This window comes from Hyperoodon ampullatus (genome assembly GCF_949752795.1).
Source record: "Hyperoodon ampullatus genome assembly, chromosome: 1".
Classification (NCBI taxonomy): domain Eukaryota; kingdom Metazoa; phylum Chordata; class Mammalia; order Artiodactyla; family Ziphiidae; genus Hyperoodon; species Hyperoodon ampullatus.
In genome coordinates this window covers 204,217,703-204,436,057 of record NC_136914.1, presented here as the reverse complement: position 1 = coordinate 204,436,057, position 218,355 = coordinate 204,217,703, and the positions used below count along the sequence as shown (strand labels likewise).

At 42.5% G+C, this 218,355-nt stretch overlaps 6 protein-coding genes across 8 annotated transcripts in view; 2 read left to right on the top strand and 4 right to left on the bottom strand.

The window, feature by feature from the left end:
* Positions 1 to 4,210, bottom strand: part of CFAP58 (cilia and flagella associated protein 58) — a gene marked incomplete at both ends in the record, with an annotated part of 121,292 nt that extends 117,082 nt beyond the window's left edge. Inside the window, one exon of the mRNA XM_079712002.1 lies at positions 4,175 to 4,210. Coding sequence (XP_079568128.1) covers positions 4,175 to 4,210 — 36 coding nt within the window. The remainder of the gene's footprint in view (positions 1 to 4,174) is intronic.
* A 10,918-nt stretch (positions 4,211 to 15,128) lies between these two features.
* On the top strand, positions 15,129 to 36,622 carry ITPRIP (inositol 1,4,5-trisphosphate receptor interacting protein; the record flags this gene model as incomplete). Its single annotated transcript, XM_079697705.1, has 2 exons — positions 15,129 to 15,294; positions 34,939 to 36,622. Exon 2 carries the CDS (start codon positions 34,952 to 34,954, stop codon positions 36,620 to 36,622), a length of 1,671 nt encoding a protein of 556 aa, XP_079553831.1. The 5' UTR covers positions 15,129 to 15,294; positions 34,939 to 34,951.
* A 14,970-nt stretch (positions 36,623 to 51,592) lies between these two features.
* On the bottom strand, positions 51,593 to 67,823 carry LOC307060497 (glutathione S-transferase omega-2-like). Of its 2 annotated transcripts, XM_079714991.1 has the most exons (5): positions 67,750 to 67,823; positions 65,869 to 66,091; positions 64,824 to 64,925; positions 53,311 to 53,417; positions 51,593 to 51,857 (listed from the first exon to the last, which is right to left on the bottom strand). In XM_079714991.1, the coding sequence occupies exons 1-5, from the start codon at positions 67,806 to 67,808 to the stop codon at positions 51,698 to 51,700; spliced, it is 651 nt and encodes a 216-aa protein (XP_079571117.1). In that variant the 5' UTR covers positions 67,809 to 67,823; the 3' UTR covers positions 51,593 to 51,697. The 2 variants fall into 2 exon arrangements, with proteins under 2 accessions (XP_079571117.1, XP_079571118.1); XM_079714992.1 differs by lacking the exon at positions 64,824 to 64,925.
* Positions 67,824 to 74,901: 7,078 nt separating this feature from the next.
* GSTO1 (glutathione S-transferase omega 1) lies at positions 74,902 to 87,256 on the bottom strand (the record flags this gene model as incomplete). Of its 2 annotated transcripts, none has more annotated exons than XM_079714975.1 (6): positions 74,902 to 75,137; positions 75,925 to 76,031; positions 80,636 to 80,734; positions 83,406 to 83,628; positions 86,891 to 86,999; positions 87,196 to 87,256. In XM_079714975.1, the coding sequence occupies 6 exons, from the start codon at positions 87,227 to 87,229 to the stop codon at positions 74,984 to 74,986; spliced, it is 726 nt and encodes a 241-aa protein (XP_079571101.1). In that variant the 3' UTR covers positions 74,902 to 74,983. The 2 variants fall into 2 exon arrangements, with proteins under 2 accessions (XP_079571101.1, XP_079571100.1); XM_079714974.1 differs by having other exon boundaries at positions 87,100 to 87,229.
* An 8,933-nt stretch (positions 87,257 to 96,189) lies between these two features.
* CFAP43 (cilia and flagella associated protein 43) lies at positions 96,190 to 200,267 on the top strand (the record flags this gene model as incomplete). Its single annotated transcript, XM_079703140.1, has 38 exons — positions 96,190 to 96,254; positions 97,644 to 97,897; positions 103,638 to 103,734; positions 108,961 to 109,128; positions 112,496 to 112,646; positions 118,309 to 118,468; positions 122,263 to 122,330; positions 123,906 to 124,037; positions 128,364 to 128,480; positions 135,391 to 135,471; positions 139,782 to 139,930; positions 141,519 to 141,622; positions 143,628 to 143,768; positions 144,593 to 144,765; positions 145,903 to 146,052; positions 148,109 to 148,239; positions 150,193 to 150,340; positions 152,846 to 152,938; positions 153,698 to 153,775; positions 163,462 to 163,587; positions 168,717 to 168,821; positions 170,999 to 171,115; positions 171,982 to 172,209; positions 173,788 to 173,994; positions 174,923 to 175,012; positions 175,311 to 175,391; positions 176,016 to 176,141; positions 181,395 to 181,514; positions 184,344 to 184,451; positions 186,234 to 186,320; positions 187,008 to 187,096; positions 188,712 to 188,925; positions 190,044 to 190,156; positions 191,633 to 191,792; positions 196,524 to 196,688; positions 198,482 to 198,562; positions 199,760 to 199,913; positions 200,101 to 200,267. 38 exons carry the CDS (start codon positions 96,190 to 96,192, stop codon positions 200,265 to 200,267), a joined length of 4,998 nt encoding a protein of 1,665 aa, XP_079559266.1.
* Positions 200,268 to 204,191: 3,924 nt separating this feature from the next.
* Positions 204,192 to 207,552, bottom strand: SFR1 (SWI5 dependent homologous recombination repair protein 1). The gene is made up of 3 exons (XM_079721408.1): positions 206,939 to 207,552; positions 205,915 to 206,325; positions 204,192 to 204,864 (listed from the first exon to the last, which is right to left on the bottom strand). Exons 1-3 carry the CDS (start codon positions 207,032 to 207,034, stop codon positions 204,673 to 204,675), a joined length of 699 nt encoding a protein of 232 aa, XP_079577534.1. The 5' UTR covers positions 207,035 to 207,552; the 3' UTR covers positions 204,192 to 204,672.
* Positions 207,553 to 218,355: the final 10,803 nt, after the last annotated feature.

Below are 218,355 nucleotides of genomic sequence, written 5' to 3'. Positions count from 1 at the left end.
GGGAGATGAGGGGCGGTGCCTCTGGGCCTCCGGGAGGAGTCCCAGGGTATGCGCAGAAATTAGAAACACCCGAGAAAGGAGATGCAAGGCACGACCCGGAAGCAGATAACGGGGAACCAAGGACTGAAGCTTAGAAGGAGATGTGGCTCAGAGGGTTCTGGATGAAGGAAAGACTGGCAGCCTCCCTCTGCCCTCTGTCACAAAGTGACTCGGTCACGGGAACAACAAATAATCCCAGTTCGAGTGAATTCCAACCCTTACGACGCAGCTACTGTGTGCAGGACACGGGGAAAACTAAGGTAGAGAAAACACAGACCCTGCCCCCAAAGGGTTCAGTCACTAGTGGTGAGGAAAATAGGGCGCAGAGGTCGAGGTACCCTGGAAAAACGTATGTGGAGCCACATCGTGAAAATCTGCCTGTATCTGGGGGTCATGTCTAAAGACCCTTTCTCCTCCCTTTCCTTCTCCCTCTCCCTCCTCCTCCACCCCGTTTAGACTTCAGGTGCAGAGTTGGAGTAATTAAACTCTTAAAAGACGCCTCTCGTATTCTTTTTTCTCATTTTCCTCACCCCTACTCCCATGCCTCATCCTCAGCCCCCATAGGAATTCATGCCACTGTGCTTGGGTATATATTTTTGAAAAATGTATATAGCATTTTCCATAAGTTCATTTTTTAAAATTGTAATTATGGTATTGGACTTTAGGGATCATCTGTTTTCTACTGTTTTCACTCAACATTGTTTTTAAGGCTCTACCCCTGTTTCAGTTGTAATCCCAGTAATCCCAGCTAATTATTGCTGCATAGCTTTCCATGTTGGACATCCACACCTTTTACTTCCAGCCTCCAAGTGCTGGATACCAAGGCTGACTCCACCTCTCCAATACCACAAACAATGCAGCCATGGTCATCCTTGGCAGTGGTCCTTCATGGACCTGTGTACAAACTCCTCTGAAATATATGCCTATGAGTGAAATTGTTAAAACCATAGGGGATGCGCAGGGCATCAAATTCAACTTGTCCTGCACAATGACATCCAGCCAGAGGGCCAGTGGGGGCAGTAAAACAGACCCTACCCCCTTGCCCATGTCATGTGCCCTGCTGGAGGAAGACATGTCCTTTCGTTCCCACAAAAGCTTTGTTCCTTAGTCAAACCATGAACCTACAGGCTGTGACTATCCAGAGGGTATGCATTCTTCAAATTCATACTGTGGTGGACAGTATTTTCCCATGGCATAAAGTTACCTCGTAGCCTGGTGGAAGCCCTGGGTACTTGACTTCACCAAGTACTGCTAGATGGCACACCAGAACTGCTGCACTACACCACACTCCAGCATGTAGTATAAGGGTTTCTGTCCCCCATTCCCATCCTTGCCAGCATGTGGTAGTTTATGTATTCATAAACAGTCATGTAGTGTTTACTAAGTGCCAGATACTATTCTCAGTGCCTTACAAATACTGACTCATCTGATTAGCCAATTTTTAAATTTCTGTCAATATCATGGAAGTCGTGTCAACACATTTTTGTTTTAATTTGCATTTCTCTGACTATGAGTGAAATTGAGCATTTCTTCATACATTCATAAGACACTTGGGGTCCCCTTCTGTGAATTGTCTATTTATAGCCTTTGTCTATTTCTCTATTGCTCTTTTTCTTTTTGGTTTGCAAAAGGTCTTTGTAAAGTCTAGATATTAATCTGCTTTCAAAGACTGGACATGTTGCTTGTGATGTCCTTTGTAGAACAATAATCTTTAATTTTATAGCCCTTCATCTTTTTATGCTTTTTTAGTATAATTTAATAAGTTCCTCTCAACCCCAAGGTCAAAAATGTATTCTCTATCATTTTCTTCTGTTAGCTTAATAATTGTACATTTTCACAATTGGTTCTGTAATCCTTCTGGAGTTCACCTTTGTATGTGGTGTGAGGTAAGGATCCAATTTTATTTTTCTCAACGGAGTGAGCCCATTTTTCAACATCTCTGTTCCCAAATATAGATGGATCTGTTCTGAGCTCTCTGGTTTAGTCCTGTGCCCGTTCCACAGGGTTTTATTACTATGGTTTTGTAGCCAGTCATCATGGTTAAAGGGCAGAACTCTCATCCCTGTGCTGTCAAAATTGCATTGGCTCTTCATAAATCTTTATTATCCCATATAATTTTCAGAATGCTTTTCAAGTTCCTCATGAGAAATATTAATTGGAACTTCACTGAATTTATGAATTAATTTGGGGAAAATTAACATTTGTACAATATCTCATTCATGAACAGAGACTGTATATCTGGTGGACAAACAGAACAAAAATATGACTGAGGCATAATGTGCAGGAAAATGGTGAAAGAGATGGCAGATGAAGCTGGAGAGGCAGGTTGAACCATACTTTAAGCCAAGCTAATAGAAACGAGGTGAAGATGGAGCAGGAAACACGACTCAGGCTGCTTTGTGTGTTTACAGAAAATTTGATTATACACTGGGACCAGCTTGTGGGACCACCATGATCCAGAGAGACTCCATAACACTCCTGAAGGTACATGGCCATAAAGAAAGACCTAGAGGGCCCTGGCCACGCATATCTTCTACTGGTGTCAATTGTGGGGCTATGTGTCTCCCCATTTCCTAAGGGACGTTTCACAAGTAGATGACTGCCAGGGTGACAGCAATTCAGTCCAGAAAACACTTTAGCAGGCACAAGGTTGGCCACAGGAACCACAAAGGTGACTAAAGCAGAGTCACTCCCCTTTGCATTCACAATCTGGCTTTGGGGAAAAGAGAGAAAGGAAAATCTACAATTAATTCTAACATGATGTGATAGTATCATTTACAACAGGCCCTCTTGACAGCAAACACTACGGGTGGCTCAGGGAATCTAGACTGATTCCTGAGCATATTACTTATGATGTGGGGACAGAAAGACGGAACATGGGAAATCAGGGAACCATTGGAGGTAGAAGGGAACGTGACATGTTCGACTCACAGGAAAGAGATGCATGTGGACATCAACAAGGCTGGATGAGTGAATGAGAGGATGGGCGCCTGGACAAATTAGTTTATGCTGATGTAAGAAATGCTTCATTTCCTGTTTTCCAGATTATGGAAGAAGACTACTCATCACCCTGCTCCCCTTCATTGTTGTAATAAAAAGGAGCACTAGGTGGCATCATACTACCAAAAGTCCTCACCTTCTAGAGCCTTTGGGAGAAACACTCTCCAGATTGGGTCAGCCCCTATTTCGACAAATAAGAGTGCTTCTATCAATCTCATTTCTCATTACACCCACTTAATTTATTTACTGAGCACCTACTATATGCCCAGCCCTCTCCTGCACGCAGTGGAGACTATAAAGGATTTGAAACCGATCAGGGCCCTGTGGGGCTCCCGGGCACAGAGGTCTTTTTGTCTCCCATTTCTAGTAGGCAAGACTCTAGCCTTCATGACCTTCCCTGAGTTCCAAAGGGCAGATTTGAACAGTTGCTAATCAAGGGAGGAGCAGCCAAGAAACCACCTGAGGCAAGATTAAAGGCACCAGAGAAGCTCATCAAGATTAGGAGACCCGACCACCTGAGACCCTGCACACACCCTAATCTTGTCAGCAACCCCACCCTTGGGAAGTATTGTCATAAAATTCCTCATCAAATCCTCCTGAGTTGGGACATATAGTTTTTCCAGGCAGGAACCCGCTGTGTCTCCCCTTGCCTGGCAAAGTAATATAGCTATCTTTTTCTACTTCACCCAAAACTCTGTCTCCAAGATTTGATTCTGCCCTGGTGGTACAGAGAAGGTGACCTTTTGGCATCAGAGTCTAAAGGCTCTCCCCTATGAGTCAAAAGGATCATAAAGGGAAGCAAAAGATACTTGCCACCCGTCCTCCACACACACAAAAAATTTTAAACAGTCCAAGGCAGGATGCCTGAGCACTGACATGAGGATGTCAAGACATAATATCTTGTGTAATCTGGCCCCGTTAGCCTTCTGGTGCCTTCTTCCACCACTCACTCCTTGCCACAATGGCTTCTTTCAATTCCTTGTATATGTCATGTTCTTCCCTGCTGCTTGGCATTCACAAAGGCTGATCTGGAATACTCGACCCTCCCTCTTCACCTGACTAACTCCCATCCATCCACCCTTCAGATCTCACTTCCTCAGGGGACCTTCCTGACCTGCCCCCAACACCAGACTACCTTTTCAAGTACAACGAATTCTGCTTCTTGGATCATCCCACATGGTAATTAATTATGTATTCATGGAAATGGTGGTTTCATATCTGTCCTTGTTGTCGAACCCAAGTTTGTGTGCCCAATGCACAGTGAAGCCAAACAAACTGAAACGTCGGAGTTTGGAGTAGAGAAAGGTTTATTGCAAGGGTCCAGCAAGGAGAACCGCCAGCTCATGCTCAAAAGGGTGGGGGGGGAAGGGAGGAAAAGTATAGGCAAAATCTGGGGCGTGGGCTACAGGGTGTGACCGTCTTCTGATTGGTTGGTGGTGAGGTAACAAAGGTGGTGTTCCTGGAATCTCAGTCATCAGCCTTCAGGTTCCAGCCAGTCTGGGTTCCTCCTGCTTATGTTCAGCCAGAAGTTACCAGCCTCCACCTGGGTGGAGGCCCTAGTTCATATAGAAGAACTCAGAGATACATTGTTATGTACATCTTTTGTTGGTATATACATTATTGTTTCTTCTTCGTTTCTGCATTCCCTCCATCCCCTACTTAGTAACTGTTTGAATCTGCCCTTTGGAACTCAAGGAAGGCTGAAGGCTTTTTCCTACAAATAAGAAACAGGAGACAGGAAAGACTTTTTTACCCAGGAGGGCCCCATAGGGTCCTGCTCAGTTTCATCTTTTCTACCAGGCTGCCAAACAACAAGAGAACAAGGATCACTTTTTCTCTAGTTCAGCCCTGTCTCCACTGGTGTTACAGGCTGAACTGGGTCCTCCTAAAATTCTTATGTTGAAGCCCTAACCCTCAGTACCTCAGAATGTGACTGTGTTTGGAAATAAGGCCTTTAAAGAGGTGAATAAGTACAAATGAGGCCATTAGGGTGGGCCCTAATCCAAATCTAACTCCTGTTCTTACAAGAAAAGGAAATTTGGACACACAAAGAGATACCAGAGATGTGGGCACACAGATGAAAGACACAGTGAGAAGAAGGCCATCTGCAAGCCAAGCGGAGAGGAGAAACCAAACTCTCCGACACCTTGCTCTGGGATGTCCAGCCTCCAGAGCTGTAAGCAAATAAAGGTCTGTTGTTTAAGCCACTCAGTCTATGGTTCTTTATTATGGCAGCCCCAGCAAACTAATACAAATGGTCGTCACTCCTCTACAGTACATAACTATTAAGTGAGTGACTACTGAACGAGTTCTGAAATAAGGAAGACCTGTGAAGGATGGTATTAGAAGGGAAAGGTACATGGTAGACGAGGGTCTTGAACTTGACCTTAAATGATATATGAGTTAGATACATGGAAGAAAAGAGAAGGAATCTCAAGTGTGGGAAACAGCACTGGGCGGAAACCAAGGCAAGAATGCAAAGATCCTGCTACAGGGAGGGTGGGGTCCCTATCAGGGACCAGTGGACACTGGTGTTGATATGAGGGTCTGGGTGAATGGTGGAGCCTTTGGAAGAATGACAGAGAAGTAGCTACAAACTCAAGGACCAGGGAGAGCCAAGGACACACCCATTCATTCTGCCAGATAACTTTAATATATGATCATGATCTGTAATACATATGCAAAGCTCCTGGTTTAAACCTGGATATAAGTGCCTCTTTTTTAGCTTCCTTAGGACTTATAAGCTATGTGCTGTGACTCAGTCATAAAAACAGCATTTTCTGTACACAGTGCTCACCTCTTCAATAGCATCCAGTGAGGCTGTGAAGTGAAACTCCAGAAAAGCAGAAATGCTGACATGTGGCTCTACATGGAAATTCCAGCCTGCAGTGCAAAACAACTGTGCCCTAAAAGAAACCTACTCCTCTAATGGATCAGAGAGGTTCTAGAAGCAATTTGGGGGGAGTCGAATAAATGAATAAGAAGGGGAATCCACAGGCTCACGAGAGGAAGGGAGGGTTGGGGGAGGGGCTCCCTTTGTTGTTGATGCCTCTTCACATTCTGGTTGCAGTCCCTGAGCCGGTCCAGTAACACCTGCCCTCTTGGGTTCTGCCAGATATTTTGCATCCTCCTAACAAATTCACAGTATTTGTTTAAGCAGAGAGTTTGCACTCTTTATCCCCACCACGCCCACCCCGCAAAAAAAAAAAAAAAACCAAAGACAAAATAGAACAAACACAGATCCTGTTTGCATAGGCATTGTGATATCACTGGATTTAGTATCCATGAAATCTAAACACTGCATTTGGGACCCCAAAACAACATGGGAAAAACCGCTCCAGTCATCATAGCTAACACTTCTCCTCCAGGCTGTTGGAAGATTAAAAGACCACGTGTTGCAGAAAATTGTTATCATTTATCAGCCGACCCCATGCTCACCTTAAATGACAGAACAAAGTCCCAGCTGCCTAGTGCTCTCCAAAACTGTTTGGGCCATATTTTATTCCTTTAATCAGCTCCTTTTCCAGCCTGCTGCAGACCTAACTTAACAGAACATTTGCTGAGCATTTGACATCGATTCCCAAAGAGTCTCCATACAAATTCCCCTCTTGATACCAGAGGAGGCAACGAAGCTCGGGCAGATTTATTAGGAAGATTGAAAGGTCAGGCATGAGGTGGAAGCAGTGGGCAATCTGCCACTGCAGGCGATCAATCTTACTAGAAGGAGACAGTGTCACAACCCAGTCATCTTAACTGCCTTGAATTTTATTGGCTTAACAGCAACTGCACCTCTCCCGGTTGGTCAGATTCCTTCTAGATATGACTGGATAGGCTAGCTTATTCAGTGGGTGCTTCTTGCCCAAGAGGCCAGGCCAAGGTTGCAGTTTGACGTCCTACAAACCAACCAGCTAACCGGTTAGCTTGGTTAAAAAGACTGAATAGATCCACACAACCTGTTCCTACTACAAATAAACAAACAAACAAATAAATTGACTAAATAAATGAGTGAAGAAATAAGTGAATAAATAGAATTTTAAATAATCATGTTAAGAGAGGGAATTGTAGGCAAAAAAAAAAAAAAAAAATCAAAGCACAAATCCTTTGGATGACAGGCCAATGCTCTTGTTTCTATTGAATACTATCTGCTGAAAACACCATATTGTCAAATACCTCTAGTCTTTACATATGCTGGTGCCTTGTCTGGAATACCCTATATCTCCTTTGTCCAGTGAGCTTTTTTAAGACTCAACTCAATGTCACCTCCTCCAGGAAGCCTCCCCCTGTTTGGCACACCTTCTCTGTATTACTAAACAATCTGAGCATCCCTCTATCAATGTACTGTATTATAATCATGTGTTTATTTCTATGTCTCCCCCACTAGACTGGAAAGACCACTCTTTTCTTTAATACATCTATGGTGCTGAACCATAAGAGACACTCCAAACAGGAAGTTTGGTAAAGGAAGGGAGGAAGGAAAATGGAAAGAAAGAAGGAAGGAAGGAAAAGAGGGAGGGAGGAAGGAAGGAAAAATACAATTAGTTTATGCACTCAGGCACACAGCAATTACTCTTGGGAGTGATTAGTGATTAGCTAAAAGCTATTAGAACACAAACATTTAAGATTCTAAGGTAGTTAAATGAAATCATCTCCAAGTATACACTAGGTCCTCAAACAGAAGTATTAAGTATTACTATAAAATGCATGTATCTCATTTCTCTTTCCATCTTTGATGCAAGTGCCAAAGAACCAAGTCTTTTTATGTTTTACCCACAGGGTTGCATGCACAGTAGGTACTCAATAAAAATTACGATTTGCTTCTCATAACAGCGAAGATAAGCATCTGTAAAGTGAAACTCTTTGCTATCTTAAAGGAATAAACTCTTTTCTACCCTGCAGATAGGTCGCTTTATTTCCATATCTGCTGCCAGATCTACCGAATAACAAAAAAGTTATTTTTGTTATAATTTGTTATTTTCAATAACAAAAATTGTCTGCTGAGCATCTGCTGTGAACAGATGTTCTCTGAGGCAATGCAAAGGAGGCAAAAAGCCTCGAAGCCTCCCCCTCCAAGCCCGCCCCAAACAAGCTTGAAACCCAGTTTAAGATAAACAGGACAATTCAAACATCCAGGATGGTAGAGACCAGCCTAAAATACCATTGTATTTTAGAATCTAGCACCGTAATCTGAAAACTATTTCTATAAAGGACCAGATTAAGAAACATTTTGGGCTTCACAGGCCACACAGTCTCTGTAGCAGCTATTTTACTCTGCCATAAGCACAAAAGCAGCCACATAAATGAATGGGCTTGGTTGTGATCCAAGAAAACCTTATTTACAGAAACAGGTGGCGCTCTGGAGTTGGCCGGCCAGCCAGAGTTGCCAACTCCTGATTTAGCACAATGCCTGGCATATGGTGCTCATATATTGAATGAATGAATGAGTGAATGAACAAATGAGGGAATGAAGATTTTCCTAAGGTAATGGCATAGTGATAAATCTTAAAGCCCCTGTGTACCATCATTAGACATTAAGTACAAGGAGAGAAATGAATATCTCCTGAGCAGAAATAAGCTTGATAGGAATTATCTAACAGGCTTTCCCACTCTCCAAGTAGTGTGTGTGGATGGAAACTTAGCAAGTACAAACCACTAACAGCTTTCATAACAGAGATGTGAACTAGAAGAGTAGTTTAAAGAATATTTTTCAAATTGTGGATCATGACTCATGAGTAAGTTGCGGCCTGCGTTTTTTTTTCAAAAAAGGATAAGAGATGCAAAGAGAAAAAGAAGAGGGAATACGCCAAAGTCTATCACATGTAGTAAGCATAAGGATTATTTCTAAGGAAACTGTCTTTCACTTACAATGTACTTTGTATGTGAGAGTATATTGGGTTCTGGGGTAGAATGTATTTTTTAAAAAGTTTGAAAAATGTTCTAACTATTATAATCTCATTCTTGGGGAAATTCAATGTATTTGTATATTTGAAGGGGATTTACTTCAACATAGCATAGTAGTTGAAGGCAAGATTCTGGAGCCAAAGTTCCTGGTTCAAATCCTGACTCTGCCACTTATTAGCTGTGTGACCTTGGGCAAGTTACTTCACCTCTCTGGGCCTCAGTTTCTTTACCTGTTAAATGGGAATGCTAATGACCCTATTACATGGAGTTATTATGAGAATTAAACAAATTGTCATATGTAAAGTGCTTAGAGCAATACCTAACACGTAGTATAGGTTTTAACTATTATTATGCTGTCACTAACCAATAATGTGAACTTGAGTATGTGACCTAACTTCTGTGGGTTTCATTTTTGTTGGTAAAAAGTCTCCAAAGGCCCTGCTGTCACCAACATTCCAAGAAGGGGTGGGAGGATGTTTCCCAACACAACCCTGGAGGAAAGAAATAGCCAAATGCAAATCATCCATCCTGTAAAATGGACACCTTTGAGGTCTCAGCAAAGCAGCCTGTTCCAAAGAAAAAAACCCATAAGCCAACTTGTTATTATCTCTCTAAATTGCATGCAAAGGTGAATTCAGGATGGTGAGGGATTGACCAAATCAAGGAAAATGCTCTTTTTTTCCATCCATCAGACCCTTCATGACTAGCATTGGCTTCCTGTCTCTCCTATTGCCATGTATTTTATTCCATATACTGGGATAACCACAGCTGGGGTGAACAGGAAATCTGTCCCCATGTTTGTTTGGTTTTTTTGTTTCCAACATTCCTGACTGTGAAGTACAGTGTGAGGCTGTCCTGCAGTTGGTCTGGTGTTGGTCACAAGTCACCTTTCACTGTGGAATCTGAAGTCATGTCTAGCACCAAAGATCATGAAAAAAAATTCCATTTACTTTCTCACACACACACACACACACACACACACACACACACACACATGAAGCCAACAGAAAAATAGGTGAAGTTATTACTGATTATTCACAAATAAATAAAAATGGTCAGTAATAATGTTCTGTTCAGCCTCATTTGTACTGATAATTAAAGAAATGCACATCAAGACATTGAGATATCTTTTTTCACCTATAAAAGAAGCAAACTAATTAAAGTTAGGAAATAGCCAATGCAGAAAAGGATGTGAAATAAGCATTCTCATGCATTTATGAGAGTCTAAATTGGTGAAACTTCTCTGGAGGACAATTTTGCCATAAATAGCAAAAGAGTAAATGTGCATAACCTTTGACCAGCCCTGAAACTATGAAGGCGTTGAACTAAAGCAGCCTATATACAGACTTCTCCGCTGAGGAAAATAAAGTCCTATTTGTTTAATTTCTTGTAGGCTTAGACACACATAAAATTATAGTCAGGTATTCTATTCCTTGCAACCTAACACATTCCTAATTGATAAATCTGAAAAGAAGGGGGGTGGGGGTAAAAGAGGACATTCTTATCTTGCACTAATTTTAACATGAAGCCTTCTAATATTTTCCCATTAAGCATGATATTGGCTTTGGAACTGAATTTCACTCTTCACTTTTATCATACTACAGAAGTGTTTATCTATATTTGTATGATGAATTTTTTCTAATAGCTTTTCAGATCTATGGTGATGATATTTCAGTTTTTCTTTTTTGATCTATTTGTGATGTAATATTCTTCTGATGTGCTACTGTGATTCTGTCAATATTTTATTTAGGATTGCTAAAACAGTATTCATAAATGAGATTAATGTGTTACTTTATTTTCCCCTTTTTAATGAGTTATTTTTATTGTATTTTTGACTGATATATTACTACTGACTTAAGAAAAAGAAGAATTCCACCCACTGAGGGTTTTTTAAATGTAAATGACTAAACTTTTTATTTCTACATATTGTATTTGTACTTTTTCAAATTTGCCTGTTTTTTCATAGTGCTATGTTCTATCATTCTGTCTCGGCAATTATGTTGAAGGTAACTATTTTACAGTCTTTTTCAAATTGTTCTACTGCCTCAAGTTCTTAAGGGGCTAATCTTCTGTTTATTACTGATCCAGTCCCGCATGTGGTTCATTTCCTAGTTGGGTTTATAATTCTTATTATAAACTCATCTCCAATGGAAGTTGTTTTATCTGTTAGAGATCAGAAAAAACAACTGTGTTTTGCATTTGCTTCTGACAGGACTGAGGGGATTCCTCACTTTGGAACCAGCTTTTATATTCTTTCTTGACTTCAGGATTCCCTGGACACATGGGTAATATAGACTGGGACCTCACACCTAAGCATGACAGAGGCAGACTCGTGGTTTCAGCTTCTATAGCACACGTTTTTTAATTCATTCAGAGCCCCCAGACACACCACAAACTTCCTTGCTGTGGCACTCCTAAGATCCTTCCCAGGGTGTCAGCTTTAGGCAGGGGTCTCAAGTCCAGATCTCTGCTTTTCTAGAACACACGGCTTGAGTGGGTACCAACCCCAGTCCTCAGCCATTTCTGTTTATATTCATGTCAAATACCCCTATTTGTCTTTGCGTTCCTTCTTCCTGTCTCACACCTAGCTATCCCCCTTTCTTTCTTTCAATTGTTGATTTTTTTTTCAGCATTTCTGGGTTCAGCAGAGGTTCCCTGAATTCCCTTCATGTTCCCAGAAGTTGAATCTTTGTACTTTCCTGTCTTTTAAAAACCCTTTCTAGAATAAGCACAGGGTGCTATGGAAACTATATGGCAGGGGTGGGGGGTGGGGGGGTGTCTAAATCAGGAGTGCGGGTTCAAGGAAGACTTCCTAGAGGAGAAATCACCTATTCGGAGACCTTAAGACTGGGCACACATTAGCCAGGCAAAGAAAATGTGTGTGCATCAGGGGTGACAGGTTGGACGAAGAGGTGGGGTGAAGGTTGCAGGCAGAAGATAGAGCCCATATGAACATCCAAGGGGGGAAAACAAACCTCATATCACATTCTGAGAAGCACAAGTTCCAAGAACTACAAGAAGTTTGGTGTGGAAAATGGAACGAGATACGCGCTTGATGAGATAAGTAGGGGCCAGTTCATGAATGGCCATGGGCCTGGTTAGGACAGTGGACCTTGTGCTGAGAACAGAGTGGAGCTGAAGCTGACCATGAGGTCTCAGAGAGTGAAATCACCAGGTTTGAAAGAAAAACAAAAGTAATAGATGTTGTTTGTATAAGCAAATATACACAGCCAGTTAGAAAATGCTGAAACAACTTTGCACACAGGACAATCCCAGAGGGCATTCAAGCACAAACCTTGGCATTCCACCATGCATAACCCTGACTTCTTACCCCAAGGAGTACAAGGCATGCTAGTGGTGCTCAGTCCAGGGTCCCCACCTCCCAGGAATTTCCCCCACCTGCTTTGGGGTAGGTGGGTGAATACCCCACCTATCCAACTAGCAGACGTTTTGGAAATACATCGCCCTTTCAAGAATGTTTGCCCCGATCACCCTATTCCCCACCCCTCCCCATCAGCCCCCAGAACTCTGCCATAACTGCCCCTGATATAAGGAAAAAGCTGTGCACAGCAGCAGAAGCTTGAAAACAAGAGTAACCTGGGCCAAGGGCCAGGGGGTCTATTTTTAGAACTTGTTCTCATTGCCTGTTTATCTTTCAGACTCAGCCTAATGTCTTCCAGGCGACTGTTAAAGCTATTTGGCTGGCTTGCCAAGGAGAGGAAGAAGGTGATCTAAACCCAAACAGCAGTGGCAATGGTGATAATCATTCGGACAGTGTGTTCTCATAATTTCCCCCAATGTACCCTCAATGCCGTTTGATTCCTGCAAAGCCACTTACGTAGGATTTATTCAAGCCCTTCCCAGCCACTTTTACTGGCTGTGGAATTTGGGCAGGTCACAAAGAGAAGATAATAGGTTATGGATTTCATAACCCATCACGTATGACCAGGGTGCTGCTGTCCCTCCTGGCCTGTTCCTCGGGTCTAAAACAGGGGTCTAACATCCCAACTGTAAACAGGCTTCAGACAGTAAAGCGCCCTCTACAGATAAAAGCATTTAGTCATGACTCTCCTTTGTGCCTGGTTACTCAGGAAAAGACAACGATGCATTCATTTATCATAGCATTTGGTGAGTTATTTTACTCCACTCAAGCGGCAAAAGAGAAAAGGGCCAGCGTTGTGTCTCGATTTATATTTCCCTCCAGAGGACAAAATAGGTGGCCCCTGGAACTCCACAGCTTGTAAAACGCGCCGCGGAAAACGCTTGTAGGCGTGCTGGAACTTAACCCCTTCCTTTCCGCCGGCCCAGAACGACTTTTAAGGGCGCCTTCCCCCGACTCCCTGTTCATTCGCCCCAGATTACTCCACTAGCCAGATTCCGTCTCGCCCGATCACCCTCCAGTTCTGCTGTCCCCTCTGGAGTTTCAGGGGTGGTCGATGGGCAGACCTCCGCGGCGGACCCTGGGTCCAGCCCCTCCTAACCCTCATGGTCCACCTTAAGGAGCCTCCGCGGCCGGGAGTAGAGGCGGGTGTTTTGTTCTTATAAGGGGGAAAAGTTTCTTTGATATCCAGGAAATGAGTAAGTCTGAAGCCCTTTAGAGCCTGTTGATGGGGGCCAGAAGGCGGGAGCCGGCCAGGGTATCGCCGTCAACGTCCCTCTAATTACCAGGCAGGACGCTCAGCCGCAGCCGCCGCCAGACAGCGGATTCGGGGCTCCCGGGACCCGCGAGCGCAGCCGGGGCTCGCGCGGTCTCTCCGGAGGCGGAGAGCGGGGACCAAAGCTGAACGTAAGTATCGGGCCCGCGGCCGCGAGGCTCTGCGTCCTCCCCGGGCATCTCGAGGGCTGGAAGGAAGAAGAGGGACCAGGCGGAGCTGCGCCGGAGATGGAGGAGGATTGGAGCGGGGTGCCCGCCCGGCCCTCCCAGGTCTGGGCTGACTTGGGGAACCCGGTTACGGCGCCCGAGCAAAAGCGCGGTTGCTGTCCTCTCCCTCCTCGCGCCGCGCGGGGTCTTGCGTCCCAGCCTCTCCGCTCGGGCCTCTCCCGGGCCGCGGAGACCCCAGTGGGCGCTTCGTTGCAGCCCCGGGCGGCTGGCAGCTCCTCCTCCGCGCGCACCGAGCCGCGGTGCCGGAAGCGGGACCAAGTTGCTGTTTCTACCGCCCCGAAGATCCGTTACTTTCGACCTTGCGAGCAGAGTGCTAGAGCTGAAAGAGTGGCCGAGTCGTCCTGCTCCTTCGCTCCCTTCCCTCCTTCCTGCCCTTCCTGGAAGGAGGGAGTAGGTGTGAAGCCTGTTTTTTCTCGGTTTAACGTAGTGAAGCTATGAGGTTGCTGGGGCCGATTAAAGCCCCCGCCGCTTCCTCTTTCAGGCCTATTGGTGGAGGAGATCCCACGCCGCGCAGAACTTTCTCTTGGGGCTGCAGCTAGTCTGCCACCTGACCTCTAATAGCATCCCAGACCCCTTCCCAGAGTTCCCAACTTCCTGGCTGCCGGATGGAGGGACTCAGACGCCCCAGGGCTGGGCTTCCCATTCAAAATGCTCTTTCTCTTTAAAAACAAAAATGCTGCTTCCCAGGAAGGGAAAATATTTTACCGAACCTCTCAGGGACCACACTTTGCCTTTTGCTCCTCTGACTGGTTTGAGCACCACCCCTCCCATCCCCCCCCCCCCAAAAATAAACTAGAAGAGTACCAGCCACTGGCAGATCCTGGACCCTATCCTTTTGGATCTAAATCGGTTTCAGAGTCCTGTTCTTTTTTTCTTTGTTCCTCTTTTGGATTTGACCCAGGGCCCTTCCCTTTTACAAACCAGTTCTACCCCGGAGAGGCTGCCAGGTAAAGCAAATCTGTGCTGGGTGCAGTCACAGGTCCAAGTCAGCCTGGAAAACGGCCTGGTAGACAGGTAGAATTGCTGCCATTCACCTCTTATTAATAACATAATAGGCTGTGCTTTTGAATCCTCATTCCAGCCTACGTGCCTAAGTGGCTTTCATTGTTTGCTCATTCCCTGTGTGCTGCTGGTCTTGGCCATCCTGCCCTCATATTTTCCACTGTGGGTAACCATAAAGTGGTTAGACTGACTCTCCTCCACTGGAAAGTCTTTTGTTCAAGTGCCATCCTCTAGCTCCGTAATTTTCAAAGATGCAGCAGTTTCATGTGCCAGCTTTCGGGTGGCAAGGATCTGAACTTTTATCCTCATGCCATCAGCCCAGAAGTTGTCACCTTACCAAGAACGCCTCCTGGCTCCTGCAGTGCCCATGAGGGAAACAAAGATGAGGGTGTGTGGGTGAACTTTTTATCTGAGGGCAAGAAAGGGGAGGAACTTCTGGTAGAGACCTCTGGCAAAATTGCCCACTGGAGAAGGTATCATCTGGGAGGAACCTGGTTTTGTATTTTTTCCTTCTTGGACCCCCTGGGGTCAATAAAGAGAAAGAAGATGGGGAATTCTGTCTGAGGGAGAGGGTGCACATCTGGGTTGGGGTCTGGAGTGCACAGCCCTGTTGTCACTTGTCCGCAGGAGAGAGGATGGAATGCCATGGAGGGTCTGGAAGGTGCTCCTTGTGAGGGAGAAGGGAATGAACTGGCAATATTTCCCCCAGGTTTGAGAAGCCTAGGGGGACTTGGCTCTGGCCTTCAGGAATCTCCAACATTGTCACTTGAGAAGAGGAGACTTGCTCTTTCTGGCCTCAGAGACTCACTGGGTGGGAGAAGCAGGAGACAGATCTTATTTACTTAGAAGTAAGGGGGAACTTGCCGACAACTAGAGCTCCTCAGTAGGTAAAGCGCTGCCATCACTGTCAGCAGACAGATGGCCATCAACAATTACGAAGGAGAAGGTCCCTTCAGAGTCCAAGACACTGTGGCTCCATGTTTGGGGTGCAGAGTCCCCTCAATAGGAGGGCAGCCCCTGGGGGATCCTGGGGAAGGCTTTACCCCCCGAGCGTCCTAAGGGAGGGGCAAGTGCTCCAGGTGTGCTGGGCACCCAAGGAGCAGAACCGTACTTGTGGCTGGGGCTAATCTCGCCTTGCTGTGGAGGGGGACATAGCCGTGAGAGTGCCGAGAGCTAATAATAATAACCTCCAAGGCTGCTGCAAGCCTGTTCCATCCTTTGCATGAATTAGAATAAGGTGCTTCCTCTTGGCAAGAGGATGGCACCCTGGTGCCATTTAGAAAAAGGGGCCTCATCTGGGTGGACAGAGCCAAGGCACATAGCTGGGCAAGCAGCATGCGAGCCGGATTCATCCTCACCACCCCGCAGCCGGGTGTTCTTGAGCAGTGTACCACCCATACAACTGTACACAGCAGCCCTGGTAACCAACAATTACTGAGGGCTTAACATTTGCCAGGCTTTTTTTTTTTTTTCCAAAACCACTTTGTCTGTATTAACTCATTTAATCTCCTAGTAGCCCAGTGACATAGGTATTGGTATCCCCATTGTATAGTCAAGGAAACTAAGGCACAGAGAAATAAAGTATTCAGAATGTTCCAGTCACTGAGCATTCACGGAGCAAGAAGCAGGTTAAGCTTCAAAAGCTAGTTTGGGGCTTCCCTGGTGGCGCAGTGGTAGAGAGTCCACCTGCTGATGCAGGGTACACGGGTTCGTGCCCCGGTCCGGGAGGATCCCACATGCCGCGGAGCGGCTGGGCCCATGAGCCATGGCCGCTCAGCCTGCGCGTCCGGAGCCTGTGCTCTTCAAGGGGAGAGGCCACAACAGTGAGAGGCCCGCGTACCGCAAAAAAAAAAAAAAAAAAAAAAAAAGCTAGTTTGGCTGGGGGGCCCTCATGAAAAAGAGAGAAGGGCGGTTGCTCTTTTTCTTTGTCAAAGGAAGTAGTACCTGCTCTCAGCTCAGATGGAAAAAGACGTAAAACTCACCTGGCAGCCAAAAGAAAGGAAAGAAAGAGGCAGGCCTGGCCTCGGGGGCTGATGGAGTGGCCTGGCCCAAGCCTCAGATGGCTTTCCTTCTTAATTGCTAGGCAGTATGAGGTCGCAAATCCAGTTTGGGGCCTGGCATGAGGGTGATGAGTAAGTGCTGCCTGGGTGTGGTGCAGAGGAAAGGCACCACGCAGGTCCCCTGACCTAGGCAGAGAACGCCTGTGGGAGTGGACGATGGGAGAAGTATCTGAACACGCTGTCCTGACACTTCCAAGCCCCACAGGCCCCATCCCTGTCCAGTGCTGTTCACGTGCAAATGCCCTTCCCAAGCTCGTCCAGGAAGACTTTCCAAAACTCCATTTCACAGCTCCATAGATATGGTCATTTATTTTTCACACTATACATTTCAGCACTTAATTAGGTGCAACAGAGGGTTTTACTGCGTACTGTCTATAGACAGTATTTTAAACAAAATAGGCTTCTCAGCTAATGGGAAAGTCACGATGTCTCCTGGAAAGGGTCGGCTAGTGCCTAGCTGATTTCCCAGAAGGGTGGTGTTTACCTGCAATCATGTCACCTGTCCCAGAATCTGGCTCTTAGCAGTGCCCTCTAGAAACCCCATCTCCACAATTTTCAGAACAGTTTGGACTTGGGCTGCTGAGTCATCTCAAGAGAGCTCCCCGAAATGAGTGTACAAATAAAATTGCTAGTGTATTAACTTGCAAGGAGACTTTGTGACTGTCGTGCAGCCTGAATGATACCTGCTTCTTGCGTCCTGGGCAAGGCACATGGGAAACCAAAGATCAGAAGGCAGCTACTGTTTGGCAAAGCTGGATTCAGATCAGGGGAGGGAGAGGGCAGGGGGAGTGATGGTCCAATAGCATGGGCTCTGTTCACTTCTGTGGCTCCCTCACCAGTGGAGAGATACCTGCCAGGTAGACTAGCACTCCTGTATGCAATGTGTATCTCCTTGGCCAGTCCCTCAAAGGCAGTGTACCGGTAGGATTTCTCCCTGTCCTCTTTGATAATTTAGCAGTCTTTATTTTATTTACTTATTTCATTTAGTGCTTTCTAAGCATTAGCTCCCAACTGCATTGAGTTGCTTTTGCATAAGTTAAATAACTACTATAAAATTTCAGGGTTGTAGGTTCAGGCCACAGGGGTAGATGCTGCACGCAAATCAAGGGGGTGGTCAGGTGACCTGGATGGGTCAAGAAGAAGTGAAGCAGAGCAAAGAAACATGGTCCCTAGTCAACACAGATGCTCAAGGAAGCGGAAGGCCCGGGGCTGGCCACTTACTGCAGCCCCCGTGTGAGCATGGACGTGGTGAAGCAGTCCTAAGTGCTTGCTTTGGCTGCCTTAGCCACCTGGCCTGCCCAGCTGGCCTCTTTGGATTTAAAGGGCTCTCCTTGGTCTCTGTCCAGGCCCCCTCATGGCTCATCTTTAGAAAGCCACAGCCTCCAGGTGCCGCAGAGCCAAGGGGGTATGACTCACATGGGCTTTGGAGTAAGGAAGGCTTGGGTTCAGTCCTGGCTCCACTGCTCAGGAGTTGGGTGTTCTCAGTAGTTGGGCAAGTGCGTTGACTACTCCAAGCCTCAGCTCTGTCATGGGTAAAATGTGGATAACCCCTCATGGGACCTGCTTATAAAACACTGAGCACAGTGCCTGGTGCAGACCAGTATCTGGCTAGTATGAGCTTTTTTTTTTTTTAAAATATTTTATTTTATTTATTTTTATATTTTTGAAATTTATTTATTTTTGTCTGCGTTGGGTCTTCATTGCTGCGCACGGGCTTTCTCTAGTTGCGCCGAGCGGGGGCTACTCTTCATTGCAGTGCGCAGGCTTCTCATTGTGGTGGCCTCTCGTTGCGGAGCACGGGCTGTAGGTGCACGGGCTTCAGTAGTTGTGGCATGTAGGCTCAGTAGCTGTGGCCCATGAGCTTAGTTGCTCTGGCATGTGGGATCTTCCCGGACCAGGGATCGAACCCGTGTCCCCTGCATTGGCAGGCGGATTCCCAACCACTGTGCCACCAAGGAAGTCCCTAGTATGAGCTTTTAAAGACAGTAGAGGTCAATGGAGGATCTACATTCTCTGCCAGATTGGGACCCTCACGTCCCCCATTAGTGCCACTGCTCCCTCCTCTGAGGTCTGGGCAAAGGGCAAGGCCACAGGGACCCAGATTATCCCAGGTGGTGAGAAGGAGATCATTGGTGCCCTTGAGTGGGGTTCATTCAGAGCTGAGGATAAAGCTGCCCGTCCCAACCTTTTGACTGACACTTGGAGAGGGGAAGTCAAGTTTGAGGCATGGCCTAAACAGGCATCCAGAGGGGAGAGAAAGGTGAGAACGTTTTCTGGGACAAGAAGAGGATTATTTGGTTGTGCCCAAGAGGTGTATAGGATCCTCCTGAGCAGTTTGGGACCTGTGACGTTTTCCTGTAGAAAGTGCATCCCCCTCCATCCACATGGCCTACCCCGTGACATCAGCAGAATGGAAGTACCTCACAGGTGCCATCACTGTTGCCCAAGGCAACACCTCCACCTTAAGTCAGACGGTGGGGTGGGGGAACAGGAACCACCCAACTGTAAGGCACTTGACGTTGAGAACGGAAGGAGCTCAGAAGGCATTACATCCACAGGTGTGTTTCTTAGAGGATGGCCCAGGGGAAGAGGGCGGGGCTGCAGGCCACAGGTCCGGGCTATGAGCCAGTTGGCGGAGGGTCTTCGGGCCTTGGATTTGCCCCGAGAGAGCAGAGCATAGCTGTCAGCATGCTGTCTTGTTTAGTCCTCTGAACTGCAACTGGGGCAAAAAGCATGACCCCTGAGGGGCTTCTGGTGGCTTCCATGGCTCTGGGTCTCCCTTCTACAGCCTGAATCAATCCGTGAAGGGCGTAGGGCAAGAGCAGGCCAGAGCAGTGATGGGGAGATCAGAAAAGTGGCTTTCCCTCCTTCACCGATGCCCCCTCCCGCAAAGGAAGGTGAGAAACAAGGCTGCTCGTGTCCTTCCTGTGGGGGCTGACTTAAGAGAGAACCTTCATTCATTGATGGAGCGAGTATGTACTTATTGTGCACCTACGATGTGCCAGGGCCCGTGCTGGGGCTCCTGTAGCCTCACAGAGCTTTCGGATCAAATGCGGATCAAAGGCGCACAGAGGAGGAATGTCCGGAATCCACTGCCCCAGGAGTAGGTACCAGCTGGAAATAGAAGCAAAGTCTCAGAGTTCACCTCTCACCCAGCTCTGGCTTTCCCTGTGGAATTCTAGGTGGGCTAAATGAGACCTGTGGAATCCCTTCCTCCCCAGCAGTTTATGCAGGAATTTGAGGGTGTTTGAGATGTACCAGAGATTTGGTGAGTGGTGTTAGAGAGGACAGCATGTTCACAGTGTCCTGCCTAAGGACAGAATCCCACAAAGTCTGAGTGTCAAAGGTGAGAAGACAACAGGCAGACCACCAACCCCAGGTCCCCTCCTGCTCTGTGATATTGACAGACAGGGCTCAGTTTCCCTGTCTGTTTAATGGGGACAGTAATGGCCAGTACCAGGTCATATTCAGAGCACTTTGAGATCCTCTGAGGGAAGTCCCAAGAAAAAAATTCAAAGCCCACAACGTTTAACTGGCTCACTTCCAGGTGAATAACACAGTGGGGCGCTCTGCTGCCCAGCAGGAGGGGCTCCGCTTGAAGCTCTCCCGGACTTTCTCCCTCCAGGTTATTTTCCTGCAGCAGATGCAGGAGAGTCTCCTACCAACCTGCATCAAACCAAAGGGAGGGCGTTGTCGTCATTTTGGCCCTGCTGGTTGGTGCAAAGCCACGTGCTCATAACAAACTGTTCTCCTGGGAGCCTGTTTCAATAGCCTTCTTAGTAGCAGTCAGGGGACCTGCCTGGAGTTCATGAAAAGGTCCTTTGTTTGCTGAGACTTTGTTTCAGAGTCACTGAGGAGGCAGGCATGCCTGGGCTGGAGGGGAAGAGAGTGGGGATGCCTGGGTCCCACCCCCGTGTGCTGCCCTGGAGGCCCCCATGCATCCATGCCTCTTCCTCCTGATGCCTCACCCCCAAACCCACCACCCAGGGTTAGAAGAGACCTCACTCCTTTTTCCTAATCCACGGCAGAGGAGGCTTCCCGAGGAAAAGCCATCTCCAATATCCCAGGCCACACTCCCAGAATCTCTGGGTGGAAGGAACATCATAGGTTCATTAAGTCTGACTCCCTGCTTCGTGCCCATGTTTCACGTAAATTGTCACCTGCTTTTCCCTAACAGTGCAGGGAAGGAAAGGCCACAGGTGCATGACTGATGTTTCAAGGGGCACTGAGCAACATGGTGTCATGGGAAGATTGGAGGCTTGAAAGGTGGGCAGTCCTGGGTTCAAATCCTGGCTCTGTGATGTGGAATGGATGGCCTCCCCTCTCTGTGCCTCAGTCTCCTTATGAGGATAGTGACTCCTTCAGAGGTTTATTGTGAGGATGATATAGCCATGTAAAGCATTTTGCACAATGTTTACATCTCAGTAAATGTAGTGCATTGGTTGCTATTTACTAAAGCCTCCCCTGGGTGTCAGGGCCATGCGGCACGTCTGGCATTCTCCAGAAAGGGCGAGTTGCTCGTCACTCTACCAAGGGTTGGTCCTCTGCTTCTACTCTTACCTGATTTGCATCAAACCCTGTCATCCTCCATTTATCGTCCATTTCTAGAAGGTTCTCAAGCGAGGATGTGGGTGTCAAGGAGAGACGCAGCTGGGGGTCAGATAATTTGTGTCAGAGTTCATTTGTGGGTCATTATCGTGGTCAGCGCTGGTGGTGAATCAGTCAGCCTACAATTAGCTGAAGGCTGTCCAGACCTAAAGTGGCTGTGGTCTGTCTCCAGGGGTGTGTCTTGGTTTTTGCTTACATTTCCTGAGTTGCTTACCACTGTTAGTGCTTTGCTTTGCTTTTCTAACGGCAGGGTGCCTCCCAGAAAAAAAAACTTAGAAGTTACTTCATCCAGGATGCCTTACTCCATTCCCATCTCAAATTCCTGCTCCTGGGAGTAAAGGCAGTGAGGTTCTTTTCCCAGTCCTGACTTCATTCATTCATTCATTCAGCAAGCAAGCAAGCATCCATGGAGCGCCTGCACCTTTAATGCCAGGCATCAGAGACCAACACTGGTTTCTCCTTCTATGTGCAGTGGAGGAGCTTTCAGTGTCGCTGTCAGATGGGCAGCAGGGAGCTGTGAACTTCCCAGGTGCCAAACTTCCTGCTCTCCCCCTGTGGCGTCCCCTGGGGGCCTTTAGAAGAAAACGGGGAGGTAGAGGAGACAACTTCACCCTGTCCCCAGGCTTCTGGAGTTGCTGCAGAGATACAGGCCACCCCCCTCTGCCCAGAGGAGTCCCTAAGATGCACTCGGCAGGATTTAATAAGTCAAAACGGAGACCTGGCCTTGTCACCAATACCAATGCCAGTAACGGTGTCCTTTACAGAGCACGACCATGTGACTGCCATGCCGTGAAGTAGGTGCTATTGTCACAGCAAGTGGGAGAACCAGGATTCAAAGCCGGGCCTCTGATTCCAGAGTTTGGCCCCTTTGCTACTAAGCCTCTACAAAGTGTTAAGCTCTTCTGAGCTGAAGAGCTTTGAGCTGTTTCTTTCTGGGCGGCCTTGGGATGGGAGTATAATATGTCCAGGTGAACTCAGCAGTATCAGTGGCTGCTTGCGCCCTACACCAGCCTGACCTGTGTGTTGGTTCTGGGACAACGACTGTGTGCCATGTGCAGCCTGGAGCAGAAGCCGGGACAGAGCATGGGCATCCTCACAACCTCATCAACACTCCGTCCCTGTGGCTGCAAAACCATGTGGTTGTAGGTCGTTGTTTTGTGTAATTCACAGGGAGGGTGACTGTGTTCCTAGATGATTCTGGGGTCATTTTTCTAATAGTGCCTGGCCTTACAGCCTAGGCCCCCAGCTTCCCCTGGTGGAGGAGAACTGGTTTGCTCTGACGACCGATGCAGCTCTGGTGAGGGAGGACAGGCAGGCTGCCTGCTCTGTTTTCAGCGCAGGTCCCTGCAGCAGAGAGCACAGCCAAGAGGCCAAACACAACTCTCAAGTTTTTTACAGCTGTGTTGGCCTCCCACTTGCCTTTGTGTCTCTTGCTGTTCCCCTTTATTAAGATGAAAGGGGTCTTTAGATCTTTGCAGTCACGGAGCATGACTCGTGTGTGTGTGTGTGCGTGTGTGTGTGTGCGCGTGTGCGCGTGTGTGTGCAGGAGGCCCAGAGCACTCCCCTCCTTCCCCATCTCTCTCCCCCTCTCCCGGCCCAGCTGGGGCCCAGGCATTGTGTCAGATACACCCAAGCCTCAGGGACCAGGGTGGGAACGCAGCCTGGGACTTCACCGTGTAGGGGCCAGCATCCCTCTAAGGCAGCACGTGAGTAAGAGGCGCTGGGTGGGTGGGGAGGGAAGGAGGCGGGGGGACCTGGCTGTTCTGTGGCCACAGAAAAGCCCCCGGGGCCCATCCCCCCACACCCATGCCGGAGAGGCCAGGGTGTTTTCCTGAGCTGGGCTCTCTTTGTTCCCATCCAGGGCTCACAGGGAAGGGGGCTGCCGGGCACAGACAGGCTATTTGATCCCATCCATCCCCAGCTGAGCTCTGAGACGGGGGAGCGGGTGGCCGAGCGAGGGCCCTGTCTTCCCTTTGTTGTCCTTCGTATTTACTCTCGGCTTCCTGCTCCACCCCCTAAGTCCCCTCCCCTAAGCCCGTGTGTTTGCGTCCGGAGCCGGCTTCCCCCGCCCCCTGCTGCAGACTGCACTCCCTGCCCCGTGGCAAAAGTGGGGTTTGTCCTGAGTATTTGCTGCTGTGCTTGGAGGCCTGGGGTGTAGAAAACGCAGGGTGAAGGGCGAGACAGCGGACAAGTTTGGGAGCCCTGGCCTGGCTGCCCTGAGGTGGGTGTTCCTCTTCCCTCTGGGCAGCCGCTCTTGTGAGTGACATGGGGCCCGTGGGCAGAGGGGAACTGAAGAGAAACACTAGTTCAAGCCAAGCCAACGTCTGACAGTCATGAGGGCTTCTTCGCTGTGGGAAATGGTTAGCACTGCGCTTGTATTGTTAAAACGCACCCTGTGATTTCAGGTCTAGAAAGCTGATGAGGGAACTGGGGGTCAGGGGAGGCCCTTGGGTGCACGCTTGCTGTAGGAAGTGCATCCTTCCTAAGAATGGAGGCGTTTATAGAGGCCGTCTTTAGAAAGCGGGTGTCTCCCATGTGCAGTGTGTGAGCTGGTGGGTCCCCAAGGTCGCCCGCCCTGTCCTTAGCACACTAAGCAGGCAGCCCTGCATTTGGTGTCTGCCAGGCGCTCTGCAGAGTGTCAAGGGAAACAGGCCCACCTTGACCCAAGAGGAGCCCAAGCAAGGAAGGCGGTGGGATGAGACCAGATCTCAGGCGAGCAGCTCGCTGTGATGAAAGAGTAGCCTGGGGTCCACCGGGGAGACAGCAGGGTCTGGAGCCTTGGGCCTGGCATGGTGTCCGCCTCTCCTCTGCTCTCTTCCTACATGTGTGACCTTGAGCCATTGCTCAACCTCTCATCGCCTTGGGCTCCTGCCTGGGAAATGGGGCTGCTGCGCCGGTGAAATGAGCTAAGAATAAAGGCTTGAGGAGCAAGTGTTTGCTGGGTCCCTGCTAGGGGCGCATCTATGGAGACACCATCTACACAAGGCACCAGACACCAGCCTGCCCTCGGAGGGGCTTAATAAATAAGCCATCTCCCTCCCCTCGTTCTTCTATCCCTTTCAAGAAAGAAGGATTTGTCTCAGAAGTTGGGGGAGGGAGGGATCTGGAAGAATCTTGGAAGCGGTTTCTGAAATGGGCTGGCTGTGAGGACCATTGGGTAGGGTTAGGCGTGGACATTGCAGGGAATGGTGGGAAAGTAAGTCTAGGAGGTGTTCAGAGGACAGTAGATAATCTGAAGCCCCCCCGGGCAGGAGGGAAGCGACCTGAGAGTTCCTCTGAGGCTGGTTGAGACCAGGCCCTGAACATCAGACTGAGCTAAAGCTCAGACCTGTGTCTCATGGACACAAGAACTCCCTGAAGTGGGGCAGGAAGACCTTCAGGGCCAGGGCTACCTGAGGTGTCTGGGAATTAGGGAGAGCTTAGAGGAGCTGATTCCAAAGGACCACGCCGGGCCGGAAGGGAGAGTCCCATTGGTGTGGAAGCCCCAGGCTTTGGTGCACAGCGATGGCTGCGGCAGCTGGGGAGGTTGGAGGTGCCCAGCAGAAATGGGAATGTCAGTGTGGCCAAACTGGGAGGGGAGGGGAGTGCATTGTGCTTTGAGACTGCATTGGCTTCCTGGGGCTGCCATAACCAAAGACCACAAATGCGGTGGCTTAAAACAACAGGAATCTATTATCTCACAGCTCGGGAGGTCAAACGTCTGAAATCAGGGTCCTCGAAGGACCACACTCCCTCCAATTGCTCTAAGGAAGAATCCTCTCTTGCCTCTCCCAGCTTCCTGTGGCTCCAGACCTTCCTGGGCTGTGGAGTATCACTCCCAACCTCTGCCTCTGTCTTCCATCACCTTCTCCTCTTTGTCTGTTTTCTCCTTTTCTGTCTGTTTATAAGGACACTTGTCACTGAATTTAGGGTAATCCAGACCTGTCTCATCTCAAGAGCCTTCATTTAACTACATCCGTCAAGATTCTTCTTCCAAATGAAGTCCTATTCACAGGGTCCAGGTATGAGCACATGGACTTGTCTTTTTGAGGGCTGCCATTCGACCCACTGCAGTGACTGCCGGAGGAGCCCTGGGGAATATGGATGAGCCGGGGGGGAGGTGTGGGCCCTGACTCAGGGCTGCCAGGGGAGCCTTTCCTTATCTCTGTGACCTGCAGGCCTCCTTGTCATCCCTTAGCCTCTGAGACCCCAGGCCGCAGTCTGTCTGTCTGTCCTAAGATGCTGTGATTTTCCATGACTCCCTGTGGGTCAGGGCCTCTGCTGTGGGGAAGTCAGGCAGCATGGCTTGGAGGAAGGATGCCCTGTCCTTCCTGGGAGATTGATGGCTTCCCTGCCTTTTCCATCCCTTGCCCACCAAGGGACATGCATGGGCTATGATAGAGGAGCGGAAACAGGAAGGATGTGGGCTCTCCCACCCACGTGGCTGGAGTCCAGCCCACTGTCCTTCCTGCACCTGGGCTGGCTGGCTGCATGACCCCAGTCCAGAGGATGGGTTTGGCATCCTGGTGACTTTTTTGGGAACGCCTCCCTCTTCCGAGAGTGGGCCTCGAGGAAACTTCACACTTTGGCGGGTGTGACTGGGCATCCTCTGTGAGTCTGGCCAGCGTGGCCACGTGCGGCGACAGCAGAGCTCGTGTCAGTGGAAAGGCCGCTCTCCTCGCAGCGTGCACTCTCCCACGGGCCCATCAGTAGGTCCACCTCTCTGGCATGGGGGCGGGGCCTCTGCTCCCCCCCTCATTCGGCCCTGCTCCCCAACCTCCATCAGGGCCCAGTCTTGACCCTTGGGGTTTCCCCAGGTTAGGGAGGGCTGGCGGGGGTTCAGCTCTCGGTCCTGGGGACCACAGGCCTTGGTCTGTAATCTGACGGCTGCTTAGTGCACACGCATTAGGCCACACGGTCTCTCTCTTTCCTTCTAGTCCCCAGAGAGGCTGTGGGGAAGGCACGTATAAGCCCCTAGCACAGCCTGGTTAGGATTATTCTGAGGGTGGCTGCTAGGGCCGATGGGGAGACACTGGGATAGAGTCAGCCCTGGACTTGGGGTGAAAAGTCGAGCCAGGGGGGTATTTTGGGGATCCTGGATGCAGAGGTGCTAGCAGGTGGTGGTATGAGGGGGAACAGTGAGGTGAGCCTCGGGGTCACGGGCCGCCTTGAGGGATGCTTGGTGGGGAGTGGGGGGCAGCAGTGGGCAGGGAGAGGAGGCAGCAGACTCTGGGTGGCCCTCTGACATATTTTATTTGGCTCACATGGGTTTTAAAGAATTTTTGAAAGAGTAGAAGACATTGTAAACTTGGGATTTTGATAAAATCCAGATTTCTGGCTTCTCTTGGGGGAAACAAAAAAGATTATGCCATTTGGGGTGCATAGAACCGCAGTACGGTAGCTCCCCCTAGAGAAGGGGCTGTTTGGCCCAGTTGTCTGGCATCTGCAGCCAAGCTCATCTGTGGTGGGCAAGTGTCCCCTCTCCACGCCCCTACTCCAGGCACGTCTCCCACCGCCACTCCTGCCCCCAGGAAGGGGAAAGGAGATAAGGGAAGGAGCCCAGTGGCCCTGAGGGTGGCAGGTCCCAGGAAGGTGACACAGGCTGGAGGCCAAGACAGAGGTCCTGCCCAGTGGGAGGGGTGGAGGTGACGGAGGAGGTCACCGCAAAGGCACTGAGAAGAGGCGGCCCTGGGGGCCCAGAACCGCACCCTTTCTACCCACTTGCTCAATTAATTTTTGTCGGTCCTCTTCCTTCCTCCTTCCTCACTTCCTCTCCTTGCCCGCCCCTCCCTCTCTGCCCACGCCTGAGGCCTGCCAGCGCCCCCTCCCACCCTCAGTGCTGCTCAGCCCCCCTCCCTTCCCCCCGCAAACTGCCTCCCCCATCACTGTGTGGGATGCAGATGAAGAGAGTGGCTCCCTGGCCTTGCCCCTGCTGGGCCTTTCTCCTCTCCCGCAGGGAAGCCCCATCCTGTAAAGGTGGCAGACAGTGGCTGCAGAGCTGCCCTTCTGGAACCGTCTGTGCTGAGTCTGTCTGTCCCCTGGCCCTGAGGGGGTGGATGAGGAAGGAGTGTGTGGAGACCTATCACTCGCACAGCCGGCCATCTCCTCCCAAGTATGGGATAAGCCAACTCCCACTGACACACTGGGCGCCTGCAGGTGTCCAGCCTCATGCCTGGTGCCTGGAGGGGGCCCTTGCTGGCACCGTGGGTGGGAAGGCAGGGACCCATGGGTAAACCAACGCAGTAAAGAGCAGGAAGGCGGCCTGACCCGCAGGAGTTTGGAGAAGGGCAGGTCCCCTGGAGGAGGGGTCCCTGAGCTGGGCCTGAACGGCGGGTGCTGTTGAACAGCAGGAAAGCTGGTCAGACACCAGCACGCGGCCTGGGCTCTGCCAGAGAGAAGCGTGGAATCGGGGATGAGACAGGCGGGACCACGGGAGGGGCGCCTCACCAGGGCTCAGACGAACTGCTCCTGGGGCCCACACTCCAAACCAAGACTCAGGGTCAAACTCTGTGCTCTGCATTCAACCTCTCTTTTCTTTTTCCTTTTCTTTCTTTCTTTCTTTTTTTTTTTTTTTTTTTGGTCTGTGTGGCATGTGGGATCTTAGTTCCCCAACCCGGAATCGAAACCACACCCCCTGCGTTGGAAGCACGGAGTCTTAACCCCTGAACTGCCAGGAAGTCCCCTCAATCTCTCTTTTCTTACAGTCCTGTGTCTCCAAGGCCTGGGAGACTTGGGGGACAGTCAACCTAATGATTTTGGTGGTCACCACTGGCAGTGATGCCAGGGAGGTGGCAGGGCTCACTCAGTTTCCCATCAGCCCCTGAGGGATGGAGGTGGAACAGAAAGGGGGGCGGACTCCGTCACAAACTGCAGTCCAGGGAATCTTAGAGGCCACCCAGCGCACCTCCCTGACCATCAGTCTCTTCACAAGGTAGGGGTGTTGCAACTACCTAACCGGTGTTCTGAAAATTAAATGACAAAACACACGCAGAGTAATTAGCTTCCTATCAGCTGTTAATGAAAACATCATCACCTTTCACTTAACCTCTCCTGGCTGTGAGGGTCCACAGGGTGATGATGTCCAGCCTACCTGGACCACTTCCACCTTCGCCCATCTCTCAGTCAAGTGTGTCTCCTCGTTACGCCTCGGTAAAACGGGGCTTAGATTAGTACCACTCTAAACTCTGACTTTCTTAAATTTGTGGATTTATTTCCCCCAAACAACATGTATGTCATTAGCCAGGACTGTGAAACTCCAGCACAAAGCCAAGCACACAGGAGGGGTCTCCCTTAGCCCCTTCTTTCTCAGGAGGCCCAGAACCTAAGCAATGGGAAAGGGACTCAAGTCACCCAACGGGTCCTGGGCTACAAGTGCCCTCCGCTGCCATCAGCCCACCTCCTTATTCCATTTCATAAGGACACATCAGCTCTCCTTTCGGCCCTGAAGATGACGCCAGGGCCTGAGCTACTTTTGCTGTGGTAATCAGCAGAGCTAATTGCATCTGACAGGCTGGGCGTGGGGCAAACCCTTGGCGAGCTCCGAGCTCCGGGGTCTGGGCTGCAGTGTCACTGGAGCTCCACCCCCTCCTCCCTGGAGGTCTGCCTGGTTTGGGAAGGGGTGTTTCGCAAGCTGGAGTGGGCATTAGAACCACATGGAGGTGCTGGCCCCACCCCTGGAATTTCTGATCAGCAGGTCTGGGACAGCACCTGAAAATTTGCTCATCTAACAAGTTCCCAGGTGATATTGGTGATGCTGAACCGTGACCACATTTGGAGAACCACTGTCCCAGGGGGTCTGCCGGGCTGCTGGGAAGGGCGCCCCCGCTGCTGAGGCCACGGTCAGCCAACCCTGGGAGGGGGCTGGTGGGTGACAGGGCAGAGGGGTGTTGATGAACACGTTGTGGGGCTGGACACAGGCTCCTGCTGGTCTCAGTTTGTTGTAAGAATTGTCTGGAAGCAAGGGGCATGGTGGATGTGGAGCCAAGCAGATGGGCACAGGGAAGGTCTACAGACAAGGAGGGGCCCCCAAAAGAACGGCAGTGAAACTCTCTGCGATGTTGTAGCCTATTGCTCATTCCGTCCTGTGAGGGTACGTGGTGGCCGTCTGCCTCCCACGTGGATTGTGGTGTTTCTACTACAGAGGATCATGGCACGCTCATCTTTGTGGGCCCTGGGGCACCCAGCATGTTCCTTGCACACTGTAGGTGCTCTGTAGACATAACACAGTGGAAAGAACTTGAGCTTTGGCGGAGGCAGTCAGAGCAGGCTTCCTCAGCCCAGCTTTGCCTTTTCTAGTTGTGGGGCTAGAATATTACTTCTCCTGGGTTATGGTTAACCCACCTGTGAAACAGGAGTGACACCCACCACCTAGAAGTTTACAGGGCCCGCTGTGTGCAGTGCCCAGCACATCCTAGTGAGGGCTTGATAAATGTTAGTGTATCACTATTAGCCAACTCTTTTTTTTTTTTTTTTTTTTTTTCCCAGCTACGCTGTGTGGCGTGTGGGATTTTAGTTCCCTGACCAGGGATGGAACCTGTGCCCTCTGCATTGAGAGCACAGGGTCTTAACCACTGGACCGCCAGAGAAGTCCCACTGTTAGCCAGCTCTCAGTGGCATTTATTGGATTAAGCTGTGGTGGGTGTGCTATAGGGGTCTTGGGGCCGTGGGAATGAGGGACCCACGGAAGTGGGGGCCATCTTGGATTTCTCCCCCAGGGTCTGGGGCTTCCGGCCAAGCTCAGAGTAAGGGCCTGAGTAACCCATTGGTCTGGGCCCACCACCTGCAGCCCTTTGCCCCAGCCCCTGCTGCCCCCATGACCCTGGCCCTTTGCCAGGCTAAGTTTAGCCGTGACTTGCATGGGCCACTACGCTCTGTGGGCCGGGGCAGGGGTGGAGAGGAACTCAGCAGGTTTCCTGCCTGCTTCCGGGCAAGCAGACCAACAAAAACCCTCCAAGTGGCCCAGGTTTATTTTCAAAGCCAAACCCAACTGGATGTCTCAGACTGCATGTATGGGGCAGCCTTGTAGAGGTGAGAGCTTTGGGCCAAGGCAGAGGTAGACATACTTGAAATTGGGGGAAAGGGGCCCTTTGGTGAGTAGTGTGTGTGTGTGTGTGTGTGTGTGTGTGTGTATGTGTGTGCACGCGCATGCATGTGTATGCGTGCATACATATATCCACGGTTTTGTGAGAGGCTCTCAGCTACTGTCCTGTCCCTGTGGTCCCCAAAAGTCCAAACATCCAGATTCTCTCCCCTCATTCTTCTGATCCCCACAGCCCCTAGGGCAGTGTTCTTGTGACTTGGTTTGGGGAGGGGAAGTAGTGGAGGCTTCTAACCCAGCCCCACGTCATGGGCACTGAGCAGCCACCGCCCTGTTCACCATCACTTAGGTGCCACAGGCAGAGCCAGCCTGCACAGAGGGTACCAGGAGCAAAATGACAGCTGGGATCCCATCCCATCCATGGGAGGGTGGAGGCGGTTTAAGCTGGGAGTGAGTCAGAGAGAACTCCACCTCCAGGAGGACCCAAGGCTCCGAAGGCTTCTCCCCATTTGCTTGGGGTCAGGGCGGAAGCAGTGGCGTGCCAAGGAACAGCAGTCCCAGGGGAACGTTTTGTGCTTTCAGAGCACTTTTGAGCATGTGTTCTTCCAGGCCCATGGGAGTTGGGCAGGGCTGGTGTGCTTGACGGGTGAGAAAAGAGGCCCATGGAGGCCAAGGGGGAAGGAGCTGGTATTGGAAGGTGCTGATCCTATGCCGGGCCCTGTGCTCAGCACCTGAGATGGAGGGTCTCGCTTAACCGCCCCTTCCTATGAAGGAGGACCTGCTGTTAGCGCCATCTCACAGGTACAGCAGTGGAGCCCCAGGGAAGCCAAGTGACTCACCCAAGACCCCTCAGCAAGGAGCGGTCACGGTTCAAACCTGGGCCTGTCTGCTTCTACAGCCTGGGCTCCTTCCTGTTTCCCTTGTGCTCCTGTTGAGTCTTCTTGGTTACCCTGCTGTTGCCAGTGTTCCTGTGGCTGCCTGCTTCCTGCCCGAGTCCCATGTAGGGGCATCTCTGTGGCCCACTGCATCGCAAACCCCTGCAGGCAAGTTCATCTGCTATTCCCATCCCATCACAGCTACCCTTTTATAAGAAAACTTGCTCAGGGGCAAGCATTTTCCTGAGTGCTTTCTATGCATTATCTCCTTTACAACAGCAGGTATAGTTATTCCCATTTTACAGATGACGAGATTGAGGTTCTGAGACGTTGAATGATTTGTCCAAGGTCACATATCCAGTAGGTACACATGCTGGGTGCTAAGTCGGTCCGTCTCCTCCAGAGTCCGTCCTCTTAGCCCCTCATGCGCTGTGTCAATTGCTCCAGTTGGTTAGGAGTTTTGAACCTTGCCTGCCTCAGTACAGCCCATCATCTTCCAGCAGACATGAGGACATATACAGGTAGCCCTGTAGAAGCTGTTGGGTAGAGAGGAGGAGGACTTCCTAGTCACAGGACTTGGTGATGGCACCCCTCCCCAGCTGGTAGCATCCTACCCTGAGTTGGCGTGGAAACTGACCTCTGGAATCAGGTGCTGCCAAAGACTTTTGCTGTGACTTGTCAGGGCCCGCTGTGCCCAAATGTGGCTGCCTATAGTACAGAGGCCCGGAAGGGCCTCAAAACCCCCAAATTATCTCCTAACTGGCTGCTACCTAGTATTCTACTATTAGTACTCCACACCTTTATCCTAAAACTCTGATCCACGTTTATCAGCCGGCCTTATGGTTTTATCTTGGACCACCCTGGCCAAACTTTCCACTAATATTTCTCTAACGTAGAATCCGGGGCTGACCTGTTTCTGAAATTATCCAGCAAGCTGCTTCTTGTCTTGGGGAAGAGAAGCTGGCTGGCTGCCCCCATTCTTTTTCCTCACCCCACCTCCCTTCCACTCTGAGACTTCCTCCACTTTCTCCTGTCCTCCATTTCCTCCTCAAGTAAAATTACATAAGTGCTTCAGAGTTCACCTCTGAGGCCTGAATGTGTCTGCACACTGAACTCTGCTGCTGCTGGACCTCCCTCCTCCCTGCCAAGCCTTTTGTTTCCCACTGACAGGGTGGAATCACATCTGAGCAGCAGGCTTTGCCCAAGTGTGGCAACTCAGGCCATCTATTGGGTTGTCCAGAGAGTTTGTTCGGGTTTTTCCGTAACATTGGAAAAACCTGAACAAACTTTCTGGCCAAACCAATACATCCTGGCACTGCTGGGTAGAACCCACAGAGGTGTTCTTACCTAATGACAGATACCTGCCTCTTGGCACCATTAGGGTAAGAACCAGAACAGGTGGCTTTCAGGGTGCGAATTCAAGGTCAGGGAGTGGGGTGTATTGGCATATATTGTGGGGGGGGGGGCTCTTGGTTCTCCAACAATGACCTCCTTTGGCCATTTGCTCTCCTAGCTGAGGTCCCCGGCAGGAAGCAAGTGGGGCAAATGTGGAAAAGGCCAATTGTTAATTCCCAAGATTCCAGCCAGGGAGAAGAGGGTATAATATAAGACCATGTGAGTCTGCTTCTCAGACTTTAATGTGGATGGTATTAAAATGCAGATTCTGGTTCAATAGGTCTGGGGTGGGGCAGAGATTCTGCACTTCTTTTTTTTTTAAATTATTTTATTTATTTATCTATCTATTTTGGCTGTGTTGGGTCTTTGTTGCTGCGCACTGGCTTTCTCTAGTTGTGGCGAGCAGGGGCTACTCTTCGTTGCGGTGCGCGGGCTTCTCATTGCGGTGGCTTCTCTTGTTGCGGAGCACGGGCTCTAGGCACACGGGCTTAAGTAGTTGTGGCATGTGGGCTCAGTAGTTGTGGCATACAGACCGTAGAGCGCAGGCTCAGTAGTTGTGGCGCACGGGCTTAGTTGCTCCGTGGTATGTGGAATCTTCCCGGACCAGGGCTTGAACCCGTGTCCCCTGCACTGGCAGGCGGATTCTTAACCACCGTGCCACCAGGGAAGCCCCGGGATTCTGCACTTCTAACCAACTCCCAGAAGATGCTGCAGCTGCAGTCTGAATAGCAAGTACTGTGTTGTAAGAGGTTAGTCCTTCCCCAAAATTCCCCTGAGAGCTAAAAATCCATTTATCCTGGAGGAATGGTGTGTCTCCTTTCACAATTAAGAAGTCAGATTTAAAGTTCAGATGACTCGTGAGAGGAAAGCCAATGATTCAGCCACTCTGGTTGTCTCCTAGACTGTTCTGGGGAAAGACCCAGGAGTAGCCAGGAGATCAATGTCTGAATTTGAGGTGGAGCCTTCCAGATCAGAAGGAGAGGTTTACAGTGGGGAAAGATAAGGGCTCAAGACTGCTTCAGTTACTGTTCAATGAACGTATGCTGTGCACCATTCACTGTGCTGTGTAGGCAGTTTGCATGGATCAACACATCCATCAGTACGATGGCCCTCTGGGTGCTCTGGCTTTCCTTTTGTACAGTAAGGAAACTGGGGCTCAGAGGGGTGAGTTAACATGCCCAAGGTCACACAGCTACCCAGTGAGTGACAGGGCTGGCTTTGGAACCCAACCCTCCTGTTCTTAACCACTAGGCTATACTGTACTGAGGAAACAAGCATTCACTAGAAGGCATTCACTGGGGGGGGGAGGGGATGTCTTATACAGGACTGTTTTGATTTCAAGTGTTGGAAAACAACTCAAGCTGACTTAAATAAAAAGGGAATGTATCGGGAGTTCTCTGGTGGCCTGGTGGGCTTTCACTGCCACGGCTCAGGTTCAATCCCTGGTCGGGGAACCGAGATCCCACGAGCCACGTGGTGCCACCAAAAAAAAAAAAAAGAGAGAGAGAATGTATTGATTTATATGACTACAAAGTCCAGAGGTAATGGCTTCAGGCACAGCTGGGTCCAGGGCGTATGCTTTCCTCCATGTTGGCATCTTTCTCATCCCCTCTTTGAGGCAGCCAGAGAGCCACCAGCAGGTGTACTCCTGTTCCCTCAGCAACCCTAGGCAACAGGGTGAGTCTTTCTCCCCACTGGTCCCAGCAAATCCTACCTCTATCTCCCAGTGGCCAGCATAGGGTCATAAGCTCACCCTGAAACAGCCACTGTGGCTGGTAAGGAGGAGCATGAAGTAGCCTTGCCTTGGGCCTGGGTTACATGCTCACCCCTTGAGCAGGGGGTGGGTTCATCCCCACCCAGACCACAAGGACTGGGAGTAGAAAAGGTTTGGTTCCCAGGAAAAGTGGGGTGCTTCTGCCAGAAAGAGGGCTGTCTGGGCAGACCGAAACAGGTCCACCACTGTGGTTGTGTAGCCAGGATCGCTGCTGTGGGACTTCGGGGTTCTTGTTCCCGAGACTAGGCTGGGCGTGGGGACGGGGAAGAACCGTAAGGCGTCCACCAGCTCGGCGGGGCGGAGGTCGGTGGGAGGGAACCACGAGGGAAGAAGCGGCACCGAGGGGAGCCCGGTGTGACCGTCGTCGGCCTTTCTCTCCCTGTTCCCAGGAAAGCTGCAGCCATGGCGCTGGGGCTCTTCCGGGTGTGCCTGGTGGTGGTGACGGCCATCATCAACCACCCGCTGCTGTTCCCGCGAGAGAACGCCACGGTCCCCGAGAACGAGGAGGAGATCATCCGCCAGATGCAGGCGCACCAGGAGAAGCTGCAGCTGGAGCGGCTGCGCCTGGAGGAGGAGGTGGCGCGGCTGGCGGCCGAGAAGGAGGCCGAGAAGGAGGCGCTGGAGCGCATAGCGGAGGAGGCCGAGCAGCAGAATGAGAGCCGCGCCGCCTGGGACCTGTGGAGCACCCTCTGCATGATCCTCTTCCTGGTGATCGAGGTGTGGCGGCAGGACCACCAGGACGCGCCCTCGCTCGAGTGCCTGGGCGCCGACGAGGACGAGCTGCCCGGCCTGGAGGGCGCCCCCCTCCGGGGTCTCACCCTGCCCAACAAAGCCACACTTGACCACTTTTATGAACGCTGCATCCGGGGGGCCCCGGCCGACGCCTCCCGCACCCGGGAGTTTGTGGAAGGCTTCGTGGATGATTTGCTGGAAGCCCTGAGGAGCCTGTGCAGCCGGGACGCGGACATGGAGGTGGAGGACTTCATCGGCGTGGACAGCATGTATGAGAACTGGCAGGTGAACAAGCCGCTGCTGTGCGACCTCTTTGTGCCCTTCATGCCGCCGGAGCCCTACCGCTTCCACCCAGAGCTCTGGTGCTCCAGCCGCTCTGTGCCCTTGGACCGCCAGGGCTACAGCCAGATCAAGGTGGTCCGGGCTGACGAGGACACGCTGGGCTGTATCTGCGGCAAGACCAAACTCGGGGAAGACATGCTGTGTCTCCTCCACGGCAAAAACAATGTGGTGCGGCCAGGCAGTGAGGCGGAAGACCCGCTGTGCGTCGGAGACTCCCCGTACCTGGACACGATGCGAGTCCTGAAGTGGTTCCAGACGGCCCTCACCAGAGCCTGGCACCGCATCAACCACAAGTACGAGTTCGACCTGGCCTTTGGCCAGCTGGACACCCCGGGGTCCCTCAAGATCAGGTTCCGCTCGGGGAAGTTCATGCCCTTCAACCTGATTCCTGTGATCCAGTATGATGACTCCGACCTATACTTGGTCTCCCATCTTACCAGGGAGCCCTGTGGGGCGACCCCGCCATCCAGCACAGATTGGCTCCTGTCCTTCGCTGTCTATGAGCGCCACTTCCTTAGGATGACCTCGAAGGCGCTGCCCGAGGGCGCCTGCCACCTCAGCTGCTTGCAGATTGCCTCCTTCCTGCTCTCCAAACAGAGCCGCCTGACCGGCCCCAGCAGGCTCAGCAACTACCACCTGAAGACCGCCCTGCTGCACCTCCTGCTCGCCCAGCGGCCAGCCGCCTGGAAGGCTGAGCAGCTCGATGCTCGTCTGCACGAGCTGCTCTGCTTCCTGGAGAAGAGCCTGCTGGAGAAGAAGCTCCATCACTTTTTCATCGGCAATTGCAAGGTGCCCGAGGCCATGGGGCTCCCTGAGGCCGTACGCAGGGCTGAGCCTCTCAACCTCTTCCGGCCCTTTGTCCTGCAGCGAAGTCTCTACCGGAAGACAGTGGACTCCTTCTATGAGATGCTCAAGAATGCCCCAGCGCTCATTAGCGAGTATTCCCTCCATATTCCCTCAGACCATGGCAGCCTGCCCTCAAAAGCTGTCATCTTGTAGGGCATCCACGACCCAGAGGGCCAGGACACAAGGCATCCTACATGTCCACACTCCTGGGGGCATGTGCAGGCCCTGTCCTGGGAAAAATGACAGGATTTGTAGGGCGCCGTGGCTCAGCCTCCCCGGGGGAGCCAGACCCTATAGCACAGAGGAAACAGAATTCCAAGCCAAAGCTGGTTTGCTTTCATGCCGTTGGGGCTTGCTGGTGAAGCTGTTGTCTGGGTTTGGGGACTGATCCTTTGCAGCTTACTTTTGGATCACCACCAATGGCCAAGATGATGACAGAACTCTATGGACGCTGAGTTACAGACAATGCAAACATCGATTTGGGTGTGATTCTTTTTACATCCCAGGTCCAGTCTTTACTTGAATATCAACAAAAGATCTACAGGAATGCTAACAGGGACCCGTGTTAAGACCTTGCACCCCGATTTACAGTAACCCTTGACCCCAGGCATCTGCAACCAAGCAATGGGCACCAGTGTGGGAATTTGCAGTGTTCCATCCACAGCCTGCACAGTAGGAGTCCCCACTGTGGCTGCCATTTTTATACTATTTAGAGAAAAGACCTAGAGAGATTCAAGGCCCCAGGTGGCTAATGTCTCTGTTACACAGAAGTGGGCACTTGGTGGCAGACAGAAGTTTAAGCTGGCCGTTGTTTCAGCTACACCTCTCACTCAGGGTGCGCCCCCTTTTCTCTGCCCCTTCTCCCAGGATGCTATGTCCTGAACCCTGTGGGTGCCACATACCACGCTGGGTACAAGCATGGTATGTGGGCCCCTCCCCCTCGTTATTCTCTCCACAACTGGTCTCTCTGGCCACCAGTATGTTGGGAGGTGGGGGGCACTGAAGATAGACGATGAGAGAGAAAGAGGAGCACAGGGTCACTGGGGCAAAGGGCAGAGCCTGGTACCTGGGGTCTGGTTTGCAGTCTGGCCGCTGATGCCCAGTTCAGAGAAGGTCGTAGAGCTGAGGTGAGGGATGCTGTAGCCCTGAGTTTTCCTCAGGGTTCCAGTCCTAGAGCAGGGCGTGCCTGGAAACAAGATTGCTGTGGAAACCCAGCTCCACATGCAGGCCCCCAAATCCCCTTGGCTGTTCATTCCAGTGGGGCTCCCTCACTGCACAGAACCCTCCCTTCTGGATGGGCCTTCCTGGCCACACAGATGACCAACACCCTAAGAACCTGACAGAGGCTTGGCTGACTGGGACACGTAAGGACAGACTACAAGCACAGCCCTCAGACCTCAGAGAGGCCACCTTGGCACTGCTGGGCTGCAGTCCCTGGGCAAGCACCAGAGCCGGTGCTCAGAGCTGGCCTCAGTCTCCAGGCCTGGTTCAGAGGGACTGGGGAGCCACTCCCTCCTCCAGTTATGGCTTCACTTGCCCTTTGGGAGCTCCTGTCTTGGCATTGCCTCAGTAACCTTTGCAGGGGGCCAAGGGGAAGCAAGAATGAGTGCTCCTTCCCCAGCACTCTCCTTCCATGGTTGAAACTGGCCATGCCTCCCAGACACGTACCCAATTCCTCAGGGGTGTCGGGCTCACCATGAACTGAAGAAAGGATCCTGTCTCTACCCCAGGAGTGCTCTCACCTAGCCTCGGAGTGTTCTAGAAGATGGACAGTTTGCCTGACAGGGTTAGTTCACAGTAGGAGGCTCAGCTGTTATGGGGCATCGAAGCCCATAGGAAGCTGTAGGAAGCTTCCTTCCATGTGAGCTGGCGTTAGACTGAGCAGCACCTGGGTCTGCCCCTCCCCAGGCCCACATGGTCTCCAACAGTAACCCCAAAGCCCCATTTCCAGTTTGGGGGAATTTCCTTATTTATTGTCACCCATGCCTTTCCTTTCCCATCCTCATCCTCATCTGATGTGCTTTGAGGAGACCCCAGCAACCAAGAACCAGCCTCCAGAAGCCAAGACCAAGCCTGAATCTCCCTCGGCTTCCCCTTTGCTTCCAGGAGAAAATTACCTTCTGGCCTCTTGTTTATACAGAGACAACAACTCAGCGGGGAAATGGGGATCTTTTATGTACCAAAGCTGCTTCTGAAGCAGAGAGCAGCGGGACTTTTGGTGTTTCATGCTGCCTTATTTATGTTAAAGGAAGAATTAAATTCTTGCAAGGAGTAGAAACTGGTCACAGTGTTTGTTTTTAACTTCAGGAAATCTGTGAGCTTCCCAGGGCAGAGCTGAGGAGGGGGTGGATTTCCTACTGACACGCGGAAGCTTTCACTCCCTTTTTATTCTTATGCTTTCAGGAAATTTAAAAAATAGCAAAACAGAATATTTCTGGCCCATCTTTGAGGCAGCCTGCAGAGTTCCAGAAAGGGCCTTTGAAAGCAGGCTATAGGGTGGATTCCAACACAAAACCTTATTTCACAGAGCTGATGTGTGCAAAGAATGTAGGCCCTGGGAGTAATGTGAAGCTTTTGGCTTGAAGGAGAGAGATTGTCTTTTAAACAGAAGAGTTCTAGACCTTTAGGTCACTTAGGCCTTTCCACTAAGGACAGCTTTCTCCGAGGGATCTCTTTCCTTCCCGAGCATGCTTGACGTTACCCAGCATCTGCTCACGTGCTGTACCAAATGCCCCAGGACTTTTGCTGCACCTCTTGACAAGTGAAGTGAGCAGGGCTGACCTGAAGCCACAAGGTCGGTTAGGTTGAACGAGGGCCTCTCCTCCTCAAAAGCCCCAGCCCCTCTCTCTGCCTTGTCAAAGCACAGCCTGGCAGTCCAGTGGTTAGTACTCTGCACTTCCACTGCAGGGGGCACGGGTTCAATCCCTCGTCCAGGAACTAAGATCCTGCAGGCCATGATGCATGGCCAAAAAAAAAAAGAAAACAAAGCCCAGCCTGGGTTGAGAACGCGGTTTGTAATCAAACCAGCCAGCACTGGTTTGTTTGCAATCACGGGTCTCATCGGAATCCTATGGAGAGCTAGGTCAAATGCCCAGACCCCACCTTGAACCTACACGGCAACCAGGTAAGGCTCTATTTCTAAAGCGCCCTCAAGTGACTGATGACACCCCTAGCTGAGGATGACTCTTCACTTCCTTTCCAAATGGAAAGTGAAAGAAAACCCAAGTGGACTGCTTTCCCTACAAAACTGTTGGGAGAAAGGCCTGGTAGAAGCCGATGAGCCTGCTTGGGATCTATGGTCCAAGCGGCATCTGCCACACCACAGACGTCCGTGAGTACACCCACACTTACACTAGTGGTATGAGAAGCAGAGAGGGGATGGGGGAGGCAAAACTGGTGAGCACTCCTTTCTAGCAGGTCACGCATGGGTATCACCGGGGCACAGGTTCCTGGGCCACACTGCAGACTTCAGTGGAATCTCTAGGAGTCCAACACAGGAATCTGCTTTCTGCCGAGTTTCCCAGGTGATGCTGGAAGTCCAAGAACCCCTGATACTGGAGGATTAGGGAGGGCCTCACGGCAGGGTGCTGCCAGATACTGTTTCTAAAAGATGGGCAGGACTGACCAGGAAAAGCATTTCAGCCAGAACCATGGAGTGAGGGCAGGAAAGCACCATAGATGTAGGCAACGTTTAAGTAGCACGTACTGTGTGCCAAGCATCCTTCCAGAGCGGGGTTGGTGGCAGCTGTGGCAGCAGGGAGTGACTGTCCTGGAAGTTCTAACTTAAGTCACTCAGCAGACCGGGATTCAGAACATTCTCATGCCCCGTCTGGTCTCCGCCTCATGGGATAGAGCGGGAAAGTTGTTTGGTTTGACCACAAGCAGAGAGCCAAGAGCCACGCAGTGACGGAAGTGTGGGCCTTCGGCTCACCTCACCACGGCCCCCCATTCGCCCTCCCCGGACTTGCCCCCTCCCTCTACCCTGGAGGGACATCTTTCAACGTTAACATTTCTCCTTGCCATCCAAAGACAGCTTGTTTTTCCAACTTGTGTGCCTGTTCTGTTTAAAAACAAAACCAATACAGTCATGATAAAAAAATGCAACCACAGAAAAATTAGTAACAGATAAAAGTTCCCACTCCTGACTTCTCAGCCCATTCCCCCGTTAATCAGTAGGAAGTATCTTGTTTATCCTTCCAAAATGTTTCTATGTATGTACGTATCACGTGTGTGGATGCATCCCTTTAGTTCTTTTTTACATAAATTGCACCATACCATCTAACTTTCCTTGAACATCTTTTTGGAACATTTGGCTCTACCTTGTTGTTTAAAATAGCTGCTTGCTATCTCCCTGTGTGATAGATGTACCTTAATTTACCCACCCTCCCCTGAGGAACGAACACTTAAGGTGTCTCCACTTTGTTTGCTGTTTAAACAACACTGCAGTGAACATCTCTGTGTGTAAAACCTGCTTTGAAGTGATCCTCTCCTGGTAATTGCTATATTCTGTACTCACCAACTTGCTGTATATGGATTCACCACCAAGCATCTTAACATAAAAATAAGAATAATCCCTTTATTCTGGGATTTATTCAATCATCATGACTCTGGAGTGAGGAAAAGCCATTTTTAACCAAGTACTGAAAAACACAGCTTGTGTTCCACCCTGGGTCAGATGCTATGTGGGGAACAGAAATATAAGACAAGGGAAGGGCTCTGTCCCCAGTGAACTGGATCTATTAGGAAGACAAGACCGATGGCCACAAAATAAGCCAGAGAACAATGAAGACTGGTAAGTAATTGAAAGGGAAACGATGTGGCTCTGAGGCCTGCATGGCGACAGGGGTGTGTGAGCTGCCGGATCAGCTTTGGGTTTGAGCCGCAAGTTTCTGCGTCATGCATACACCCCTTCGTACCGTCATTCATCCAATCACATATTCATGTATTTGCCCCTTCACAAAATACTTGGTGAGTGGCTATCACTTTCTATATGTCAGGGACTGTGCCAGCTCCTAGGAAAACAAAGTTCAAGTGAGACACTTTGTCCTCATACACAGGAAAATTGAAGAGCCTCCCCAAAGAAAATCAAATCAACACGATTGTCATTCTGTCACCAAATGCCTGTGTTAAATTCATCTGAGCCCAGGGTTGGCTTATTTCCTCCTGCACAATGTACAACCCTGCTTTAGAGGTGAGAGTGGCATTTTCTATCCCTTTGGTGTTTCTCTACAGCCCCAGAAAGAAAACAGAAAATAAAACTGTCAACCACAGTCTCCCAGCAAAATGGAACCACATAAACCTCAGAGGTGTTCAAAGGTATTACTTCTTTTTTCAAGGGGAAAAGGTTAGGTCTTAAAAGTGCAAGATGAGAGGCCTCCAGACTCCTCCGGGATAAGTGGTCCACACGTCTTCCTCTAGGCTTCCCCGGGCTAGCCAGGCGATGTCACAGCAGAAGCGGCAATCTCAGGAGACTCCAAGTGCTCTCAGCTGGCGCCCTCCCCAAAGCCCAACTTCTTCTCTGCTTTCCTGCCCCACTCCTTGCCCTCCCTGCGCAGGAGGCTGTGGTTCTGGCTCCCAAAGGCCCCGGAATCAGAGTCAGGCTGGCTCTCGGAGGGCCCACCAGAGGGCTCGTCGGAAGCCCCACTGCCTCAGGGGTGGCACAACGTACCACATCAAAGAGGAGGAGTGTTAAGGCGACTGGCCCAGAGGAGGGGGCACGAGGACAGCTGCTCTTGCCACAGCCAGTTCCCTGGGAAGCTCAGGCCCCTCCCTCTCATTTGGGCTGGGAAACATCTGCCCCTCTGCTTAGAAGGCAAGAACTCTGCTGAGCTGCACTTCCGCGTCCGTCTTCCACCCACCCCTTCAGCTCAGCACCAACACAGCTGCTTTGGAGCTGTGGCTGCTGTGGACACTTGAGGTTTCTGCTCAGACTGCTGAGACCTAGGCAGGTGGAGGCTGCCCCTCCTTCTTTCCTCCTAAGAGAGCTGAGGATGTTTTAAAGAGACAGATGGTTTGAGACAATCTGAGTTCTCAGCATCCTCACATCCGTTGACCTGTGTCATCCCCTGATCCTAGCACTGAAGGCTTCGATGTAATAAACATATGTTGAAAACCTAAAAAGAAACAGTGTTAAGGTGAGATTTTCAGGACAGGGGTGGGGTAGGGAGTTGGGAAGAATTCAGTCCTTTCTATTTCTTTAAAACCCACCGATCAGTAAGGTTTCTCTTAGGGTAACTTTGTTTAAAATAGAAATAGAAAGCAAAGACCCACTTCCTGCCACTTCTCCCAAGGCACCCTTGGGCCTGTCTTCCCAACTGGCCAGAGATGACTCACACAGCCACCCCCCGCCTCATTGCTCACCTATTCCTGCAGAGAACTGAGCTGTGTTAGACCAAAGTCTCTTGGGACAGTGGCTGGGCCTCCAAAGGCGGATATTGGCCTTGGGTCTCTCCCAAAAGGCATGGCTAGTGCTGAGTCAGCCCCCCAGGAGTTGAACTTCAGGTCAGCCCCGAGATCTCCCAGCCAGAGATGAGGAGTCAGCCCATACATACTCCCCGATTGCTGATACCCCAGGAATCAGGGCCAGCGGATGCAGCAGCAGAAACCTTAAGTGGAGCCAGATTCAGGGCCAGGGAGGTTGGTGGCGTTCGGCCCTCTTGATAGCCACAACTTCCACCAGAACGATTCCTAAGAAGCTCCGTCCACACATCTGTTTCCTCCTTGCAGCATTCTGTAATCAGCCAGGCGTAGAAACTACTGAAGCCCCACCCATCCAGGACAAGACAAGACCTCAAGCAGCAAGATTGCTCAGCCTGAGTGTCCAATGACCCAGAGAGAGACAAGGAAGGGAGGTCCCCCTGCCCCATCTCCATGTGCCCGCTCAAACTGGAAGCCCAGTGTGAAATCCTGCCCACGAGGGACCCAGACTTCTCCTATGACAAAACCGTGCAAAGACCAACGAGACTGAGATTCCAGACAGTGCAGAGGGCACAGGGGCTAAGAACTTGGACTCTGTGTTCAAATCCCAGCTGTGCCACCGTCCTGCTTAGCAAGTCACATAATTTCTGTGAGTCATGGCTTTGCCTCGTTTCTTCTCCTGTAAAATGGGAATAATGCTGCCCACCTCATACAGCCGTTGAGAAGACTGAGTGTAAAGGGCACCTGTGAAGCACTTAGCTTAGGGTTTGATGAATAATAAACAACAAAAACAGCAGTTGTTGGAACTCCCTTGGTGGCGCAGTGGTTAAGAATCTGCCTGCCAATGCAGGGGACATGGGTTCGAGCCCTGGTCCGGGAAGATCCCACATGCCGCGGAGCAACTAAGCCCATGCACCACAACTACTGAGCCTGCGTCCTACAGCCCGCGCGCCACAACTACTGAGTCCGCATGCCACAGCTACTGAAGCCTGCGTGCCTAGAAGCCTGTGCTCTGCAACAAGAGAAGCCACCGCAACGAGAAGCCGGCGCACAAGGAAGAGTAGCCCCCACTTGCCTCAACTAGAGAAAGCCTGCGCACAGCAATGAAGACCCAACACAGCCAAAAATAAATAAATTAAAATTTTTTTAAAAAGGTAGCGGTTATTACCCTTGCTCTTTTTAAAAAAATTTTCTCCCATGTTTTAATATTTATTTATTTATCTATTATTCTTATTTATTTTATTTTGGCTGCACCGGGTCTTCGTTGTGGCCTGCGGACTTCTTAGTTGTGGCACGTGGGACCTAGTTCCCTAATCAGGGATCGAACCTGGCCCCCTGCGTTGGGAGTGTGGAGTCTTACCCACTGGACCACCAGGGAGGTCTCTACCCTTGCTCTTAGGAGGGCCCCTTGCAGCCAAACTCCTACTTCGTGGTTCTCCCATTGATAGTGAGGCTGTCCCTCTAGTACCTCCTCTGCCACTCAATCACACATGAGTCTGTCTGCCCTGGGGTCTCCTTCAGCACACAGTGTGGGACCTGCAGGACCTCCACACCTAGCTTAGGGCCAGGCGCATGCTCAGGAAATGTCTGTGCACCTAACCAAAGGGGGTCCGCAGCACTGGCCCCAGCTTGAGGGAAGAGGAAGGGGCATCTTTCCTTAGCTCCTCTGTCCCCTCTGCTTTCCTGGTCCCTTTGCAGAACAGCTAGCGCTTCTATCAGCAGTTACCATAGCAACAACAGAGCCAGTGAGAGGGTACCAGGCAGGGCATCCCTGCATCTCGGGAGACCAGGTGCCTCTTCTGGACAGCAAACAGGGGAAACTGCTGTGACAGGTGCCTCATAATGAGCTCCCTGGAAGGGGTCCAGGTTTCTATGTCATCCGTATACCCCTTATTTCATCCAGTCACGTATTTGCCCCTTCACAAAACACTGAGTGGCTGTCACTGCTATATGACAGGCACTGTGCCAGCTGCTAGGAAAACAAAGTTCAAGTGAGACACTATTCCTGCCTTGAGAGAGCTCCCAGTCTAGAGAGGGAAGCAGAAGGGGAAGGCCGGGGAGGGCAGGAGGCAAAGCGGTATCGGTGAGGGGGGAGCAGAGGAGGGCCTCTGGAGTCAACTGCTTGCATTCAAACCCCGGCTCTGCCTATTACTCGCCATGTGACATCTGGGCACTTTACTGCGTCTCTAAACCTTAGTTTACCCATCTGTAAAATGGGGGTAATTAGCACTTACCTCAAAGGCTGGGAGGTATCACTAGTATATGTAAAGTATTGCCTGACATATGGCAAGCACTCAGTAAACAGAAGGCTTTCTGTTGTTCTGACTCTACCCGGGGTTCCCTCCTCCACACACCCAAAGCCAGTTTTAGATTAGAGCTTCCTCCAGTGCTTCCTCAGCAGAGCCCCAGCTAACTCTTACCCCAGCTTCCAGGCTTAGCAGCCCCCACTGCCCCTGCACCTGGTAAGTCTGTGTGTACCCCACCCCCTGCTGCCAGCAGGTTATCAGGACAGTGTCCCAGATAAAGTCCCCAAAGGAAGTCTTTCTGTTTAGCACATGAATGGCCAAGTACCACTTATTTCAGGATGGAATTTTTAAAATACCTCCTGCTCTGATCATTTATAGGGTTCTTCAGTATTCATTCTGGTACTTTCCTCCTTTGGCAGAAATGCCCAGAAACACACACACACACACACACACACACACCTTTGAGAGATTTTCTAAACCTCTGAGTATAATCCAAATATTCCACAGCTTTGGAAGTAGAAACCCAGATTTAGCAAAGGCTACCTCTGCTAACAGACATCCTTGCTTCCCAGGCCCCCAGTCTTGTGCTGCCGGGAGAGGGGTGCCACGCTCAGACTCCCCTGCGTGGGCAGCACAGAGCCTGCCTCAGTTGCTTTTTCCTCCTTGGCTGACGGGCCTGTGAACGGCTCCCTCCTGCTTGCTGTCCGCCAGGGAGCTGACTGTTGCTGTTCAACCACACCCTCTGAGGAAGGCTGTCTGCTACTAAGTGGGCTGGGGACGCTGCTTGCTGTCTGCAAGGGGATTCTTGGTTGTGGTGGATCTTTGGGAGGAAATGACAGGCCAGCGTATCCTACAGGTCTTGTCAGGAGGAGGTCTTGTGTGTGTAATCATCCTTCCCATGAGCAGCACGGTTCCCGGGTGCTTTTGTGTTCCATGCAGCATCCAAGCTGCCTGGTATCTGGGCAGGCCTGCGGGCATTTCAAATCCCTAACACTTTAACCCTCGTAAGATGATAACCTCCTCTGAGAGGGCAGAGAAGCTGAATTCTGAGTACTCCTCCATAACACAGGAGAGGGTATTTATTTTACCATCATCAGCAACATGGCAAGATTCCAAGATTCACAATATTAAACTAGGCTTGGGATGCACGGAATGGGGCGGGGGGAAGGAATAATAGTCCCAGCTTCAAAGGGTTCACAGGTCATTTGAGTCTAAACCTGCACACATGAAGCAACCGGAAAACAACTCCAAACCATGCATCAAGCTGTGTGCAACGCAGGACATCTTGTTCCACAAAGTGTTGGGAGAATGAATGCAGAGTTCATGTCTAATCATCCTCAGAAGCCTTGCCATGATTATAGGGCTGTTGGCTATTCACTGAGCATTTCCCTGGAAGGTGCTAAGTCCTTATATGGATGACCCCATTACTTTTCAACGACCCTATGAAACAGGTCCTTAGTCGTTCCATGTTCCAGATAAGAAACTAAGGCTCAGAGTGATTAAGCATCTTGCCCATGGAATTTAATGAGCGGCAGAGCTAGAATCTGAACCTGGTACACCTGACCACACAGCCCTCTTCTTATCCTCTATGGTATACCACCTCTTTGCCCAAAGAAAAATTCTTATCTGAACTTTGCAAGAGGAAAAGCTGGTTGACGAAAAACACCAGGAGGCTGCTCTGAGGAAGATTAGAGAGTGGAGGAAACAGCATTTGCAGAGGCTCAGGAGCTCTGGCACAAGCCATATGTGAGCAAAATGTTTGCAAAGACCAAATGCCCAGGCTTCCAGGGACTCACAGGGGTGGATGAATGGGAAATGGGGCTCCTGGGTGGACCCAGTGCTGTGTGTGTGTAAGGCAGGGAAGGGGCTGGAGGCTAATCAGTGAGAAGCCCCTCGGGCTGGATATCTGATTGTTTGTGTAGACTTTTGATAATAAATGGAACCAGGCTGACATAAACCACAGGGGAGCCTAAGGCAGAGCAGCGATGTTTCCCCTCCATCAAGATGATCATTGACTTTGACAAAGGAAATGTGGACCAGGTGGGATGTGAGGTAAGAAGTTACGGGAGAGACACCCCACCACAGCCCTCACCACCAAAGCTCCGAGGAGCAATGTGGAGGTACCCAAGGGCAGTTCCTGCAGCAGTGAAGATGCTCCACCTTGGACCTGACCATTTGTTGGTAGGTTTAATCCACTCTAACACAGCCACTCTGCTGTCTGAGATCAGAGAAGTTTAGAGCTAGAAGGAATCTCAAGTACCATTTACTCACCATCCCCACCACCCAGCACAACCACTGCCAGCTGTCCTGGCCATCCCAACCCACCCCCACTGTGCCAGGATGTAACTGGACTCAGCCCAGATGCGCTCCAGTCCAGAACCACCAAGGAAAGGAGTCCACACGACCGCCTCTAGTCATCAGTTCTGATGTTATCATCATCTATGACGAGGACGCTCTTTCAATGCTGTGGTTTAAACCGTCTTTCTCTTTTTCTAATAGAGGACAGATTTCACCTTAAAACATGCTTTTATAAGATATTCTCCAGGGGCTTCCCTGGTGGCACAGTGGTTGAGAATCCGCCTGCCAATTCAGGGGACATGGGTTCGAGCCCTGGTCCGGGAAGATCCCACATGCCACGGAGCAACTAAGCCCATGCGCCACAACTACTGAGCCTGCGCTCTAGAGCCCCTGAGCCACAACCACTGAAGCCCATGCGCCACAATTACTGAGCCCCCATGTGCCATAACTACTGAAGTGTGCCCTAGAGCCCACGCTCTGCAACAACAGAAGCCACTGCAATGAGAAACCCATGCACCGCAACGAAGAGTAGCCCCCACTCGCCGCAACTAGAGAAAGCCCGCGCACAACAACGAAGACCCAACTCAGCCAAAAATTAATTAAGTAAGTAAGTAATTAAAAAAAAAAAAGACTTGGCCATCCAGGACCTTTAAAAAAAAAAAGATATTCTCCAATTGTTGAAAGTGGTTATCTCTGAGATATGGGATGATGGAAGACCTCCTGTTTCTCTTTCACTGTTTTTCTTTTAACCCTGATGTAATTTTTTTAAACCCCCACCCATAAAAGAAGTAGTTGTTATGAAAGCTCCTCATGGAGCCTTATTTAATTGCCTCTTTTCTCCAGGCTAAATGCTTCTAGTTTCATCCAGAGGTTGACAATTCAAATTCCTCTGTGGCTGACAGGTGACATAAAGGAAAGACAAGGAAGTAGTGTAAGGCAGTGCAGGTGACCCTTGCCAACTGCACACAGCACGCCTGGCTGAAAGGCTTTCAAATCCCAAATTGGGCTGTGGGCCACCAGCCTGCAAATTTTCCATGAACACTCTTCTCCAGCCTTTATTTCCTGGTTCTCCAAGCTTTCTGAATTAGCATGTGGAGCCCCAGAAGAGAACATCTTTGGTTCTGGCCATCCAGAAACAGGCCTTTATTTGTTGAGTCAACAGCAGTCTCAGTCTCATGCCAAACACTGGCCAGCACACAGGATTTACACCTGCAAAGATGATCAATCCCTGAGTCCCAGGAGAGGCCACAGAAGCCAAGCAAGGATCCTAGGGAAATGTGACTTGCAGACCTCATTCTGTGTTGGCTCGGGTGCCATGGCAACAGAGCGCCCCATCCTGAGTAGATGGTACAGAGACTGCCCCATCAAGTGGCGCCTGTTCTGGCAGACCCTGTACTTCCCCAAGCAGGCTTGCTCTGTCCAACTGGCACGGAGTCACACTGGTAAGTATTTACATGAGTCAAAATCCACCCAGAGGCAGCAGATGGCCAGGCCAGGCCAGGCCAGGCCAGGCTGAGACATGAGGAGAGAGGGGCTGGTTTGGGCTGAGTCAGAGGCAGGAGCAGCAGACAGCTCTTCCACGGGCACTGACATGTCCAAACATCACTCCTGCCGCTGCCTGGTCTCAGCATGGCTGGAGGCTGGGAAAAGATCCCGTGTGAACAGAGCAAATGATCACAGGCTGATCCTGAAACCCTGAGATAAAATGGCATTGTACAGAGCTGTCCCACTCCTACGCCACCTGCTGGCACACCTGGCCATCCTTTGGGGCTCCTCATCGTCTTCAGTGGTGGGCATTGTTGGACGGAGCCAGCCGAGGTGCCATATCCAGCCAAGAGAAGCATTCCCGTAAACTGGTGCAGCCACTATGGAGAACAAATGGAGGTTCCTTAAAAAACTAAAAATAGGGGCTTCCCTGGTGGCACAGTGGTTGAGAATCCGCCTGCCAATGCAGGGACATGGGTTTGAGCCCTGGTCCGGGAAGATCCCACATGCCACGGAGCAACTAAGCCCATGCGCCACAACTATTGAGCCTGCGCTCTAGAGCCCATGAGCCACAACTACTGAAGCCCATGTGCCACAAGTACTGAAGCCTGCGCGCCTAGAGCCCATGCTCCACAATGAGAAGCCACCGCAATGAGAAGCCCGTGCACCACAACGAAGAGTAGCCCCCGCTCGCCACAAATAGAGAAAGCCTGCACACAGCAACGAAGACCCAACACAGCCAAAAATAAATAAATTTAAAAAAAAAAAGAGTCACCATATGATGCAGTCAATCCCACTCCTGAGCATTTATCTTGGAAAAACAAAAACTTTAATTTGAAAAGATACATGCACCCCAATGTTCAGAGCAGCACTATTTATAATAGCCAAGACATGGAAGCAACCTAAGTGTCCATCAACAGAGGAATGGATAAAGAAGATATATATCCATACACACACACACACACACACACACACACACACACACACACGAATATTACTCAGCCATAAAAAAGAATGAAATATTGCCATTTGCAGCAACATGGATGGACCTACAGATTATCATACTAAGTGAAGTCAGACAAAGATATGATATCACTTATATGTAGAATCTAAAAATATGGTACAAATGAACTTAATTACAAAACAGAAACAGACTCACAGACATAGAAAACAAACTTATGGTTACCAAAGGGGAAAGTGGGGAGGAGGGATAAATTAGGAGTTTGGGATTAGCAGACACTACTCTATATAAAAGAGATCAACAACAAGGACCTACCATACAGCACAGGGAACTGTATTCAATATCTTATAATAACCTATAAAGGAGAAGAATCGGAAAAAGAATATATATGTATATTTATAAAACAGAATCACTTTGCTCTACACTTGAAACTACCACAATACTGTACATCAACTATACTTCAAGAAAATAAAAAGAGCTCCTGAAACTAATAAACACCTATAGCAAGGTTGCAGGATACAAGGTTAATGTACAGAGCCAATTGTTTTCCTACATATTATCAAGGAATAATTGGATTTTGATCTTAAAACCGAAACATCATTTATTTTGGCACAAATCAAGGCAGGGGGCGTGGAAAATTAAAAAAACAAAACAAAACATAAATGGACTCACAGACGTAGAAAACAAACTTATGGTTACCAAAGGGGAAAGGAGGAGTTTGGGATTAAAAGATACACGCTACTCTATATAAAACTGATAAACAACAAGAAGCTACTGTATAGAACAGAGAAGTCTATTTAATATCTTGTAATACACTATAATGGAAAAGAATCTGAAAAAGAATATATACATGTAGAACTGAATCACTTTGCTGTACACCTGAAATGAACACAACACTGCAAACCAACTATACTTCAATTAAAAATATTTTTTTTTAAAAAGAGAAGCATTCCCACTGCAAGACAAGCAGCTCTAAAAGCTCTAGGTTTAAAACCTCAACCAAGATGAGTGGAGAGATCAGGGGCTCCTGTGTCTTTGTCATCTTTGTCATCTTTATCACCCACACAGCCCAGGCTTGGTACACAAAAGGCAACCAGAGGCATGTGTTGGGATGAATTGAAAGCGTCTGTGACGCAAATCCAACAGAATGACCTTTACCTCTGACTGCGTTTGGGGTGTGTGTCCTTTTTTAAGGCAGGATGTTGGCTATAGAACATTTTGTGAGCCATCCTGAGCCCTGACAGCACCGGTGATATTCTGACGTCGGTAGTCCAGGGTGATAATGGGTGTTTCATTTCCTGCTTTGGAATTCTTTCAGTCACAGGACCCTCGGTGTCTCCCGGGCCCACAGCCAAACTTTGAGGGAGAATGAAACTCATGCACACCCACAGGCACTGCAGCTTTCATTTGCCAAATGGAGAGTATTTGGACTTGAAGCATTTTCTTCCCTCTCGACTCTCTCACCAGGAAGTTGGGGAGGGTGCCATCTGTAGTGACAAGCATCAATGATGGGGCGGCCTTGAACCTCAACATCAGCACCAACAACCTGGAGGTCAAACTGGGTCGATAACCATGGAACTGGGAGGCACACAGGCTCTCAAAATGTCCCTGGACAATCTAGCACGGAGATTTCTAGAGACTCACTGGACGCTGTGGGCTAGAGGAGCCATACAAATGATTATCAGAAATGATTCTGTCTCCATATTTATTGGGAACCTCAAAAACAGTGAACAGAGATTGACTGCCGCACCAAAACAAGTGCTGATGCAGAATCACGACATGCTTGGGAATTCTGGGTGGTGAATGGGTGGACTGCAAGGCTCAGCAACTTAGCCCATAGTCAAAGGCATCGGGGTTGTCCTGAAAATAGAGATCCAAGAAGCCGAGGAAGATGTTCTTATCTATGAGAAGAGCACGTACTGTGGGGTCCTGCTTCATGGCTGCGATCCAGAGCTGGAGTGCAGGGGTGTGGTTCACACAGCTGCAGGACAGGAGAGAATCGTTAGCACAGCTAAAGGGCAAAGGGGACATGGATCACTTTTTAGACTTACAAGCTACAAGAAATGGATTTACTGGGGCAATAAAGTTATCTCAGTTACCTTACTATCAACTGAGCACAATCACTTACTGGAGGAAAATCTAATTCTTGGAATGGCTGTGTGTGCTTTAGAATTGCAAAAGTTGTTCCTTTTAACCCTGCAGTTAAAATGCTTGTGGATTGAGTGCTCTGGGGAAATAAGGTATCTGTGCTTCACTGTTTGCCAACAAAAAGACAACCCCCTGAAAGACACATCCTTCTGTCATTCTCAGATTTTACTTTAGGAGGTTTGAAAAAAATAAAGACACGTCGTTTCCAAAACCACTTTTTTTGGAAAGCAATGAGTAAAACAATCATTAAACCTTGAAATAATGGAGCTGACTGGGTCCTTTCAAAGACCGATCAGGATGTTTAGGTCTAGGATCTGTAAAGTGACTTGCCCAGGCAATAAACTTGTTAGTGTAAAATCCAGAAGAAGAGGTGAGGGTTCCTAAGATGTGGTTCAACACTCTGTTCCCAGAAGAGACAGGTTTTTGTAAAGTTGATGGTGTGATATAGTTTAAAATATTCAAGTTTGTTATATCTGAACTTCCCTAAGTGGGACGCACAGGAGATGCCTCCTGGGTAGACTCAAGTGTGTGCAATACGAAGGAGATGCAGTTCTACCTCGGCAGGACTGGATTCCCAAACACCAGAGTGGCCGGCATCCACCATGCAACCGGCTGGCGTGAGAGCAGAGCCAGCACAAGTTCAACCTCTCCTGAGCATCGTGGAAACAAAGCACGTGTTCTGCCCAGGGCTCCTATGAAGCCTCCCTGAGTCTACCAGGCAATTTCTTCTACTTTCAACATCCCTACACTCCCATGCTGTATGGCTGGCCATTTGGTTTGTCTGTATAACATCAAGCATATATTACTTTAAAAATCATTTATTTTTTGAAGGGTATGCCTATCTGGGGAAAGATTCCTTGGGGAACTAAGGTGTGAGGAGTAAGGTGTGTGGGATCTGCTGGGTGACACAGCAGGACCAGGTGGAGGGCCACCAAGGAAGCTGCAGACAAGGCGCCAAGACCCTGTGACCGAGACCCTTCCCCTGCTTCTGAGTTCACCACCGGCCTGTGCTGGGTGGGTGTTGAGGACAGCAGGCTCTGTAGCATGGCAGGAGGCTTCTGGACACAGAAAAAGTTTTATCAGCAGAAATATGGGTAAAGTTTGGGTCCACAGTTAGTGGCATAAGAGCACAGATGCATTTTGAACAAGGAAACACATAGTTTAAAACCCGACTGTGTTTCACATTCACATGTGTCACATGTCCGGAGAAGGACAAACGGCACACAGGTCATCTCAAGCACTAGGGCGACCCTAGGAATCCACAACCACATGGTTAGATGTCTTACTCAGCTACTCCATATACATCCAGCCGCTCAAACCAAGGCCAAAAGAGGTAATCAATCATGGATATACAGTCTCCACCGAAGAAGATGGTGTTCTGATAGCCAAGAATCTGAAAGTTTAAACAGAGCAAAAGCAAGTTAACTTACCTATATGCTAACGTATTTATAGATACTAAGTACAAATATCAAATTAATTCCCAAAGAAGGAGAACCAAGACTTTGATTCTCCTGCCATTTTGTTAGGTGAATGCATCTTCCCTTTTCCTGAGTTTTCTTCCACCTCCTTTAGGGTCGTACTCCTGGCCGTGCTCAGTCCTGCCCTCCTTTCAACCCTGGGGCATTCGTGCAGCTCATCTGACTGGAGGATTCTGAAGGACAGCCCAGCCCAGCCACACCTTCTCAGCCTAGAACAGGTTCCTCCCTGTGCTAAGCTTCCCAGGGATGAGCTCAGCCCCTGGAGAGGGGGCCCTGCCCCTGACCATCACTGCCTGCTGCTGGGAGGGAGGGGCCACATTAGGAACCCCACTTGTTGCAGTTGTGACTCCCATTCTCCAGGGTCCACTTTATCTGTAAAAAGGGGACACCACAGTCTCCACACATCTTCCTCTTTTGCCTTGTTTCTCAATCAATTCAAAACTAAGGCAGGGAAGAGCAGGGCTATCTAATGGGCTCGCTCAAATCCCAACACTCTCTTTCTATCATATTTTCTTTGTTTATTTGAGCTCTTTGAACTTCACACATATTGGCCACCCAACACTATCAACTTTTTACATTAAAATACAATTTCGCATTCCCAAATGGGACAAACCAACCTGGATAGATGAATCATCAAGAAAACAGATAAACTCCTGACAGAGAGATAGCCAAAGACAGTGTGGGGGCGGGGCGGGGGGGGAAGGTACTTGAGAATTTAAAAAGCAACAGTGCTTAGCAGAGGTTTTTGTTGGGCCAGGTCTTCCCACAGAGAAAAGTATGACGCCAGTTACCTAGTTAAATCAAGCAAAAGACTCTCTTTGACCCACGAAAAGCATAATCAACTAAATACTTCCCCGAAGGCATAGATCTAGATTCCTGTGTCCTTATGTCTCAGGCTTGATTCTTCGTACTCTAGGACAGCTTGTTGCCTCTATGAAGTAGTCTAGGGCTGAAGTTAAGAATGACTTCTGGGGACGTCCCTGGTAGCGCAGTGGTTAAGAATCTGCCTGCCAATGCAGGGGACACGGGTTCAAGCCCTGGTCCAGGAAGATCCCACATGCCGCAGAGCAACTAAGCCCGTGCTCCACAACTACTGAGCCTGCGCTCTAAAGCCCGCGAGCTACAACTACTGAGCCCACATGCCACAACTACTGAATCCCGCGTGCCTAGAGCCGTGCTCCGCAACAAGAGAAGCCGCCACAATGAGAAGCCCGTGCACCGCAACGAAGAGTAGCCCCGGCTCGCTGCAACGAGAGAAAGCCCATGCGCAGCAACGAAGACCCAATGCAGCCAAAAATAAATAAATAAATAAATTTACAAAAAAAAAAAGGATGAGCTCTGGTACCAGCAGACCTGGTCCTACCTTGGGCTCTACCTCTCATTCAACATGGAACCCAGGGCAACTTACCCACCTCCTCCTCCAAGCCTCATTTTTCTCATCTGTATAATGGTGGTAATGTTAGTGCCCTCCTCAGAGGTTATGGTGAGGAGTGACGGAATCATGCATGAGTATACATGAGCTCTCATGATCAGAAAGCACAGAGACCCCCCAGAGGTTACATCTACAGAAAGCAAATCCTTCCCCAACAGAAAAGATCAATGGGATCCTCCACCTGCCACCCTTCTCAGAGGAGAAAGCAAATCTTGGTGCTCTAAAGTCTATGTCTTCATTACCTCCCAGTATGGCACAGAGGAGACCCCCCTGACTAGTGTCCTGAAAGTCTGAAAAAATGTTAGGTGGCATCACTTTGTTCGAAGAAACTCACAAGATGGTACTAAAGTGGAAGAATCTGGCCAATGAAAACTCAAAACAGATGCTATTTTCAGTCATGTGTAAATAAGTCCTGATTTACAGGGGAAAGGAACAAATTGTTCAGTTTTTATGGATTCCAGAAAGCCCCAAACCTTCTTTATGTTCAGGAACAGATAGTAATCACCCTAACTTTTATCACTGGCTTTGAAACGTATACCTCCAGCTTCTTATTGGCCTTTCATGGCACAAACGAGAACTGAATCTAAACTGATCGACTCTGGAACTTCTATATAACTCTTCTGCTTTACAGAGCAGAGGTACTCTTGAGAAAGTCCTTGTCAAAACAGACCACATATGGACATGTACCAGAACCCATGATGATATATTTTTCAAGCTTTTCATTTACTCGGAGTAGGAGTATGCCTTTGAATATATACGATCTTATAGATACAATCAATTTTTATATAAACACTCATAAAGCAGTTTAAGCCTTATCAAGGTGCTTGGTACAATAAAAAGTCAAGATAAGCATATGGATGAAATGAATGAGGCATCAATTATCTTCTGCCAGCCTCTCCCTCGCCCCTGAAATACATTTACACGTTCCCTCGGACTTTCTTTAATCCAAGTGTGACATCAAAATTCCTTGGAGTTCTTGATACAGCTGTAGATTCTTGAGCCCTGCCTCAAACAGGCATTTCTCCACCAGATTTCATATAGAGCAAGTCTAAAAATCCCAAGAGAAAAGCAGTCTTCCTATAAACCAGCACAAAGTGCTGGCTCCCCTACAGACACATTGCAGTAACCCAGGAGCACAACGTGGCCAGGCCTCCTTGGAGGTTTATTACCATCTTTAGGATCTTCAGTAGGAGAGCTCCCTCCTCTGCAAACCTGAGACTTTCCGGACATGTGAAATGACTTGTCCCCTTAGAATCACAGAACTTCAGTACTGGAAGGGCCACTGGGATTCTTCTAGTGTGACTCCCCTTCCATTTTTCCATTTATTTATACCATGCTCATTACACAAAGGATTAGAGTTGCAGTGTACAAAAACGTGTACACTAAAATATTAAATATGAAAAATAATAACATGCTAAGATCAGGGGAAGTAAAAGTTAGAACAGAAGGTCAAAATAAGGAAGGAAAACGGTCTCAAGATATCAAGCCAAGGCTCCTGCAGAGTTCTTTAATAAATAAAGCTTTGGATTTGACTTGAGTTTCCTGGCAGTTCAAGTGGAGAGGAAAACATGCTGGTGAGCTGATTCTTGTCTCCTGCGTGGAAGCACAAGAGACTCTTGCTTACAGAGGAGGAAACTCCAACCCAGGGAAGTAAGAGGGCTCTCTGGTTAGTGCCAGAGCTGAGACAAAAACACCATTCTCCTAAGTCCCAGACTAGTATCAACCCTGTGTCATTCAACTTCAAATATGTACGTATGATGACTCTAATCACAGAGGCTTCCCCAAGTCTCTTGTGAATTCTTTGCCTGTTCTTAAAATGTATGTAGCAGCAAAAAGCTTAGAATCAGCAAACTCTGAAAGCCTCTTTCCCTCTACATCCAAGGACTGGCTCAGCTTTGAGCGTCCCTGTGAGAACTTCCCCCTCAATTTTCCTCTTTCTCAGACTCTCTGTCAGGGGCTCTGCCAGAGCAGCTAACTAACCAAGAGATATGACACAATCATGGCAAAAGAGCTTTTCAAAATTCTCTCCTTCCTGTTTCATTCCATGGATAAGAAGGTCTTCAGGCAACTTGACTCAAAAGAGTTCTTCTGTGATCTCAGTTTAAACTAAGTCCCTTGCTTACAGCCAATTAGCTGCTCTGACAACTTTTCAGATACTCAGAAGTAAAAATAAACTGACAGTCTTAATGTCCAATGTCTTATCGTTCCTAAGTGTGCTGTCATCAGAAACAGAACAGGAAGCTGTGGCTATACCTCGACCCACTTAGTGGTGCTTATGTTAATATCCAATGTCATTTTTAAAAACTCTGTTTTGAGTTTTTCCTGTCACCCACCTGCCACATATAATGATATTGGCCATTCTTAATGTTGAATCGCTTTTCTCATGATGGACTCCCTCACTCTTAGAACTATTGTCCTTGGTATCATCAAGCAAGGCAAGATAGCCTGCTGAGAGAAGACACTTTTCCACCAAGGCCCTAGACATCCCCACAAGGCCATGCATGGCCTGGGGAGGGAACTGAGGCTCTAGCTTCAAGACCTCAGGCTTCCTTGAAGTGTTAACACATCTTCAATTCAGATTAAGAATTGAGATATTTTAGGGAAAGCCATTTGATGTTCTGGAATAGTAGAAAACTCTATTTTTAAAGCTTTTCTGTTCTCCAGTTCACTGAAAAATGACTACAGATCATTGTCTTGCTTTTAGATGTGACAGGGGGGGACTTCCCTAGCGGTCCAGTGGTTATGACTTTGCCTTCCAATGCAGGGGGTGCAGGTTCGAGCCCTGGTCGGGGAGCTAAGGTTCCACATGCCTCGGGGCCATAAAACAGAATTCAATAGATGTGACAGGGGATTAGGAGTGAGCATGCCAATCAAGAGAGAGGGACTGCTTGGTGAGACCTGAGTATCGCTACTTCCACCCCAAACTTGAAAAGCCTGGAAGGGCCACTCATCTACTGCGAAGGCCTCTTGGGCTCCCCCAGGCGGACGAAAGGAGGTTCATGCTAGAGCGCACGTAGAAGGAAGAAGGGCGCGGGGCTCTCCCTCCTGGCCATGTGGTGAGGCTCACTGGCCGGGGCTTCCCCGCCAAGAGATTCAACAAGGAGGAAAAGGAAATCTGCAAAAATTTTTTAAGGAGCAAGATTGGAAAGAGAAGCAAAGCCCAGACTTCCTCAAACCAGGCATTCTAAAAAGCTTCTTCAGTCTACAATCTTGGACTCTCAAGTGCAGCTTCAATAACTGCACTTTAGACCTTGACTTAGCCACCTGCCCTGCACGTGGTCATTTACACTACAGCCGACAAATCCCGGACCTCTAACCAGGACAGCCTGGTGGCTCTCAGCGGGTGCTGCTGTCCTGGTTGGAGGAGGAAGAAAGAGGTTTTTCTTGATGGAAATAGTTCTTAAGAAGCAGACCCGGGACTTCCCTGGTGGCACAGTGGTTAACAATCTGCCTGCCAACGCAGGGGACACGGGCTCGAGCCCTGGTCCGGGAAGATCCCACATGCCGCGGAGCAACTGAGCCCGTGCACCATAACTACTGAGCCCACATGCCACAACTACTGAAGCCCACGTGCCTAGAGCCCGTGCTCCGCAACAAGAGAAGCCACCGCAGTGAGAAGCCCGCTCACCGCAATGAAGAGTAGCCCCCGCCCGCCGCAACTAGAGAAAGCCCCCATGCAGCAACAGAGACCCAGTGCAGCCATAAATAAGTAAATAAATAAATAATAAATTTAAAAAAATCAAATAGCAATTTATTTTTTAAAAAAATGAAGCAGACCCCCCTCCCGCAATAAAATACACAAAGCCACTTGCCGGTACATCAGCAATGCAGGCCCTTATCCAGAAGCAGAAGCAAAGTACTCAACTCCAGGGCAGAAATCTTTTAAGTTCATATAAGATAAGGGGGAGATTCTCAAGATTTCAAATTTCAGGTCCCTGCTACACTGACATACTATAGCTGAGGCTGAGCTAACGAAGATGAACCGATTCCCTTTAAAACAAACCAAGGGTAGAGAACAAACTTAGAGTATAAATAAAGCCACTTCTCTAGAAAGAAGCCGAGAAGTAGGGTCTGTGCAGAACACGGCCCTCCTACTGACCACCACTTACAACCTGGAGCTCCCTGTGAGGATTTGGAATGCAACCTGTCAACACTTGGGGGGATCAAAGGACCACCCTGAAAATTCTATCCTGGAATCCTTTTCATGGGCTTAATTCTTTTGTCAAAATATATTTGTAAGATAGTAGCGGGGAAAAGCTAGTCAGGTAAGTCTTGACAAGTCAAATATCTTTTAGGTGATGGGTGGTGGATGAAAATATAAATGAATATCAAATCTCTGAAGGAGGAGAGGATTTCCTATGTATAAAAGTATAAGAAATCACAACAGGAAAGACTTATAGAACAATAATGTTATATTTATATATGTACAAAACAAAGACAAAAAGTTAAAACAAAACCAAAAAATGTGCCTTAAAAACAGGCCAATATCCTTTATATATAAGGAACTCTAAAAAAAACAAATCAACAAGGAAAATCAGTAAGACCTTGACAAACAGATGGGTAGTAGACCACTTTCATAAATAAAACACCAAGAGATGGAATACTTTGGGGGAAAATCTACCACCTCACTAGCAATCAAAGAAATATACATTAAATCAACGATGAGAAACTACTGTTTCTCAAAACAGGCAAATACCTTTAAAATGAAATCTCCCAACAGTGAAAAAGGGATGATACAAAGGGCATTTTCCGTACACTGAGGGTGGGGGGTATACAGCACATATCTTGGAGGAAGCAATTTAGCAACATCCAGCTCCAGCCTCTAAAGTGGTCATACCCCTTGATCTGGTAACTCTATTCCTGGAAGTGCAGCCTAAGGACATATTCTAAAATAAGAGAAAAGGATTTTTATGCAAAGAAGCTGCTGTTCCTGGCAGCATCATTCACAACGGTAAGCAACTGAAACAAACTAAATAACTCGAATGAGTGTTGCTGGATAAATAACTATGGCTTATACATATGGTAAATTATGCAGAATGAAAAGTGATTTTTTCCATCTTTAATAATTACACATCTAATAGAGAAATACATTCTCATTATTTAAAAAAAAATCAAACACAGAAAGCAGTATAAAAGGTAAAGACTATCCCTCCCTATCCCTGCTCTTAACCACTTTTCTTTCCCACCCCAGTGCTAATCCCCTTCCCAGTAGCAGTCACCAGTAGGAGTCTGATGTGTGTCTCTCCAGACATTTTTCCAGGCGTTTATTTACGTATATATATATATGCATATATAGTTAAGTTTTGTTTTCTTCTACAAAATTGGATCATATCACTTGTATTACTGTGTAATTCATTTAATATTTCTAGGCAATCTTTTCATCTCAGTACACGTGGATCTACCTCATTCTTTTTTTTAATAAATTTTAAAAATTCTATTTATTTTATTTTTGGCTGCGTTAGGTCTTTGTTGCTGTGCGCGGGCTGCTCATTGTGGTGGCTTCTCTTGCTGCAGAGCACAGGCTCTAGGCGCGTAGGCTTCAGTAGCTGTGGCTTGTGGGCTCTAGAGCGCAGGCTCAGTAGTTGTGGCGCACAGGCTTAGTTGCTCCGCGGCTTGTGGTATCTTCCCGGACCAGGGCTGGAACCCGTGGCCGCTGCATTGGCAGGCGGAGTCTTAACCACTGCGCCACCAGGGAAGCCTTCATTTAACCATTCCCTATCTAATGTACATTAAGGTTTATAATTTTTCACCATAACAAATAAGGCTGCTCTAATAAACACCCTTACACCCATACATAAGCATTTCTAGAGTTTATTAAAATATGGGGAAAATCCTTAGGTCATAATGGTAACCAAGTTCTATATACAGTACAATTTCAACTACATAATAATATACATAAGAAAAGGAGAGAAAAAAATAATAACAGTGGTTGTTTCTGGGTAGTGGGATTATGAATTTCTTTTCTTAGTTTCTATATTTTTCCGTATTTTCCAAACTTTCTCTAATGAACAAGTATTACTTTATAATCAAAGAGGAGTAAAATTAAATTTTAAATAACAAGAAGAACTATTATTCTATTGTTTACATGGTGGGAGAAGGTATAGAGGAAGTTTATTAAAAGAAATACAGCAAATATTAGTTTACCTAGAAAGCAGCCGTCAGAATTGGACAATGAATTAAGTTACCAAACTAGCAGCACTAAAACTGCTCAAGTAGCCACGGTGACTAGAAGATAACCAGTTCCCCAGTGTGGAGGAATGGTGATTACAACCAAAAAATGGCACGTAGGTGGACATGCTGAATTAGCTAACAAATCCAAGAGAACTGACAACACATGTCCGAGCCAAAATCTCATAAATGAATGTTCACAGCAACACTATTCATAAGAGCCAAAAAGTGGAAACAACCCAAGTATCCATCAACTGATGCGTGGATAAACAAGATTGGTGTATCCATACAATGAAATACTACTAAGCCATAAAAAGGAATGAAGGATGAAACTTGAAAACATTACACTAAGTAAAAGAAGCACATGGAAGGGTAACGTTAAATGATTCCATGTATATGAAGTGTCCAAAACAGGTAAATCCATAGAGAAAGAAAGTAAATTAGTAGTTGCCTGTAACTGGGAGGGTTTGGAAGAAATGGGGAGTGACTGTAATCTGGCTGAATCCTGTTCTTCACTGCACTTGGACTTGATTGGACTACTTCCGTAATGAAAATATTTAGAATGAAGGCACTGCCACCCGAAAAAAGAACAGCTGAAAGGTTCTGCCAACGTTCCAATCCACAAAGATAAAAGAAAGGTGGGATCAGGTGCTATTTTGAAATGAAAGTCAGTAATAAAGATTAAAAAACTAAAGCGTAAAAAAATTACGCTGCTGAGATGAATGACTCAGTAAAGACTAGCCAATAGGTTTGAAGACAGAACGTGTGGTTAGAGAAGGGCAGCCCAGCAGTTTTTAAAACTCAGGAAAATGTTCAGAACAGGAAAGCAAGTGGAGAGCCTGCTGGTTAGAGAGAAAAACAGCAGTAATGTATCTCAAAGAATTGTAAAAATAACATAGAAAAATATGCTTATATAACAAGCACAATAAGCCTTTAATTTCGATGAAACTTTTTTTTAAAGAAAAATTTAAAAGTCAGACAGGGCATTTATTTCAAAAGAAGAAAATGTCAGAGTGTAAGGCTGCAAAAGTTAAACTGAGCCGTTTGCTTGAGGATAACGCGGCAGAAAATTATACATTGGTCTCTTAAGTTATCACTCAGAAAGCCCAAGGATATTTAAGATATTTTCAACTCACAGAAAATCCTGATTGTACAAAACCATGTGAAAAAAATTGTACACATCATCTCTATTAATAGAGAGGGACCATCTCTATTAGAATTATTCGGACAAGTTTCAATTTCACTAGAATCTCCTAGAGTCAATACACTGGTATTGAGAGGAATGAATCAAATAATTCAAGCTCAGTGGGCATGTTTCAGATTCTGATATTGCCTTTGTTGTAGTTATAATTCCTGCTAACATTTTAGGGGACAAAAGCTACATTCAAATCTGGTAGAACAATGCTGAATACTCAGTGGTCCTTAAACTAGCCCTGGTTTAGGTAGCTTTCACTGATGCTATTTATTAGATCTGACAGGGTTGTTGGCAAGATTAAATGAGAGGATGTATGCAAAGCACCTGTAGCATCATGCCTGGCACAAAAATGCAGATTCACTTCCCCTGGAAGAACCCAGCTAAAGAACTGTGCCTCCATCGTAATATTATACGTTTCTTTAGCAATCTGTAATTTTCAAAGTTCATCCATCATCCAAACACAGAGTAGGAGGAACACAGTTCGAAATGTGTTTTTAATTATCTCTGAATTTAAAGGGTTTTGTTTCCCAGCTCCTTTCCCTGGCCCAGGAATTAACTGTAAAAAGGTAACCAGACATGATAAAATCAGTTCAGCTAATCTTTGAAATAAAGACCTTAAACATTCTCTGTGGGCCAAGAGCTTTCAAACTTCTTTTTGAAAGCACAGGTCCCCCTCCCTCTCCAAATTCCAGCTTATTGGATGTCTTGTTAAATCCGGTGATAAGAGCGGGGCTGGTCTGGCTGAAGCAGGATTTGGAACCACCCACCAGACCTCCCCTACTCAGTGGTCCCTCTGTAGAACCCAGAAACGCTCTGTTTTAAAACACTCCCTCATTCTATACATGTGGAAACCAAGGCACAGAGAGGTCCAGAACCTTGCCAAAGGTTCTGTCATCTAGTAAAGCCAAGTCTAGGATCTAAAAGTCTACCTCATCTTAGTTGCCTCCTTGGAGTCAAGGACCACAGTCTGTGTTCTCAGGACCAAAGGCTGACATTTCTTACACATGACTATTCATCATCCAGAAATACTGCAACTGTATAAATCTAAGATAGGCAGCTGGAATTGTAAATAAACTGAACTGCTTCCACTTAACAAAGGTCAAATGGAAGCATATTTGTTATCAGCCTTCCCTTAAGGGGATAAAAATAGCATTCTCTGGCTGCCAAAAGAACTACAACCCACCCATAGGGGGAATTTATCAGTTTCTGGAACAAAGATAAAGGAAGTCAAAGAACCGCCTTCCAGGTTATTCTAGATGTACAGGGTAAGTAGCCCTATTACTGATGGATTTTTTTTTTTTTGGCCTCACCACAGGGCTGGTGGGATCTTAGTTCCCCAACCAGGGATTGAACCCAGGCCCTCAGCAGTGAGAGTGCAGAGTCCTAACCACTGGACCACTGGACCACCAGGAAATTCCCCATTACTGCCAGATTAATGGAGGATCTGATAACAGTCATTGCTCCTTGCTTACCCACAGACACTTTCCCCTTCTTTCTTTTTTTCTTTCTCTTTTTTTTTTTTTTGCGGTAGGTGGACCTCTCACTATTGTGGCCTCTCCCGTTGCGGAGCACAGGCTCCGGACGCATAGGCTCAGCGGCCATGGCTCACGGGCCTAGCCGCTCCACGGCATGTGGGATCTTCCTGGACTGGGGCACGAACCCGTGTCCCCTGCATCGGCAGGTGGACTCTCAACCACTGCTCCACCAGGAAAGCCCTCCCCTTCTTTCTTGATTATAGAACTCTGATTTTATGCAGGGTGTTCCCTGCATAAAGCTAAAGACTAAAATTTCCCAGCCTCCCCTGCAGATACTTATGACTCTACAACTAGGTTCTGGCCAATGAGATTTAAGTAGTCATGGGGTAGGACTTTTAGGAAAGCCTTTAAAGTAGTATGGCCTTTTGCCATTTTTTCCTTTCTGTTGTCCTTTCTGTGACCTGGAACTTGGATGTGATGGCTGCAGTTCTAGCAGCTATCTTGTTATTTTGAGGATATAAGCCTTGCACCAAAAATAACAGAACAGGAGGAGAGAAAAAGCCTCAGTCCCTGGTAACTTCATGAAGAAGGCATCAAAACAGCCCTGTACTACCTTACCTCTGTGTGTGTGTGTGTGTGTGTGTGTGTGTGTGTGTGTGAAAGAATAAATCCTTCAAGGACGAATTTACAGTGGCTAGGTCCCTTTTACTAGCAGCCGAACACAATCTCTAACCAACATAGACCTTGGACTCAGTGGCAGGAGCTGGAGGATCCATGCAGAGATACTTAAGGAATGTGGTGATTCTGGGAAAGGAAGAAATTCATCACATGCCCTCCCTTACTCCTTGCCAGATTTTCAAGGAAAGTTCCAGAGCAGGTTAGCAGAGGGCAAGTACCCACGAGTTAAAATCAGATGCCTAGTAACTGAACTTATCAAAGTCTGGCAGGAAAAGAATAAATCTGTGAAAGTGGAGGGTGCCAGGGTGACCAGGGTGGGGACCTGCATCACTTCTTCCACTGCATCTGGCCAGGAGGGGGGCCCATTTTGTACCTCTTCCAGGTTGCAGAACTCCTGACGCAGGGCTACCTTCAGATCAACGCGTTCTCTCCCACATCTCGATGCTATCAGACACATCTTGGTCAAATGTGGGACCTGATCAGAGGACACAGGTTCTTAGTGGAGAAGTCTGAGGGCTCCTGCTCTGCCTAAAAATGCAGCCAGAGCTTTGTCACTCCAGCTGAACAGGCCAACACCCACATCCAGGCTCCCCAGCTCCCTCTGAGGGCCACCTCTGTGGTTTCAGGAATCCACTTGTCACAGCACCCTGGTAAACAAGGTGTTTTAGAGGGGGCTCTTCGGTGCTCCTTACTTGGTCAGCTATTTCCATGCTGTACAATCTTGGGTAGGGCACTTACCCTCTCTAAGCCTCAGTGTTCTCATCTGAGGAATGGAGCAATAATAATACCCACTTTAAAAGGCAGTGGTGAGGATTAAACGAGTTAACCTTTATAAGGTAGTTAGAACATGCTTGGCACATCACAAGTGCTCAACAGACATCAGCTATTAATATCACTGAGTTATTTTTGTTTCTTTTCAAAGAGAACTGTCTTCAAATTTCTCCATCATATTCTCTCCCACTATCAACAGGTGCCCCCTTTTCTCTCTTCTACACATTTCCTGGATGGTTGGCACTCTTGTTCCCCATAAAGGCCAATCTCCTTCTGTGCATTACCTTTTTCACACCCCAATTTTTTTTTTTTACCTGGGATCTTGGAAATGTTTCTTTTAAAGTATCACCAGTTTTCAATTCTTTCAATCTTCCTGTCTCAAGTTACACAGTCATAATTATGCCATAGCCGTAACTCTTGAGACTGCTAGTTCAAATGGAAAAGTACCTATCGGCTAAGCCTTTAACCTTTAATATCAGAGGTCCCAGCTTTACTATAATTCCACACCAGTTATCCTCCTAAGGCACACATATGTATTAAAACATATCAATTTCACCAACGATTTGACTTTTAAAATGGATTGGAGTTTGGGAAAGACATACAAAGTAAAACAGAGTGTAAGTGGCTTTTAAAAAAATTGGATATACCTTATAGAATAGCTCCAATAACATCTTTTGGCGAGCTCGCTCATAAGGGTCACATGGATACAGCTTCCTTCCAGGGTAAGCGTCATCCAGGTACTCACAAGCAATGGCAGAGTCATAGATCAGTTGACATTTGCTGTTCTCCAGGACAGGAATTTGGCCAAAAGGGTGCTTTGTAAAGAACCATTCAGGCTTGTTTCTCAGGTTAATGTTGATGACTTCATGTCTTACAAAGCAAAGGGAAAACAGGACAGAACAAACATGAAAGGCTTAGGCAGGCAGACACTCATCTTGAAAGCAGAAGCAATCAACCCATACAATTAAAATTTGCAATAAGTCTTTTTTTTTAAATTTAGGTTTGTACAAAGAAAAATACATAACAACATCGTCTTCATTCCTGCAGTAAGATGTGCTCGATGTTTTCGATGCCTTATCCCATTAACTCCTCATGATGAGCAGCAACGGAGGGGAGGCAAAGAAAACACTTAACACAGCCCCTGTGAGAAACAAGCCTCCCTGTGGTTGAAGCTCCTGCCCAATATCACCCACTAAGAAGTGGCAGAGCCGGGATGGGAGGCCAGGCAGTCTGACTCAGAGCTCACAAGCTTAACCATGGCACCACAGATTTCAGGACATTTTAAAGTTCGAAAGTACAAATCTGATATCTGGAGACATTTTTCATTTGCCACAGCTGGAGGGAGGGGGATTCTACTGCCATCTAACGGGTAGAGGCCAGGGATGCCGTTAGACATCCAGCAGTGCACAGGACAGCTCCTCCCTCACCAAACACACAGAGCAAAGAACTATCCAGCTCCGAATGGCAACAGTGCCAAGGGTGAGAAACCCTGCCCCAAAGAAGTATTTACATCAGTTCCTAAGCTGCCACTTCATCACTGGGGGTAAAACATCAATTGTTATTTTTCTTAAAAAAAAAAAAAATAACCTTAAGGCCAAGTAGAATTGAGCAAGAGGGAAGAACCTGGAAATATAAGCCATAGAAACTCCACACAGCAGAATTACATAATTTTCTTTAAAACGTCTCTGTATTAGTCTCTGCATCTCTTTAACATGAATCCGAAACTCCCCAACTACCGATTCTCCAAGGCCAGAGTCAAGAGGCTGGAGTAACACTTCTCAACACCTTGGCTTTGAGCTGGTCCATCCAGCCGTCCACATTCCAGCAAAGTTGCTCTGCCTTCCAAATCCAGATGTCCTTTGCAGGAGCTCGTCTTGCAAAATTCCTTCTGGACGGGTGTGTACCTATTTATCAGGTGTGTGGGAAACTTCAAGACACCTCTTTGATAGCAGTTCCTTCTAGTTCACTGTTTGGAACTATTTGTTCATTCATTCAAAAAATAGTTTTAAGCACCTACTATGTGCCAGGCTCTCTTCTGGCCCATGAGTAAGAGAGACAAGTCCCTACCTTCAAGAACTTACATTTGTGTGTGTGTCAGTGTGTGTTTCTATGTGTGTTGGGGGAGGGGCTGGGAGATGTAAAGGAAAGACGGATAAACAAATAAGAAAACATTGCAAGCGCAATGAAGAGAACAGAGTTGACCTGAAGACGCCTGGGGTGGGGTGGGGTTTACACTGGACGGAGCAGTCAGAGAAGGCCCCGGTAGCCTCCGTGGTGCCTTTCTTCACAAGCTCTAGGGGAGGAACCAGCTCACCCAGCCATCATTCAGTTTACTCTGAGCTGTCCTAAAAGTCTCCTGCACAGGCCTGTCTCTGCATTTCAGGACGGCACTCTCAAGAACCTGTCCTTTGCTAACCGTTTATTGACTTTGCCTCAGAAGAAAGGCACAGAGAGCCTCTGAAATCTGAGCAGGGCTCCCCAGATATTAGACGTTCCCACGCGCCTACGGGGGTCCCCCTGCTTCTCACCTGATGCCTTTGGCCCGGAGAACCAGGCGCGCCCTGTGCGCGTGGGGGCAGAACCTCATGCTGTAGAGGCGGATCAGGCCCTCTGGGACAGGCCCTGGGGGGGCGCTCCCTGCGGGCAGAGGGGGATACAGGGAGGCGGATTAGCCCAGAGGGGAGAGGGGCTCACTCGCCTCCCCAGGACCCCAAGAGGGTCGCGGGTGCTCCGCCTCCCGTGTCCCAGAGAAGACACCTTTTTTTTGCACGTGGCTTTTGTGCGGAGGAACCCTGTCCCTGCTCGCCACGCTGGTCTGGAGGCCAAGGCTGGCAGCCGCCTCACCAGAGCCAACATCCAGCCACGGGGCGCCCCCAGCCCGCGGACAGCTGTCAAGAGGACTCACCTTCCCCCAAGGTCCTGGTCGCATCGTCGTCCCTCACGCTCTCCTGGCGTCTGCTTAGCGACCCACACTCACAGTCGTGGCCATGTGGCTTCCTGCCGCCACTGCAGGCTCCAAGGACAGCAGCGCTCCTCCGGATCTCCCCTCTTGCCCGAAATTCAGCTTCGCAGCAACAGGGCAGTGGCGAGGTACAGGGGGAGTGATCCAGGATGGCAGCTAGGATTATTCAACCTGCAGGGACATAGCCCCAGATTCAGAAGCCGTAGTAGGAGTGGGGTAAGAGCAAAAAGCAAAAAAACAAAACAACAAAAAACAAACGAAAAACACCTGAAGAGTACCCCTTGCTTTGAACTCACATCCTGTGCGGTCTCTTCTCTGCATCAAGAATCCGTGAAGAATGGACATTTAAACTCCACTTATTTCAAAGGAGTTTAATAAAAAATTGACCAGGGTAACGCTAACGTTTTCTTTCCCATTCTAAACCCTCCCTCTTGTGTATCTAAGACAATTGGCCGTACCCTGTGTCTAGTGAGTATTTATTTTAAAATAAGGCCAAACCTTTTCATGATCTAGCAGATAAGAAGAAACACGTGTTAGTGTTAAGATCTTGCACGACCCTAAGAGCGTCTCCTTAAATTTTGTGTTCTCATTGCCCCACCCTAGTTCTGGCCATATTTATGAGATTTTACTCAAACTATGAAAAACTGGTGATGAACAGAAACGAGATACCTAGAGGCAAAGACACATTTGTGAGCTCTTTCCAACTCCCAGTATAAATTTCAGAGAAGACCCTTTTTAATTCCCAAGGACACATTGTGAACAGCCAGCAATACAGGGACCACTTGGATAGCACGCCCATCTACATGAGATAAAGGAGGTAGCTGTCTTTTGCTCTGACCTTAAGAAGCTGAGATCCTAAAATTTAGCAGGTGGAAGTACAATTCTTTTAATTGTTACAGGATAGAGCTGAAATGGGAATTGCTTGTAAATGCATTTTATGGGGTTGGCAGGTAAAGAAGGAAAGAAAAGTATGTTTCACTCACAGTGACTAAATGATTTCCATGGGTTACCTTATTTGATTCCCACAACCACTCAGTCAGCTATTATTATTATTGCTATTTTACAAGTTAGAAAATAATCTCAGAAAAATAGGAAATGCCCTGGTGGTCCAGTGGTTAGGACTCGGTGCTGCCACTGCCAGGGGCCCAGGTTCTAACCCTGGTCAGGGAACTAGGATCCCACAATCTGCGCAGCGTGGCCAAAAAAAAAAAGAAAGAGAAAAAGAAAATTATTTGCCCAAAGTGACCAGTGAGTAGGGTTGAAGAACTTTAAAAGTCCAAAGTCTGGCTCAGTGACTTGGCCTCTAAACCTGGCAGCAGTGTGGAGAGGAAAGGACATAAATCCAAAAAAAGATATAGTGCATAATAGCTGCTCAACAAATGTTAGCTGAATCTAAATATCTTTTATTAAAGTACCAGAACCTAATTATGTAGCTTATGAACAGGCACGTTTTGGTCTTTGGAATTCCAACCTATCCAGATATTCTTGGCTAATAGTGTTTACGTTTTTTTCTGCTGAATAAGAATCTTTGAAAATCTTCAGAAAAGTCACTCGACTACATTCTTTGCTAAGTTACTCAGAGTGATTTTATGTAAGATATGGTAAGTTGTCACTTTCTAAGAACTGGGGAATGGCAAAATGTATGAATAAATGTCCTCTGGAACGAAAATGCATATATGCCACCAAGAAGCCTGGCACTGGAAAAGACAAATTGGTTCTTGACTTGCCATGCTGGCAGTTTTGCATCTGGAAGACAGAGGAAGTAATAAGATAATTACTCTTCTGGAGCTAATTTTGATCAAAAAGTACAAACTGGAGGATAAAATAGGAACAATCAACATAACCATGTCATGTGAGAGCTTCTGGTAGACAAGGAGCTGACTCCTGATCAGACAAATATAACACTCACATAGAGAAAGTATATTTCAAATAGTTGAGAGAAAATATAAACAGATTCTAAAAGGAAAGGCTGTATGAGGAATGTGAAATTCTCAAAAATCAAAATAACTTATACTAACATGGATTTGGTGCTTTATGTGTATTAACTCATTTAATCCTTAAAAGAGTCCTATAAGGGTTGTATTCTTGCCTCAGTAAACTGAGGCTAGCAAGGTTAGGTCACTTGTCAAAAGTCTCACATCTAGTAAGAGGTGCAAAGGGTACTATGAAGCCTGGAAGTTTGACTCCAGGGGCAGCACTCTAAGCAGGATCTTAATCTATACGAGAGATGGGAAAACTTTTTCTGTAAAGGCCAAGCCGGTAAATATTTTAGGCTTCTCAAGCCATCTTGTCTCAACTGCTCAACTCTATCCTTGTAGGGTGAAAACAGCCGTAGATAATATATAAATAAATGGGTGTGGCTGTGTTCCAATAAAACATTACTTATGAACGTTGAATTTGAACTTCATATATATTTTAATAGGTTTTGTTTTTTAGAGAAGTTCTAGGTTCACAGCAAAATTTAGCCGAAATATAGAGGTTTCCCACTAACCTCCGCCCCCCACACGTGCACAGCCTCCCGGAGCATCCTGCATCAGGGTGGGAGGGACATTTCTTACCATTGAGGAGTTCCATGTAATTTTCACATGTCACAAATCATAATTCTTCACTTGATGTTTTTTTCCAACCATTCTTAGTTCTTGAACTGTGCAAAAATTAGCAGTGGGCTGGACTCGGCCCACTGGCTTTAGTTTGCCCATCCCTGGTATACACTGACAATGACTGGATTAGCAATAGCTAAGCTAAGGATTCCATTTGTAAAGTAAAAGGTTCCTGGCTCCGCCTTTCTACCATGCCAGAAGAGAATGTATTTTCATGTTGTATCTCCTCATTCCCACCTTTTCAAGAAAAGCAACTCTGAGAGTTGGAAAATATTGTTTATTAAAAGTATGGCTGACCCTTAACAACTAGGGGTTTCAGGGTGCTGGTTCGCCACACAGAATAAAATCCAAGTATAACTTTACAGTCAGTCCTCCGCATCCGTGGTTATGCACCTGCAGATTCAACCAACTGCAGATCATATAGTACTGCGGTACATATTTAGTGAAAAAAATCCACGTATAAGTGTACCCTTGCAGTTCAAACCCATGTCGTTCAAGGGTCAGCTGTATACCTGTATATGGGAAGTCACATTCTGAGATGATGCAAGTCTATTTGATGTAGTCAGGGGAGAATGGACAAAGGGATGGAAAGTTCTTCCTCTGAATGGAAGCAATATTATGTCAAAGTTCTCACTGGGCACTATATTCAAACCCTGGCTTTGGCACTTAGGCAAGCTATCTAACCTCTTTGACCATCAACTTCCTCACCTGTAAAATGAGAACACTAAGTACCTACTTGAAGGGTTTTGATGTAGCGAATGAAATTGTTCAGGTGGCTGTCCTCAGTAGAGTAAGAGTTTAATGTACTTCAAAATTAATGATTAATACTAGTGAATAAGGACACATTTTTAATAGCATAGTGCATTCTGATTTTATATCCAAAAAGATAAAGCATACTGCAATTCGGCTTTGCCAAGCACGTTAGAATTAAAATTCAACTCAGAATGCTTCTTTCATCAGTGCCCAGTTTAATACCAATTGAATGGGTTGAATGCTGCAGGCTACCTTTCAGTAATGTGTTTTTTAATCTTACCACTGAACACTATGGTTTCCCTAGAAAGATTTTAATTATGACCTTTAAGCTTAACCCTATTTCCTCTTTAAAACTCAGTAAGTACCTCTTTGAAATCCTCTTTGCAAATGTTCCTTGTATATCATGTTTACACCTCTATTATACTGAGTCACTCAAGCAAGAAATAAATGGTAATAAGGCTATATTAAACCTACTCCAAATTGGTTTCCAGCTACCTGAAATATGACCACATCTGTTTTGAAAATGGGGAGAACTTCAGTCCTGGGTGATGATGACTTAAGCCTTCTAGGAAAAAAGTGCCACTACATTAATAACAATCTCTTCACTCTATTTACCTGAGTCTCTGTTTTGAGGAGAGGAAGTGGGGTTTGCATTTTGAAATTAAAAAAAATTTTTTTGGTCATACCCATCTCTGATAGTGGCAGAACCTGGAGGACATTCCTCTTAATATTTCAGAAGCCTAATTTACATGACAGATTGTGTTACTGGGAGTTCCACTATTATTCACCAAGTTCAAAGAGTTAGGCAAGTGAGGAAAAAGGCTCTTTTTCAAACGGGCCTAGGTTTAGGACTTGTTTCAAAGAAGTCAGGATCAGAGAGAATCCTATGTTCTAATGTCTTTGGGACATTAAATAAGATTACTAAAGTTGTCAGTGGGGGAACTTCATCTTCCCACTGGGGAAAGCAGGGTCAAAGGAGACTTTCTTTTTAAGTACCTGATTCTGCTTTTCTGTCCCTATTTTATAGCTTAAGGAATCAAAGAAAAAAAATTAACAACCTTATATAATAACACTTGAATAAGCAAAGGCAGATTTTCAAGATCCTAAAATAAGCCAAAATGAAACCTTTGTAAAAATCAAACAAATTTCGATTTGTTTGGGTTTCGAAAAGGAACACTTCCTGTCCTATCCCAGGAACAACAGTGGTGTGTCAAAAAGGTGGCTACAGTCCTCTCTCAGCTCAATCTCTAAAACTTAAAAGTTGATGAATAAAGAGTCTGAGGCAGAGGCATACTTAAACGCTTATTTTAAGAATGGTCTGAATGACTGTTAAGAGTTCAGGCTGGGTTTGAATCACCTCTTCAACATTTACTGGTCGACCCTGGACAAATCACAGCAACTTTCTATGCCCTGATGTTCTCATCTGTAATTCAGAGCTAATGGTACCAACACATTGTATGGTCTGGGTTGAAGTAATTCAGACTATGGATGAGAAGCATTTAATACGTAGCAACCGTTAGCTATTATTTTTATTATTTGAATGTTGCAGGGAAGACCCATAGTTCTGACAAGACAGAACATTCCTGGGGGCCAAATGTCCCTGTCTGTCAGTGCCCTATAACGTAGCTAAATTAGTGGTGCCCAATGCAGGGCTGACAATTAGTGTTATGGGGTGTCTTTACTTGTCTTCAAGTCAAATCAGAAAACGAGAACAATTTAATGACTTTTTTTTCCCCTTTAAGTTAAAGGTATTCGCTTTAAAGACCTGTTCCTTACTCTCAGATTATAGCCCTTGCGCTTTTTTTTTTTTTTTTTTTTTGATGGTAAAATCTCTGATGAAACATTGGTGAAATAGTTGAGCTTTCTTTTAAAACGGTTACGCAAAATAAAAGTTGGCAATCCTATTCTGGGTTCCCAAATTCGTGAAAAATCTCAAAATTCAAAATTGACCTCTAAACCCTCGCCCCTTCAAATGCCACCCGGCGCTGGTGAAAAGAAGGACGACACCAACGAACCTCCAGGCGGCTCGGTGGACGGAACCGGATGTGGACGAATAGAGCCACAGAAAGAGGCGGGGCCCAGGCGGAACCCGCCCCCTAGAACGCGATCGTATCCACCAATTGGCCGCGGCGCCCGGAGCTTCAGCCAATCTTCCGAGCCTTTGTAAGTGCCCCGGCCTCGCAGTGCCAAGCTGAGCCAATGGGCGTCCGCGTTACAGGCGCCGGGGTCCCGGAGTCTTGGGTCCCCGCGGGTGTCTGTGGCTGGCCAAAGTGGAAGCCAGGTAGTGGCTGGTCACGGCACCTCAGTCCCCTGGTCTACATCCGACCGAAGTCCGCCCGCGGACGGCGGCAGAGATGGGTCCGCCCGGAGCCTGGGCGTTGGTGGCGGCCGAGGTGGGCGGCTGGAGGCTGTTTGTGAAGTCAACCAATTCTCAGCTGCCTCTCAGGGTGCGGCCCCCTGGTCGCCTGCATCACCATGGGGCGGAGGACTCATTTCAGATGTGAACTCCCCGGCCCACCCTACCGAATCGGAAAGCCAGGGGTGAGCCTTAGGTGACTGTTAACGCACTTTTACGTTTAAGAATAAGGACAGGAAACTAGACTGTACTGGAGCAGGTCTACAGCCCGCCCCCTAGTTCTGATAGAAGAGCCCTGTGCTGGGTGTGTTTACCCAGAACTTTCTGCCAGCGTCTTAAGGCCTCACTTAACCTCAGGACCTTAGCTGAATCATCTGTAGAATGAAATCCAGCCTTATATACTGAACTGATGGAGGTGGTCTTCACAGTATTCAGTTACATATATGGGACACCTTCTGTGTGCCCAGCATAAGATTTGGTAGGAAGGATTTGAAGGGGGTAGTGACTGGGAGAACAAATAGGAGACCACCTAGTCACCTGGCTTTGAGGTGACGTGGGTCTGGACTTCAGTGGCAACAACAGTAAGAAGAAAGGTGTAAAACCGAGTCAGTGATGGAAAGGAAAGAATGAGGAATCGAAAGGTTCTTAACTCAGAACCCAGAAGACAAACTTGAAAGGGCATCTCTTGAAATGACAACACGGTATCCAAGTGGAAATGTCCTATGGGCAGTTAGAAATCCAGATTGAAGTTCAGCTCTCACTAGAGATGATTTAGAGGTTTTCAGCAAGGACTGTGATAGAACCCTTAGCATCCAGATTGAAGTTCAGCTCTCACTAGAGATGATTTAGCGGTTTTCAGCAAGGACTGTGATAGAACCCTTAGCATCCTTTGAGCATCCTGAGACAGGAAATGTGTTTACATTTCTGCAGGAGGGACTTGAGGAAAGCCCACACACAGTAAGGCCATAGTGTCAAATCAGAGAAGGTGATCCAGTGAGACATGAGAGCACTTGGTAAAACAAAAGCATGTTATTATTCATATTAGTGAACGAAAATATCCGATATATTTTCATTGTTGACTCCTGTCCCCTTCAGAGCCCATAGTCACAGGCCTCGATGTTGTTCTGCAAGTAGAGATCTAAGAAACCTCGAAAGGCCTTTGGATCAATGAAGAGGGATGATACTGCAGGATCTTTCATCATGGCTGCCATCCAGAGCTTAAGATTTGGAGTGTGGTCTACATACCTGTGGGAGGTGGAAAGAATGAAGGTGTGAGCAAGGCTGAGTAGGAAGGCACTGCAGATTCTCCTATATGTCATTATTACCACTCTGCAGTTTCTTATTGTTCTCCTCTAACTTTTCAAAATAGTTCTTTAAAAATACTTGTTTAAGATGCATGTAATCATTGAATATGAGACTTGGAAGATATTGTAGAGGTCCTTGTTTTGTGAAGAGGAATCTAAGACTAGAGTGAAGTGACTTGCTCAGTTAGCATGAGAACTTGTCCAAACGGAGGCTGATAGTTTTTTAAAATGAGAACACGAAAGACAACCAAGAATGTTATATATTATTCGATGGTCAGATTGTGACTAAAAGGAACCCTGAATAGCTCTAAGTTCTAAGAAGTGGCAGTAAGCCAAGGTCGCTGCCAAACTTCGAAACACGGAGTTTGGAAAATAGTGTGGGACTCTTGATGGTAAATGGGAGGTAGCATTGGTCATACAATCCTTCCTGAAATCCTTATGAAAATGCACATCCTTATGGATTTTTAACCAGGAGGGAAGGAGTAATTACTTTTAAAACATTTTACTACATGTCACAGAACTCCCCACCCCTACCGGCCCCAAGGATGAAAAATGGTGAGTGTAGGTATAGGACATGCCCTGGAAAGTCCAAGTCTCCTCCTGTCTGCTTGCTCCCATTCATGCCAGTTGAATGAGATATGTTAATTTTTGTTCATAAAAAAAGGTTAGTATATACTATTTCAGTTATCATTATCCTAAATTAAGCACAAAATATTCAAATATCTTACTCATTTAACTCCAGGGCTACCAGCCATTCAAACCAGGGCCAGATGAGGTAATCAATCATAGAAAGAGAACTGCCACCAAAGAAAGTTGTCTTCTTATTAGTCAGAACCTGAACATTAAACAGCATAAGAGTACTTCTTATTTGTGTATCTGGTAAGATTCATCAAAAGAAATGATGAAGGCAAGAGTTAAGTTCAGAAAGTGAGAGCAGCATGTTTTTTTTGTTTTGTTTTGTTTTTTACATCTTCATTGGAGTATAATTGCTTCACAATGGTGTGTAGTTTCTGCTGTATAACAAAATGAATCAGTCACATATACATATGTTCCCATATCCCCTTCCCTCCTGCGTCTCCCTCCCACCCTCCCTATCCCATCCCTCCAGGCGGTCACAAAGCACCGAGCTGATCTTCCTGTGCTATGTGGCTACTTCCCACTAGCTATCTGTTTTACATTTGGTAGTGTATATATGTCCATGCCTCTCCCTCGCCTTGTCACAGCTTACCCTTCCCCCTCCCCACATCCTCAAGTCCATTCTCTAGTAGGTCTGTGTCTTTATTCCTGTCTTACCCCTAGGTTCTTCATGACATTCTTTTTCTTCTTAAATTCCATATATATGTGTTAGCATACGGTATTTGTCTTTCTCTTTCTGAGTTACTTCACTCTGTATGACAGACTCTAGGTCTATCCACCTCATTACAAATAGCTCAATTTCGTTTCTTTTCATGGCTGAGTAATATTCCATTGTATGTATGTGCCACATCTTCTTTATCCATTCATCCGATGATGGACATTTAGGTTGTTTCCATCTCCGGGCTATTGTAAATAGGGCTGCTATGAACATTTTGGTACATGACTCTTTCTGAATTATGGTTTTCTCAGGGTGTATGCCCAGTAGTGGGATGAGAGCAGCATGTTTTACCCTGACATATTCAAGTTGGCTTTTTGTCTGATTAGTTTAAGCTTTAGAATCTCTTGGTTTGGGATGAAGCAAAACGGTCACTAAAATAAACTGGAAAATGGAGAAAAATAAAACAAGCTACAGAGTACATGATCTTTGTAATAGATATATCCAACAAAGGACTGGTATTCAGAATATAGAAAGAACTCCTGGGGCTTCCCTGGTGGCGCAGTGGTTGAGAGTCCGCCTGCCGATGCAGGGGACGCGGGTTCGTGTCCCAGTCTGGGAAGATCCCACATGCCGCGGAGCGGCTGGGCCTGTGAGCCATGGCCGCTGAGCCTGCGCGTCCGGAGCCTGTGCTCCGCAACGGGAGAGGCCACAATAGTGAGAGGCCCACGTAACGCAAAAAAAAAAAAAAAAGAAAGAACTCCTGGGAATCAAAAAGAAAAAAGGCAGAAAACCCATCAGAAAACTGGGCAAGACTTGGACTTCACAAAAGAAGAGGTCAAAATGGCCAATAACCATTTGAAAAGGTGCTCAACTACATTAGTCATCAGGGAAATGCAAATTAGAACCAAAATGTCATACCACTTCACATCCATCAGAATGGCTAAAATGAACAAGACAAACTTAGTAAGGGTGTGGATCTACTGCTGATAGGAATGTATCAATAATTTGGTACAACCGTGTTTTAACAGTATCTACTAAAGCTGAGTTCATGCATACTGTATAACCCAGTAATTATATTCCTTGGAAATGTGAACATATGTTCACCAATAGATAGGTATAAGAATGTTCATTGCAGCACTATTTGTTACATCCCCAAAATGGAAATGTTTACTGTCTATCAGGACTAAAATGGATAAATTGTACAGGAGTCATACATTGGAACGCTACACAAAGAATAGGAATGAACTCCACACAATATAGATGAACCTCAGAAACCTGATATTGTATGAAAGAAGCCAGACCGCAAAGAGTGCATATTATATGATTCCATTTGTATAAAGTACAAAAACCATCCAAAACTAATACTCTGTTTCTAGATATGGATGCTAGTATCATGGCTGTGTTCACTTTGTAAAAATTCACCAAGCTGTACTCTTATGCTTTGGGTAAATCTCTGCATATAATACTTCAATAAAAAATTTACTTAAAATATATTGGAAATAACTAGATTAACTGCTAAACAGATGCCAAATAAAATTATTTGAAAACCAAACACAAATACTATGATTCTGAAATTTAAGAAGGTGAATTGGTATGGTTTTGCAAACAGAAGAACTGAGAATATCATCTGGCTAATCAACACCAAACCATTTTATAAAACATCCATAGTGTTTCTTAGGGCCCTTATAACATTCTGCATTGAAGATAGATCATTTATATCTACCTGAGTATTTGTCTTTGGTCTACCACCAAACTAATCATCTGAGCAGTATGGACTGCATCTCACCTTCTACCTCCCATGCTGTCCAGCAGAGTGCCTTGCAATTATTAGGCACTCAGAATTGTACAATGAATCACTATTGTTTGCGGTTGTCCTTAAACTGTAGCGCCTGGTAATATTATGCATAAATAAAATACGTATGATAGTTTCACTCAGAAGGAAATGCCCTCTCAGCAGCCTGAAACATGGAAATGGTACCACTCACTGTAAAGTGTGAGTCCTTAACCTGGAGTTCCGTGAACTCAGATGGGAAGAAAATTATACGTCCCCCAACTACCCCCAAATTTAGCAGGTAGTATGTGGATGTTCTACTGCTCCAGGCGCTGGTACCTTCAACCTCCACCTTATTCAAGAGTCAACTGTAGTTGTACATAGAGATTACTTGAAATCAGGAAACATGATTATCTTTGTGTCCCTATATGTGAAAACTGATTCCCTGGCGGTCCAGTGGCTAAGACTCTGCCTTCCAGTGCAGGAGGTGTGGGCTCGATCCCTGGTCAGGGAACTTAAGATCCCCCACGGCATGTGGTGTGGCCAAAAATGAAACAAAAACAAACAAACAAACCTGATTCAAGAAAGAATATAAAAATCCTGAAAATCAATTAACATTAAGGAAATTGAACTATACTATTAAACTCCACCCCCATAAAAGACACCAGACTCACACGTTTTAAAGAAATAGCCAAACCCTATCAAATGGTTTCAGATCTTAGAAATCCAGAGAAAGTAAGCCAACGCATTTTATGAGGTTACAGTAGCCTTGATATAAAAACCAGATAAAGATACGATAACAAAATAATCTCCTTTACGAACAAATATCCTTTAAATATCAACTAATTCTAAAGTATATATGAAAATCCACTGAAAACAAGTAGGTTCTACACAGTAATACTGGCATGGTTCAACACCAGAAAAATCTCAGTGCCACCATATATATTCACCAGATTAAAGGGGAAAAGTTCAATGAACATTTCAGTAGATGTAATAGATGCAAACAAAACACTAAAAATCTAACACTCATTCATGACGTTTTTTAAATTAGAAAACTAGTAATAGAACTTTCTTTTTTTTTTTTTTTTTTCTTTTTTGCGGTATGCGGGCCTCTCACTGTTGTGGCCTCTCCCATTGCAGAGCACAGGCTCCGGACGCACAGGCTCAGTGGCCATGGCTCACGAGCCTAGCTGCTTCGCGGCATGTGGAATCTTCCCGGACTGGGGCATGAACCCGTGTCCCCTGCATTGGCAGGCGGACTCTCAACCACTGAGCCACCAGGGAAGCCCTAGAACTTTCTTAATAAAAAAAAAGGTTTCTGAAAAAATCTCCAGCAAAGTTCATACTTAACGATAAAAGGTTAGGATGGATTCCCATACGAGACAGGACTGTATCTTCTCTCAGTAAAAACCTAAAGTTGAGTGTGAATGGAGGATGATGATTCCATATACAGGTTCAAATGGCAGCTCTTCCGCAAAGCAGGTAAAAACACACTGGGCTTCCCCAAATGTCTGTCTGACTAATGGCAGACTCTTGTGGGAAATGTTTATTATATAATAAACATTTTTATATAATTTTATTTAAGTTTTCATACAATTTTATTTCATTTTATATAAGTTTATGTAAGTTTATTATATAACACTAAGTGGGAAAAAGCACACAATGACTCATACTCTGATTATAGTTATGTTAACTTTTTAATATACATTCAAGGACTGGGCTTCCCTGGTGGTGCAGTGGTTAAGAATCCGCCTGCCAATGCAGGGGACACGGGTTCAAGCCCTGGTCCGGGAAGATCCCACATGTCACGGAGCAACTAAGTCCGTGCGCCACAACTACTGAGCCTGCGCTCTAGAGCCCGCGAGCCACAACTACTGAGCCCGCGTGCCTAGAGCCCTGCTCTGCAACAAGAGAAACCACCGCGATGAGAAGCCCGCACACCGCAATGAAGAGTAGCCCCCGCTCGCTGCAACTAGAGAAAGCCCGTGCACAGCAGCAAAGACCCAACTCAGCCAAAAATAAATAAATTTATATATATATATAAAATATATATGTTCAAGGACTGAAAACAAACATGGAAAAATAACAACAGGTGAAAAACTGGAAATGTGGGTGAAATTTTTCCGTGATATTTTCATGTCAGTGCGATAAAATGTTTTAAAAGCAAGCCCATGACAAACCATTTTTAGGTGTTTTGGTTTGTATCTTAAACACAACAGCTTACAGCTGCTATCTGTTGTAAACTAAAATTTCCTATTTGGTATTATTGCTAATTAAAGTGATTTTGGAAATGGGAGTATGAAGAAAAGAATAGAAGGTGACAGCAGATACAATGTATCACTTCAATAAAAATCAAGGAGAAGGGATTGATTACCTCCTCTAGCTTGCTGAATTCTTTATGCAAATCTTCTTTCAGGCCAGAGCAGTCTTCCTTATTTTGCCTTCTAAGAAAGCTTAATAACAAAGATGGTACCTAGACAGAGAGTAATTTCTTAGTTTATCAGTGTGACGCTAACTATACCCGCCCCCTCATATAAAAGCGCCAGAGAACCCTCATAGACCCAGTGTCAGGATGTTCTAGAAACTTCAAAAGTACACCAATTCCTTTGCTCACAGAGGTCGGGTACCGATCTTAAAAACAGTTTTGTGGCCTTAGATGCTGTACTGGTCAGGATTTTATAAGCTGCAAATAAGAGAAGCCGATTGGTGAGCTTGGGTCAAAAATGTCCTAAAAGGACACTGAGTGGCTCACAGACTTGTTGAGAGGCTGAACAAACAGGTCTGGAACATTTCAGAATCATGCTGGGAACTGACCTGATGGGAAGCACCCACTGCCACCAGTGAACCGAGCACTAGATGCTACAGTCAGTGCCGCTGCCAGAAGTTCGACTCTGAGGTAACCAATGCCACTCTGGAATTCAACCTGGCAACCACCGCAGCTCCTGAAAGCCAGGCGCTCTGCCACCAGCCACCCTCACCAGTAGAACCAGTGCCCCGCACCAAGCCTGTTTTCCCACATGGCTCATTTCTGAATTGAACTCTACCATGTGTATGTCTAAGAGGAAGAGCCTAGGTCCAGACCTTGGCCCCAGCTGCAAAGGGAGCTGGGAAGGGGATTTTCCTGATTTCTATCTTGGGGAGGCCATGAGAAGACAGTTCAAAGTGGTTGATGACCTGAAGACTTGACAGGTGTCCTGTCAGATGCTTTCATGCTTGTGGTGGAAGTGTTTGTGTTTTAATGCTCGGTCTTTGGTATTGTCTCACTGGAAGAGACAAAAGTCCACTCGTCCAGTGGAAGTAAACAGGCACTTGTAAAAATACAGGAGAATGTCCTGAAAGCCCATCCATCCCAGGGTACAGCTTGCCGTCATTGGAACTGAAGGTGTGCAGGCAGCCCTTCCTTCCGTGTTTCCAACTGCGCCTGCCTGGTCTTTCATCTCTGCTTCTCCTTAAATGTCTGCTCCTTGTTATTTTCCAATGTCAAATCCCTTTGCAATGCTCTTAATTTCTGATTCCTTAAAAATTCTTTTTTTGTGTGACTTTGATTTGTCGTCTCCAATGATATATACATACACCTCTAAAACCTCAACACACTTATTGTCTTAGTCTCTGTGTCTCATTTCCAAGTTCCCAGGAGAGAAGATGACTTGGCTGTGGATGCAGGTGGGGGCATTGCTGGTTTGCTAAACTGGGACCAGGAGGGTGGTGTCATAATAGTGCTTAAGGCCACCTCTTCCCTGAGTGTGAGGGAAGTAATGGTGGGGATCTCCAGGTGTTAGCTCATTTTCTTTCTGGACAGTACAATGAATCTCGTTACTATTTTTAAAAATTCTCCAACATCTTTCTTGAAAATGCCATATTCCCTGTCCATCATCTTTGATGGCAACCATCTCTAGTATTCTTTCACTCTCGTTCCGCTAAGCCAGACAACTCCCTCTTCCTTCCCCATTAACTTCCCTTTGCAATGTCTCCTTTAAGAAAATGTTCTCCCTACAAGTCTCACCTTCTGGATATTTCTCTAACCATTTCTTTCCCTAGAGATAAGATGTTTCTTATTGTGCTGAGATATATCCTGACAAAAGTAACAGAATTATAGAGATATAACCTGACCATGCTATTCGCATTGTCTACTCTTGGTCACAGATCTGTGTTAATACTAATTGTTTGAACTCACCCAAATGTTTGATTTAACATTGATGCTAATTAAGACACAGACAATTCTCCTATAGGAATGCCATTTACTCAGTCCACAAGGAGCTATTGCCAACACACAGAAGATGCTCACAACTAGACAATGTGGCTAGAACAAGAGCTAACATTGAGTATCTACCATCTGTTGGACTCTAGGTGTTTTATATTAACTGATTTTTATCAATGGGATGGGATCAATTACTATACTCATTTTACACACGAGCTGAGGCACAGAGGTAAACTAATAAGCAACTAGCTCACTGTCACATAACTAGGAAGGGCTGGTCACAAGCCTAGGCAGTGGGCCAACAGTGATGCAAACACGGCCCTCACCCTCAAGGAGCTCACAGCCCTGGTACAACACACAGGCAAGAAGGTGGCAGTCCCCACAGGGGAAAGTTAGCACACGTGGGCACACAGAGCTGGGCACTAACCCAGCCCAGACAAGCTTCTAGAAGACAAAGGTATCTGAGCAAAGGCAGTTGTCCCTTGGTTCCTTGAAGGATTGGTTCCAGGGCCCCCAGCAGACACCAAAATCCACTGATGCACAAGTCCTTTATAAAATGGCATAGTATAGCGGGCCCTCAGCATCCTCACATTCTGCACATACAGGAGCGCAGACTGTACAGGAAAGAGGACTTGGAGACAACCAGGCAAAGTGAGAAGGGGGAAGAGTCTTCCAGCAAGAGTTGAGAAGAAGGTGGAAAGTTTGGGAAAAATAAAAACATTTAGCATGACAGGAATATAAAGTGTTAGGAGAAGAGTGGAGAGGTGTAACTTTGGGAAGTAAACAGGATCTGGACCATGAAAGGGCTCATAGGACATGTCCAAGCGGACAAGAGCATAATCCTGTTTGTCTTCCCCACCCAAATCACTGAGCCATCAGTGACAGCAATGATTTAGCTTAAAAAACAAAGGTGTTATATAGGAGTTGAAATTTCTTGAACACACACCTTAGAAAACAACTCAAAGACCATCTTTTGGCAGGCTTTCTCATAGGGGTCATCTGGCAACAGCTTCTTTCCTGGATATGCTTCATCCAGGTACTCACAAGTGATGGCAGATTCGTAGATCACTTGACCCTGACTGTTTTCCAGAACTGGCACCAGGCCGAAGGGATTCTTCTTGAAGAACCACTCAGGCTTATTTTTTAGGTTGATGTTAATGACTTCATGCCTGAAAAACACATAGAAGACAATGAAGAGAGTAACATTTTTCTTGTACTCCGGAATAAAGCCTCATTGGTCTTATCATCCACTTAGCTGGTCAGACCCGAAATTTCGGAGTCAACTTGGCCTTGATTCCTTCCCCCTGCCACCTCTTCCTCAAATCAAACGGATCAGCAAGAGCTGTCAGCTAGACCTTCAAATCACATTCTGGCTTCATCCACTTCTCAGCTTTAACACTGCCACCTCATCTAAGACGTCATCTGCCACCTGGACCTCTACAGTAGTCCCAGCAGCCCCTCTGCTTCCACTGTGACCTCCCTACGGTCCATTCTCCACACACAAAAGTAAATTGGATGAGGCCACCGTCCTGCTTACTTACAACCCCTCGTTCGCTCCTCATTGCAATGAGGATAAACTCTAAACCCCTTGATCTGGCCCCTGCTTACCTGTCACATCTGCTTCCTATGACTTTTCCTTTGGTCATTATGATCTGGCCACACTGGCCTTTTTTTCTTTTCTTTCTTTCTTTTTTTTTTTTTTTTTTTTTTTTTGCGGTACGCGGGCCTCTCACTGCCGTGGCCTCTCCAGTTGCGGAGCACAGGCTCCGGACGCGCAGGCTCAGCGGCCATGGCTCACGGGCCCAGCCGCTCCGCGGCATGTGGGATCTTCCCAGACCGGGGCACGAACCCGTGTCCCCTGCATCGACAGGCGGACTCTCAACCACTGAGCCACCAGGGAAGCCCCACACTGGCCTTTTTTATATTTCTTGAATTACTTTCTTCATTGTACTGATGATATGTAACTGAAATTACTTTGCTTACTTAATTACGTTTGTTCTGTCACCTCCCTAGAATGTAAGCTCCATGAAAGCAGGGATCTTGTGTGTCTTGGTCATATTCATAAACCAACATGTAAATCAGCAAAGTTATAAATAGATTTAAATGCTATGAAGAAATATAAACATTTTCAGATAGGTACTCAGTACACATTTGTTGAATAAATAAGTGGAAATGCTTCAAGATTGTCAATTAGATACTCCATTTGGGACTAAGAGGTATCTTAATTGTAAAAATATATGAGCCAACTAATTGAGTTTCTCCACACCCCTCCACTCCATTGTATGAGGATCAACATGATAAAATTCAATTCCTTTTGCTAATTTTAATAGAAAGTTCCTCATTTTTTTCAAGAATATTAGGGAATCCAAAAAATCCATCCATGAAATAAACTTTCAGATTAAATCTCCATGCACTGATACTTTTTGAAAATGTTACATGGGTAAATCACACTAAGTGTGAAAAACAGTGAAGTCCAGGCTATATTAAGATTGTTTTTAGAACTAACTTGTATCTTGCCTAAGAGATTTTAGGGGAAATAAGAGAAAAGAAAGTTTCATATAATTGTTAAAGCCAGGTCCATATCATTGTCAAAGCTGGATGAGTGTTCAATAGAACAGATTAGCTACTCAAAAATAATATACCCAACACCTTTTGTTTCCTATTTCCTCATCCACCTCAGTAGCTAGCTACAACAGCATTATCTTGATGATTTAAATATGCAATCCCTCCCCCCATGGAAACAAAGGTATAGCCAGATTGCACACTGGCATCTGTGTGTATGGATGAAAAGGTTCGTGTGCTGTCAGATTACTGGACACTTCAGATACAAGCCACTGCAAGAAAAATGACGTTCCCTGCTAAGGAATTATCAACATTTCTGAAATTTTATAGTATGAAAAGAAAAGGTAAATCCTGGGCTTTTGTCATAAAGAAAGTTCTCAGAACACACATGCATTTTGCTAACCTGGCATGGTGAGCCAACAAGGCAACATATCTGCTGCAACAAGTTGGAAGATGCACCTTTTAGAGAAAACCATGCTTTAGTAAATTCTATCATGTGGTAAAATCTAGTACCTCTCTAATCAAAGCCGTCTGGGACTCAAACTTAAAACTGATCCATAAACATAGCAGACCTCTGTTGTTTGCACTGCCTGGCAGCTGTTACACCCTTCACCCTCCATACACACACTTTTATGTAAAATCACTGCAATTTTCCTTTGGGAAACTGTCCCAATAAGATATGGTTGTTTTCAACCCAGAGTTCCAGAAGGGCACTAACCCAGGACTTTGTGGCCCCAGATCCAGCTGTGTCTTGCTCCTGGACTTTTCAATTGTATGAGCACAAGATGTGTCTTTTTTCAATCCAGCTGAAATGGATATCTCTTAAATGCAATAAAATAATCCTGACTAATACAGTAAACATTACAAGAGTTGGATAAAATAATGTTTTGATAAATGTTACTAACTGTTGAATATTTTGCTATGTGTTCACAATCTGTTTCATCCAAAATAAGATGCAAATCCTACTGAAGTGATGACTAATTCAAAGATAATTTGTTTTTTTTCTTTAGAATGTATCTTACTTTTTTTTTTTTAGAGAAAAGAATTGCCTGCTTAATTCTCCCCCAAGAAGACTAAAATTAGTTTATAAATTCTAAGCACATACATGGAAAATTTTCTTTGTAATGGGGGCTTTGTTTTAAACTTCCACACTACAGGTATCTAATGTCTGTTCAACAGATTCCAAAGGTCATTGGAAGGGAGGCAGTTCAATGGCTATTCAGCTCGGGGAAAAGCCAATGACTTGCATATTTCCTGTGGATAACCCATATGTCAATCACCTTCATAGTTTCAGTGAGGCTTCCCAAAAGTCTGAATTTTTAGGCATAAACACTTTATTTCACTCAACCAACAACCCAATCTATAGGAATATTCACAGTACAGTTAACTCAGCACTCTGTCCAGCGGGGGGTCAAGGTCTGGACTCTTCAAGGGGGCAAATTACCGTCTATTCAGGAAGGGACTATAGCCTCAGAATAACAGCAAACAATATAAACAGGACATGAAAGAAGCGGGGTGAAAGAGAAGGAAGTACAGAAATCAGGGGTCTGCCAGAGCTAAAAGAGCTGCCTGTGATTACCATTCGAGTGCTCTCTGCATGCCACTAACTTTACTGAAACCTCAGCTTTTCTGATCCATAAAATGGTTAATCTAAACGGGGTGTCCTAGACTGGTGGTGTCTGTGGCATTCCTCCCGCCCCCCGAGGATAGGGTTCATAACTTTCTATGTTCCCCCCCCCACCAAAAAAAAAGGCTGATGTATTTTGTAGTAAAGGAAGCTGCGGGGGGACCCTATCGATTTCCGCCCGCTCTTCCCGCAGCTGTTGGTTCCTGGCTGGCTCCGGGAGCGGCCTGCGCTTTGATCCTCACCCAATTCCCTTGGCCTTCAGGACCAGGAGCGTCCTCTTGGCGAACGGGCAGAACCTCATGCTGTAGACGCGAATCAGGCCTTCGGGGACCTGCCCCGGGGGCGCGCTTCCTGCGGGGAGAAGTGGAGGCGGTTACAGCCCCGACAGCAGCGGGGACTCTCAGCCTCCCGCCGCCCCCCGGGCCTGGCCAGTTTCCCGCGGGTGGAAGACCTCCTGCGTGGCTCCGCTCCGGAGCAGCCCGGCCCCCAGGCCCTGGCCCCGACACGCGTCTGAGGGTCACCGCGGATCGCGGCGAGCAGGCCTCACCCTTCCCCAGGCTCCTGGCTGACCCTCCGGACATCTCGGCGCAGCACAGGCCCAGCTCGCGCCTGGGCTTGCAGGCGATTCAGAAAGTCGGTCGCCCCGCCCTTCCTCCTTCCCTCCCTTCCTCCCTCTCTCCCTCCCTCTCTCCCTCCCTCCCCGTCTCTCCCAGAAGTGCCAGCAACCCGCGCGCAGAAGGTCTCCTGGGCGACCCGACCCTGCGCCCAGGCTGGCTTCCCCACTCTCCGTGAGAAGGAACGCGCCACCTCCGCCTCCCGCGCGCCTTGTGGGAGATCGTAGCCAGACGCCCACCCCGTAAGCCCCGACCCAGGGCCGGCCTTCCCGGTTTGCTGGGGCAAAACTTCAAACACCGCAGATGGCGGTCGCACCAAAGTTCAGCCTGCTGGCCAAGAGGTGCTCCCATGACGAGCCAGCCCAGCCGTACAGCGTTGGGGCATTGGGAGCAGGCTTGGTGGCCCTAGGTCACCCAGAGATAATGAGGGCGTGGCGGGCTCCCCGCGGTGCCGGAGGGGGACCCTGGCCCGGCTCAGCATCTCGAGCGAGTGCAGAAGTGCGCCGGCCCTCCGATCCTCACCGCCCCCCAGTGGCCCGGGCACAGAAGAGGGGGAGCACCAGTCGCCCCCACTCCCGCCCCCGTCTCCGTCCCTGTGTGTGGCTTTGTTCGTTTTTTTTGTTTTTGTTTTTTTCTCCTATGTGTGGGTTTTTTCTTGGAGCTGTTTCACAGGAATTCGTGTAATAAAGACTTGGTATTCTCTTGGTGCAATGGAAAAAAAAAATGCACAAATGAAGCTCAGAATCCTCAGAGCCTTTCCCTGACCCCGATGGATGGTGGTCTCCAGTCTGCCGGCACGTGGGTCCACACCGGATCCAGACCCTGACCTCCCACACCCCGCGCCCTGGCAGCAGGGACCCGTGCCCAGGCCCCAGTCACGTGGCTCCGACTTGGTTGCAGCTCTCCCTCTACCCAAAGGCTGCCGTTACTTCAGAGCCTGTGGTCCCCGGGGCCAGTGCTTGCTCAAGGTTCCAGAACATGCTTTCCTAAAGTTCCTTTCCATAGCCCAGGGTCAGGTCGCCCAGCCACCTGGAGAGCCATTTCCTTTTTCTGTCTGTACTAATATGACTACTGGGGAGAGTCACTGTCTCTACTGTCACCCTTAGGACACATCCTTTTAATTTTAACCCAAAGGAAACAGCACAAATCTGGATATTACTAATCTCAGAATGATGATGCTGCTTTCAAAAATCTCTTAAATACGGGGATTTTGAAGCCCTAGTAGGGGCACATGCTTAGAGTCAGGCAGGTGGGTTAGTGAATTTAGTCTGCAGGTCTATGAAAAATGTCTGGCCAGATCATTCACTCAGTCAGCCCCCTCAATTAGGAAAGAGGGGGTTCCAGGGCACATAGTACAGATACTGTGTGTATCTGAAAAGAGTAGTCAATGTCTTATTTGTCTGCAGAGATTTCCAAGCTGGTACCTCCTGTGCTGTTTATTTGGGCAGGAAGGAGCAGGGAGTGTTTTTATTTTGATTAGCTCTGTATTTGGAGCTGCAGAGTGAGGTGATAAGCAGGCCCATCTTGGAGACTTCCTGCCTGAGTTTGATCCTGACTCCATGCCTGTATTAGTTTGCTAGGGCTGCCATTAACAAAATACCACACACTGAGCACGCTGGAAATTTATTCTCACAGTTCTGGAGGCTATAAGTCCCAGATCAAGGTGTGAGCAGGGTTGTTTCCTTCTGAAGACTGTGAGGGAGAATGTGTTCTGTGCCTCTCCTCTAGCTTCTGGTGGTTAGGTGGCAATCTTTGGTGCTCCTTGGAGTGTAGAAGTATCAACAAATAGCTGCCTTCATCTTCACATGCCCTTCTCCTTGGGTGCATGTCTGTGTCCAAATTTCCCCTCTTTATAAAGACACCGGTCTTTGGATTATGGGCCCATCCTACTCCAGTATGACCTCATCTTAATTTAACTAATTACAACTGCAATGAACCTTTTTCCAAATAAGATCACATTCTGATGTACTGAGGGTTAGGGCTTTAACATACGAATTTATGAATTCATAATTTATAATTTAACTTATGAATTTATTATGAAACCATATGAATTACAATGACCCCTTATTAACCATGTGAATGTGGGCAAGTTCCCTCTGTGTTTCAGTTCCCTCTTCTGTAAAATGTGGTGGTAGAAACTTAATGCCTCTCTTATAGAGTTTGAAGAAACATTAAATTAGTTAATAAATAAGAAATACTTAGTTCATGGCACAGAATGAATGTTAAATAAATGTTTGTTATTATTAGATACTAAACAAAAAAATTAGACCACATTTCTGCTAAAACATGAGTCTTGCTTAACTCTTTTTTAGAAAATTAACTGTTTAGAAGGCCTTTAGTACATTAATGATGTGCAAATTAACCCTGTGATTTTAAACATAGCAAGGCAAAACCTCTGATTGGCCAAACTAGTGATTCCAGGTGTAGGGATTATTTGAGAACTTTTATTTGGAATGGCTCGTCCCCTAATTAGTATGAATAGTGCAACATTTTGTTGCAATGATGAGAAAGATCCAGTTAATCAATAAAGTAAAATGTTAATTCCTCAAAGAAAGAAGTTGAGACTCACTCCCTCTTGTGAGAGCACCGGAATCACAACTAACTGCTGAACAGTCATCAACAGGAAGACGCTGGAACTCACCAAAAAAGATACCTCACATCCAGAGACAAAGGAGAAGCCACAATGAGATGGTAGGAGGGGCACAATTACAATGAAATCAAATCCCATAACTGCTGGGTGGGTAACTCACAAACTGGAGAACACTTATACCACAGGAGTCCACCCACTGGAGGGAAGGCTCTGAGCCCCACGTCAGGCTTCCCAACCTGGGGGTCCGGCAACAGGAGGAGAACTTCCCAGACAAGCAGACTTTCAAGGTTAGCGGGATTTGATTGCAGGACTACAACAGGTCTGGGGGAAATAGAAACTCCGCTCTTGGAGGGCACACACAAAGTAGTGTGAGCATCAGGACCCAGGGGGAAGGAGCAGTGACGCCACAGGAGACTGAACCAGACCTACCTGCTAGTGTTGGAGGGTCTCCTGCAGAGGCAGGGGGCAACTGTGGCTCACCGAGGGGACAAGGACACTGGCAGCAGAAGTTCTGGGAAGTACTCCTTGTTTTGAACCCTCCCAGAGTCCGCCATTAGCCCCACCAAAGGGCCTGTAGGCGCCAAACAACCAACAGGGAGGGAACTCAGCCCCATCCATCAGCAGACAAGTGGATTAAAGTTATACTGAGCTCTGCCCACCAGAGCAACAGTCAGCTCTACCCACCACCAGTCCCTCCCATCAGGAAGCTTGCACAAGCCTCTTAGATAGCCTCACCCACCAGAGGACAGACAGCAGAAGCAAGAAGAACTACAATCCTGCAGCCTGTGGAACGAAAACCACATTCACAGAAAGACAGACAAAATGAAAAGGCAGAGGACTTTGTACCAGATGAAGGAACGAGATAAAACCCCAGAAAACAACTAAATGGAGTGAAGATAGGCAACCTTCCAGAAAAAGAATTCAAAACAATGATAGTGAAGATGATCCAGGACCTTGGAAAAAGAATGGAGGCAAAGATTGAGAAGATGTAAGAAATGTTTAACCAAGACCTAGAAAAATTAAAGAACAAACAAACCGAGATGAACAATAAAATAACTGAAATGAAAAATACACTAGAAGGAATCAGAAGCAGAATAACTGAGGCAGAAGAATCGAGAAGTGGGCGGGAAGACAGAATGGTGGAATTCACTGCTGTGGAACAGAAGAAAGAAAAAAGAATGAAAAGAAATGAAGACAGCCTAAGAGACCTCTGAGACAACATTAAACTCAAACAACATTCGCATTATAGGGGTCCCAGAAGCAGAAGAGAGAGAGCAAGGACCCGAGAAAATATTTGAAGAGATTATAGTCGAAAACTTCACTAACATGGAAAGGAAATAGCCACCCAAGTCCAGGAAGCACAGAGTGCCAGGCAGGCTAAACCCAAGGAGAAACACGCCGAGATGAATAGTAATCAAACTGCCAAAAATTAAAGACAAAGAAAAATTACTGAAAGCAGCAAGGGAAAAATGACAAATAACCTACAAGGGAACTCCCATAAGGTTAACAGCTGATTTCTCAGCAGGAACTAAATGTAAGACTGGACACTATAAAACTCTTAGAGGAAAACATAGGAAGAAAACTCTTTGACATAAATCACAGCAAGATCTTTTTTGACCCACTTCCTAGAGTAATGGAAATAAAAACAAAAATAAACAAATGGGACCTAGTGAAACTTAAAAGCTTCTGCACAGCCAAGGAAACTATAAACAAGACGAAAAGACAATGCTCAGAATGGGAGAAAATATTTGCAAAGGAATCAAGGGACAAAGGATTAATCTCCAAAATATATAAACAACTCATGCAGCTCAATATTAAAGAAACAAACAACCCAATCAAAAAATGGGCAGAAGATCTAAGTAGACATTTCTCCAAACAAGACATACAGATGGCCAAGAGGCACATGAAAAGCTGCTCAACATCACTAGTTATTAGAGAAATGCAAATCAATGACATATCACCTCACACTGGTTAGAATGGGCATCATCAGAAAATGTACAAACAACAAATGCTGGAGAGGGTGTGCAGAAAAGGGAACCCTCTTGCACTGTTGGTGGGAATGTAAATTGATACAGCCACTATGATGAACAATATGGAGGTTCCTTAAGAAACTAAAAGTAGAATTATCATATTACCCAGCAATCCCACTACTGGGCATATACCCTGAGAAAACCATAGTTCAAAAAGACACATGCACCCCAATGTTCATTGCAGCACTATTTACAATAGCCAGGACATGGAAGCAACCTAAATGTCCATCGATAGACGAATGGATAAAGAAGATGTGGCACAGATATACAATGGAACATTACTCAGCCATAAAAAGGAACGAAATTGGGTCATTTGTAGAGACGTGGATGGACCTAGAGACTGTCATACAGAGTGAAGTAAGTCAGAAAGAGAAAAAGAAATATTGTATGTTAATGACTATATGTGGAATCTCGAAAAATGGTATAGATGAACCAGTTTGCAATGCAGAAGAAAGAAGTTGAAAGAAAATTTACTGTCCTAGGAAACTACAGCTCTGTAGTACTGCTCTGCATTATAGTGAATCATCTCCAAGTCCTTTGTGGTTGTGTGCATAAGGTGTGAACATCTAGATACACACTGCTGTTAGCCACAGGTAAAACGGTACAGTAGTTGTAGTTTTTGTAGCTGTAATTGTCAGTCATGTTAACCTGAGGAAGCTAAACTGAACTGATTCTGCTGGTTAAAGATAAAGAGTTAGAGGTCCTCGTGGTAAGAAATAGTTTTCTTCCTTCTAAGTATCACCTGTTTTTATTGCCCATATACACCTACTTGATAAGAACATTCTTCTGTGAATTTTCAGGAATGCAACTGGAATAATTTTATACTATCTAATATATAAGAAATTGATATTAATGAGGTGTTTTTATACATGCTCAGGTCATGCCAGGTTTCTACCAGTAAAAACTTATAGCCACAGGACATGTTGTTTTTTGGAAAGCATTATTTCTTTGTCTCCAGTCTAAGGGAACACAGTACACAGACCTTAAAGGCAAAGGAAATTGAAAGGAAGTCAGATAAAAGGATATAAAATGGAAGGTACTGATGGATTTTAGTGCTTTTAAACTTTTACTTTTGTGAGAAGTTTCAATGGAGAATTTAATGCAGATGAGAGGAAGCTTTTGAAGAGGATCTTAAGACTTGATGAGATTATTCAAACTCAAATCCTGAATATGTAATGATGGTAAACCACAGTCTTCAAAATTTTTTGTACGTAATGCTCTCGTAAAGTGCTATTTTAAATGCTATTTGTGCCACAATGCAAATTGTCTCCTGTTTTTGCCCATGAATGGCCCTTGGAATTCTTTAAATGATGTCTGTGTTAGAGTCCATAGATACCAGTTCTGCAAAATTGCCCCAAACAACCTCACAAGCCTCCATGGTGAAGCCCCTCTACCTCCAGGTACCACCCACAGGGATAAATACCTAACTTTTTGTTACACTGTAATGTATTTTATCATACTCCTTAAAAATAACCCTGTTTTCCCCTTTCATCAGCCGCTACAAAGTCTTCCTCTGACATTATCTTGTCTTTCACTAAGTACCTGGTTTGTCAAACATGTGACATAGTGCCACCCACAAATGCAGCAAGGGGTGCTCTGGCCATGGGTCCCCTGCTTTAAAGGACTCAGGCCTCTGTCATGGGAACAGCAGGTAACAGCACCCAACATTCTGCCAGCACCACTGCTGTGATTAACCCCTTTCTGGCTCCAGAGTTCTCAGCTTTTTTCTCTTGAATGCTGGGAGGTTTGTGCTTTGTGCCCCTACTGATATCAGTACACCTTTCACAGTGAGAACTGGAACTCATTTTCCTTATTTATCTCTCCCAGTCCATTCTCTGGGATAGTCTATCTTTCCTCTTCCTGACTAAGAAAGAAAGGCCACTCATCTTCCTCTGATCTGCATGGTGCAGGGGTCAGGGCACCTTCTCCTGAATATCAGCCACAGATATTTCCCAGAAACCCAGCTGGAGACCTCCATTTTCATCTAAAACCCAGTCAGGATTTCATGGAGTAAGATAGCCACAAGATTGCTTTTTCAATTTGATTCTGTTCAGTTCCTCCTTTGCTCTAGCACAGGGCAAGTTCAGATTCCCAGAGTCATAGCTGATTGAAGCCAAGGTCAGTATTTGTTTCCCAGAGTCCACACTTCCTGCCCACCTTACATACTCTACCTACCATTTACTCTGGGAACAGTGACAGGACTTGCCTCATCACATTCTTCTCTAGTGGTGGCTTTAAAATGCTCAAGTTGTAGTTAAAGGTATATTGTGTTTTGCGGGGTGGTGCACGGAGAGCTTGATGGAAATACAAATCAGCCAACTAGTGAGGGAGTACCAACAGAAACTGCCCAGAGCTTAAGAAGCACTAGAGGAGAAAGCTTGACTGTTGTCCAACACACTTCTCCCTGTGACTCAGCAATGTGGGATTTTGTCAGCCAGTTTTGTGTTTGGCATTCGCACTAAGCACTGCCTGTGTTTGCCACTTGCATTTCAGCAAAGAAATTCTTCAAGGCAGAAACACATAGCTCCACTCCTTCCTCATGCCACCTCAGCAAAGGACACAACCATCTCTGACTGTGATGATCAGACACCCAGGAGCATCCTGGATTCTTCCTTCTCTCTTACCCCTCTTTATCAATCCATCAACAAAGTCTACAGGTTTTTACCTTTAAGATATTTTTAACACATGGACTCAACTGTGGCTTTCAACTGGGTGTGATTTTGTCCCCCAGGGGACATTTGACAATGTCCAGAGATATTTTTGATTGTCACACCTGTGGAGGTGCTACTGGCAGGGATGCTGCTAAACATCCCGCAAGGCATGAGACCCACCCCCACCCCCACCCCCATCCAGTCCCAAATGCCAGTAGTGCTCAGCCTGACAACCCTGCTTTGCTTCCCTTGTTGGGACCATGAAATCGACTCCTAGCAGATCTTCCTATTTCTATTCTCTCTACTCTCCTACACAATTGATTATCCTCCTGCAGCCAGAATGATCTTTTATAAACATAAATCGGATCATGTCATTCCTCTCTTTAAAACCATTTAATATATTTCTGTGGCTCTTAGGATAAAGACCAGAATTCTCAACTTGGCCTTTACCTGGTGCTTTGCTCCTTCTCCAGCCTTCAGTGTTTTCTACTGATCACCCTCTGCTCCAATCACACTGCCCTTCCCAGTTCATGCCATCTGTTTTCCTGCCTTAATTCCTTTACAAAAACTGTTCTCTGCCCATTCCCCATCCTCTACCCGCAGCAATCACTCCTCATCCTTGAAATCTCAGTGAAAACAGCACATGCACACAGAAACCAGCTCTGACGCTACCCATCCAACCAGGAGAGGACCACAACACAAGCCCTATAATATCATGTTCCTTTTCTTCTTCATTCAATCTGCGGTTCCTACATTGGTGTAATGGAGTGGATGTCTATCCCTCACTCCCTGGGCCCCACCAAGAAGGAAGTTCTTCTAAGTTCCATGAAGGAAGGCACTGTATCTGGTTTGCTCACTATTTTGTTCCAAGCAACTAGCACAATGCACAGTAATACTGGGTAAATATTTGTGAGTGAAACGAAGAGAAGGTGGCAAGATGGGAAGGAGAGACCTATAGAAGGGAAGAGGAGAGGACTGGAGAGGGGGCAGGGCAGAAGGAAAGTAGGGGAAGGCAAGAGGGTGTAGGAGAGGGAAGGGAAGAGGCAAGGAAAAACTGCTGACCTTTTGATCAGTTACTTCCAGAAGATTTCTGCCTCCTTGAAATAGTTGAGGGTCCATTAGAGGGTGTAATAAGTAATTAAAGGCTTGAAGCTCTAGATTTAGACTAGATCTGGCTTTAAGTCCCACTCCGTTTTGTAGCCTTGGACAAATTAATTCTCTTATCCTCTTTTCCTTTTCTATAAAATGGGGCTGATTGGGGGGTTTGAATATTAAATGAAATAATATCTGACCGCGCTTGGAAAGACGTCTGGCACGGTCACCACTCAATATTAAAGTCTGCTACTGATATTTATTAATTTTGTAATTATATGCCCCGTACTGGGCCACTCCAGCACCCACCTTGGGGCCAGCCCCTCTCTTCGCTCTCCGCTCTCCCATTGGTCAAGACCGTCAGCGCTTCCACCAATCCGCTTGGCTCGAGACGGAGCAGCTGAAAGGACAGAGCCAATGGGCGCAGGCGTTGCGGTCTCTCGGATACGGTGTAAGCAGTGGAGACCGCCAACCCAGCAGCCCGGGGCCTCAGTGTAACCGTTGCCGACGCTGGCCTGGGTCCGGCGTTTGCTGCCCCCGGCCCGGCTGAGAGACACACGGCCCATGGCGCAAGGCCGGGAGCGAGATGAAGCCCAAAACGTCGCCCTCGGCGCGTCCCTGTCTGTGAGGTGCGGCGTTCGCGGCCCCGCGACTGACTCGTCTAGTGGAAATTCTTCCCTCACAGCTGCATCCTCTCCCTATCCTCCGCTTCCTCCCATCCCTGTAGACCTGCTTTCACGCAAATTCGACCTCTTTTCCTTCAACCCCCAACGCCTTCCTGCAGACTTCCTTTCTCTGTGACTTCTCTCCATTCCCCTCGTCCCCTTATTCAATGACCACATTTCCAGCTCTTTCCACGCCCCCCCGCGTCCCTCACTATGCTGTGACCCCAACCCTCGCTGGCTTACCCAGTACTGCTCTCCTCCACTCTCCATTTCTGCCTCCTCTTTTTGGCTATTACCTTCAGTGATCCGTTTTGCTTTCATATATATTCCCCACTCCCCACCCCCATCCCAATGACAGCCCTCCTCCCATCCTAGTGGGCTTTGGTGATTTTCCCCGAAGTTAGGGCCATCAGTCCCTTCCTTCTATCTCCTATCCACCGACTCTGGATTTGTTTGCACTTATACTGGCCTTTGAAAAGCATAAAGCGCTGCCCAGGTGTAAGTTGGTATTGCTCTCCTTCCACATTCTGGAGTGTTACCTGCACTATGTTCACACAGCATCCTCCACCAGTCCTGGCTGTACTCTCCATTCCCATGAAGTTTCTCTCCAAACCAGTGTCTTTCTCTTGCCCTCTCCACCATCTTTAAGCATATCTTTACTATTTAAATAGAGGTAGACTCTCCCCATCTTCTCAGTCTCTCTCTCCTTGGTCTAGCTTACACTCACCAAACACTCCTTACTTAAAAATATGTGACTTTTGTGTTCTACTCTTTTCATTCATGTTGACTTATTCCTTTTACTTTCTGCATTTATCTCTACATTTGAGATCTAAAATATGGCTACACATGCTCCATCTTTGTAAAGAAGTAATTTCCCTACTGGGCTCACAACCATAAAGCAGGCACTCCTATTCAAAGTTGTTTTTTTTTAACGTTTATTTTAAAAATCAAAACTAATTCTAAAGGTAAGGACCAGGATGCACCCTGTTTTCAATTAGGACCAAGCTCTTTTCTCTCTCTGTTGTTTTTACTTTTTCTTTTCCAAGTATACAAGACCCCAGAAATCCTTCTGAGATTTTTTTCAAGTTTGAACAGAGGTTGTGCTTCACTGGAAAAGCTCTCTGAAGAAGGTTCTTGAGACCTATGGAACTTTAGGTGGCATTTAAGTTTCTGTAGTGCCTGGACTCAAACTGGTCTCACAGCAACCTTGTGTGTTTGGGCAGAAAGGGAGTGAAAAGAGAATAGATATGTTTCAAAATTTTTGATGATCTTTTGTTTACTTTGTTTAAAAAAGAAAGAAAGAAAAAGTATTTGAAATGTATTTTATTGATGTTGATGTATCTTTTCCCAAAGATGGGTGCAGGGATTCCCCAGGCAGAATGTTCATTTTGTCAACGACAGCACCATTTGCTACCCTTGTGGGAATTTCGTAATATTTATTAATATTGAAACCAAGAAAAAGACTGTACTCCAGTGTATGAATGGAATTGTGGGTGTCGTGGCAACTAACGTTCCTTATGAGGTTGTGGCTTTTTCTGACCGGCGGCTGAGACCTGTCATCTACATATACAACTTTCCTGGATTAACCAGAAGGACCAAATTAAAAGGTATCTTACAAGACGCTTCCTCTGCCATGACTGAAGGATTTTGTTTTAAGACGTGACCAGATCTAGTTCTTATAAATGAAAATTTTTTTTGAAGGATTGTTTTTTCAGTTTTGGTGGGTTTTTTATTTGTTTTGTGTTTTGGTAATACACATTTATAAGGAAGGAATCAGGCTGATCACTTAGAATTTAATTAAGTAGGCTAGAACCTTGCTACTTAATATGTGGTCTGCTTACAATTAGCATTGCATTACCTAGGATGCTTATTATAAATGCAGAAACTCTGCTGTCATCCAGGACCTACTGAATTGTAATCTGCGTTTTAACCAGATTCCTTAGGTGATTCATACGCACGTTAAACTTGAGAAGTGCTGGGCTAGAACACTCTATTAGAGCACTAAATGTTGTTCGTAAACCTTTTTCAGAACAGTATTGTCTTTCCTTATGATTTATGGAAAATCTAACTGAATGGATGTTGTATAACTTCTAAAGATAAGTCTCTGAGCCTCAATTTCCTTATCCATGAAATGGGGATAATGGTATCTACTGTTAAGGCTGTGGTCACAATAAATGAAATTATGTGTAACATATGTAATTATATAATACATTTCATATATATATATATGAAATGTATATATATATATTATATATATGTCATATATAATATATATATGTCATATATACAATGTCAATCAATGTTTCCTACCATTTAAGTTATTACTGACTCATTCATAGATACAGCTGACCCAGGCTGGGCTGTTGCACATATACTAGGGCCTCCATGTAACGATTCCCTCATTTAACATATCTTGGACAGAAAGCTTAGGAAGGCTTGAGGCTGGTCTCAGTTCTATAGCTTATGATCAAAGAAGTGTTTTGATCATGCCAAGGATATTCACTGTAATTTAACATTTTATTTGTGGGGAAATTTGTCTGTGTTCTTAACAGACTAAAACAACATTTAAAACATAACCCATTCATACATTGGGAACCGTCTACAGGCATATCTTGTTCTGTTGTGCTTTGCTTTATTATGCTTCATAGATACTGCATTTTTTACACATTGAAGGTTTGTGGCAACCCTGCATTGAGCAAGTCTATTGACACCATTTTTACAATAGTATTTGCTCACTTCTTGTCTCTGTGTCACATTTTGGTAATTACTGCAATTTTTCAAACTTTCCCCATTATTAATATATTTGTTATGTGATCAGCGATCTTTGATGTTACTATTGTATTTGTTTTGGGGTGCCACAAACTACACCCAAATAAGATGGCAAACTTACTCTCTAAATTTTGTATATGTTCTGACTGTTCCACCAAACAGCCATTCCCCTGTCTCTCTCCCTCTCCTCAGGCCTCCCTATTCCTTGAGACACAACAGTATTGAAATGAGGCCCATTAATAACTCTACAGTAGCCTCTAAGTGTTCAAGTGAAAGGAAGAGTTGCACATATCTCACTTTAAATCAAAAGCTAGAAATAATTAAGCTTAGTGAAGAAGGCATGTCAAAAGCCCAGAAAGACCGGAAGCTAGGCCTCTTGCACCAAATCGTTAGCCAAGTGGTGAATGCAAAGGAAAAGTTCTTGAAGGAAATTCAGAGTGCCACTCCAGTGAACACACAAATGCTAAGAAAGCAAAACAGTCTCATTGCTGATATGGAGAAAGTTTTAGTGGTCTGGATAGAAGATCAAACAGCCACAATATTCCCTTAAGCCAAAACCTAATCCAGAGCAAGGCCCTAACTCGCTTTAAATCTGTGAAGGCTGAGAGAGGTGAGAAAGCTGCAGAAGAAAAGTTTGAAGCTACCAGAGGTTGGTTCATGAGGTTTGAGGAAAGAAGTCATCTCCATAACATAAAAGTGTAAGGTGAAGCAGCAAGTGCTGATGTAGAAGCTACAGCAAGTTATCTAGAAGATCTAGCTAAGATAATTAATAAAGGTGGCTACACTAAGCAACAGATTTTCAATGTAGATGAAACAGCCTTATATTGGAAGAAGATACCTTCTAGGACTTTTATAGCTAGAGAAGAGAAGTCAATGCCTAGTTTCAAAACTTCAAAAGACAGGCTGACTCTCTTGTTAGGGGCTAATGCAGCTTGTGACTTGAAGTTGAAGTCAATGCCCATTTACTATTCTGAAAATCCTAGGGCCTTTAAGAACTGTGGTAAATCTACTCTGCCTGTACTCTACAAATCCTGGATGACAGCATATCTGTTTACAACATGGCTTACTGAATATTTTAAGCTCACTATTGAGACCTACTGCTTAGAGAAGAAGATTCCTTTCAAAATATTACTGCTTATTGACAGTGCACCTGGTCACCCAAGAGCTCTGGTGGAGATGTACAATGAGATTAATGTTGTTTTCATGGTTTGCTAATGCAACATCCCTTCTGCACCCCATGGATCAAGGAGTAATTTCAACTTTCAAGTCTTATTATTCAAGAAATACATTTTGTAGGACTGCCATAGATACTGACTCTTCTGATGGATCTGGGCAAAGTAAATTGAAAACCTTCTGGAAAGGGTTTACCATTCTAGATGCCATTAAGAACATTTGTGATTCATTGAAAGAGGTTAAAATATCAACATTAACAGGAGTTTGGAAGAAGTTGATTCCAACCCTGATGGATGACTGAGGGGTTCAAGACTTTAGTGGAGGAAGTAATTGCAGATATGGTGGAAATAGCAGGAGAACTAGAATGAGAAGTGGAGCCTGAAGATGTGACTGAATTGCTGCAATCTCATTGTAAAACTTGAAGAGATGAGGAGTTTCTTCTTATGGATGAGCAAAGAAAGTGGCTTCTTGAGTTGGAATCTATTCCTGGTGAAGATGCTATGAGGTTGTTGAAATGACAGGAAAAGGTTTAGAATATTACCTAAAATTAGTTGATAAAGCAGTGGCAGAGTTTGAGAAGATTGACTTTAATTTTGAAAGGAGTTCTACCCTGGATAAAGTGCTATTAAACAGCATTGTGTGCTACAAAGAAATCGTTCATGAAAGGAAGAGTCAGTTGATGTGGCAAACTTCATTGTCTTCTTTTAATAAATAGCGACAGCCACCCCAGCCTTCAGCAATCACCACCCTCGTCAGGCAGCAGCCATCAACATGGAGGCAAGTCCCTCCCCCAGCAAAAAGATGATGACTCACTTAAGGCTGAGATGATGCTTAGCATCTTTTGGTAATACAATATTTTTAAATTAAGGAAATTATTTTTTTAGACATAATGATATTGCACACTTAATAGACTACAGTATAGTGTAAATATGACTTTTATATGCACTGGGAAACGAAAAAAAATTGTTACTTTATTGCAATATTTGCTTTATTGTGGTGGTTTGAAACCAAACCCATATCTCCAAAGTATGCCTGTACATGGCCCGTAACTACCCTTCATCTTTAAAATTTCCACAGCTTTACAGAAATAGAGACACAGATGTAGAGAACAAACTTACGGATACCAAGGCGGGTGGGGTGGGATGAACTGGAGTTTGGGATTGACATGTATACACTACTATGTATAAAATAGATAAGTAATGAGAACCTGCTGTATAGCACAGGGAGCTCAATGCTCTGTGGTGACCTAAGTGGGAATGAAATCTAAAAAAGGGGACATATGTCTACATGTAACTGATTCACTTTGCTGTATGTACAGCAGAAACAAACACAACATTGTAAAGCAATTATACTCCAATAAAAATTTTTTTAATTAAAAATAGTTTCCCCAGCTTTATTATTTGGCTGTAGCCCTGTACAAGCAATTGAAAGTTAATTCAAACCAATAGCCAACATTAATATTGAATAATGAAACTCTAAAGACATTTATAATAAAATTAGGAGTAAGTCATCAAGGATGCCTGTTGTTACCACTAATATTAAAACCAACGTGGAGTTTCTAGCCAACGCAACCAAATATGAAACTGAAAAATTATACCTATGGGAAAGGAGTTAATGCATAATAGTGTACTGGGACTAATAAAATAATGCTCAGTAAGATGCTGGTTTCCAAATAAATATCCATACAATTAGAAGATTTAAACACTTAGGAATACTCCAAAGAAGAAATGTGGCTGACCTTAATGAAGAAAACTACAAAAATCACTGATATAAAATATTTAAACATAGAGAGGCATATTCCTGCATGGAGAGTCCAGTTATTATAAAAATATTTCTGATATCTTCACAGAGTATAATTCATAGGTTTATCCTATGTTTTAGAGAGCCAGGAGTACTTAAATGAAATGAATATTCTTCCAGAACAAAAAGTAGAGAATGGGAATAATTTGAAAGAGCTTGATGCCAAGGCAGAGGGCCCTCTTAGCATTATGGTGCTATAGTCATGTAGAGTGTTGTATTGGTTCAGGGATCACTCCATCAATGGAAGAGTTGAAGGCCAGGGACAGACTCTAGAATGTATACAGCTAAGTATATGATGAAGATGCTCCCCTACACATATACACACAGTAGATGATATGGATTATTCAACAATGGTATTAAAACTATGAGAACAAAAGTATCAAGTTAGGTACTCATACTGTACATCAAAACATATATCAAACAAAAATAAGAGTTCATTATAAACAACAAACCCATTGAAAAGTAGAAAAAGCATGGTAGAAAACAATCTGAGGATGGGAAAGAACTTTTCACACGAAGGATAAAATTTTAAATAGACATGTTTTTGATTACATACAAATTTAAATCTTATGAACATCAAAAATACATGAAAAATTAACAGTCAAATAATAAACTGAGGGAAATATTTGGAACCAGGATGACCAAACATTTTCAGGGCATTTATGAAACAATAAGAAAAAAAGACAGATATTCATTAGAACAATGGAACTTGCGCAAACCACAAGACTACCAACGACCCAAAACATAAAAACTCTTCCATCTCAATATTCATTCTAAAAAGTGTCTTTTAAACCAAGATGAAGTTATTCTGCTTATCAAGGTCACAATTTTTTTAAAGTTCATAATTGCTAGGCAGAGTGCAGTGAAATTGATAGCGTTCTTTTTCGTTGAAGGTGGGGGTAAAAATTGATACAAAGACATGAATGTAAAGACAGACATAGGAGAAGGCAAAGCTTGCATCTATGGAACCACACTGAAGAAGAGCAGATAAAGGAGGGGAAACCAGAGGCTCATATGCAAGGAGTCAGAAGCCGACATTTCCCTGTTTTAGCATCCTCATGATGCACATTTTAAGCACGTTGCTAAGACTTTTAATATCACGCTTAATTTCTTCAACTGTAGGTACAAATGAGAATAGACCTTGTATAGTTGTTCCAAGAACTGGAAGATACTAAGCTAAGGGCCAGATATGGCCTAAGAGTCAGAGATATGGAAGTATGCTAGAATTACTCCCCAGGGTTTTTCAAGTTGTTTGAATAATTTTTCTAATTACCATGTTTCATATATTTATGGAATATTTTATGGTTCTTGGGCCGTTTCAAGCCAAATGGGGACATACATGGTGCAGCATGCTCAGTTTTGCACTGAAGACTAGAGAGAGTGACCTTGTGGTCTTAATTCACTCTAAAATCTTTTAAGCATGTATCTGAACTTAGCTCATAGCTTTCTGTTAATAGTGTTAGAAATCAACCAAGACATCTCTTATTCCAGGAGCCAAATGCTTTTGAATTATGTAAAAATTATTAGATAAGGGAAATTAAACTATAAGACTCTAGTTAATCTGAACATAATGATTAAATCCTTGTAATGGATTTTGTATTTTAGGCAATGTTCTTCTGGACTACACTTTACTTTCATTCAGTTACTGTGGCACCTACCTGGCTAGTTACTCCTCCCTCCCAGAATTTGAACTGGCCCTCTGGTAAGTTGCAGCCTCCTGCAGAATTCCTTTCATTGGCTCACATTTTAATCCTGTCCTTCTGGATTGTATCAAAGGACATATACATGAAAAATCCAGAACAAGGAAAAATGGAAGGAATAAAAGTCCTAATCATAAGGCTTAATATAGTCACTACTTTCAGGCAGAAAATTGGCAGGGCAAAAGCTAAAAGAGATTAATTACCGTCTTTCTCTTTTTGTTAACCTGTTATAATATTTCCTTTGTCAGGTACAGAACACATGGATAAGTACAGAAAGTTTCACCTTTTCTTAAAACAAATTGTACCTTTGAATTATTTTCATATTTTCCACTAATGTTGAAATTAAGATGGTCTCTATATTAGAGCTCCGTTTGAGTAATTGTTTTTAGGGACATTAGAACAATTATATGTTCAGAGAATGGAACATTATATCCCATTTTCCAGCTGTAGAGGAAATACTTGTGAATAAGGCACATGCCTGGTCTTTTCTGGGTCAGTTCATGTGGCCACCTTCAAAGCTGCACTCACTCTTCCATCCATAATATAAACTGCTTCAGGGGGGAATTTATCTTATTAAGGGGAGGTACAGAATGTTCCACGAATGATTGAGGACACTCCTTACATACCAGCATTTCTCAGGAAAAAATGTAATAATCTAGATTCTGAGAACAACATTTAGTTTATGCAGAGTTACTTTTTTAAAAAACAGCTTTACTGAGGTATGACTGGCGTATAATATACTGCTCATATATACACACACACACACACACACACACACACACACACACACAACTTGATAACTTTTGACTTACCCATAAAATCATCACCATAATCAGGATAATGAATACATCTATCATCTCCGAAAGTTTCCCTTTGCTCTTCAGACCCTTCCTTACTGGCTCTTGCCACACGTTCCTGTACACCATGGTTGCCCTGCCGCTTGCCCCCAGGGAACCACTGATGTGTTTACTCACGCTCTGGATGACTTTGCTTTTTCTAGAATTGCACATACATTATATACTCTAATTTTTGGTCCGGCTTTTTCCATGCAGCACAGTTATTTTGAAATTCTCTCATGTACTGTGTGTTTCAACAGTTCATTCCTTTCTGTTCCGTGGTATGGATGTACCACAGTTTGTTTACCCACTCACCTGTTGATGGTTGTATTTGTTTGCGAGGGCTGCCATTAACAAAGTACCACCAACTGAGTGGCTCAAACATAGAAGTTTATTGTCTCACAGTTCCGGAGGCCAGAAGTCTGAGATCAAGGTGTCAGCAGGGTTGGCTCCTGCTGAGGACTGTGAGGGACAATCTGTTCCGGATTGTGAATAACTGTCTTCATGTTCACATGGTGTTCTCCTTGTATGTGTCTCTGTCTCTTCATTTCCCCTTTTTGTAAGGATACTAGTCATATTGGAGTAGGGCCACCCTAAGTGGCTTCATTTAATTCAGTAAAGCCCCTCCTTCCAAATAAGGTCACATTCTGAGATACTGAGGCTGAGGACATCAACCCTTGAATTGTGGGGGACACAATTCAACCATAGCAATACTTAAAGGATGAGTAGGAATCAGCTTCGTGAAGAGGAAAAGGAAGAGGATTCTAAGCAGAGGAAAGGCATGTGCAAAGTCCATGAGGTCAGAAACTATGGCGAGTTTGCAGATTTAATTAAGAGATCATAATGATGAGAACAAGAGATCAGCCATGAGAGGCAAGCTCACAGGGACAGTCTGAGGCCAGCTCATGAGCAGCCTTGTAAATATGTGACCATGTAGTTCAGCATCCAAATCAGGACACATGTGAGAGTGAAAGGGGTATGTTATCAATAATTAACACAGAAGGATACTCACCCTATGTATCAGTCATGCTAGTAGGCACATCCTTTATCCTAGAGACATTGGGAGACTATTAAGGATTTTAACCAGGGATGTGACATGATTAGATCTGCATGTAAGGACACTGCTTGTAGTCACATCATGGAAGGATATTGGAGGGAAGTAAGCCGTGAACATCAATTAGGAGGCTGTGGTGGTCCAGGTGAGAGATGGTTGTGGCATGGACTGAAGTGGTGAGTATAGGAACAGAGAAATGTGGAGATGTTTAGGAGGCAGCACCAGGAGACTTGGTGACCGACTGAATGTTGGGCGTGGTGCTGAGGGAGAGGGACAGCTGAGGGTTTTACCCAGAGTTGTGACTTGGGAAACTTGAGGATGTTACGGTGCTTGTTGTGGTGCAGAAAGATACAGAGAGCATGGGTGGAGGGAGGTTGGACGAGGCAATGGGGAAGATGGTTGGGACAGCTGAGTGTGCCTGAGATGAAGAAATGGGGATGTCTAGTTGGCAGTTGATATATCAGTTAGGATTTAGGTTCAGTTGCTGTCACAGAAACCCCAATCACCCTAAAGAAGTGGCTTAAACAAGACTGAGGTTTCTTTCCCTCCCATGCAGCAGTCCAGGTATGAGCAGCCCATGGCTGGTCTGGTGGCTCCCCAGTGTCTGGGACCTGTCCACCCTATTTTGTTGTTCTCCTACTCCTAGCGTGTTGCCCTCACCTCTAGTCTGAAGTGGGGCACCAGCCATGTATTCTGGGGAGCCATGTGGAAAGGAAAAGCATAAGGGGAAGGGCACAAACATTTGTTGGAATGCCTAGCCTGGGAGCTGCACACACCACTGCCACTTAGATCCCACTGGCCAGCTTAGTCACACGTCAAATCAAGCTACAAGGGAAGTTGGGAAATATGGTCCTCACTGTGGGTCATGTGTGCCTGGCTAAAAGCCAGGGGTTCTGTTACTCAGAGGAGGAAATGAAGAACAGATGTTGAGAGACACAATTTGTCACTGTCCTAGATAGCCAGACCCAGAGCCCAGGAGAGAGGGCTGGAGATTAACGTTTGGGTGTTGTTAAATGAGATTCGTAATCAAAGTGCGAAAAGTGGATTAGAGCACCTACAGAGGAACCTCGAGACAGAACCTAGAGGAAGACCAATAAAAGAGATTGAAAGAGGCAGAGGGATCTCCCAGGACACTCAGAAGGAGCAGTCATGGAGCAAGGAGGGACAGAGGCATGGAGGTTCCCGAATATGCCTCAGCCTGGATTCCAGAGAAAGCAGAGCGTGAGGCAGAAGCTCACCAGCGACTTCTTCAGGAGGGAGTAAAGTTCCAGGTGGGAGGCAAGCTGGAAAAGGGGGCAGGGAAGGGGCAGGAGCCAATGTGAATGCGCATTGCTTTACTGGGCACCACTTGGCTGCTCTGTCCCGCAGGTGGTCTTCTGAGAGGCTGTAATGGACTCCTGTGAACATGGACAGTCCCTGGGCTATGACACAGGGGGCTGGGGCAGGGAGAGGAAGATATGGGAACTTACCCACCTACTCCCGTTACCCTATCGATCAAAGCTTCCCTGCCCAGGATGTTAACTCTGCCACGCTTTCAGATTTATTGCAACTTGGGATGGCCCTGTGCGTGTGGAGCGGGCATGAGGTGTGCCCGTGAAGTTAGTTGAAGCCTACACTGCTGGACAGCCACCGAGTCAGCTAGGCAGAACAGGTGGTTCAGGTCCCAGAAACAGTGTGAGGCCGACAGGTATGGGGTGTCCCATAAGAGCTGTGTGACAGAGAGTCCAAGAGTCATCCCAGAAGGTAGTTGTGGTGAGCGGAGTCCAATCCTGCAGAAGTGAAGTTAGACAAGGACCGAGAAGTGCCTGCTGGGTTTGAGATGAAGGTGGATGTCAGTGGATCTTGGAGACACACAGCTTTGTCGATGGAATGGTGGTGACGGGATGCAGATTTCCTGGAATGAGGAGAGAGTGGGCGTGAGAAAGAGGAGGCGGTGAATTTAGAACAACTCGCTCGGGAAGTCTGGCTCGAAGGGCGGGAGAGAGACGTGGAAGGGTGAGACTGAGGGAGGGCTTTTTTTTTTTTTTTAAGATAGTACAGATGAGCACTTAATTTAAGTGCTGACAGGGAGGAGTCAGGAGAGAGGGAGAGTCTGAAGATGCAGAAGAGAAGGAACAATGGATAAACTAACGTTCCTAAGAAGTCAAGACCTGTAGGGTCCAGAGCACAGGTGGTGAAATTGGCCTTAGGCAGGAGGAAGGCTATGCCTTCATTGTAACAGAAGAGGAGAGGGAAAGAATGATACAGATCCTGGCAGGTCACTACACTCGCTAGCAGAAATTTGGAGGAATTCTCAGCTGATGGCCTCTGTTTTCTTTGTGGAAATCAAAGCCATTTACTGAGAGTAAGAAGGAGGTGGAGGAGTTTGAGGCTTCAGGAAAATGGAGAGTATCAGAAAACCAGCACTTTAGAGAACAGGAGAGAAAACCAACCAGAGAAACATAGCAGGACTGGAGGTGGTATAGTGGGTCCCCGGGGTGGTAACCATGAATTTATAATGTCACTGACACACATAGTCCTGTGATCTTTCTTCTTTTCTCTCAACTGCCCAGGCTTTCAGTCGTATCCATCCAGGGTTGATGGGTTTTCCCAGGCATCTGAGGCAGAAAGTCAAAAAATCCAGGGAACCAGTGGTACCAGCAAGAGAATGGTTGATATTGATGGATGGGACCTTTGTGACGGGGACGGAAAGAGGTGGAAGCAGGAGGGAGCTGATAGACAAGGCGAGCTCCACACCTATTAGTTCCAATTCGCAAACCACAACCCTGAATGGAGTTCTGGCTCCATTCAGGAGCCAGACAGCTCACATTAATTTTTTTTCTGTATATGTCATCTAGCAAAGGAACTTGCTCATGATAGGCATTCAAGATATTCCCTCAAATAGGTAAATGATTTAGTCTGTTTTAAGGTACTAGTACTGTGACTTTAAAAGCTCAGTAAATGATCTACTGGCATCAGTGTGTACAGCACGTCTCGATCTATGAGGGGTACTCATGTGTACTAAGAGATTTAGGTACCTACACTTACTTTTCAGCAAATGTGATGATATATTCCATTTTCTAGATTTGAACGGGTCAAATCCAAATTTGATAAGGAGATAAAACAGCCTTAGTAGCATATTGAAGAGTGATATTTTAAAATAGTTATTTTGCTTTCCTAGGAGGGCACACTATAATGATAAGCATAATTATTTATACATTTGATATTAAGATCATAGATTAATAAATTATATCATAAATTCTGAATTTATGTAAATTGTTTTCAAATAATTAGATAGATGTTCTCAAGATATGAAGTTCAAACGAATTATTTTTCACCAAACTCAATTTTCCTCTCAGGAACTGGGAATCGGGTGTCATTTTGTGCAAGAAATCACAACCCGGTATAGATGTGAGCCAGATGACTTTTAACCCCATGAACTGGCACCAGCTGTGCTTGTCAAGTCCAAGTGCAGTGACTGTGTGGACAGTCGAAAGAAGTAACCAGGAGCATTATCTCAAAGCAAAGTAAGAGACTTCATTACAACACAACAAAGTGGGAACTTTTGTTTGCGTTCATGTAACGTGATTGGATCAGTTTGGTGAATTAAGTGGCTTTATACGTGCATCCTTTTATTGTTTGTTTTTTAAATACTTTTAAATTAAGTTTTATTGGAGTATAGTTGATTTACAATGTTGCATTAGTTTCTGCTGTACAGCAAAGTGAATCAGTTATACATATACATATGTCCGCTCTTTTTTAGATTCTATTCCCATATAGGTTATTACAGAGTATTGAGTAGAGTTCCCTGAGCTATACAGAAGGTTCTTCTTTTTCCCTCCCTTATTTATTTATTTATTTATTTAAAGCAGGTTCTTATTAGTTATCTATTTTATACATATTAGTGTATATATGTCAATCCCAATCTCCCAATTCATCCCACCACCATCACCCCAACCCCCCTGCTTTCCCCCTTTGGTGTCCATACGTTTGTTCTCTGCATCTGTGTCTTTATTTCTGCCTTGCACATGGGTTCATCTGTATATACGTGCATCTTAACTTAAAACGTTCTTTCTACATATATCAGTATAATTTCCTTGGAGTGGTTGTTTGCATTTCGAAAGGATTCTCTGTGCTTTGATTTCCCACTGAGTTTCTTTTAAATATCAAGCTTTTCCCACATGGCTTAATTTTCCAAAATTGTATTTGCTCTTACTATTTCAAAACATGCCTATTGTGTGTGTGTATATATATATATATATATATGTGTGTGTGTATATATATATATATATATATATATATATATATATATTTTAAGGTCATGTTATCACTTTTTGCTCCTATTACTTTGATGCCCAATTGAAATCTCAAAACTAAGAAATTTTTAGATATGGGAACTGTGTAGATTATACCTTCAGCCACATTATCTGTAAACAAAAGGGTAGTTGCATGTAGTGAAGTCATGGAATTGCCTGTTTAAATAGAACTGGGTCAAAGAGAAGTTCTATGACCAATGTCCTGGTGATAGCTGATAATAATGGTAACTTTGTTGAAAAGAATTCAAAGACTCAAGGTGCCCCTGAGCTGACCATTCTCATCATACTCCCCAAAGTCAAAGACTAAGGAAACGTTGGACATACACATCCTTGAAATTGCAGTTTTTGAAAAACTGCCTTCTTAAAGAGAAATGTAAAGCTAGTAAATGAAGTTTTCAAATGGAAAACCCTAAGAGAGGCACTTCGTTCTCCTCAGTATTCTTTATGTCTCAATTTCATCTTTACAAGAACCCATTGAATAGCCAAATCTGTCTCAAGGCAGAGTTGACAACACTGTCCCTTTTTATAAAGTGGGTAATGTCTCTATCAGATCCTTGCCACGGCAGGCAAGTAATTTATCACATCTTTCTCTCCTTTTGCTTCCCTTGAATATGCTTCTTTAGTTCTGAATGTTGAGTTGTGATTTCTCTATAGGCAAATAAAGTGGGAGGCAAAGTGAGTGGATTGTCCTGGATCAGGAAACAAGCAGGATTTGAAAATACTTAGTTAAGTCTTGCATTTGAGTAGTAAGTACTGTTTTTGCGTGATCATTTTTCAAAATTATTCATCATTCATAAAACATAACCAAAAACATTTTGAGTTTAACACATAAAGCCATGAATTCTCTAAACTCACTTTATAGCCATGTTGTGGTTTAAAAGTAAATATTTGGCAAATCTGAAAATAAATTCTTGATACTAGAGGTTGTAAAGGTAGCTGAATACAACCTACATTTATGGGTTTTTTGGTCCATGTGTGTTGCCAATATTTAAAATTTGAGAAATTTCTCGTAAATATACAGATTATGATTTTCTCTTGAAATTTTGGAACCAAAGTTCTCACAAGTCAGCAAACCCTCTTGGTTGGAACTGAGTGGTGCCTGCCAGCTTTAGGGGGTGTGTATAGAGAACAAAACTCAGATTTTCTTTTTCTATGTAGGGAAGAGCCTAGTTCTTCCCTACTGTGTTTTTCTTCCCCATGAGTCTCCTTTACTATTCACAGTGAACACTTCAATTCTGACATTTGTGGTGGAGGTTTTTCCCGGCACCAAGCAAGTCTCCTTGATACCAGCTGGGTGTCTTACCATTCAACTCAGTTCTGACGCTATCTCCCCAGAGACAGAATCAGATTCCACAGGCTAAGGGTTCAGTCCTACAAGACTGTCCTCCCCTCTTCACTTCAGATGCTAGCTGCAGCCCAGGTTGTTACCTGTACTTCTGACTAAGTGGCTATAGTTAGAGGTTTCAATGACCCCCTCCTTGGGTTCCATTAATTTGCAAGAGCAGCTCACAGAACTCAGGGCAACACTTACTTACATTTACTAGTTTATTAAAGGATATGATAAAGGATACAAATGAGCAGCTAAATGATGAGACACATAGGGCGAGGTCTTGGAGGGTCTTGAATGAAGGGATTTCTGTCCCATGGAGTTGGGCTGCGTCACCCTCCCAAGTGTATGTGTTCACCAACCCGGAAGCTCTCCAGACTCCCCACCATTGTGATTTTATGGAGGCTTCCTCGTGTCACATGATCAATTATTTGCGGCATTTCCAGCTCCTCTGCTCTCTGGAGGATGGGAGTTGGGGCAGAAACTTCCAAGCTTCTAGTCACGGCTTTGTCTTTCTGGTGACAGCACCCATTCCGGAGCCACCCAGGAGCCCACCTAGAATCGCCTCAGTAGCACAGAAGATGCTCCCGATGCTCTTATCACTTGGGACTTACAAGGGTTTCAGGAACTCTGTGCCAGGAAACTAGGAAGAGACCTATATACATATTTTCCACTGTCTCACAGGAGGGAAAACACTTTCCCATCTGCCACAGTCCTACCTGGCCACACATCACCTGCCTAACCCTTGGCAGTGTTCAAATTTACAATTCCTGCTTTACATATTAAATTTAATATTTTTTGAAAAATCCCTATATACTTAATTTATGACTGTGTATTACTTGTACTTTTATGATATATATATATTTTTTTATTATTTTTTATCTTTATTTTTTTTGCGGTACGCGGGCCTCTCACTGTTGTGGCCTCTCCCGTTGCGGAGCACAGGCTCCGGACGCGCAGGCTCAGCGGCCATGGCTCACGGGCCCATCTTCTCCGCGGCATGTGGGATCTTCCCAGACCGGGGCACGAACCCATGTCCCCTGCATCTGCAGGCGGACTCTCAACCACTGCGCCACCAGGGAAGCCCTATGATATATATATTTAAATATAGTATTTGGTTTCATCTGGTTTTTGCTAGGTTTTTTTAATGAGTTGTAACACCTCCCATTTTGCTTACCACTGATATGCAGCAGTTCCATCAATGACTTGTTTCTGTTAATCTGATTATTCTGATGTCTCTTTTATCCACAGGTCAGTAAAGCTGCCTATGGAAGATGGGTCATTTTGTAATGAAACAGATGTAGTTTTTCCCCAATCATTGCCCAAAGATCCTATCTATGGACCTGTGCTCCCCGTGTCAGCCATTGCCGGACTAGTGGGTGAAGAGGCAGAAACTTTCAGGGTAATGACCTGGCCCCTCTCCGTGTTTGCCTATTTGCATTTATGACCATCCCGTGAGACATGCAGGATAGAGAGGCTCTTCCTGGTTTTTACTTCAGACTAGCCCTGGAGGCCACGAGAGATGAAGGCTCTGGAGTTTTGAGGTTGGGTGACTAGGAAGAGGATGGTCTTGCTAACTGAAACAGGGGGCCCAGATGTGATTTCAGTTTTGGACATACTGACTTTGCAGTGCTGGGCAGCATCCAGGTGGAGATGCCAGGTGGAAGCTGGCAACTTGGACCTAGTGTCAGGGAGGAGAAGGCAGGGCTGGAGACACAGTGTGTGGTCAGAGTCATTCCCCCAGAGAGGGTAGTGGGAGCGTGGCGGGGGGCAGGGGATAGGGGGTGAGGAAAAGGAGAGAGAAGGTGTCAGGGAGGAGAGCCGGAGAGGAGGGAGTCAGCCAAGAGACAGGAGGAAGAAGAGGAGCCTGAGGAGGAACAGTCACAGAAGCAGGAGCAAATCCAGGAGAAAATGAGGCCATGGAGAACGGTGGAAGAAAGCTTCATAAGGGAGTTTGCCAACAGTTACTCAGTTTTTTTCATTCAACAGATACTTATCAAGCTCCTTGTAGGTAGCAGGCACTGTTTCAGGCAACAGGGTCGTATGGCGACCAACCAGGCATAACCCTGCTTCTCGGAGCTTCCGTTCTACCAGGGAGACAAACAACCAGGCAGCACCACCAACACCAGAAGTAAAGAGATACAGCAAATCGTTGCGAAATGTGACAGTTATTACAACAGGATAAATGAGAGGTGGGCGTGGAGGTGAGGGAGAGATTAACATGCTGCTCAAGGAAGGCCTCTGGGGAGGTGACTGAAGGACAAGGAGGCGCTCCTCCTACTATAAGCAGGGTAAAGAGTGTTCAGGCAGAGGGAACTGCGCCTGCAAAGGCCCTGGGGGAAGAAAAGAACTCAGTATGTTTGAGGAGCTGAGAAAAGAGCCCTGTGGCTGGAGCAGAGTAAGTGAGGGGGAATGAGGTGCAGTGATGGTCAAGAGCGAGGCAGGGAGCAGAGAGTGACACATGCAGGGCCTTTGGGATGAAGGTAAGCAGCTGGCTTCTGCTGAGCCTCTGGAACCTGCGTTATGTGAATGCTTGTGTGAAAGCTCCAAGCCCAGGAGAACCGAAGTAGAGTTTCCCCAATGTTTCTGAACACTGCAGAGAATTAAGCTATAGATGTTTAAAATAGTTGCATGTGATAATTAGTTTATCAAAAAATCTCTGGCCAGCAAGGGAAAAGGTTGTATGCTCTTAGTATTTCCTCTAAAGGATGACAATTACTCACTTTTTTTAAATTACAGAAAATAATTCCTTTTAATAGTACTGGTCTTAACGCTTGGAAATGCAACCACGCTCAGCCACAGTGGGGCAGCAAAGTAAAACCAAACACATCAGCCATCAAGGTTTACAACTTGAAACAATGTTTCTATGCTTAGTTTTTGATGCCAAAGAACCCACATTTTCAACCATCTCAGATTTGTGTGTGTGTGTGTGTGTATGTGTGTGTATGTGCAACAGATTTCTGTGGGAGCCCCCATCGTTCACCCTTTGTGCCAACTTGATGGTTCCTACATAAAACATTTAAAATTCAAGCAATTGTTCTTGTTATTTGAAAAATGCTATGAAATGCCACCTTTAAATAATTAAATGTGGAGTTACCATTTTTTAAAATGCTCATAATAAACAGACATCTTTATTTCCTAGGACTTTTGTAACTCAGTGCATTTTAACCTTTTTCTGAAACAGAAATTTAATATTCAAGTATGACATCTCTAAATCATACAGGGAATATTATTAAGGCCATTTACTTTACATTTAAATTAGAAATCAACTTTCCCAGTATTTACTTCTTTCATCTTATAGACAAATAAGGTGAGAAAAATTGCTAAAACATTGAGTAATGTCTATACAATGAGTGAAAACATAACTAAACTTAGATCTCAAATGTCTTGATTCTATTTCTTCCTGTGAATGAAATTTCTTGTGACCCAGTACCAATGGCAAAGAAACCAGTAATGACTTGACCTATTTAAGGGTCTTAAAAATTGACAAATGTGGATTTTTATAAAATTACAAATGTTAAATACTCCCCTTATTTCTCTTATAGCTAACACTAGAAAGACACATTAAATAGGACTTTAAATAGGCCCGCATCACGTTACACAAGTTATTTGGGGCATTAGAAATGGTATCCAGTAGTAGCATGGGGGAAATCAAAGGCAGGTGTTATCTGGGCAGAAATTGGATCCAAGATAGTGAATTTAATCTCAAGGGTCCAGTTTTCTTTTTCCATCTACTTTTTTTTTTTTTTAAGCAGAAGTTGCTAAATAGAAATTCCTTTTAAAACTCAAGTATTCTGACACATATTCAGATGCTTACAATTTCTAAAGCAATATTAAGTTGGGCTTGAGTTTTTTATGTTTGGTTCTCAAGTGATCAAAATGTTTGATTTCAGAGGACTAAACAAGGAGGTGGTGTTACCAACAAATAGTTTTAAACACTATTGGCACCTTTTCTTTTAAAATTCTCAATTTCCAGCATTGAAAATTATTGTTTCTGCTTGCACCACATAATATTACATTCATTTTTAAATGGCCCAGAACATATTTACTGATGAAAGAAAGTAATAAGAAGACAAGCCCAGGTTTATCTTAAAGTAAGAAAAGCCACACACGATACTAGTTTAATATACCAAGGCAAAAAAATTCCAAGTTTTAATTCTCACCTTCTATGGCATACATACAGATTCACTGGTATTGTGAGAACCAGATATGTGTGGTTTTTTAAAGATTTTTGAGCCCATTGCCATACGAGGTAAGAGTCTGTCTTTTTGTGATTTATAGTCTAAGGTCATCAAGACAACCCAGGCAACTTTTAAATAATGATGATTAAATAATGGTAGTCAGTGAGTAACTCTTTTCCCTCTGAGTCAAATCTCAGTTTAGACACCACAAAAATGTCATTAATCAGCAACAGTTTAATCCTTTTGAGTGGTTTTGTCCCCTTTCTTTTCCTGCCCACTGGGTGGTGAAATTGTTACTCAAGTATTTATTTTCTAACAATCCAAGGCTATGAGGGCATGAAATAGGCCAATCATACAATTAAAGACAATGTATCCCTTAAAAAAATTATCATGTGGAGTGCTTCTATGTATGATTTCTGCCTTAGTCATATTTCCAGGTCCATCCCAAATGATAATTCTCTCTCTGTCCACTTCCTTCACTCTACCAAGAAGAGCAAATTGCTTTCTCATAGATTCTCTTGTAATAGTTAAACACTCTTCTACTATAGCCTACTATGTTTTCTGATTCTGATGTTTGTTGATACTACTTCTTCCCTCGATAGGTGATTATCCTATTGAGAAGAGGGTTCTCTTAGCAGTTGGCACAATACCTGCTATATAATCAACACCCAATAAATGTTTGTGGAAATATCAATTATGCAACAAATTTATATCAGTTGGGAATCCAGCAGAATAATTACTTTGGCAGTGCTACACCTGCTTTACCTTGAATCTGTAAACCTTTCCTAAATTAAAGAGCAGTATATATTATTCAGATAACTGAGTATTTATTACAACTTGGTGGTTTGCATTATCGAAGAGTTTTGAATGAAAAAATGGCTGTTTATATAGGTTTACAGTATTCCCCAACTATGAAACCTATTCCACCTTCCCCTGCTTTATTTTTCTCCCACAGCACTTTCAAAACATAACATTCCATATATTTAACTTCTTAACTTATTTTTACTCTGTTTTCCCTCACCAGGATGTAAGCCCCATGAGGGCAGGTTTGTGTGTGTGTTTGTGTGTGGGTGTGTATTTTGTTCACTGCTACATCCCTGTAATTAGAACAGTGCCTGTTATGTAGCATAAGTATTTGTTAGATGAATGAATAAGGGAATGAAATACATACGGAGCTCTCAAGGAATTTAAGAATTCTGTTAATTTGGCCATTAGCTTATTAAAAATGTTTTCTGTCCCAAATAAGGATATACCACTTTTATAATTAGAAACAAATAAAAATATTATTTTAAAATGTTTTCTGTTCCTATGGCTGTAAGGATGCCTAAAGAAAACAAAGACGTTATGTTGTAGCTAATGCAATTCTAAATAATAGTATAGCATTAAAAAAAGACTAATATAGTATTAAATGTTATATTGCAAACAAATACATCTGTAAATAGATAAATAAATAAAAGTAAGGTAGTATGTTTGACTTGTTTAAATAGAAAAGAAAGAATGCCATGTTATGTTATGTTATGTTATGCCATGTTATGGTACCCTGAATTCAGGATCTTAATCAGTGCTGTGGAGGGCACATGCCCAGAATAGCTGCCATGGCTATTTTGACCTCTGGGAAGGAAAGCAGGTGGTCCAGGGCTTACAAGGATGACTGCTCTGTGTGGACAGAAAGGGGGAGTGACCTCTCCCCTGCTGGACACAGTGTTTAAGGCTGCAGGGGGCATAACACTGAGATATTATCATCTAAGGCACAGATCAGCAAACTGTCACCTGCTTTTACATGGCTTCAAGCTAAGACTGTTTTTTACTTTTTTTAAAGTGATCTTGGGGTCTTCTTTATTTATTTTTATTTTATTTATTTTTGGCTCTGTTGGGTCTTCGTTTCTGTGCGAGGGCCCTCTCTAGTTGTGGGAAGCGGAGGCCACTCTTCATTGCGGCGCGCGGACCTCTCACTATCGCGGCCTCTCTTGTTGCGGAGCACAGGCTCCAGACGTGCAAGCTCAGTAGTTGTGGCTCACGGGCCTAGTTGCTCTGCAGCATGTGGGGTCCTCCCAGACCAGGGCTCGAACCCGTGTCCCCTGCATTAGCAGGCAGACTCTCAACCACTGCGCCACCAGGGAAGCCCCTGTTTTTTACATTTTTAAGTGATTAAAAAAAAAAGGGATATGTGACAGAGACCTATGTGGTTTGCAAAGCCTATTCTCTACCTGGTCCTTTACAGGAAAAATTTGCCATAGACCCTTGGTCCATATTATTTTTAGTTCCCAAAACCAACATTTCTTCTAGGTACGTCCCAAAGATTTTGTGCATTTCTCTCTGAGTTTTCCACGGAATCAAAGTCAAGTAGGATGTTTCATGCAAACCAGAGGCAGACAAAGTGTCCTCTTATTCCCCGTGACAGTTAACCAAGCAGAGGGTCGAGGCCAACCTCTCCATAGCCACTCAAGGAAAATCACATTCATGCCCCCCTGCAGAACCAGGAGGGGAAAGATTGACCAAAATCTTCCTCAAATGGTATGATTTTAGCTAAACAATGACTTTCTTAGATCCAAGATATCAAAAAGTCCACCAAGAAACAGTGTAGAAGTTATTACTCAAGACTTTTGTGGGACTTCCCTGGTGGTGCAGTTGTTAAGAATCCGCCTGCCAATTCAGGGGACACGGGTTCGAGCCCTGGCCCAGGAAGATCCCACATGCTGCGGAGCAACTAATCCTGTGCGCCACCAACTACTAAGCCAGCGCGCGTAGAGCCCGTGCTCCACAACCAGAGAAGCCACCGCATGTTTATCTGTCTTGTCTTGGAAATTGTTTTTGCTGAGTATTTCTCTGGCTCTTAAGCCATGACTGTTGTCTTAACACAAGGTTTTAAATCTTTCCTTGAAGCCTAAAGATGATCTATATACTTTGCTTCACCCGACTATGCACTGCTGGACTCCAACAAGTGACCTATATGTTGGCTGTGAACAGGGTCATCTTTTAATGATTAGTGGAGAAAACTTGAAGGTAACTGTGCTTAATAAGATAGAAGACGGACCACCAAGGGGTAAGAAACTGCTTTGCTTTATCTTCCCAGAAGTGTAGCCAGTGGTGATGGTTTTGCACTTGACAATGGATGTTTTGTTCCCTATTTTTCTCTTTCTAGAGACATCTTTGATTCCTCCTTCTTTATCCTCTAGTTCATTACCGAGTCCTCTGGATGTTTCTTGTAGCTAACTAATGTTTATTGAGTGCCCTATGCTCTAGACTTTCTGCTATCACTCTATATGTATATTTCACATACTCCTTAAAACAAATTTGTAAGGAAATACATTTTAATCTTCATGATATAGATGAGGAAATGAAGGCATTAAGAGGTTAAGAAACATGCCCAAATTCACGTAACTAGTAAATTATGGAGCTGACACCTGAACCCAGACAATGACTTCAGAGTCCAAGTTCTTAGCTACTATGCTATATCCTTTCCCATACATATATGCCTGTTGTGTTTAATCAGCTAATGTGCCTTCCACAATGACCCTTTCTCCACAAGACCTTCTTTTAAGACCAACTTCCGCCTTGAAAATTACTTTTTGTTGCTTGGTTAGAATTTCTGAGAGAATCTGACCTATTCTCCTTGGATCTGGTGTCCATTCCTGGTCCCATCAGCAGTGGCCAGAGTTGGGCCTGAGTCAGAGAAGCCAATGTCACCTTGTGGGGGCCTATGTGTAGACACTTTGAAAAAGGATTCTCACCAGGGCAAATTCTCCAACCTGACCAATGCACTCTCCACTCCAATTCCTCTTATTATTTCATACCTTGATTTCTGCAGCAACCTTAGGGCTGACTTCATTGACCTTAATCCACAGCTGACCCAAATCAGGCATCTCATCCCTGCCAAACTTGAAGACCATTTTCAACATAAAACTCAAGGACTACTTTGCCTTGATTTCAAGCCCTCTCTAATCTGATCTTACCTGCACCATTAATATTATTTTAATAATATTATTATTAAAAATATTATTATTTTAGGGGCTTCCCTGGTGGCGCAGTGGTTGAGAGTCCGCCTGCCGATGCAGGGGACACGGGTTCGTGCCCCGGTCTGGGAGGATCCCACATGCCGCGGAGCGGCTTGGCCCATGAGCCATGGCCATTGAGCCTGCGTGTCCGGAGCCTGTGCTCCGCAACGGGAGAGGCCACAACAGTGAGAGGCCCACATACCGCAAAAAAAAAAAAAAAAAAAATATTATTATTTTAATAATATTATTTCCTGCTACTCCCCAGTATGAGTCTCCTGATCTAGCCAGTCATTTCTTCCCATCATTTTACAGACATGCCACTCTGCTCATTCCCTTGCCACCTTACTCTCTGTATCCTCCAGTTCCCAGCTCAAACACCACGTCCTACAGCAAGTTTTCCCCAGCTGCATGTCCCTTATCTGCTCCCTCTCCTGTTCCCTGACTCACTCCACTGAGAAAGTGAAGCCATTAGGTTCAACTTTCCTACCCCAGTCCCCATCTCTCTTCCCTTTACTGTCACCTGTACTCTCCAGGCCCAGTCCACCCTCTGATCTCATGTCCACAATGCCATCCCTCAGCTCTCTAAAAACTAAGCCTCTTTTCTGGCCTATCTTCCCAGTTTCAGCTCTCCCACTTGATCCTTTTAGAAGTTCTCAGCATTCCTGTGCTCTCTCTAAATTCTGCCTGCTGGCATTGGTAGTTACCTTTGTCTAGGATGCCCTTCTCTTCCTTGTCTACCTGGAAAATTATCCATTCTGGAGCCTTCCTCTGTCCTCACTCCAACCTACAGGCAAAATCAGGTGCCCCATCTGGGGTTCCCTCAGACTCACTTCTTTGTTAGAACCTCATCCTGTGCTGTTACAACGCCCCATGTGCCTGTCTGTCTTTGCCACTAGTCACCAACTCTTTGAAGTTAGGAACTGTGACTTACTCAAACTTGGCTCTATAGTTTGATTCCAGAGATTGCTAGGGAGTAAACTGGCACTTCTGTGTGTTTGTAAAGTGAATTATCAATGTTTCACATTTCCAAATCCCTATCACACTTGTAATGTTTTACACAATTTAGGACTTAGTTGTATGTAGTCTTTTTTTTTTTTTGGCCACACCTCGCGTCATGCTGGATCTTAGTTCCCTGACCAGGGATCGAACCTGCGCCCCCTGCAGTAGAAGTGCAGAGTCTTAACCAATAGACCACCAAGGAAGTCCCTGTATGTAGTCTTATAGTGTTCACTATTTCCTTCCTGTACACTATTTTTTATTATTTTCATGATATAAATACTTTCAAATAAATATTTATCTAGCTTCTACAATGTGGAGGACATTAAGCAAGGTGCCTCCAAGTTGACATAGGTGGCAAATATATAATCTCATAATCAGCACCTTCAAGATGCTGATTTATATTTTATTAAAGAGAATAAGACAAGTTGATAAATAATTGCAGCCAGGAAAATTAAGATGTGAGGAGAACTTCATAAAGTGCTATGGGAATTCAGATGAGGGAAAACTGCCAAGTTAAGTCATTTTGTAGGTGGCATTTAAAATAGCCCTTAAAGGATGGGTTCACAGAGATGAGGGTAGGTGGAATTTGGGGCAATGGTATCTGCATAAACAAGAAAACATGGGGAAGGCTGAGAAAAAGAAGTGGTGCAGTTTGTCTGGAGCATCGAGTGTTATGCAGGAATAGTGGGGAACAAAGGACATCTATCTGATACCATATCTGACCTTGAATGTCTGACTAAGGCATTTATACTTAATTCAGCTGACAGTGGACTGACATCAACTCCTGAATGGGGATGTGCCCCAATTGGAATTGTGCTTGGGGAGATTAATTATCCATAGTTCAGGGAAGCACAATCCTAGAAGCGGGTGGCTATAAGTAGCAGGCACCTAGACTAGGCCAGGAGTCATAGCAACCTGGACTCTGGTGGCAGTTGGATTGGAAAGAAGAGACTGCTGGGGTGAATAGTCTTTGAAGGAAAGGACAGTATGTGTCTTAGCATCTGGCAGAATGCCAAGCATGTAGTGTTCAGTAAGTAAAAGTCTGATACATGTCTCTGAGCCTTTGATCTTGTAGTTCTTGCGGTTTATCTACATAAAAGGTAATATGCTTTTGTTACTTTCCCCAGGACAATATTTTATTAATAACAAAGTTCTTTTTTTTTTTTTTTTTTTTTTTTGCGGTATGTGGGCCTCTCACTGTTGTGGCCTCTCCCATTGTGGAGCACAGGCTCCGGACGCGCAGGCTCAGCGGCCATGGCTCACGGGCCTAGCCGCTCCGCGGCATGCGGTATCTTCCCAGACCGGGGCACAAACCCACGTTCCCTGCATCGGCAGGTGGACTCTCAACCACTGCACCACCAGGGAAGCCCCAATAACAAAGTTCTAATAGATCACTTTTTCTTTTTACTTTTTTAAGTCCACTGTGTTTTATTTACTGAGGTATAAATGTATGTACCATAAAATGTACAAATCTTAAGTATACAGCTTAATAATAATACAGTTTTTGTCTTTTTTCTTTCTGACCCCTTAAAATCTCTAATAATTGCTTTCCTAAAAAAGAATATATATTAACTATATAATTCCACAATGTTACTTCCATAGATCTGATGATACAGAACATTAAAAGAAAAAAACTTGTGTGATTTACATCAGTAGTCATTGCAAAGCAGCTTTTATTCTGCATTGTTTGAGAAGCATAGCACATATCCTGATAGGAAGTTGATTTGTGGAAAGAAGAATTACAAAGAAATGAATAGTCCTAGGAAAGCAAGTGAGATTAATTACTCTGTACAGCACTTTTAATTACGTGTCACCTGTTTTACCTTGTTTTTCTTTTCCAAAGTTGGAAGAAATCTTGTCAGTCCAGTCACCATGGCATATCAGAAGGGAGGCGTGCTTGCTTCTGGAATTGTAATGTATTTTTTTCTTCAAAATTAATTGCTTTCAAGAAAATATACAAACATCTGAAGCTAACACAACGTTGTAAATTAACTATACTTCAATTAAAAAATGGTTAAAAATTTATTTCAAATAGAAAAAAAAGAAAATATACAATTTCCATTTGCTGCCATTTTCTATGATGAGCCATAATTTGGGATGTCAAGTTCTGTCAGATTATTAATTAAAATTCTGTTTTGGGGAGATGTTTATTGTAAAACTTTTTATTATGAAGAATTTCGAGTATATACAAAATTAGAGATAACAGTATAATGATTTATCATATGTCTATCTTATTGCAAATAAGCAAAAACAGGATTAAAAATTCCAACCCCCCAAACACACACACACACACACACACACACACGAAAGAGTCAAGTCTTACAGAGTTCACCAGCCAGTAAGTGGAGAAGCTGGGACTTGAACCCAGGTGTGGCAAACTCCAAAGTTCTTGCTCTCATTTATTACGGCACACAGCCTCAGTAAGTATGAAAAGAGGCCAGACCAAGTTACATTTCCATGTGGTTGTAATCAATACTAAGGTTTGGAGCCGACCTACACTAAAATCTCAAGTCTACTGGTAGCTGTCTCAGAACCCTGTTAGCTTTGTGTCTTCTTTTGCCACAGATCACATCTCCAGGAACCTAAGGGCAGCTAGGCAGTGATGTCAGAATGAGAGATGTAGCTCCACCAACAAGAAACAATCTGGAACTCATTAACCTACATGTAGCTTGTAATCTCCTCTCCCCAACCTTGCAACGGACTACTTCCTCCTACATTTAGTCTGCATTTGTCCTTCTCAAGGCCACCCTTGGTGTGTTTTTTTAACCTAGTTTAAAGGAGAGATTGGAGCATCTGCTCTGGTGAGGGATGGAGAATGATGATGGGCTTGGAGAAAGCACCTTGCACATTTCTCCCCCCAGGTCTCAAGTCTGAACCCAGCCGTTTTTCTTGAGAGTAGTTAAATTAACCTAAAGCTGTTTACAACTAACTGATCAACATTTAACCAACCCTTTTTACTGGATACTTGCCCTGTTTCTAGCACTGTGTGAAAAACTAAAAAAGAAAATACAAGGGAAATAAACAGCACACTCCCTACCTTTGAGTCATTTAGAGATTTAGGAAATGCACATAATGATGATTATACATACATTAAGGCTAAGGCCTTTGAAGTAAGGAGACTTCTGGATACCAGCCAAACGATAAACTCTGCCTCATCTGCCCCACCTCCTATATAATGAAGACTGTGGTAAGAAGATAAATGCTAAAGAAGTTCAAAGAAAGGAGAGATCAGTCAAATTTTAGGTAATTGAAAAATGTGTCACAAAAGAGATAAAATTGAAAATTGACCAGGAAACCTGGTTAAAAGTTGGCTAAAGGTAAGAAACCACGGCATTCTAGATAATGTAAACATAGATGATGATTCCAAAAATGAATAGTAGATGGTAATCAACAATTCTTAGCTTGTTTGATGAGGAAAGTATATTGAATACTATGCATTGATCAAGTCTAATTTTCTTCATTAATCTCATTGTTTTTGGTCTCTAGGATGGCTTTGTGTATTCTTTTCTTATTAAAGATACAAATTACAAAGTAGAGGATTTTCTTGAGGTTGAAGGGCCTGTGGAACATTTGATGTTTTCTCCCAGTTACAGAATGTTGCTGATTCAGACAGACAAGGTATGCTAGATGTTGGTTTCTTGACATGAAATTTCAGATATTATTATTATCATCATTGCACGACAGGAATGAAGGGCAGAGTGTGTTGCATAATGATACACTACTAGTCAGGACTCTTTAGCTTGCAAATGAAAAAATACCCAATTTAAAAGACCTAAATAACAGAGGGATGTTTGTTTGTTTTTGTGTGTATAACTGAAAGCAAGCAAGGAATTGATATAAATCCAGGAGCTCCCATGAGGCTGCATGCCTTGTTTTTCTGCCATATCTTGGCTCTGTTTCCTCTTTGCTTCCTCCTTTTCTATGCAGACTCGCCCCTGTGGTGTCAAGAGAGCCTTCTGCAACTCCAATTTTGTATTTTTATCCTCTTGGTGACCCTGGTAGAAAGATACCAGTTGGGAAAAAAACGTCCTGGAATCTAGACTCATTGTACTAACTTGGGTCACCTCTCTACCCCTGGGTCAAGTACTATGTCCAGAGGGATTCTAAACTCTCATTGACCAGGCCTAAGTCACATGTCTAGCCTTGGACCCTGGGTAGAGTCAATCCACCCAAACATGAACTGAGACTGGGGTCATGGGTGGTTCTCTAAGGAAAACACAGGTTCTGTAAGAGAAGGAAGGGAGGGAAATAAATACAGGATAAAATCAAATGCCTACCTGAATTATACTGTTGGGAAGACTCCTAGGTCAGGATATATTAGTTTATATTGTTAGGCAATGATTTTAGATGAATTACAAGTAAAGTTCAATGATTTTCTGCCTAAAAGAAATTTAAATTTAAATATGGAAAGACTTAAGTGTCTGTAATTACCAGAAGTTAAACTGTGTTAATGATGTTTTAATAAATGACAAACTTAAAATATCTATGGAGAACAGGAAACAATAAAAAAGTAACATAACAGAAGGGAGAAAGACACAAATAGATGTTCTAAAAAAGAAAAATATACTACCAAAGAAAAAATTAAATGAATATGTCTGACAGAAGACTGGAGAATCAATGAACTGGAAGATAGATCAGAAGAAGTTGTCCAGAATGAACTCAAGTGACAAAAGTATGGGAAATACAGAAGGGAGGGTAAGAGAAATGAATGATACAGTGAAAAGATCTAACATGTATTTGATTGGAATCCCAAAGAGGAGAGAGAGTGAGACAGAGGTAATATTTAAAGAGAGATTTTCCAGAACTGATTAAAGACATGAATTTACAGCTTCAAGAGGCCCAGTGAATCCCAAGCAGGAAAAATATACACACTTAGACTTAACAAAGTGAAATTTTTGAAAACCAAAGACAAAGAGAAAATCTTAAAAGTAGTCGGAGAAAAAAACAGATTATTTCAAAGGACTTTCAGTTACACTAACAGCTGACTACTCTGGCAATAATGTAAGTAAGAAAGAGTGGAATGAGATCTTCCATGTAGTGCAGGGGTCAGGAAACTGTAGACCATGGGCCAAAACCAGCCTGCTGCTTGTTTTTGTAAATAAAGTTTTACTGGAACACAGTCAGACCCACTTGTTTATGTATTGTCTATGGCTGCTTTCACACTACAATGGTAGAATTAAGTAGCTGTGAGAGACCATATGGCCTGCAAAGCCTAGTATATTTACTAGCTGTCCTTTTATAGAAAAAGTTTGCTGACCCCTGATTTAGTGAAATAAGGTTACTACCACCCGGAATTCTATACTCAGGGAAAATACTTTTCAGTACAGGGGTAAAAAAAGACTTTCTGGAGACTCCAGAATTGAGAGTTTGTTAGCACATCATCACTAGAGAAAATTCTGAAGAATGTACTTCAGGCAGAAGGAAAATGACCCCAGGTGGAAGGACTGTGATACAAAAAGAATGAAGAGCAGTAGTAAATGTGTAGAGAAATGTAAGTGAACACTGACTGTATAAAACAGCACAAATAATTCAAAGTTGGGTTTAAAAATTACATTGAATTAAAATTCCAGACAACAATAATGTAAGTTGGAGGGAAAGGAGTAAATGGAATAATGTATTTCAAGTTTATTTTATTTCCTGGGAAGAGAGTAAATGTTTTAAGTAACTTCTGATATTTATAAGCTAAGTATGCATGTTCTGACTGCTAAGGTAACCATAAAAGGACTGAAACATCAGATGAAATTTCCACATCATAGAGGGGGGAAGTGAAATGTTAAAAAAAAAAAAAAAACCCAAAACAAGGTAAGAAAAGAGAGAAAAATAAATACAAAACAAGTGAGAAAATAGAAAGCATGAATTAAAATGTAAAGTTTAATCTCAAATATACTAGTAATTACAAATTAAAGCAAAACAGAATAGTTGGTCTAGTTAAAAGGCAAAGATTACCATATTTGATTAAAAAAGAATCCAGGGCTTCCCTGGTGGCGCAGTGGTTGGGAGTCCGCTTGCTGATGCAGGGGACGTGGGTTCGTGCCCCGGTCCGGGAGGATCCCACATGCTGCGGAGCGGCTGAGCCCGTGAGCCATGGCCGCTGAGCCTGCATGTCCGGAGCCTGTGCTCTGCAATGGGAGAGGCCACAGCAGTGAGAGGCCTGCATACCGCAAAAGAAAAAAAAAGAATCCAAACCCAACTCTGCACTGTTTTCAAGTGACATATCTAAAGCATAAGATTGAAAGTAAATTTTAAAAAATACAGTAACATTGAAAATAAATTAAAAATTGAAAGTAAATTTAGAAAATGGGAAAAGATATATCATGCAAACGTTAACCAAAAGAAAGCCTTTGGAGATATATTAATATTAGGTAAAAAAGACTTATAGGCAAAAATCATTACTAAGAATAAATGGGCTTATTTTAGAATAATAAAAGGTTAAATTCACTAGGAATACATAAACTTTTAAAATATATATGTACCAAATAAAATAGCCTCAAAATATATAAAGCAAAACATGACAAAATGACAAGGAAAAACAAAATCATGATCTCAATAGGAGATTTTAATATACTTTTCTCAGTACATGGTAGAATAGACTATGTGTACTCAACATAGCAGCCAAAGTGAGCAAAGCATCTCTCTCTACTACTCAGAGCCCTCCAGTGATTCCCCATGTTATTCTGAGTAAAAGCCAAAATCTTCACTATGCTTTACAAAGCCCTTCATGATGTGGACTCCACTCCCCACACTGGCCTTATCTCCCGTGACTCTTCTTCTTATTCACCCTGCTTCAGTCATGCTGGTCATCATGCAGCTTGCATGACGTACCAGGCATGCTCCTCCCTCAAGAGTGTTTGCACTGGCTGTTCCTTCTGTCTGGAATGCGTTTCCCACAGAATCCACATGAATCCCTTCCTCATTTCCTTCAAGTCCTTTCTCTAAACACACCTTCTCTGTAAAGCCTTTCTTGGACACTCAGTTTAGAATTTCATCCTCTTATTTTGCCATGTCATATCCTCTTTCCCTGCTTTATTTTTTTCTTCTTACAATTATTGCTCTTTAACTTACAATATATATTATTTAGATACCTTATTCATTGACCAAAGTCCCCAGTAGAATGTAAGCTCCATAAGGGCAGGGAACTTTTGTCTGTTTTGTCCTCTGATGCAGCCCCAGCATCCAGAGCTGTGTCTGGCACAGTGTATCCACTCAATATTTGTTGAAGGAATTAATGAAAGGTAAATGAATGAAAGGTAAAATCAGTAAATACCTACCAAATTTTAGACTTTACAGAGTTGTATTTTTTAGATAAACAGGAGCAAAAATATTCATGTTTAACCTAAATAAACTTGAAGAACTTGTGATCAGTTGAAAGCAGACTTCTTATTGCTAGTTAAATAAACATACCATATTATAGTTACTTGGCAGGGATGCATAATGTACAGGGTAGATTCTTTGGAGAGGTGAATTTGGAACCTGAGAATGATAAACAAGTCATAAGTAACAGCTTCAGCCACACCTCTACAATTTTCACAAATGTACATTTAAAAGTTTTTGTTAGTGCCCACCGTGGTCTAGTATGTGATAGAAGTTAGTTCATCTTAACAACTTTTCTGGTTTTCTACATTTTCCAAATTTTCTGCATAAATAGACATTATTTTTAAAGTCAGGAAAAAGTGCTTTGTTATGTATTGTAATCTTTTAAAAAATGCTTGGAAATGGAGAAAAGAAGAAAGTCCTATTTATTGATTATTTTAATTGAGGAATGAATGAATGAATCAATAAACATTTATATTTTAAGCTCCTCAAGGTCAGGGCCTTACTGAGTTTATCTCTACTTTCCCGCTACCTTTTCTCACACAGTGCCTTGTTCACAGTAAGCATTTAATAACTATTTGTTGAACTGAACACACAATTGCATTGTTTTTTTCTTTTTTGGTATATTTACAGGGATCTATTTATATTTACACTTTTGATGAGGAGCCAACCTTTGAAAAACTCCTAGCAGCTTGTGATGGGAAATTTCAGGCAACAGACTTTATCACACCTGGAAATGAATACTGCATGGTAAGGAATATTGTATTGTTTCACAGTAGGATTTATGGGTAAGATTTTGGAAGTTCATGTGCAACCTGTTGTAAATCCCTGCATTGGGATTGGGAGCACGAAGTCTTAACCACTGGACCACCAGGGAAGTCCCCCAAGGGTACTCTTGAAGATGTGGTAGAAATGCCAACTGCTTCCATCATCAAATCTACTCCCCAGTTAGAATGACATCGTCATATTGTGACTTCATAATATTAAGTCTCTGAACATGACCAAAGCAATTAAAATCTTAGGAGCCATCCTGTTTGTTTGTTTGTTTTTATTTTTTAACCTTTTTGTTTTATACTAGAGTATAGTTAACAATGTTGTGATAGTTTCAGGTGTACAGTAAAGTGATTCAGTTATACATATACATGTATCTATTCTTTTTCAAATTCTTTTCCCACTTAGGTTGCTACATGATATTGAGCAGAGTTCCCTGTAGGAGCCATCCTGTTTGTATTCACCATCCAAGTTTTCCAAGCCAGATCGTTAAACACATTCATTGCTAATGAGTTGTCAACACTTATTAAACTATTAGTGTTTACCCTCTCAGAGTGATGCAGCCCAATCTGAAAATGAAAATGAAATAGTTGCCATGCACAAAACATGTATTCAGTCTACTTAGGAAAAAAAAAAAAAAACCTTCCTTCTACATGCAGAAAAGAAAATTTTTTTCTGGTGTTTAACTGCTTACTTTTAGTTGATCTCAAGAAACATATTTCACTTTTCATATGATTCATCAACAAATCCATTAATATTTTGGGAGTTCTAGCAAATAAAAAAATACATAGACTATGGAATAGGTAACACTTAAGGTTTCTTCCAATCTTCAGATTCTGATTATGTGATTTTTCTTACAGATGTTCTCTGATAAGAATTATGTCTGTTTTTAAGGTTGTTTCAACTCAATAAAAAAGTTTAATACAAGATTTTCATGTTTAGGATTTAGATACTTGATCCATAGTATCATGTTACCCACTCCCTAGTATTCAAGAAACAGAATTTAAATTGTATCACATTGCAGTTACTTTAAGCTGCTTTCAGTCTTGATCCTGCGAAAGAGTCAAAATTATCTGTAAAAATGAATATGAACTTTGGGCTTCCAGTCCAGCATGTAAAGAACCTCACAACAAGAAAAAAGCTGAATTGGGCTTCCCTGGTGGTGCAGTGGTTAAGAATCCACCTGCCAATGCAGGGGACACGGGTTCACGCCCTGGTCTGGGAAGACCCCACATGCCGCGGAGCATCTAAGCCCGTGCACCACAGCTACTGAGCCTGCACTCTAGAGCCCATGAGCCACAACTCCTGAAGCCCGTGTGCATAGAGCCCATGCTCTGCAACAAGAGAAGCCACCACGATGAGAAGCCCGTACACCACAATGAAGAGTAGCCCCCACTTGCTGCAACTAGGGAAAGCCCATGCACAGCAACAAAGACCCGATGCCACCAAAAATAAATTAATTAAATTAATTAATTAATATATCTTAAAAAGAAAAAAGCTGAATAAGTTTAAAATCAACAATTCCCCTTAGACCCATCAGAGAATTGAGGTCATAGGGAAAACCACTCCCCCAAAAATTATAGAGACAGACAGGCAGATGCAAAGAATTACAGCTTACTGGAGCAGATGCCCAGAAGTAGAAACCACCACTGGAGCCAGTACCCAGGGGATTATGACTGGAGAAACTGCACATCTCAGACCAAAACAAGGACACCAGAGGAAATTTTAGTTTCTGACACATTCAGCTACAGCAAACAGTAAACACAGTCTAACTCCTAGCCAGATAAACATAAAACTTCACACTACAGCCTATTTAATTCATATTCTTTTACCCAGTACATCATGTCCAGCTTTGAACAAAAATTATAAGGCATACTAAAAGACAACAACAGAACAGACAGAGCAAGCATCAGAACTAGACTCAGATATGACAGACATGTTGTAATTACCAGGCCAGAAATTTAAAACAAACTGATTAGTATACTAGGGATTCTTATGGAAACAGTGGACAACTTGAAATAATGACTGGATAATATGAGCAGAGATGGAAACTCTAAGAAAGAAAAAAAAGAAATATTAGAAATAAAAAGCAGTGGAACAGAAATGAAGAATGCCTTTGGTGGGCTCATCAATAGACTGAATATTGCAAAGGAAAGAATCAATAAGCTTAAAGAAATGTCAGTAGAACCTTCAACACTGAAATGCAAAGAGAAAAAAGAATGAAAAAGAAAGAACAGAATATCCAAGAACATGGGACAATTATAAATGGTATAACATACACATAATAGGAATACCAGAAGGAGAAGAAAGGAAGGAAGGAACAGAGGAAATGTTTCAAGTAATAATAGCTGAGAATTTTTCAAAATAAATGACAGATCCAGGAAGCTCAGGGAACACTAGCGGGATAAATACCAAAAAATCTACACCAAAGCTTGTTATATTCAAATGATAGAAAATCAAAAACAAAGTAAAAATTTTGAAAAAAATCCAAAGGGAAAAAAAAACTTACCCTTGAAGAAACAAAGATAAGAATCACAGTGGTCTGCTCTTCAGAAATCATGTAAGCGAAAGTAGAGTGAATATCTAAAGTGTTGAAAGAAAAAAAAAAACAACAACAACCCAGGATTCTATATCCAGCAAAATTATCCTTCAAAAGTGAAGGAAGGGCTTCCCTGGTGGCGCAGTGGTTGAGAGTCCGCCTGCCGATGCAGGGGACACAGGTTCGTGCCCCGGTCTGGGAAGATCCCACATGCCGCGGAGCGGCTGGGCCCGTGAGCCATGGCCGCTGGGCCTGTGCGTCCGGAGCCTGTGCTCCGCAACGGGAGAGGCCACAACAGTGAGAGGCCCACATAACGCAAAAAAAAAAAAAAAGTGAAGGAAAAAATATTTTCTCAGACAAATAAAAATTGAGGGAATTTGTCACTAGCAGAACTGCCTTGCAAGGAATGTTAAAAGAAATTTTTCAGAGAGACAGACCAGCAGGCAGAAGATCAAAATCATAGGTGAATTGAACAATACCATCAATCAACTGGATCTAATTGACATCTATAGATTACCTCATCAAATGATAGCATAATATACATTCTTCTCAAGCTCACATGAATTATCCACCAAAATAGATCACATTCTTGGTCATAAAACATACCTTAACCATTTAAAAGAAATACGTTCTCAGGCTACATGGAATTAAATTAGAAGTAAATAACAGAAAGGTAGCTGGAAACTCCCCCCACCCCAAAATAATTGGAGAGTAAACAACACACTTCTAATAACACATGGCTCAAAGAAGTCTTAAGAGTAATTAAAAATTTGAGCTAAATGAAAATGAATATACTAAATATCAAGATTTATGGGATTTTGCAGTGAATACAGGGCTTAGAGGGAAATTTATAGCATTCAGTGCATATATTAGAAAAGAAGAATGTTTAAGATCAATAATCTAAGCCCCCACTTTAGGAAATAGAAAAAAAAAACAAAATTAAATCCAAAGTAAGCAGAGGAAAAGAAATAATAAAAATGAGAGCAGAATGCAATGAAACTAAAAATAGGAAATCAGTAGAGAAAATCTAAGAAACCAAAAGCTGGTTCTTTAAAAAGATCAATAAAATTGATAAACTTCTAGCCAAGTTAACGAGGCAGTGGGGGCAGGAGGGAGAGAGAGAGAGGAGATACAAATTACTAACATCAGAAATGAAAATTAAAGAGGGGTCATTACTACTGACCCCAGGGACATTAAGAGGATAATAAAAGAGTACAGTCGGGCTTCCCTGGTGGCGCAGTGGTTGAGAGTCTGCCTGCCGATGCAGGGGACACGGGTTCGTGCCCCGGTCTGGGAAGATCCCACATGCCGCAGAGCGGCTAGGCCCATGAGCCATGGCCGCTAAGCCTGCCCGTCCGGAGCCTGTGCTCCGCAATGGGAGAGGCCACAACAGTGAGAAGCCCGCGTACCGCAAAAAAAAAAAAAAAAAGAGTACAGTCATCCTTCAGTATCCATGGGGGATTGGTTACAGGACTCCCCGTGGATACCAAAATCCATGAATGGTCAAGTCCTTTATATAAAATGGCATAGTACAGTCAGCTCTCCATATCTGCAGATGCAGAACCCACAGATACAGAGGGCCAACCATATTATGAACAACTCTATGCCTACAAATTTGATAATTTAGATGAAATGGACCAATTCTTTGAAAGATATAGCCTACCAAAACTCATACAAGGAGAAATAAATAATCTGAGCCTATATCTATTAAATAAATTGAATAAATTGATTTATTAATAAATTAAATAATAATTGAATAAGTTAAATAATAAATTGAATAAATAATTAATAATAACATTACAAAACAAAACCTCTCAGCAAACAACAAATAGTGGGTAACTTCTTCAGTCTGATAAAGGACATCTTTAAAAAAGAAAACCTTAATGAAATCAACTGGAAGTCCTAAATGCAATAAGACCAAAAAAAGGGGCGGGGGCATGGGGAATAAAAGGTATTAAGATTACAAGGGAAGAAATAAAACTTTGTTCTTAGATGACCTGATTGTCTATGTAGAAAATCCCAGAGAATCAATAAAAAATCCTTCTGGAGCTAAGTGATTATAACAAGGTTGCAGGGTACAAGTTTAATATACAAAAGTCAATTGCTTTCTTATACAAGCAGTGAAGAATTGGAATTTGAAATTTAAAACACAATACCATTTACGTTAGCCCTGAAAAAGTAAAATAGGAATAAATCTAACAAAATATGTACAAGATATATATGAGAAAAACTATAAAACTCTGATGAAAGAAATCAAACAAGATCTAAATAAATGCATAAATATTTCATGTACATGGGTAAGAAGACTCAGTATTATTAAGATGTCGGTCGATTCTTTCTAACTTGGCTTATAGATTCAATGCAATTCCGATCAACATCCCAGTAAATTATTTTGTGGATATCAATAAAATGATTCTAGAACTTACTGATTCTAGAACTTACTGATTCTAGAATTGGGTAGGACTAACACTACCCAATTTCAATATTTACTATAAAGCTACAGTAATCAAGACAGCATGGTATTCATGAGAGAGTAGACAAACAGATCAATGGAACAGTGTCTAGAAATATAGTCAACTGACCTTTCACAAATATGCAAAAGCAACTTAATTGAGAAAGCATCGTTTTTTTCAACAAATGGTGCAGGAGGAAATGGACATTCACATGCCAAAAAAGAAAAAAATCTAGTCACAGATCTTACACCCTTCACAAAAAATTAACTCAAAATGGATTGTAGACCTAAATGTAAAATACGAAACTATAAAACTCCTAGGAGATAACAAAGGAGAAAAATCTAAGTGACCTTGGGTTTGGTAATGACTTTCTAGACACAACACCAAAAATGCAATCCATGAAAGAAAAAATTGATAAGCTGGATTTCATCAAAATTAAAGACTTCTGCTCTGCAAAAGACACTGTTAAGAGCAAGAAAAGACAAAGCACAGGCTGGAAGAAAAATCTTTGCAAAACATATATCTGATAAAATACTGGTATCCAAAATATACAAAGAACTATTAAAACTCAACAATAAGAAAATAAACGACCCCATTGAAAAATGGGGGAAAAAAGGTGGCAAATAAGAATGATGAAAAGATGTTCAACATTTTTCGTCATTAGAGAATTGCAAATTAAAACAATGCTACACACCTATTAGAATGTCTAAAATCCAAAACACTGACAATACAAAGTGCTAGTGAGGATATGGAGCAAAAGAAACCCTCATTCACTACTGAGGCAAAATAGTACAGCCACTTTGGAAGATAGTTGGCAATTTCTACAAAATTAAACATATTCTTACCATATGATTCAGCAATTGGGCTTCTTAGTGTTTACCCACATTAGTTGAAATCTTATGCCCACACTAAAATCTGCATGTGAATGCTTATAGCATCTTTATTCATAATTGCCAAAACTTGGAAGCAATCAAGATGTCCTCCAATAAGAGAATGAATAAACAAACTGTGGTACATCCATACAATGGAATATTGTACTAAAAAGAAATGAGCCATAAAGCCATGAAAAGACATAGAGAAACCTTAAATGCATATTGCTATGTGAAAGAAGGCAATCTGAGAAAGCTGTATGGTTCCCTCTGTAAGACATTCTGGACAAGGCACAATTGTGGAGACACTAAAAACAATCAGTGGTTGCCACAGGTTCAGTGGGGAGGGAGGGAGGGATCAAGAGGTGAAGCATGGAGGATTTTGGGGGCAGTGAAACTATTCTGTATGATACTGTGATGGTGGTTACATGTCATCGTACGTTTGTCAAAATCCATAGAATGTATAACACAAAGAGTAAACCCTAATGTAAACTATGGCTTTAGTCCATAACACTGTATCAATATTGGCTCATCAATTCTAACAAATATACCACAATAGTGCAATATATCAATAACAGGGAAAATTGTATGCATATTGGGAAGGGCAGGGAGGGAAGTGCAACTCTCTACTTTCTGCTCAAATTTTCTGTAATCCTAAAACTGCTCTTAAAAGCAAAGTCTATTAATTTTTTAAAATACCAATTGTGATTTTCTATTTCTAGGCTTATTCACTAGGAAATTCATTGAATTTCCAAGTAACTTATTTCAATTATGTTACACAGAAAAAGAAAGCTTTATTTCACTTTTCTAATCCTAATTAGTTATTATGTGTTACTTAAATTGCATTAAAGGTAATAGTTAATATTTGTTCAAATCAGAAGTATTGACATTGAAATTGTAATTTTAATCCACATAAATAAAATGAAATTTTATACTAAATCATCAGATTGACATATTAGAAAGGAATTTAGAACATACTCCCATAGCAAAGTCTTGTTTTCCATTTGAGTTTTCTTTTTCTTTTACAGACTCTCACACAGTCAGGAGAAGTTTCTGTTTGGGATATAGAGGATGGTGCTCGTGTCAGCAGGATTTATCTGAATATCCCAGTAAGTGTGCCTTATAAATGAATTTAAAAATATATATATTGAAATGTACTCCAACCTACTTTTTCATATTCACATGTCAGTAGGCTGTGGAAATACTAATTACAGAGGCCTTATTGCATTTTTACCTTATATATTAGAGTAATTCTTGTGTATAAAGTATATTCCACAGCCCAGAGGGTGGAACATAAGGTACTCTATTGGTGTATGGGAAAGAACAAGATTTTCTGTGGTGGCAGTTATTCCTGAAACCCTAATGGTTTATATCTCACTCAGGCTGTAAGTTCATTGTGGATTGACAGGTTCTCTGCTCCACACGGCCTTTCAGGGAACAAAGTCGACAGAGGCTCCACCAGCTAATAGCTCCTCAGTGCCATGGTATGGGAAGAGTGCTGGAAGGTCTTGAATTAGCAATTAAGTGCTTTTACTAAAAAATGAAACATCTCCTTGGCCATAACTAGATAAATGACCCCATCTAACCTCAAGAGGATCGGTTAGAAATGAAAGAAGGGGACTTCCCTGGTGGCGCAGTGGATAAGAATCCACCTGCCAATGCAGGGGGACATGGTTTCAAACCCTAGTCTGGGAAGATCCCACATGATACAGAGCAACTAAGCCTGTGTGCCACAACTGCTGAGCCAGCGCTCTAGAGCCTGTGAGCCACAACTACTGAGCCCGCATGCCACAACTACTGGAGCCTGCATGCCACAACTACCGAAGCCCGCATGCCTAGAGCCCATGCTCCACAACAAGAGAAGCCACCACAATGAGAAGCTCGCGCACCGCAATGAACAGTAGCCCCGCTCGCTAAAACCAGAGAAAGCCCGCGTGCAGCAACAAAGACCCAGTGCAGCCAAAAATAAATAAATTAAAACAAACAAATGAAAGAAAAGTACCACTCTAACCAACTTGAGCCAAAAATTAAAAAGTGGGGGTTATTGACTCAACTATAAAGTATAGAGTTTGTCTGGGCTCAGCTGTGGCTTGATCTAGCAACTCAAATGATATTACCAAGGATCTTGTTTTCCTCTCTGTCTGTATACTATGTCTTTGGTTTCATCTTAGGCTTCATTTAGTGGTACCCAAATGCCACAGGTACCAATGTCACATCAGATCATCAGGGAAGAAAGCCTCCTACAGTGGGAGGAGGAAGAGATAAGAAGTTTCTCCTTTTCAGAAGGCTTAGTAAATACCTCCTAATGTCTTAATAATAACCCTGAACTAATCACTGTAGACAGGGGGATGAGAAATGCTAACTGGCTTAAAATCAGCCATGGAAATGGGAGTCAGATCTGTTCCACTCAACCCTGAAAATAGGGGAGAGATGGTTTCTCAATGGATTCAAGAAATTTTCCAGAAGGAAGGTGTATTGATGCTGGGTGGCAAACCACAATTCCTTACCTAAACCTAACCCTAGCCTACCATAAGGTGATACCATTCTTTCCACCATGTTCATGGTGCATTGTACATAAAATAATATTTTTAAAACTATAAAAAGACCAAGAAACAGTGGTAATGCTATTTTTTCTTAAATTATCATTTTCTGTATTATACAGTTCTAGATGAGATATGGATCTTGGTAGTAGGAAGAGAATCTCTTATAAATTAAAATCCCAGTTGTAATACAAGATGAAGCGTCATACCTCACATAAGAGGATTACAAGATGCAAAAGGATGCAAGAGGATTACAAGATGCATAAAATTCAATGAGATAAAAAACTCATCCTAAAAAGTAAAGATAAAAATTCTTACCTGGAAGAATATGTGTAGACTCCATAATCTATGTGACAAGGTTTATTATATGTATTCATTTCCGTTAGAATTACTAGAACTAGAAAAATCTTAAAGCTCATCTGATCACACCTTTTACAGTTGAGAGACATATGGATGTTTAACAACCCACCCAAGGGTCTGTATAATCAGGACTTACCTTGCACTTCCTGGCTAAGGAGGGACATAGGTACCACCGAAAGGCCCTCTTTCTGCTTCAGATATCTTCCCTTCCTCTGATCAGAGGGGAGAGATTTGGACGACTGTCACAGTTAATTAGACACCCTTCATTGAGCTGCAAACCAGGCATTGTACACTCGTGTAGTTCAGCTCTTACTGGGGAGAGTCAGTGGTTTCTCCTTACTGGAGGATACTGCTGCCCCATGGGGAAATGATAAGTGGATTGCCCCAGCAGTGCTGAGGCCAGATCTCCCTGCCTGTGCCGGGGAATGTGTTCCCCATGAACATTTTAGGCAGTGGTCCTTAGAGAACCCTGCTCAGCATCATGATGGCGGGATGCCTGAACACTACTGGCTTCCCCTGATGGTGCTTGCTAGGTAACTAAGACCCTCCAAGCATTGCTGTACATATTTAGCCTAGTCCACAACAGCCCTGGAATGGAGGGTAATTTCAACTAATTATTTTGAGGAAACACAGACACACAGACACACGTACACACACACACACACACTGAGATCTCCCATAAAGGCTTTTAGCTAAAAAAACAAACCCTCACCACTTCGTTTCCAGTTTCATACTGAGATACCACTAAAGACTCAAACTGGTCTTTAAGGCTTGGAAAATTCACTTTAAAAAATAAAATGAAAACCTGCTCAATGGGGAAACTGTGCATTCTAATGGGGCAGGACACCTGAGTTTTCCTCTGAGCTTTGTTACAAGCTATGGGATCCTGGGGCAAATTGCTACATTTTTCTTTGCCTCCGTTTTCTAGTCTGCAAAACAATGATCTCTCTAAGATCTTTTCTATTTCTAACATTCCATTATTTTATTCAAAACAAACTACAAAATGTAATTATGTTACCACCCCTTTCGAGTTGGGCCCCAGTAGGGGTCCTCTTCTCTGGTGTTGCCCATGCCAATCGATTGAGACTGAGTTTGGTTCAGAAACAAAGGAAAGTTTTATTCTTTGATCAGAGAACGGAGAGGTGGGAGCTCTCGCTCTAGAGCACAGGTTTTTGGGACAGGGGATGGGTGGGGAGGCTCTATATGGTTCTCCTCATTGCGGGGACGGGGCGGGGGGGTTGGAGCTCTCGCGGGGCTAGTGCGGCTGTGCTGCTCTGGCTTCACATCCAAGTTCTGGGTGCAGTGTCTCTGCGCACTGCCTGCTACTGCCGCCATCTTGAATTGCGGTGTCATTGGCAGCGCTTCTCCACAAGGCCACGGAGTCAAGGTGTCACTTTCCTTGTCTGAAGTGCTGGGTGCAAGACTGCGGCACACAGCACCCTATGAGCAAGTAAAACTAGATGAAGCACAAAAGAAGAGGTTAGACCTTATCACCTAGATTCCATCTTATTTTTCCCGGAAAACCCAGTGGGCTTTGTCAGTGACAACTATAGAGGAATGAATCGGATTCCTTAAGTATCATGACAAAAAATTTATTCTCTTAGACATCATCTTCTGTAAATGATTGCGACATAAGCAGGAATCTGTGATGCATTTCTTTGGTGACAGGCTACATGGTCCAGTGATATATTGGGTTGGCCAAAAAGTTCTGTAACATCTTATGGAAAAACCCAAACAAACATTTTGGCCAACTCAATAGTAATTTTCTTAAGTCTTCCTCAGTTATGCCAGCATCTCAGGATCTACCATTATCCAGCAGTTGAATGCTGATTTTTAAAAATCGCTAACATTCTATAAAGATGTCCGAAAGATGCTAGGAATATATTTTAAATTTCTTATTTTATTTTTCATTATTATCAGGTATAATCATTTTGCAATCACTTAAGGATAAAAATGAAGCCATGGTTTAAAGCTCAAGCAATTTCCTTATATTTTTATCATTCTAATTTTAGGATAAAAGGGGATGATGTACAGATTGCTGTGACTTCTTATGCTATTGATTAGCTGAAGAATGTTGAGTGTATAATTTGTAACACCACACAACACTTGCCACTCTTCTTGTTCTGCAGGCTCTTCAAACAAACTGTAGAATTCTTATGTGAGGGAGAGCAGGTTTCATTTTCTGGCACAGTGAAGTTGAGCATCTGGGGGGTTATTTTATTTTATTTTATATTGAAGTGTAATTGATTTACAATACTGTGTTATTTTCAGGTGTACAGCATAGTGATTCAGTATTTTTGCAGGTTATACTCCATTATAGGTTATTACAAGATAGCAGTTATAATTCCCTGTGCTCTACAGTATACCCTTGTTGCTTATCTGTTTTATGTATAGTAGTTTGTGTCTGTTAATCCCATACCCCTAATTTGTCCCTCCCTCCTTGTCTCTTCCCTTTGGTAGCCACAAGTTTGTTTTCCATATCTGTGAGTCTGTTTCTGTATGGCCTTTATTTTAAACAGGCAATGGTTCTGGCTTGCTCTCCCTCCTCCCTCTCTGCAGCCGTGGGGACCGAGGGTGGCTCTGTCCACTTCCTCGACATCCAGGATGTTGAATCCCCTCGCTCAGTTCATAAGGCCTATCTCTCTGAATCGCCCGTGCAGCATCTTCTGTAAGTAGTACCTGCTTCTGGCAGCAACTTTGTCAGGCCTGTGTGTTGAGAATTCCAGTGAAGCCCTAATTTCTTTCAATTTTAAGTTTTACATGTGTTGTTTTGAAAATTAATATATTGACTCGGCTCTACCTTCAAGAAGTACAGAGCAGTATATGGTACAGTTTCCCATGCTTGTCCCTGAATACCCAGTTCTCCTTGCTGGAGGCAGCTTGTTACCAATTTCTCATGTCTTTTTTCTGGATATATTTTATTCACAAACAAGCAAAAAAGATAAGTACTTCCTTTTAATTATATGAATACATATCAAGCACTTAGAGTGTGCCAAGCACTTCTGTTGTATTAACTTCATGAGATAGATATTCTTATTGTGTCCATTTTAGAGATAAGGAAGATGATGCACAAAGAATTTAAATAATAATTAATATTACACACATAGTAAATGGCAAGTTTTAGGATTTGAACCGAGGCAGTTGGGCTCCAGAGTCATTGCCTTGGCTCTTACAGGGCAGAAAACCATATACAATGTTCTGCACCTCAATTTTTTTTTTCCACTTAATGGTATGTCTTAGAGAAAGTCTTCTATCCACACATGAAGACCTTCCTCATTCTTTTTTACAGCTACATAGTATTCCATTATATGGGTATACCATAATTTTAAAAAGACAGTATACTGATGGACATTTAGTTGATTTCAAATTTTTTGAAGCAATACTTTTAAGAAGACAGCACAGAGCATTGGATTTAGATTCATGTTATTATTCTTTCTTTCATTATATCATAATAGTAAGTATTAATACGAAATGACATTTATGCCCTGTTTTACAGCTTGAGGTGCTGTCACACATTGTAGCTTATTGAGTGTGATATTTGCCACACGTTCAGAAAAGTATTATGCTTGTTCCTATTTCACAAGTGAGATAATTTAGGTTCAGAGAGGTTAAGGGAAGCATTTGCCCAAGATTACTCAGCTAGTGCCGGGAGGAGCTGGGTTTCCACCATCTGTGTTGTTCCTACAAGCTCTGCTGCCTCTGGCTCAGTGGGGAAGGATCTGTAGTCTCCCTGCATTTACATTCTTCTCCTCTGTACTGTATTTTATGGTGCTCCTTTTTCAGATCTTTCTCTCTTACCCTCTTACTCTCTTAATAGGCATTTCCCACTTGTTCCAATTTGATGATAGGATAGAAACATTTCACTACATTCTTCCTCTTTCTGCCAGGATGGGTACTGAGAGGCATTGGAATGTTCCACTCATCACTACTTTGACAATTGCTTATGTCCACTTGAAATATTAAGAAAGCTTTACTGTCATATTTCATTTACTTATGATGAAATAGTTACCCATTTTTAGTGAGTCTTCTTGACCATGTACTTATAAGCTGCAACTGGGAAACAGTATTAGCCTAGAATGTAATGATTACGTTTATATATAATCACTTGCCTTTTATAAGGTCTGATAATATTAAAAATCACAAACTATAAGAATAACTGGTTTTGGATGTATCTCCATGCTGTCATTCAATAAATTTGTTTACCATCTTATTAGTGAAACAAGTAGAATCTGATAATCAGATTTCTTCTTTTCTAGGTATGACCAGAGAGGAATGTATCTATTAGTTGGAACGTCAGAAGGACACGTCTTTGTTATCAATGCCAAACCCTCAAGCTTATTTCAGATTCTTGGATTCATAGGTACTTACGTAGAATGCTTATTAACCTAAAATATTGGTCACTTTATTCCAAAGAATTTAAAGTTGTGAAAATGGGGCTATGGTGAAACAATTACTTGTAGCATGTTTTCTAAAACAGAAACATTTAAATAACTGTTCAAAGTTACTTAAGAGAATTCCCACATCATATTTAGAGATTTTGATACATGTACTTGGTACATAGTTGATGGTAAATAAATCTTCTTGAATCAATTAATGAATTAATGAAATGGCTAAATGTTTCTAATATTACTACAAAGGAACGTTGGGTTGGTTTATCCCTGAAACACTTTTTAAATAACATTTGATCTCTATTTAATTAAGATATCTAAAGAAAGTTTTGTTCCATGCATCTTTAGAGTTTCCTCTTTAAACAAAATGACATCCAGCTTTTTCAGTAATGTGCATCCAAATGCCCAGGTAAACCACAGATTTGGTAGGTGAGATAGCACTTAGGTGATAAATAATAAGAACTAATACTTTTCTTTCTGGCTTTACATACCAAATATGTACGTATATTTTAAAATCTATGTATTGGTTTTTAAAAATTGAGTGCCTGCTAGGTGTAAGATGCTGAACCTAGGCTCTGTGGGAGCATGGGAAGGTCAAGGAGACAATTTAGTGGAAGAGTAATAGCAGAGAGCTGTGTAGGCTCAGGGGAAGAAGCAATTAATTCTGCCATGTGTGAAGAAAGGAGTCGAAGTGATGGGGTGGCACAGAGGACTGGGGGAGAGTTTTCCAAAGACTTAAAGTAGTGGAGGATGGGGCTTGTTGGTATTCTAGCTTGGGACAAAAGTTTGAGCAAAGGCACTTGGAATGGTGAGAAGTCTGGTGTAACAGGTAAATAAGAGTTTGCTAGATGACGATCATGGTGACAAAGTCTGAAAGAAAGTGGAGCACGCTGAACATCATTCCAAGGAGTCTGGACTTTGTTCTGTAGTTAATGACACATCATCAGATGTTTTCAAGATGGGACTGGTGTGATTTGACTTGGTTTTTAGAGGATGACTCTGGCATCACTGTGAAGGCTGGAGCAGAAAGGCAAGAGAATGGAATAAAAAAGACGAGTTAAGAAACTATAACATTACAGTAACTTAGGCAAGAAATGATATTAATCATAACAATAGCGAACATTTATTGAGGGATTCCTTGCCATGTGATAGCCAGTGTTCTAAGTACTTGGCACGTGTTAATTCATTTAATTCTTACAGACAACTTTTATGAGGTAGAGACTACTGTTATGCCTAATTTAAACATAAGACAATTGAGGTACAATGAGGTTAAGTATTTGTTCAAAGCCGTGAAGGTAGGTGGTGGTGGAGCCAGGACTCAGACTCAGGAAGACCGGCTCAGGGCTTGTGCTCTTTTTCACAATGTACGAGCCCATGCAGCAGTCATGGGAAGAGAAAGGAGGGGACAGCTCTGAGTGATGGAATTGGTAGGACTTGATAATTGATTATATGTGAAAGGGAGTGATCAGCAATGACTCCAAAGTTTCTAACCTGGATGGTGGAAGTTTGTGCTGTCATCAATTGAAGTAAAAACTCAGGGAAAAAGAATGTTATGGAGGTAGAGGGATAGGGTGAGCTGACAAGCTCTGTAGAGTTGAAGCCAATAAACTCTTCATTTGGGAATCTTTACCATAAATTTGGAAATGAAGATTTGTAGTTCAAAGTTTAATGATAGAATTCTGATCTTGAAATCCTAGAAGCTGATGAGATGGTTTAAGACAGAGTTGAAGCAAATCCAGTTGTTTAATGAGGTCAAACAGGTAACCTAAATATGTAAATTAGATGGAGAAGCCTCCATCTGTTCATCAAAAATGTTTCCATCACTTATGTTTAAAGGTCACTTAAATATCCAGTAAATAAATTTGGATCTAAAGATTTAGTGAAGGCAGTTCTATAATGTGATATCTTACCTGAGTATAAAAGATTCTATAAACTTATCAACGATGACTTGTGGTGTTGATTTCCATTTGCTTTCAGAGGTGGGCAAAGGCATTTTACAAATATCCACAGTGTCTCCTTTGGAAACAGACGTAGTAGAAGTGATGGTGCTTTCCCCACTTCCAGAAACAGGAAGAAGCAGGCTGGAAATATTTACTCTGCCTAAAATACTACCACAAGGTAAAGAAAAAAATGAGCAACAAATTCTGTCCTGGGCATCCAGTTGAATAGCTGCTATAGCTTTCCTTCTTTTTTTTTTTTTTTTTTTTCCTGGTGATAGCATTTTTTTTTCCTTTTAACATGTGAAGAGGTTAAAATGGCCACCACCTTTTCTGTGTCTTGCAAAATGAAATTGATATGGCTGCTAAATAACATGAAATGTGGACTTTCCTCTAGGTCCTGTCATTCATATGAATCTGTCTTATTATCAGAGAAAAAACAGGATCAACTGTCACTTTTGTCAAATTGATTTGTCATTTTGTGATGTCTCTTTTTTGTAGCCTTAAATGTACATAGTCAAATTCAGATAGGTTACTGTGTAGTTACTTTCACTGATAAAATTATAAAGAAAGCTTTCAGGATAAAAAGGTCTGATAAAATAGACACTTTCTTTGTTTTATCAATAGATAACAAATATATCTGGGTAGCTATTTTGCAAATATATAATTATAGAGTATAAGAGAGTCAAAAACCTCAAAGTACTTTTGTGTCTTAATTAAGACTCTCTAGACCATCATGAGTTTCTTTTAATGCTGTGTCTCTACTTAACTGATAAAATTAACCAGGGCTTTATGAAAGATATTTTACTCACTATTAGTCATTTAATACTCAAGTATTTCTAACAGAGCCAAGTTGCTTTCCAACCATTTTTATCTCCTAAGAGTTTCTGCATTAATTGAGCATTTAACTTTTTTATTTTGCTTTTCATAGTTTTCAGAACAATTTTTTAAAAATAAAATCAATATATGGTGCAAGTGATTTCTCTTCTTCCCCAAATCTTATAGTTTCTGCAAGCTTTGCTGATGAACGAGGGAGGCTGAGAGATGCATTCATTCATAAGTTCGTGTATGAGATAGAGCACACTCTGTCTTCAGCTGTCTTGAACTTTCAAAGTAACCGAATATATGGCTTCTGTAACCAAGTGCCATACATCTGCAGCTATCTTCTTCCTGAAAAAGTATGCCAAAACTTAAGCGTGCTATCATTTTTCTTAGCTGTCAAGACTGACACATCGTATCAATTAGACGTGATCCATGCTTTAACACTCTAGTCCAGTTAACAAATGTCTATATTATAGTAACGTAATTTCTTTGAATTAGATATATGTTAGCATGATTTTTTAATTCATCATAAAATACATTTGAGCAACCTCACACTTACAACATCATACTTGTCAGATAAAAGTGCAGATGACACGATATTAGTTTAGTGCCTTTCAAAACTATTTTTTAAAAATCTATCATTAGAAAATCTATTCCACAGGTGTCAGGAGCTACAGGATTGATGATTTTTGGTGGAACTTTGTACCTGAGTCCTAAAGAAAATTGCACAAAATACCTAAACTATGTTTCTGGCATCCTTTCATCATACTCTCTTCAAACTTCTCCCATACTGTGTCATTTCCTGCTACATATACTGACCCAGATTATCTATCACCCTTGCTTTTCTAAATCCTTCAATCAAAGGGCTTCTCTCCCAGAGTAGACAATGTCAGTAAGGTCTGAGACAAAGACATTCAGAGATGGAAGAAATGGTTTATCGTAAGGAGGATTCAAGAGAAGCTTCCTGGTGGAAGTAATATTTGCACTGGACTTTGAAGAATAGGCCAGATTTAGACATGAGAAATATTGCGTGCAATCTTGGCAGGGAGGTGGGGTTCTTGATGTAGGGAGGGGGGCCAAATTGGTGGGGATGGGATGGGGAAGGGCATTCCAGACAAAAGTCACAACACATGCAGAGGTTTGAAGGTGGGCATACATGAGAAACATGGGGGTAAATTGACTCATTTATTTTGACTTGAGCACAGGGGTATATGAAACAGATTAGTGAGAAATAAAGATTGTCAGTTGTAGGCTGGGATTTTTAATGGTAGCTAATATACAAAGAAGACTTTTCTTAGTTGGCCAAAACGAACTTTTACTTGCAATCAGAGATAGAAAATGTGGTGCAAATACAGGTGCCCACTTTATCATGTTATCAGTTTATTTATAATGACAGTGTTTTGGGATTTGAATCTGACTCTATATGCTCAACTGCAAACCCCAAGTTAACACTTGCCTGATCTTTTCTATAATGTGGTCATTTTCTTTGGCAGGAACATAGTGGTATTTGCATTCTTAAGTCATACCAAAAAGTACAAAGCAAACAATATGGACCTGGAATGCTCTCTCTGTCTCCACATGGATTGTGGCTCATAACAATAGCTAAATGTGGAATTCTGTGTATCCGAGATATTCATACTTTGGTAAACTCCTTTTTTTTTCTTCCAGTTATGGGATGTGTGTCTTGATCTCATATAAGGAACAAAAGCTCTTACAATAGGAATTGGAACTCTTAAGTAAATTGACTCACAACTTATTTAGCCCTAATGGTGTTATTGATTCCAACACTGGGTGTATTTATGTGCTAAGGTTTGAATCTCTAAGGGAGGAAATGCCAACAAATAGACTGAGATCTTGCAAAGAAGGAACATGGGGCTGGGATACAGTAGGTGAGCTCCAGCCCAGCTCCATCACCACTTACTGTGTGTCTTGGAAACTCACTGAGCCTCACTGAGCTTCAGCTGCTCCTCTGCAATTTTAGGGAAGCCTTGCCTGCTCTCACCCTGTGGGATCCTGGTGAGAGCTGGTGAGAGGGTACATGCAAAACTTCTTTGGAAATAGTGAATTGCTGTGCAAACCTAGGGTTGATTATGGCTAGCTCCCTGGCCTGGAGGGCCTCTAGGCTGGTTGCTGCCACCCCCCCCACCTGACTCTTCATGTGATGCTAGAAGAGCATAAGGGAGAAGGGTGTGGCCCTTACTGAGTCCTCCCCTGTCACTTGCAGACCTGGATGTCACCAGTACCACTACGATTTCTGATTTCCATTTTTCTCAGATCTCTGAAAAAATGGAAATAGTTTCTTCTCCCAAAAAAGTGAAAGATCCTTTTCTAGGTTTTGAGACCAAGTAGTACTGGTTATCAATTTAATTTAATTCGGTCAATTATTTTTACCCAGGGATCTACCCCACACACCCGAAGCATCACAATCACCCCACATGACACTCTCCCATGGGGCCACAGGTAAACTGGGCCCTAGCTGTGCATATCCAGCTCTCCTTGCTCACTTGTGCAAGAAAGCATATTTGGAATATAGTTGGGCAAAAGTGATATTATATAGGAAAAATCTTAAATCCCTTAGAAATTATTTTTAGGTGAACAATGTGCAAACACTGCTACATTGTCTCTTTTTCAAATGATTTGTAAATGTACGCTACAACTGATAGTGGCAAGACGTCAGAGTTTTTCTGGGTGAGTCTATGCAAAGTACCTCATATAGGAGGTTATTCATGGCAGTACTGTTTGTAAAAGCAACGTAATGTCCATCATCAGAGGACTGGATAAATAAATAATGATACATAAACAGTATATAAATAAAGTATGGAATATTATGCTGTAATACAGAATGAGGAAATCTTTATGAAACGGTATGAAAAGAATCCCAAGATATATTGTTAAGGAGGAAAGGCAAGGTGTGTAATATACGTATTATGTTACAATTTATGTTAAAAATTGTTTGTATAAAAATTTGTTTATGTACATTAAAAAAACTCTGAAAGGATATTGAAGGTACTAATAATATTGATTGCCTTTGGGAGGTGTTGGGGAATGGGGGCAGGAAGGAGATTTCACTGCATACTCTTTTATAGTTTTTTAATTTTGAAACATTTGAATGTATTGACTATTCAAAAAATTAAAAAAAATTTTAAAGGCATCATGGTTGATAACTAGTGTGACAAAGAAATCTCAGTTTTTAGTCAAAGAGTTTAAACCATTGCACTGTACCAATTAGTGATTTGTTCGGGTTCTAATTAAACTGGTTTAATTGGCATCCTCTGTCATTCTTCACAGAGCCCATCACCTTCTCTCATCACACTCAGCCTCTCTGCACATAAAGGGAACTTGCCTAATCCTTGAAGGCATCTGAATTTGCCCGCACTGCTTGCTCAAGGCCCCTTCTCGTAGTCTTCAGCAAGTCCATTCACCTCTCTGTGTCTGATTTTCCTATTATAAATTGATGATAATAATACCTCTTCTTCCATATTACACAGAAGGGTGAACAAACCAGTACTGGTGAATGTATTTTGTACTAGGAATTTTCAGTGCTATGTATTATTAAGAGGCTACTCCATACCAACTAAAATGCTGCTAACAAATAGAAAAAGGTTTATCCACAAGCAAAAGTGCACGTAACCCCCTTAGAAAAACCATGTGGTAGAATCGCATTTGTAATTTCTGCACTTTGTTCCTAAAACTATTAAGGAAGCATTTGTTCGGTGTCGGAGTCATTCTCACCAGGGGCATGGAATTCAATCGGTGAGAATTTCAATGGATGGACAAAGCATTCTGGTGAATGGGAAGGATGACAGCACCCTTGTTAACCTGAGATGGAGGTAAGTACAGTATACAATAAGCAACCTCACATGATACGGTGTTTTAAAATAAAGATATTGTTATTATTTAGGTAATAGCAAGGCCAACACAACAGGATACAACTGCCATTGAAAAGATTGTTATACTAATGATCCCAAGAGGAGGGGATATGCCATGCTATGGGGGGGCCACATGGGGAAGCACCAGGGAGGGTAAGGAGGCAGAGGGAGCAGGGAAATGTGGGCAAATGTCTTCATTATGGTTTCTATGGGAAGGAGCAGGCAGGTTTAGGATTGACCAGTTTGGATAATTTCAGTGGGTTCTGGGCCATAGGGGCTGCTGCTAGTTTTCTGGTACTTGACCCAGGGATGATTAGGACAGAAATAGTGGTCCCAAGTGTGAAAGCCCAATAGAGGATTTGGTTGGGGATGTGGGCTCTGAGTTGGTGGGTTTGCATTTGAAAGGTGAGCTCCAGATGAGTTGTTTACCATCTCTATGAATTGCTGGTCCTGGGAGGGGCATTTCCTCCAAGGTTATTAGCAAGACCCCAGATGTCAAAGCATCAAAATACAAAAAATAAAAAGACCCAGTTAAGACCTATGAAGTGACCAGTCCTCCCTTTCATAACATCTGTTGGAGGAGCACAAGGAATGAGGACAATTCTGAACAGTAGATCATTTTTAAAACTCCTATTTATCCCTAAAAATCCTGACATAGGTATGTACGTATCTGTAAACACATACACGTTTACTTTCCTAATTAGACTTTGCCTAGACAATATTAAATTATTTAGACTTTGCTTAGACTAAAATTAAAATCCTAAATAAACAAATATTAGCCAAGCATACAGATAATGGCCAGGGCATAGAGAACATGAAGGTGACACCTTGGACTTGAAATGTTACTTTGTTTGATCTGCCGATGCATGTCACTAGTCAATGTGCAATTCATTTCCACAAAAATACTATTTCACGGTGCCTCCTGTGAGCAGAACAATAATAAAACATGGCGTATCTCAGTGACACTGTGAAATGTTACATATTATGGAGATTCTATATCATAGCAACTTTGGTCACCACTTATTTCAAAGACCCATTTGACGACTGACTGTATCATCATGCCCATTTTATACGTGGAATCCTGAATAAAACACCAACCTGTATCTCACTATATAAATCCTAATGCGTTCTTTGTAGTAAGGGATCACATAGCATCTCAAGTAACAGCAAACGTGCTGGAGCCCTATTTACAGCAGTGAGGACATTTCCATCCATTGGCAGTTAATCTCATGGACCTCTGACTCAAAAAAAGTTGAGTTTGAAAACTTGGTCCAGCACTTGTGACCTTAGGCATCTGACAACCCCTCTAAATCATCTGTAACCATGTTATTCAAGGTGGAATCTGCAGCACCTGTGAGCTTGTTAGAAATGCATATTCTTGGGCCTCATCCAGACTTTTCGAATCAGAATCTCTATGGGTGGGGCCCAGGAATCTGTTTTAACAAACCCTCCAGGCCATGCTGATGTGCCTGAAGTTTGAAATGCCCTGGTGTATTGAGTGGAAGTAATAATACTTTCCTGAGTGTGGGGTGGGGGCTATGAGGACTGAATGTGGTAATGTGGTTATATATGTGAAGCAGCACAGCACCTACTATCTCTGAGGGTTCAACCAGAGCAGTGGCTCTTCTGCACAATGACCGGGGTGGATGGGTACAGAGGGCATGTAGGGTAAGGGTATGGGGACAGTGTGAAGAGAGATGACCCCAGGGAGGTCAGGAAGTTTGTCATGTCCTGGAGCCCATGAAAGTACTGTCCTCTAAGAAGCAGAGTCCTAATAACTACAGGGCACTGCGGAGAACTATCCACATATTTCTTTGTGTAGAAATGGTTAAGTATCTGGAAATAATACTGCTAAATGTGTCTTTTTCAAATTGTGATTTTGTAGCCTATGTGTTTTCTTTTTTATTAATATAGGCAGTTTGGAGGAAACTTAGCCAATGAAATTCTTGAATATAGCCAGCAACTTTCAACTTACCTGAAGAACACCATGGACGAGGAGAATGATTATTTAAGTATAGCAAAAAAAGATTCCTTGGATTTGGGATCAGAATCTGAACATGCAGTTGAGTTTCACTATAGTTTTCTTTCTCCTTCCTCCCTCCCTCCCTCCTTTCTTTCCTTTTTTTTTTTTTTTTTTTAATTTTATTTATTTATTTATTTATTTTGGCCATGTTTGGTCTTTGTTGCTGCGTGCAGACGGACTTTCTCTAGTTGTGGCAAGCGGGGGCTACTATTCCTTGTGGTGCACGGGCTTCTCATTGCGGTGGCTTCTCTTGTAGCAGAGCATGGGCTCTAGGTGTGCAGGCTTCAGGAGTTGTGGCATGCAGGCTCAGTAGTTGTGGCTCACGGGCTCTAGAACACAGGCTCAGTAGTTGTGGCGCAGGGGCTTAGTAGTTCCGTGGCATGTGGGATCTTCCCAGACCAGAGCTCGAACCCCTGTCCCCTGCATTGGCAGGCGGATTCTTAACCACTGCACCACCAGGGAAGTCCCTCTTTCCTTCTTTTTTTCCTTCCTTCTTTCCTTCCTTCCTTCCTTCCTTCCTTCCTTTCTACATCAGATATCAGTTTTCAGTTTATGGTTTTCTTTTAGCAGATATTTTAGTAATATTCCTCTTTATCCAGCTACCTCATGATTTTCAAAAAGAGCATACACTACATTTAAGAGAAAATATTCAGCCTTTCTCAAAGCAATCACAAATATCACATTTCAGATCTCATTTAAACCATAGTACAAGATCTGTCTGGGCTTGCTTGAAAAAAAAATCTACTACAATTCTGGCGCTTGTTCAAACTAGTCTCTCTATACTTTTACATCACATACATTATTTAGGATGTGTCTAGCCAGAGAACATTTATTCACTCAATCATTTAACAAATATTTATCGAGTGCCTACAAAGTGCTGGCCTCTGGGGGGTACAGGCATGAAAAGACGGGAAAAGTTTCTGCTTTCATGGAGCTTACATGCTAATTGGGGGTTGGGTGTGAGCAGAGAGAGATAGATAAATAATCAAATAAATAAGAAGAAAATAGGTAGTAACAAGATCTATTTACCAAATAAAAATGGTTTGGTGTGATAGTGTTTGGCTGGAATAGCCCCTCCACGGAGAAAGGCTGTGATCTGACTTAAAAGAAATGTGCCAATACGTGGGGGAGGGGCAAGCACTCAGGGCAGAGGGAGAAAGCTTGGCACGTTTGAAGACCTAAAAAAGGCCTGTGCAGCTGAAATGAGCAAGGGAGAGAGTGGTAGGGGATAAGGTCCTGGAGGTGGGAAAGAAACAGGTAAAGAAGGGCTTTGTCAAGCAGGTAGCATTTGGACATAATTTTACATGTAATGAGAACCTATTAAAGTGTTCTAAGCAGAGGATTTACAAGATCTTATTTACGTTTTTGAAATGATTACTTCTGCTGTGTGGAGAATGATTCCTGTAGGGCACAAGAGTAGAAGCAGAGAAGGAGTTAGAAGGCTTAGGTACCAGTGATAGAAGTGCAAGAGTGTTGTGGAGAGGTGGTAGTTTCCAGGCCGTTTGCAGAGGTAGAGTTGACAGAACTTCTGATGAATTGGACATAGAGGGAAAGGGAAAGAAAGGACTCAAGGGTGACTCCTAGATTTTTTACTTGAAGAACTATGTAAAAGAAGGTACCATTCACAGAGAAGGGGAAGACGGTGGGGAGAGGAGCCACTGTGGGGAGGAAGAAGGGAATCTAAAATCAGTTCCCTGGACTGAGCATGAGAATACTGTTAGACATCCAAGCGAGATACCAAGTACGCCATTGTGTAGATGTTCTGGGGAGAGTCCAGGACTCGAGATGTGGATTTGAGAGTCAGGGGCATATGAATGGAATTTAAAGCCATAAAACTGAGTAAGATCATCATGGAAGAGTGGATGGTGAGAAACAGAAGGGGACCAAGATAGAGCAACTTCTAGAACTCCAGGAGAAGAATTCAGGGAGGCGAAGGAGATTGAGAAGGGGCAACCAGTGAGGTTGCAGGAGAACCAGCAGAAGGTGACATTCCAAACTCTTTCAAGATTTTTTGCTGCAAAGGGAGCACAGAAATGGGGTGGCAGCTAAAGGGGAATGTGGTGGTCAGTGGAGAGTAGCTTTCCTGGGACAGGAGATTCCAGAGCATGTTTAGATACTGTAGGGGAAGATTCAGTAGAAGGCAGAAATGGATGATGCAGAAGGGTGATGGAAATTTTTTTTAAGTGCCAAGGCTTCAAGAAGGAGGAAAAGATTAAGATCCTAAGCACAAATGGTGGGGAGGGCCTTGATAGGCAGCAGCATTTGGTCTACAGTAACAGGAAGAAGGCCAAGAGTGATCTGGTGAACGTGTGACCTGTCTGATCATTGCTGCTTTCTCAGTGAAAAGTGTGGCTGATAGAAGCACAGAATGGAAGGAATAAAATTAACTAAACATTACATCTTGAGCAGGCAAAATGTTTGGTAGTATATTTTAAAATGCAACAAGTGAAGAGGGATCCAAAGCAATTAAATGAAGTAGGGTAGGAGGATAACTTGATGAATTTTTAATTTAAGATATGTCTGTCTTCTTCTAAGATAAATGAGAATGTGAGGTTAAGCGTTGACTCATTACAAGAGGAATTAGTCAAGGTTGATAATACGGTGGAAATTCCCTGGATACAACAAAAAAGCCAAGAGGTATTTATAAAACATGAGAGCAGTTTGAAAAAATGCTTTGTAGGGGTGCCAACTAGATTCGTTTCCCGTGAAACCCCTTGGAAAGTTAGAAAGTGGAAAGAGATACTACTTGGCAGACCATTACATCGTATAAGTGTACCTTCCCTGATAGCAGGCAAACACACTAAACACGGCCCAGTCTTTTAGATTAAGTTATATGAGCTTTAAGTGCTGTACTTAGGCTAATACGAAACCCGAGAAAAGTGTCCACATAGGCCAAAGCAAAGAATGAACTAACATACCTCATGCTGAAGTACATTTGGGGGGATGCTGCAAGGTAGGCTTAAATAGAAGGGGTGGGCCTGGGACAGAAGAGACATTGTGGCTTCTGATGTGCAGAAAGGTGACATAGGTGGCAGCCTGTGTCTGGATTTAGCCTGCTTATCGAGTCTCACTCAAGTTCCCAATAAAATAGCAGACTAGTTTTCTGTTATCAACTGTTCTTTAATTTTTCACTAAATTATTTTCTTTCTGTTGGCCTTATCATTGACCTCAGTTCCAAGTTGCTTCAGTGGCCACTTACATAGTAGCACTTTAGACTTAAGCAAAGTATTGCAGTGGTATTATTTCATGTACACTTTATATTATGAGTCTTTAATTTTTTTCCTTATTTCTGTTTCTAGGGAAGTGCTATCTATGTATCTAAGTATGTACATATGTATCTATCATCTCGCTATTGTCCCTGTTGCTTGTTTAAATGATGTACTTTCTCCATTCCAGGCCATCAAAAACGAGGTTAAACTGTTTTCCAACAAAAGGAAAGAGATAAAAAGAGGAATCAAAGCACTTGCTAAAACTGTAAGTGTTGCGATTCCATATACTAATACATTTGGCCCTCGGTCTAAAATTACGTTTTGAACTTTATTTTGTTCAACCCAGCATGAGACACTACACCCCATTTTTTTTCTCTGCCTGTAAGCTTAGTTTTCTGGGGCACTTTAATAGGGTATAATGTTTATCATAGCATACAACATATAAACAGTGGTTTTCTTCCTGTCTTCCCCAAATACTGTCTTTAATACTTATTTTTGTCAAAGTTATACATTTACATTTTTACAAATTAAATAATACAGAGTTATGTAATTAAAAATAATGTTTTTGGGGCTTCCCTCGTGGCACAGTGGTCAAGAACCCGCCTGCCAGTGCAGGGGACACGGGTTCGAGCCCTGGTCTGGGAAGATCCCACATGCCGCGGAGCAACTAAGCCCATGCACCACAACTACTGAGCCTGTGCTCTAGAGCCCACGAGCCACAACTGCTGAAGCCCGTGCGCCTAGGGCCCGTGCTCCGCAACAAGAGAAGCCACCGCAGTGAGAAGCCTGCGCACCGCAACAAAGAGCAGCCCCTGCTCGCCGCAACTAGAGAAAGCCCGCGCACAGCCACAAAGACCCAATGCAACCAAAAATAAATAATAAATTTTTAAAAATGTTTTTCTAGCAGCATCTGCTCTACTTTTCTTCACTATGATTCCTACAGTCCTGAGGTAAATGTTTTCAGTTCTTTCAGCCTTTTTGTTTGGATATTTACCTCCAGCTTTTTTTTTTTTTTTTTGCGGTACGCGGGCCTCTCACTGTTGTGGCTTCTCCCGTTGCGGAGCACAGGCTCCGGACGCACAGGCTCAGCGGCCATGGCTCACGGGCCCAGCCACTCCACGGCATGTGGGATCTTCCCGAACCGGGGCACGAGCCCGTGTCCCCTGCATCAGCAGGCGGACTCTCAACCACTGCGCCACCAGGGAAGCCCCCTCCATCTTTGTAATGGTCTTCTTAATGCTTCTATTTTTTGATATTTCTATTTTGACACTCACTGTGGGCTTTCTGGTGTGGAAGATGAGTACTCAGGTTCTTTTACACCCTCTACCATTACTGTATGCACATAAATCAATACTCAGTAGGTACACTATTATAGTTATATAAATATTCTTCAAAGCTGAGCCACATGGTATATTATGATTACATTTTCACTTCTACAACTTTATTTTTCCTGGAATTAATAATTGCCTTTGTTTTAGATTAAGCCTTTCTATTCCAACTCTCTCAAAATGCTAGATACCTGAGGTAATCAATCTTGTCAGTGCATTTGTGTGTGTGTGTGTGAGAGACCTCCCTTCTAGAGCTTTCTATCTTCCAGCCCTAGTCTACGCGCCTTGCTCTCTAGACCAGGCACACAGCTGCTGTTCTAGGGACTTCTCTTGTCCATCTTCCTGGGAAATTGTCTCACCTGCCTCCTGAGTTAGAGCCCCTGTTTCCAGAGTCCTGTGTGTTTTTCTTTGTCTTCTTGGTGTGCATCTTCCAGTAGCTTTCTAAGCAGGACTGCTGTGCAGGCCCATACTTGGGACCATCATTTATCATGCAGCTGTGCTAGTGTCATTCAAATGTAATACAGTGTGAGTGGTACCTGCCCCCTAGAGGTGTACAATGCTTTGGCTCTGTTCTTGAGAAAGGGTACATAGGAGGTACATTTTTTGAGATGTGGTTTTTCTCAAATACAATGATTTACCCTCAGAATTTTGAAGACTTGCTCCATTGTCTTTTAGCTTTCAGTGTTTGCTTTAGAGAATTCAATTTCTTTTTGATTCCCAGTTCTCTAGGTAACCAGATTTTTATCTCTGGAAACTTACAGGATCCTTTCTTTTTCTCTGGTGTTTGGAAATTTTACAATATGCACCTTCATACCTTTGATGGATATTCTTGATTTGCTGGTGCAGACATACTCTTCACCCTTTTTCACCCTGCTCCTAGCCCTAAGAGGCTGGCCTCTGTGGATGGCATCAATGAGCTCTCTTGCCTCTGTCTTCTGTTTGGGTTTAGACAGTGAGTGGCATCAGCAGACGATCAAGGGGCAGGAGAAGACAAGGTCAGGGTCTTTATTTCTCCAGTTTCCTCTCTGTGGTGTTATGAGTTGGCAGTGACTGCTAGCCCTCTCCTACAGCTACTGATCTCCCCAGGTTCTAGTAACCACTTCCCATCCTTGCCTTTCAGACCTGGGAGTGGTGATAGCTTCCCGTGGTTGCTCGCCTGAGATGCTTTATCATGCCTTGCTGATTTCCCTTACCATGTCAAATCTGTTTTAGAGGTCCCTCTCCCCATTTTATGCTGTTTGTGTCATTCTGTTTCATACCAGGACCCTAGCTTGTTTGGGCTTTCTTGTCTCTTTTATGTGCTAAGCACTGGAGCACTTTTAACAAGAAACCTGTCTCTTTCAGGTCTGGGAAATGTTCTTTAATTATTTCTTTGGTAATTTCCTCCCCTTAATTTTTGTTTTCCTGATTACTAATGAGGCTGAACGTCTTTTCATAACTCTGAAGACGGAATTTCCTCTTCTATAAACTCCCTGTTCATGTCCTTTGCCAATTTTTCTATCAGGTTGCTGGTCTTTTTCTTGTTGATTGTAGAAGTTCTTTATTTTTAGTTTTAGTTTATATTTCTTTATAATAATTAGCATTAGCTAAGCTGTGATAACAAACTCCAAAAATATAATGGCATAGGGATGAGAAGTTTATTTCTTTCCTATATAATCATTCTGGGTAGGTGTTCAGGTCAGCAACTGCTCTGTTCCATGCAGTCATTCAGAGACCCAAGCTGACAGAGATTCTGCTGTCTCTAGAACATGGCTTCTAAGGTTGCCTTGCTTGATCTCATCCCACTCAGCTGGAAGGGGAAAAGAGCATGGAGGCGTGCATTGGGCAAATCTGGAGGTAGCCCTTATTATTAGGTTGAACCACATGAGATTGCTGTTTTATATGGTTCAGCCCAATATACTACAAATATTTTCTGTTTTGTCTCAATTTTTATACTGTGCCTTTTAATTTATTTTATATATAAATTTATTTATTTTATTTATTTTGGCTGCGTTGGGTCTTTGTTGCTGTGCGCAGGCTTTCTCTAGTTGAGGCAAGCCAGGGCTACTCTTCATTGTGGTGCGCAGGCTTCTCATTGCGGTGGTTTCTCTTGTTGTGGAGCACAGGCTCTAGGCGCATGGACTTCAGTAGTTGTGGCATGTGGGCTCAGTAGTTGTGGCTCACTGTCTGTAGAGTGCAGGCTCAGTAGTTGTGGCGCACGGGCTTAGTTGCTCCGCGACGTGTGGGATCCTCCCAGACCAGGGCTCAAACCCGTGTCCCCTGCACTGGCAGGTGGATTCTTAACCACTGCACCACCAGGGAAGTCCCTATACTGTACCTTTTTAAATGCAAAATTTTAAAATTATGATCCAAGTGTATTGATCATTTATAGCTTTTACTTTATGTGCATGATTTTTAAAGCCTTCCAAATCTCACGTATTTTCTCCTGATGCTCCTTTATTTCACCTGTAATTTATTTTTGTGAGTGGATATGAGGTATAGAGCTAACTTTATTTTTTCAAATAAGTAGCACATTTCACCAATGCTTTTTATTGAATATACCATCCTTTTCCCGCTGATTTGCAGTGCCTCCTTCATCAGTCCCTGGATTCCCATGAATACGGAATTATTTCTAGACACTCTGTGTTCTGATATCGAGCATTGATCTTTTCCTTAGCCAATTCCAAACTATTTTAATTGCTATAGCTTTATAAAATGTTTTTATATCTTGAAAGTAATTCTCCCTTCGCTCTTCACTTTCAGAAAATGTTGGCCTCTTTATGCACACTTACTTTTTCATCTGAATTTTAAAATTAGCTTGTTGAGCTCTGTAAAAATCTCTGATTTGATTTTAATTGAGAATAACTGCTTACAGTGTGATTTGGTGAAGAATTTATTTGCCATCTCTGAAATTTATTACATATATATTGTATATATTTATAAAATATATAAATCTTATATATTATATATTACATATAAATAAATATATATCTTTATTCAAATTTTTAACAAGTTCTTTAGTGAAGTTTTATAGTCTAAAAGTGACTTTGTATACATCTCTTATGAGGTCTTTTGTGAGTGGAATATTTTCTATAACATTTTCTAATTGGATACTACTGGATATGAATGTTACTAATTTTATATATGACCACCTTGCTGAATTCTCTTTTTAGTTCTATTGCTTTGTCAATTGATTCTCTTGGACTGTCTAAGTAGACTATCATATATTCAGAATATCACGTGTCTCTTATCAATCTTTATATTACTTTATTTCTTTTTTTATCTTATGGTAAGGGCTTCTAATGTAATAGTGGTCATTGACAGTGGACATGCTTGTCTACTAACCTTAATGGAAATGCTTCTAACTTTTAAGTGTGATGCCTGCTGTAGTTCCTGCTAGATAGCCTTTAACAAGTTAAAGAAATGCCATTCTATACCTTGTTTTCTAAGTCTTTTTTTTTGTGGTTTTTTTGTTTTTTGTTTCTGTTTTTCCTAATAAAAATGTTGGTTTATTCTGAGGGTCAAGTGAAATGATATATTTTAAAAATCTAAGAGTTTTTATTGTGAATTTTATTGTGAAATTTATCAAATGCCTTGTATTCTTTGTATTCCTCAGATAGACATTGGTCATTTTAAGCAGTACACCACATTCATTTTGCTAATATTTTATTTAAGAATTTTTAATTTCTAGTTGTAAATAATATTGATCTAATTTTCTTATACTTTCTTTGTTTAATTATGGTATCAGCATTATCAAGTGATTGAGTAGCTTTCTACTTTTTTTCCCATTCTCTGGAATAGTTTGTATAGAATGGGAATTCTCCTTTTCTTTAAGGTTTGATAAACAACGCCCTCTTCCCCTCCCACACACATATAAAACTATCTGGGCCTGATGTCTGTTGCAGAGTTGATTTCTTCTGATTGTGTCAAGTTCTTCTGTGGTCTTTAGTTTTATCAAGTTTTCTATTTCTTTTCAGGTATAGATTTGATAAATAATATTTTCTTAGAAAAGTGTCCATCTAAATGTTTAATATAAAATTATATAATATTCTATTTTTTAAGTCTCTTCTGATTTTTCAGTTATAGTTCTATTTTATTCCTAATGTTGTATGTTTATGCCTTTTATCTTTTTTCTTGATCACACTTTCCAACAGAATTTCTATTTTATTGACATTTTTGAAGAAGCAGGTTTAGTTTTATTGATTTGACTCTGTTATTATAAGAGAAAATTATACAGAATTTTATACCTATACATTTTATAAATTTAGGATTTGATCAATTTAGAATTTTATTCATTCTTCCTTGCTTCATTCAGGTTTATTTTTCCTCATTTTGTTACCTTTTTTAGTTGAAAATGTGGTTTATTTCCTTTTTTTTTCTATTATGCATGTGGCCATAAGTATTCCTCTGAGTACCACTTTGACTACATTGCACTGATTTTGATATGCAATTTCTCATTATTGCCTAGTTGTAAATATTTCTAATTCCATTTTGAACATATCAACCAAAGGGTTTTCTACAAGAGTGTATGTATTTTTCTATTTTTAATTTCCAGATTGTTTTGTCTATTATTTATAGATTGTTTTGTATATCTTTCTGTTGCTAACTTTGAACTTTATTTCACTATGCTCAGTAATTAAAGCTTGTTGAGATTATCTCTGTGGTCTTGTATCTGGTCTTTTGTGAGTGTTCCATGTGTTTGTAAAGAGTATTTATTCTCTGGGTTTTTGGAGGGGGAGGGTGGGTAAAATGTTCTTTAAATTCCTATTAGATCAATCTAATTTTGTTAGTTAAGTTAGCAAAGTTTATGTTTTTGCTATTTAAACTGTTTTCTAGGATATGATTAAGTTTGGCAGTTTATCCTTGTATTTTTTTTTTTTTTTTTTGCGGTACGCGGGCCTTGCACTGCTGCGGCCTCTACCATTGCGGAGCACGGGCTCCGGACGCGCAGGCTCAGTGGCCATGGCTCACGGGCCCAGCCGCTCCGCGGCATGTGGGATCTTCCTGGACCAGGGCATGAACCCGTGTCCCCTGCATCGGCAGGCGGACTCTCAACCACTGCGCCACCAGGGAAGCCCTATCCTTGTATTTTTATCATATGTATGTTAGATACAAAAATGTACATGACAGATCGCCTTGGTAGATTGTTTCTTTTATCCTTATGAATATTTAGCTTTGTCTCTTTAAATGTTCTTAACTCTACATTTTGATTTTAAAAACTTTTTTATTATTATATTTTTATTTATTAATTTTTTTGGCTGTGTTGGGTCTTCATTGCTACGCACGGGCTTTCTCTAGTTGCGGCAAGTGGGGGCTACTCTTGGTTGCAGTGCGCAGTCTTCTCATTGCAGTGGCTTCTCTTGTTGCAGAGCACGGGCTCTAGGTGCGCGGGCTTCAGTAGTTGTGGTGCATGGGCTCAGTAGTTGTGGCTCGCAGGCTCTAGAGCGCAGGCTCCATAGTTGTGGCTCACGGGCTTAGTTGCTCCATGGCACGCGGGATCTTGCTGGACCAGGGCTCAAACCTGTGTCCCCTGCATTGGCAGGCAGATTCTTAACCACTGCACCACCAAGGAAGCCCCTTGATTTTTTATATTAATATTTTTTGCTGTATTTCCTTTTGCTAGCACTTATTTACGTATCTTCTTCCATTGCTTTATTTCCAGGTTTCTTCTGTGCTCTAATCAGTATATAGCTGGATTGTTTTCTTTAAATCCTATCTAAGAGTTTTAATAGGTGAGTTTAGCCATGTTTATTATAATTATTGATATGCTTACACATAATTCCTGCCATTTGATTTTGGGCTTTCTATTTAACCTATTTCCAAGTTTTTCCTTTTTCCCTCTTTCCTATCTGCTTGGATTGCTTGTGCATTTTTTGTTATTCTTTTTTCTTTTTTTTTTCAACTATTTTGGGAGTCATAAATATATTCTTTTTATAAAATTCTAACTCATATGCTTGACCTCCTTTTTTTTTTAACATCACCTGGTGCCTTCCTACTCAATGGTATGGAGCACAGAAGCATTGACACCACCTGGGATCTTGACCCCATCCCAGATGTCCTGAAACAGAATCTGCTATTTTCACAAGATCCCTAGGTGATTCATAGACACATTAAAGTTGGAGAAGCTCTGGTTTAGCATGTATCATACCATATCTGCCCTCCAGATAAGAGCCCCAGTATGCTTATGTTGTTCTCAGTTTTTACATTTTCATCTCCTTCTGCTTCCCCACTTTCTCTCATTGATATCATTTAGAATTATAGTTTAAATTGGTACCTTTAAAAACTCTTAAAAATGTGTAAATCTTATTTAGACTTAGTAAGTCTTTCTGCTTACCTTCCCTCTGGCTTCAGTACGTCCTTAATAATCCTTTCAGAGGGGTAGGTATTAGTGAACTTTCTGAGCCCCTGAATTTTTACAAATGACTCTACTCTATTTTGACCTCACACCTGAATGATGGTTTGATGACTATAGAATTAGAGATTCAAGGTTTTTCTTTCACTTAAAACTTTGATCCAAAGCTATTGATCCATTGTATTCTTGCATTCAGTGTTGCTGATGTGAGTTCTTCTATTAGTCTAATTCTTCTATTTTTGTGATACTCTTTTCCTCTTCAGAAATGTTTAGGATTTGGTTCCTTAGTTTCCCGACATTTCTTTCTGTAGACCTGGGCTGGCTCAACACTTGTTATACCCTTTGAATCTTGAGTATTCATGCTTTATTGTGTCTTTAAAAAATCCTCCCTTATTGTTTCTGTAAACATCATGGCTCCTGTTCTCTTTATTCTCTCCTTCTTAAAGTCATATTAGTAACAGGTACTTCTAGATATGTCATACATGTTTATTAATTTTTCTTTCACATTTTCATCTTTTTATCCTTTGTTACACTCAGGGAGAATTCTTAACTGACTTTTACAGATCATTAATTATCTTCAACTGTTTCCATTTTGCTATTCAGCCCATCTGTCGAATTTTTTGTTTGTTTCAAAGATTAAACTTTTTAAGTTCCATAATCTCTTGGGTTTTTTTGTTTTGTTTTGTGCTACACGGGCCTCTCACTGTTGTGGCCCCTCCCGTCGCGGAGCACAGGCTCCGGACACGCAGGCCCAGCAGCCATGGCTCATGGGCCCAGCTGCTCCGTGACATGTGGGATCCTCCCGGACCGGGGCATGAACCCGTGTCCCCTGCATCGGCAGGCGGACTCTCAACCACTGAGCCACCAGGGAAGCCCCTCTTGATTATTTTATGATCTAATGTTTTGCATCCCTAGTTACTGTAAAATTCTACTCTTCTTGCTTAATTAACTCTTTCTCTTTTCATAACAAGTTTTCTGTTTATTAAATTTATTGTCTGTCTTCAGTGGTCTTGTTGTTCCCCAAATATTTTGTGATCCATTTTTATTTTCCATTTTATTGCATGCTCATCTTTTTTATTTTTTTAACATCTTTATTGGAGTATAATTGCTTTACAATGGTGTGTTAGTTTCTGCTGTAAAATAAAGTGAATCAGCTATACATATACATATATCCCCATATCTCGTCCCTCTTGCGTCTCCCTCCCACCCTCCCTATCCCACCCCCCTAGGTGGTCACAAAGCACAGAGCTGATCTCCCTGTGCTATGCGGCTGCTTCCCACTAGCTATCTGTTTTACATTTGGTAGTATATATAAGTCCATGCCACTCTCTCACTCTTTATAATTGAAATTCCCTATTATAATTTCACTACACCAGTTCAGCAAGCTTGGGAAGAAGATGTGTAGGAGACCTGACTTCAGCAGGTATTCCAGTCTACCTTATGCTGAGCTCTGTCCTGGGGACCCATGGGGCCATGATGCATCATTCAGATCCAACTGATTTTCATCCTTCAGACTTTACAGTTTCCATGCTATTGAAGGATCCTTTTTTTCCTCCTCTTAATTGCAGTGTTGGATTTATTGATTTATTATACACTTTTTTTCCTCTTAATTTTATGGATTGGGGCAAGAAAGGAAGATTGTAAAGCCCATTCTCAGTCAATTTTGAAACTGAAGTCCTCATTTTTTTCTCTCATATTGTCTTTGTTGTTTTTGTTTATTTGTAAGGGCTCTTTATATTTTGAAGATATTAATATTTTGCCATATATGTTGTAATGTGTGCCCTTTGTCACTGAATTGTTTAGAAGCTATAAACTTTTAAAGATATTTTTATTATAGAAATGTTCAAATATATATAAAAGTGGAGGGAATACTAATATAATAAATCTAATCACCAATATTTTTGCTTCTATACACCATCCACTGTCCTCTCCCCTGATTGTTTTGAAAGAGACCCCAGATGTCATATCATTTCACCTTTAATTATTTAAGTATATGTGTCTAAAAGATAAGAACTCTGAAAATACTTAATAATAATACTACTAGCACACCTAAATATCCGTAATTCCTTAATATCATTACATATTTTTGTTGTTTTTAGATGAATGAGCTTTTATGGATTAAACCTTAAAACCTAAATAAGCCTATTACCTAATTCTTTATTTGATAGTTACATTTAGATAAACAGAATATCTTTTTTTTTTAATTGGTTGCTGTCTGAAGAGACTCAGAAAACCATCCGTTTAAAGTTTAATTCTTTGCTTGTCTCCATCCTTTACTATTGGAAAATTCAGATTCTGGACATGATGGAAGAAAATGAAGCAGTAGATAATATTGCAAAATTAGAGCAACAAGAATTTGGCCTGGATCTTGAAGAACTGGAAAGACTCCACGATGAAAGTGAGGAAGAAGTGGCAAAGGTATGGAAAAATCTGATTTAAGCACCATAAAGATTTAATAAAGAAAGTAAAAAGAAAATAGGAAGGAAAACTTTTCTAGGATAATGCAAATAAAACAAAACTTTTCCAGCGTGTTGTGAATACAGCAAATTCAGTGCATACAAATGGAATGAGTCAGAGAATTATTGAATTTGGGATTCAAGGGAAAGAAGAACATCTAGACCAGCCAGACATCTGATGTTTGTCTCTCCCCCATGACATTAATGCCAACCATCTTCCACCATATATTTGAACATTTTTAGAGATCTCTTCAGCCACCTCATACCAACTTCAAACTGATTTTTGGTTTAGTAAGCCCTTTCTTAATTAGAGTTGAAATCTTTCTCCCTGTACTCACTGATTCTTCTACTCTTTGAGCACCATCTCTATAGCCACTGTGAAAGTGGTTAGAGAAGACTAGCAATTACCATGTTTCCTATGTGTCTTGTCTAGGCTAACTATCCCAGCTCCTATGATATCATATACTGTAGTTTTAATAGTTTTATTATTATTGTAGTTTTCCTCTAATTTCGTTTTATTTCTGTATGGCACCCACAGAAGAATTTTAATTATTATCTTTCCAGTTTAGAGAAAAGCATAAACTGAAACCTCCATTTTTCTAGGTACTGTACTTCTATTAATTCACCCTTTGCACTGTTGTGTGGCAGTCACAACACATTGCTTACTCATATGGATTTTATTTTGGGTAAAAGCCTTAAGAGTGTTTTACACAGGATGTTCTTAAGCAACCTCTCTCTCAACCTGCACAGTACACTTGATTCTTTGAGTGTGCAAGTATAAATACATTTCCCCCACTGAACAAGAGAATTAAATAAAGCTGGATATAAGGACATTTAAGTGGATTATAGTTGGTTAAACAACTACACCAAAAAGAGACTTGTTATTTGACTGATGATTCTAGGAGAGAAATCTCCAATCATGCGCCCCAGGACTCTGTCCTGTTAAACATGTTTATTAATGACTGGAGTGAAGATGTGAAAATGAGGCGGGTCTGTCCAAATGGTAAATGACATGAGGCTGAGAATGAGAGGAAATATATTAGATAACAGAATTAATACCAAAAGTACCTCAAGGGACTAACTCAAGGAGATAAAATTCACCTGGATGTTCATTTGCCCATCCATTCATTCATTCTGCAACATTTATTGAACACCTATTACATGCCAGGCACTACTGTAGGTGCTGGGGATACAATGAATAATACAGATAGGTCCCACCCACATGGGGCTACTCTAGTAGAGAACAGAGACCATAAACAAATCTCTATATATTATATGAGGGAAACAAACCAGATTCGATAATAGATGTGGGGGATCTACTTCTGTGCTCAGAGAAGACAACTTTAAAGAGGGGACCTTTCAGTTGCAAACTAAGAGAAGAGAGGGAGCTGGCTATACAAAGATCTGAGGAAAGAGAATGTCAGGCAAAGGGAGCAGCAAGAACAAGGGCCCTGAGGCAGAAATTGCTCAGTGTATTCCAGGGCCAGAAAGGCCAGAAAGGCTGTGGCACGGTGGACAGGAGAGAGCCTCACTGAATGAGGTGGGAGAGGTAGGCAGAGGCCAGCTCTGAAGACCTTGTATGTTGTGGTGAAGAATTTGGCTTTTGTTTTTAAACATACAACAGGAAGCTATTAGAAATGATCCCTTTTTCTTATTATAGCAGATAGGCACCAATCTAGGGGCTTTTTGAATGTTGTTTGATCATCACAGCAATCCAAAAATGTAGGTTATTATTCTCCCCACTTAAGGAAACTAAGGCTTAGGTGCTCGAGTCACTTGGCTAGGAGCCCACAACTCGAGTCTGAGCAGGTAAGCAGTCCTGGTCTGCCCACCAGACTTCTGGCTCATCCTCCTCGGCCCTGGCCTCACAGGCCTGGAATGCCACCTCCTATTCTGGCACCACATCCTCCCAGCCCATTCATCTTGATCACTCTAAGATGAGTTCGGCTTAGGTGCCTGCCCCTATGCTCACCCTCTCATTGCTTTTTTCTCCAAGCTCTTGTCTGACCAATCGGCCCCATGAACCTGCTCCTCTGGACTGTTGACCTACTGACCACTGATGAAGCCACTCTGCCCACCTGACCCCCACCCTGTGCCTCTGCCTCAGATGCCCCCATCCCTTGCTGCTTATCAAATTCTTGTGCATCCCTCGAGGAGCCTCCTTGATCCTCTGTCACAGGCTTTGGTACAGAGAAAGACTCTTCACATGCTCATTTCCCTCACGTTGTTTAGTTTTCCTGAGCTCCGGGCTTTTGAAGAGATATCAGCCCTAGATTGGGCGTGATAGTAGAACCAGACAGTCCAGAACAGAACAGTGCTAGCAGATGGCGCCATAAATCCACCTGGGAGCAGAACACTAACCCCTGGGAAGAGCTAAGGATCCCAGTCCTAAAGGGGCCAGGCTACTAGCCCACCCTGGTCAGGATCTCAACAATAGGGCAAAGACCAAAGCCCAGTAATGACCACCTAGACACAGTATTCGCATTATTCTGGAGGGATTGATCAAATAGCCTCAAGAGTAGCAAGGGGAGGAATGGAGGAGCCTGGGAATCAGACAGGTTCTGACAATTAATATGCCAAAACAGCTGTTTAAGGAAAAATAATTTAAGACTACAAAGCTACAGTAATCAAGACAATATGGTACTAGCACAAAAACAGAAATATAGATCAATGGAACAGGATAGTACCCTCAAAATGTATTAGAGACCTAAATGTAAGACTGGACACTGTAAAAAAAACTCTTAGAGGAAAACATAGGAAGGACACTCTTTGACATAAATCACACCAAGATCTTTTTTGATCCACCTCCTACAGTAATGGAAATAAAAACAAAAATAAACAAATGGCACCTGATGAAACTTAAAAGCTTTTGCACAGCAAAGGAAACTACGAAGAAGACGAAAAGACAACCCTCAGAACGGGAGAAAATATTTGCCAACGAATCAACGGACAAAGGATTAATCTCCAAAATATATAAACAGCTCAGGCAGCTCAGTATTAAAAAAACAAACAACCCAAACCAAAAATGGGCAGAAGACCTAAATAGACACTTCTCCAAAGAAGACATACAGATGGCCAAGAAACACATGAAAAGCTGCTCAACATCACTAATTATGAGAGACATGCAAATCAAAACTACCATGAGATATCACCTCACACCAGTTAGAATGGGCATCATCAGAAAATCTACAAACAACAAATGCTGGAGAGGGTGTGCAGAAAAGGGAGCCCTCTTGCACTGTTGGTGGGAATGTAAATTGATACAGCCACTATGGAGAACAGTATGGAGATTCCTTAAAAAACTAAAAACAGAATTACCATATGACCCAGCAATCCCACTACTGGGCATATACCCTGAGAAAACCATAATTCAAAAAGACACATGCACCCTAATGTTCATTGTAGCACTATTTACAATAGCCAGGTCATGGAAGCAACCTAAATGCCCATCAACAGATGAATGGATAAAGAAGATGTGGTACATATATACAATGGAATATTACTCAGCCATAAAAAGGAATGAAATTGGGTCATTTATAGAGACGTGGATGGATCTAGAGGCTGTCATACAGAGTGAAGTAAGTCAGAAAGAGAGAAACAAATATCGTATATTAACGCATATATGTGGAACCTAGAAAAATGGTACAGATGAACGAACCGGTTTGCAGGGCAGAAATAGAGGCACAGATGTAGAGAACAAACGTATGGACACCAAGGGGGGAAAGTGGCGGTGGTGGTGGTGGTGGTGGTGTGATGAATTGGGAGACTGGGATTGACATGTATACACTAATATGTATAAAATGGATAGCTAATGAGAACCTGCTGTATAAAAAAATAAATAAAATAAAATTCAAAAAAAAAGAATCAATTAAATCAAAAGCCGATTCTTTGAAAAGATTGATAAAATGAATAAGCCTATAGCTAAGCTAAGAAAAAACGAGATAGGTACAATTACTAATGTTAGGAATAAAAGAGGGACATCACTACAGATTCCATGGAAATTAAAAAGGAATAAAGGAATTCTATGTTTTTGAAGATTCTATTGTTACATTCTCTAGCTCAGAGATTCTTTCCTCAGCCATGTCCAGTCTACCATCATGTCCAGAGCCCATCAAATACCTTCTTTATTTCTAAATAAAGAACACTTTTGATCTCTGGAAAAAAAAAAAGAAGAAAAAATAATTTAAAACTGTATTAGCCATTAACTCAATGGGTAAAATCAAAAATAAGTAAAACGCAAATTAAACAAGGTATTTGTTCAGACAGTGAATAAAATAAACATGAATAAATGAGTAAATGAATGAATGAATAAATAAATAAGACATTTTCTAATCTGGGAGATATTATTTTCAGCTAGTTTGCTAACGATCTGCCAACAAAGTGAAATGCAAAAAAAAGAGGTTCTGTACAACATTGTAAATCAACTATACTTAAGTAAAAAAATTTTTTTTTAAAAGTTTCTGAAGAGGACCCTAAGGACTAAGGATTGTTAGGTGTCACTTTCATGCCAGCTCTTTTGGCAAACTTTATTAAAATAAGAATACTTAATCACTTAAGGAGGTAAAACTAATTGATGTAACATATGTTTCTAAATGGCAAAAGGTACATCATACGATCCCCAAGAATAGTGGAATATTCATTTCACAGTGGACATAAACAATAGAAGAATATAGTGCAATAAAGACTCCAAGACAGAGGTCACAAAATGCCACTTCAAATATACATTGACAAGGATTAAGCCAACATTTACATATTTCAAACTCTTCTAATAAAACAGGAAGACTTGGCACAGTGGGTTTGCTTTACCACCTTGCGCCAACCAGCCAGATCTGTGATGGTGTGTGTGTTAGCTATCCAGCTACCATGGCTGTGCAACTGCCCACACACCTGCCTTGGCTCCTGTGTAGGACCTGCCTGCCTTAGTGGTGTTTGTGTTGACACCCTAGTCCTCAAGCAATGGAATCCTAAGCCTCCAGACTAAACCAAAGACAGGGAAGTATCCCCCTCCAAGTGCATCTGGTTTTTACAATTGAGATTGTTTTTGAGGCCACATTTTCATTCTTACTTTTCCCTTCATTTGTGTTCCTTAAGATAAGAAAGGATGCTGAGATGCAAAACCTAGCCAAGAGATATTTGGCTGAACTTATCAAAGGAGAATGCTGGAATTCGATGGCTGTGAAAGGCCGAGCTCTTAAGGTAACAGATAGAACTTCAGGTACAACACCTTTGCCAATGAAAATTTTCATGGAAAGTCTCATGGCAGAAAATTTTAAAAAGAAAAAGTTTAAGAAAATCCATATATAGGAAAGCATTCGAAGCACACGTTGCCCCTTCTTGTACTGACTCCACCTCGATGTGTCATTTTCCCTTGTCTCGTTCTTTACTCTCTGCTCAGTCCCCATGTGCTTCTAAGCCAGCATCTCGTAAGCTTTGTTTCAGCACCTCTTTCCCTCTTTCCTCTACGACACCACCTGCATCCGGGTCTCAATATCTGTCTATTCCAAAAAGCCACTTCACTCACATTCCACACAGATTGAAAACTAGACATAATATTATTCACATTTCTTTTATTTTATATAAATTTATTTATTTTATTTATTTATTTTTGGTTGTGTTGGGTCTTTGTTGCTGTGCACAGGCTTTCTTTAGTTGCGGTGAGTGGGGGCTACTCTTCGTTGCGGTGCGTGGCTTCTCATTGCTGTGGCTTCTCTTGTTGTGGAGCATGGGCTCTAGGCGCACGGGCTTCAGTAGTTGTGGCACGTGGGCTCAGCAGTGTGGCTCACCAGCTCTAGAGCACAGGCTCGGTAGTTGTGGCGCACGGGCTTAGTTGCTCTGTGTATTATTCACATTTCTACCTGTACCTGCCTTCACATTTTCTTTTTTTTTTTTTTTTTAATGTTCACAGTGAGATTTTTATGATCTTTTTTTAAATTTTATTTTTTTATTTTTGGCTGTGTTAGGTCTTCGCTGCTGTGCACGGGCTTTCTCTAGCTGCAGTGAGGGGGGTCTACTCTTTGTTGCAGTGTGTGGGCTGCTCACTGTGGTGGCTTCTCTTGTTGTGGAGCACAGGCTCTAGGCACACAGGCTTCAGTAGTTGTGGCACGAGGTCTCAGTAGTTGTGGCTCGCAGGCTCTAGAGCGCAGGCTCAGTAGTTGTGATGCACAGGCTTAGTTGCTCCGCGGCATGTGGGACCTTCCTGGACCAGGGCTCGAACCCATGTCCCCTGCATTTGCAGGTGTTCTTAACCACTGCGCCACGAGGGAAACCCCTGCCTTCACATTTTCTAAAGGACTGTTTTTTGTGCCTTTTTATTGAGATTCCTCCCAACACAGTTTCCCTCTTTGTGTAGGGTGACCAAGAGTCCCAATTTATGCCTGTGGTCCTAGAGTAACTATTAACAGCACCTTTTTCACTTTCAAATATGCCCCCTGTTTAGATAATGAAGTATTGGTCACTCTCCATTTATGTGATTGAGTATTGCTCTAAAACAGGGTTTCTTGAGAATGGCACACTTGGGGCTGGATAATTCTTTGTTGTAGGGGCTGACCTAAGGATTGGAGGATTTTGCAACATCCCTGCCCTCTATCTACCAGGCCCCAGCAGACTCCACCACCCCAATCAGTGACAATCAAAAATGTCTCCAGACATTGCCAAATGTCCCTGGGGGGCTGGAGAGGATGGGGACAGTGGCCAGCAAAATCACTTCTGGTTGAGAAGCACTGCTCTAGAAATAAATCTTTCACAAAAGCACAGTATTTTTTATACAAAGTTTACATCAATACTGAAGGCATACATTGTTTTATTTTATTTCTTTTTTTTAAATTGAAGTAGAGTTGTTTTACAATGTTGTGACAATCTCTGCTGTACAGCAAGGTGACTCAGTTATACACATATAGACATTCTTTTTTTATTTTCTTTTCCATCATGGTTTATCACAGGATATTGAGTATTGTTCCCTGTGCTATACATTAGGACCTTGTTGTTTATCCATTCTAAATGTAATAGTTTGCATCTATCAACCCCAAACTCCCAGTCCATCCCTCTCCCTCCCTCCTTCCTCTTGGCAACCACAAGTCTGTTCTCTATGTCTATGACTCTGCTTCTATTTTGTAGATAAGTTCATTTGTGCCATATTTTAGATTCCACATATAAGTGGTATCATATGGTATTTGTCTTTCTCCTTCTGACTTACTTCACTTAGTGTGATAATCTCTACATTGTTTTATTTTAAAGAAAGCTTCCATGAGCCATTTCACTCATGCATGATAACCTATGGATTAATTTTGATGAGCGAAAACATGCCCCACTCTGCCCCGGATACACACAATTGTTCTAAAAATGGATTTATTTCATTTTGCTCTTTTTTTCCCAAGTGCTTTCACATCCCATGTGTGGTTGAGAACTTCCCAATGAAAGAACGCACAGATGAAGAGTTGAAAGAATTGAAGAGAGTTGTGCAGCAAAAAAAGATTGAAGCAGAGTGTCTTAAAGTACAATTTTAAATATATATGTGTTTATATAAGTGACATGTTTTGTTTCAAGATTTCCTTCATACAGATTTGAGTTGGAATACTACTTAAAATACGTTTAGATATTGTTTGTGTTTATATTTATATTCCTTGTTTATGTGTAGGAATATATTCTAATGAATATAGGAGCCTATATCCATGTAAGGAGCCTATATCCTAACAACATTGGCTATCCCTCAAATATGATGATATACTTTTAAAATTGAGATTTGGGATTTTGTTCTTGTCCCGGTCAGAAGTTCTTCATCCACATATACTCTTTTTACCACCTCTTATCACTGGGGATTGTGTTTTAAGATAGTTGGCCAAGGATGAAGTAGAATCTGTTTTGGTGGGATTTATGGTTTTCCTAAAGCAATCCTAGCAAACCACTTAAAAACACTGCCCAATTGGTGTAGTTTCATTTTGGCCAGAACTTTGCGTCCATTCTTTTTCTAAAACTAAAATGAAGGCATGCTTAATTCTTTTTACATACACATACCAGTCCTATGTGAATAAGTTCCTTTGTAAAATAGGAAGAGAAAGTATATTTTTTAATGCTAAGTACCAAGAAAGACTCAAAATATTTACAAGCAGCTGTCACCTTGACAGAAAAATATGAATATTACACACTATCAAGAAGAATTTTTACTCTTATGATTTATCTACAGTCTATCAATTTCTGAGCCTCTCTCTTCAGCAGGTTCAAGACATCACTTTAAATTCAGTTGTTGGCAAGACAATTAACATCTTAAAATGATTGTTGAAATAATTAAGTTGTCCCAAAATTGCCCTTTAGAGAATTCTTCTAATTGCATAACTTTCATTTCATCTTTTTCTATATTTAGCTACAGAAGGAAATTGTAGAGGTTCAGTCTGCAATTACCTTGGTTAAAAAGCATCATGAAGAGGAGGATGAAGAAGAGGAAGAAGATGGGACAGCAAAAGATACCAACTTGCCCAATTACCTGCTTGGTAGTCTGAGTACCGATTTTAGGGTGCATACCTCTTTGTTGTCAAGCCAACTGGAACTTCATTCCAGAGAGGAGAAAATCAACCAAATTATATTACTGAAAGTGGGTGAATTTTTTCTTTACCCTTGAAAATCTCTAAAACTTTCCATGAGGTGTCTTGCAAAGGCTCAAACTGAAATCTAATGCCAATCAAATGATGTCTTTAAAGTACACAGAGAAATATCCACATGGCTAGCATCCATGTTCTTTAAACAGAGCTCGTGGACAAGAGTTGTTTTCATCCATTTGGAGTGGGTTCTGTGATACCAGGTTTTCTAAAGAGCACCCTCCACTGGCTAACACCACAAACCATTTTTCTACTTAGATCTTCGGGAAACTCAAAGATAAAAGAAATCCTTGAATGCCACCTTCTAGGTAACCCAGATATCAATTAGGACCTCTTTGTAAGATCAAGATGTGAATGCTTATCTATCTCCTTAATCTAGGAAAATACAATTTCCTCTCTAAGATTTCTATAAGTGCTGGGGCTCAGGGATAAGGTATGGTGTCCTTCAGGCTCTAAGCTCCTACTCCTTGCTTTCCACCAAACAAGTCAGTTTCAGAACGCACCTGTACATGCCTACTGAAGGTTTTCGAAAACTCAGTAACTGAGATTGCACCAATGCAGATGGTTTGAAATTTAATGTTTGGCCATTTGTATTCCTGAAGGTCCTTCAGCCATGTCTGCAATTTGAGTTCTAGCCTCCTGCTGTGTTACTCTGCTCTCCCTTCCTATCTTTTTCTCTTCTTTGTCTCCTCCAATACCTAAAATTCGTGTTCATTTATACTGAGAACTGTTGAGTTATCCCTTTTGTTGCTTAGCTTCTGCTGACCTATGCCCTCAGAGTCTCACCTTCCTGCTGCTTTATTAAGGTGTTTTCCTACAAGAAAGTAATCTCAGCCTGAGAGAAATTCTGGTGCCAGCCGTTAAGATCATTTTCTACCCTGCTTTAATGGTTTCATCTTCAGTAGGATAGATATATAGACTGAAGTCTGATGGTAAAGTCAGACTTTTAGTTTGACCCGTCATTCTTCTCATCAGCAGAGCTAGGGGCAATCCAGTTGGACCCACATCCACCTTAGTAACTGGCTGATCCAACTGGACAGCTTGGGTTCCCTTTCTACCTGAAAATGACCTGTCCATACAGAGGAAGAATATTGTGTGTAGTTGTTCTTCTCTGGAAGATTCTCCAGATCTCTATAGGCCATCTTTTCCTCACCTCCTCTCCCCAAACCTGGTTCCAAAGAAAAGATATTTCCCAACTTTAATACTGAATATTGCTTTTTAAATATTTTTATGATGGATTTTTTTAAGAACATACACAAAAGTAGAGAGAATAGCCCAAAGAGCCTCCAAGTAGCCATTACCCACTTATCAATATACCTGCACACTGAGTTACATCATACATTTCTGGAAGTACGTTGTAGTATAACAGTTATGATGTTGCTTAACCTTACCCATGGTGGGATGCCACTATAGATTACTGAACCAAGAAGTGACTTAATATAAACAGTATTTGAGAAAGATTACTTTGCTTATAATTTGTAAAGTGATTTTGGAGGGGAAGTAAAGCTGTGGGACCATGTTGCCAGTAAGGGTATAATACATGGTGTGTTTATAATAACATATTGATATTTTAGGATATTATTTACAAGGTAAAAACTGCTTTCAATAATGAGTTTGATGCAGCATATAAACAAAAAGAGATTGAAATTGCACGTGTGAAGGAAAAAAATGTAAGAATTCAAGAAATCGTTTTGGATCTGGAGTTGGAAGAATCAGTCTGGCAACCAGAATTTGAGGACTGTGAGAAGCCAGAGAGAACCCTTATTGTGGAAAGTACTGAGGTACGATTATCCGTACATCATCTCTTCCCTTCTTTCTCATGACATTTTCCAGGCTCTTATTTATTCTTCTTGTTTTTGCTACCAGAAGCAACCGTATAAGGTAGCATTCTTGGTTACAAGTAACAAAAACAGTTAACATAGCCCCAGCAATAATGAGGATTTCTTCTATGAATGCCATAGAGTCCAGAGAAGATTTGGACACCAAGCCTAGAAAGAAGCAGGAACCACACACTGGAACCTAGTGGAGAGTCCAGAAGTACTCTTTCTTCATCTCTTGACTCACTTCTCTCTGCATTTCAGCTGTCTCTAGCCGTTTCTATGTTATATCGCCTATGCTCAAGAGAGCAACTTGTCCAAACTATAATCTCTTAGTCCTAGTTCTGGATTCACCTGGGAAGGGGCTTCTTGGTCCAGCTTGGGTCCAGCACCTGTACCCATGGAGGTTGGGTCACATAATGGGAATGAGGCTGATGGAGCTCCAGTAATTATCTAGCCATTAGAGTAGTATGGGTCCCAGAGAAAGGGACTCACTGGACAGCCTTCTTAAAAGGTGTTTGGCACAAATGCAGTTACAAATAAATGCTTAAAGAAAACAATTCAAATATAATCATATTTCATTTATAAAAAGTAACTCAAAGAGAATACCCTTGCTCACATGAAACCATCTTGATTACTTTGGAGCAAAAGATAATAGTGTTGCTTAGAAGTAATAACAAACACTTATACAGTACCTGTTAACAGTAACTATCTATTTTTCTAACTCTCTCATTTTGGACCTCATCTTCATTCCAAGATAGGAAATTGGTTGCAAAATCTGGATAGTCCCTCTATCTCCTTAATCCCTTCTAACCTCCTCCTGGTGTGTGGAAAGGAAGTATGGCTTGAATTTTGTAAGAATAACAGCAGGAAACCACATTTTCTCTTTCAGATTATAGCTCAGAGACATATTAATCCATGGCAAAAAGCCAAAACAGAATTGCTTGTGACCCGTGAAATGGAGCGAGTGCTTCTGTCACAGGTATGCAGTTTTTTTTCAAATGGTACCTAAGACCCTTTTCCTTTTAGGGATATTTGTTCCTAATTTGGTTGAATAGTCTTGTACTCCACCATAGAAACACATCAAGGCATTTGTTGTGGTCAGAAGTCACTGGAATCTCAGTGGCCTCCTCTTCTCCCCTCCATGCATGCCACTGCCCACCCTCCCCAATCCTAAATGCAGTCATTCTAACATTGGGGACAGGGGGGCTGTCTCCAGTGCCACTGGAGTGTCAGATCTCTGTCTCAGTGACCCTCTCTGACCTTGGCTTTTTCCCAAGGGCCCCAACACAAGACGCCGAGCCCTCATGGACATGATGGGAGGGGTTCTGGAAGTCAAGAAGGAAGACATTTTGAGAATGGTGAGATTCCTGGTCATCCTTGTGGAAGGTGGAATGGGATGGAAAGAGCTACTTAAATGTGACCATTTTTTTCCATGTGAACCTGAGTTGTAGAAATTCTACAGCGACAAATATACCACCCCCCAGTACCTTATAAACTTACCACATCAGGCAAAGAAGAAGTTTGAAACACCAGGCTTGCCTTCCAATCTGATGAAAAGCAAACAAATGTACAACAACAAAAAAACAACCACAGTTGTTTGGGTCTCTACAGAAAGCAGGGATAATACTGCACCTCTAATTCTCCAGATACACCAAGAAACATTCCCTTTGATACCTGACATAGGTATCCCTGGAGCTCAGGCATAGTTCTAGCTATGAAGATATCAACTCACACTTCTGAACTTGTCACCCAAGAGTCAGGGTACATCCCAAAATGCTTGCCCTCGCTTAAGTGACAGAAAAACCATTGTAACATTTTTTCATATCCTTTGGTCAAAGTGTTAGGTCATTGCCTTGCCAATGTGAAGAACTATACCCTTTTAAAGGGCTCTTTTTTTTTTAACTGTAACAATAACTCTGAGTTTTACTGTATTGCTATATTTATGTTTAACCTAGAATATATGCTTTCCTTTATCTCTTCAGGTGATTCCTCCACCTGCTTTCATGTCAAAACCTGATGCTTTGTGGTCTGAAGAGGAAAGGAAACAATTCAAAGAGTATGAGAAAAAAGTCAAGGAATTAAATGAAGAAAGAGATAAGTATAGAAAGGTCAGAAGAGCAAAGAATATAACCTACCTTATCAAGGGTTTTGTTTCAGTATCTTTTCAAATGAAGTGCTCTTTATTTTCTGTGTCTTTAGTAGCCTAGGGATGGTGTTTTGGCTTAAATTCTCAAGAGAATTTGAAGAAGCGAGAGGAGATAAATTTAAAGGCTTAGTACAATTTAAAATGAAAAGAACATATAGCAGTTTTTCAAAGTTCTTATTGATTTCAAATTTCACATCATTACAGTTCATTTGGTCCTTCCTTCATTCTTCAAATATCTAATGAACACCTATGGTAGTATGTTCAAGGCACTGCAAGGTACTGCTCTCTATTGTCTACATCAATTTGAGTTGTATACTGTTGCTTGACTTGCTCTCAATTTCAAGGAAAAGACTTGAGAGAAAAATGACACAGTCAATAAAGTTCTAATTTGAGATTTTTGCAATGCAGGTCTCCCACTTTTATCCTTCCATCACAAAGAAACATTCCCACATTAAAAGTGCTTACAATTATAATAGAGATGTAAAAGGTGATGGTATACAACCAAGTAAATGATATTTATTCTTCTGTGAAGAAAGTAAAATCATACCATCATTTGAGGCAAGGCAGTTTGTCAGCTTTATGGTGAACAATTCCTTTGAATGTATTGTTAACTTGTCCCTGTTTTTATTCACTGCAGTCCTCTAACAATGTCTTTGTGTATTATCCAAAATGAGTAGTTTTGAATGCAGTAAAGATTTCAAGAAGTTACAGAGTATAGATGCCTAAAGTGGTGCCATTTACCCCACAGTCTTGCGCTGTAAAATAGTCTGCTGCCTACACCTTCACCCCCTGCTCCTTGGCCATGCTCACCTGGTAAAACCTCAGCCTTGATTAAACCAGGACTCAACCTTCTCTGCACCTGCACCATGCAGTGGGTAAAGGAAAAATACTGACTGGTTTCAGTCTAATGACCTTAATCTTTATTGGGTCCCTAAAGCTGCTCAACAATGCTATTACCCCTAGCTTTCAATTTCCCCCTAGCTTAATCCACGTCACCTGGGGGATCTTTTTTAAAATACAAATTCAGAGTCCGTCATTCTGAGGACATAGAAGGACCCTGAGATTCTGCATTTCTAACAAGTAACCACATGGTGCAGCTTCTGCTGGTGAGTGGACTACAAGATCCTGGCAAGATCCTAGAGGGCCACTTCATGTGTTCTCCCCTATCCTCAAACCTCCAACACCTGACTGTCAACTTACTCTCACCTTATTTTCTTTTTCACTGGGAGAGGAGAAGCAACTAAAAGAGATTTTCCTTATGCCTCTCCCACCACATCTACCACCCACCTGCATTGCATCCAGAGATCCTCCCTGCCTTTCTGTTCCTTATGGGTGAAATGGCCTTGCAGCTGCCCAAGCCTGGTCTTCCACTCGTGCACTAGGTCCCATCCCATCTTACCTGTTCAGTGCTGTTACTCCAGCAATTTGCCCCTTTTCCCTGCATCGTCAGTTTTCCCTCTCTACTGGATTTTTCCATAGACACATGCTATACACATTGTATACATCTCTCATCTTATAAAAAAGAATAAAAGGACTCCCTTGAACGGGATTCTGGAGTTCTTTCTATTATTCTTGTGACTTTGGGGTTAGTCTGAATTTATTTCAAAATAAAAAGTTAAAAGAAAAGAAAAAACAAACACTCCCTTGACTCCACTTTCTTCTCAATCCACTGCTCAATGTCTCCTCGAAAAACTGATGTTCGCTGTCTCTAATTCCCCTCTTTTAAAAGAATCTTTTTTAAAAAAAACTTATGTTATGGAAAATGTCAAACATATATAATGACCCCGTTATGCAGCTTCAACAATTATTGACTAATGCAAATCTTATCTCATTTTATACCTCTACCTACTTCCCTGACACTGAATTATTTTTTCACTCATTTGTAAAAAATTTTTTTTTTTAATTTATATTTTGGCTGCATTGGGTCTTCATTGCTGCATGCCGACTGGGCTTTCTCTAGTTGCAGCAAGCGGGGGCTACTCTTCATTGCAGTGCACATGGGCTTCTCATTGCGGTGGCTTCTCTTGTTGCAGAGCACGGGCTCTAGGCGTGTGAACTTCAGTAGTTGCAGCATGCGGGCTCAGTAGTTGTGGTGCATGGGCTCAGTAGTTGTGGTGGCCAGACTTAGTTGCTCCATGGCATGTGGGATATTCCTGGACCAGGGATCGAACCCGCATCCCCCACACTGGAAGGCAGATTCTTAACCGCTGGACTACCAGGGAAGTCCCGGGAATGGGAGAAAATCTTAATGTGATGGATTCTGCATTGTATATTCATCCTTCCTACTTGGTCTCCCATCTCTCACCTCCCCTGCTTCTCGTTTCTCGGCATCTGATACAGACATTTTTAGACAAAATTAGATTCCCCCAGGAATGTTTGAGGGAAAAACTTGTGTTTTTAACCAATGCTCCTTGAGTTCCCACTATGTGCACTATGTTAGATCTAAGGGACACATGGTGAATAGAAAGACACAGCCCTCAACCCTCAGTGTTCACTATCTGGTGGTGAAGGGGGTTATATATTAACTGGACATTCACAAAATAATTACTTAACTACAGTGTGATAAATTAGGAAGGACAAGTTCACATGCCATCTATAACAGTAAACACAGAGGCACTGACTTAGATCAGGGTGTTCACCTGGTCCCCTTTACAGGCTGGCCTGCCCATCCCTTTGCTGCTGTGAGTCCTGCAGCTAAAGGCTTATACCCAAGGCCACTGGAGTCTTGTCCTTGGCTGACCAAGGGGGCATTATTGTCCAGAGACACTGCAAGGTTATACCACTGCTCCCACCCAGAACAGCCAGCAATTGACTGATGAGATGGGGGTATGAAAGTCCAGCCCTCTCGGCTCAAATTGGGACAGGTCAGCAGAGCCTCTCTATTACCCTTATACCCCTGAGAATCAGGCCAGGGCTGGGCCACCTGAGAGCACATCATAGCTCAGCTCCTGCCCCTTCCTACCTGTTTCCCTCACCCCCATATAGGTGTCAAAAGAGCACTCCCTCCAGAAAGCATGTGCACCGGAATCCTGTACCAGACTTTGCTGCTAAGACTCAAGATAGTGCCCAAGACAGGACCCAAGAAAGGCTTCCTTGAGAAAGTGGCATTTGTTCTCACATTAGAAGAATGAGAAAGAATGAACAGGTTGAAGAGTGAGGAAAGGACAGCCGGCAGATGGAAAAGCATGGAGAAGGGCCTGCAATGAGCAGAGTGTGGGGCATCTGAAGAACAGTTTTAGCAAAAGGCCGTTTTGATAGCATAAAAAGTTCCTTTCAGACCAGAGAGCTTCAAAGGCCTGAAAACTCAGTGTTTTAAAGAAGGGGACATAGGGGAACCTTGGACAATCTGGCCTCAGGAGGCTGAGTCTTTGGCCATTTGCCATATAATGATGCTGCCATTATCCAGAAACACCTGAACTTGATAAACAACTACTAAGAGGCCACAATTCATAGGATTTTTCCATTTCTATGAGATAGTGTCATAAATTATTATAAGCAAATTGGCCCAGAGCTGTATTTGTTTTATTTTTAATATTTCCTCATTGCTTAATTAGCCTAATTTAGGTGGTGTTTCTCCTTGTATCATATCTTTCTATACATTTTGCTAAACTTCTCTCTCCATAATCTTCCCAGAGTTAGTCTCTTCCTTTATTAAACCAGCATAGAGAAAACTTGGTTTTTTAAAAGAAATTTAAAATAATAACGACATTCAACCATCACAGTAATAGTTGATTCAGTTGGGAATTATCAATGGATGCTAAAAGTTTGTTGAGAAACAAGATTTTTTACATAGTCTCAAAGTATTTTCCCACAAATCAATTACAAATGGAAAAGCGGGAATGGTACAATAGAGAAACTAGCAGACGCTACCTAACCCAGTGATCACAGTTAACATCAGCCAAAGTGAAATGAAGCAGCATTGTGTCTCCTGAAGTGGTGCACTGGGAAGGATACAACATGATTTGTGGAGCATTCCTGCTAGAAATGTACATGCTGGTCTAAGCATAGGAAACGCCAGACAGACCTAACCTGAGTGGCAGACCCCAAAATAACTAGCCTGTATTCAAGTGTCTGCAGCTTATTCTGAAATGTTTGAGAGAGAGAGAGACAGAGAGAGAGAGAGACAGAGAGAGAGAGACAGAGAGAGAGAGAGACAGAGAGAGAGAGACAGAGAGAGAGAGAGAGACAGAGACGAGAGAGAGAGAGAGAGAGAGAGAGAGAGAGAGAGAGGAAGGGGGGAGATTTAGCAAGCGATAAAGGAAATCGGGTAGAATATTAACCGTTGATTAATTTGGTTAAAAGCATATGAGAATTCTTTGTCCTATTCTTGCATCTTTTCTGTAAATTTGAAGTTATATCAAAATTTAAAAGTTACCAAAAATTTCTTAAGGTAAAAATAGTTTGTAACAGTATGTCTAGGATTGATCTGCAGATGTCATTCTCTTTAAAAATGTAAATTTATATCTTTCTACTTACCTACTGTGTGCTTAGTGCTAAGTCTTGTTGGAATTTTAAAGAAGGAGGTGGTACTTTTTCCTTCTGATGTAGAATTATTTAGAGGGAGAAAACATACAGAAAGCAAGAGAGAGTATAAATAACGTAAATATGTATATATACAGTTCACCCCTAAATGACTCAGGCTTAGGGGCCCTAACCCTCCTCACAGTCCAAAATCGGAGTGTAATTTTACTGTTGGCCCGCCACATCTGTGGATTCAACCATCTGTGGATGGTGTAGTACTGTGATACATATTTGTTGAAAAAAAATCTGCATATAAATGGACACACACAGTTCAAACCCATGTTATTCAACCACCAACTGTATTCATAACTTAAAAAAACAAACCAAGATTTCTTAGGGCCAGATTGTGTGCCTGGAAATTTCTGTTCTGTATAGAGAGTCAGAATTTTCTGGAAAACTTTTCTGCAATTTGTTTTACTAGACCTCTGTCTGCTTGCATCATTAGCCCTGATCAGTGATTTTAACTTTTTTTTTCCAGTGTAATCTTTTTTAAGCAAAAATCTCAGATTCACAATATAACAGACCCAGCAGAAACATCTCTGGTTAAAGGGGGAGCCCAGAGTACCTCAGGAGGCCTGCCCTCCACCTGCCCCTTTGTTTTAGCAAAATGTAAACGACCACTTCCTAGGTTGTTTACATCAAACAACCACTTTGATGTTCCTAAATGTTAACTTTGTTGTTGATTTCCTTTTAGTCATTAGAAACAGAAATGAAGAAACTTCAAAACTCTATTCAAGAAAGCACACAGAATTTTGATGAACATTTGAAAAGACTCTTTGAAAGGAGAGTGAGGGCGGAGATGGTTGTCAGCCAGGTAAATAAAAGCTTTACTTATATGACTTGTCCTTTTAAGGAGCCTCCAGGGCCTCTCATTGCTCTTAGGACAAAGACCAACACCCTATCTGGCATCCAGGTCCTGCACTCGCTGGCCATGACTCCTGCTCCAGCCTCATCTGTGCCCACCCCCCTCACTTGCCATGCTCAGTTCTCTGCCTCCTGTTCACATCTCCTTCCTCCCAACGCGGCAGTAAGACTCTGCCCACTTCTCTGCTTCCTGGGCTACATCTACTCATCTGTCAGGCTCCAGACTAGGTTAGATCTTCTTGTTATATACTCTGTTCTTTTACTTCCTATCACTTATTACAACTGAATTTTAATTTATTGTGAATCACTTTTTAATGCTCCCAAGACTATAAGCTCCATGAGGGTAGGGACTGAGTCTGTCTTGTTCATTTTTGTATTTCCAGCAACTAGCAAAGGGCTGGGTTCATCCTGTATGTTGAATGAATGAATAATGTACATGCCCCAAAAGATCAGATGAAAAATCTGACTTAATTTGATTCAGCAGTAAGAATATAAATGAAGCATACAATAACTTAGAAGCAAGAAGACCAAGAATGAAGGCTTTAAATTCTGAGGGAAAATTATTCCTAGCATTAGATTCTATACCTGACCAAACTATCAACTGAATGTGAAAGGAGAATAATATTTTGAGAAACGCAAGGTCTCAAAAATTTATATGCACCCATTCTCTGGAAGCTAATGGAAGACGTATCTCACCAAAGCAAAGGGGTCAACCAAAAAGATGAGAGAGGTTAAGGAACCTCCAGGAGGATGTCTGTATTGTCAGGGTCCTAATAGGAATGGTACCCTGAAAGGGTTACATTTAAGAGAGGTAATGCAGGGACTCTTCAGTGAGGTATGGGCAGGGTTAAGAGAAACAGTAAAGAATGGTGAAACAGCCGGAGACTAGAAACGATGGGAAGCCAGTGTCATCCCTAGAGTTAAAGAGGCAAGGGAAGGGCACTATTACCAGGACCCAGCAAGACCCATAGCCATGGGAGAGGGGCTGTGCCTCAGTTATCATGGCCACAGATAGAAGAACATAATCACTGGCCCAGCAGGGAGGGGATGTATGCATATGGTAGTTGGGTGGGGGGAGATTGGGAATGAATGCTCCAGCATTAGTCTTAAGAGTGCGTTAGTCATAATGGCCAAAAAGTAGAAATAATCCAAATGTCCAACAACTATGAATGGATAAATAAAATGTGGTTTATCCCTATAATGGCATACTATTCAGCTACCAAAAGAATGTAATAATACATTCTACAATATGGATGAACCTTGAAAACATGCTAAGTGAAAGAAGCCAGACACTCTAGGCCACATATTGAATGATTCCATATATATGAAATGTCCAGAATAGGCAAATCCATAGAGACAGAAAGTTAATCAGTGGTTGCTTTGGGTGGAGGCGCGAAGGCCTCTGGGAGGTGTGGGGAGAAATGGGAAATGGCTGCTAACGGATTTCTTTTGGAAGTGATGAAATATTCTAAAATTGTGGTGATGGTTGCACAACTGGGAATCTGATTTTTAAAAACCACTGAATTACAGACTTTAAAGGAATGAATTGTATGGATTGTGAAATACATCTTAATAAAGCTGTTATTTTAAAAAGATATACTTAGAACATCTTTTCATACAAGACAATGAGGAAACTATCAAAGACTACTAAGTAACATCAAAAGGACTCAGGAGTCAACTTTAAAAGCTCCCCTAAATGGGACAATTTAAGATTCAACAATAATAATAATTGCAATTAACTGAAACCTATCAAATTTGTTAGATTAATGAATGTGTGATATTTTAAAAATAAAAATGCCATCAAAGGATAACAAATTTATTATCTAAAAACTAATAAAGAGAAAGTGTCAAGTATTTACTGTTTTCCTGTATGAACTACACTGCTAGGTAACCAAATAGATAGGGAGAAGCATCCCTTTGTAAGAGGATTTCAATCAGTAAGTGAAAAAGGAATGACAGAAATATAAAATCACCATTTTGCAGCTCCCAGTGGATTAATGGACCCAGGCATTGAGATCTACAGCTGCTAACATCTCAAAAAGAAAGACAATTTGATACTACCTGTTTCCTGATCCAAAAGCACAATATCCTTTATGATCTTCATAAAAGGATCAAACATAGGGCTGATCTGTCCTCTGATTTAGCTGCCAATTTTCAGGAAATACATGGGATAAAGGACCCTGAAAAACTTGCCATAAGTATGCAGTTAGCAAAACCCAGACTAGGTGAAACTACAGATAACTGCAAATAAATGTGAGGAAAAGAAAGGGCTGAAAGGGAACCTGTGGATTATAAGAGACTTTTAAAATGTGACCGTTTTTTCACCAGCATGTTATACAATAGTGCCTAGAGATACATATTTGGGTAATAATACTGCAAAGAAACATAAAGAGGTGATTACTATAAAAGTCAGGACAATGGTTATTATCGGGGTTGAGATTAGAATGGGGACACATGGAAAGGGCTCTGGTAAAGTGGTAAAGTTCTAGTTCTTGAGTGGTGATTACAAGGGTGTTTTGCCTTTATAATAACTCATTCAGCTATACATTTGTTTTACGTATTTTCCTATGTATGTGTTTTATCTTACAATGAAAACTGAAAAAGGTAAAAACAACTGAGCAGTTATTGCAAGTTTATATTCCCTTCTTCTTAATAAGAATTTCTCTTACTTGTATGTCATAAACTTGCTTGATGAGTGCCAAGTCTGTGACCCTCAATAGGAAATCCTTTCAAAGGTAGGCATATTGATCATTTTCCCCCTTTTTAAATATTTCTATAGGAGGAATTGAAAATAAACAACCTTGTGTTTTCCTTACTGTTGGATGAAGAAATAAGCTCCAGAGAAGCCTTCCTGCAGAACTACCTTGCAAGGAAGCAGGAGGAGAAAGTAAGTATAGTGTCTGATACCTGAGTACAAGCATCTTCTGACAAAGGGGATCCCTCTTAACAAGAGCTCACATGCCTAGCCCCTTCCTTCCTTCTACATTCCTACTCAACTGTGTGCATTCCTTGGCTCCCTGTCTGGGACTTTGCCCCAGGGTCAGATGAAAGTGCCCACTCCAATCCGTTCATAAAGTTATGTGATTCTGCGTCTGCAATCATTTAGTCAAACGAACTATGTAACTTTCATATGACATATGGTTTATAAAATGAGGCCATGTGGCTTCATGGTTGAAGGGGCCCACTTTTTTCTTTTTTGTGTGGTACGTGGGCCTCTCACTGTTGTGGCCTCTCCTGTTGCGGAGCACAGGCTCCGGATGCGCAGGCTCAGCGGCCGTGGCTCACGGGCCCAGCCACTCCGCAGCATGTGGGATCTTCCCAGACCAGGGCACGAACCCGTGTCCCCTGCATTGGCAGGTGGACTCTCAACCACTGCGCCACCAGGGAAGCCCCAAAGGGGCCCACTTTTAACCACTGACTAGCTATGGGACCTTGGACAAGACACATAACCTTTAAAGCTATTTTCAAGCTCTTCTCTAGGGAATATTGTTCTCTCTGGACCATTTGGCACCCTAAGTTTCACTAAATATATAAGTAATGGGTTAGCTTATAGAATGAAAAGCTGTCATATTTTGAAAAACTCAAATAGGAGCATGAATAGATATGTTTCATTAAAGAGACAATGAATACAAAATACATGTCACATAATAATTTTCAAAAGATGTCAGCTTTTATTCGTATTAATAAATGACATTTATGAATGATATAAAGTATCAAATGACATATGTAATTATTGTTGCCAACAGTCTGTTAAAGAGCATATGCAAAGCACCTTCTAAATACAACCCTACTCATAACAACCCTGCAGAGTATGGGATTTCTTTTGTAGATGAGGAGTCCATCTCAGAGAGACTGGTAATAGGCTAAGTCACTCACTAGTGTGTAACATACCAGAAATTGGAACTGTAGATATAAATAAAGACCCTCCAAATGAGAATAAGCAGACTATTTATTCAGAGCTTGGTATAGTAAGGGAATTAGCCACCATCACTTGTGTTTGGCAGACACTCGAAGGCAGGCAGGGGATAAGAAAGCTTTATAATGAATAGAAGAGAGGGCTTCGGCTACTCCCTGATTCGAAGTAGTTGGCATGGAGAAGCCTGGAGCAAGTTAATTAGAAGCTTGGCAACCTATGTGCCTGGTTTAGGAAGCAGCTTTGGCTTTCTCTGGTTGGTCCTAAGTTGAAAACGGTGGCAAAAATTAGGAAAGCTGAAAGTTATTGACCAAGTCCTGGCAGTTTAGGGCCAATCGCTGCAGAGGCTGTGGTTTCACTTCCTGGCTGGTTGTAGGTTATGGGTCAGGGCTCTATCTTTATATACAGTCTGGCCGTTGTCCATTTATATATTCAGTCTCTCAGAACCAAGGTCCATGCAACTCCCAAGCCTGTGCAATTTCATCATCCATATTGCCCTGCCAAGAGTGTAGTGTGCTCCCTAGTCACTTACACACTCACATACAGAGCTGGCTACCCTTCGAAACAGGTGAGTGGATGTTTGTCCTTTCAGTCTCCAGTCAGTTTACTTTCTTCTGTGAACGTTATCTGTAATCGATACTTCACTTCACATTTATCTTGTACTAGGGAATTCCTTGTTCTTTTCAGTATCCCCAATATTTTTGTTTATCCTGAAAAATCTCCAGTTCCAATCTTCTATTCCCGATGTTATTATAGAGCCAGACTACAGAGGCCATCCGGAAATCTAGAGAAGACCTCGATATGTACAAGGAACACTACGACAACTTACTGGTGGAAGACAAAGTGAGAGCTGTTGTCTCACCTACTCGCTAATGCAACAGAGTTGCTGCTGCCTGGATTTGGGGAAGATTAAGAGGGATATAATTTAATTTCCTCATAGATTTTTTTCCTACTGTAATTCACAGTTATGGGTGTACTTCATTCTATGCCACTGTGTATTTCTAAAAATCACTGTGTAAAATAAATTTTTGTAAACTTCTCTCGTTCAAGCTTTCTCTTGTACAAAAAAGAGAGAGCTCATCTAGACTTTGGAACTTTTTGAACTTCAGGTTGCAAGCCCCATTAGTTGGTTATGAAATCAATTTAGTAGGCTATGATCAGCAGATTTATAATGGAAAAGAATAGGATAGAAAAGCAAACAGAAGAATAGAATAGAACGGAATGGAATAAAATAGAGGTAACTTGCATGTTTTACAGGTAAATATCATTTTGTGAAACTTCAGTTCTGAATGATTTCTAAGACCTCTTATATGAAGTAATGTTTTAAATTTACTGAGGTGCTTCTTGTTCAAAGTAAATCTTTGTTAAATCCTTGCACAGTGAGTGGTCACCCTCTAACAAGGTTATAAACCAAGTTTTCATGGATTTTTAAAATCAAAGTGATACAACCTGTATTTTAAAGAGTATTGTCAACACATAAAAGCCTTCTGAACAAAGTTACAATCCTGTCAATGATATGTTTTCCCTTAGGTTCTAGATCGCAGCTTTAAAAAGGAATTTTCTGAAATTCCCAGTCATCAGGTGGATATACTCTACAAACTTTTTAAACGCCGACCAAGGTTTGTTTCCTCTTTGCTATCATGTTTTTGAGAAAAAAAATTGTAAGCGTTATTAGATGTCAGCTTTTTCTCCCAATTAGTTCGTAATACTCAGTGTAACATCTTTTATGTGAAAATGTTCAAGTGTCTTGATCATAACTCAGTTTGTTAAAGATCATCCTTATATCTTACAGTAGGCAATGAAGACTAAGGATTTCTTTTTTACTATTTAAAAATAAAGTATCTAGGTAATCATAGTGCTATTATAGGTTCTATTTTATACATGAAAGTAGTTCCTCGTAAGACACTAAAGGCAGACAGATTTATAAACTGTTTTTCCCAAGATGTGTTCCAGCAAGTATGAGTCCCTTGCAGTATGAATTGGAATTACACATAAAAGGCTTCCAGGACAAAATAAGTTTAAGGAAATACTGGGTTGAAAAAGATAAAGTTAAAAGATTTTCTTTACTGAAGAACACTTCAGAACTTTTTGTAGCCTTTGCATCCCCAAGTATAAGAAATAGAGTAGGAAATGTTTTCCAGACTTATTCAACCACAAATACCCTTTCCTCAGAGCATCTCATGTGATTTGTGTTCAAGACAAAGTTTGAAAAATGCCAGTATAAATGATTGAAAATAACCATTATCAGAAGAGTTCTAAAATATCTGATTTTTATACCGAGAGTAGCATTAGAATTACATTTCACACATTTCCAAATTTTTATCAGTTCAGATTTCCATAATTTTTAATCAGACATAATGTAGGAATCATGGAGTTTGTCACAAAGATATAGGTTCATTTGTGTCTGAGATGCAAACTCATTCTCTCACCTTTGACAGGTTACATGCAACCTGAGGAATTCAGTCTAGAGCAAGCCTTATGTCTTTGTTTCCCTATTTTAAAAGGAGTGAGTTACATAAGCCTGTGAAGAAAGAAGTGAGACCTCCCATATACTGGGAGGCAGCAGTGGAAAAAAGCATAAACTCTATTGTCCAACAGAATTAGCTTTAAATCCTAACTCCACATCTATCAGACCTGTGGCCTTGGCCAGTCACTTCTCTCAGAGCCTCACTTCCTTCATCTAGAACAAGAGGATAACAATAGTAACTTCACGGCGTATTGTAAATCACCTTGAGACTGAGTGCCTGGTACAAATCTCTGTACCCTTCTCTTCCCAGCTGCAGGTCAGGGAAACAAAACTAATCCATTAATGTAGATAAAAAGAGGCACTTCTCCAGTTGCACATATATCTGAACATTTTCCAGGCTACTCACCTGCAACAAGGATACCAGCAGAGGATATATGGGGCAGAACCCGGGGACATCCACGCTTCCCTCAGGCATTTACCTGCCTGCTTAAAATGCCCAGAAGGGAGACATTTTCTAGTGCAGGTAAAACTGCCAGTGCTGACAGCAATTGGGGACATCTGTAGTCCAGCTGAGGTCATGTCTGGGGATCCAGAGAGGATGGAAGAAGGTCCAAGTGGGTGCTTTTCTCTTTGGGGTAATCCACCCACTAGCCACAGGAAACTGTCATGCAGTGTCACACCTCTGCTAAGGGTTACATTAATTTAACAGTGATTTTTTTTGTATGTGAGAATGTGAAAGGTTGATGGGCTTTTATTGGTAATACCAGGATTCACAAACAAAAAGTGCATTCCGATACGACCAGTCTTGTGCCTTTTGGAGAGCGACCAGGATCTGGGAAATTGAATAAGGATGCCTTTGCCCAGTTAATGAAAGCCATGGATGACTTGGACAGTATTAATAACATGCCAGAAGGCTTGGACCCCTCCGTCTGGGAACATTTCTGCATGACCAGACGAGCGAAAGTGGAAAATGAACAGAAAGTATATAATAACATTTTATTATTTTATTTCATTTCATTTAGTGTACTAGTATCAAATATATAGTTTATGGTGGTCAGTGCTTCTAGAAAAGCAGGTCAGTGCTTCTATCTACTTATATTTAGGTTTCCCCACTAGGGTAGTAGTTAGTAATATTAATAATAATGATAAAGAAATAAAATATTAACCTCAGTCCTATTGAGGGCTAAGTACTTGTAGACCCAAACTGATGGCCACTAGCCACACGGGGTTATTTTTTACTTGAAATAAATGTGGACAGTTCTAATTGAGACATGCTGTAACTAGAAAATACACACAGATTTAGAAGACTTAGCATGAAAAAAAGAAGGGAAAGTGTCTTAATATTTTTATATTCCTTACAGGTTGAAATGATAATGTTTTGGATATATTGTATTAAATAAGATAATAAAATTAATTTCATCTGTTTCATTTCACTTGTTTAATGTGGCTCCTACAAAATTTAAAATTACATATGTGGCTTGCATTGATGGTTCACACGACATTTCTCTTGGACAACACTGTTGTAGATACAACTTCTCCTGTCTGCTCTGGTCCTGAGTAGTCCTCATCCCTTTTTGCATAGAAGAATTATATTTCACCAGAATCAGCTTTATAGTTTTGCTAGAATATTTTGTTAATGTGACAAAGGGTAGCAATTTGAGAGTGTGTTTAATTAGGAAGAGACTCCTTCCTCTTGCTGCTTCTTGACCACACCTCGCCCCCGCCCTGCTGCCAGATTACTTAAATTGTGTGCCGCATGCGTCAGGCTGTCATATTTTTGTTAAAATATCCATGATTGTAAAACTTTATCTAAGATGATAAGATATAAGAAAAATTCTAGTTGCTTGCATATTGTCTTTCAGTGAGAAGCAAATTTGATACTTTTCTAATTATTCATGGGAGGTACCATGTAAGTTTTGGGTTTCTTATATTGCATAATGGCAGGATTTAAATTTTTGTTTATTTCTTAGAAAGTTGGACTTGTTAAGGTTTTGTAACAAAGTTAAAAGATGTATATTTTTTAAAGTTCTTTAAAATTAGTTTGCTTTTATTTCTAAAGCTCCGTATGTTCTGAGATGTTGGTGGTTTGGTTTCTTTAGGTAAAGCAGAAAGCAGCTGGCTTAACAGAAATGGTGGCTTTCCTCCAGAGGAGAACTGAGGATGATGAGAAGGTGCAACATGAACTTGAAAAAGTGTTCCATGAGCTCATCCTGTAATTTGAACCTTTCATTCATGTTCATTTATTCAAAATCTAGGGCTAAATTAGGTTGTGTTATCACAGGGAGAGAATGCTGACTCACTGGTTTACAGCTGGCACTGGCTTACCTATATTCATGGCTTTGTAACTTCTCTTTGAGAAAGTGCATTTTGTTACATAAGACCTTATTTCAGAATGAAATTTGCCTACATGCTCCACTGTTCTTACTGCAAATGGTCAAGGTTTTTTTTTAACTCTTCAATTTCGTTTTTTCCCTTTTTTAAATTTTGAAGCATAATTGACTTACAAAATTAGTTTCAGATGCGCAACATAGTTATTTGATATTCCTATACATTACTCAATTATCTCCATGATAAGCTGTTACCATCTATCCACACAAAGTTATGACAATTTTTTTTTTTTTTTTTTTTTTTTTTTTGCGGTACACGGGCCTCTCACCGTTGTGGCCTCTCCTGTTGTGGAGCACAGGCCCCGGACGCGCAGGCCCAGCGGCCATGGCTTACGGGCCCAGCCGCTCTGCGGCATGTGGGATCTTCCCAGACCAGGGCACGAACCCTTGTCCCCTACATCGGCAGGCGGACTCTCAACCACTGCGCCACCAGGGAAGCCCAAAGTTATGACAATTTTATTGACTATATTCCCTATACTATACCTCACATTCCTGCGACTTAATCAAATAGGCAAACTTGGGGAAAATCTTTTATTTTAATCTCCTTCCACATGAAAATACAAAGAACATGTTTCTGCTGGTAAGTACTTTTAAGCTCAAGCCACACAAGCAAACTGTGTGGAAAATTAAGTAGATATCCAAGATATTTCCATGTAGATGCCTAAGTAGCTAATATTTTTTCTTCAAGGGAGCTTGTTGTATTTTCCAGAGTAATTGGGATACTGTTTTAAGTCCTTGCTTCACTTTTGGCCATATTTACAGCCACATTGATAAATACTTCTCTGATGTTCCCAAATTCATCATTAAACATCATTTTCAGATCTAGGTGATAAGTAGGAATATGAATTACCTAAAAATAGATTTGATAAGTAGCATGCAGATTAAACATTGTTAATATAATATCAGAGATCAATACATAAAGTCAGAACTTTAACAGATTTGTTATTTGGTAGCATCTCTATTTTTTCCACTTACATTCAAAACCATATTAATCTTTTCTTAATCATGAAGTAAAACTTTATGAATGTGTTTCTGTCCATACCATTCTTTGAGCAGCCCAAGTGTAATTCCACATCAGTAAGAAGAGGTACCATAGAGACCTCTAGGAAAGCTTGTCATTGGGAAAATATTTTCCACATTAATCTCCAGCATGTTTTCCTTCAACTTAAGGAAAATTAATTTTGAATTTTATATTCAATTTTTATATCATATATTTTATCAAATTTATATATCAGATGATAGATGAAATTTGGAATATAAATATATTACAACTACTTACTTTAAAGTCTTTTTCAATTTAGATTACAGGAAGACAAAGTGAAATTCCAGTTGAATTTGACAATCCAAATCCTCCTTAAACAAGGGCAAGTAGAACTGGAGAATTTCCAGTTACTGCTGGATTATTCTGATGCAATCCTCATCAACAAGAACATAATTGAAGCCTTGAATTCTGTGATTCGGGTAATTATCATGCTTTAAGGAGAAAAAACCAACATATCACTTGCTGTACCAAATATTTTTCATCTTCTCCCATTTCTATGGTAAATCATTTTCATTCAGTTGAACCAGTGGTTGCTAACTCTGACTCTACATTAGAATCACCTGAACAAGTTTACAAATGTGTCCAGACCCCACCCCTAAGCATGGATATTTTTTAAAAGCTTGCCAGGTAATTCTAATGTAAAAGAAGTTCAGGACCACGGAGTTAAATGTTCATCCTAATATACATACTATTATTTTGTTAGAGTAAATTTCTTCGCTTAATGATAAGTTTGATAAGCTTAGAGAATTGATTTCAGACCTTGCTTGTTTTCTGTTATAAACATTTAATGTTATAAATTGCTTTCTAAGCACTATTTTAGCTGAATTCTGCAAATTTTGATATTTTGTATTTTTATTTTCTTTCCATTTAAAATATTATCTAATTTCCCTTGTAACTTCCTATTAGAAGTTACTATGGGTTATTTAGAAGTGTGTTATTTAATTTCCAAATATTTGTGGATTTTGTGCTATTTGGGAATTATGTGCTAATGTTGCTATACATATTACTTTTATAAATGCTCTTAACCCACAATATATTGTTATTATTGTTGCTATAGATAGTTATCTTTTAGAGTGATGAAAATAAGAAAAAAGCATTTTCTATTCCCCTTCAATTTCACTATTTCAAGAGATCTTTCTTTGTATAGATTGAAGTTTCTGTCTTGTATTATATACCTTCTACTTAAAAAACTTCTTTTAACAACTGAATTGCAAGTCTGTCGGTAATAAATTCTCTCTGTTTTTCCTTGTCTGAAATTGATTCATCTCTATTATTGTAAGATATTTTGCTGGGTTCCCTGGATTGACAGATTCTTTCTTTCTCCCTCTCATTCTTTTCACTTTAAAGGTGTTCATCTTCTTCTGGCTTACGGAACTTCTGACAAGATGCCTACTATATTTTTTTAATCTTTGTTCCTCTTAAAATAATGTGTCTGCCTTTGAGATTTTTCTCTTTATCTTCGGTTTTCAGCAGTTTGAACATATGTCTAGGAGTGTGTGTGTGTGTGTGTGTGTGTGTGTGATCCTTTTAATGTACTGTTGACTTCGGTTTGCTAATATTTTGTTCATGATTTTGGCATCCATGTTCATCAAGAATATTGACCTGTAATTTTCTCTTCTTGTGGTGTCTTTGTCTGGCTTTGATAATCAAACAGGGTAATGTTGCCCTCATAAAATGTTTGGAAATATTCCGTCCTTTTCAATTTTTTGTTAAGTGTTTGAGAAAGATTTGTATAAGTTCTGGTATGTTACATTTTCACTTACATTCATTTCAAAGTATTTTCTAATATCACTTATTTCTTTTTTGACCTCACTGATTACTTAATAATGTGGTGTTGAATTTCCACATATTTGTAAATATTCCAGCTTTCTTTCTGTTATTGATTTCTAGTTTCATTCCCTTGTGGTCAGAGCAGATACTTTGTATGATTTCCATCTTTTAAAATGTATTGGGATTCATTTTATGGCCTAACACGTGATCTGTATTTGAGAATGTTCCATTTGCACTTGCAAATAATGTGTATTCTGCTGTTATTGAGTGATGAATTCTGTATATGTCTCTTATGTCTAATTAATTTATAGTGTTCAAATCCTCTATTTCTATATTGATCTATGTACTTGTTCTATCCATTAGTGGAAGTAAGATATTGAAGTCTCCAATTATGGTTATTAAAATGTCTATTTCTCCTTCAATTCTGTCAATTTTTGCTTCATATATTTTGAAGCTGTTTTTAGGTGCATATATGTTTGTAATTGTTATATATTCTTGAAGGATTGGCCTTCTATCAACATATAAAAGACAATTCTTGTGTTGAAGTTTATTTTGTCTGATGTTAGTATAACTATTCCAGCTGTTTTTTGGTTACAGTTTGCATAGAAGATATCTTTCCATCCTTTCACCTTTGAGCTACTTGTGTCATTGGATCTAAAGTGAGTCTCTTCTAGACAGAATATTTTTGGATCTTTTTTTAATCCATTGTGTCTATCTTTGCCTTTTAATTGTAGGCTTTAATGCATTTACATTGAACATAATTACTGGTAAAGAAGAACTTACTGCTGCCATTTTGGTATTTGTTTTCTGTATGTCATATTTTGTGGTTGTTCAGTCCCTCCATTATTGCTTTCTTTAGTATATAATTGGGGTTTTTTGCAGAGTACCATTCTGATCCCCTTCTCTTTTCCTTTTCCCTATACATTTCCTTTTCTGTATGCTTTCTTAGTGGTTACCCCTGGGAATTACAATTGACATCTTAATTTTATAACAGACTAGTTCAAATTAACACCAACTTAGTTTCAGTAGTATGCAAATCTCTGCTTCCATGGAGCTCTGTTTCTCCCCCAGTATGTTACTATTATCATGAATTACATCTTTATATACTATGTCCATTAACATAGATTTTTAATGATTATTTTATGCATTTTTCTTTTAAACCACACAGGAAAAATAGTACTTACAAAAATAGAAGAATACTGGCTTTTATATTTACCTATGTAGCTACATTTTTTTTTTTTTTTCCGTCCGCGGGCCTCTCACTGTTGTGGCCTCTCCCGTTGCGGAGCACAGGCTCTGGACGCACAGGCTCAGCGGCCATGGCTCACGGGCCTAGCCGCTCCGCGGCATGTGGGATCTTCCCGGACTGGGGCATGAACCCGTGTCCCCTGCATCGGCAGGCGGACTCTCAACCATTGCGCCACCAGGGAAGTCCTACATTTTTTATTTAGTTTTTTTTTTTTCTTCTGGCTTTGAGTTACTGTCTACTTGCTTTTTATTTCAGCTTGAAGGACTCCCTTTAGCAATTCTTGTAGAGCAGTCTAGTAACGATGGACTCCCTCAGTTTTTGTTTATCTCAGGAAGTTTTTAATTCTCCTTCGATTTTTGTTGTTAGGGTAGGAGTAACAATCATCAGATTTGTTGATGGACTGAATGTGAAGGGTCAGGTAAAGAGAGGGATCAAGAATAAATCTTAATATTTTGGCTTTTGAGCAACTGAGAAGGTGATGGTGTCATTCACTGACATGAGAAAGACTGGGGAGATGTAGCCTTGGCTGGGGACATAGGATGAAGAATGTTGGCTTTTGTTAAATTTGAGATACCTATAGAACACCTCAGTGGAAATATCTAATAGCCAGAATTCAGGGTTGAGATATATATTTAGGAGTGTTCTATATGTAGATCACATATATTTAACTACATATGGATTATTACATATAGATATCTGCATATAGATAATTTATGCCATAAGATTGCTTGAGACCACGTGGCAAGTGGGTAGATAGGAGGAGGGCATTTGGGCCAACACCCAAAGTCCAACTCTGAAAGATCTAGCAGAGAAGGAGTTAAGTGAGGAGACTGAGAAGGAGCTGCCAGTGAGATAGAAGGAAACCTAGAAACCATAAGAGAAACAGTTCCAAGGAGGAGGGAACCATGCACTATGTCAATTACTTGACAAGAGCAGTCTTAGTGGAGGGTTGGGGCAGGAGCTCAATTGGTGATGGCTGAAGAAACAATATGAAGTGAGGAAGTTGAGACCGGGACTATAAAATAAATCTTATGACAAAGTTGACTGAAAGGAAAGGAGAGAGGAGATGTGGTAGTTCGACAGAAGTGTTTCTCAACCTCAGCACTACTGACATTTTGATCTGGATGACTATTTGTTGGGGAGAGATGTCCTGTGTATTGTGTGAAGTTTAGCAGCCTCCCTGGCCTCTACCCACTAGATGCCAGGAGCAATGCCCCCCTACATTTACGTCAGCCAAAAATGTCCGCAAATATAGTTGAATGTCCCCTGGTGGGGCAATATTTCCCACATTTGGGAAATACTGCTCCAGAGAAATGCTTGACCTCAAGATTTTGGAACTGGTGATGACAAGATCAAGGGTATGATCATGGGAGCTGGGTGGCTGAGCAAGATAGAGAAAAGAGCATTGAAAGTGGGATATTCAAGGAACTGAGGCCAAGCAGTGACCAAAAGATGAAAATAATTTTTAGGAAGAGTAGCAGTTGGTATAGTCTAGTGGCATGAACTTGAAAAAGCTAAGTTCTTGAAGCAGAAGGGAAGAAAAATATAAAACATTAACTGATGGAACTCACATACAAATTTATTTTAGAGACATAGTAGTTTCACTGTTAGCAATCTGGGAGAACAACTCCATGAAAATATTCCTGAACTTCATGTAGGCAATTTGAAATGAAGTACAAAACATCTAAGTGTTTAAATATCATATTTAACCCGTTGAATTTTTTTGCTTTCCCACTAGCTACCAACAAGATACTGCTGTGCCTAGCTGCATTAAATTACAATCCTTTATCTATAGTGTCAAGAAGCAGGGCAGACTAGGGGTATAAACGCATACAGATTGGTAGATTGGTGATGGCCAGAGGAGTTCCTGCCTAATCACTGACATAAAAGTAAATTGGCTATGCCATTCAAATGTATCTTCTAATCCCTTCTGTTCAGTAACTACCATGCTTTATAGTGATCAGATTGTGCCCATCAAGTAATTTTCTAATATCTACTACATTTTAAGAAAGAGAATAGAATTATCTCTGCATTCCAAGCATTTTCTAAGAAAAGCATTCAGCTTCAAATATTCTGTATTCTGTATGCAGAATCATATTATATGAATATCGGAATGTACTTTTTCTTTAAGACTCAAGGACAAAAGAAAGTTGCTAGCATGATGGAAAGTAAAGAAGTCCACAAAGGAATAGTTCAGATTGAGTGGGAACATAAGAAAATGGAGATGGAAATGGAAGATCTAAATCAGAAGGCTTGGGATATTCAGATGCTGTTTTTTTCAAGAGATCGTCAAAAGGTAAGTTCTCCCTGCCCCCCACTATATAATTTTAATTTCATTCATTAATGTATTCATTCATTCAACCAGTATTTAATAAGAAGCCTCTGTGACGTCAAGCATGTTCTGTGCCAGAAGTAGTTCATAATGTGACTATGAATTCTGTCTGTTTCTTCTGGTAGTTTACATTTGCTGCCTCTGGTTCTTTGTGACCCATTCAGTAGTATAGTTCCGTTTTGCAGTTTACCAAGAGTTTCCTAATTGTCAAGTCTAGTGGTCCCTTTCCCAGTCATAACCATCCCTGTAGCATTTGTCCATCTTCTTTTTTTTTTGGCCGCGTGGCATGTGGAATCTTAGTTCCCTGACCAGGGATCGAACCTGCAGTGGAAGCGTGGAGTGTTAACCACTGGACTGCCAGGGAAGTCCATCCATCTTCATTCTTAATTGCCCATTGTTTTGGCTTTAATCATCCCTGTTTTCTCCTGTATTTCTTCCAACATGTCATACCACTCTGCCTCTTTTCCTCATTTCTCTTTTGTTTCTCTTAAGTATAGCTATTTTTAAGATTCTGCCCTCAGCTCTGTGTTTCTTTCCATGCCCTCTTCTTTGATGATTTCTCTTTTTCTGACTTTCATGATCACTGCTAAGACTCATCCAAGCTTTCTGGATTCCAATTAAATTCCAATTCCAATCTAAGCTCTCTGAACCTGACCTTTCTCAAGCTCTATTTCTGTATTTCCTACCTCCCAATAGCTCCTCTTCTTATTTTGCTTATTTCTGTTCTTTCAGCCATTCACTCAGGGTTAAAGTTGTTGTCCTTTTTGATTCCTCTCTTTCCCTTGTCTTCCAAGTCTTGACTAGTTTATCCATTTACTCCCTCATTCTCTATGCCCACTGCCTTTACTTTGCTTCAGTCCTTCCTTTTCAATGGTTTAGAGTATTTTACAATAATCTCCTAACTAGTCTCTGACCTTGGGTTTTTCTCTTCTAATTATACTGTATACTGCTGTCACATTCCTATTCAGGTCTAATAACATTACTACTCTGCTCAAACATTTTAAAGTTCCTCTTCTTACCTGGCACATGAATTCTGAAGTCCTTAAATGGCGTTCGGTGTCCTTCAAACTATCTTTTGAAATTCATTCCCACTGTTCCTCTTACACATCAGTATTCTCAAACCAAACTGATTTTATTTTCTAGGATTCTACCTCTGTGCCTTTGCTTATACTGGTTCTTCTACCTGCAATATTTTTCCACATTTTTTTTCACATCCTTAATCTATCTATTTTTCAAGGTCTGGTTTAAATGCCACCTCATCCATAAAGCCTTTTGATTTCCCCAGTTCAGAGAAACCATGGCCCAACTCAAACCACCTTTTAATTTGCATGTCACCTTACATACATTCTGACAACTAATCATACTACATGTTCTCTTTTTCTTGAAGTCTCTGTCATGTTATCTATCTTTGTTATCTCCCTCAGTATCTTTAACTGGGACATTGTTAATATAGGACTTAATGAGACACTCTCAAATGAGACACAATAAATATTTGGTGAGTTGAATAAGTGAATGAATGAATGAGAAAATAAACTCTAGGCATTTGTAACTGTTAATATATGGATGAGTGTATCAATAGCCAAATATAAATAAATAGCACGACACTAAAGTCAAGTCAATCCTAACTTGGATAGATAATTTTTATGAGAAACAGTAACTTTCAAAACTAAGATAATCTTTATAAAATTATCTACTGAAAGAAATAGAGAAAAAGATCCTTACATACATTGTGGGTTTTTTTTTTTTTCCTCTTAAAGTACCTAAATGAACCAAACTATGAGACTCTGATTGCCGTTCAGATTGGAATATTGGAGCAAACCATTGCTGTTTTAGATAAGGTAGGTCTCAAGGATACTGATCATTATAATTACAGTAGTTGTGAATGATTTGAACAAAGTAATAGTTTGCAAATCATGAATTCAAATAGAACCTACCAAAATCTTGGTCTTTTATACTGGTATTCAGGATGTAATTAGAGATCTCTAAATAGTGCCTTTGCAACTGTAACCAATGTGGTAGCCTGAAGCACTTCTTTTTTTTTTTAATTTTTATTTTATATTGGAGTATAGTTGATGAACAGTGTTGTGTTAGTTTCAGGTGTACAGCAAAGTGATTCAGTTATACATATACATGTATCTATTCTTTTTCAAGTTCTTGTCCCATTTAGGTTATTGCAGAATATTGAGCAGAGTTCCCTGTGCTATACAGTAGGTCCTTGTTGCTTATCTGTCTTAAATATAGCAGTGTGTATATGTCAATCCCAACCTCCCAATCTATCCCTCTCTCCCTTCCCCCAGTAACCATAAGTTTGTTCTCTAAGTCTGTGAGTCTGTTTCTGTTTTGTAAATAAGTTCATTTGTATAACTTTTTTAAGATTCTGCCTATTAGCAACATCATATTATATTTATCTTTGTCTGTCTGACTTACTTCACTTAGTATGATAATCTCCAAGTCCATCCATGTTGCTGCAAATGGCATTATTTCATTCTTTTTAATGGCTGAGCAATATTCCATTGTATGTATGTACCCCATCTTCTTCATCCATTCATCTGTCAGTCATTTAGGTTGTGAAGCATTTCTTTTAACATTTGAATTAACCCCTTGGGAGATATCAGAGTGTAGGTGAATTTCCTGGTTCACATTAGGTTATGATTTATGTAGTAGAAGTGTTGATAGTCTTTCCTTTGCATTGTAAAGGCTTTGTTTTACCCTAATTGCCTAACAATGCTCAGTTTTGAGTGTTTAACATATATAAGATGGAAACAAAGTAATCTCAAGGCTATGTGTTTTTAAAATCTTCTCTTAGTTCTAAGAATATACAAAATTTTTTCTAAAATGTGTATTAACATACCATTCTATCTTTCAACAAATAATTTAAGTACCTACTATGTGCAGGCATTATGCTAGGTACTAGGGATATGATGCTAAGATGTCCTAATGATGACAATGTATTTAAATTTTAAGAATAATGTCTTTATATAATATTTTTTTTTCAAAATTATTTCTGTGGGGTGTCACGGGAACAAAAATTTCAGACCCACAAAAAGAATGTGGAAAACTGCAAAAGGCTGCTTAAAAAACTGAGAAGGTGCAGCAATCAAAAAGATGTAGCAAATTATACCCTAAGCTGCAGTTTACGAGAAGAATTGGTGGCTGTCTCAGAGAGAAAAGACATCTGTAATGCAGTGGGTAAGATGTTTTTCTTTAATCAACTGTCAGTTTCTTTAAAAGTGATCATAATTCCTAAAATCCGTACAGTGGTTATAAAGCTACCAGTATTTGTTCCATATGTTTAAATGATTCTGAGTACTGTTTCTGTATTTAAAAGTATAGATAATAATCCAAATAATTCCTTCTTCTTCATTTCTGGGATAAGGGTCTACACTGACTTGTGAAAAGATCGCCAAAGAACGATATGAAAACATGATGCGACAGCAAAAGTTAACAAAAATTTCAAAAGAACAAGCTGAGCAGATTTCAATACTACAGGCTGAAGTTGAAAGATTAAGGATGAAAACATTTCCTGCTCTCGTTCAAATGTAAAAATGCTGGTGGGAAACATAAGACCAAATCAGTCATTTTAAAAATAATTTCATTTGGTTAAAATGATTTCTGTTTCTCTTATATAAGGAAATTTAAGTAGAGTCTCCTCTTAGTGGCATATTTTTAATAGCAAATTGTTTGATTTTAGCCTTAGTCATTATAAAAATGTTTGCCCTACATGAATAAATGTCTAAAATAACATGAATGATTTTTATTCAAGAATGAACACAATTTTAACTCAGAATATATTCAAGATCTATTTTATTAAGTCTTAATTTGATCAAAAATTATTTTCACAGCAGTAATATAGAAAGTCTTAAAGACAAAAAATTATTTTTAGCCACTACTGGTATTTCTAATTTTATAAAATTACCAGAAATGTTATGAGATTATGAATGATTTTTATCTTTTATACTTTTCTATATTTCCCATTTTCTTCAGTAAGCATTTCTCTATCATCAGAAAAAAAATTAATAGAATGTTTAAGATTATTCCCTGTCCTACCAATGGGAACAAGGTGAATTGTTTACTTTTACCAAGCCCTAAATCATTTGTAAATTACAACATATTTTCTTCTACATAGACGTTCTACATAAACATGACATAATCTTCTATATTCATATGTATTGCAACAGAACTTAATTTTGTGCCCCACACGATAGTTTAGTAAACAGAAAAAAAGCATTTTCTCATTTTGTGATATTGTGATTTATAATAAGAAATATATATATTTGGTTTTCGACACCATTCCTGGCACAGAGATCCTAAAACCCTCGGAATTTCCTAAGTGATGAGAGAGGTACAGGTGTCTTTTTATGTTAATGAGGTGACTTTTGGATTGCACCTAAGGATGGGGGTTGTTTGCCAGGAGAACCAACCCTGTGTCCCAACCTCCCATCCACCCACCCACCCTTACCCACACCCACCCCCCACCCCCACCTCTAGGAAGGGTAAAGGGGCTGGAAGTTGATCACCAATGACCAATGATTTAATCAATTGTGCCTATGTAATGAGGTCTCCATAAAAACCCAGAAGGACAAGGTTTGGAGAGTGTGCCCAGAGAGAGCAAGCAAGCTCTGAGCTTTTCACCATAACTTGCCTTATACATCTCTTCCATCCCAAGGTTCCTGAGTTAGATCCTTTTATAATAAAATGGTAATCTGATAAATAAAATGTTTCTCTGAGTTCTGTGAGCCGCTCTAGCAAATTAACTGGACCCAAGGAAGGAGGGAATCTTGGGAACCTCTGATTTATTGCCAGCCGGTCAGAAGCACAGGTAACAATCTGGGTTTTCAAATGGTATCTGAAGTGGAGGGCGGTCTTGTGGGACTGAGCCCTTAACTTGTGGAATCTGATGCTATCTCCAGATAGATGTGTCAGAATTGAGTTGAATTGTAGGACATCCAGATGGTGTTTTGAGAATTGCTTGGTGCAGAGAAACACAGACACACACAAAGGAATTTGGTGATCAGAATTCTTACATTTCCATGAAATAGTTTATCACTTTATTCATGTAGAGGATGACAAATAAGTAATGAGAAGATTAACTGTTCACAAAACTGCTTTGCCTTTCCATAGCCTATGGACTGCTGCATTCCAAGGTAATACCATTGGGATCATTAACCTCAATCTCCAAAGGGTGTCAATGTTCTGCAATTTGTGAATTAAATGTTAAGTTTAATTAGTAACACCATATCCAATGTACACTGGTGTAGGTAAAGCAAGAGAGCAATTATAAAACATTCTATTTAGAAAAAAAATTTAGAAGTTTTAAAACCTTCTATTTAGAAATTGCCAGGATAGTACCATAATTGATCACCTGTATAGTGATCAGTGGTGGGAATGGTAAGGAAAAGAGAACCAACGTCATTTTGACATCTCCCCTTAGATGTCTAAGGGACATCTAGGTCCCTTAGACCTAGAATGATTCCTGAAGTAGTCGATTTGGCTGATTAAGCAGGGTAGTGCCTATTGGTAACATTTACATGTCACCTAAATTAGCTACTGGAGCCTCCATTTGCTACTAAGGCAAGGCCATGAATTTCACTGGACAGTGCCCTGTGGATTCCCAGGTCTTAACAGCCTGTGTCGTTTCTGTTTCTTAGTGTCTACCCTGAGTGATTCTGGCAATGCTCCTTGCTTGAAGGCCTCAGCTTTGAGGCATAAATAGAATGGAGGTTAGCAAGAGCCTCTTGCCCCCAAGCTGTATTCTAGTAGCAGTTTCAGCAAGAGGCATCTTCTGCTTTGGGGTTATTGACAGGTGCTTTGGAAGGGCACATGGGTCATGGAACCCAGTCCTCTCTCTTGATATGTTCATGGTACTGATTCCTCTCAGCTTCTGCTGAACTAAGAGCAATTATATTTGTATTTTTATAGCCCTTTAAAATATTATCTATATTATCAAGTAGTAGTATATATAATTAATTGGGTCAAACATAACATGGTTATGAGCTCTGTTGCTGGGTTGCTTGGGTTCAGATTCTGACTGTCACTAAATAACTACTTAATCTTAAAATTTCCTCATCTTTAAAATTGGGATGTTGATAATTGTAAAACTCAAATGAGTTAACATACTTTTAAAACTGGCACAAAGCAAGTGCTAAGTGTTAGCTTTCATTTTAATGAATAAAAATAATTCTTATTCAGTAGTTCTTAATAAATATATCCTATTAAATGGAGGTGAAATTCAATAGAAATTATTAGAAAGGGGACTGCTTCCTGGGCATCCCTAGGCCTCAAACTCTCCCATAAGCCCCATCCATACTCCATGACCCACCTCCTCTTGTAGAAGTGCCCACTGAGCTGTTGGAGCCCTCAGCACCTAGCCAATGCCTTAGAAATCCCCATTGCTATACCACCAACTGCTCCCCAACTCTCCCAAAACCAGAGTCCCACTGATGCTGTAGTTCCCCCAAATGGACGTGTAAGGGTGACTCCAGGGGATGTGCTAGTCAGTAATGGGCAGCTGCAGTCAAATGCTGGTACCATCACCAGGGAAACCACTTCTCCTGCCACATTTAGGACCTCTGGCTGAGCAGCAAGAAGCAATGGAGGCTGGTCAGCACAGCTTCCCAGGGATGCCCATCTGGGAATCCCAGAGCCAGGGAAGACCAGTCCTCTTGGGTTCACAGAAGCCAATGACAATGGCAGTGTCTAGAAGGCAAGAATTGAGGCCGGGGTGAGGGGTAGGTTACTGACATGGGCATTAACAATTAGAATGCATGCAAGAGCAGGGTCTTGATATGCCAACATTAATAGTCTGTTGGATCACGGGGAAGGACTGGGCTGAGAGTAAGGAGCGGCTGGGGGCGGAGGGGGGAAGCTTAGGGTAGTGGCTGTTTACCAAGTAGTAGGGAAGTACTTTTAAGATTGGGGGAAAAAAACACAACTAAGTAAAGCTGTCTCAGCCCTTAAAAGGACCCAAGAGACTGGAAACCAGAACCAAGAAGCCACTGACCCACAAAGTTCTCTCTCCATCATCTCTGCCTTTCTCTGTAAGGGCAGACTTAAGCACACCAGCTTTTCTGCTTTCAAGTTCACATACAACAGCTCCAGCCACAAAAAGAGATGGGCTTTCTTTTCTTGAGCTCAATTCCGAATTCTCAAGGACTGGGATGCGTGGGTCATACGTCCATCTATGGCCAGGATGACAGATAACGTACAACATGGCAGCCAGAACCCCAACCCAGTGAAGGTGGGTTTCTGGCTGAGGAGTCACTGTTAATGGAGTAGATACGCTAGCTTTTACCTATTTCACAGATAAAACTAGAAAGGTAGATGAATGTAAAAGGCCCTGTATGCCGTGATGCCTTGAAGTGGGCGATGAGGACATGTGGTTTTATAAGAAATAGATGATCACTTCACTAACTGAGATGATGAATACAAGTAACAAATTTGAAGAGACAGAAACTGATGTAATTTTGAACATATGAGTTTAATTACCTGCTAGACCATCCAGATGGAAATATGTGGTAAATGGGTGGAAACAAAGGAGAGGCATAAACGTAGGAGAGGCAGGCATTTTCAGACAAGTTTAGGTTTAGACATTCACTAGATGGACTGTTTTTTAACATTTAAAATAAAACTTTTACCACAATAAACAGAACAATGTATTAAAACTCACTTCCACAGTTTTCCAAATTATTTTTTTAATCATGATTTAATTAAAAAATTTTTTTTCACCTTTCTTTAACTGTCAAGTTTTCTTTGGCAAATTTATTCAAAACACTAAATTTTCATTTTAGAACCTAGTTTATACTTACATAACAGAGGCCCTAAATTGATCCAGGTTCACCAGGATACCTTTCTCTAAGCCCTAATGGTTTACATCTTCCCTTTAAAATGTATAAATATCTTTTAATTACATTGTCATCCACAAAGACATTCTGGAGAAAAAAATTATGAATTAAACACCTATAAATTCTTCTTCATTTCTGTTATAGTGTAGCAATTTATCATCTAACCCATAGTGGTCTATCAGCTGAGTAAGGTTTAGCTTCTTGTTCTCCTCAGACATAGCTGACTGCAGCTCATAAAGCAACAGCTGGCTACAGCTTCTCCACTTCTTTATTAACATCTGTAACTGAGACAGGTCATTCTGAAACAGAAAAAAAAAAAGACATAAATGTATGTCAATAACTAGACAGTCATCCTAACTTACTTAATGAAAGTTGTCAAATCAGTCGATGAGTAGTAGGTTTAAAGGGTAACACATTTGGACATGAATGGGACTTCTACCCAGGAAAAAAGTAGGATGGTTTTAAGTAACTATCACTCAAATTGAGTTCTATGGCTGTTTTGTTTGGTAGAAGCTCTAGGCTATCCTTACCCTCAGGGGAAAATCGAATCATTAAATAGGGCAAAACTATGTAAAGAAGCAACAATATGGGTTAAAAAAAAAATCTACTTTTTCTACCACAGCTGTACTTTAAAAAATGATATTCAAATTAATATTTTTCAATGTCACTATCTCATAAAACTCAAGTAGTTATATTTAGAGAAGTCCTAAAAATTCAAGAGAGCAAATAAGATACAGTATTCCGTCATTTATTACACATTGCTGGGGAAGAAGGAGCAATTGCAATGTACATGAATGATCCAGGTAAGTAAGGGTCATCTTCTTCCAAGTGCCCAAATTCTATTTTCTTCAACCTTATCTGGGTTGAAATCTAAAATCTAATATATATTTGTTGTTTTCTTAAAGAAAATGCTCGGAATATTTTAATAATTTGTTACACATAATTGAATAACAAAAGATCATTACCAAAACTACTTTTCATTGTACACTGTGGTCCATTTTTAGCTTTTTTTCTCATTCACTGTCACTGTTGCTTCTGTGCTCATTGCCACTTGCAGCTAACATTTGAAGCTTCTAATACTGCTGTGGGCTGGAAACTAGATAGAAAGCTTCAACTGCATATTACATAAGGGCTGGGACTTTTAAAAGTTATACCTGGTGTTTAGAGGCCTCTGCTGCTCCACTCTAAATCTATGATATATTTGAGTTAAAGCTGTTGGAAGCCAGGTTTCTGGATCCTTGGCTTATTTCTTATTATGCTAAAATAAACTTTTCTTTTTGAAATACTTTCCTACCATTTATCTAAAAATAAAATAATTAATTGGGCAATGGTTCTGAAATTCTTCTCACCTTTGATCTATACATTTTGACTAGTTTTAGCCTCCGAAGAAGGTCTTCTTTCTCCTGAATCTGCTTCACCAATTTTGCTTTTTCTTTGTTTAATCCATGTTTGGGAAGATTCTCATTCATAAAGTCATTCTGGAGATCACTGCATGACTCAGAATCAAGTGATTTAGATGCACATGCATTGATATTCTTGAAGGTATGTTTCAAATATGTACGTTCTTCAAATTCACTGTCTATGTGTTTAAAATTTTCTTGAAATTCCAAACAGTTTTCTTCTGTTGAAGGTGCTGGTTTCTCTGCAAAGGTCTGATCATTTTCTTCACTCTCTACTTTAAGTCGTTTGACCACACCATAACAAGAATTAAATGAAGATCTAGTTTTCCTTAATCGTTCCCTAAGGATTGCACTCATAGGCTGAAAAAGGCATCAAACGTTAATAATGTTAATCAAGAAAAACATTCTTGATATAAATAAATCTACTAGAAATCAAGACCTTACGTTTCTATGGCAGACAGCACTAGATGACTTTCTGTCTCCATATATCTAAAGTAACATCACAAAATGTCTTTAATTCCTGTAAACTCCACTAAGTTTTAATCCCTTTTTATATTAGCAGAGCCGGCACCCTTCTAAAACAGTGCTGAAACACTTATCTCAGTAATCACAAACATGTGTTCAGCAATTGTCCCAAGCCTGACATGGTTAGGTGCTTCAGAGTTACAAATTAAGGAAACGACCTAGATCTTTCCCCCAAAGACCTTCATGATGTCAGATTCAAACTTCCTGTTTGGAATGCTGTAATAACTTGAACTGAAACTAAATGAAAATAATTGGGTCAAGATGAAAATTTGAGGGGAAGGTCCAATACATTATCTAAGGGGAAAGACCTAAAATTATGTTAATAAAATTTTTACTTACTAATTTACACATTACGTTAACTGACAATGTTCAGTAGACTTGAAACCACCATTGCCACAATACTTAGAAATATAGAATAGATCCACTGAAAGAACTAAGATTTTCATACTTGTTTTCTTGAACTGCTTGTACGGGGAGATGGTGGATTGGCAACAGCCTGTGGAGTGCTAGGTAACACCACAGCTGAGTCTGATGGACTTTCCATCTTGAAATCTTGCTTTACTTCTAAAAAACAAAAAATAATCACAAAACGGAAATCAAATTAACCCACACCTCTATATATTCCTCAATTTTTATCAAAGAATTTTTTGTTTTACATAACATCACCAAGTAAGCCAGCCAACTTCCTTCTTTCACTTAGTTGTGATTCATTTCTTTTTTTTTTTTTTTTTTTTTTTTGCAGTTTTCCATTTACTTTCCTAAATCGAATTGTGTTGGTCATTATGGTGACTACTAGTTTTTTTCATGACAAGTTAACTAGCTAGCATCTCGTATGAACAACTCCACATTTGTTTTTATTGATGGATAAAATCTGATAAAATCCTCAAAATCTGCCATATTCGGGGGGGGGGGTGAGTCGGATAACAACTTTGGATAGTCAGGAATTCTTTAATTTCATTACGCCAGCTTCACAATGAAAGGAAATGTAACTGAAATCTTGACTCAAAAAAACATAATCAGACCTGTCACGCTACCCTAAATCCTAAAGGCTGTGTGCCTAAAACTAATGACCCTCCAGGCCTGAGGAATAAGGAGCCCAAGCACAGATAAACTTACTCCTGTCTGCATCGTTTTCGATTAAGCAGCGAAGAGACCCTGAAAAGGAGAGACTGAAGTTTGCTTCTCAAACAAAGGCCATCAACTTTACCGGGAAAAATACCACAGGGAGTCCTCCCTCCCCTCCCGCCACTACAGCAAGCCCTCGAGAGACCCCAGGCCTGAGGTAGAGCTGAAAGGTTCCCTGACCAGGGAAAGGGAGCGCTACTCGACTCCCCACCCAATCCCCGAAGAAGTCCAGGTCTCAGACGCCCACTCCACGCCCAGCACGCTACCACCCTCCGCCATCCCCGGAGAGCGTAGAGAACTCACCCAGCTGCTGCCTGCAGCCGGGAGTCTCAGAGGCGGGTCTGCGCGGGAGGCGGAAGAGACGCGCGATTGGCCAGATTGACTGACGCGCGCAGCTCCACTTAGCCCTGCGCCCGGAGCGGCGGGACTGCGCGCGCGCGGCCGCGAGCCTCGGCAAGGGGGCGGGGCGAGGCGGCGCGGGAGGGGCCGAAAAGCGTGATTGGTCAGGTTGACAGAGGCGCACGGCTCTGCTCCGCCCAGCGCCCGAGAGCTGTGGGGCTCATCGCGCGCGCGCGCGGCCGCAATCCTTAGCAGCAGTTGGGCACTCTCCGGAATGAGCTTAAAGCGAGTAACCGATCCCGGGAGGGGCGCGCTTTCATTCACGGCTTCCCCTCCCTCCTCTCTCCTTGCATCGCCTTCCCTTCCTGCTTCCTAGTTTTTGTGTGTTTGTGAAGGACGCCTGAGAATGCCCCTCCCGTTCTCCTGGCTCCCGTCAGTCCCTTCTCCGCGCTCCCCCCAGCAAAGGCCTTTCCTCAGACTCCCCGGGACCCAGAGCCGCGCGGCGGGCTGTGTGTTAAATTTACAGCTTGTGAACTCCAAAGGCAGAGACCACGAAAGAGCAGCGCGGGGTTCAATGGCCTGTTGACAGTCAAACACGCTAGCAGTCTCTCTGAGAGACCCGGCGGATGCAGTTGAGCTCTTTTGTAGCCTTCGCTGCCGCACACTCTGCGGTCCCGCCACGGGTTTTCGGCCGGATCTACCTCAAAAGTTAGATTTCTTAGCTTGGCTTCGAATCTTGTCGTCAAATCTGAGAGAAAATGTAGCCCAAGGAAATCTGTTGTGGTGCAACACAGGAAGCAGAACAATCAATAAGATTGGGTTGGTCCAGAATTGGGGTGATTGAGGCAGATAGGGCCCTGGCTGAATACTGGGCAGCGGCATCCTCAGTCTAAAATAATCCCCCTCGTTTCCTGTGTGGTGACGTCCCGTTGCTGTGCAACAACAAAGTTAACTAAATTGGGTGGAGCCCTGGGTTTAGGAAAAGACAGCTGAGTAATTTCTGAGTCGCGTGGAAGTTGGGAATTTTAACGGGCCAGTGTTCGAATCCCAGTGAATGGCCATTTTAAACGTTAACCCTGTCTTTTTTACTAACATCTGATAGTAATGGCTTAAAGGTAGCTAGGATCCAGAAGGAATTCACTGAGTGCTAAACAGTGGGATGTAAATATGGAACCTGAAAACAACCTAATACAGTGATTAAGGACATAAATGTTGGAGTCAAATTGCCTAGGTTCAAATCCCAGCACCATCATTTTGTGTGCTTTGTAAGGTAGTGTCGCTGTGCCTCGGTTTCCTCATCAGTAAAGTGGGGATAATAGTATCAACCTCCTAGGGTTTGGAGAATTAAATGAGCATTCATGACAGGCAGTGAAAAGCGTCAGTAGGTATCTAAGAAGCACTCGATAGTTATGCTAGCGATGCAACTATATTCACCATTCCCTAATTGATCTAAAGGAATGCATCATATAATCCTTTCACCCCTTCGCTTACCTCCCCCAAAAAGGCCACAGATTTTTAAAAAGATGCTGTGATGTGTAGGACACCTCACCATGTAAGCCATAAATAGCAGAAAACTTGGAGCTTCCACATATAATTGGTAATATATTCTGATCCTTCTAAATTTTTCAAAAAGTATGTAAATTAATCTCAAGGAATTTACGAAATGAGAGAACTCATGATTTTGTGATGCAGGTGTTATTCACCTCAGCAAGCCACAGGTCCCAGTCTGTACGTTTATTTCTCCCTTTACTCATCCATTGGCATCAGTTACACTGAAAAAAAGCGGAGTGATTTGTCCTGACATTAGAAGCATGATGCACACTGTGCATATTCTTTACACTTTGGGTTGGGTTGTTTTTATGATTCCCTAAAATCAGCTGCTCCAAAAGCCTTTTATCATTATAACCTAAGCTTAGAGCTGTGTTTTTGCTGGCTCCATAAAGGAAAACAACATCTTGCCTAGCAAAAGTTCTGACTTGCTTATTATGTGAACTGGTATATTATAAGGGATTGTTTTAGCCAGATTTTCAGAGAACTTCAGAACATGTACTCAGAAGAACCTGTATTTCAGAAATGTGCATTTGCTGACCTACATCTCTGACTTTCACGTGTTGTTAGAATTGAATGATTTTCCCAAATACAAGTTTGCATTTTACTTACTCCCATTATGTACCAAAATGGAAACATACCTTTCACTCGCAATTTAGTGTAAGGTATCTGGAATACAGCCCCTATAGTTTTCATTGTACCTTTAGATAAAGCCTAGCAACCATTTCCATGTCTTTAAGAACTTGAAATCTACTGGCCTATTAGGAGTTTGTTGTTTCTGACACATGACATTGTATGTTTCATCTGAGACTTTCTTTTTATCTTTCTTTTTTTTAATTTGTTTATTTTATTTTTGGCTGCGTTGGGTCTTCGTTGCTGCGCGCGGGCTTTCTCTAGTTGCGGCGAGCGGGGGCTACTCTTTGTTGCGGTGCACGGGCTTCTCATTGCGGTGGCTTCTCTTGTTGCGGAGCACGGGCTCCAGGCATGCGGGCTTCAGTATTTGTGGCACGCGGGGTCTAGAGCGCAGGCTCAGTAGTTGTGGCGCACGGGGTTAGTTGCTCCGCGGCATGTGGGATCTTCCTGGACCAGGGCTCGAACCCGTGTCCACTGCATTGGCAGGCAGATTCTCAACGATTGTGCCACCAGGTAAGCCCCCATATGAAACTTTTCAGGCAGGGAACAATATTGCCCCAGAGAACCAGAAAGCAAGGACTCTTTACTCCACCATAGAGAATAATTTGGGCAATAGAATTCAATTATAATAGTAATTAATACTAACCTAAGGCAGGCTTTCTCTGTTTTTAACTTTCTTCAGTACCCAAGGCTACTATTCACCGCTTTGCTATTCATCAGGGTGTGGTAAAATGCTTCTTCCGTTCATTCTTGTCTGTGATTATTGTTGGTGGGGTAATGACATAAACCTAAAAAACTTTATGAGGGTTTCTTCTTTCTTAATAGCAAGAAGAGAATAGTGAATAGTGTCTCTCTCCCTATCTCTCTCTCTCTGCCCCTCTCTCCACACAACCAAGCATACACACACGCACACCCTTTCAAGCCACAATTTAAAATTTTATGGCAGTAATTTTTGTAAAAATTCTTAGCTTTAGCCTTAGTTTAAAAATCTTAACAGTAATCTCAGGATGACCTAAATTCCATTCCATTGACTTTTCTGTATTGATAGGTAATATCCATAGCTATTTTTAAAGCAATTTAAAATATACATACACACTTTTAAAACTGGAATTAAAATCCACTTGGGTGAAGAAGAACTATATAAAATCCACATGATTAAGTTGATTTATAAAGTCCATCAGGACAAGTTAAACTAAATTTATAACACTCACAAGAAAGTCTACTAAATTCTCTCAACTGGCTTTCAATATTTCTAATGACACTGATATGTAAGTTGAAAATCACCTTCAAAAACTCTCCTCTAGGTTTCTCTTGCCATGAATTCAAATCTCATCCTATAGTCCTATCCATGGTGAAGAAGATGTGTTTTAGTGCTCTGTCATCTCATAAATTTCCCTTTGAATAACTGACAAACTCATTCTTTTTTTTCTCTATTACCTAAATATTTCATATGGAGTTCTACAGTGTAATTGGTTCACTTGTAAAGACTGTTGAAGACTTTGTTATCAAAAAGTGACCTTTGAGAGTAAACTGTTTAATATTTTTTAGTCAAGTTAAACAAGAAAGGATTTTATTTTCAACTTCAAGGTGAAAGAGCCCTTGACTTAGCTATTAGGCATGGCTGTGAGGTTGCCTCACTGAGTAGGATGGCTACTTCGAGCCTGGAGATAAGGGGAGGGTCAATGATAAAAACCTGTTCACCACCAGGTAACCAGAAAGTTGATCTGGGAACTAATATTGAGAGTAATATACTGAACAAGAACCTAAAGAACTCCTTTCACGCGAAGTTCCTATGCTTTTATTTTATTAGATCTGGCATTTCGTCAAGTCCAGTAGAGACTAGAGAAGTAAGAGTATCTATGATTCACTGCTATTAGTGGGGTGTGTTCTCTTGGAGAAGAATAGAGTGATTCAGGTTAGATTAATAACGCAGTGGGGAAGGCTGTAGGATGTGGGTGAGTGGGAGGGTCATGGCAGAAGAGTTAGATGGTGGGAAAGTAATGGTAATAAAAGTATTGCTCAAGGCCACATCTTTCTCAGATCCTTTATTAACTCAGAAATGTCATTTGGAGAAAAAAGACAGTAGATGTCAGCAAATCCTTAAGCAACAGAACATGTCTTGTAATCATCTTTAACCACCTGAAGTTTGAGAGGTAACAACTCCCAAGATAATTTCACAGTGTTGAAACCTTTTTGAAGTGCCAGCAAGAAGTCAGTTCAGTGTTCTAGCCTCACCTCTCATTACTGTTTTGGTCTTGAGAATATAAAAGGTTTCTTTTTGGTGATGCTTTTTTAAAATGGGGGAGTAAGAGTGTCTATTAGTACCAATAAAATAAGGAGTTAAGATACCATTCTACCATATTCTAGGACACTACTGATCTTTCGGCTTCTGCTCTTCCACACCTTGGCAAAGTTTGATGATAAGAACAATAGTAGAGTAGATCTGTGCATTAGCCTATAACCAGGAATTTTCTGGCCCAGTTCAGGATCTAAGAGCTAGACTGAAACTTAATCCCTTCCCACCACTCCCAAAGGCAACATAAAATGTTTTCATCAGGGACCTTTATGAGCAGTACCAAACCCACTGAATGCTAGAACCCCTGACCAAGAGGTCTGACCCCCCTGCCCTGGGGAGGATCCCTTGCAGAGGCATGGTCAAAGGTGGGGAAGGCGGCTTGAGCAAAGGTACCTCTTCCTTGCTCCTCTCCCTTTCCATCTCCAAGATCATGCCTAGTGCCCATTAACCCCACACTGTGTCTAAATTACACCACTTGTTAGTGATATCAACATTACCCACCTCTTCACCTCTGTGGCTCCCGAGAAATAATGTGTGAAGTTTAATGATGATGCTGGTGACCCACACTTGGCAAATGATATCACTGTTTTTTTATAGTGAAAATATATCTTTCCCATGGAAAAGAAGCTCTTGGAAAAGAAGCATAGAATGCAGCCTACATTCACCCCACATGGTTCTCCAAGACTTCACTCAGCTATTTAGACTTTGTTAACACGAGATTAAGACAGATAATACTTTTCCTTCAACAATGAACACCTTTAGCTCGAACTCTTCCCAACACTTCCACCTCCCAAAATTTCCCCTTATGTGTCACTCTGGTTATTACTATAGCAGCTATCAAGTACTGATATCATCTCAGTTATTTTTCACTTTTTGTAAGTGACTAGCTCTGAGTCAAATTATACTTTTCTTATGGCCACTTTCCAACTTTTATCTTTTTTTTTTAATCAAGAGAAGTTTACTTAATTTTTGCCAATACGCCACAGTACATGGGAATGTTGGCTTACTCTATCTCCATTGTACTCTTTACTCTCTTTCTTACACTTTTTTATAATGTGTGAATCTATGCCCTTTTATGAATGCTGGATATTGAAAACTCAGCCTCTATGCTGCTGAAGATCTGCTGTGAGTGGAATTCATACCAAGTGCAGGAATAACACTCACCAGCAAAGATGGTCTTCTTGACTTTTGAAAGCCTGTCATTTGGCAGATAACATCCCTTGATACCAAAGAACACAGATTTGGGTTTTGGAGGGCAGAAAACTAATCACGTCCGCATTTGTTAAACAAATTCCTAAGAAACTATAAACTATAAACCACCCATAGGTTAAAAACAAACATACAAACGAACAAGCATTACTACAGGTTGGCATTATCTGAAATGCTTTCCTAGCTTAACTCTGGGCCATTGAAATAGGGTATTTTGAACCTGCATGTGCAAGTTTAAGATTTTTGTAAAGCTGCCAAATCTTTAATATAAAAACAATTAGCATAAAGTTTGTGCAGTTAAGCTGCTCCAAGAGGAATGAGTTTGAATTTTTGGCAAGATGCTCCTCTTTTTAAAAAACAGTTTCCCAGTGCATGTTATTTTCACTCAGAGCTATTTTCCTCAGGTTTTGAAACTGATTTTGTTTCATTCCAATAATTGTCTACAGGGATAGCAATTTATTTTCAGTCACTAGCTTTTAGGATGAATCAATCTACCAATTTTACCCACCCATACAACCCTGTCTGCTATGAATACACTACCAAAAAATACACTATTTTTTGCTGGAGAGGGTGTGGAGAAAAGGGAACCCTCCTGCACTGTTGGTGGGAATGTAAATTGATACAGCCACTATGGAGAACAGGATGGAGATTCCTTAAAAAACTAAAAACTGAACTATCATATGACCCCAGCAATCCCACTACTGGGCAAACCATAATTCAGAAAGAGACATGTACCACAATGTTCATTACAGCACTATTTACAATAGCCAGGACATGGAAACAACCTAATTGTCCATTGACAGATGAATGGATAAAGAAGATATGGCACATATATATAATGGAATATTACTCAGCCATAAAAAGTAACAAAATTGAGTTATTTGTAGTGAGGTGGATGGATCTAGAGTCTGTCATACAGAGTGAAGTAAGTCAGAAAGAGAAAAACAAATACCATATGCTAACACATATATATGGAATCTAGAAAATGGTACTGATGAACCTAGTGGCAGGGCAGGAGTAAAGATACAGACATTGAGAACGGACTTGAGGACACGGGGGGAAGGGGAGTGTGGGATGTAGTGAGAGAGTAGCATTGACATACATACACTACCAAATGTAAAATAGATAGCCAGTGGGAAGGGGCTGCATAGCACAGGAAGATCAGCTCCGTGCTTTGTGAAGACCTAGAGGGGTGAGATAGGGAGGGTGGGAGGGAGGCTCAAGAGGGAGGGGATATGGGGATATATGTATGCATATAGCTGATTCACTTTGTTGTACAGCAGAAACTGACACAACACTGTAAAGCAATTATACTCCAATTAAAATGTATAAAAAAATAAATAAATAAAACACTTTTTTAGAACAGATTACAGATTACTAGGCTTGTTTACTCCATACTACAAATTATTCTGTAAGTTTAACCTGGGTTTTGATGTCCAAATAGCAGATCAAACACCACAAAACCTGGGCCCACTTAATTAGGGCTAAATTCTGAGAAAATCATGATTTTTTTCCTTAACGAGAAATGCATACTTCATGTTCTAAAGACCTTTTGATATAATTGACTAAAAAGGATTATGGAAGTTCATGATTCTATGATTAATATTTTATGATGTAAATATGCATTTAGTAGATATACGTGTACTTCCTTAGGGCTGATAGAGTATTGTAATAATCACGTTAAACTTGATTGTATCCTGTAAGTGAGATAAGCCACGTTTTACAGTAGGTGAGGTTTTAAATGAGTAAGGCTGTAAAGCCACAGACCTCACCTACTTGACTTTTCTTTGGACTTCCAAACCCTTTCTTTGCTGATTTTTGTTGCTGTATACAGTGAACTGGAATTGGCTGTGGTCACAAATTGTGAAGGTGAGGTTGCTTAAATCTGTACTAAACATGACATAATCATGGGTTGTCAGTTTAAATTGGGGAAAGTTGGGAAGCCACCTGGGATTTTTGTTTGAATACAAGTTTTGGTGAATACATTGATGTTTACAACTTTTTTCTCTTACTGTAAGTTCTCAACAAATATGTTTTGAACGGATAAATCTAAGGATGGATGGATTAGTTATTTAATCAGTAGCTCAAAAGGTGAGGATTCCAAACACGATAAGAAGAGAGAGTGACAGTGTAGCAATCCAATAGAGGCAGGGACAGGGGAATATTAACAGCAGGCAGAACTTTCACTGTGCCCTTTAAATTACTGATAAATTATTGAATTTATTCTTCTTTTAAAAAAATGATGAAAAGATAAACTAAGTCAATACAAGCAAAAAGTCTAGTGACTTTTATGGCATGGTAAATGAAGAGTGAGTTTTGGGAGAAGCAGTTGTAAACCTCCCAGGCAAAATCCCTTTTTCTTTTCTTTTTTTTAAAAATATCTTGCATTGGTGGTAGGAATGTAAAATGGTACAGCCGCTGTGGAGAACAGGGTGGTAGTTCTTCAAAAATTAAGCATAGAATTACCATATTGTGAGATATTAGAAAATATATATATTGGTCTCTACCTCCCATCCCCACTTCTCTAGAGAGGGGAGAGGGACTGGAAATGGAGTTAATAATTGACCATGCCTAAATGAGGAAGCCTCCACAACATCCCAATTAGTAGGGGGATGGGAGAGCTTCCAGGTTTGGGAACACATCCATGTACCAGGAGTGTGACACACCTCGACTCTACAGGGACAGAAGCTCCTGTGCTCAGGACCCTCCAAGACCTCACCTTAGGTATCTCTTCATCTGGCTGTTCATCTGTATTGTTTATCATATCACTTGATAAGCTGGTAAACGTGTTTCCCTGAGTTCTGTGAGCCACTCTAGCAAATAATCAAATCCAAGGGGGAAGAGGTCATGGGAACCTCGAAGTGTAGCCTAGTGGGACAGAAGCTGCGGGTAACCTGGGAGCCTACTGATAGCAATTGGCATCTCCAGTAGGGGAACAGTCTCGTGGGACTGGGCCCTTAACCTGGGGGATCTGATGTTACCTCCACGTAGAGAGTGTCAGAATTGAGTTAAATCATAGGACACTCAGCTGGTGTCACAGAGAATTGCTTGGTGTGGGGAAAAACCCCCACTGCTTAGTGACCAGAAGTGTCAGAAGTGTTGTGAGTGTGGTAGTGGTGTGAGATTAAAGGAGACACACAGGAAGAAAGACTGGATTTTTTCCTTACACACATATGATCCAGCAATTCTACTCCTTGGTATAAACCCAGAAGAATTGAAAGAGGGACTTAAACATATTTGTACACCGATGTTCATAACAATATTATTCACAAATAACCAAAAGGTCAAAACAACCCAAATGCCCATCAGCAGATGAATGGATAAACAAAATGTGGTCTATACACACATATACATACATGGAATATTACTCAGCCTTAGAAAGGAATGAAATTCCAATACCTTCCACAACATGGATGAACCTTGAAAACATTATGCTAAATGAAATAATGCAGGCACAAAAGGACAAATATTGTATAAATCCACTTATATGAGATACCTAAGGTAGTCAAATTCATAGAGACAGAAGGTCGAATAGTGACAACAATGTGAATGTATTGATAATGTTACAGAACTGTATACTTAAAACTGGTTAAAAGAGTAAATTTTGTATTATGTATACTTTACCACAATCCCCCAAAAAAATCTCCAGGGAAGAATATTCTCTAGCATAACTGATACCCATATTGAACAGCTCCTCTGAGGGGAAAACTGTTCCTCAGATCTAATCTAAACCTTTCAGCTTCCTGTCTTATTATTTCTTATTGTTGCTTCTGTCATTGGACCAGAAAGGCTACTTGGAGACAAACACTAAGATGTGCTCCCTTTCTGGGTGATGCCACCAGCCCTCTTTGGAAGTGGTGCCTTTGAGTTTCTGTATTCACAATGGGATGGGTTTTAACAGGCTTGTCTTTTCTGCCCCTTACTCCATCCTCTTGTGAAAGGCAGCATAATTTTCAGTCTGTGTAGCCAGGGAATAGAGTAAAGGTTAAGTCAGGTTCACGGAAATCCACCCATAGCTTCAGTTTCGGGGAAAGGAGTCAGGTAGTGCAACAAGAAATGAATATATGTTGGGGTGCTTCAAAGAACACTAATTCTATTAAATCTGCTAATTGTGCTTTATACCAGTAGTACAACCTCTGGAAAAAGTAGAGAAATGTGAACCCTTCAGGGACAACATAAAAGTTAAATAAGTTTTATTTACTTAAAAAACTGAGATTACTTTTATTTTTCCCTATTTATTCATGTTATTTGCCTAAATATGTCTTGTATCTCACTCCTCCTCTTCAACGTCACTGCCACTGCCCAAGCTCAGTCTGGCCTGGATGCCTTCAAGAGTCTCCTGACGCCTAGACTTGCGCCTTGCTTTCTCTGTGCATCTCATTTCCCAGGCCCATCTGTTCTCTACATTACTGCCAGGATGATCATTCCAAAGATCTTAAAATCTTCCAATGATACCCAAACCTCTTCATGATAAAATCCAAACTCCTCACAAATCACTTAAACATACTTTTCCAGCTTGACCTGGTGCCATTTCTCAGCACACACCCTGCACACAAGCCTTCTCGAATCATGTGCTTGCAGTTCCCATAACAGGCCAGGCTCCCCTCCTCCTTATCATCTAGTTTGGTTCTTCTGCCTAGAAAACAGAGGCACATGTGTATGCATGCACCCACGCACACCTACGAACACATACACACCTCCATCTGCCTGATTTC

Coding starts and splice junctions, on each gene's coding strand:
- LOC307060497 (XM_079714991.1), bottom strand. CDS start 67,808: ATGAGGTTCTGCCCCCACGCGCACAGGGCGCGCCTGGTTCTCCGGGCC. Junction 64,926..65,868: donor TATTGGAGCTATTCTATAAG/GTATATCCAATT, acceptor TCCTCTGATCAG/GTCCCACATTTGACCAAGAT. Junction 53,418..64,823: donor AGTTCTGCAACCTGGAAGAG/GTACAAAATGGG, acceptor TTAAACTTTCAG/ATTCTTGGCTATCAGAACAC.
- SFR1 (XM_079721408.1), bottom strand. CDS start 207,034: ATGGAAAGTCCATCAGACTCAGCTGTGGTGTTACCTAGCACTCCACAG. Junction 206,326..206,938: donor CAAGCAGTTCAAGAAAACAA/GTATGAAAATCT, acceptor TGCCTTTTTCAG/CCTATGAGTGCAATCCTTAG. Junction 204,865..205,914: donor TCAAAATGTATAGATCAAAG/GTGAGAAGAATT, acceptor TTTCTGTTTCAG/AATGACCTGTCTCAGTTACA.